The following is a 288,358-nucleotide window of genomic DNA, read 5'->3' on the forward strand; positions in this document are numbered from 1 at the left end:
GTAAAATGTTCCATAGCACTGTGCCAAAATGGCTGCTCAATGGTCACTGTTACATCACTTTCACTGCTGTTCACTAGATCCATATTTAGAGTGAGGCAGTTAATGTGTCACTCAGCTCTGTAAATGGGAGGGGAGACTCTTGCCATGGCCAGATAAATAAGTTTACCTGTTCCCTCATACCCACTCTCAGGCTGACAGGCAGACGACATGGGGGAGAAAGGTTTCTACATCAGTAAACCCGTTGGGGTGGTGGCCATAATCCTGGGCGTGGGAGCTTTGGCCACCATCATCGCTTTGTCTGTCGTTTATGACCAGGAGAAGTCTAAAAATAACGAAGTCTCACCAACAAATGGGGGAACAACATCCAACCCCATAACGACCCCGACCCCGTCCAATGAACCCTGGGACAAATACCGGCTGCCGACGAGCCTGGTACCGGATCAATATCATGTCACCCTGTGGCCGCGACTCACTCGAAATGAGACAACTGGACTATACATCTTTACAGGTAAGACCTTAGGATGTGGATGGGACAGGGGTCTAGATGAAGGGCAACAGGATGCCGCTATAGACCCTTAAGATGCCCCAGTCTGAGTCCAGATTGGTTCATAATAGGATTTTGGGAAGGTTGAAATTAAAGAACTTTAAGGAACTCTTTGTGAAGATGATCAGATTTCTCTTTTTTCTTTCCCTTATTTCCTCTTAAGTGGCTTGAAACTTAGAAAAAAGTGAAATGTTAAAATCCAGCGTGCAACTTTTTATGGAGCATTACAACAAATATAAAATATCTAAATGTCTTGTGCATCGTTTCATACATTTAATACACATCATTTCGCTGTAATTCAGCAGGACATATTTAGTATCTTTGGAAATCTTGAAATCACTACTAAAATTTACAGTTTCCAAGTTCTATGGGTTTGAACAAAGCTCAGCAGCACAGTAATGATTAACCCATCAATTGAACTGGCAGTGCCAAGGAGGTCCAAGTTAGAAACCACAGAAAAAAAGATTTTTGTCTGTGTCATCGGGGATAAGAATATGTGGATGGATAAATTCACAAGGAGCCTCTTAATGTGAACTGTGTGGATGTAGTACTCTTTATGAGCAGGAAGAGAAAAAGGGGATGGATATAAGCCAATACAAGCTTTAAAAAGCAGTATTGCATTGATCCGGAAAAGCATTTTCCATATTTGGCTGATTATGAAATTTTGTATTTTTGTAAAGTGTGTCATTAGTACAACTATCCATTTAGCAACAGAAAAAAACTAACATGATCTTGTTTTTTTCTTTTTAAAAACTCTTCATTATTTTAAAACAGGCCTGTATGAAAAGCCAAACCTGTTTTATGAGTGGGGATATAACAGATAGCAGGATCAAAAAAGCAGAAGTATTTTGTTTAAATTCAAATCTCTATTTTTCCTACCTTTTATGGCAGGTGACAGATGCTGTTTCATCATGCTAACATGTCACAAACGCATAGGGGGTCCCAGTTCCAAAAAAGCTGATATTTTTCATCATTTTTTTGCACTGACATTGTGCTTTTGCAACCCTGTCAAACTTTTTCTTCAGCAAAATGAGTTGATTTATGAACTCCATCCGGGAGTTCCAGCTCATGTATCCTCTTGTCAAAAGTGGGAACAATCTTGCAGTCCAGTCAACAATTGGCAGACAACTTCCTCTTCCTCCTCTTTAATTTCTTGATCATGCCTTTCTGATAACTGAGTGTTCTTCCACGTTGTTTTAGGTAAGTCCACTGTGGAGTTTGTGTGTGCTGAGGAGACTGACCTGATCCTGATCCACTCCAACAAGCTCAACTACACCACCCTTGAGAACGGACACTCTGCAAGACTCACCTCGGCTGGCGGCGGAGTCGCGGCTCCCTCCATCAAGCACTCCTGGCTGAAGATCGAGACTCAATACCTGGTCATACAACTGGACGGAAAACTGGTGAAGGACCAAAGATACCACCTCTACACTGAATTTACTGGAGAACTGGCCGATGACCTGGGAGGCTTCTACAGGAGTGAATACACAGAGAATGGAGTTGACAAGTATGTTCATTTGATGTCAGATAAGATCATGAGACCTGATTGCACTGCAAGGAGTAGCTAAGTGTTCATAAATGGCTTTTAACAAAAGGCAAGTGTCAAAAAGAAGTCGCTGAACTGTCAAATCAAGAAATATCAACTTCAATCCTGCAGGGCAACATGGCTTGGATGTGAGAAAACAAAGTAAAGACTTTCACTTCCGCCTTTCTAAAAAATATTGCTTACCGTTAATAATAATTATTACTGATAAAGCAAATTCAGGACCCAAGCCTTTTCCCTTCTTTGCATTCTTTCATGTTCATAATTTTCCTAAAATGTTCTATACCAAACTATCAGTCTAGGATTGTCCACAGGGTCTAAATCAGAAAACAGAGAGCTGACACATTGTTTTTAGTAACAGGAGAAAGTAAAATTACAATCTTAACTGTCTCTGGCCTTAGAGATGCCATTTCAAAACTGAAATTCATTCCTTTTTGAATGGCACGGGAAGTGAACACTGAGCCTGTGCTTCCTCTCAGGGTTGTTGCCACCACCCAGATGCAGCCGACTGATGCCAGAAAGGCTTTCCCCTGTTTTGACGAACCAGCCATGAAAGCCGTTTTCTACATCACCCTCATCCACCAACATGGAACCATAGCCTTGTCCAACGGCATGGAGAACAGTAAGTCATTTCCAAGTCCTCAAACGGCTGCCGTTTTATCAGGAGACACTAATGACCACAAACGTTTAGCAGATGTTCACCCACAAAGATTGTGAACAGAACTGTAGTGAATGGGAGGACTGAAGAAATACTGAAATACTCTACTAATACTAACATCTGATATTTTTTTTTCTGTTCCTCAGAAACAGAAAATGCAGTCATGGAAGGCCAGAATGTGCTGGTCACGGCTTTTGCGCCAACCAAGAAAATGTCCACGTACCTGTTGGCGTTCATCGTCAGTGATTTTGGCTTTGTCAGCGAAATCACTGAAGGACTTTTGGTAAAAGTCTACCCTTTAAGGGACTTTGTCCACACTTCATAGGTGCAGTTTTCAGGCCTCCAGGAAATGTATCTACACATTTGTCATCAGTGACGTAAATACCAGTTCCTATACAACTTTGAGGTGTGGCAGCCATGTTGGAAGTCTTCAGTTCTTGGGCAGCAGTGACTGTGAACTGCCTGCATTTCTCATTTTTGCCTGGAAAATTGTCATTTCATCTCTGACACGTCAGATCAATTTTGTGTTTGATTGGTTTGCCCACTAGCTACTGTACCTGTTTGATGCTAACATAAACACTACTGGCTTGTACACTGATTGTTAGCTGGTAGCTAAGATTCTTTGAGCAATTTTACCCACTGAATTTAGACTATGACCAGAATCATTCTGGCTTGCTGTTGAGCCACAACAATACCAAGTTAGCCAGCTACACCGTCCATTTATTTATCTAATCTGTTTTCTTAATTCAAGGATGAAAACAAAAGTATTAAGAGGAGGAGATTCACTTTAACTCCAAGTGTATGCGATCCTCATGCATGACTACCAACTTGGCTTGGCAGTTTTTTTTTTGTTTGTTTGTTATTTTTGTCTGTTTTTAATTTCATGATTGCATTCAGCTTACACAAAAAAGCACAATAAATTTTCTTTGCTTTATATATTGAAACATTAGCTACTTTAGAATGACAAATTATTTTGAAGGAATGAGGAAAACTTTTTTTCACTTCTGTGAAAATTGATCTGTGTTATTTGATCTGGAAATCAGAGACAAATCAGAGACAAATGACATTATCTGAGGCCTATTAATCTCCACAATGAAGCCAGACGTTATAAGAAATTAAGAAAAAGCATTATATAATGCCATAATTCACAATGTTTACAGATGATCTTCATTTATACTTTAGTCCTTGTTAATTAAATGTAGCACTTCAGAGCAATTAAAGTGTTTCAAGTCTTACAAACTGCAAACATCATTCATCCAGTTGGCTTTTCACCTCATCTGAGACTCTTACGTTCTGTGTGTTTTGTGGTGTGCATGTGTGTTGTGGCTCCAGATCCGTATCTATGCTCGGAAGAACGCCATTGCTGCCAACCAGGGAGAATACGCCCTCAACGTCACCGGGCCCATCCTCAAGTTCTTTGAGGATTATTACAATGCCAGTTACCCTCTACCCAAATCAGGTAAGCTCATCACAACCTGCATGATGTAGTGTGTGAGTGTGGTTCAAAGGCAGATCCAGGAGAAGAAGCTTTCCTCTGAGTTCAGGGGGCAGAAATAACCTCATATAATATGACATGAGGAACACAGACAACAGAATAGCCACCATTATTTATCTCGATTCATAATTATATTCTACAGTCTTTAATGTCTGCAGAATATAATTGTGTATATTACACACTTGTAACCATGTAAAAGTAACAGTGGTTTGTAAAAAGCACCTACTAATATAGCTCTGCTGCCCATTTTGCATCACATATAAAATGCAATGTAGTCTATATTTAATCCATGTGCAAAAAACGGAACCATTTTCTATGTCTTGAGGCTGGCTTTATTAGTGTTTTTTATGTCATTTGCAGTTTAGTCTTGTTTGTTCAGGTGTCCACTATTACATCCACATTAAAGTATATCATCACACAATTTAAGGGGAAATTGGCTTGTATTTAGTTAATTATTATTCTCATTAATTAAAAGAATTAACTGGCTTTGAAATTCATCAAAATTTGTCTTTTCAAATTTATTGATAATTTTATCTTTATATCAGATGTAGTACATGCCATTTAAGTATGTCTGTTAGCTCTATTATGAAGTTGTTTTGTTTAGCATGACTCCTCTGTGAGGTTCCTTTGTCCGGCAGAGATTTGTGGGACGATATGAAAATTTCATCTCAGCTTATCTCAGCTAAAATAATTCTGATTACTGATATTATCCTGATAATCAGCAAAATCTTAATCCTCCTCTTAACTGCCTCTCAATCAAATCACCGAACAGATATCGTATTATTGTCACACATAATAAACATGAGTTGACTGGTTCAGGCTATTATTAAAAATGAATCTACTTCCCTACGCAGATCAGATTGCTCTTCCAGACTTTAATGCTGGAGCCATGGAGAACTGGGGTCTGATCACGTACAGAGAAACAGCCCTGCTTTACGACACCGAGTTCTCCTCCAACTCCAACAAGGAGAGGATCGCTTCCATCATTTCTCATGAACTGGCTCACATGGTGGGTTTAGAAAATGGCCTCAGCATCCCTTGCCTGAACTCGATGGCAGTGTGTGTATTAAATGATGCAAAACTGAAAGAGATGGTTCCTTTTGATTTTTAAATGACTTTGGATCTCTGCGAGGGAGGAGCCCATAAGGAGCAGTTTAAGGTTATACCTCGCTGCTCTTTGGGAAGTCGTTTTTGCTTTTGTATGTGATGTCTGCTGTCCTTTTCAGTGGTTTGGTAACCTGGTGACTCTCAGGTGGTGGAACGACTTGTGGCTGAATGAGGGCTTTGCCTCCTATGTTGAGTACCTGGGAGCAGACTATGCCGAACCCTCATGGAACGTGGTAAGAAGTTTGTTTTTGAGATTTTGAGGGATGATCATTGTCATTGTCATCATTGTTATTGATTTGTTAGGACTGATCTGTACAAAGTATGGCCTTGGGTGCCCATTTGATCCTTCACACAATCCAACCTCTTCTCAGAAAAAGGTTTTGATTAACATTCTATCACAACTTATACATGTAATTTCCTTTGCTTACACCAGAAAGACCTCATTGTGCTCAGTGACGTCCACCGGGTGTTTGCAGTCGATGCCCTGGCCTCATCTCACCCTCTGTCCTCAAACGTCGATGACATCCAGAAACCAGCACAGATTAGCGAACTGTTTGATGCCATCTCATACAGCAAGGTAGCTTTCTATAAAAACATATTCAGGTCTAAGCGGTGGTTACCTTTACCCATCTCTGATCACTACCTCTCTGCCCAGGTTGCACAGTAAATTTCTCTCCCATGGGTATGAGTTTAATAAACATGATTTTTTGTAATTTCCCTTTCATTGATGTTTCATAAGTTTGTAGATTCACAAAAAAAAAAAACACCTTTTTTTTCTGAACACCTCATTTTCTGTCCCACACTTCAGGGAGCGTCGGTCCTTAGGATGCTGTCTGACTTCCTCACTGAAGACGTCTTCAAAAAGGGACTCAGTGTGAGTAAAGTCATAGTACAGAAAAAAAAAAAAGCCGTTTTCTATATCATTATCACTTTTGGATTTTGTCAGTGTATTCTTTTCATTAATTTCACAGTTGTCATATTGAATAATGATGCCACACGACACACACTCACGATCATGGTGTGTAGGGCTGTCTCCCGAGCCATTTGACAGTTTTGCCTGACATGTTATTTAACAAATTTATGTTCCTCCAATTAATATAATTGCTGCAGAGTAAAAAGCTCCAAACCCCTTAATGACTATGTTTTAATGCTCCTGGTGATCTGCACAAGGCCTAGCTGAGCTCCACAACATGCAACCTCATGTGAACACGACAAGAGTAACCTAACCAGCCTCACTGACATGGGTTTAAATTTCCATGCCTTTGAAGGACACTGGTTAACCTGAAAATCTGTTTCAACAAGCAAATTTTAGTCAACTACATTTGGCCTCTGAAAATCATGAAAATATGACAATTTAGTCACACTGTCCCTTGTTAGATTGTCCCTTGTTAAATTCATTGTTAGAATCTGATTAAACTGGTTAAAAATGGCATCGTGTTTGTGACTTTTACCGCCCTCTGCTGGTGACCAGAATCAGTCCATCCCAAAGGTATATTTCCTTGAACTGGGAATGAGAAGATCATACTGGCAATATTGCAAGAGGAGGATGGGCAGTTTCTGTATAGAGTTCGTTTTTACAGAGATGAATGTTTGAGCATGTGCTATGTAAAACTAAAGGTTGATTACAGAAAGGACTGTTTCGCCTTGGCTGACAAAGAAAAAAAACAAACAAACAAAAAACAAAAACATCTTCCTTATCATCATCACCCAATTCTAAAGGCTCCTCATTTCAAAGCAATTTTACATAATGCATCTTTAATGTGATACCTCGTTCAGACATACAAAAAGCAGAAACACATTTAGCCTATAATAACTTCAAATTCATGTCTTTCTGGCCTTCAGACGTACCTGAATAAATTTGCCTATGGGAACACTGTTTACACAGACCTTTGGGATCATCTCCAAGAGGTAACTTTTCTTCTTTATTGGCCGTTGCACGTTAACATAAATCATTTATCTGAAGGATTCCCAGTGCATGCCATGGCTGCAGCCTCCACCGTGAGTTGTTCGACTGTTTTCTCCCTGTCTGTCTTCCACAGGCTGCCGTCGCCAACAGCGTCGCGCTTCCAGGAACAGTCCACACCATCATGAACCGCTGGGTGCTGCAGATGGGCTTTCCTGTGGTTACCATAGATACCACCACGGGGGCCATACATCAGAAGCACTTTCTGCTGGACCCAGAGTCCAATGTTACTGTGCCGTCTGAATTCAAGTACATATTTCTTCTACCTTTAGCTGTTTTTGTTTTGCTTTTCATATTATCGCTGTTACTACTGCTAGCGCTCATAACGACAGCAGTGAAACATACTGAGACAAAGACACTAAAATAACTAGAAAAAAAGCACTCTGCCAACACTAAGCCGTTGTCAAGATATGCCAGTTGTTGGATGTGTTGGATATTCACCAAATCTTCACCCCACTACCGCACCCCCTTTTTGGCCAATCGGTGTGAAAAGCTAACCTGCGCTTTCTTGCCATATAGCCAACCTGTCCATAAAGTTTCATGATATTCCATGAATCTGTTTGAAAGTTACATGAGGAAACTACATTGGCATAGGTAAAAAATTAAGTACTAAGTAAAGGGTCTGAATACTTATGTTAATGTAATATTTCATTTTGAGCCTATGCTATACCTAATGTTCAAGATGTAAGGTATCTTCTTCTTTTCTCTACTATACTTCCGTTTTCCCACAGCTATGAGTGGATCGTCCCAATCAGGTGGATGAAGACTGGAAACCCACAAGCACAAAAATGGCTGGTGAAAAAGACAGGTAGGGTATAGAAACAGCCGTTTGTACCTCAGTTTATGGCAAGGTAACAGGCAAAGATAAAGCTGGGCTTAGATTTAGTGTAGGGCCTTTTTGTTAATGCAAAAGCAGGATCACTGGAGACTTTGATCCTCAGTTGTAACATCATATCCAAAGAGGTTTCTCGCTCCTGTGGGCTCGACTGATGACTGACTCAGATCTCCTTTTTGTTTGTCGTCGGATGTTCAGATACATTTGTGGATATGAAGACATCGGGGGCTGACTGGGTGCTCGCCAATCTTAACGTTTCGGGTTACTACAGAGTCAACTACGATCAGGGCAACTGGGATAAACTCCTCGATGTCCTGAACAACAGTCACCAGGTGAGACACAAGCTGTGTGACATGATTATTATAAGAAGCTTTTGGGGTAAATTTTCAGTCAACATGGTCAGCTGTGTTCTTGCAATTATTTTGCATGAGTTCTTGATAGTTGTTGCTTGGTATTAATAGGGATTTTAATTATTTATTTATTTATCTAGCTCATTCCAGTGATCAACAGAGCTCAGCTGGTGGATGACGCCTTCAACCTGGCCAGGTAAAATGTGCTGGCGCTAAATGATGATGATGTCGATAATGATGCATTTCTGTCTCTGTCTCTGGTGGCAGGACTGAAAGGCCAATGAAATAAAATCCCTTCAGACATGTTTATTACCTTCAGTAAAGACAAAGATGCAAGGGGAGCGGGATGGAGGACAAGAAACAACAGATTTGATGGGAAATGTGGTCTTAATGTTCAGATACACTGGTACAATAGCAATAACAAGTTATAACAATTATTTTTACACTGATATATAAATGTTTAGAAATTATACATGTAGCTGCATTAAAGGATGTGCTTTTGAGTGCTGAATGGCCCATTTATTGCCATTCACCCCACATTTTACATGGCAGCAAAAACCATTTTGCAAATCATGCGGTTGCACCAAAGATTTCACAACATATAATCAAAATCCCTCCATTTGCAAATATTAATTTTGAAACACCCACCTTATAATGTTCTGCTCCTGCAGGTAAACCTCAAAACTGATAACTGGCTGTGTAAAGCAAAAGCTTCCCCTGGGACTATTTTCCTTGGTGGAGGGAGCGTTTCACTCTGCCCCAATTTCAAGTCACCAAAACACAACAGTGCTGCTGCTTTTAGGAAAACTAATGTGGGCGACTTTATTCTGGTGATGAAATACTGGTGTGAAAAAGTCTGAAGTCTCTGAAAGTTCATTTTTACATTGAAGTGGAGAAAAGGGAGTCAAAATGATATCATAGTTCTAAAATATGACTGCTTGCTTTGGGAAAAGATTAGCAGAAATCTGAAGTACTACATTGTGGATATTACACTATACGTACAAAATCACTGGTGTAGTCCTTTATAGAAACAGTAGAGAAGAGGAAGCATACTTACACGGTAAGCAAAAATCGAATCATTTTCATAATCTTGTGTTTCTAACAGAGCCAAAATCATCAAGACGGTGCTCGCTCTAGACACAACCAAGTACCTGAGCAAGGACATGGAGTACATGCCCTGGGAGTCCGCCCTGGACAACCTGGACTATTTCTCCCTCATGTTTGACCGCAGTGAGGTTTACGGTCCCATGCAGGTCGGCCTGTTCTGAGCACATAATGGGGAAAAATTAAACAAAAAAAAAAACAAAAAAAAAAAATTAAGCAATTATTCTAACTCTATATGCCATATTTACTCATCCCTCTGTTTCTCTTCTTCAGGCATATCTCAAGAAACAAGTAACCCCAGTTTTTAACTATTACAAGGAAATCACTGGAAACTGGACTAAAGTCCCTGATGGGCACATGGAACAGTAAGCACAGAAAACATAACTACTTTCTCTCCGTTATCCCTCCTTTTGTCTGCCTTCCTCTTGTCCTATTAATAGTCTTATTCCTTCTCCTCCTTTCCTAATCATACTCTTCCATGTCATCTTCCCTTCCTCCCAACCCTCCCTCCTCCTCCACCCAGGTATAACCAGGTGAATGCTATCAGCCTGGCTTGCCGTACGGGCATGGAGGAATGCCAAACTCTGATCAAGACATGGTTCAGTGCATGGATGTCCAACCCTGAAACCAATCCGTGAGTGAATCCACCTGGCTGCCTTAGTTAGTCACCAGACAGAATTAACTGAGATTCAGGTCCTTTTCACACATGCATTTTTTGGCCCTAAAAGCCCTGGATTCACTGAGGATTTAAGTTAGCCTCAATTTACACTTGCACTTATTAACCCAGGGCTAACAGTTAGTCCTGGATTAAGGATTCACACTTGAAAATCAAAGCCCAGGGTTAATTTCTTGCAGAACAGTTTTAATTTGATAACAACTGAACCAGAGGAGAAACAGGATTGAGGTTGTTCCTCCTCTGACAAACAGCAGCAATCTAAAGTTAGACCTGCTTCTGTGGAGGTTTAATTTCATCTTATCATCATTCTTTGATCTGGAGGTCAGATCATTTAAATCGAGACCAAGATAAAACCAGTACTGTTTCAATAAAAGACCCAGAAAGTGAATTAAAGTTATAGTTTAAAGGGTATTTTAGTCTACAGCTGGGCTTAATCCCTGTCTGAGAAACCCCCCTACTGTCTCCTAAGCAACTCCAGACTGCTAAAGTTGTGTCTTTAGTGTACTGAATCTAAAAGACACCGTCTTCCTGCAGGATCCACCCCAACCTGCGTTCCACTGTGTACTGCAATGCCATCGCAGCAGGGGGCGACAAAGAGTGGGACTTTGCTTGGAAGCAGTTTAAGAACGCTGCCATCGCCATTGAAGCCGACAAACTTCGCTCTGCCCTTGCCTGCACGAAGCAACCCTGGCTCCTCAACAGGTCTGCCCACATCCACCTTCATCACCAACGGCTCACAAAACAAATCGCATTAAAGGTGTTAGCTGCTATTATTATGTGACTGTGAAATCTGTTATGATAAGACATTACAAAATGAACTAGAAGAGTGCACTGAGTAGAGTGTAGATGTGTTATCTCACCTCGGTGTGCAAATCTGGACAGTCCAGAGCTATTCCAAAAGACCAGAGCTGAAAAGTGTCATTATCTCGCCTTGTGTGCGTGTATCTGTCCACAGCTTGCATACTATCGGGCCTATCAGCCTAATATTTATTGTGCACAGTTTCAACTGTGTGATCATGGACCTCTCATGGTTGAGGTGATTCAAACACCTGTTTGGAGACCACACCTGAGTACTAACTCCTCAGCTGGTTTCCTAAGCCCGGGCATCGGACAAGGGGAGATACAGGGGAGATGCAGAGGCACTAAATGTCTTCCCAAAACTGTCCCCTCTCTGTTGATTAAGGAGGTCGCTCTAGTCCTCATTGTGCAGCAAGTACAGGAACACACACGTAACATGTCCATTGTCCTGTCTGTGCCCTATCCAGGTACCTGGAGTACACTCTAGATCCAAATATGATCCGTAAGCAGGATGCCACCTCCACCATTGTGTACATTGCCCAAAACGTGGTTGGTCAGTCTCTGGCTTGGGACTTTGTGAGAGCACGCTGGTCATACATCTTCACTCAGTGAGTACAGCACAACGCTTGTCATCTACTAATGTCACTGCTGGCCAATCAACACAATGAATGACGTGATTTTCACAGGCTGGACTTCATTATAGTCACCTAATAAAAGATGTGCTGAGATTGTTATTGCGTTATTGTCTGATAAGGCTATTATGTGTAACATTATCACGCAATAGCAGATAGGCTGTTTTACAGTGTAGTTCATCAGCGGTGTCAGCCTGCGTGGACTGAGCATGCTCAGAGCAATTCAAAGACCACCTTCGCCAACCTTTGCTCCCAACTCCTAATAAAACATCCTCTCTGCATTATTGGCGGTGTGCAGCTTCACTACATGACGCTGCGGTACTTATTTAAAGGTGCACTGCACAAAACTGAAAAATCTCAAGTGACAAAAACATGTAAAACAAACAAACAAACAAAAAATCCCATATAAATACTTCAGTAGAGGTGTTATATGGTTTTTTTTTTTTTATCTCTGAAAAGAAGGTAAATTGTGTTGTTTGGTTGGTTTAAGTCCCGAGAGAAAATATAGTACCGATGAACTTTACAGTGAAAAGAAAGGTTGTTTTTAAACCACGGGACTGTGAAAAACATCAGTATCAGTTTCATCTGTGCAGAAAAGTGACATTGTTGAGTGATGTCTTGGCCTCGTTGTTTGTCAAAGGTACGGCGGTGGATCCTTCTCCTTCTCTAACCTTGTCAACGGAGTCACCGAGAGGTTTTCGACTGAATTTGAGCTACAACAGGTGAGCGGATTTAGAGACTTTTGCTCTCACCCAGCATCAAACAAATCGCTGTTGTCATGTGAAAATCTTGTGACTGCAAATAACCAAGCTTTTTCACAACCCATCAGATAAATCGAAAAAAAAAGTCAGGTCGTCACGCTATAATGATCCTCATGGTATGCAGGTCAAAAAAACAAAAAAACAAGTAGATTCAACCATTGAATTACAAGTGGCCAAAAATGGGGAAAAAACAGTCCTCACGTCAATCTACCCTCAGCAATTTTACATTTTAGCTGTATGTCAGAGAAGCTGGGTGGTGGTGGGAGCTCATTCCAATTGAATACTTATTCGTTCTTTTGAGGTGTAGTTGTTCTCACAACGCCAAAGAAATCAATTGAAAAAAGGAGAATTCACACAAATTGCTCCGTATGTGGCTGGTAAATTCTGCTTTTACTTGCCCTGACAGCTAAAGCAGTTCAAGGCAGACAACGCTGAGGTGGGTTTCGGCTCGGGGACGCTGGCCGTGGAGCAGTCCATCGAGAGAACCATCGCCAACATCAAATGGATCTCAGAGAACGAGAAGGAAATTCTGGATTGGTTCACAGCGGAGGCCAAACCCTAAGGAGGCGGTCCCATCAGCTCCGTGTTGAAGTCACACTCCATTTGTTTCATTTGTTTTATTCTGGGCAAATTAAATCCAGTTCCAACGTACATGTTCTGCTTGACAGAGATGTACACAGAAGCGCTGACAGGAGACTCTGTGTTAAGCTGTGTCTGTGGCAGCAGTGGCAATAACAGCTGAAAAAGAAACAGTAATCAAAATGTATTTTTTTTTTCACTGTATTTTTATATTTCATGGGTAAATAACTGAAATAATTTAATATCACAATACAAAATAGTTTATAAGACATTCTAGCCTTTATTTATTGTTCAGATTCTCCAAAAACTTTGTTTTCTGGGTATGATGGCTGTCTGCTGTGAAAGAACAGCTCTCTCTCTCTCTCTCTCTCTCTCACTCTTTTTTTTCCCCAAGTCAGCCTGAACCAGCAGCAGCCTTGACCTGCCTTGACCTCATGTTTTTAATGACCAAAATTCTTAAATGAATAAGAGTCACTGGATGGAACTTACAGGGCCAGTTAAGGTGCTACTCAACATAAGAAAATATCCCTATTATGAATGTTTGCCTGCACTGAAAACCAAGAGTAAATGGTGTAGTATGTATAGCATGCCTTGGTATTCCAGATAAAGCTTTACACATCTCATATCTTTCCATAATCAAGATAAAAGCTTATGTATGGTATTGTAAACAAGATATGCTGTTAACAAGCATTACCCTAAGAAATGCTCAAATTTTCCATGTTAACTGCATATTAGTGATAAATCACATGTGTGCAGGCTTGAATGGAAAAATCTCAGGCGCAGGGTGAAGGGCGCTTTGGGCAGGAACTCTGGATGTCTCAACTTTACTCTTTTGTTTTTTTAGCAACCGCACCCTTTTTTTATACAATTGTTATGCCAATACTGTGAAGATAGATCTGTAGATATTTAAATGCTGTAAATTTACACAGAGGTGATTTATGATACATTTGAATTTAATCTTGTAAAAGCAATAAACACGTTTGTGGTGGATCCTTTTGTTGTGCTTCATGTCTGCACCCTGTCCCGTGACAGTACGGTGAATTCCCGTCAGACCTGCTGTGGATGTTATTTCTCATGATTTTTTCACCTAAGAACATCATCTTTGGCCGTCTGAATAGTGCCATAAAACATTATTGTGGATAATTCATCACTCTTATCTTCTGAGCTAATGGTTACCCACCTTTTCCAGCGCGCTCATGAGAGCTGTTCTGGCCAATACATCATCCATTATGTTCCAGTACATGGAGGGCTCTATAATGTTGAAATGGACGGGCTGGAACAGCAGTTAAATGCTGGCACTCGGTGGCGTTTGCCAGTCTGCCAACAACTCAGCGAATTACAGCCACTTAGTTATAGCAACCAGGCTTATGTTCACTGGTGTTTTAGCGGCTATTCAGCTTGCAGTTCTGCTGACATTTTAGCCCCAGTAAGCCACTGGAGTGACGCTTCATTAGTTATTATTTTAGACATTGTTTTTAGGCTTTTTTATTTTTATTTTGCAGCTTTATCCTCTTTGTGCTGTCTGCAAGAGCATGGAGAAAGGCTGCCGAGTCAGCAGGCTGTGTGTCCTGTTTGTGCTCTTAGCTCTAGTCTCTGTAGCAACCATTGTCACATTGTGGACTCTTGCCCTGACAGGTGGTCATGATGATGTCACAGCTCCTTGGGACAGGTAGGCAACTGGTCTCCACTTTAGAAGACCAAACCGGTACCCGTGTTCTGGGACTGGGATCCTGGTAGCTAATAACTTCTGCCCTCTGCCTTCTTGTTTTATATCTTAAAACTGATTTCTAACTCAACAATATGAATTGTATCCTGTATGCTGTCATGGTGGGAGAAATGTTATGCGACAGTACAGTTCTCTGCTGAGCTGTGTGTGGTGTGGGTTCCTACAACACACCTGAGGGAATGAAATGAGTCAATATCACCATAAGATGCCTTTGAGACTTCCCCATTTCCAAAAGAAAAAGCTGAGATTTTCCACTGAACTTCATTTTCATTGTATTAAGTAGATGTTATGCATTTTGGTCAAGCTCCAACACTTTCTATAAATTAACTGCAAGCAGACAATGTACATGCAAACAGCAAAATATGTCCACCCTGTCACAGACAAATTCAAAGTAGAGTAAATACATTGTAATTACATAGTGATTATAAAATGTACATTTTCAGAAAGCTATTTAGTCCCTTTCTCAACAATATATTTTAGTTAATGGGAAAAGTATTTGGATAATAATGAAATTATGGCAAAGTATTTGTTTCTCTATACAATCTGTGAGAGTTGCACTTTCTTTTCTAAATAAAATCTAACAACAAAGATACACTACTCACAAAAAAGTTAGGGATATTTGGATTTTGGGTGAAATTTATGGAAAATATAAAAAGTTCACGCTACAGTGATATTATATCATGAAAGTAGGGCATTTAAGTAGAAGCATACACTGGTGATTTCCTCATCTCAAACAATTTCTTGAAACAAAAGCCAACAACAGTGGTGGATATACCACAACAAAAAATGTCAGTGTCAATAACTTGTCATGTGCCCTTGAGCATCAATTACAGCTTGACAACGACGTCTCATGCTGTTCACAAGTCGACTTATTGTCTGCTGAGGCATGGCATCCCACTCTTCTTGAAGGGCGGCCCTCAGGACATTGAGGTTCTGGGGTACAGAGCTCCGAGCCTCTACACGGCGACTCAGCTGATACCATAGGTTTTCTATGGGATTCAGGTCCGAGAAAGTGCAGGCCACTCCATTTGAGGTACCCCAGTCTCCAGCAGCCGTTCCCTAATGATACGACCTCGATGAGCTGGAGCATCAAACACCTGATGTGAATTTTGCCATTAAGCTTGTTAGAGAACAGCAACTTGTGCAAAAAGTACTGAAACATTGAACAGTTGGACATGTGCATTCAAAAGTTTACAGAAGGTCACATTAAGTTCACCTGTAAAGGTTATAATGCATTTTAGGTTCATCCTGAAATTTCACCCGAAAGCCGAATATCCCTAACTTTTTGTGAGTAATGTATATGGTCAAACTTTCAAACTACACTATTTGGCCCTCATTTGTTTATAAAGGAATCACACAAAAGGTTTTGCTAACTTGTGAAAATAATTTGTTTATTTTCATAAAACATGAAAATGACAGGGTGGACAATGACAAGACAGGGTGGACATGTGAAATGTCACTGAATGGCCTCATAAATGCAAAAAATCTAAAGGAAATGATGTAAATAAATGAATGAATGAATGAATGAATGAATGTCAGAGGTCCTTTTGCCATGTAGGGGGAAATTACCAGTTGAACAGACTGGTTTTGATCCACTCTACCTGCATGCGGCCACTGAATAAAGATGCCCAAAATGAGCCATTAATGTGGCCTTCTAGTATTAAACATCATTCTGCACAGTGAAAGTCAAACATTCACCTGTAGAACAAGAAGAAAAATGTTTTTAAGTGGAAAACGGTTGATTTAAAAAAAAAAAAAAAACAGCATGTTACAGAGAGATCACTTAGATGCGTCTCCAAACAGTCACTCCCTTTCTGCAGAGACATGGCTCAATTCTGCAGCAGCTGTGCCAAGCAGACGGTTCTGCTATTAGGCAAAGTATCTGCCAGTCATGGTACCAACAGATGTCCTCCCGGAGACTTGGCCAATGGAACTTGTTTATGCCATTGCAGTGCATACACTTAACTTTCACACTTTGCCCTTCTGCATCCATGATGACCCCTGGGTACGCTTCATTGTCCTAATTAACGACGCACCACTCTCCAATGTGCTTTGCTTCGGTCATTTCTGGTCTCCTTGGGTTATCTGGTGTCTTTCCACATGCTGGGGACTCATCAGATGAAACAGGAACATCAGCTAGAGCGACCTCTTGAAGGTTGAAGCAGGGGCCGTCCAAAACACCTTCCTCCCTTTTACACAGACATGAAATGTCTGGTTAGCAGTGAGTAAACTCACCCAAAAACATGCACCACACAACCTGGATGAATTCACCTGCGATCAGAGCGAGCATGGCCATAGTAGGACAAACAGCTAGACAGTGAATGAGGAGTGGAAGAGGCAAAAATAAACGTCTTGCAGAGTTTTGCGTTTATTCCAAGTAGTGGTGAAGTCGCTGCCCAGATGTCAGATTTTGAAAATGAACTGTAAATTTCCAAAACTGCCATTCAATTTCTGCTTATGCCGATTGTTTTTTTTGTTGTTGTTGTTGTTGTTGTTGTTGTTTTCCTAGCTACCGTCTCCCTGCCTCCTTGGTCCCTGAGCGTTATCATGTGACCCTGTGGCCTCGCCTCACCCCCGAACTCTCCAGCGGCCTCTACATTTTTACAGGTGAGGAGTCATGTGACGTTTCTTCAGCACATGAGTCCATGTCATACATATGAATCAGGACTGTGGTCAACACCACCTACAGTCAGGTCCTGGCGACATGGACAAATTTAAAAATCACATTATTTTTTACCAAATACATCAATATCAATATTGTAAAGACAAATAATAGAACAGCCAGAGCGATCAGGTAAGTTCACAAAATCTCGTCCCTTCACTGGAAAGCCTTTAAAACCAGGACATGACAATGCTTCAGTCAGATCACAATTCACACATCACTATTACAATATCCAAAATCCCAGACAGTATTTGTTTCATATTCATAATATCGATATAATATCAACATATTGCCCAGCCCTACCTATAGCTTTGACCGCTGTAAATCCTTTTTTTGTAATTCAGTTTCAGCAAGTGAAACAAGTGTTGGTGCACTGAGCAGCAGGCCTGTACCTGCAGTATGGAGACTCCAAAACGAGGCTGACTATTTTTATATTATTTATTTAGAGTTAACGTTCTGTTTCCAGCATAAAACACTTGACAGTGATTGACAGCAGGATTTCATTAATTCCTTGAACTTACTGACCTCAGCTAAACTGTTTGTGTCCGTCCAGGATTTTGTGTTGTAAAAATAAAATTATGGCTGTTTCTAACACTTCCAGTCACTTTATACACTTCACTCAGTTGTGATATACATAGCAAATTATGGTCCATTAGTCTTACATTTCTGTCAACTTTGGCCACTTAATTAATGCAATGGCAAAATTAGGTGTTTTACATCACAGGCCTGTTCTCACTGCTCAACTTATTTCTCTATGAGCATTAATAGTCCTATTATATCCATCCATCAGGGAATTCCACGGTGGAGTTTGAGTGTGTGGAGGAGACAGATTTAATTCTCATCCACTCCAACAAGCTCAACTACACCACGCTGAACAACACACACATGTGTGCGCTCACTGCTCCAGGTAAAGTACACACCCAGGTAGACTTACAATGCTGTGGGTTAGTTAATATTAGCATTACTCATTGGAAACAAGCTGGAAATAGCAAGATTAAGCACATTCTTGTAATTAGCTAAATATAGGGCTAAATATAAATGAAGTAACTTTTATTCCATTTTGTGTCAGTAATTTGTTCTTGAAAAATGACAAACAGAAATGCTAAATGATAACATTACAGTTCAGGTTCTTTATTATTATTGAACTACCTATTCAATAATAATAACAGGCCCTAGCCAAAGAAAACTTTTAACAGTTGAAATTTATGGGCGGTTTCTTTTTTTTTTTTTTTTTTTTTTAATATCTCATGCATCAAAGTCAATGAAACCAGACCACAGCTTTTGTTTGTTTGTCTCTCCTCATGTCTCTCTCTCCCCAGATGGTGTGTCTGCTCCAAGCATTCAGTCCTCCTGGCTGCAGCCTAACACTCAGTATCTGGTTGTACAACTGGACTGGGAATTAACTAAAGGGCAGAAGTACCAGCTGTACGCTGAATTCAGCGGAGAACTCGCTGACGACTTGGCGGGCTTTTACAGGAGTGAATATGAAGAGGATGGAGTCCAAAAGTAAGTCCAGTCTGAGAGGGAAATGCTGAATTGAATTTTATAAATGACAAAATAATTAGAAACTGAAGAAGGCCATGTGGTGACAGAGACTCAGAGTGAATGCCGTGACATAGCTTAAACTTTTTTTTTTTTTTTTTTAATTTACTTTTAATGCTTTGATGGACAGTTTTCAAATGTTTCTTGTGTTGGTGGCTGTTCTTCACCATCAGGGTTGTTGCCACCTCTCAGATGCACCCAACTCATGCCAGAAAGACCTTCCCCTGCTTTGATGAGCCAGCCATGAAAGCTGTTTTCCACATCACTCTCCTCCACGCCCCTGGAAGTGTTGCCCTGTCCAATGGCATGGAGAGAGGTGTGTGCAGCCTGCTCCCATAAAAATAAAGCCTCTTCTGCATTAATCCAGAGGACGAATCCTGGTTTCAGCCATTTTTATAAATGGGTGAACTATACCTTTAAAAACAGTGTACAAATAGTGCATGCAGCATTTAAACAAGTTCAGTAGTAACTAAGCTCCTAAACTTTGCAGCCAAATTTAGAATCTATTATGGATTATGAATAATTAAACCAGTTGAACCAAAGATAATGCAGCATAATGAGAACATCAACAAGGTGCCCATTAAATATCATCCAAGGTCATTAAAAGGAGCTTTTCATCTTTAAAAAGGATGCAGAGTTTGCTGCTGTAAACACGGTTCAGCTCAGGCGCTCTGCAAGTAGCCTCATCTGCAGATCCAAGAGTCCAAAGCACCGCAATAAAAGCTCAAGCCAAGTCATTTATTTTCTTTGAAAGTGCCAACGAAATCATAATTCAGCCTTAACGTCTCTATTTCAAAGGGAAGCCGATGAAAAGGCAGATAAAATGGGAGAGGCATTAGCTGTCCTTTCCAGTTAAACCTGTGATAGTGCTCTTTGTTGTCAGTCCAGACACCACAAGAGGAAAATTGAAGGAAAGGAAAATTATGTAAGGAGTCGTGTCAGCAGGATTCATGGTGTGTGTTTAACAGTTAATTTGTGGAGCGCGGCTGAAAATTGTTTGCCCTCGTGACCGCCTGTTCACCCGTCCTAAACCAACAGGCACACTGCACGTCCAGACATCACATCAGCATAATTCCCACAAAAATAGCCACACATATGAAACAGCAAATCAGTCAGACGACTTGCAGACGGCCTCAACAGTCGGTTTGCTCCCTCTGCAGAGGTTGTTAACCGCAGTGTTGACGGAGTGGCTGTCACACAGACCAGGTTCGAGCCCACCAAGAGAATGTCCTCCTACCTACTGGCCCTCGTCGTCTCTGACTACACACACCTCAGCGCTAAACAAGGAGACACACTGGTAACTATCCTGTCATAGACTGTGGGTCCACGTCACATGGTTTTTCAGTGAGAACAAAATGTGGACTGCTGATGCACTGTTACTGATATAATATGCCATAAATTATAATATTTGTTTCGATGCACATTATGAAAAAAGGTAAAGGAAAAAGTTGCCTTATGTGTACTAACTGGTTGTGTCAAAGAGAGACTCAACCTTTTGTCTCTGAGGCTGGTGCCTTTTAAAAGTGACTGCATTTCTAGCTACATTGTTGTGTCCTATTAAGTGATTCTGAATAATAACAGATGCAAATAAGGGATGTGTATTTTGTCTGCAGATCCGTATCTGGGCCCGCAGGAAGGCCATTGAAGAGGGACACGGAAACTATGCCCTCAACCTGACTGGACCCATTCTGGACTTTTTCCAGCAATACTACAACACCTCCTACCCTCTGTCCAAGTCAGGTGAGGCTGCTCTCTGAAGCTGAATGTGCACTTGCTTCCATCTACCACACAACTGAAGGGCTAAGAACACTTGAAGACAGCAAATCATGTTTCAAGACATCAGAGAGTAACAAGGTAACCTGTACAGAGTAATTAAACCACAAAAACATATATATAGTCCAGTCATTTTATGAAAAAACCTAGGACAAATTGCAAGAGAAGCAAACTCAACTGATTTTGGATCCTCAGTTTGTCCTGAGTGAGGGGAAAAAAGTCCCAAGGAATCCCATTGGTGGAAAGTTTTGAAAATCACCTCTATATGACCATATATTACCAAAAAACAGCCTTTTAACACACATGGGAAAGGGGTTCAACATTTTACTTTCAGATATGACTATAAAAATTCACAAGTTGATTACACACACAAAGACAAGAAAAAAAGTCAATTACAAGTTCTTTGAATTATTCTGTTTACACATGCATATCACACATTATCTGATTTGATATGCGATATTTAAACGGTGAATTAATTAAAAAGGTTACTATATATATAGTAACCTTTTAATTAAATGGGAGTTTGGAATATAGTAACCTTTTAATTAACTGTTTAAATATCTGTTCTGGCTTTTATTCCTTATATTCCTTATTAGTGCATATCAAATCAGATAATGTGTGATATGCATGCATAAACAGAATAATTCAAAGAACTTGTAATTGACTTTTATTCTTGTCTTTTTTGTATGTAATCAACTTGTGAATTTTTATAGTGATATCTGAAAGTAAAATTTTGAACCCCTTTCCCCTGTGTGTTAAAAACAGTGGGTTTTTTTTTTTGTTTTTTTTTGGTAATATGTGGTCATAAATAGGTGATTTTCAAAACTTTCCACCAATGGGATTCCTTGGGACTTTTTTTTCCCTCACTCAGGACAAACTGAGGATACAAAATCAGTTGAGTTTGCTTCTCTTGCAATTTGTCCTAGGGTTGACCCCAATTTTGGCCTAAAATTACTGGACTAATACCTGAGGCCTAAAGCCTGTGAGGAAGGGCACCAGGGCTTGGGTGCCCAGGGATGTCATTTGAGTTTCGGGTCCCTGGGCCTACAGAAAGATTGCAGTCAACTCCGGTTTTGGGGACAAACAGAATTACAAAGTTTTATAATCAATAGCAAAGCTATCACATACAAAAAAGACAATATAATAGCTGCAGCTTCCTCTGTCTGACTGGTGGAATGCTCATAGAAAAGTCTGCACAATATGCTTTTTTCTGATTTCAGCTCATGAAAGATTCTTTGCAAAGGTGAAAAAAAAACAATGTCCCTTTAATAATGAAATACTACTTAAGACCCTCCTGCGCGGCGACCATGTACTCACCCAGTCGGAAGCACAGACATCAGGGACGTGCTACACCCCTGCCCCAACGTCCATGCAGTAGCCAGAAAAACAGAACTGCTGTGGAGAAGACAGACGAAACCTTTGAGCTGGAAATGCACCACCAATCCTTGACAGGAACTTTTCTGCATTTGGGTTCCCTTCAGCTACAAAAGTTCACAGTGAAATGTAAACTGTAGCTAGGCTGAGGAAACACATTCATAATCACAGTCACCTTTATTTCCAGTCAGATTACACTGATTCCTTGACCACTGATGTTATTCCCATCATTTAAAAAGTAGCTAACCCTCAAATTAAGGTCCTTGGACTTTTGGGCAGGCAATGTCAACACCTGTTGTACTGTCAGTGTGATGACATCATCTGTGACCTAAGATCAGGCGCCCTCCTTTTCACCACCAGAGGTCAGGCTTCACTCAGATTCAGGTTTTAAGGTTTAGTTACTTTTTAACTCACGCCTCTTTCTTTGCCTTGTAGATCAAATCGCTCTGCCAGACTTCTATTTCGGGGCGATGGAGAATTGGGGTTTGGTCACATACAGAGAGGCCAACCTGCTCTATGACCCTGGAACCTCCTCCAACAGAAACAGAGAGACCACTGCCACCATCATTGCTCATGAGCTGGCCCACATGGTGAGCTTTTATTAATTCACCTGTCTCTCATGGTGTATTTGCTGTAAAAAGTGCTGCATTTAGTGCTGTTTTGAGGGCAGCTGTGAATCTAAACAACTAAAGATAATGCAGCAATGAGAACATCAACTTGTTAATGAATCAGTTGATTATTGGACTGATTTAATTTGTCCTGGCCAGTGGTTTGGTAACCTGGTGACCCTGAGGTGGTGGAATGAGGTGTGGCTGAATGAGGGCTTTGCCTCCTATGTGTCCTACCTGGGAGCAGACTACGCTGAGCCGACATGGAACGTGGTGAGGATCCAGTTTCATTCTTTATTTGAGTCTCGGTCTTTTAGTCTCTTTAATTTCTCTTTCTGGAAACAGATCCCCAGCTAACTGAGCCAACTAACTCTGTCCCTTTCCAGGAATAGTCCAGTGTTTCAGTCACAAGAATCTCTCTCAAGACTTGTAACCGAAACGTTGACTAACTCTCTGAAATAAATCAGTGCAGAGGTGAAAAAGTGTGTGTGGGAATTGACGACTTTCTTCGGAAAAAGATCTTCAGGGACTCTGATATCCCTGCAGCACACAAGAGACAAAGCAAGGAGTCTGCCTGCTGCCCTCAACTCACACACATAGTGGACATGGGCTCCAGCACACTGGCTCTGAGTTAAAATGATCATATGAAACGTACAAATGCAACGTATCCATGGTTTGCAAAAATGTTAAATGCCGCCATTTTTTCCTGGCGACCCGTTTCTGATTGGTCCTACATGTGGACCGGGCTCAGCACATGGCTTTATTTATTTTTCTACAGATATACAGTAACTCCACTGGACAGATTGTATGATACTGATTAAATGCATGGAGTTATGTATTTTTTTCCTCTCTCTATTTTTTTTTTTTTTATCTATCTCAGAAAGACTTGATAGTGCTTGATGACATCCACAGGGTGTTTGCAGTCGATGCCCTGGCTTCCTCTCATCCTCTGTCCTCTGATGAGGCCAGCATCACGCTGCCAGAGCAGATCACTGAGCAGTTTGACGCCATCTCATACAGCAAGGTACGCAGGCTGCACAGCGAAGCACCACCGCTACAGCTATACACCAGAAGGTTTTGATGAATCTATGACTTTATCGACCTCTAACAGTGATCAGTATGAAGCACATCACCACTGACAGAACCGAACTTGTGTCTCCTCAGGGTGCCGCAGTGTTGAGGATGTTGTCGGATTTCCTCTCAGAGCCAGTCTTTGTCCAAGGACTCAGTGTATGTTTTTATAGATTTTTGTGCACATATTTATATATGCTGAAACATTTTGGTGGCTTATCGAAGTAAAGAACATGTTGTATATGGAGAGAACATTTGATTATATGTATAACATGGTCATTTGCACCAAAAATGCCACCTGGTAATAAAGTCCTGTATTATTATTTACCCTTAGGATGAAGTTAGTTATGAGAGTATGATGAAGTTAACTTTAACTGTGTTGCCATCAACCCCCTTTTTATGCACACTTTGCCTTATCAAATAAAAAAAATGCTTGATGAAATGGCAAATGTTGAATAAAATTACATATTCACTTGAGGTGGATGCATTTTTTTTATTTGATTAAAAGAAATGCAGTAACAGACCTTTTTCAAAGCAGCCGTTTTTACATGAAACCACAGGCTTAACACAGGTGTTACTGAGATTAATTAAGGTTCTGTTCATTTTAGGTCTAACAGAGGCTTTCAAGAGGCTTTTTCAAATGCAACACAACCTTAATTAATCATTAGTATCATTAGTACCATCTGTGTTTACCTGCCATTTTATGCCAAAGCGGCTGCTGTGATAATGGTCTATTTGAGATGGAAACACATTTGCCGAATAAAAACGGCACTTGTGCTTCGGGATTTAATCACATGACCCGTTGCCGTTTGACCTTTGACCTCAGACAGAGCTGCTGTCCGTGCGCCGTGACAGCAGGTGCATGTGGATTCCTTTGTCTCATACCTGCAGAGACTAGAACGGTGACATCAGATGGGAAACAACAGAGCAACACAAAGATTTATAAAGATTTCCAAGTTCAAATGCCAGAATTAATCTGAGCACAGCAGCCATGTAGCCAGCAAATTAACTGGTTGCCTATAGCGACGGTCATATGATGTTGACATACAGGGGTTTTATTCGCTTGAACAGGTGTTATGCACCTTAATCACTTAGATTTTTTTATGGTATTTCCAGTAATTTGACTATTTCCTGGACATGCATCTCGTGACCGTATGATAACCTGTGCTGTGTGTATTTTCTGCAGTGGTACCTCAATGACTTTGCTTATGCCAACACGGTAGGGACCGACTTGTGGGACCATCTACAAATGGTAAGATTGACAAGGAATTATTCACTTTTTCATGCAGGTTGCAGGTCGAGCTGTTATGAATGCGTATGTTGCATGGAAACGGAACACAGATATCTGTTGTCCCAAATGCAGACAAATTGAAAATGTGCAGATACACATTTTTTTTTTTTTTTTAAAGTATCTTTCTGTTTCTGTTTGCTGATAGGCCGTGGAAGACAAAGGCGTGTCTCTTCCACGCACGGTCGATGACATCATGAAGCGCTGGGTGCTCCAGATGGGCTTCCCTGTCGTTACCATAGATACCACCACAGGAGCCGTATCCCAGGAGCACTTTCTTCTGGATGCAGACTCCAGTGATGTGGTCACATCGCCCTTTAAGTACTGCTTAAACAAAAAACATTGCAGTGTTTTTTGTTTTTTTGGATGTTGAAAGCAGTAGCAACATCTTGAAAAAACAAGACTTGTCTCATATTTGTCACTCCCCCCTTCCTTCACTGTTTTCCTCAGCTATGAGTGGCTGATTCCTGTCAGGTGGATGCGGTCAGGTGAGATGCAGGCAGACCTCTGGTGGCTGATGGAGAGGACAGGTATGGAATCATATAAATGGCTCCACCAGCTGCCAGCCGTCAGTCTGAAGGGGCTGGATCCAAAAGTCTTTGCTCAAAACATCCAGTTATTTGGTGCTTGGGTGTGACACCATAAAGTTTTGACATTTCTGCATTACTGGTGACTCCTTTCCTGAGTTTTTGTGTTTGTTGCTGTAAAGAACATGAAGGAATGCATGAAACTGTTAAATGAAATAAACTTCAAAACTAGACTTTAGGGGGAAAAAAATGAAACCTAAATTAAATGAGTTTTGTGTAGGCTACTTACAAAACTAACTAAAGTAAAATAAAATACACAGAAAATGCCCTTCGTTTTAGTCTTTGTCAGTTTAGGTCAAATGTGATTCAGCTGCCTTCACAAACTGTTGTGTTTGTGTTGGAAAACCTTTTCTAAAGCAACAAATATTTAAAAATGGCATACAAATAAAAACGAATGAAAAACTTTATTAACACTGATCCACTGTGAGGTAATCCAGTGGGTTTTGAAAGGTTTTCAAGGACCTGTTGTGGAATTACTGATTTATTAAATAAAGGCTGAGACCAATTTTAGGTCAAGGTATTTCTAAGGAGTCCTCACTTCTGTCTAAATGTTTCATGATGAACGTCTGCAGCCTTGAAGCAGTTTTGTCACACCAACAGGACGACTAGAGAAAAGTTTTCTCAGTTGGTTGAGTGTGTGTGTGTGTGGAAACGTTGTCACACAGTGATGTTTGTATTTTCCATCACAGTACCCAGTGAGGAACATGCCATCCCTCATTTGGTCTCCTTTCTTTCATTTCCCTCGCTCTGTTTTGGTGTCAGCGGTGAACGTGGACATGAAGAGCGGCTGTGATTGGGTCCTGGCCAACATCAATGTGACCGGATATTACCGGGTAAACTACGACCTGGCAAACTGGGAGAGACTCCTCGCACAGCTGGACACGCAGCACCAGGTACACAGGAACTTTTATTTATTCATTTATTTATTTTATGTCATTCATTGAAAAACAAAACAAAAAAAACAATACACTATAACCACAACATTCCCAAATCTCGAATGAAAGGGAGCAGAAAGAAGAATAATCTTAATTAATCTGCTGCTTTATCCCAAAAAATCAATTTGCAATGCACTTAAATTAAAACAACAACAACAAAATAAACAAAATTAAAATAAAATTGCTGCCGGCCACAACACACACAGTCACATTCTTTTACCTGAGTTTCCAATTCAATTTATACCATTCAAACGTTCAAACGTCCATTTTTTTTTAATATACATATAGGCTACTATACCTTTCATGACAACGATTATGACAATCAAACAAATAACATATTTCATTATATTTCCTTAACATACTGGCTTTGATTGTTCTTTTAAATGTAACTTTGAACTTGGATTCTCTGGTTTCTTTGTTCAGATTGTTCCATAAACTGATTCCTTTCACAGAAATGCAACGTTCCATCAGTTTAGTTCTGAATCTTGTTTTTTTTTTTTTGTTTTGTTTTTTAAAGATCTCTGTTCCTTTTAAGTTATACTTGCTTTCTCTTTTCTCAAATCTTTTCTGAATATTGATTGGTAAAGTTTTTTTACGAGCTTTAAACATAATTTGCAGAATGCTGTAATCTACTAACTCATGAAATTTCAACAATTTTAACTGAACTGATTTGTTGGATCTCTATATGGTTTTCTACTTATTATTCTTATAGCTCTTTTTTCTAAAATGAAAATTGACTGAGTATATGTTTTACAAGCATTTCCCCAAACTTCAACACGGTATGTCAGATACGGAACAATCATGGTGTTTAAAGTGTGGCCGGCTCCTTTCTGTCGCTGCAGCTCATATTGAATCGTCTGCACCTGCTGCTCTTCAAATGTCTTTCATATCCTGTTTTCTGCAGGTTATACCACTGATCAACAGAGCACAACTTGTGGATGATGCTTTCAATCTGGCCAGGTAGGTCACCTTTGGGCATCTGAGATTAATAGTAGCATTCAATTTTACTCACAACATTTTACCTGTGCCAGCAAATCAGTTCATGAGTCACTAACAGCAGAGCACAAAATTGCCTGCAGCTTTTTTTTTTTTTTTTTTGGGGGGGGGGTCAGAATATTAACAATAATTTGGATGATTCCTCCTGTGTGCAGGGCCAAGCTGCTCCCCACCACTCTGGCACTGGGGAGCACCAGCTACCTGTCTGCAGAGAGGGAGTACATGCCCTGGCAGTCCGCGCTGGATAACATGCACTATTACTACCTCATGTTGGACCGCACTGACGTCTACCAGCCCATGCAGGTACATGATGTGTGTTTGTGTGTGTGTGTGTGTGTGTGTGGGAGAGAGAGAGAAAGTGTTCAAGTCCATTAAATCAGTTCAAATCAGCTCATTTTAATTCAGTTCAGTTCAGTTCCGTTCAATTCTTCCAGGACTACATGAAGAGGCTGGTGATGCCTCTCTTCCTCTATTTCAAAAACATGACGTCAAACTGGACTCACGCTCCAGACAGACACACCGACCAGTGAGTGTACCTCGACACACACACACACACACACACACACACACTAACACACACTCCACGCAAGAGCCTGGAAAAGAGACTGCATACCTGCAACCCCGATGATGTTTCTCTCACCTACAGGTACAACCAGGTGAACGCTCTCCGCATGGCCTGCAGCACCGGGGGAGCCGAATGCCAAAACCTGACGACCACATGGTTCAAACAGTGGATGGATAATCCTCAGCATAATTTGTCAGTGATCTTTCTATCTATTGTCTATCTGCATAGAGTCTTGTGGACTGCACTAGAAAAGGCAAATGACTGCTTGATCATGCTTGCCCATTTGAATGCACTCTTTTTAACATTCAGTTCAGTCACTTGATCCTTATTGTGTGGTCAGGATCCATCCCAACCTGCGTTCCACAGTGTACTGCAGCGCCATGGCGGCAGGTGGCGCTGCAGAGTGGGAGTTTGCCTGGTTCCAGTTCAAGAAAACCTCTGTTGCCACTGAGGCCAGCAAACTCATGTCAGCTCTGGCCTGCACCAACAGCCAGGAGCTGCTGAAAAGGTTTGTGTGTTGGTGTGTTTTCTCCGACTTTTGTGCCTGTGAAGACCAAACTTTCAGGACAGAAAGCAAATTCATGTCTTATTTGTTGAGCCATTAAAACCTGGTTGATCATGACGAAGCATGGCAATTTAACGGAATGGTAAATCCAATTAAAACACAGATTTTCTAATTTGCTCGTATTCTTGAGCTCTATTTTCATCATCCTTCAAGATCTGAGAGTTCCTATAGACACTGTAAGTGGAGTTTACAGAGGCTCCATTTTCTACAGTAATTCATTCCATTAGGACTGGAAAGCCTTTAGCTCTCACCACCACCTGTCCAGCAAAGTGAAAACATCCCACTTGTTGGAATTGAACTTCCTCTTTCATGGCGTAGCCACACAAGGCAAGATATGGTGGGTGACTGACTTGGCCTCAGTTCATTTTCTATTGCTGTGCAAAGAATGCTGGGATAGCTTGACAAGCAAACTGGCAGCCCCAAAGTAAAAATTCAGTTAACGTTATGCAAATGCATGAGATATTGGCTGTGTGAAACTGTTTGCCAAACTGAAGACATGTTCACACTCCAACGTCACATTTTTGCTGTGCCGCTACGTCTGATAAAGAGCCAAGATGTCTTTTGATGGAAAAAAGAGAACAAAAACAAAAGAATAAAAAAGTCTGTACTTGTTGGGAGCAGACAGGTGCAGTTTGCTGGTGTTCTTTGACAGGAAATAGTTCCTAACAAAGCCTGTCACATATAAGGGCTGTGATTAGGCCATACATGTAGGTCATGGTTTTTGTACTGGACTGAAGGGAGACAGGGAGGAGCACACAGAAACTACCTGGATGGAAAGATTGCACTAGGACTAAGAAGAGATTTTTTATTTATTTATTGTTTATTTGTATTTATTTTTTTGCATTTTGGATGAACTGTTCCTTTACCTTGCTGAAAACACTTTTTGAATCAAAAGTTTCCATGAGATTTTTAATTCCAAGTTTATAATTTCATCAGGTCACCTAAAAATGTCATTAATTCAACAGCGTAAAGATATCTGATTTGATCTCTTGCTTCAAAATATTTTGTCATTTCATGATTTCTGTGAAAAGAAGCTTTGGAAAACGGGAACAATTAGCCGTCAGTGAAACTCAAGTTTTTAACTATTATCACTGACACTGAAGCTGAAGGATTTTAAAGACCCACATGTACCTGGGCATGTGTGGCATGACCTGTCCTCTCTGATCCTGCAGGTATCTGTCCTACACCTTGCAGCCAGAAATGATCCGCAAGCAGGACGCCACCTCAGTCATCGTCTCTGTTGCCGGGAACAGAGAGGGACAGGAGCTGGCCTGGGCCTTTGTCAGGGAGCACTGGAAATACATGTTCACACAGTGGGTATCAGCTGAGTAGGTGTGTGTGTGTCTGTGTGTGTGTGTGTGAACAGATGGATTAGTTGATCTTCAGTTGATATTTTTTTCAGATATGGCGTTGGCTCCTTCTCCTTTGCTTCTCTCATCAATGGAGTCACCATGCGCTTCTCTACCTCTGCTGAGCTTCAACAGGCACGTGCAGCTCCAGGTCATTCCTCTGTGTCATATGAAGGTCAAGCTGTTGTCTTAACCTGCTGTCCTTTGTTTTGCACGGCTAGCTGAGGGAGTTTGAGCGGGAGAACGGCGCAGCGGGCTTCGGCTCAGCCACACTGGCGGTGCAGCAGGCCCTGGAGAGGACCACGGCCAACATCAAGTGGCTCCAGCAGAACAAGCAGGAGGTCCTGGACTGGTTCAGCAGGCAGACCGCCATCACAGAGTGAGGCGGAGTGACCACATCATGACTGCACCAGCAAAAAGAACAAGAACACCACCTCCGACTGCAACAGAAAAATGGTTAACACTTTGCAATAATAGTACATGCATTAAGCATAATGTTACAATAATACTTTAACAAACGTATGAATCATGAGGAGTTAAGGCATATACTAACTATTATTGATTTATTTTCAAAAATCTATTTAACCATTAATATGAACCATTAATAAAACTCAACTATGAATAAATGTTTGTTATAATGTACTAATTTCTTATGAACTAATAGTGTTAAAGTGATAACTGCCACCTGGTGTTAAAATGTGTCTTTGGTAACAGCTTTCAGTCCGTCCATACACACCTGGCATTAACATGCGTCTCACCTTCCCACTTGTGATTGGATCTCACTTTCCCGCTCTATATGCAAATAAACACGTATCAGAGAGAGAGAGAGAGAGAGAGAGAGAGAGAGAGAGAGAGAGAGAGACTGTAAAATGAAAATCTTACTTTGCTTGTCCTCCATTCACACAAAAAATAAAAATGAAACGGCGTTTATCAGGCAGGCAGTTTATCACGGCCTGAGGAATCCATCGCTGCCAACAAAGTCAAGTCCCAGCAGCTCGTCAGCGAGGAGGCTGAATATCGCTCCACAGTTACGCTAAATTCTGTTGAGGGGAAAACTGTTATTTCCAGCGGGTCCCTTGACCTCTGACCTCCAGATGTATGAATGAAAATGGGTTCTCTGGGTAGCCACATCTCTCCCCTTTGCAGACATGCCCACCTTCTATAATCCCATGCAGTTTGGGCCACAGACCCTGCAGTCCACATGTGTTCTTGTGGCCTGTTGTAAAATGGTGTGTTTGTGCAGACTGGGGCCTAAACAGTCTCCTCAAATAATTCCTAGAGAGAGGCAAAGTGTGTGTGTGTGTGTGTGTGTGTGTGCGTGCGTGCGTGCGCGCGCGCCAACAGTATGTGCACGAATGAACGAGTGCTGATCATTAATTACATTACTTGTATTTAATCAATAACTCATCTAAACAGGCAAGACTGCCCTCACTCAGAACAGATCTGTGTTGAATGTCGGCCGAGTCATAAATGGCTCTTTGCAGTTGACAGAGATGTGCTCAGGTATCTTCAGTGTTAACCCACCTGACAGCAGACAGACGCACAGAAAGCTATTCATGTACATTTGTTGTTCATGTAAAAAGCTGTTGATGCTGAATGTGCAAATTGCACTTACAGAATTATTCAATATTGAGGAAAAATGTGGCAAATGCATTTGATTACAAACAGAGTCGTGGACATAACAGAAATGAAAAGCCGAGCCATAAAAGACCATCATTGCACTTTCCTTTTGATACGTTTTGTAAAAATAAAACAAATGAATATATAAATATAAATATGCTCTAATGTGGAGATGTTGCATATGTCATTAGGCAGCAGAGAGGGCAGGGAGACTGAGGGAAGTTTGAATTTTGTCTAGCAACATAATGAAAGGTTCTCAGCTCTCTCTCTCAAATTAAAATGATTTGATCAAAGTGACTGTACAGTGAAATCCAAGATTTTATTGGAAACATGTTAAATAAGTTAGACTATGGTTGCCGAAAACATGTGAAAAGACTAATAACTATATATTGTTGAACTGTGGAGTTTGAGGGTAAAACTGAGGTCATTGTACAGGGTTCCCACATGTCCTGCAAAACCTGGAAAGGTTTTGCAGGACATGTGGGAGTGGGAACCCTGTTGTATGAGTCAGTGTCGTCTGAACAGTGATCAGTGTCGTCTGAACAGTGTGAGCGTCTGCCACGTCCACCAGGATTAACTGGGTCAAGGTGACATAAAAGAGATTCACTTAGTCATGTTTATTATCTTATGTCTTTGTTTGTTAATACAACTTGAAACCTGGTAATTGTATGAGTCATTTTTTGGTTTGGGGTAATTGTGTCACAATCACAGTGGCGGCTCTGCCTACGTTGGCGCCCTAGGCGAAATTACTCCCTTGCACCCTTCCATGTTACTACATCTCTATGTACCGTGCTTTTGTGAGAATGGTGCTCATCCCTCCTGTTTGAAAAGTGCATTGAAGCTGTTCTGCTGGTTTGTGGTGCCAAGACACTGAATGATGTTTTTTTTCCCTTTAATTTGTCCCTGTGTTCTTGAGAAATACTGCAGCATCTGAGCACAACAAACTAAAACATATGGCTAGGCTGTATAATAAAGACTTACCCGCCTGTACCATCAACCCCATATAGTACCTTCGATGGAAAACAATGCTCAAGGTTGACTGGTGTCAGAGCTGGAAAGGCACACAAAAAAAATTACATTTCACTTACATAGCTAATAGAAACCAGCTGATTTTACTACACTCTCAGAGCTGCCAACTCTCACGCATTGGCCGTGAGACTCACGCATTTGATTGGCTTCACACGCTCTCACGCCACACCTCCGATTTCTCACGCTGAAGTGCTCATCAAGAGCCTTTTTTTCTTGACTAAAAACGATTCTGTTTATCTGTGATCTATCTGGGCCATTTTTACAAGAGGCCCAGCCAATCAGAAGAATCTTTTCGATCAATCAGGGACTTCCACTCACCCCACCGGCATATTATCCAATGAAATGAATGAGTTAGAGGCTACTCACATTACAAAGTTTGTACCGCGCCCAAGCGTTCGTGCACGAGCACATGCACGGTCACGCACGCAGCGCGAACGTGGATACGGTGTAAATCATGCAACTTTCCTCCTTCCTCCGCAAAATCGCTTAATGCGCGCAGTGCGATTACCGGCAAATCGTCGCGTTGCGCAATCAATAATGAACCATGTTGTCTGTGTCTGAAGGAGGAAGTTACCTCCAAAACTTAAGGTAAATAAACATCCCTATGTGTGATTACAAGGTAGCCTACAAAAACGTCTTTTAGTTAAAAGGAAGACATGATGAATGTATTTGAACTAGGCTTAGGCTATAGGCTATTGATTTATGATGACGTCGGGCCATGCGTGTGTCGTATTTCAACGTGATGATGTACATACCGGGGGCAATCGCGCTTGAGAGTGTTGTAATGTGTAATGTGCCCCCCCCCCACACACACACACACACACACACACACATCAAATCTCACTCCAAGAAGTTTTGAAAAGTTGGCAGCTCTGCACTCTGCATACACTAGAGCAGTGGTTCCTAACCCAGTCCTCAAGGCCCCCCTGTCCTGCAGGTTTTTGTTACAGCTCTACTCTTTCACACCTGATCCATTTAAGGGCTGCATGTTGATTGGCTGAAACAGATCTACCTGAAGAGGGCGTGCATGAAGGTGCAATTAATTAATTGGGTCAGGTGTGCAAGAGTTGCTAGTTAGCTGGAAGACTAGTCCCTTACATAGCAAGCATATGCTAAGAGCTAAATGGCTAACGTTAGTTAGCAAGACAAGCAGACCATGCTGGAATAAACATTAGAACTAGCTAACGTTAGCTGGCTAATTAGTTCGCTATCTTGCTAATGGAAATTCCAGCATCATATGGCCCGCTTGTCTTGCTAACTAACGTTAGCCATTTAGCTTGAAGCAAAACGTTATGCACGGTCTAATTTAACGTAAGGCGGTTCCTTCAAGCTAACGTTAAAACTTTCCATCGGACTCGGAAGCCAGGCGTCTCTTCCAAACTATGCGATTCACGTGACTGACCCGATTGACAAAAAAAACGCAATTGTAGCCGAAAGGCGACAAGTTTACATGCCTGAGAAGTGCGACTCTAACTCTGTGCTGTCTGAGAATAACTCAAGAAAATACATATTAAATACTTTTAGTTAAATTTATTGAACAACTGACAATCAAACCAAGTTTAAAAGTATAAAATATGACAAGCAAGTCCTCCTCGACTGAATCTACTTCGACTACCCCAGCTGCAGCCGCAGCCGCTTCTACATTTGAACCATCCTCCGTTTCCCTTCTTGTTGCAGACTGGAGGGGGTGAAGTCATGTGACCACACACACTATACACGTAGTACAGCGTCTTGAAGGGACATGAACATGCCTACCTACACAGCCAAAAAAGACAAAAACGACTTATTTTGTTTTTTTTTTTAAAAATACCGAACATACCGACATGAGCAAAGTGACGTCGGTTATCGTCATAAATTTCGGTATCGGTAAATTTTCGGTATATCGCCCAGCCCTACTCTGCATGTTATGATGCTTGATTTCTTCTCTCTGAGTGCTACTGTACTTTAGGTATTGGAGAGAGGAGCAAATGTATTCATCTGAGGCACGCTACAATTCAGCACTTGATGAATACCGAGCCCTGCATGTGTAGAGAGAATAACTGCACTGCACAATAAAGATGAGATAAGATAAGATAAGATAAGATAAGATAAGATAAGATGTACTTTATTGTCCCCTGGGGGAAATTCGTTGTGGGCAAAATAGTGCAAAGGGACTGCATCGCCATCCAAAAAAAAAACAAAACAAACAAACAAAAAAAAAAAAAAAACAAGACAAAACAAGACAACATCACAGTACAGGCACATGACAAACAACATATCAATACTATGACATGGCATCCTCAGGCATGAGACAATATGCAGCACCAATAAATAATAAAGAAAACCTATTGCACAACCCTCACCTATTTAAGAGCATCACAAAAATTAACAACCAACAACGGGATTAAAAAATAATATAGATAAAGAATGAGACACCGCCATCAATAATCAATAACATAACAAAAATGTGGGGGAAAGTGTGTATGTTAGTGCGTGTGAGTGTGTGTGTGTGTGTGTGTGTGTGTGTGTGTTTTTTCCTCATCAGTGGATCCGGAGGCCAGCCATCCTGGTCTTTCTTACATCATCTTCCTCCTCCTCTGTCATCTTCATCACCTGCGTGCTCGATTCCCGCTGCAGCAGACAATTAGGACAGGTATGTGACGTCACACAGAAACCTGTCTGTCGGCTACACTTGCAGGTCCGTGAGTGGCAGTGATGTCACCCGCTGCTCCTGGTTAGATGTCATACCGCAGCAAAAGCTCTGCTGCGTTTAAGGTTTAGAAATACCATCCCATCCGGTTTGCGTTTAGTTGGACCATCATTTATTTTTCAACAGGACAATGACCCCAAACACACCTCCAGGCTGTGTAAGGGCTATCTGACCAAGAAGGAGAGTGATGGAGTGCTGCGGCAGATGACCTGGCCTCCACAGTCACCGGACCTGAACCCAATCCAGATGGTTTGGGGTGAGCTGGACCGCAGAGTGAAGGCAAAGGGGCCAACAAGTGCTAAACACCTCTGGGAACTCCTTCAAGACTGTTGGAAAACCATTTCAGGTGACTACCTCTTGAAGCTCATGGAGAGAATGCCAAGAGTGTGCAAAGCAGTAATCAGAGCAAAGGGTGGCTATTTTGAAGAAACTAGAATATAAAACATGTTTTCAGTTATTTCACCTTTTTTTGTTAAGTACATAACTCCACATGTGTTCATTCATAGTTTTGATTCCTTCAGTGAGAATCTACAATGTAAATAGTCATGAAAATAAAGAAAACGCATTGAATGAGAAGGTGTGTCCAAACTTTTGGCCTGTACTGTATGCAAACATTTGTTGTATTTAGCTGGTATAGATTTAAAGTTCACTGATGAGTGCTTTGACATGATAAGTGAATAAATGTACACCATACATATTCTTTGTTATATATTTTTTCATTTTTTTTTTAAAAAAGTTGCTCTCAGATGAAAAATGGTTGTGGTTTTTGCTCTGATATGCACTGTAAGCTGTGAGGCCTTCTATAGAGAGGTGTGTGCCTTTCTAAATCATGTCCAATCTATTTAATTGACCACAGGTGGACTCTAATCAAGGTGTAGAAACATCTCAGCAACAAACAAGAGAAATGGGACCTGAGCTAAATTTCAAGTGTTGTTGCAAAGGGTCTGAATACTTATGGCAATGTGATATTTCAGTTTTTCCTTTTTAATACATCTGCAAAAAATTTCTACAATTCTGTTTTCACTTTGTCATAATTGGGTACTGAGTGTAGATTAATGAGAGGGAAAAAATGGATTTAAATGATTGTAGCATCAGGCTGCAACATGACAAAATTGAAAAAAGTGAAGGGGTTCTGAATCCTTCTTCACATACACAACAGATGAGTGCTGTGAGCTGCTTTTGAATGAAGTCCTCCTTAGAAGTGACTATGAGACTGAGATACATAGAACAATCATATCACAACCTTTGAGACGGAATAAAATAAATTGTATGTTTATTTATCTACATTATTTTTATTTATTTTTTGTATGGGTTAGTTTTTGAACTAATGAGAGACAAAAGTAATATTCTGCTGCTTGTAAATAATCGAAGTCTTTGCCAAAATCACAGTTATACCTCAAAAAGCACCAAGCAATGGTTGGAGACAAAGCGCTGGAGAGTTCTGAAGTCCGGATGTAAATCCCATTGAACACCAATGGAGAGATCTCACAATTGCTGTTGCAAGAAGGCACCCTTCAAATCTGAGAGACCTGGAGCAGTTTGCAAAAAAAGAGTGGTCCAAAAGTCCAGCTGAGAGGTAGAAGAAGCTTATTGATGGTTATAGGAAGCGATTGGTTTCAGTTATTTTTTTCCAAAGGGTGTGCAACCAAATATTAAGTTGAGGGTGCCAACAGTTTTGCCTGGCCCATTTTTTGAGTTTTGTGTAAAATGATGTAAAATTTGGCTTTTTTTTCTTCTGCTTTTTTGTGTTGTTCCAATGCACATAAAGGAAATAAACATGTGTATACCAAAAACATTTGTAATTGCAACAATTTCTGGGAGAAATGGTGTATTTTCTTGAAAAATTCTAGGGGTGCCAATACTTTCGTCCATGACTGTAGGCTACATTAAGATTATAAATTTCATCTATCCAGCAAACTGCTTTATAAAGAATATAGACATGATCTTTCTGAATCCTGTGCATTCATTTATTTATGTATGAATGCACTGATGTGAATTTTTTTTTTTTTTTTTTTTTTTTTTTTTTTTTTTTTTTTTGGTGGGGGTTAATCTTGAACAAGTCTTTGATATGTTATGTGGGACTAACATCTTCCCAGTTCTAGGGATGTATGAATTGTTCCCACACACGTGCCCCATAATTCCCTGCAGGAATACTCCTGGAATATTATACTGATAGAAAACATAAAGTTCATTTAAAGCAGTGGTTCCTAACCCTAATTAACCTTAACCACTGATACACATCATGCTGCAGAGCTGTATTTGATAAGATGTAGTCTCAGGGGTCCTCATCTGATAAGACATAGTTATTCCATAGTGCCCTGCTCTGTAGACTGGCAGATTAACAGTGAAGAGTGTGAAAACTATGAGACAATTTTAATTTTAAAATGTGTAAAATAGTGGCCTCAGTGAAACTAGCATTGAAATCTGCAGGGAGGAAAAAAAAAACTCTTGTTGACAGAATACAGAAATGAAATTATTTTATGTGCCTTGCAATGCAACTAATGCAATGACAACCTGTGCAACCTGTGGGGCAGTGAGTCACTGTCACTCCTGCCCAAAGCGCGAGATTTGTTAACTACAATTCTAGGAAACAAACTGTGGTTTACCATTTGGGTGGTTGCTCACCATTTTTAGGTTCATGGGCTGAAAAGTTCCTTAATTTACATTTTAAAGTCCAAAAATTGACATTGTAGTTTAATTATCTACAGTCATAAACACCCCCTTTAAACAACAACAACAACAACAAGAAAAAGCTCAGAAGCATGACTGGCGGATGGTGAATGGCGACATCTGGTGGTCAAATTGTGAACGCTTTAAAACGTTGAATTCTTCGATAGAAACTTTTTTCTTTCCTTTCCTTTCCTTTTTTTTTTTTTTTTTTTTTTGATTAGAGTTAATTTAAATGTTACCCTTTGTCATTATATCTGTCATATAAAAATTGTTTATGCTCCTTGAGTTCTAAAATAGAGGAGCAACAACCAAAAATGTCTCTGGTTGCATGGCCATCATTACCGACAGCATCTGATTGGCGGCAGAGGGGCGGCAGGTCATATTTGTTATTTAAGGTGGACATTTTGATTGTTTTGTCCTGCAAACGATTGCTCATCTATTTTTCAGCGTCTTCATACGGGTCATTTTTAGTTTTATACATAGCTGGGTGTCATTGCATTAGATTCGCCTAATACTCCACAGTTTAGAGTCAGCATCACTTATTTTCGCTGATATAAAACATCCTGTTCAATCGGCATTACTGTGACACTGCTGTTATTTTACTTTAGTAAATCTAACCAAATAACAGTGAAGTAGCTCATTTGAAAATATAGAGGCAACTCAATCTAGAAAAACACATGCATATGTTCATATGTAGCCTAATGTTTTCGCATTTTGACAGTAGCCTATCCGCTGATTCCAGGTTCCACGTTAGTACTTACATATATATTCACTCTCTATATATTTTGTTTTGTTCCATTTCAAGAATTTTCATCTTTTCTCAATCCGTCTCGTCAGTATAATATTTACGTTTATCATGTCTCTTATCTGTATTTTACAAGGAACCCGTGAACGCAGCACAGGCGGTACCTGTGGCCCTTTGAAGTGAAGCCGCCACTCTGATCCGGCGACTGTTTTTGAGGTAAGTAAAAGATTTCTCGCCGAAATTTCACGTTTTCCATATATATATATAGTTTAATAAATGTCAATATCATGAATTAGGACAGTTAGGGCAGAGTAAATGTCAAGTGGAGAGGCTTCAGCGTGTGAAGTTATCAGTCAGGCGCTTTAGCAAAATCCAGCATCTCATGCGACAAAGTTTCAAAAAATACATAAAAATAGAAAGAAGCGTGAATACCAAAAATTCACATTTTCTTAAGCTACTTGCAGGCTTCTAACAGTGTTGCGATGTAACATGACAAGTTTGCAGGGTTTTTTTTTTATTTATTGTAGGCTATTTTGATGAAAAGAAAGTATCATGTGGTTTGGTGAACAGGTTCAGCTCTGTCTGCTCTGGCCCTTTCAAAGCTTCAGGTCTAAAGTAGATAAAAGGTCAATGGTAGACGCTTCATAGAAGTGATGAACATCATCTGAAAGCTGGGAAGCTGCAGTTTGATTTGAGATGCAGCATAGCTCTGTGTGTATCCTAGTCATAAATCTGTAATAAACATTGTGCTTTGGTCAGGCGCCTGTATTTATTTGGCGTCGTATAAGGGGCAGAACATTATGACTGAAGCATATGATGGCCATTCCCATGCTCCATTTGGTCTTATAACTTGTTGCAGCAATTTTTGGTTTGGTGCCATTTGTTACACAGATTTGATGCAAAATGTAACCATTTTTGACCACTTGAGAATTAATAAAAATTATCAAACATCCCTCAAAAATACCACCATAGAAAAATTCATGCTGTGATTTGTTGTCAGAAACCTTTTATATTTGTTTTTATTTTACCTTTTATATTTATTTATGTAAGAATTGCATTTTTTGGCAAATGGATGGCGAGCTCAGAAACTCCCCTTAGAAAAGTATATGTCCTCTGGATGATCCAGGTCTCTAGTTTGTGGCTGTAAAGTTTAATGACACTGTCATTATTCAAGGGGTCACAACAGGTCACAGCTGCTATGGGGGCGAACACCATCACACATGAATCAAATGTGGCTCATTGAATCCACAAGAGTCTCAGCTTTCCAGTCAAACCCAACTGATGCAGCTCCAAGTCTGCACAAACACCATTTTACAACAGGCCAAGAACACGTGTGGACTGCAGGGTTTGTGGCCCAAACTGCATGGGATTAGCAGAAGGTGGGCATGTCTGCAAAGGGGAGAGCCGTGGCTGCCCAGAGAACCCATTTTCATTCACACATCTGGAGGTCAGAGGTCAAGACCATGCTAATTTTCCCTGCCCCAAAATTTAGCCTAATTTTGGAGCAGCGTTTAGCCCCCTTGCTGATCAGCGTCTTCACTATAACCTTAAAACTGAGGCCTCCACAGCCCCTTAAAGACAGTAAGTCGGCCAGGCTGACACATCAGGACAAAGCTGTAATAATAAGCCGTCACTGAGACACTCCACTGACCATAGGAAGATATCTAAACCCCAGAATAATTAATAAAGCTACATTTTCCTTGATTTATGTCACCCTAACAATGCTGCTGTCTTGTTCCACCTTTTGGCATCAGCTACTGTGTGCTGTTTTAATCACTTATGTCAAGTATAACTCATTAAATGGCAGAGAACTCAAAACACCCTAAGCCTAAGCATTCAGATGTTACACTCTAAACGTGATGACTAGTGCTGTCAGGGATATTATGCATATGGAGTGTGCCCTCTTCATTCTCTAGTGAATAAAATATAGCCTGCTCATCCATCCACCTACTTGTAATTTATGAAATATGGCCTTTATGTAGTGTATTTTACAGTGGCAGTATACATTCATCAACAGGAATGTGACCAGGCGGCTATTTTCTGTTTATTTATTTATTTATTTATTTTACTGCTGTGCCTGGGCATGATATTAAATACCATAAAAATACCAGTGAAAAAATACAAGGTGCTGTTTAAAGGCTTGTGGAGAAGGTTGACACCAACACAGAACAGCCCCACAGACAAAAACACAGCAGACACAAATGGTGTCTGCTGTGTTTTTGGTAGAATTTCATGCCTCAGTATTCATGCCAAATATCTTCATAGTGATACGACATATGATATGACTATGGATTCCCACTTATTTGAAATTTTATGCATAGCAACAGTGAAAATTCTTCAAAAACAGCATAATAATACCAAATGGATGTCGAGAATACAGTTATTTGTATTATATTGATCAGAGCAGACCAATCACTGTCTTAGGCTGCATTAAAATGAATAAATAAAAATTCAAATCAGACATTTTGCTGCAGCCCCCGGCTTTGACACGGTTGCACCGTTGTTTTATGGCTGCAGTATTACATCACGTAGAAAATATCTTGAAATCTTGTGCATCATTTAATCACATTTTTTCTTGCTTCTTTCTGAGATTTTTACTTACTTAGGTATTAAGTAGCTGGCTTCGGGTTAATTTAATCCATATACTCTGGGTTCATAATTATGCATCCACCATTAACAACCTATCTCTTTCTAATGCAGGATCATGGCTGACTGTGCAGAGGCAGATGCTGACTTCTCTTTGAAATCCTGCTGGACTTCACCTGTGACGAGAAAAAGAAAAAAGGACTGCAAGAGGGACAAAAAAGGGTTAAAAGACAAGAGCAATGTCACCCTGAAAAAAGACTGCAGCATTCAAAAGAGGAAGAAAAAGAAAAAGTCCAAATATAAAGAGGTGATGAAGGCAAAGAAGGACGAGAAGAAAGGGAAGAAGAAAAAGAAGGTGCCGTTAGAAATAGATGACAGACTTCTACTCATACAGGGCAGCCGTGTTTCCGACCCCGTGCCGCAGAGGATCAGGCCTGAGCAAATTATTGCCGTCAGACCTGCAGCATCTAGTCTATGCAGCTCTACACCTGAGAGCCTGAGCCGTGACTTCCTCCCCAAGCAGAAAACAAAAAACAAAAAGAAAGTGTCATTTGATCTATCGCCAGGCTACATTCGTGTCAAACGTCCTAAAGTAGCCTCGCCGCCGCCTAAATCACCCAAAGACAAAATCCCCTCCGAGAGCAAAGAGGTTGGAGATGAGAGCTTGTTACGCGGCGCGGTGACAACGAGGCAGAGCCAGAGTCAGCCGCAGGATAATGACTCTCAGGGCACTGGAGACGACGCCAGCAGCCAGGACCTCTTCATCACCCAGAAGACATTCAGGGCATCAGCCTGGGAGCCGTCCAGCGGAGAAACCCACCAAGAGGGAAGCACCTCAGCGCCTGTCTCACTCTCACAGCAAGACAGGGAGTCACACACACCTGCATCACAACAGCATCCTGAAGAACTGGAGGACCCGCAGATACAAGCACCGGACAAATTCCCGTATTTTTATGAACACCCCAGAAAGGCAAATGGGCGCCTGACGGACCCGCTCAGAGTGCCTCCACTCCTCATGGACAAGACAAAGATGTCACACACATCAAACCAGGAGCACAAAAAGGGACAAGGAGACCTTACAGTGGAGGCAAAAGCATCACAGCGTCTACATGGGAGGCCTAAGGTTGTCCTCCCTCACTTGGAGCAGCCAGTGGCAGGAAGCCTCTTAGTGGATGTGACCCAGACTCAGAGAGCCGAGGAGATCCAGAGGTCTCCTCCACCGCTTCTGCCCACAGACGAGGCATTCTTGCTTCCACCGATGTCAAGAGCAAACACTTCCACTCAGACGGAGAACTTCTTTACCACTGAGCTCTCCTCTTACCTCACGTTCTGCCATCAAAGAACAGTGACGGAGAGCTGTGAGGACCTGAGACCGTTAGACCTGAGTCTGCCACAAAGAGCCAGGTCTTTACTGTACGCAGTGAAGATTCAGGACAAGCGTGGTGGCCAGGAGCGAGACGAGCCGACCGCCAGCCCTCAGTCAGAGTACGAGCCCAAGTCCTCAGACACCTTGACCTCCAGCGAGGACAATGAGCCCAACTGGCGCAGCAGCAAGATGGACCTGACTCAGGTGATATGATAATCCACAATACTGTATTTCTATCTCTCCCTTCACTTACATGGTGCCCAGAACAGCATCCAAAGTAACCCTTTAAATATATCAGCAAACTAAAAAATGGATTATGCTAATATAGTGCAGGAAATGTACTTACACCGAATAAGAAAACAAAACAAAACTTTAAAAAAGGTGTTTTTTATTATAAAAAATAGCCAAATTTCCATAGATATCACACCTAGAACAAAAAACAAAAACACAACAAACAAAACAAACAGACAAAACAAAACAAAACAGCTGGATGTCCCAGTTGAAATTTTATTTTCAATTTTCCTAGATGAAATTTTCCCATACATGACAAAACATTGCCATACTCCAACTTGTAGTGAATAGCAAAGTCCAACACAAGATGAGCAAAATCATAAAATCTTCCAACTTTGAAATTATAAACTTAGATGTTACCAAAATGTATACAGGAGCTTTAGGTCCTATGTATCAAGTATTGTAATGTATTAGTTTATTAAGGGACTTTCGCAGTAAAAATGACACCAGATTTTGCTGCTTCTCTCATTTGCATAGTGCCAGTTTTTTCTTCGACTCTATAAAGTCCAGAAATATGTGCTGTTACACCTGAGCAGGAACTGCAGTGAGGTTTTCTCCTTCATGTGACGTGTGCATAGTGTAACTGTAGTCACTGTTCAGTAGTTTTCCTTTGTGTTCAGGTCAGAGCGGTCCAGATGAGACTGAACGAGTCCTTCTTCTTCAAGACAAAGGGGGAGGGTCGATCCCCCCGGCCGGAGTCCCCGCTGATGAAACTCAACCAGAGCAGCAAGCAGAAGAGCAGAAAGAGCCACTGAGGTTTTCTCACTGCACAGAGAGAAATGAGACGGTTCCTGCACACTCACCTGTCAGGTTATTTCAGTAGACACTTCCCAAGTTCAGTTTCAGCCACGTCTGCTGCTCACTCACTGTGTTATGCTTGGAAGTTCAAAGTATTTTTGGAGAAAACAGTCATTTTGAGACTAATCAATCATAAATGGGTGCATTCAACCATAATGCATCCATTTATTTAAAAAACAGCTTCAAAATGAGGAAAACAGTAATCTGCTGTTAGAGTTGAACGGATATTTCCTCATTCTGTGGGTGATAATGAGTCACTTCACTTGTTCATGAGTTGTGTTGGATGTCAAAGTGAATTTTGTTTGTAAGACGACTCTGTTTTGTTCATGAGCGAGTGCTTTTCATTGTTAGCAGAAAACTTTAGCACATAAAATTAATTTTGTAACTCAGTCTGTTATGTTATGGTCAACTATGAATATGGTATTATCAATTTAAGATTATTAAAAAAAAGAAAAGTTCACTGAATGCAGAGTTGATCTATGCAGCTCCTTTGAAACACACACACACACTCCGCTTTGCCAACTAACCTGACTTTCAAGTTAAGTAACACACGCTCAACACTCAAATGATCTTTATTCATTTAATCTCTGTAGCACTACAGATTTGTAATGTACCATTTCATTTACACAAAACAGCTGACTGTGCACTTTTGCTCTTCAACCAAGTGCAGAAAAAGAGCAAAGTCTGAACAGACACAGAGACTTACTGAACCAAGTTGAACCAGCCAAGTAGTAACTTATTAAATTACTCTATTTAACTTAATATGGACTGCGTAACATTACTTGATTGCATTATACCAGCAAATTGTCTTTTATAAAACCCAACAGTGCATCACCATCCAGTAATCCATTACTTCTCAGTCTCACCAAACCAAAACAACAAATATTACACTGAATACAGTAAAGGAAAACACTACCTTCATTTTTTTTTTTTTTTAACAAAGTTATACATCTTCAATCTGTGCATTTCAGGATTTATTTTGATATGACAAGTTTACTTTTTTTGTGCACCCACATCCCCTCACCGGCAGCTGTATTTCAGGGCAGATGTTTGTTCCTGTGACCGAGCAGCAGCAGCAGCAGAGTTTGCTAGTTGTGTCTGAACAGTTTGATGCCCATCCAGCTCCACAGGTGGAAGAAGACGTAGACGGGGATGGTGACAGGCAGCAGCAGGCTGTAGAAGCACAGGCTGCTGCTGCTGGTGCAGCCCTGGGGGAAGTTCTCGTCCACGGCGGCGGAGAAGAACAAACCGCACAGAGACACGATGGGCACCAGCACCACCAGGTTGGACAGGGAGAACATGCTGCTGCTCTGACACCGTAAAACAATCCAGTATCCTAGCAGCAGAGCAGTGTGTGTGTGTGATCAGTGGTTTGGACTGAAGGTGTGTGAGGCTGGCTCTATCCCTGCGTTGGTTCAGCTGGAGCGTCTTTGCGGATAAGTCTGGCCTCCTGAGGGATCATGTTCGGGATGCCGTCGGTGATGGGGTAGGCGATGCCGAGCTCCTCGTTGATCAGCTCGTTGGTCTCAGGCTCATACCTGAAGAAGAACATCAGCGTTAACCTGCCTATTATTTTGGCTGGGGGAGGTTATAGTTTATGTAAAGGGATTATGTTAGGTCGTCAATGAGACACACAAAGCACCTGACACACACTTTGGTAACAATTATTCTACTCATTTACTGGAGGTTTAAATTACTGGGGTCAAATGTAAACAAAAGAAGTTAGTACATCTGAAGTTAACAGATGCACTCTAACCATTTTTATTTTTTCAAGATGCACTTTAAAGTATCTTCTAGTGGTATTTTCCCTCTGAAATCTCAGGTGACTGGTGTTTAATATCGTAAAGCTATCTTCCATATAAAACGAATGCTACCTCATGCTAAAGAGTGACGCTAGCTTACTTGACGGGAGATTGTTAAGGTTATGGGACAAGCTGACATTTTTGGCATTTCCCAAAGACTTCATAATGAGTTTGACAGCACATGTTGTCAGTGGTTGTGTCTTGTTGATCACCTGAGCGGCTGCTTGGACAGCGGACACACCAGGAGCTGGAGCAGGGCGGCGTCCACAGGCGGCGGCGGCGCTTCGTCCTTCCCGTCGCTGAAGCCTCTGAGCGGCACGGAGGCGGAGGCTACAGCCCGCAGGACAGGAGCATGTCTCACAGAGAGCTGAATACGACCGGTTTCTGTCGCTAACTTACACAAAACATGACGAAACATGACCAAAAAACTATCAGCAAGATGCTAAAAGTCCCAAACAGGAAGTTCCCGTAAGCATATAACACTGGTGTAACCGAAATATAAGCCCCGTCCTGCCGCTCAGTCAAAAGTTCCACTTCCTACTCTTTTGGTGAACCGACTTCCTCCAGTGTCAAGCGGGTTATTTCAGTCCTTATTCATATAATAACTTATTTTAAAACTTCTCATTTTGTTATTTTTATTATTAACTTTTTTTTTCAGCGATGCTCATTTTATTGAGATATTTGTGTAACTTGCACTTTTGTCCGCGTGGTGTCAGTATTGCACTGTTGAGCTCCAGCTTTTTCTTAATGACCTAACCTACCCAAATGTAGTAAAATAAATGATGAAGTGAGTTAATAAAAAATGCATTTCAAATCAACAATTAATTATTGGTTTAATTTGAGTACAAGAAACAGCCTAAAACAAACAAAGCGTTACTTTCATTAACTGCTTTATGATTGCTCCTAAAATCAGATCCCTTATAGACTACACAAAGTGGAGGAAAGTAGAAGTACATATTTTGTGAATGCAACAGTCATTGTTTCAGCTGAAGTTACATTTAAGCCCCGCAGACGTGGTGAACATGATTTCCCAGCAGGTTAAATCTCGCCTATACGATATTAAATACTGTCAGAGAGGCCTGTGCCAGCCAGAGCAGAATACATTCCCCACCCATATGGCCAAAGATATTGCTCTGAGACTTTCTTGGCAGGGCCCCAACGTGTTTTAAAACAGCTCCTGGCTTTAATATATCCCACTGCCCTGTACATGACAGACCTGCTAATATGTTTTTGCTCGCCACCAGGCTTTGAATACAGCAGTGTGGCTCAGAGGCTGTGCACCTTTCGGAGCCGGGTGTGTTTACTCATGAGAGGAATCCATCATCTCTGACAGAGAGTGTCTCATTTTCCTGGGAGCGCTGGGGCTGAATTAATACAAAAATTGAAAAAAATTCTCATGTAAAGCTTAGATGTGCAGAACTACTGTGACTGAATGATGGATTGATTGATAACTATTATTGATCTCCAGTGGAAAATCATATTGGTTTTATCATATTACAAAATGCACACATTTAAGAATATAGTGGCTGCAGAGCTCCTGAACCATCCTGAGGAACATAGAGAATAAGCCTGGTGTTACACCTTCCTCTTCCCTCTAGGGATTTTGGGTAAGGCAAACAATGGGATCCCACACTGACTTAAAGGCATACTTCACCCATAATAAATCATTTTTTGTATCAAGTACTCACTGGGTACTGCCCACAGTCTTTGACAAAGACAATTTTACCCACAAGTCTTCATGGTAAACTCATATTCCAAAAAAAAAACCAAAACAACAACAACAACAACAGCCATTTCTGATCCAATGGAAAGAATTGGCGCTGTTATTTTACAAATTGACAACACAAAAACACATTTTAAAGAAAAGTGGTCTCTGCAGCTAGATATGAGTGAAAATCTGTGTGTTTGGGAAATACTGACCAACGACTGGATACCAGAGATTTAGATTATACAGCATGACAAATATGAGCTTTTTCAACAGAACTTTTGATCGTATTTTGCTTTTGTAAAATTTTTATTTTTTCCCATTGGATCAGAGGTGGCTGCTTGTGAGTAAAAAATTCTCTTCATCTAGGGTTGAAGGCAGGACCTGGTTGGTACTTGGTAAAAAAAATAAATAAATAAAATAAAAAAAAATAGGCATTATGGATGAAGTTTCTCTTTAAATCCAGGCTGACCTTCCTTTGTCAGCCCTTCAATCATGATGTTGCGCATGTTGATGCGAACAGAGTCAAGGACGACTGTGTGAATCATCCCATAGTGACACACTGAGCTCAGTAACCCCAGGAAACAGCGAGAGCCAATCTGCCATGCAGGGTAAGTCCTTGATGGACCTTATAGGTTGCACTGCCCTGACTAATATCTTGAAACACCCTGGAGGCTCCAGCAGGACTTGGGAATTACATGCAAAAGCTCACACTTCCCCAGTGATCACACAGCCCCCACACCACCAGATGTGTTGTTACTTGGCAGGAAAGCTAGTAAGGCCCCTGCCAGGGCTATTACAATACTAATAAGTTCTAAGCTTTGTGGGGATAGAAAGAGAGCCCTCATAATAGCTCTCCCATTGCATCAGCACAGACACACTACAGATACTATGCAACACTGCTGCATTAAATTGGTTGATGGCATCAGACCTGGCAGCATGCATGGGAGTCATTCCTGTGTTCCCAGGGTCCTATGTTCCCCATATTTATATGGCACATAATGGGAACAGGCACTTAACAGGTCCTGTGTACCCACTGTGCTATGTTCCCCAGTTCTACCTGTGTGTTTTCCCAGGGTCCAATGTGGGTCTTATGTTCCCAGGGTCCCATGTTCCCAAGGTCCCATATTCCCAGGGTCCAATGTTTGCAGGGTCTTATGTTCCCAAGGTCCTTAGTTCCCAAGATGTTCCCAAGGTCTCAGATTCCTTAAGTTATATTCTCCCAATGTCCTATGTTTCCAATGTCCTATCTTCCCCAGTTCTATATAGCACATAATGAGAACCTGAAAAAGATGTTCCACAGTGCTGTATTTGGTGGGTCAGGGCTTTGGCTAATGTGTGCTAACAGAATATTAAACTGGGAAACATGGTTGGCGTAAGGGAACATACGACCCTGGGAACATAGGACCTTGGGAACATGGATAAGCTCACCAGGTATGTGCAAAAAGCCATATGTCCCAGTTGGCAGATAGTTTATGTTTTATTCTCTGTGGCGTTTTCTGCATGGAAAAGGATCCTTAGAGACAGTGAGTGACACAGCATTCACACCCAACTTGTTTTCATGCTTCTCCTCAGTTTGTGGGACTGTGAGAGAGAGTTCAGTGTGATCATCCGGCAGCAGAGCAGTGAGAGGGCTTTCAGAGCCTGGTATCTTTTGACAGACTCTTTATCAAGCCCACTCCTCCTGGTGATATTTGGCAGATCTTTTATCAATTCCACACCTCTGCTGACCTTTCACAGCCACTCACCTGCACACAGAAAGCCTTCCCACTGACAGCTGAGCAACAAGAGTTCGAGGTGATGAGATGTCTGACTGCTTCAGGTCAGGTTTTTCAGCTTTGTTTTGCTAGCTTGTATTGGGGAGACATGTTCAATACGAAGAGTGATATGCTCCGTACAGCAGCAGCAGCGGCACACAGCTTTCACAGCCCTGTGGTGATGTTTGACACTTCTTTTATCTCCTCCCTCCTTTTATGTGTTTTTTAAACCAGGCAGCTGTCATGGTGATGTTGATTGAGTAATGTCAGTGAAGTTGAAATCCGTAGAACCCCTTAGTTTCCACTTAAGTAGTGTCAAAGTTAGGAACAAAATGTTTTCAATAATTGTATGACAACATACTTACTGTGTATCTGCTGGTTGCAGTGCTCCATTGAAGCATCACACTTACATTGAGTGAAATATTCAAACCCAAGATGCTATTGTTACATCAAATGGAAAATATCTAAATGTCTTGTGCATCATTTTCTACAAATTTTCCTGGATTTAAGCAGCACATATTTGGTAGAGACATATTTGGTCAAGACTAGTATACCCACCTCTTTCACTAGGTATGATAAAGTATTCCCACTTTGTTAGCCTAATTACCATCGACCCATATACTGCACTTATGCTAATGTCAAATTATGCATACCTCCTCTGCTCTTCTCCCTCGATTACCACCATGATAATGAGGTAAAACGCTTAATTTCAGCATCTTACAGCTTTAATCTTGTGTGTAGGAATGAGCCGTAGGCCTACTAGTCCATTTTTTACATCCACCCAAGGACCTTACCAGTGATTTTTGAATGTTTGGCCCATTTACTGCAATTTAGCCACATTTTCCAACACATGATCAAAACCCTTTCATTTTCAAATTTGAATTTTAGGTTGAGACACCAACCTTATAATGTTCTGTTTTGGCAGCTAACCAAAGTCGTCATCATTCATAAACCACAGAGCTGAGAATTGGCTGTGTGAAACAAACATTTCCTTTGGGACCGTTTCACTTCGCCTAATTTCAAGTCATCAAACCACAATGGTGCTGCTGCTTTTAGGAAAACGAATGTGGACGACTTTATTACGGTGATGCAATACTGGTGTGGAGAAGGTCTGAAGTCTCTGAAAGTTCATTTTCATATCATAGTGGAAGGAATGGCTGGATAAAAGGGAGGAAAAGTGATAGTGGAGCTCTAAAACACCACTGCTTGATTAGCAGAAACTTGGAGTTTCCAAAACACACCGCACTCCTTAATAAGGTTATGATTTTCCATTTAAGCTGCACAATCAGGTTTTTAGTGGCATTTCAGAGATAATATTACAAAATGTATCAAATTAAGAACCCAAGGAGTAATTAATAATTTTATAAAAGTATAGAGGAATACAGTAAAGGGCAGATTAAACTGACATGCAGTAAATGGAACTTTTATGTGGATTTTACAGCATTCTATTTAAAAATATCTTAATCCATGCTCAAAGCCCCTTTATTTTTTTTCTGGTTCCAGTTAAGAATATTTTAAGGTGTAGAAATGAAGGGATCCTGTTCCGGAGTGAATTAAAAAAAAACAAAAAAAAAACCATTAATATTAATCATACCATGTATCCCTGTTTTTACATATTGCTCGCAGGGATGTATCCCACCGAATGCGAGTCTTTGGAGAGGCTGATCGGTGCATGGGAATTCAGTGTCATTCCATCCTGAGCTGAATTCTGATGGTCCTCCTGCTGAGCTCAGGTCTTATCCAATTAGAAACAGGAGATTAGGCTTTTCCTGCCAGGAGTGGTTTCATTTCCATGGTAGAATTTTGCTGATGCGGCATTTGCTCCATCTGATAATCAGATCCCCAAGGAGCCGCTTCTCCTTCCCCTCCTCTTCTCTCCCATGCACCCTCAGTCCTCCTCTCTTATGCCCTCTGCTCTCCTCCCCTGCACTCCTTATCTGCCTCCTCGCTTCCTCCCTTCACCATCCTCCTCCAACCCCCCCAGAGCTTCCTCCTCGAGCTTCCTCTCTTTCTTTCCCTTCGTCTTCGTTCCTCACACTGCTGCTCCCAGTTAACACCGGGTCGTCCCAGGGTGCCCACAGGTACCACAGAGTTAGATTTAATGCTTTCTATGACCTTTTTAAGTCAAAGTCTAATTAATTTGAAGACTGATTGTTGCATTATTATTCAAATGAGCATTGCAGGTTAAGTATAAAGGTCCAGTGCAGTTAGGAATATGGTAGATTTTTACCTAGATGATTCTATGAACTGTTTTCGTTTTAAATCTAACCATGACTTTTTCCCCACTGAACTTTGGCAGGTAAGTACAAGGATTTTCTTATATTTCTGTCTATAATAAGTACGATAAGTAAGTATTAAACGTGTTGGGTTAATCCACAGTGGGAATTTCCCCAGAAGGTTGACGGGTCAGCTTAGAGGTGTATAACATCAGAAATGATGACTCTAATGTAGAACTGCAAAATGTTTGTCAAAATCTAGTTTGACTAAAGTAGATGGATAAATGAAATTAGATCAATTTTAACCAAGACCTCACAAATTCACAGTTAAGGGCTTTTGATGACTTTAATTTCGATCAAATTGAAGACATTTAACAACTTTTAAGGACGGCCGAGACAAAAGACCAGCTCTTGTTAATTCACCTGACTGATGGCCTTCAGTTATGGTCACCTGGCAACCGTGTTAACGCTGTGTTCATATTTAATTAAGACGCTGAGGCATGAGCAGAGGTCGACGTGGCGTCATTACCGCCCCCCCCCCCTCCAGACCCCATTGACACCTTGCCAGCCTTAATCACTCAGCTGCCATTTAGCTGGTGTGTTTTTCACATTGTGCATGCTCATGGCTCATTGGTCGCTCCCGCTGATGTCACGAGCGCCTCGGCGACCTGTTTATGAGGAGCCCATGATAACCCTCGCTCCGCCAAAACAATATCAGTGCTTGCTTTTATGGCAAGTCATCCACGGAAATGCTTTATCACTCACACAGACAGAGTGCATAAAGCTGTTGTGTTGATGCTGTTGATGCCGTAATGCTTTTAGGAGGCACTGTGTGAAAGGATGGATGCCCATTTAGTGAAGAGGTGCCCTCTCTCTCCATAAAGACACCTATTAAAAGTGGTGTGAAGGTGGGGGGACACAGAGTGAATTAAAGAGAGGGGAGAAAGACAAGAGGAGAGAGGACTCCACGAGGAGGAATAAGAGCAGAGAGGATAATGACACAGTGAAAGAGGGAGAGAGAGCAAGAGAGAGTCCAGCTGGCTCTTGAGTGGGCTGACGAGAGAGTTTGCTGTAGCCTGGAGGGAGATAATTAGAGTGTCCTCTGAGGCCGCGAGGCTGCAGAGGGCCAGCATGTACGCGCTGAAGTCAGCCACACTACAGCACAAACTGCACTTTGCCCTGATAGGGCTTTGTGAAGGTGGTATTTTTAGACACCAAGGCACCGCTAGCTGGTATTTGACTTCATTCCTGGTCATTTACATGCCGCAAAATTATGAGCGCTCAGAGTTTTCAGCACAGATTTCTTCTCGGCGAGGGAGGAACGCTGAAACTCGTGAAAATGTTTCAGGCAGGCTGACGATGGTGCAGTGCTAACGAAATTCAGGGATGCAACAGGCCTTTATAAATGAAGAGTGAATCTACAGGAAAACACTATTCATCAATTAAATTAATAGATAAAATATGCAAAAAAAAAAAAATACGTTTATTGCAGGTTTTATAGACTGTTTGAATGTAGCTGCAGGCAGGAGGGAAGCTCCATTTTATCGGCACTGCATAATTGGCCAGTATCTGATTTTAATCCATACTCAATATGTATGTATTAGCAAATCAATGTATCGGTCCAACCCTGCATAAAAACACAATTCCATATGAGAAAATTCCTTCACCTGCAATACTCATTTCAAACGAATTATGAACTCAGTCCTACTGTTTGTTTGTTGCTTTTTAATGATATTGCCATTATAATCTATAAAATATGAAGTTAAAAAATGAAGTTAATTTAAGTTCCTCCAGTTTGCACCAACTCCCAGAATTGACCGTCATTAAAAGCTGTGCAAGTACGTCATGAAGTGGATTACATTCATCATTTCTTTTAATGAGATTACCATAAATCCATTATATGGAATGTACTGCTCGCAAACCCCATTAGCATCTCACAAATTATGAAACATACTTAGCATCCACTTCTGTTTTATTCCCTTACTTTATAAATGGTGAAATAAACTGTCAAATCAGTGTGTGTGTGTGTGTGTGTGTGTGTGTGTGTGCATGCAAATGGCAGCTTTTATGAGAGAGCGGGAGAGTAAACAGCAGCATTACTGGGACTGATGTTGGCTGTGCTTGGAGAGAGCCACCTCATACATGTTTCATGATGCCAAGCTCCAAGTTCAGCAGAGAGACGCGCAGGAAAACGCTTCTGTTCCTGTTTAGCGACCTGCATCTTAGACGCTGCTATAAAATTTACCAGATGAAGGTATATGAGTCTGTAAGGACGCAGGCCGGGCGAAACTTGAGTCATCCTGGATTTAATATTGATTAAAAGAACTTTGTGGTGTTTTCTGTCTCCACCAGGCTGCTTAATGGAAGATTTGACTGTCTCTTGCAGTGGGGTCAGGGCAGGGGCACATCGAGAGGTTTTGGGCCCCATGAAGGTATATCACTTTGGGCCCCACCACCCCCAGCCCTGTACTAAGTTGTAATTGGACGTCCAGAACTCAGTGAACCCGTTCAAAGCTTTAAATGCCTCTACTTTTGCAGGTTTTCAGCTCTCGTACTAACTGTCCAAAATGTACTGAAAATGAACTTTGTAAAAATGTCTAATCATATGCAGGCATGCATCTCTATCTGTCTATCTGGCTAATGAGACATAATAAACAAGTTTCCTTCACCTTGCCATAGCTAAGGTGGTAAAAGTGGGCTGCTGTCCTGACACTGTGCTCTGTTCGCCCTCTTCAGGGAGTTTGCCTGGTTCTCTGTGTTCGGTGCGGCACGGCTGCAAAGGATGCTGCGTTTGCTGGCATCTCGACAGCTGATTTAATTTGAATCACTTGTTCACAGTTTGCCTGGTTGGAGCCTAATAATTACACTTAGGTCTGAATGTTGTGTGTGAAGGGACCACAGGGGGGTCAGGGACTCCCTAAACGCTTGGTATTTCACTCTGGGCCAAGCCTTACACCGTGCACCTGATGCGTGTTCTTCTTGTCAAAACAGAAATTACTCTTTTTTTTTTTTTAATAAAAAAAAATCATCAATTTATGAAGAAACGTTTTGAATTTTTGCTCCTTGTACTGCTGGCACGGCTGCACCCGTGACTATACTTCCCTGCAGATTTTCAAATGACTTTTATCAGACTGTTGGGTTAATTCTCAAACTGACCATCAAAGTGTTACACTGGAAAATATGTACAACTAAATAACATAATGTTATGTAATGTTATGTATGTCCAACAACAAAACTCTACTCAGATGGGGGGGTCTGGTATTGATGCAGAATCTGCCATCAATAGATGCCCATCCCAAACTGGCTTACAAGGCAAGTTCAAGGCAAGAGGCAAGTTCAAGGCAGAGTCAATTTCCATGTACATACAGTAGATGTGAGACAAAATATACAAATTATAGGAAAACATGAATAATATATTCTGTATGCCTTCACACTTGACATGCATCATATCGTATGTGTGTATTATTAAGTCTAGTTTGCTTAATTTTCAAAGCTTTAGAAATAAACTTGCCATTACTTTGCCACATAGCCCATCAATTATTTTCATCAAACCACAATTCAGGATTTTTGTTCTGAGGTGCACGCAGGTTATCGTAAAAGCACAGATGATGACGGAGCTCGCTGGCGTGTGCACTGCTACAGCAGCACTGGGGTCAGGGTTAAAAATGACTTTGATGTCATGTCTTAAAGCAAAACTGGACTCTGACCTCCTCATTAGCTGCTCTGTGCTCCTCTGGACTGCTAATCCATGTATTGGATTAGCAGTATTTGTGTCTCTCCATTCAATTCTACAGCAAAACAGCTCCCAAAGTAAGATTTTCAATACATAAATGAACGCGAACAAAGTGAATAAAAATAAATCCCCGTGCCCATTTTTTGTGTAGTTTCAGTTGTTTACCATAAGTTGTACCATACTATAGTCCTAGTCATTTCCTCCTGGTGCGAGGTTACTGTGCACGAGTTACCTGCAGATGCTGATTGCCGCATCAAACAGGAAAAAGAGAAAAGAGGCGTTTAATTTCCACAGTGTTTAACATTGGCAGGATCATCTTTGTTTGCATTAATTTATGTGCTAAAAGTGTTACTTTGGAGGCTGTTTTGCTATGGAGGTGAGTGGAGAGAGAGAGAGAGAGAGAGAGAGAGAGAGAGAGAGAGAGAGAGAGAGAGAGAGAGAGAGAGAGAGAAATCCAGTGTTGTGTTCTGACAACCCAACACTCAACCAAAGCTCAGTTTTGCTTTACATAACATTGATTCTTGGGAATTTGGATAAAACAGGTTTTAATTTTGAAAAAAAAAAGTGAGTTAAATTACAAAATCTGAAGGTATATCATTATAGGTCAAGGTCTTGGCTGTTCAGCAATGTACCGGTGCAACCTCCTCATTTTGCATTTTTTTCATAAAATAGGCGTTTTTCCAATTATTAGGCTACTTTGTTTTTGTCAACACCGTCACCGTAATGTTTTTTTTAAATTTGGAAAACATATTTTTGTGTTAAAAGAGACTAATACTTTAATAATTCAGCAGCACCAAAGAAACATATTGTAAACATATTCATTTAAAACCAATATAGCTGCCTCTGACGGTGGTGACACTAATCTGACGGTGGTGACAGTGGCCTCATTAAAACATACATTTCCAAAATTTATACCACTCAAGTCAATGGCTTCTTGCTTAACAACTTTATTTAACTATTTGGTACTAAAAATAAGAATCCTGAGCACTGTTATAAGCATTTTTCAGACTTCAGTCATCACCATCACACAGAAAACCTGATGGTGGTGACGTCTGACGGTGGAGACAAAAACCTGCTCTTTCACATGATAAGCATGAGTTGTTCACATTTGCCAGCTTGTTTTCGCCCTGTTGCTACCTGCATCAGACCTCTTCTTAAAAAGTATACATTTATTCCATAATCAAATCTAATATTTTTTATACAAAAGTGACGGTGTTGACATGTTATGGTTGTGACAGTAGCAGTGTCCAAAAATATGAAGAGATTTAAGAGAAAATAGAAAACTTCCAGGAGCCTGAGTGGTCTTGAAGCATGCAGTAGAGCTGAAGGTTTGAAAAGGGCTCCTCAGAAATGTAATTGACCTTGTAGTTTTTTTTTTATTATTATTTTTTAAATACATATCTGATGGTGGTGATGAATATGTGGGACACATTTTGAGCAACCACAAAATAATAGTAAATATTGTTCAAAACCCACCGTTTGTAGTTTTTAATACATATTATGATGTACTCTTTCATGTGGTAAAGATATTATTCAATGAAATTATTACTTTTGGTTGTTTTAACCAAGTTGAAATGATTATCTCCTATCTGAGGACAACTGGTTTTGTAGGCCATGGGCCAGCATATAATCCTTAAATTAATACAAATTAAAAATAAACCTATAAAAGAACCTTACAAATGTGCAAAGAACCCCCTGATTGCCCTTGATTCTTTTTATTCATTAAAATGTTGTAAATTTTCAGCAGAAATAGCATTTTTATTAGTGGGACATGATTTATCCAAATTCCCAAGAATCAGTGATAATCAAATCAGCAGTATCTAGCGATGCACCATGAAACCCTCCACAGGACGCAGCACTGCCTCTGTGCCAGACTCAAATCCATGGTGATGTGAGAATGTAGCGTGTGATGTGTGTTAGCAGGTGCTTTCTGTAAAATGCATATTTAATGTCACCAGATGTGAAAAGACAGATGGTCACACAAGATATGTTTTGCCATCAGGAGTTTTTACTGTATGTATTTATAAATATCCATGTTAAATAAACTAATAAAATAGCTTAGACATTTCCATATTGTTATATTAACAGTTCCCTATAAATTGAGATACCATTAAGATTTCAGGGTCTACAAACCTGAGCCACAAAAAGAACAGAAATGAAAGGGTTTGGTATAGATGCTACATGGTAGCTAAGACAAGCCTTACAGTTTCAGTCCTCCAGAAGTTTCCATTGCTTTATCACTGTATTGTTTTTTTTACGGTGCCTCAATGGGCTGCGATTGAAAAAATAGTTGAATCCATAATAATGAGATGAATAATGAATAGGTTCATCCTGTTGTTGTGTTGAATTATTGATAGAGATTGTTGAAAGCTGGGGGTTTGAATAATTGGGGGATTGATTGCAGTGGGGTTTTATTTAATTAAAACTTTTAACACGGTGTAACTTTTGGAGCACTGTAAATGTAGAGGAAATCATTTGCCAGTAGTGCATATGCTAGTCTCAAAAGCTAACCGGACTCAGACATCCTTTCAGACACTCTCGCAGCCAAACACACCCAGTGTTTCAACATTTATGAAATGTCTTTGGGTGCCGCACGCAGCGAGGGGACTCATGTGGCACTCGTCTCGGACAACGCAGGTTTTTGCATGCTTTTCTCTGGTTGGCTGTGAATTTTGAGGGACAGACTGTGCAGAAATGCCAGTTTGCCCGCTTCACAATCCCCTTTGTTACATTTGTGCAAATTAACACCTAGTGAATACCAATAATTCAGAGCTTTAAGGGAACGTAGCTTTTATAGAGTAAAATAGAATAATAGGATCAACATTTTACATTGAAATACTCCAACAACCACGCTCACACACACTGAAATACACTCACACACACACACACACCAGCACACACATACTCCAGTGTATTTATTGTACTGTGCCGCTCAAGGACACGATACAGCAGTGAGATTTTAAAGGGAAAATTCCACCCTCAGATACTCGTGCAATGTTATATTTCATAAATCTGAGATGTTTTTCACATTCCAGGTGTTATTTAGTGGTGAGGAGCTATAATTTACTTTTCTGATGTGCTCACCTTCCCTCAACCTGCCTCATCAGCTTGAGTTAGCGATTCCCTACCTTCTCAGAGAGGGACTTTTGACATCTGTCAGACACGGAGAACTTGTAGGAAGTGAACTCGCAGAACTTGTGACATTCAGCTGTGGGATTATGGATCGTGAAGTTAAAATTTCCCAAATGAGAAAAAGAGTTATGCCTCTTACTCAAAACCAACAAGTCCTCTGTCTCCTCTATGCTGGATTTTTTTTTTCTGTATGATTGTTGAATAACCACTGGTGAGACTAGAGAGATCGTGTCTTTGATTGCTGTTGATGTGTTAGATTGCTGAAGCCTTCTTCGTGATTAAACTCTATGATAACAGCAATTGAAATATCTCTGCCTTTTGCCAGGCTTCCTCGGCAATATGAAAAATACATCACCAAACAACACAATGGGCACAGGAACGCGAGGTAAATTGCCAATTTTTTTTTAACAAGACTTAGTGTTTTAGGGTTGACTTCTCCTTTAACCCCTCATTTACTCTGCCGCTGTCCTTTTACACCATGTCCTTGTCACAATATGGATTAGCAGGGATTAGTCATTATCTGACCATCTTCTGTGAGGAAAACCCTTTGCCGTTGCTCTTATTCTCCACCAACAAGCACAGGCCAAAGAACCTGCCTTTCACCACCTGAGCAGAACCCCTTCTCCACCAGAGGAACCGCTCTGAAGAACCGGTCCCCTCTTTCGCCCTCGTGGTTCAGTTCATGTCCCCTGAAATGGTCCCTGCAACCAAGGTAGTATTCAATAAAAGATCATTATTTTAAGATATTGATGAGTCTCCTCTCTCTCAAGGTATCTTCCATATTTTTTTAGCCATTACACCTCAGAGTGGGGGGGGGGGGGGGGGGTTCTTGCCCACTAGGATTAAGTCAGGGGGTGTCATCCTGTTTCATTTCTTGCAAACTTGTAGGCATATAAAGCCCTTCTAGACTGTAAACAGTGATATTTGGCTTTAAATGAACTTGAGATTGTTTGACGAGTACACAGTTGATTTCTGTTGATTGACATAAAAGAAGGTTCCTCGTCTCAGCTCTTGCTTTACCATCCTCATTCTCATTTCCAACCTCGGTACGTCTCCTCTCTAAAGCCAAATGCAACATCAAAGCGGGACCATAGTAAATAATCATGCTGATCTCGAGGTACGGTGGGAACACAAACACACAAACACTTAGGGAACTCGCTTTGCTTCTAAAACCATCTGCCAAGACCCGGGAACTTTGGGCCTGGAGCTTTCTGGTGGAAAAAGGGGTACAAGGCAATGCTGTTGGTTGCACCTGTAGAGGTCAGCGGACCTATGGGGTAAACTGAAATGATCTGAACATTGGATGCATTGCCTTGTAGAATTTCAGGATTGCATGCACTGCTTTTGGTTGTTTGTCATCCTCTGAAAACAAAGATCTCGCTTTGCACCGTTCTGTTCTTGCTCTTGAGATGTGAAAGGACAGCAAATCTCCCTTGAACTGAACAAGCTTTGCCTCGCTAGCAGACTGATGTGCTTGTCTTGGAATCAGACATGGACAAGAAGAGATTGCAACATTGTACTGATAACAAAGTACTCGACGTGTGCTTGATCTTTCCCAACACGAGCACGTCACCACCGAAAATTCAACCCCTGTTTGGCCCAGGTCTGCCTAAAACACATAACTCTACTGATGGCTGCGTGAGTCAGAGTTCTTTATTATCATGTGCTGGTGTCGCAGGAGCAATTCAGGGACTATAAAATCTTCTTTTCCAGATGAGTCTCTGCCCTGTCTCCAACCCACAAATCCTGTGCTTGACGGCGTGATAGACGGCCACGCTTCTGATCAAATTAATTCCACGGCACACTCCTGAAATGGCTGAGGGATAGTATTTCTATCAAGGTGCGAGTATAAATGACTTCTTGGTTACACTCCATTACGCTGTCACAGTTCTCCCTTTTGTGTGATACTGAGGAAAGCTACAGCATCCAGCCTATCTGCTCTTAGAGGCATGCGGTGTCTAATGGCAACTGCATGCCTGTTGTCTCCGCTGGAAATGACAAAGAAAGCAGCCGGGCAAACCTAAGATACCACTCAAATCGTCTGCCGCACTCCCCAGTTTGTAAAACAAATTGCCCCCACTAGGGCAACAGAGCGAATTCGGATCAGCAAATTGCTATATTTTTCTAGGATGTGAGCAATCGCACACCCTGCACTTCTCCCTCTGAAAATGCAGCGCACATACATATTTAACCCCTGCTCCCTCAATTTGTTATGGTGCTTGTGCTGGGACGGTCAAACTGACTTGGGGCACTATTATCTTAAACTGTGGCCGGGGACCTAAAATGCATCACAGGCCTGTTTCTGCTATGCACCCCTGTGATAAAAAGTAGTTATGTGATTTCATGAGCCTGTCTCCTGGAACGACTGACCTGTATTTCTCATCTCAGTCGCAGGTTGGGAAGCTTTAAGAGCCTTGACTCTAGTCAATTCCCCTTCTATGAGTCTATCTTCTCTCAGGTCATTGATATAAAACGGTTATTAGGTAACTGATCGTCCATGTCTGATTGAAGAGCGTCTTCTCCTGCGCAGCATCTCGTTAAAGACGCATCCTGTATTGATCCTTACGTTTAGGGACACTTAGTTCTCGGTGTCAGTCCATTTTTAACCAGACTGTGATTCCTTTCCTCTCCTGCTCGCACCAGAAATCTCATCTCTGGTTGTTTTTTGACGTTCGCAGGACGGTCAAGGTTTCAGCATCAGTCCATCTTTGATCTAGGGTGAAGTTTGGTTTTTCACAATTTCACAATTCCTCACTTGGCCTAGACATGTGTTGTGGGAGCCGAGGTGTGTCATTGCGGCAGGACAGTCAGTATGTTAGTGATGGTCCATTTCTGGCCGGAGCAGTCCTGAATGGCCAGTTGGAAGCTAAACTCTGATTGTCTGTTCTCCACCAGCTCCAGGCACCGCTGAGTCTCGCTGTTTTGGATGGAGCCGCCCTGGAAGGAGAGAAAAAACGAGAGAGAGAGAGAGAAAAAAAAAACATTTTAACGTAACGTATGAAGCCTAGACATGCACCAGTTGACTGGCCAATTGATCATTTATAGGTCTAAATAAGTCATCATAAAAAAAAATACATCATTTAAAAAAAAAAAGTTTAAATTCTGGGATTTATCTGCAGAGAGCCAATTTATAGCAGACAACTGAACGTCAGTAGTGTCGGCGTGTCATCCATCTGGCACTGACGGCTCATTTCTGATGCCGTGTTTTGAATCGCACAGCCTATGATCATGGATTGGAACAAGTTTAATGTGTGGGACAGAAGGGAGAGCTTACACTGCTGCGATGAAAAACTCCTCGTGTGCCACCAGCGCCAGTGGGTAAATTAGAGCGCTCAGTCATCAGGCACGTGCTAAGTTTGTAATAACTGTGTTTGGATATAAGCTGTGATTTATTTACATGTGGACCGGCAGCCGTAAGACCAATCTGTTCAAGAGGACTTCATGCTGACTGTGTTCCTTTACACACACACACACACACACACACACACACACACATACACACATAATATTATTATAATTTGAATACAGTAACGATACAATACCACCTATATGCATCAACATAGGTTTCAGCGATCAGCCAGCAGAAAACCAACCAGCTAAATATTATAACAGACATGACATGCATGAGAAAACTAAACAATTCACCACAGTGCATACATTTCCCATTCCAGGGAAACATTTTCCAGGATTTTTCAAAGACACAGTCAGTGACTTATGTGCATGTCAGCTGCTGTTCACAGAAACTCATCTTACTGTGATTCAAAATGGACAAAAAGACCAAACAGCTCAAAATTCTGTGAAAATGACGTCTAAAAGTACATTATCAACACACTGTTTGATGGTATGACATGACATTAAATCTCCATCTATGAAACATAGACATACATGTCTGAGGCCGACGTTACACTTTGGTTGTGTACAACTGTGTTACACTGTGTTACACTGTTTAGCATTCCTTGCAATTAATTCACTTGAACATGTCAAAAAAAAGGCAATTAGCAAATTGTAAAAAAAAAAAAAAAAGGAGGAACTTTAAAAAAAAAATGAAGAGGAGAAAAAGGATAAGAAAATGATCAGAATCTCATAAAACAATTAACACGTTAACAACATTCTGACCGCGTGCAAAAGTGTTGACAACGCCGTGTTTATCAAAGCACTGGGTTTGCATGTTTTTGACCTTTTTGGGCTTCCATACACATGTGACTGCAGAATAGCAGGGTATGAGTGGACGCTGAAACGAGGCAGCGGTGACTTAAGATGTGAGCCGAGACAAACATTTGAATACGTATTCTGTGATTTCCAGGTTTTACTTCTATTTTTTGGGACATTTTAAACAATTTTGTCAAATTTTCAGTGACTATAAATACGGTGTTTGTGTGTGTGTTTTAGAGTGTGGATACCCGACCCAGGCCTGTCGGGACCAAACAGGTCAGGCCCGGCTCGGAAAAAAATTTTGAAATTAGGTTCTGGTTTGGGTTGGGTTCAGTCACATCTGCATTATTTTAGTGAAAAATGATGGACGAGCTGTTCTGTTCTGGACAACATTCTGTGTGATGAGCAAAATTTCGGGCTCGGGTCGGGTTCGGACAAAGATATGCAGCCCGATCCACACTCTGGTGTGTGTGTGTGTGCATCTCAGTTTCTCGCACAACGGGCTGGGAGCTAAAATAGGTCCTGACTTATATGGCAAGAGCAGTAATATGTTTTAATGAGCCCGCGCCCCAAGAGAAGAGACCAAACTCATTTGTGTCAAACTCAGTGTGGGCTTTGGGAAGGCTGCTTTAAAAATCAATACGTTTTACATCACCCGCAGCAACAAACACCGAGGAGCCAACATCAAAGGGGGCCGGGGTGTACCGGGCTGTTTCGGCAGCGGAGCGCTAACTGCATTCTTCTAGGAGAATGCTCCACTACACTGCAAGTACAACGCAAAAAAAAAAGACAGAAAGAAAGAAAAGCTGAGACCTGAGCAGAGCGGTAAAAAAAGACTAAAGTTCTCCTTGAGGCCTTTCTGCTGTTTAAAAAGATATTGATTTTCTCAGCCTCTGCTTGTCTGTGTACACAGCTGCCGCACCGCGCAGCCGTCTGCCCGCACATCCCGGCTGACACGCCGAGTCCATGCGATGCACAATCATGTCACCGCGTCCCTCACTCAACATGTAGAAATGATCTCACACACACACACACACACACACACACGTCAGGACAGAGCGAGAGGCGAAACCAAGCCTCACGTATTGGATTTACAGCGTCTGTTTACACTGAGCACAGGCTAATCAATCAAGTGACCGGTCCACAATAAATCTGATTTTGATTTGATATCTCCCATCTCCCAGCCAGCATCAACTGTTTATATAAAGGCGAGTCATAAATAACACAGTTACTCAGTGGAATATGTTGCCTCTTGCACGAAATTGTTATAAAAAAAAAAAAAAAAAAAGAAAGAAAGAAAAATGATGAAACACCTTTTTTTTTTTTTTTCAAGCTTCAAAAAGGTGGATGTGTTTGTCTCTGCAGTGCTGCTGTCAGGAGGTTTATTCATTGAAGCGGTCTTAATTATTGATTGCTGTCTTTTTCCATAACTATATTTGTTGACTGCTACTTTTATATCTACACAATCTGGTTTGAGTTTTTTTTTTTTTTTTTTTTTTTTTGCGCTCGTCTGTGTGGACCGCAGGGAGGCTGGCTGCTGCTACTAAACACCAGCTAATGGGATTCCTCATAAACAATAAACAAGCGGGAGATGATATTTATTTATTTTTTTTTTTTGCTTGTGTGGACGCCGCTGACAGCGTCAGACTGGAAAAAGTAACTCAAATGAATGAAATAATTATTAGAGCTTCTCAAGTAAATGATTTTATTATTCAGATATATAGCCGGTGAGTGACAGAATTGGCACATCAGCGGTGGCGGAGTCGGGATGCTCTGGAAATGGAAATTGCAGACCCTTGAAAAGCATCAGAGATGAGACTATTATATAATATTGCATACTGGAATCATAAGGATCTCTTGAAGAATTCCTTTGATCAAAATCAACTTATCTCAGAGTGTTACTTGGTGTTTGTGCTGTGTTAATAGAAAGCACCCAACACTTTCACCAGCTTGTATCTGACCAGCAGCAGTGCAGCCAGACTACAACCTGAGCTTTTTTTTTCCAAACGTACAAATGTAGCCGTTGTAGAAGGCCTTTTTTTTTTTTTTTTACTGCACTGGACAAATATACAACGCTCCTGCACACTTCTCTTGACAGCTGTCAGAAATGTCATCCGGCCCTTTTTGAAAAACACACATTTTGGGTTGCAGAACACCTCATGTGCTTTGGGCTGTGGTTTGCACGTGGGTGGGTGGCTCACAGAGGCTGGCTGCAGGAGGGACTTGTCACTGATGGCTGCCACTGTATATGGTGAGAGCATAAAATCCATTAAGATAATCACAACAATCTCTCCTAACACCTCCGCCTGAAGACGAGTCGATTGGCTCGCTCGGAGTGTGCGACCTCGCCAGTGACTTCCAGCAAGTGTACTTTAAAGTCTGTGCTTTACCTTTGCCCCCCTGCCCGGAGGGGAACAGCTCCAACTGAGCGTGTAGCCGCTGAGCCAGAGCATACACAAACACACACACACACTCTCTCTCTCTTTTCCCCTCTTTCTCTGTCACGTACACACACACACATGTGCACACACACACACACTCACCCGTGTTTGGCATGTGTCCAACACCTTATCCTCGATTCAGCGCTGTGCTCGCCTGTCATGCTGCAGAGTGCAGAGTTGGACCGCACTATTGATTCCCTGCTATTAAGGCGGGAACACCAGTTAATCAGCCAGTCAGCCAGTCAGCCAGTCGGCCAGAAAGCCATTAGACAGCCGAGCAGTCAGCTGGCCGGCGGGTCAGACAACCTGTCAGCCGGCCACTCAATCATGGAGTCATTCAGCCCAAAGGGAGTGGTAACAGAGTACGCTGGGTAAAGACTGAGGGCTTAACAATATCAAGGCGTGGAGCGTGAAGTGTTTGTGAAAATGTAATTTATCTTAAAGCTGCACAAGTTAAGATTTTTTATGTCAAATCACCTTCATGTCGTCAGCCTGGATCATGAAGCGCATCTGCAACAGTCTTCAAAAATATTTACACCTCTGAAGTTCCTCTTGTTGTACAGATATGACTAAACCAGCTGATGATGTGCTGTGTCTCAGACAGAAATGTAATACATGTGCATGTAGGAGATGTACATATACGGCATATTTCTCACCTGGGGACAGGTATGTCTCAGGCTGATGTTACATGTGAAACTTTTTCATGCAGCTTTGGTTTCCTCAGAGTTATGCTGTATATCGCCTCATGCAATTAACCCTTTGTAGCCTGAGAAAATTCACTTGATTCCTTTCAAAAACACATGACAAAAGGCCATGGTAAAAAAAAATAATAATAAAAAAATAAAGGAACATTATATATAAAATATATAATATATATATGGAATGACATTAGATTTCTTGTGTTTAAATGCTTGTGAAAGGCGCCTGGCATTTAACAGTCTGGCTCCAAAACTAGTAAACTAATAAATTAATAAAATGAGAAAGACTATAAAAGATGAGAAGAAATTACCTGAAAATTACCCAAACAATTACTAAACAAAATTTACAAAAAAACTCAGAAAATTTTCAAAAAAACAAACAGAATTTTTTTTTTTTACCTGGAAATTTGTAGAACATTACTGTAAAGCTGAAAAAAAAATACAAGAAAACCTGTGATAATCACTATATGAAATTTGAAAATTAAAATACAAGAAAATTACCATAAAAGGCACATACACAAATAAAAGAAAAAAAAAATATTTAAACGATTGTAGCATCAGTGAATAAAGTGAAGGGGGTCTGAATACTTTCTGAAAGCACTGTATTTGTATAGTGCCACATCCAGTGGTAAATAAATGACTATAGATATCATGTATATTTCTCTAAAAGGCAGCTGTGCGGAATGCTTGTTATGAAAGGTACGAGGAGTGAGGACCGTTGTCTTGGTGATGTGTTTTGAACTTGTTGTGTTGTGCTGAGGTGAGGTGAGCCAAACAGCGGCCATGTGGCCCTGCATGTGACACAGGAAACCTTTTTCTGGGTCCATAAAGGGACAAATAAAAACAGGCCGACAAAGTAAGAGGCTGATATAAGAAAATGATGCCACGCCAGCTGCTCTCAGTAGATACAGTAGATCTCAGTAGAAGTCCACCCCCCCACCCCTTCTTCCTTCAGCCGTGCTCTCTAACCCCCCCTCCCTCCTTCCCCCCACCTCCATTGACAGCAGCTCCCTCAGGGTCAAGCTCAGTTCAATATTGTAAAAGATCTACGTATCAATAATTCACATATACAGACTAGCTGAACCGCTCCCACCCTCTCTCTGCCTCTTGTTCTCCTTTTTTCTCTCCCCATAGCTCCTTCTCTCCCGCTCCATCCCTCCACTGCTCCTCGGCCCTGCCTCCCTCTCTCTCTCCACCTGTGTCCCTCTCCTCTCCTCACCACCGGACCCTCCTTCCAGCGAGGACCTGTGACTTCAAACACCGTAAGCTGCGTGTTAGATCCTGAAGACACACGCTTTATCGTCCCCATGGAGTAATATCCTCGGCTCTGAAGATCAAACACACTCACACACACTCACACACACTCACACACACACATTCATGCGTGTGTGCAGGTGTGCATGCACGCAAATATGATGACATACATTTGATCACAGATGTATGTGCGCACACACATCACTCCTGGGTTGATGACTCTGTAGGACATCCATGTGTCATTTTAGTCTTTGTTCTTTATTTGGATTCCCATTAGCTTCCAGAAAGTGGTCTCCAATCTTCCCTGGGCTCCACTCAAAAACAGCAACAATAAACACGGGCAATAATTAAAATCACACTGTATCAACACAAAAGACTTGAACATTTCAATAGAATTGGACAGACTGCCATTGGCTAGGAGCTGATTTTTTTTTTTTTTTACAAAAATATAGATCTGATAGATTTTGCGTGTTTCTCTTCCGAGACTGGCCAACTGTGGTTGCTGTATTACTGGCTGGTTAGTGAGCTAACAAAGCCAAAAAAACAACAAAAACAAATGTTGTTCACGTTAACTGACTTTTCTCAGGCTACAACAGAGTTTTGGAGACTAAAGCTACAGACATGGCAGTTTAATGTGTCAGACTACACTACATCTGGAAATAAATGTAGGTAACACTTTGACCCAAATTGACCCAATAAGGGTCTTCATTTTACTCATCACATTCCTAAAATGGTCTCTTTTCCTTGCCCAGTGATTGTAGGTTTAGCTCGTTCACCGGCAGACGTGCTTGATGGCGGCAGCCTTGGTCGATGGAAGGTTGGAGATTTATGTCAACGCAGCTACAGATTGTAAAACAGAGTAAATGTCAGAAATCAGTGAAAGGGTAAAAAACATTTCTGAGGAAATGCTGAGCTTTATGTCACGGCGCTGTATTTTGTGGAAGGACTTTCATTCATATGAAGCTGTACACTCAGTGTCAGTCAGTGTGTGATGCTTTCACTGGCGAGCAAAAAGGATAGACAGAAGGGAGATTTCACGGTTTGGCATGAGGCGCCTTTCACTACATAATGTGCACATTTAGTCAACACACTCCTCAGGATTTTTCACCAATCCACTTCCACTAACAAATACGATTGAAAACATTTCTGACTTAAGAAGTCTGATCAAGTGAACTTAGTGTTTTCATTTCTCTACTTCTTTTTATGAATGTTTCATACAGCTAACATTTCATCTGCTCTGATAAAAAGACAGCAGTTCATTCTCAGCGACTTATTTGACTTCTTGGCTAACTTTTTCGAGGAAAATGGAGTTCTTCTTATTTCAGGCCCCACAGGGCTACATCTAATGGGTTTCATGTCTTTGACTTCTGACATAAGTTGGGAATATACGATTTCTTACTCTGGGTGAAGCTAATTAGAGGGAGATTCACTGCCAGTTTGCCCAATAGCTAGGGCTGTTGCACAAACTGGGGAGTTGAAGGATAGAGAGCAATTGTTCTCTGAGGAGGTGGGAGGGCGGAGGAGAGAGAGAGAGAGTGGGAGAGAGAGATGATGTCTCATCTTTTAATGATATTTAAGCAAACCTCCTATAGAGTTATATTGTCTGAGACAAAAACAGTACACGCACATTAGAGGTGCTGAAGGCATAAATACAGTACAGTAGTATGCCTTATTTACACTAATTATCCTCCTTCCTCTACTGATCTGTCACTTTTTAAGGCAAGATTGCACATCTGAAGATTAAAAATAAGACAGCAGGTTGTTAAAAGTCAGAAAGTGTAGATGTGTGAAAGCTCATTATCCATCTGAAGCAGATGCGCCTTTAAAAAGCCCATTACATAAAATAGTGGAAGGATGATCCATGCTCTTACAACATGAGAAGAGGCGCCACTTAGAATCAGGAACAAAGTGGGGAGGAAGAGGCATGAAACTCACTCAATTATTTAAAAGGATGCAGAATAAAACCACGAATCTTTGGTTCTTCATCAGACAAGAAATAGCAGGCAAGTTACAGCTACAAACAGAATACCAATTAGGAAACCAATGAGCCAAGGAGGCAGATCAAAGACTACATCTTAACAGAGAACCTGAATTGAGGGTAATGTGTTCACAGTGTGAGTTTGCAATATTTGTCCTGTAAGAGACGATACAAGGACACTCTACTGTATTATACTGTATGGTCCACGAGTTGTACCACAAACCCATTAGCTTGCATCTCAGATCAGTCAGTACCCGGTTGAGTTTCCAGTATTTCTTAGCTTGGCAGTTTTCTGTTGATTTGATATGTTGATATTTTGGTATATGAGTGTATGATGGCAGTCCTTTGCCTGAGTAAGCTTTCAGCGTGTGTGTGTGTGTGTGTGTGTGTGTGTGTTTTACCTGAGTGAAGGTCCAGGTGAGCTTCATGTGTTTGGTAGCTGCGTAGCTGCACTCCAGCAGCCTGGGTCTGCTGTTAACATCCACCAGGCACTTGTTGTCATCGTCATCGATTGTGGGGCTCAGCACGCCCAGGTGAAGCTGCTGGGAGCTGGTGTAATACACGTTCTGCTGGGACAGACAGGTAGTGTTGTTTTAACCACAGCAGCTCAGCCCTCAAAAACCAGCCCTGTTAAGGGACTCAAAGTAAGACACTTCAGCTTCCTTATTGAGCTGCATACAATTCACAAAAATCAAGTGAAAGTTGTATTATCAAACATGTAATTTAAGATTTAACCTTAATCATTAGCTTTCATTTGAATCTCCCTTAATCATTTTCATACACAAATGAGTTTTCAATGTCCCACAAAAAGAGATTTCATTTTGTTTCAAACTGGAAATTATTAGTCAAATATTAGTTAATTAGCCAAACTTGTATTCTTATTCACTGTAATCTACAACACAAGTATCTTTAAATAACAGAGTATCTTTGGGAGCAGCTTGTCCATCAACACCATTTTATATATTCACTGAACTTGCACTGTCAAATTATGAATTTTTGTTAATATAGAAAAGGTAGAGACAGTATTGGACACAATAAAGAATTGAGGAAATAGGGAGCTGCTTTCAATCTGAAAAATATTACACTGAAGGATTAAAGGGCCCAGGGAACAGAGAACTCTGGCAACATAGGATCTTGGGAAAATAGCATCTTGAGAATATAGAACCTCAGGAACATAAGACCTTGGGAACACAGAATATTGGGAACTCCAGACCTTGGGAACATATGGGACCTTAGGAACATAGGATCTTGGGAACTCAGGACCTTGGGAACATATAGGATCTTGGGAACTCAGGACCTTGGGAGCATATAGGATCTTAGGCACATAGGATCTTGGGAACTAAGGACCTTGGGAACATAGGATCTTAGGAACATAGGATTTTGGTAAGTAAGGACCTTGGGAACATAGGATCTTGGGAACTCAGGACCTTGGGAACATAGGATATTGGGAACTAAGGACCTTGGGAACATAGGATTTTAGGAACATAGGATCTTGGGAGCTAAGGACTTTGGTAACATATAGTACTTTAGGAAAATAGGACCTTGAGAACGTGGGACCTTGGGAACATAGGATCTTAGGAATAGAAGATCTTGGAAAGACAGAACCACAGGAACATGGAACTGTTGGAACACTGTATTTTGGGAACTACGGACCTTGGGAACTACAGACCTTCGGAACTTAGGACTTTGAGAACATGGAACCAATGGAACACTGTATCTTGGGAACTACAGACCTTGGGAACATGGGTCCTTGGGAACATGGGACCTTGGGAACTTAGGGGTTTCGGGAACATGCGACCTTGGCAATGTAGGATTATGGGAATATGGGACCTTGGGAGTATAGGAGTTTGGGAACATAGGGCCCTGGGGACAGATATTCTCCCAACAAGAGCACTTACTGCATGGGTTCTTTACATATTAGTGTGCAATTGGAGTGTGTATATATCTAAATCTATATACAGCTACAACATTTTCATAATAAAGAAAACAGATCCTTTACCACTATCAATCATCATTATAAGCACGTGAGCTGTAAAGCTATTTTTTTTTTCGAATGGTTCCATTGCTAATGCTAAAAAGACAGCCAGTTTGTGTAACATCATTCTTAAAAGAAAAGATGAAACCAGCTGATCAACAAGGGAATACAGTATGTATATGTAATCCCCATGAGTGCACCCTGGGCCTGTTTGTCATCATTTTTCTTTATTTGGGTATCCGTTTCACTGCTTTTTATCGTGCTGGATGATATGCTGTACTTGAATTTGAATTTGCATCTGTTGGATGTTGAAAGCATATTCTTTTCTTGCCTCACCTGCATAATTTGCCACGTCTCTAAAATGTTTTAAAATGCATTCTTAGTTTTTTTATCCTGTGTGAAATAACTGGGCCACCTGTAACTGATCTAATTAAGAGGGAAAACAGGAAGGAAGAAGAAAAGGCAGAGGACACCGTCTGGGGCTGGAGGATGCAGGAGATGAGGGAGGGAGTGGAGGTTGAGGTAAGAAAAGTAGACCTTGGCCAAATATTACATGAAGAAATTTTGCATACCTGAGGAAGAAAAATAACAAGGGCATGGTAATTTATGTAAATGCCCTCTCTACATTTGAAGCTAAGTCTAGTAAAGTGAATTGAGTGCACCTTAAGTAGTTCAGACATTTCAAACCAAACAAATATTTGCCCGACTATGGCGATATTGCTAAAGAAATTACAAATTACAAAAAAACAAACCAAAACAAATGAAAAACTTAAACCCAAACAAGCAGAACAACAACTTGCACCACCCCCAACCACCGCTGCCACAAAAGATTAGTGGGGAAGCACTGCGGCGTGCTGGCTGTTTGTGAGAGTGTGCTTTTCAAAAGGAGTGTGTGTAAGCTCCAAAGAGGTAATTGATGAGAGTGATGACCGTCTTGCTGCAACAGGACATTTCTAGATAGGAGCCATTATCACACAGTGAACCAGGCAGAGAGCTTTTAAGCTGCTGTTTAAAAACACCCTGAGCAGCAGCAGAGATAGATGGACGCGTGTGTGTTTACAGCGCGTGTGTGTGCATGCCTTTGTTTGTCCGTGTATGAGCACGTATGTTAATAATAGTGATTAAACTCGCATCTGCCAATAGACTTGACGCCCGGCTCCCAACAGAGGGCTTAACGTTATCTCCTATCCTGTCACGGCTCCTTAAAACCTCTAATAGAAGGATTTGCACCGATGTCGCGTCGGGCAGATAGCAATCTCTCCTGACAGATGTTCACATTAGCTTACGAAGATAGAAGAAAGCCCTAAGCCAGGCTGATTTTCTGCTGTTAAACGTGCACCTTTAACAGATGACATCTCGCTCTGTACTCGATCTTTGCGAAACAAACAAGCCTTTTTGTTTGCCGATCAAACTCTTGTCATTCGAAGTGTTATCTGGCTGAGACAGCTTTGACACCAAGCCAAAGGCTCACTGTTGGCGTATCTTCCTCTGCCAGGCATCTACTGTGCATCAAGAGCACCGGCACGCTCACTGGTTTGATATTAACATGCTGGACTGCATCAGTGAGCTGGGAGTTTCTTAACCACAGATTGTCTTGAAAAAAAAAAGAAAAAGCTGAGGTGGTGGAGGTGGGTCTTCAATTCAAGATCTTCTGATTCTCTGTTTTGTGCTGTTTGTTGTAGTTGCTAACAGAAATGGCTGCAGTTGTTGGTACACTTCGTGAGGAGACATGCGGTCAAAACTTTTTCCATTGGACATTCAATACAACTTTGGATGAGTCGTTAATAATACAACAAATGTAATTTATGGTTGAAGTATTCCTTGACATTTTTTTCCCCCACACTCCAAACAGTAGCTTTTATGATCAAATCAAAGGTCAGCTGTGGATAATTGAAAGAGATAGTTGACAATAAATTGGTGCTGCAATCCTCTTCTCTCCCCGGAACAATTCTGTGGAAAGCTGGCCGCCAGGGAGCCTCAACATTTGTGATAAAACATGCCCGTGGAGCTGAGAAAGAAAAGCTTTCAGCGTCTGATGCAGGATAGACGGCGTACAGACGCATGATGAGGGACTTTTATAATACCGTCCGACACCGCGCATATCCTTCACTCCCTTTGGTCCAGATTAACTTAACAGCTTTGTCACGTTATAGATTGTAACAGAAAAAAAAAAAAAAAAACAGCTTGATGTTCATGAATCATCTCCCCCAGAGGTTCTGGGTAATTGCAGTCATTCAACTTGTATGTGCCAAAGTTGCTTAGCCATAAAATGACTAGCATCAATACCACGGACAAGTTATCTGAAAAATGTCTGGAGTTAACTGCAGCCTTTTCTGGAATAGATACAAATGCTGTAAAACCTCTAAATATAAAGTAGTGGCAAGTCGTGAAACACATTTGTCATGGAAAACTCCACCGTAGCCTCCGAAGCTTTGACTTAGTGGCCTCATAGCCTGATGAACTCAGCAGAAGTTTTATCTTACATTTCAAGAACTGTCGAGCTTCAGTATTTGCTCGCAGTTAAAAAGCAAACATGAACTGTCCGATACCTGCCTGACATGCAAACAGGAACGGCATCTGAATGACCTGTTTCTTATAAATGCACTGGACAGTCAGCTATTCAGTTTGATCAGACATTGAACTGACCCTTTGCAAAGGCTCATAATAAAACTCGTAAAGACAATCTCAGTCTTAAAAACTTCATTTTCAGATTTTTTCCGCCACCAAGTCTGAACCAGAGGTTGTGAAACATTTTGGGCAAGCATTCACGCTGCTTGAGTGTCTTTGAGCAAAACACCACGGGCCAGAATCAGAAACATGGGAGCCACAGTGCGCCTCACACTGTGCCTTTCAGACAATTTGTGGTCAAAATCTGTGCGGAATTGCCGTCTGATTTTCTGAGGCAGCAGATGAAAAGAAAGGAAAGACAAACAGTGAAAATGAAGTTGAATTATTGATGAATGAAGTAGCAGCGCACATATATTTTAAAAGGGACACAGGAGAACCCCTACTACCAAAAGTAGAAGCAGAGAAGACAAATTAAAGTAAAAAGTATCTCCTGATGGAGCTAAAAAAAAAAAAAAAAAAGAGGTATGACATGACATAAAAAGAAAGAACAAAAGAAAAGGTTGCTTTCATTATAACACAAAGTGGGTGGCGGGCGGCGACAGGCAGCTGAGCGGGGCGCAGCCGCTCCTCCAGCAGACGCTCCTATCACAACAGGTGGAGGGTATTGATTGCATTCATACAGCTCAAGTCTCCCTGCAACGCTAAAGCAACCGAGGCCTAATGTGGATTTTTAATATCCCTTCTTTGTTTGCCGTTAGCCCATAAAACGCCCAGATATTGTGTTCAGTGTGTTCCAATTCACTGATGCACCCTTAAAAAATAAATGACTCACTCCTTTTCCAAGAAGCTATTTTGTGATCTAATTTATGAGACCACAAAATGCCCTCTAAAGCTCCCGGTGCGCCTTTTGTGCTGCATCTACCTTTATCTGCTGCTGTCACTGAGATTTCTGTGGGGCACATGTTCATATACATCACCTGCTGTTACACACAACATTGAAACTTACACACAAAACCCACAGTCACATATTGTGTGAAATATAGACAATCCAGTGGAATGGTTATTCACCCACACGTATGCCTTTCTATTATTTGCACAATCCCTTAAATGCATGAGCATACAGAAGAGAAATGCCATTTGAGGTGACACGTTTTATGCACTTCAGACGGGGGCATACCCTCGTTCTGCCAGACAGTCAGAGCGTACTCTTTTTCCTTTTAAGGATTACTTTTGGGTATTTCTGCTTTATTAGAGAATCAAAGTGGAGAGAGACATGGCAGAGAGAGGGGCTGACGTGCTCCAAAAGGTCTGGGCCGGATTCAAACCAGCTTAGCCTTAATTGTACATGTTACACACTCCGCATGGCGAGCCGCCGCGGTGCCCCAAGCCTGTAATGCTAAATTATTATCGTGTTTATTTTCACTCCAGAGGACTGTTGTTTCTTAGACTAATATAACTAACGATCCAAAAATAGTAGGAAAAGCAGAAAATACATCTTTTTAAAAAGCCGTTCTGGAATTGCCCCGTGGTCTTCCACAGAGGTGAAGCGGCCAGGCTCGACGGGTGGCGCGCGCTGCGACACCGAGCGCAACTTGTTGGCGGTGCTGCGTTTGCTACCTGAGCGCCTTGTTTTCAGAATGACAGTGAATAGGCTCTAGCCGCGGCTCCAGGCGAGCTTATTACTGACAGCTAGGGATGTCGTTAGACAGGCTAATCACTGGTGTTTGCCTCAGCCATCTGGCAGCAAGAAGACAACACACACACACACACACACACACACACACAGAACACTCTTCCTCCTATGCAGCTGTTGTTGTACAGCTGCATAGGAGGAAAAGCAGCATCTTGTCTCAATACATAATGAAGAGGTTTATCCCAGCAAGTGGAAATTGTCGGCGAGATGTAGAGGAGGAGAGTTAAAGACAGAGAGCAGACAATGAGGTTAACTTACAACTGAGGCATCGGAGAAGCTGGTGTTTATAGATTTAGTTAACGAAGTGATGCTAAATAGCTGTTTCTCCCTCTGTGCAGCTAACACACACACACACACACACACAAAGAGACAGAAGGCTCACCGACCAAACACCGATCAGATTAGAACCAGTTTTTAATAGGCTTACAGACAGTCCTCTTGAAGCCGGATTACCTCAACGAAACGACAGCCGTTACAACGTCTCCATTTAATAACCGCTGCCTTTTAATGACCCAGAACGCCGAGCAGCACGATCCTCTGTGCTCTGTTGCAGTGTGACACGTCATGTGCTCTTTCAGCGAAAGTGACAGCTTGTTGGGACGACGCTCTCCGAGCACTGAGGTGTGAGACGCGGCGGGAAATGAGACAGCATTCGATGGCACAATCACTGCCTTTACGTGCGTCTCAGTAATCGGGTTATTGGCTTCATGTGGGCAGTTATCTGATTTCTCGAGTGCCATGTAAACAAGAGAGACGGTTACCATCATCAGAGTAAGGGATTAACAGAAATCAGCTGACACACAGCTTCGGTCACGGGGAAAAGTAGGGGGTCAGGGAAGAGCAGGTTATTGGGGAGGTACATGTATGTCTGCATGCATGTGTATAGGGATTTGGAGTGATCAGCGTGAGGTAACACAGGTAACACAGGTAACCAGGTAACACAGGTACAGGTGTCATCTGTGTTACCTGGTTACTTACAAGAATCTTGTGTAAACGCAGCGAATGAGGTGGTGGATATTTCTCTCTCTCACAGATCAGTTTTGTCAAAGGTTACTAATTGGTTTACTCTGATACACACACACACACACACACGTACACACAAATACCTTCCAATCAATCTTTTAAATGTTTTTAAAGTCTGGTAATTGAGTTCTCCCTGTATCAAACTCCCTGGTGAAATAATTCAACCGTAAATCATTAACCCTTTGGCGCATAGCAGTCACTACAGTGGGCAGCTGTTTAAAGGCATTTTCTCCTAAATGCAATGGTTTCGGACACCCCATGCATTTGTGAAATATTGCATTAAGAATCACTCTTAGGTCTTCAAGTGCATTTTCTTTTAGTACAGTCACAGCCAAAATACTAAACAAATCCTAAAAAAGCCATTAAAAACTTAAAATTGATTGGTTCCATAAAAATTCATAGGAAATTTTGAGTATTGGGTCATTTTGGTACCAGTGATGAAGGTCGTTCTTTTTATAAACAGACGCAATTTTTGTTGCCAAGCTTCGTGTCTATATAAAGCCAGCACATTTGAAAGTTCTTCAGACACAAAAAATGGCTAAAATAAGGAACTTAACCCAGGAAACACGCCTGAAGATAAAGATTCTCAGCCAGGAAGGGTACAGAGACCCAGGCACACAAGAACTGGACAGCCAGGAATTGGAAGAAGATTCTGTGGTCAGAAGAAAAAAAAACCTTGACTCCGGTTTTCATAATTCATGAATGAAAGAGTTAATACATGACCAAGCTTCCACAAATGATAAATCAATTTCTGTTGGAGAAAGAGTTTTTTTTTTTGCTGACCTGAATGGCCAGGCTGAGTGTCCAAGTTTAATTTTTGATTAAACTTGCCCCGCTGCTCGCTTTCTCAAGTCTAGCTGTGCTAACTTACAGATTCAACATCATGGTAATCCCCTGCTTGTACACACCCAGACGCCCACTAACACCAATGCAGACACATGCACCCATCCACACATGCACACATCCACACACACACACACACACACACACACACACGAGTGCGGGCACACGCACGCACACACACACACACACACACACACACACACACACACAATCACATGAATGCTTCCCTGGTAAATAGCCTCAAAGGTCTAATTTTCAGACTTTATTGATCCAGCCACAAACCAATTTCTTTTTTCGAGACTCTGCCAATTCTGAGGTGGAGATCAGATTTCTATTACCTGCTAAATTTCAACAGTAATTTCTCACCCTTATTAAGCTGTTTCAATAAATACTGTCATCCAGACCTCTTGTGTTGGTGTGAAATTAGCTCCTGAATCAGCAGATGCACAAAACCTTTGAGGAATACTCCAACGTTTTGGGCAAAATAGCCTTTTCCTGACTTCCCCAGACTGACACCAGATGTTGGACACCATTCTCACCTCTGGACATCCAGTGGTCCACTTCCTAGGGGTAGGATTTCATGTTAGTTTATAAAGACTTGAAGTCTATGGGAGTCATTAGCCTAGCTCCATCAAGCGAAAAATAATCCTTACAGCAAATGCGAACCTGTTTTACTCACTCTCTCAGCGAATTGGTAATTAGTTCTCTAAAATCTATAGCCTAAAAAACAGCAACCAGCTAACCAGCAAGTCAGGGTGACATGTCATTGGTCCAATTATTCCTTAACCCCAGCAGTCTGAAAAACGTCCCGTTACACTGAAAGCTCATTATTTATTATCCTGAAAATAAACGGCTGCTGCTCCAGAAACACACACAGCGCTGTCCGTGGTGCTGAACCAGCAGGGGGTTCGTTGGTTTGTTGTTTAATTGACTGTCCCTTGTGTTAGCCATAACTAACCTATTCCTAATCCCAACCTTAATCTAGTTCTAATTCTAATTTAGGGAACATCTGTCCCTTTACTAAACCAATAACCAATTCAGACACATAAATGGAGCTGGTTATATTGGACTCTATTATTGGGGTTGGTACACAAGGCTTTTATTTTATTTCATTATCCTTTAGTAAGCTTGATAACTTCTCTTAACAGTTGATGTGGTTACTCACTAATTTGATTTGTCTAAGTCTAATTTGATTTGCTCCTCACCTTTGTGCTGAATTGACACCTCTGATATTTGTGGATATGGATAGCTTCTGGGTAGTTTCCTGCTCCACGTGACACCATTTCAGGGACTTATGCCACGTTCACATCATACCTGAGGAAGCCCGAGACCAAGATGTAATTTTTGTTTGCTGCAGGTGTTGATGTATTTAAGTGCACATTCATTTTTATTCATGGATTTAAACCACCGTGGCAGAAATCACTCGCTTTTTCTAAGCAGAGCTGATTGCATTTGTTGCTGTGGTGTTTGCTGCCGGGGCTGAAACACTTCCCCGTTGGTGATGTCACGTCATTATCACTGCTGGGCTGAGCGCTCTCTCTCACAGTTGGCAGGCTGTATTTACCGTAACAGACATCGCATGAAGGCGGCAGAAGGTCAATAGCTGGGGCTATTTACTGATTTAAATGTAAAGAAGCGCTCCACTGTACTCTCGCTGATGCATTCTCCACTGTGATTTCTCCCTCGCTCTCTCTGTGTGTCGATAAGTGTCTCTTTTACTCCCTTTTTCTGTCTCGCTCCCTCTCTCCCCGGCCTCTCTCGCCCTCCCTCTTATCCTCCTCTGTGGATCCTTCCAGGCTTCCCTCCCTCGCTGGAGTCGAGTGGCTGAAAAGGTAGCTGACGTACATTATGCATCGCTGACATTCAACAATTCATCAGGTATTCACAGCCATATCCATCCATCCCAGTGGACGCACCAACACACACACACACACACACACACACACACACACACACATACACACAGGAATGAAGCAATTCTGTCCAGAGAAAAGAGGACTCAGAGGTAATTTGAAGTGATGGACGCATCAGAAAAAAAAAAGATCTGAATGGGGAATAGGAATAGGAACTGAGGAGATAGCATTACAAAACATCTTCCACATGAATAAGGAAGAAAAGAATGAAAAGTAATAACGACATGATAGAAGACAAGAGCAAAAAGAGAAATGAGTGACTCTTTGATGGCAGCTATGAAGCGGCTCCCTCTGCTCTTTGCTCTGTGAGTCTCTGGGCTCGGGGTCATTAGGTAGTAAAACTTGGATCCAATACTTCAAACCTGAACTTTATACGTATTTTCTTATGAGCTCATTGTATGATAACATGCTTATTGTGCTATCTGTGTAAATCATTTTCTCTTATAAATATATTCAGGCCGCTCACTATGATCTCTTTAATTTATTTTTGTAAAACAATTAAAAATATTTTTTAAAAAAAGGAACAAAAATCAAACATGTTGTCTTTTAATGTTTAATTATTATTCTGCAATCAATGCGATTTCATACCGATAGTGAAAACAGATAGACATTGTTTTACCATGTGGTAATTTGAGCAGGGTGACCACACTGAGGCCTGGGCTTTCATTAGGCTAATGCATCACTGTGTGTGTGTGTGTGCCTCTGTGTGTGTGTGTGTGTGTGTGTGTGTGCGCGCATGGGGATATCCATTAACAGCAGTGATTGCAGTTACCGCAGCTGTGATGGGATGGATAATAATTTTCTCTCTCCCTCTTTATCTTTCTCTGTATCCTAGTAATTTTTTTGTCCTGTTTTATTTTATGTGCACTATATATCTCCGATTATAGACATTAAAAGGACACATATCTTCCAGTCTGTATATCGATTAGTTACCCTTTCTGAGACTGTATAGTGATTATATACTGTTATCTTTACTGATTCTAGTGAAGCCCAAACTTATCCATGTTATCTGGAGATACATTACCAAGCGGTGAATACATTCAATAATTTTCCTTTGTGGTTACTCTTCCACACAGTTTTTTTGTCACTGATCTTCATTTAACACACCAAATTAATACATTTCCAGCTAAATATGAATTCACCTCCACAAACAGTGCCAGTCTGGATGGGTAGGCAAGCTTATACAGCTGCCAATGTGTGCTACAATGCAAGTTTTGTGAAAACAATCCCACAAATTATGATGAAATTGCATCAAAATGGGCCAAATGAATATCACTGCATCACTCTGTATCTCTAGAGAGGGGAATAAAACTGTCCCACAGGCTTCACTTTTGGCAGTTTTGGCTTGGAGCACGGGCAGTCTGCGTTTACCTGGGATCTCTGCCCTCCCTCTCCGATTCGATCTTCATCGGAGCAAATTTTACTTCACACCATAATTCATTAAAGGCCGTGAAAACTTTTCGAAGCATCTTTAAATCATCGCACCCAATTTAACTGAAACCAGCTCATAAAAGCCTCAGAATTAAGCTTTTTCACAGCGGCCCTGCCAATCTCAGTTTGCTGTGTTTTCAGCCCAAAGAATGAACAAATAAATAAATAAATAAATAAGAAACAGTGAGGCAGATAAAAATGTATTATTACAACTCAATTTCTTTATCGGCAGCTGCTGATTATGCTGTCTCCAGGAAAGGGGAAAATGTGAAAAAAAAAAAAGAGTGGCGAGGCATTGAGAAACGCTAACACAGCTGTTTCAGGAGCCAGTTCTGTATTGCTGAGTCTGACCCAGATAGAGAGCTGGAGGTTTCGAGCGGCTGGGCGCCGGTCGAAGCTATTAACTTTACTGACAATAGAGGCGAGGCTTGGAGTGTCCTCACAGCGCTCTCCTGGATGCTGGGCTGGGATGAAACCTCATCTTGCTCTCATTATGCAAACCTCTTTACGGCAGAGGGGATATGAGCAGTGCAGACAGTCAAATATGAATTTTTTATTTGTCAAGCTACACAACGCTCCAAAGCAAACACTACAAGTACACAGACGCGCTCCCTCGGTGGTTGGAAGTTATTTTTCAGTGCAATGAGTAAGATTCATGCCGCCCCATTGCACTAACTAGCCATGATATATCTGCTTGATTAATACCGAGGACTCTTTTCAGACGTTTCAGCCTGGTGCACCGGCCACAAAAACAAATGACAAATCAATAGTGTTATGAATGCAGTATTTTGCATGGTGACAAATTACCTCTGTGCTCTAATTAGAAATCTTACTTGACTGAGAGTGTTGTTGTAGTGGTCGTAGATTACTTAGTGCACCGTTAAAGCAGAAAGGTATGTCTAACATATATCCTTGTTAACAAAAACTTGGCCATTTTAGTTAACATTCGGTGTGAGAGCTGTCATTTTTCGCTGAAAGTGCTGGGCTAGATTCATGACAAGTAACTTTTTGGTGGGTGGATGTTTAAAACCAGGAGCAGGAGAGCACAGAGACACAACTCGTGCATTTATACAATTTAACTTTCTGCAGTGGCTGCGTGCTCCCATGCTTTCATTTGAAATAACAATGGGGGAATCTAAATTACCACCAGAAACAACCTTTTCAAAAACCCCCTGAGTTTTCAGCAGAATAGAATAGAATAGAATAGAATAGAACAGAACGGCCCACTAACCTGAGGCGTCATGCCATGACAGAGATACATGATGGGAGCGTTGTCCGTGTCCGGTCCCTGGTCCAAGCACAGGTCATCTCTCAGGCTGTTCTTCAGCTGGAGGAGGAAAGACGGAAACAGAGAGGGGGGAGACTAAAGTGAAACTAAAATGTCATGTTGTTTCTTGTGATAGCAAAACTCCAGGTGAATTCCAGGGTTTGAAAAGAGCTGCTGATGAAGGAAATTCCTCCTGACTTCAGGCCCGTTCTGACTGCAGCGTGAACAAATCTGCTCGAGTCATTCTTATGAATTTCTGTGACAACCTGTCTCAGTTGGTTTCCGTGTGGCATTTTGTTAAGTGTTCTACTGAGACAATTAAGGCATTCTGCTGGATTATCATTTCTTTCTCCAGGCCTGTAGCAGCTAATTTTATGGTCTGTTTGGATTTCTCCGAGCCAATTACAAATTTATCAGGCTTCATTTTCTTTATGGGTTTTGGTTGCGTACACCTTTGAAAATTTGTTTCTGCGTGTCACATCTTAAAGCAGCCACCCCTCTCTCTCCGTCTGCATCCTATTCATTAGTGCACGATGATGGAGTGGTGCACTACGCTGGCCTAGCTGTGTGGCTAAATCTGAGACAAATGGAACCACTGTAGGCTAATTACTGCTTGCTGGGAAGAAGTCAGACAAACACTTAAGACTAAACTCCTCCGCCATGCACATTAAGTCTTTCCTGGCAGCCGCGCGGCAATATCTCACCACGGAACAGCATCTGTAGATTTTGGAACACTTGTCATTCCTTGATTCCCTGATTTGGCTGTGATCCCACTGAAAAATTACAGGCTATAGCAAATGCAAATTAACACAAGAAGAGCAAGATTCTCTAAATTTCTGGCATGTTTTTCACCAGGTTTTTCAAGAAATTGCATGTACAAAAAAACATTGTGAATGCATATTTTGTGGACAGGTGATGTTGGAAGTCAGGTGTTAGCATGTTTGCAGTGAGGATACTGGAAAATGAACAGTGTTCCAGTGGTTTCTCTTCAAAAACCCGCACCATGACGCCAAATGCAAACAAAAGGAGTTGCTTCTACCATGGAGAGAGAGAAAGCATCGGCTCACAGAAACCTTTTCACTCCAAAATAAATTCTGTTATTGAAGAACACCGACAGAGGAAGGAAACTGGGGCTCTGGTTTGAGAACGCTGTGGCACACAACAGTCTGGTATCTGTCTCGCCCAAGGCTGAGCCTTTTCCATCAATGTCTGTGTCTGCGCGTTGACTCAGGCGGTTTGAAGAGAAGGTCAGATGTCAGGAGCGCCGCTTGTGTTGAATAGAAAATTTGGGATAGAAAAAGAAAGCAAATGTTGCACCGAGGATAGTGTGCTAGTTCCTCATCATAGAGTTAGACTGAAATGGTGTGTGTGTGTGTGGTGTATTGTGGTAATCTCCTTCATGAAACAAAAGGGCTCGGGGCAAAATACACTTACAGGGTGACTGACTGGACAGTAGCTATCATTTTTCCATCACAACTAATTTTCAAGATCATGGCGAGGCTGAGCTGGGTAGGGACAGTCCGCCCTGATCTTTCAGTTTGTGACAGATAGAGGGCGCTCTCACCTGCCCCGCTGCATCTGTTTAAATCAGACCACATTTCTGCTGTTACCTCTGTTCATTTGGACCAAACACTTGAACCACAGTCTGCCTGACGAGCCCAAAATGAGGCAGGAAAAATGTGTAATATCAACGAAGTGAAGGATCCTCTAGAAACATGCACTGACGACATCATTTCACGATTGCTTGTGGAAACACATGAAAATAGAGGGACCTGTGTTGGGCCGTTGTTGCTCCATTGTTATGCTCTGTTATCGAGGTGGCGCATAGGGTTTGAAGTAAAATTCCCATTAATATTTGCCATAGCCAATGGAATAACTGCTCATAAAATATCAACAATTTAAGGTGCACTCGACATCAGCTGTGAGATTGTTATATGATGGTATATGCTCCTCCACTGGTCAGCATTTACTCTGATTTCAACTTTATTTTTAAGAGGTCGACTTTATCACCGACACCTGTGCAGAGGCACTACATTATTCTTGAAAAAAGTTCTCCCAGTCGGACTGCTTTTACAGGGTGACGGAAGTGATGTTGACTGTCTTTCGTTTGCTGTCACTAGCAGGATTGCCAGTCAGGTATTTTGTGTTTCTTTAGGGATGAAGAGGAGTGTCAGTAGGGGCAAGCGTTAGGGATGGGTCGGTTTTTCTGTCATTATCCATCTCATTGGCGCCATTTAAACCATAACATTCTTGCAATACTGATTTTTCCAAAAGTCTGTGGGAGAAATGAATCAGAAATTTACTTCCGGAACCCGGCCGCCAGTTTGCTTCATAACATATCTGTCCAACAGATCAACAAGCTGTTCAACCACGTGTCTTCTGTCTTCAAATGTGAGATTCCTTGCCGCAGAAGCTGTTTGAACACTGACCAGACCAAAATAGCAAAGCAACAAAGCAGCATCACACCTGAACTGGACCAAAACAAGCAAACTGCAGATGTGAGAACATCCTAAATGTGACATCTGATCCAGTTCAGGAAGTTCCCATTAGTCCAACATATTTGATGTCCCAACTCCAGTCTGAACAGATGTTGCTGTCCTCCTGTAGTGTGAGCTGGTGAAGCACTCACATCTATACAGGCCTGTGGGTTACAGTAAATAGTAAATAACATCACTGCTATAATTTGGTCACAGTGGATGATCTTTAATACAACATTTATGATTTTCTAGCGACATTATTGTTTCTAGCTCAAATAAAACATTGAAATAAAGCCGTGATTATCATCTGTAATGCTCCGCCAAAAAGTATAGTTCCCCAAACAAAAACTGGTGGAGCAACATAAATCAGTGTGAGGGGTCGACTGCTTACAGCCCAGACAGTGTTACTGCTAAAACCTGTTCAAACTGTCTTGCAGTCTCCAGTTTGTTCAACTCATTTTTTGTGACTCTACGCCGGAATAAGTGCCTGAAGAATGTTGAGCCTTTGCCAAGCTCAGAGTTCAGCTTTTGCGTCTCATGAAGTGCACCTTGACTTATTTCCATGGCATAATAAACATTCATTCAGGGGCAGCCGTTTTTAAGTGTGCCATTCAACTGACATTTCAACAGATTTGAATAGAAATGCCTGTTTTTCCATTCAGACTCCGCGCTCCCAGTGTGAATGCAGAAGCCGCAAACTAAATAAAAGTTTGTAAGATACAAACATTTTTTTTTTTTTGGAAAATGAGTGGAAAAGGTTATTGCCAACATCCCTTCTGACTCTAAACTTAAACAAAAACCCTCGAGGCGCAACGTTTGGAGCTCATGATGAATCTTCAGGAGGAGAGCCTCATATCCTCTGACTGTACTCTGACATCCTCTCTGAGGTGTTTCTCTCCCCCAGCAGGAAGGCTGGTCTCATCCAGTCATCCCACTCCCACTTTAGCTTGATCACCAGCTCCTTTCCAACTACTCCCTAAGTCCACACACAGCCCACACTCCTTCCCTTCGCTCCTCTGTAGTCGTATCAAATATAGTCTTGTGGAGGCGTTTCGGCATAATCTGGTTGCACAGCTGACGACTGAGCTTTTCATTTTACAGTAACTTACCTACATGCTCTGCTCACACTTCTTATACATGCACAGTAATCCCAAATATTCTGATACTTTGTTAACACCTACAGGGGTATTAATGTGTGTGTGTGTGTGTGTGTGTGTGTGTGTGTGTGTGTGTGTGTTTGTGTTTTTGTCTTTATTAGACAATTACAGTAGAAAGAGGCATGAAAGACAGTGCAGAGAGAACGGATGACGTGCAGCCGATGGCCCAGGCTGGAATCAAACCCAAACCATAACAAGGACTGGGCCTTAATGGTCTGTGCTGCACTGGGATGCCCCCTCCCTGTGCTGCCACTTTAACATGAACATCACTGTTTACCACCATGAACGACATCAGGAATGTTGTGAGCACAAACGTGCTGTGTCACAATCTAAAAGACAGGACATGTGATCCGATGTCACGACTGTGAAGCTGCAGTCATAACGAAGGTGTGGAACAACTGCACCAGTGAAAAACATCTGAATAAATCATATCTGTGCTAGTTCTCTACCAGACAAAGCATGTTCTGCATGGAAGTTTCATACCAACAACAAATTCTGGAGGTTTGAAATTTTATACTGTATTCCCAAAAATGCAGGACATTTGGAAATAAAAAAATAATGACAACAAAGACTTGATAAATAGTGTTATTCTGTCTTTGCAGCAACTGTACAAGGCACGTTGACTCTACCACAAATTACTCAAAATAGTCGGCGTTATGATCTATCTATCTATGAGCCCAAACACAAATTCAGGGTTGGTTTTAGAGTGACAAAAACGTATTTCCACCACTAAAATTTACTGCGGCTGCTTAAAATACAGTGAAGAACCAAAATCTGTGTGAAGCCTGAGCTCTAAAGTGAATCACCTGCCACCAAAGACCAGGCGCCCTACTTTCAGGTCAGGCTTCACAGAGATTTGGGGTTTTGATTTAGTTCCTCTTTAAATAATACCTGATGAAACGTAACATCTAATGCGACATGAGTGTTTAATTGAAACAGCTTAAAAAAGCAAATTTGCCTCTCTTCTTGTTCCAATATTTACCCTGCATGCGCAGTGCATTCCTTCAGCTTTTGTTTCATGTTAAATCACAGATCAGGGAATAAACAACATCCACAGATGGCATCACACCACAACACTTGTTGTGCTCGCTCCAAACCGCTATCTCCTCCGACTTCGAGTTTGTTTTTGTCAAATATGTAAACTTCATATCTGCATCTCTCAGATGGCGCGGTGGCGATGCTTTCATCTCGCTCGGAGCTGCGCCCCCACACATGCTCAGTAATGTCAACAAATGACTTCATCCAGCTCGCTCTGTGATTGAAGTGTTTATCGAACAACAAACACAAGAGGTGGCGTACAGGGGCTTTTCAGAGCGAGAGACTCACCTGCTGTTGCTAATATCTGGGTACAGCCGAACCGGCCTATTTTCACTCAATTCGCTATCTTTTACCTTGCACTTTGATGACAGAGCTGAATTCATGCAGAGAGTCAACACAGTCGATATAATGCAGAATAAAGCATCTTCAACCTGTAGCAAATATGGTCTGAGTGATGATTATTTCCACACTCTCAACACACTGTAGTGCAGCCAGGCCTCCACAAGACAGATGACTTTCTTACCTGCACTCAGACTAAGCTCAATAGGTTAAACTGAGGAAAAAATCCAAAAATGAAATCAATAAATTATTAGTACAGGGATTTGGAGAAACCTCTGACGAGAAGCCCGGCTCAGAAAAAAAAAAAAAAAGAAAAAGATACTCATTTTTCTCCCCCTCTATCACTAAGAGCAGTCGAAGCGGTGGGCTAATTCTGCTCTGCCTTCAACAGATTACTGTCATTTTTCAATTATGCAAAATCCTCCTACAGTCATTAGTCGAAGAGAGGAATAGCCATGCTGAAATTAAGTGGCGTAAAGAGGTTCACCCTTTCAATACACTGCTGAAGTGATTTGAAGTGAGCCCTTTCATTAGAGCGGCTTATATCACACGCTGTGCATACAATTAGCTGCAGTGTTAATGGAAAAGTTAAGGTGTTACCGCTCGGAAAAGTTAGGAAAGTTACGGTTTCCAGGAGCAGTTTACTCAAGAGAGGGTGTTCATTAGAGACGCGTCATTCAGTCGAATAATCGATTATTGACGACTATTAAATTAATCGCCAACTATTCTGATAATGATACATTGTTTTGAGCCATTCACAGCTTCTCAAATGTCATTATTTTCTGGTGTCTTTAGTCGTCTTTGGCAGTAAACTGAGTATCTTTGGGTTGTGGACTCTTGGTTCAGACAAAACGCGACGTGAGGATGGCAGAAAGAGAAATTGTGAGAAATTTGATTGACATTTTTCACCATTTTATGGACCAAACGACTGACTGATTGATCAATGAAACAGTTGAGTTCTATACACTTTCATCAGAGGACCAAGAATGACTGAGAGTAAACTGCAGTCACTCTAAACTCACAGAAAGAATAACACTTCAACAAGAAACAGCCCATAATGACTTAATCTCCCAAGTGAATTGGCAAGCGGCCGGCGTAAAGAAACCAACTCTAACAGGCTTTAGATTAGAACGTGCCAGCATGAGGAGCTGTGAAATTATGACACTTTGAATTATGATGGCAGGAGAAACCAAAACGCTTTTGTTCCTTTATCAAAATGAAAATACCTTAATTGTGGTTCCGCAGCGTCGAGGCTTTTTCAAGATCCGATACGCTCAGCCCTCTGGCTGAAATGTGACAAGGCAACAGAGACCAAAAAAATATGTTTTAAAAACTCCTTGTTGGCAAGCCACCACAATAAAGACATTTTAATTTTGGATGAAGCAGAAGGAGTGCCTTGTTCATATTTCATAATGAATTCAAATACTCCTGAATACTTCATGTTCTGCTTTGAGTAGTTTCTGGATTGGAAACACTGAACAGGGATTGAACGGAGGAGAGGAGAGCTTCCAAAACTTGGTTGGGACCCAGATTTGCCGGCTTGTTGCTGCGGGCCACCAGAGGGTAGGAGTCGCAGTATGTTTCAATAAGCCTGGCTTCCAGGGCAACAACGGATGAATGGATGAATGTTCTTATTTCATGGTTCCATCTTAGAAAAGTCTGGAAAACCCTAAGAATCAGGGAACAAATGAAACTCACCACTCCGTAAGCGATTGTGTCACTGTAGGACCGCAGCTCCGGGTAGATGTTGGTCAGGAACCAGCTGAACGGCCGGCAGTGGAGTCTGGATCTCAGGGCCTTCCTCTCCGAAATGTCCCCAATGTCCACACCTGAATTCTGGAGGAGGTCACACAAAGCCATTTTGCACATTGTAGTAATATTTCAGGCATTTAACTGATGCACTTACCCATCGCAGCTCACAATTAGTGCTGCAGTAAAATAAGATTTAGCTCCCTAATCACCGAATTGCAAGAAAGCCAAGAAAGGGGTGAGGACTTGGTGCCCTTTCAATATTTCTGCACCCACAGAGTGACCATCTAATGCTGTTTTTCCACTGGCTCTTTTGGCTGTACCGAGTTGAACTGTGCTGCACTCATTTGCATTTCCACGACCGTGCTGAGCCGTGCTGGAGCTGGACCACCTGAAGAGCGAGGCCAAAGCGCACCAGCGTCGCCCTCAAGTGGCCTGCAGCAACACTTGTGAAAGTTGTATTATGGGTGATAATCTATCCAAGTAAAAAATGATATTTTTTTTTCAGTGAATTGCTCAGTTATACAACATTGTTCATTTGAAGCAGCCATTCGGAGTTTGTCTTGTTGATTTTATTTATTTATTTATTTATTTATTTATTTAAATAAAGCACTTGTGTGGGATGCTGGTAATATAATGGAAACACAAAATCCCAGCCACACCGGGTGGATGTGCTAAGTCAAACTGAGTCAAGCCAGGCCAGCACACGTGCATGGAAAAACGGCACCGGAGTGAAGAATAAGAGCTCAGGAGGAGGTAGAAGGGATTTTCAGAGAGCAATTAGTGGGAGAAAAGAGAGGACGTTCAGCAGGGGAAAAAAAAAAAACTCGTACAGAGGAAGATAGAGAAAATCAGAAAAATTGAGATTACAGAGAGATGGGCAAAGTACATACCTCAACATACAGAACGCTTTCAGATGACACAAAACACACTGTGTGGAGGTACTAATCTGTTGGGCCACACCGGCTGTCAGTAGGTGGTTGTGTTTCGGTTATCTCAGCAGAACTTAACAAACATGGTTGATTTTCATTTCTGTTATCAAATATGAGCAGATCATTTTGCCATTGACAAAGGACGTTGAACAATTTTGTATTTAGATAATGTCAGTTTCCTAGTTACCATGGTAACTAGGAAACGGGCATAGTGCAACATAACCCATTGTATTATATTGTTGTTATATTGTATTATATGTTGTCATTGTATTATATATGTATTTATTTATTTAGTGTATTATTATATTGCACTTTATTTTTATAGAAGTATTTATGTGTCTTTCTTGTATCTTTTGACTCTTTGAATGACCGCACAAGAGTTCCTATGTGTGTATGCACAAATGGCAAATCAAGTTTTTTGAATCTTGAATCTGGTCTGCTAATCACTGCTGTGTTGTTGGTTTGCCAGCTCAAAGCAAGAAGGTTTATTGTGTCACAGTAACTTAGATTTGGAAAGAAATCAACCGACTATTTGCTTTTACTCTGCACATTATTGAAATGACCCACATCACTTTAATAGTTTGGATATCTCTTTATGTTATCTCTTGTCACACATTCAGCCTGACTTTGTCATGGCTGACGAACCTCCAGCGTGTGAGGTTTGTCAATGCCAGTCGCATGGCTTTCAACTTATGATATGTTTCAAGAGCTAATATTTGCGGAACAGCCCCGTGACATTAAAGGGAGCGGCATACTTGGCAAGAAATATGACTTTTGGGGCAGACAGGCGTCGTGCAAGACACAGCGACTTCATGAGAAGAGTCTGAGCTCTTTCAAAGACCCGGTGCCCTACTTTCAGGTCAGGCTTCACAGAGATTTGGTTACTCTTTAAATAATCATTAATGAAAGAGCACAACATCTGATGCTGCATGAATATGCTGAAAAAGCTCAACAAAGCAAAACTGCTCCTCTTTTTTGTCCAGATTCTGTTGTATTTCCTCGTCAAGAGTTTTATTGTCATGTCTTGTGCTGCACATATGACCGTCTGTCAAGAATGCAGGCATTAAATAACTGAATACTTTGATTTAGCTTCACCAGCTGTCCCATACAAAATGACAGTCTATGGAACTGCCCTGTAAATGTAAAGTAGGCTAAAATCATGGTCAATATTGAACCGACAACATATTTTTTTTTTCCATGTCTTTGAGAATCAGTTCAGTGAATGTGAATTAGAACTGATTGTGACAGAAGTAAACACTGTGCTTGTCCTCATTCTCTATTCCACTGCCCCCAAACCTTCTGTTAATCGTTTCATCGTGTCTTTCCAAGAATACTGCGACCTAAATTCCTCCACGCTCATCATGGTGTTAGTTGCTTCACCTTTATTCCACAACCGCCTGCAGATGTCGTACTGTATCATGAAAGACGGCATGTATGGCCTCTCTGACGTGGCAAAGACTCGTATCAATTCACGTCACAAATCCACCTGCAAGCCCTCTATCCACAGATGAGCATGCACACACACTCCAACACACACATGCATGCTGTGTGTACCTGCTGGGGGACGTTCCAGGCCATGTAGACGTGGCTCTTGTACTGGTCCATCCAGACCTCGGCCACCCGCAGAGCGTTGCGGCGCACATGGGCGGTCAGGTTCTCGGTGTAGGGCTTGTGGGCTCGCTCGATGTGGGCGATCCTGGAGCAGGGCAGGACCTCCACGCTCCCCCCACACTGCCACACCTTGCATACACGCACACACACACACACACACATAACCACAAGGACATAAAGTACACAGTGAAAATGCAGATTTTTATAGATGCTGCCAGGTGTATGCCAATCAAACCTGCATCCTCTAAATGGGGGATTAAATCCTTACTAGGACCGAGTCTGCTTTAACGAATTTGCATGGAAACACACTGAGAAAGCCAGCTGGAGTGGCGGTTATTTTTACCACTTTGCGGTTTGTTGACAGCACAAACCGTGGAGCATGTCACAGTCAACACGGGCCCAGCGAGCACCATGACAGGCCAACAAAAACACAAAATAAATGTCAAGATTTGGTTCACCGGTGATCCAGAAATATGTGGTTTGGATGGCAAAATGAGACAAGTGTGCATTCGTCTGGCGTGCTTTCCGCTCGTGTGCACAATATAGTCATTTCCATCCGCTCACCTAAGACAGCTGGTATTGAACTACACAAATGAGCACGGACAGAGCATCAAGCCGCCGTTAGAAGGCTCCAAACAACTGGCACTGTGATGTTCAGGCGAGCGATGCCTCTTCCCACCGTAACGCCTCAACTTTCTGACTTTCACACACTTCCACGATGCTGCTGCGGCACAAAATACTCAAGAGTTGGCTGTGGTGACCAAACAGCCGCTGGAGCCTGCTGATCCGAGGGAAAAAAAAACGTCTGTCCTCTCCATTCCACTCCTGTGCTTTTTTTTCCCTGCGTGCGCGCTATAATCTCTCCTGTCGGCCGGCCTGCCTCCCTCTCCCATCCCAAAGACGGGCAAGAAAAGCTACAGCAGAACAACAGTAAACTGCAGCGCTTGGCCCCGTGCCCGGGCGAAAGCAGAAACTCAAGCCAAATTCGGAGATGATTCACGCTTCCCTCAGAAATATCTCCGCGTTTTCTGAAAAGGATTTACAACACAGGGTTAGAGTATAAGGAGCTATTCTTCGAGTATAACAATCTTTGTCTGAGCGCGTGGGTGTGCGGGGAAAGATAGAGGCTGAGATGGAGGGAGGTGGGGAAAAAATGCACAGAAGGAGAAACGTAAAGAGAGAGAGGGGAGATTACAACAGGATGGGGTGGACAAAAAGAGAAGGCAGATAAACAGGGGAGTGTGGAGAGGAGATAGAGAAAGAAACGGTGAAACAGAGAGGGGGACAGGGAGAATAACAGCTTCTCTCCATCTTTTCAAGCCCTTCTGTAGCTCAGCACTTCCTCCCTTTGTTCTTTTCTGTAATCTTCTCTTTAAATAAAACCCTCTCGCTTGGGATCAAAAAGGGTCTGCTTCAACTCTTGACCTGCAAACATGACAGAGCAGGTATTTTCAAGGCTAACAATATGAAGTAGCTGCAGTGTGTGTGCATGTGTGTGCTATGCCTGGGGCAATGTGTGTGTGTGTGTGTGCAAGTGTCTGTCCACTTCGGTGTATGTGTGTGTGAATGATTTAAGTGCATTAACACAGAGACAAAGAGGGCAGGATTTCGCCGGCACATTTAAATCCCTGATCGTCTCCTCGGCTGCCGTTGCCTTTAGTGGGCGGCAGATGTAAATAGAACAAAGTTGCTTGTTTTCCAACTTAAGCCTTGGGTTGAACTCGACGTGTGATGAATTAGTTAGAGTAAGTGCTACGCCCTCGAGACAGATGTGCAGGACTGATTCCGTCAAAATAACACGGCTGATTTACATCACTCTCCAGCTGCAGTAAGGTCTTTTGTGCCTCGGTTTGCGATTGCGGCAAAAATGGAAATATTGGCTTTTTACCTCTCCATCATCCTTGATGCTTTAACATTCACACACAGGCTGTTTGAAATGATTCATGAATAGGCACCGTGTGTGTGTGTGTGTGTGTGTGTGTGTGTGTGTGTGTGTGTTCATGATGTTTGATTTTAGGAGTCTGGCTTGAAATACTCCTTTGGCAATGGGAGTGCATGGAAAAGAAATGTCAATATGCTGGCATGGCATTCTGGGTAACCTTTCACTGCTCTTCAACTGTTCAGAACCAACAGACCCTCCTCTCAAATAGCCTCATCCTGCCCTGCCGGGGGAGCCACCGAACAACAAGGCAAACACACACTTGACATTAGCTTTAATGCAGTGCACGACTCGTGATTCCATCAAACCGGGTTCGCTTAAGGTCGGCGTTTGGCGCCGTAACGGCAGAGGGCGACACATCGGCAGCCGTGTTGGCCTCTTGGCCCTCTTTCAGCTCCTGAGCCGGGACGCGGCGCGGCTGGACGCAGCATCTGATGTGGCTTACAACAACATGGACCACTGGGGCCACGATGGCGGTGAGATCCACTCGTGCAGAGGGGCCGGCTGCTCACGGCCTGTCGGGTCGATGTGTGTCTTGGGTGGGAGCTTTCAGGACCACGGTAACAGAGGTCCATTAAGGATAACGTGCACGGACGCAACACGGGCGCTCACGCTCGCTGCTGAGACAATTAGCCGGAGAGAAAGCCATTATCAGCCTCACAGCACCTCACTGCAGAGACTGTTTGGGATAAAAGAAAAAAATAAAAATGGTCATAATAATAATCCTCAACTAAAGAAGCCTGAGGAGGTCAGACTTGAGGGGAATTTTTCCCCCCAATTTTTTGTAGCATTCTGTTTCCCTGTATTGTCCATGCTTCATGTATTAGTATTATTATGCTAGCATGGCTGTCAATACAGTTGTATGAAACAATATCCCCCTCACTAAAACACACACATTCACACTCACACATACACCCACAATCACACACATGCAGGCATTCGTCACAGTCATACATTTCACTCACGTTTTCTGCTTTTATTTTGATATTATTACTGTTGTTGTTATTATATTTTTGTTATTCTTAGTTTGTCATCACTGTTATGCAGTCACATTATTTCTTGTGTTCTAATTCTATGTAATATTATGAAATTTTTAATTTTAGTTTGGTGGAGGCTTCCATTCAGCCCACTCACTTTTCTGCCTGTCCTTGGTCTGTGTATTATTTGCTCTCCTTGTTATTTTAAGTATTTTTAAATTGTGCAAAAATCAAACTGAGACTAAAAGTAAAACCTCCCCAATCAAGGCCGTAGCCAGGATTTTTCAAATACCGAGGTCAACCCCAACTCAACCCCCTGAACCACCACCCTGACCCACCCCAAGGTCAAAAATAAAGAAATAAATAAAAAACAGATCAGTGCGAGAGTTAGTTTAATTGTCCATGTTGTTTGTTGATAATGGTGGAACAGCTGGCCTGTAATCCAGATGTGGAGATCCTTTTCTTTTATCCCCTGGGCTTCAAGTGTGAGAGACTCCACTAACTGCAATGACATAAAAAATAAATAAATATTGCACAGACAATAGACATAAACATATTACCATTATCAATTTACTTCGCACTTTGTCAATTATGTCCTTAGTGCAGTGAATTTATGTCATAATAAGTACAGTAATACCTTTAGGTTACAAGTGGTCTTACCTTTTATCAAAACAAGTGACTATTCTTCTGTGGCCAGAAGCATCCCACCTCTGGAGGACTTTCATGGGATCTACTGCCATGGTTCTATGGACATGTATGAGAGCCAGACCAGACAGCCTCTCGTTCCCCATGCTAGATCGAAGCCAGGTTTTGAGTCGACGTAGAGCTGAAAAAGACCTTTCACAAGAGCAAGTGGTGACTGGCAGTGTGAGATAAATGCAAAGGATGCACTGGATGTTGGGGTAAAAGCCCATGTCAATATTCTGCAATGTTTCCTTTGCTGTTTCTGGAAGAGGTCCAGTGTACTTCTTGAAATGATGCTTCCATCTGTGTATTTCCTGCTCTGCAGCATCAGGTTGAGGCAGGTCCTCTTTGTACCATGACAGGAGAAGATTCTGTTTTTCCTCAGTCAGCTGTGGCAGAGCTTTGGGCACAAGAAGGGCTGCAACCAGTGCTGGTTCACTGGATTCAGCAAACCGGGTCCTCAGTTCTTCAGTCACATGGTCAATGAAAGGAAGAAATAAATTCAGCCTATAATGCTCTGCAACTGAATCTGCTGGTGCATTGCCTCTGTGTTGTTGTTTTACTGTTACTCTTTTCTTCACAGGGGCAACATCAATAGTGCTGGCCATCTGCACTGCTTGTTGATAGATTGTGCTGAAGCTCTCCTCACTGCGCAGGCTCTCTATGACTTGAGCCACTTCTCTTCCCTCTTTATAGGCACTTAATATATCCACATCTGGAGACTGCAGCCTTGTTGTCAGTGGCAGTATGTATCCAAGAACTTTGTGGATTGTTACTGCGGTGACAATTGTGTCAAAGGATTCAATGCTGTTCCGCAACCTGCTGGCCTTCTCAGAGTGAAGGCGTGTTCCGTCACTTTCAGTTTCTTGCAGTGCAGTGTAAATGGGACGAAGCTTTGAGACAAAGGCACCCACTGTCTTTATTCTGGACCCCCATCGGGTGTCTGACATCAGTGGGATTCCTCCTCTGGTCCTTTCACCTTGGTCTTGTAAAACATGGTCTTGCAGCATGTTTTTCTTGGTAGCTGATGCTGAGAAGAAAACAGCTATTTTCTCGATCATTGTCATTGTGTTCCTCACTATTGGGACATCTGTGCATCCATGGACCACTACAAGGTTCAATGCATGGCTACGGCAGTGAGTGAAAAGGGCTCTTGGTTGAAGCTCCCGTATCTTCTGCTGCACTCCACCCAATCTACCGCTCATGGTGCTGGCACCATCGTACCCTTGGCCCCGCAGAAAAGCCACAGGAAGCCCCCACTTCTCTAACTGTGATAGGATAGCATGAGTGATGGATGCAGCATCTTGCTTGTCAAGTGGACAAAAACCCAGAAAATCCTCTTGTATCTCAAAAACCTCTGATACATAGCGAATGCAAATGGATAACTGCTCTGTTCCACCTACATCTGCTGTTTCATCAGCCAAAACAGAGAAGTATTTTGATTTCTTGATTTTCTGAACTATTTTGTCTTGGATCTCTGCCCCACAGCATGCAATTAACTCATTTTGAATTGATGGTGACATATATGTGGCATTCCGAGCGGTGGTCTCAAGGTGCAATTTCAGTGTGTCATCAAACTTGGATTTCCACTTAACAAAGTGTTTGAAGTTTCCATCCTCCTCGTGGGCCTCTTCATCCCAGTTGCCACGCAATGCAACATTTCTCTTTCCCAGATTCAGTATTATGTCAAGGATTGATGACAAAATGTTACGGTTGGTCTGAACTTTGTCTGAATATGTTTTACTGATTACAGAATGTATGTCTTTCTGTTGTCCTTTACATACACAAAGGAAATTTTCTGCCAGCTCAGAAGCTGCCTTATGTCCTGGAGTGTTTCCATGGTTTGATATGATCCCCCTTTTCTCACCCACAGCATTCTTCCAGTCCCTAAATCCCTCCCTCTGGAATGTGGCATTTGACCCTTTCTGTTTGTTAAACAGAATGCACACACAGCAATATGCTGCATCCTCAGATGGAGAGTATCTTAACCAGGGGTATTGTCTTTCCCACTCTACATTGTATCTAAGGAGCCTTTTCCCAAATTGGCTTTGGGGATACTTATATCGTGCTCTGTTCCATTTGTTTTGGAGTATGCTCTGTTTATCCTCATCAGAATAGTGGCTCTGGCCTTTGTAGTCTGCTGGGTCATGGGCTGATGATAAGGATGCCCCAGGTCCTTCACCTGACTGAACATCCTCCTGCTGACTCTGACTGGCCACTTCTCCCGTTCTCTCTCTCTCTTCTCCTCCTGTCTCTGTCCCTTGAACCCCCTCATCTCTTCCTCCTATCTCCTCTGCTGAATAAATAAAACATGTGTAAGCGTTGGAGCCATACTAAAATGATAATAATATGTTAGGCCAAGAAATTAAGTCCAGCACAATATGAATTATCCATCCTAATATCATACAGCTCAACTGTCAGATTGTCAGACTGTCTGGCACTTTTTTATTTTGCTGTTATTTACAACTTATATTAAGCCAATGTGTTGTTATTGTGATTTCTTCTGCAATTGGTAAGCCAAAATTGTCCACCTTCGGTGAACAATAAAGATTTGTTTTATTCTATTATATTGTATTAACTGCATACTGACGTGACTGCTTTAAAACAGCAGCTATGTAGGCTACAATTGTATTTACATAATGAATAGTCAAAGAAAGTTATTAATTGACTTTTAAACTTCCAGTGAAAACTCTCAGTAGGTCTAAACTGGGTTTGAGGGATATGGTTGACTTTTGTCCACAAATAACAATATAGCAGGCCAGCAGCCTAATACTGAAACAACTAGCTTAACGTTAACAGCCTAATACTTATATTTTATATGGACCTACTTTTGAGTTTGAAGTAAAGATTGGTTGACTGACTGAAACAACTGACGTTAACAGCCTAATACTGAAACAACTGACATATTTCGTGAGTTTGTGTGATGTGATCCAGTTGAAGCTGTGTTTATGTTACACCACAAGATGGCGCTGTAGACTTTCTAGACGCAGACTGAAGAAAAGGCTTCAGGGTAACGTTAGCGTTGCTAATGTTATGCTAGTTCAGAAGTGTGGCAGACAGTGTCTTCTAAATAAGCCGTAAAGTTAAAGAGGATGAGTGCGTTAACTTTATGAGAGTTTCCCAGTTTCACAGAGCAGTGATCCGCCACTGGCTGAATGCCTGCATCTTCTTTCACTGATTCCGTTACGATTTCAGTGGCGGTTAGCAAGTGCAGCCTACAGTAACGTTAGACTGTTTAGCCTAATTAATGTTGTTGCACCTGTGTTGACTGTTTTTCCTCATTCTCATATTGTCCTACCTAAACCCTCACCTTCTCTCCTCTCTTCCTTAACTTTTGCTGATTTATCTGCTGCCCCAATTCCAAAAGATAAGACCGATTGTTTCAGCCTTGGAGCAGAGATGTATTTGACTCTACGTATCTTCCCCATGATCTTTCCTGACAGCGATGCGCCCGCCCGCCCGCACGCCCTGACATGACGTACTGACACTCAGCTGTCAGAGTGGGACAGGCTAGTTCACGTCATTGACACCGCGTTACTTACTGCAGCGGCGAATGATAATGCAGTCAACATTATTATTTTCCCTATAGGGAAAAAATTACGTTTCAAAATAAAAGTTAGCTTGAAAAAATGGAAAATGATACCCGAAAAAAATACCGAGGACATGACCTCGGTGTCCTCAATGGTAGCTACGGCCATGTCCCCAATACAAAGGCTTTCTTTTAGCTCAACGAGAGCAAAGTGTTGCCTTTTCTTCAGAAGCAAAATGTTGGGGAATTTGGGTAATTTATATTCATTAACTGTTAACAGAATCATCATAATAAAAGTCCAGCCAATCCCAGCAGACACCGTGACAAACCCTGCAAACACAGCATCCAAATGAGAGCTGAGGTAGTCGTCCACAGATTTACAGGCAATTTATTATTTATTACTGAAACAAAGTCACTAGTTAGTTAGTTACTCTTTAAAAGTAACTTGTTAGAGCACTTTTAGGTTACTCCCATTACAGTGTGAAAATTGGCAGCTGATTTTGATTTTGTCTTAGTCACATTTTAGTCATCTGAATTACTGTCAGTTTTAGTCTCATTTTAGTTGATTAAAACTATAGAAGTTTTTGTCTCATTTTGGTCAAATGCATTTTTGTGATTGTTAAAATGAAATCAACACAGTGACTTTTCATCGAGCACACATGGATGATTTTAGAGGCCCTTCAGTGTGAACTCCAGGCACTCCGTGATCCAGTGTGACGAGCAGGGGAACAGGAGCTGCACCGAGCGTGACCAAACATCTCTGCGAGCCAGTGAGCTTTGGGTCCAGTGTTGTTTCAGTCACAGTGAACTCTTAGTCAACCAATTCAACCAATGACACGGCGGCACACTGAACTTCAACCAATGACAGACACACTGCAAGGTTATATTTTGACAGACGCACAAGAGGAGGGATTTTTTTGAACGTCTGACGGTCTGCTAATAACATTCATTTATTATCAGCGAAAACCAAACATGCATGTTGTCACAGCTGTTATTATCTGTGATCTATTTTTAGTTTGTGTCGTCTCCTCATGGAAAATAAGGTCGTGAATGAACATAAATGTGTGGTCTAGACTAGAGGGCTCAGGACAACAGTCAACACTGATCTCAGCTCACACCTTTTGCACCATGGAATCTTAAAAAAAAAGAAAAAAAGAAAATCCCAATAAAACCAGTCCACTGAGTCCTATCTGACTTGGTCAAGCCTGAAGGAATCATTATTTTCTAGCCTGACGTGTCCTTACCCCAGCGTTTCACATCAGCTCCAGCCAGGTGTGGGCAGATAATCAGAGCTGGACTTCACCGACACGAGACACACACCAGGCCTGAGTCGACAGTTTCCCTGCGACGTCCTCTCAGCCTGGAAGCTGAGGGAGCGATTGCTTTTGGAAATCTGTTCTGCAGCCCCAAGAGGACGGTGCTGGTGCACAGCCCTCTGCAGAGCCTCTGGGGCTCTGTTTTGGGTGTGACCAACAGTTTTCTGGCACTTGCCTGATTGAAAGCAATGATGCGCTGGTGGTTATACAAGGTGGTGGATTAGGACATTATCATCTGGTTTGGTAGGAGCTGGCGTCAGTCAATCAAATGAGCTCCTCTTGTCAACTTTAAAAGCACCTCTGCTACTTGTGATTTTGTGATGAAGATGGGAATCCTGACCAGGAAATGTGAATAAAGGCCCATTTCCACCAAAAGGTTCCTGATAGTATTTGGGGGGCAGGAGCTGCTACAGGAACGTCCTCTCACTCAGCCCTCTCAACTGCCGTGTCTCCACTGAGAGGGCCAAGTAACGTTATGCCGCATTCCTTTGGGTAAAAAAAAACGAAGTCGGAACTTAAAAAAAAATGTGTTGAGCCCAACTTCCAATATAAATGTGTTCCATTGTATTTGGTCAGAAGTAGCAGAAACAAACATGGACACCCCCACGAAGCTAATGTTTCTTCGGCTAGTTTATATTCAGTTAACATTGTTCAGTAACCTCAATGTTAGCAAACATGAGCCAGCTAAACCAAGTTTACAGCACCAACGTTAACGTTGGCTAGCACCATCGTTAGCAAGCTAGCTAGGCGAGAACGTTCGCAATTTATTGAAAAGGCATCATAATACAGTTCGGCTAACATTACATGGGACTAATGAGAAATTGCAACATATTGAACGGTTCACTCCGCTCAAAATACAAGATAAAATCAATATTCGAGGGGAAAATAAATTCCACTGCGGGCGCTGCCATGTTGAATCTGCTCCGTAAATAACGAGCTCGATCTACATCGAAAAGCTCCAAGTTCCCGTCTTGAAATTCCGACTCCTTCGGGTGTTCCATTGCTATATTCCATGTAGGAGGTCGGTTTTTTCCAAGTTCCGACTTGGTTCAATGTACAAAGGAATGCGGCATTAGCGTCCCTAAAATGCCGGCTAAAAAGCCTGTTGTTAGCGTTAGCTAACGTCAGCTAAAACTAATGTTAGCGTCCCTAAAAACTCCAGCTAAAAAGTGTGTTGTTAACGTTAGCTAGCACGTTAGCGTTAGCTTGGTAGTGTTGGCATTGTTGCTAGGGATGCCTAACATTAGCTAAAGCTAACGCTAGCGTCCGGCTATTTTGTTGCTTTCTGTTGGCACCACATCGTGCTGTGAGTAAATCCAATCAGCACCAAGTAACCCCAAGCCGCTGCCCCACCCAGGAGTTTTTCGGGGCCGCTCAGACTCCCTACCCCAAGGCAGGGGCTTGTTTAGCCCCTGTAAAAGTTCAGGAACTCTCTCCTTTGGGGTGGTTTCGGCGGTGGAGACATGCGACAGCGGCCCCGGCCCCGTAAAATTACCCTGAAGTTCCAGCGGTGGAAATGGGCCTTACGCGACACTTCCACATGAAGACAGCACCTCAGATGTGTCAAAAAAAGCCCAATAATGTCCCTTCATAAGGTGAATTTAAAGCTCGGAGGATATCGGGTCCCATGTTTTTGCCGTGCATAGCGACGCAGAACAAGAAGCTGACTTTGAATGACTGCTGAGCACTTTGAAAAGGCGCTCCACTTGCTTCACGTTAGCGGCTACAAGTGGAGCGCATGTGCTTGTCAAGCTTCCTTGTGATGGCTGAAGGGGAGGGCTGTCATTCTCTCTAAAGCAGCTGTGCTTCTGATAGGAATCAGCTGTTAATCCAAGTCGGTGCAGACGATGCCCTTCTTGCATTATTAAAACTGAATTTTTGACGTGCAGGTAAACATTGTTGAAGAATTAAATTAGCATGCATATCAGGGTTTATGTGACTGACTCTGGGCGGCCTGTGTGAGCGCCTCCACCAACTAAAACCGTGAAAACAAAGAACACCTGCCTCTGTACTAACAGGTGGTCACCAAAACTGTACTGCACCACCTGATCTGTATTGATCCTAATTACCCTCAAATGACCCCCAAATTACCAAACAGGCACAGTTGGGGGGAAAAAAAACCACTTTGAATATAGCCCTTTGAGTTTGAATATGTGTTGAAATCCCTGTGGGAACTGACAAACTGTGGAATAATGCAATTAGTTGTCAAAATAAAACATAATGTCCCACTAAATCATCTAAATGAGGGTTTTATTGAGAAAATATGAGGTGAGAATCAATAGCAATGACTTGTATAAATCACGCAGATGGATATTACAAAAATTTTTAAAAAGTTTCACCCCTTGTAAGGTCCTTGTAGACAGACATTTTATCATGTTTGGACAAGTTATTACATCATGCGGCAGTTATTATATTATCAGATACCTTTTCAACTTTGCCTCCTGTCTTGTTGAGTTCAGTGTCTGAATGTGAATGTCTGATAGTCTTCACTCTCTCATCCTCTTCGTCTGCATGCTGTTCATGCGGCGGATATTACTGAGAAATACTGTCTGAATCACAATTTAGATGGAGCGTCTGGACGAAGCTGCAGAAGTGTGTGTGTGTGTGTGTATGGCCGCCGTGGGTTCCCAGACACACTCACCCTGATGCCCAGCTCCACGTTCTCTCCCCCATAGATCTCCATGCCTTCATCCAGCAGGCCGATCTCCTCAAAGTACTTCCTGTCGACCACGAAGCAGCCAATCAGAGCCGGGCTCCTGGGACAGGGAGGGCAAAGCGAGGGAGGAGAGAGAGAGAGAGAGAGAGAGAGAGAGAGAGAGAGAGAGAGAGAGAGAGAGAGAGAGAGACAGAAACAAACAAACAAAAAAATCTGAATTATCAGGAGGTTTCACACGAGTGTCTGGACATCAGGGGCTGCCCCATACTAATTCTACTTACAATTATGAGTATACATCTATTTCACATATAAATATTATATTGTATAGATATTTTGCACATATATTCCATTATACATAGAGTCTATGCAAAGGTCCAAAGGTGAAAGATCTATAGATTTTCTATAGGCATATTTTAGTATATTTTATTTTATTTTATTTATTTATTTTTCTTATAGGGTATTGTTTTTTCTTATGTTCATTATTGTATTGATCCACTTTATTGATACTATTGTGTCAATGCTGTTGCTGATTGACTTGTTTCTCTGCAATTTTGGATCAATTAAATACATCTCTCTCCCTCTCTCTCTCTCTGTCTCTCTCTCTAACACACACACACACACACACACACACACACACACACACACACACACACACACACACATTACCCCAGCAGTTAGCCTCATACTCAGTATTAGTGCCCTGGAAATGTATTCTCCATATTCGATGTTATAAACATAGGCCTCAGCCTTTCATGATAACCCTATGAGGTATATTTTACTTACAAATTTCTCAGCTGTCAAAATGATGCCTTCACCTCACACAACAAATTCACAACATTTTGAGGAAATCTGAGGGAAAAAAAAGCAAGCCCTCCTTTCATTTGAACATCAAACTGAAGCAACAGGAGTGAAAAATAACTCCTATTAGTATTCATGCTGTCAGTCCCACACATCTCCTCTTATCAATGTGAAATACAGCAGCACCGCAAAAAAAAAAAAAAAAAAAACTGTTTCTCTCCCCTGTGGATACACAGTCTGGCGAGCAGCCAGAAACTCCCTGAACGCCGTGCGCGGTGACGGCGGTGAGGTCTGCCGCTCCTGCCTGGTTCACACATTACCTCCTGAACCGTCTCCTAATAACAACACAACAAACAGCCACAGCTTCATCAGCACTGCAGCGGCACAGAGCAGAGATGCTTCACAAAAACCTGTCTAACCACATCTGGGCTCATCATGGAAACGGCCCTGCGACAACCAGGCTGGAGAAGAGCCACGGAAAAATAAAATGTTGTGATGTGAGATTTGGTCAACTCAGACTTGGTGCCAAACTGTCCAAGGGAACACAGCACACTGACATTACATTCATATATGTAATACTTCATAGTAATATGAAAACATTAACATTAGTTGCTCATATGAGAAGGAAAGTAAAAGTTCCTATCAGTGCCACTTGAAAGCGTAAAATAGGTTGAAGGCAGAATGAACAGGATTTTCTTTAAAAAACATTTTATAGACTCATAAAAATAATCCTCTCCATCATCTCTCAATCTAACTCTGCCTGGATTTTCTCAGGTTTTTTCTGGGCGTCGGCTTTAGGCAGCGGGTGTGCAGCTCCCAGCCAATCACAGCACAGCACGGTGCCAGACTGATAACATAACATGCAATAGGAAGCTATTAAAAGTGTACAAAGCTCGATCCACAACGAGAGTGAATGAGGGGTCGGCTTTCACCCGCTGGTGAGCAGTGAGGGAGAGGAGGAGGATGAAGAGGGATGCAGTGTTGGCCTGTTTTCTGTTGGACAGGTAGACAGGCCAACGGGCCAATTTGTTTTGGCGATGATGCTCATTCCGTCGCCATCCTAGGAAAAAAACAAAAGATGAAAACTCACTGCCGGCGGTTAGCTCAGCCAGGGAGCATCAAGGGCTCGACTTTGAAGGTTGTTTTTAGAAACCGCAGCCGACAAATCCTCCTCATCCTGCCTTTAACAGGGAACTGAGTTTACATTAAAAATCCAAGTCTGTGTCAAAGGGTAACACCATCAAACCGTTAATTTAGGAATTATCCTCAGTTTTATGCCGAGCAAAGTCGGTTTGTTGGTTAGAACAAACACCTGTGGTAAAAGCATCATTCAGGTGAGAAACTGGATGGTACTTGCTGTAAGTACCGTGTGGTGTGAATGTGGCGTTAACTAGTTAGCTGACTAACAAAGCCAGACACTGCCCTTTAATCTGAAGTAGCATTTATGCTACAAATGTGAACAATATTTCTTTTGATTTGCAGAACACAGAGTTGTTAGAGAGGATTTCCTAAACCGATATAGTTTCAATAAATAGGAATTTCAGTCATTTTAGATTTATTTGTGGTTAAATTTCAACGATTAAATAAATAATAAATTACTTCCGGTTTAAGCCACGCCCACTTCCCCCCCTGAATTTCAAATCCAAATTATTTTACCCCAAAACAAAAACAAAAACAAATACAAATATCTTTACTATATAGGCTATATATTATATATATTATATAGGCTATCTCTCTCTCTCTCTTTACGCCATGCTGAGCTGGATATGTTTCAAACGAAGGACTTTTTTTTTTTTTTTTTTTTTTTTTTTTTTAATTTACCTGATCGGGGCCGTGTGGTTATGCTGAGTCCACCAGGACTTGGGTGGGTTGAGGTATCGGCACCACAGCTCCCAGTCGAAGCCCTGAGCAGACAGAGGGTACTCCTCGATCTCAAACGTGTCGTACTTGATGTTGTCAAAGGAGGGCGACACCACGCGCGTCCTGTCCTCCTTTATCCTCTGCAGGATGGGCTCTGCCCTGTGGGGAGGCACAGAGAGCGGCATTAAACCCAGGGACACACCCAGCTCTGCTTCACGTGATGACTGATGATGAACACAGAGGAAAAATGGTTCATGTGTGCAGATCACAGGCTGCAGTGTTCCCTGCTAACAGTTTAGCACACACTATATTAAGAGATCACAAGTGATCAATGTTATCACAAACATGAGAAAATGAGAACGCTAAAGCTCTAAAGCCAAATAATGACACTTTTTAAATTATATGAGACTGCCTATGCCAGGTTCTGGAAACTGTATGAAAAATGCCAGAAAAACTACAAGAAAGTTTGTTGAAAGATGTGAAATGTTGTGTGTTTTGTTTTATGGGCAGTAATAAAGGTGGTGGGTGATGAAAGAGTGTGGGCGGCTACAAATCACTGCACAGCGGACGGATATTTTTTCACCAAAAATATCTCCAAAAACACATTGGGGCTACATCAGCTGTATGGAGTTCATGATATTTCTTTTTTTAATGTACCTTATGTACTCTGCTCCTTTGTCCTCAGAAACTGAAGGCACTCGGTCATTTTTCACCTTCTGCATTCACACGACACTTCAGTAACCTTGTGAAGCCTGGCAGCCTGTGGCCTTTACGTTTGAATAGTTTAGTTCAACCTCTGGACAAAATTCACTTTATTGCTTTTTCTTTTTTTATTTTCTTTTATTAAAAAAAAAATCTGTATAGTATTGTGGTGCTTTTAAGGCAATTTCATGGTAATTCATATTTAAATGTATTATTATAATAATTATAAACATCTTTTTTGCAATGGTAATTTCCTTAGTTTCCTCTGGTAATTTCCTTTTTATTTTTTCCTATTTTTTTTGTTTTTTATGTGTTTTCTATATGTTTTTTGGGAGTAATTTTCTTGTGAGGTTTTTTTTTTTTTTTTTTTTTTTTTGGTAAATTTATGGTAATTTTATTGTAATTTAACTTTGAACATAACACCTTTCTGAAAGAAACTGAGTGAATTTGCTCTGATTTCAACAGGTTAAATTTGAAAGCATGCAAAAAGTGAGGATGAAAATGCTACAAATGGAAATAAAAGCCATGAAGGTGTGAAGTGTGAGGTGAGTTTTTGATCCAAGCTGAACCATCTGGTCCAGACAGGACAGTCCCAGAGGGCTGAACTGAACACAGGAGAGTCTCTGACAGGAGGATTCAGAGATGCTGAGGACGAGGCTGCCTGCGGCGTGAGGAGCTGTGTGTTTGGGTCAGGGGAGGAGAGAGGTCGAGAGCACCTCTGGAGCTCCGCTGGGCCGAGTCACAGCTGAGCAGCCGGGACGGGAGTCGGCTCCAGACAGGCCTGGCATGATGGTTTTGGCGGTCGGGGCGGCAGCAGGCACCGCAGTGCTGTCGATAGAGAGGAGTTGCTAAAGGCAGGAAGCGCCGAGGGAGAAGATCGGTGCAGTGAAAGTCGAGCTTGACGAGGCGGGCAGACGTCCAGCAGGAGATAATAGCGAGGCAAGCAAAGATGCAGTTTTTATTACTGTGAACTTTGCTCCTGGGGGTGGATGTTCAAAGTGCACGCTTCACAGGAACGTCCTCCGCCACAGCAGCGCCTAAACCCTGTCGATCTGTCGATTTGTTGCTAAAAAACAGCTAAAACTCTTGGAAGGATACTTCATAAATGGAAGCAAATCCTGATAAACACAAAATCACATCAAGTTGATGTCAGAAACTCTCAAATCCAAGTTATTTCGGCTCTTCAGCTGAAATGTCTGCATCAATCAATACGCCCGGTTACTCCTGACAGTGTGGGATGTGTTTGTTTTATCAGGGTTTTGCATGTGACAGTTTGAATTGACAGAACCTCACAATCAGTCTTGGAACTGAAATGAAAATTGCTGTTTATCACAGGAGTGACAGGAGTGGAGGCCAGAAAAAAGACAAGAAAAGAAAAAAAATCTTCTTTTGTTACCTTCTCTAATGGAAAAAATATCTAATGTCTGATTAATGAAAATGATAGGACGATTCACATCACTTTACTTTGTAAAGAATACAACTGTTGCTCTGCTTCAGAGTGATACTATTGTTCCAGGAGAGACACTGTAGTCAGCTGGCGAGAGGAAAACAGTGCCGTTAGATTCTCATTCTTGTGGAAAAACAGCCAAAGGCTGCCATTTAGATGACACATGTAAACACACACACACACACACACACACACACACACACACGCACACACGAAAAAAAAATGTGTGGATGGTCCCCAGCCAGCAGGCTCTGAATCCAGCTATCAGAGGACATTTACAGCTGGGCGGCCATCTAATTAGTGTGAGCTCCAGATGAAAGAAACCTTCAGCAGTCAAGGTAAAGGTTACGAGGTCCACACAGCCCGACTCCATGCCAACCTACAAGAAATTATTTCTCACAGCAGAATACTGTGAAAAAACCAAAGGCTGAAAACATGTTAGGAATTCAAATAGAGCCTGAGCGCTGAAAAAGACCCTGAAACCAAGTTCATAGAGCCTTCTCCAGAAAGAAATCACGTAAAATAAAATGAAATAGTACCAGCAAGTACCAGGATTGAACTGTAGACTGAAAACAGGTTTATCAAAAGCAGAGTAGTTATTTTATGTTCTTAATGTCCTTCCTATTCTTTTGTAAGAGAGAAACTCAGGAACAAACCGGATTCTTGAAAGCAAAGTTCTCTCTTGTTGTTATAACTCAGTGAGTTACAGAAAGTGCAGCCTTTTCCAACTCACCTGTGGTGAATGGAAACTTTATTTTCTTTTTCCCCCACATTTTCAAAAATGTGGGGGAAAAAAAGACCATAAAATAGCATGAACAAGTACATTGAGGCCAAACAACTGCACTGTGAGTCCAAAAGTCCAATATTCATCTCATTATCTTCTCGATCTCCTGGACTTTTTCTGCTCCACACCGACTGTCACTGCAGCAGCATGCAGATGCTGCCTTCAGATGCTGCTGGGAATATTGTAATTATGGATAGAGTGTGCTTGCACCTCATTGCAAAACGGATGCCAATATTGTACTCCTGCACTAACTCTATCACTGAGTTTCTATTTTCAGCTCAAGGTCATTTTCAGCTGCAATGGCAGAATGAATCCATTCATAATCAGTTTTGTAATTGAGGATATTGATGGAGATTAAACTCTAAGAGATGTAGAGTCAATAACCATCAGACATTTGGGCCAACAGTGTAATCTTTTGGCTTCAGAAGATGCCAAAAACTCGTCTGACAGCCCTTTCACATCGAGGGCTCGACCAGGGTTGAACCAGCGTTGATTTGGTGTTTGAAAGGCGTCATGGACCCCCAGCCCGCTCTCAGCTGACCGCCGGCCCGTCTGCGGGTCCTCCTCCTCCCCATCGTTGTGTCCGGCAGCAGGACTGAGCTCATGACCAGTGGTCGTGTGTACCTGATGTGTCTTATGTTGCTGCAGTTGAATGATTTATGGTTTCACGTTTGAATGTGGCTGGATAATTAACCAGTGTATGCTGTACATATGAATACTTATTCCTAAATGCCGTTTGGTCACCGTTTGTTTGCCTTAATAACACAGACTGATTGCTGTGTGTAAGTAGTCAGTGCACAATTGACTAGTTGTACTTGATTGAGGCGATGCAATTATGTGAATTGTTGAATTTGTTTATGCTGTACTGGTGATGTGGTACTCTTCAGTTAATTAGTGGTTATCCTAATCCCTCCCCTCCCCTAATGTGTTTCTCAGATAAAATCGTAACCATCATCAAACCTCAACATTTATCTCTGCATGTGTGCGCTGAGGAAATAAGAGTCCTAAATGGGAACAGCAGTGGTTTCCTCCCGTTCTCACCAATAGAGCCGTGGTGATGTCAAAATCCCTCTGACCTCTGTCAAAATCACTGACTCAGCTTTGTGACCCACCTCCAGTCCGGTCGAACACGGGTCACTTTCAATGCGAATGGCACATGACAAATTACATCACTAGTGACAAAGGGGGGGTGCACGGTCGTGACGCAATTTTAAAATCTTGCACAAAATTTGCCCTGTTAAATGTTTTATTACTCAATTTACGGATATCGATGATTCGTGTTCCTTTTGTGAAAAGAGTGCAGAAACTGTCTCATTTATTCTTTGATTGTGAGATAAAAACATTTTGAAATGATCTTAAAGTCCATTTTTTGAAGCTGCCAATGTGAGATGTTCGTTTAAGACATCGCCTGTTATTATGTTGACACTAAATGCAATGCACTTGAATATGTATTGAATTTTGTTATCCTACATGCAAAGTTCTTTATTCACAAGCAAAAATTTGCCAAAGCTCCCCCTAAAATTGCGCCTTTCCTCTTCAAATTGAAATACACAGTTAAAACTATCCGTCAAATTGATAACAATAAAAGCAATAAGCTCATAAAACACTATGAAACTGTTTTCCCTGATACTTCCGACTGAAATTGTATGGTTAATTTTTCTTGGTTGTAATCTTGTTCCTTTAGTTTTGTCTTGTATTTCTTCTGCCTTATTAACCTGTATATTATTGCTATTGAATCTATATGTAATACCTGTCATTTGTACTTTGTACTATTTGTATTTTTCTTAACTGATATGTGCTGTCTAGTTGCTATAGTATACCTGCTTGTTGTTAATTTGTCTATTGAATAAAAAAAAAATCCTTCAAGTGAGAAGCAGTAGAGTTTTCAGGAGCACAAGAGGGAGTTACATATAGCTTCATTTCCCAGCTGACAGCGATAAAGAGTCAGAACTGAGAGCAACAGGATTTTGTCCGTGACCGCTTGGAAGCCCACCGGAGCTCCTTCCAAGCCACCAGCTGTCCACAAGGGAAGAGACGAGCTATTTCATACCAACGAGCGGTAACACACCGCGCAAACCACACACACTTCAGTCAGCTGAGAGTGCACTGTTTTTTTTAAAGCATGTTTGCACATTTCCTGTCAGTGTTCAGGAAGGACCCACATTAGGGTGCATCAAAAAATACAATTTTTGAATTTTGATATGGCTGGGTGCTAAAAGTGTTCCAATATATGTTTTAACAACACATGCAAAATATTTTTCCAATACATGAAGGTTTAGGGGTGCCAGCTCACATGTGTTTCTGTGGATAAAGGGGCAACAGTGCTAACCGGTCACCATAGAGCTCTGATGTAAAAAAAAAAAAAAAAGACTGCACCTCAGGAAAACTGAGGAGATATTTATATTTTTGTGTTGGGTATGTATACACTTATTACATGTAATTACCATATCTGCAGTTGTTTCTTTGTATATTGAAATACTTTGAGTGAAATGTAGTCATATTTAGACGTATTTGGTGCTCATTACACCTAAGGTTAACTTGCTAGCCGCAGTTAGCTAGCTATGTTAGCTAAGCTATTAAGCTTATCATCAACAGTATTTTAGAGTAGGCAATATCATATTCAGAGTATTGATGTCTCATCTTTATTGAGTGTAGCATTGTATCTGTTCAATTAACATTTTAAAGAAAGGTTTATTTGAGTGCAGCTAGTCACTCTGGTAGAGATGTTTTCATTCTAAGGCACTGTACAACACAACAAACCCCAGGATCAGCTAAGATGCTGTCCTCACCAACTGTAGGGTTGCCAACTTTCACGCAGAAAAGAAAAAAAAAGTCTGTCCTAGTTTGCTCAGAGGTTAATACTGAAATGAGGCCATATCACACTTCTTTGGAAAATTACAAAATAAACAGGCTTCAATCACAAAATGTTAACAGTGATAATGCACTGACTGTAACACTGCAATTATTTATTATTCGTTTAAGGGGCTTTCACACAGCACGCCGTTTGGGCCGCACACTATTAATTATTATTCCCTCCTATTGGATGCACCGAGGTGTTGTCACTGGGTGCTGCGCCCAAGTTAAAATATTTTCAATTTGGGCGCTGGCACCAGCCTCGCGCTGCGCTCAGCCTGGCGCCGACTGGTGCGCCTTTGTCTCCTGGCTCCCGGGTACCTGCTGCAGGCACCTTGTAGCTTAGCAACACTGAGTGACAGCGCTTTCACCAATGAACGGAGTGCACACTCACTGATGTGTGTGAATGAGCTCCGCTCATTGGTCAAACAGCAGGAGAGGGGGCAGACTCTCAAAAATAAGGGACAAAGTACGTCCCTTATTGGTTTTGGTTGCCAAATACGGGACGATTCCGTATTTCAAGGGACGGTTGGCAACCATAACCAACTGGTCCCAGCCAGACTAGCTGGAGACATTTCGGGTGGGATGCTCCAGCTAGGTTCAAGGTTCCATTTCCATTCCCTCTCTCTCCCTGGTGATGTTGCTCAGTGGGGCGGACTCTGGCACAGACTGAGCATTTACGTTTTGTCAGTTCTTATCATTAGGTTGTGTGAGTTTCCACTAGGGTTTGTTCTTTTAAGTGTCTCACTATTGCCCCTTGTGTGTAACAGTAAAGTCAGTTAAACTTTATGTTTGTGTCTGACATCCATCTCTGCTGCACAAACATAAAGAAAAGGTGAAGCATCATCCAACTTAGCACCCATAAAATTTTGGCTTGGATCTGACATGTCGGTCCTTGATCTCCAGTCATTGTTTGGACCAGAATTACACAACCTATAAAACAGATTTTGAACAAACTTGATACAGGTGTGAAGCACTGGCCAACCTAGAAACCCTAAAATGCTGGTGTGGATCCAACCCACAAGGCAGGTCCACAGGCCACGAGAAGATGTCCTATTGCCCTCCATTCATTTGTCTATAAGCTGTCGTAAATGAAGAATCTTGAAAGGTGAATTCTAAGAAATTCCCAAAGTTATCCAAAGGGCAAACAAACTAATTTTGCTTGAGTTACCCTATAGAACATGTTTCTGTATAAAAGTTCACCTTATTTAACATTTCTGGGTCAACCATTTGGCAAATAGACTAAAAAATGCACATTTTTTGACATTTCACAGAAGTTCACGTGTTAGCTGGTACCCCTAAATCTCAATGGATTTCCACAAAACTTTGCAAAAGTCATTTGTATATGAATAGGAACAAAATGCAATGCCAGCCAAATTGTTATTTTGGAATTAAAATTTCACCATGTTAATTTGATGCACCCTAACCCACATGGAGAATCATCCCGCAGAGGCACGAGTACGACTAAAGCGGCAACTTCACTCAGAGGTGCAGGCAGTTCACAAACCGGGCCGCTCCAGGATCCCAGCAGAGGCGCAGAAACAGCTGACAGTAATCCAGGGTAACAAACACGCTTAAGTCAAAGCAGGTAAGCAGAAGAGACAGGCAGGCGGGAGACATACAACGGCTGGAGCTCCGCTGATGATCTGGTGGATAACAAAGGCAAACCGACTGTGAGGGCTTAGGGTTGTCCCTTTGACAAATCATGAAGTGCGTGAGGGATCTCTCGCGGACTTTTTGAGCCCTTAATGCACCCTTTCCGTAAGTGGGCATCTCCGCAGACTTAGCGTTACGGAATCACCCATAGTTCATTGCATTGTGACGTATGACACGAATCCCCTGGGGAAACCAGCTGGTGGCCGCTATAAAAGAGCGAATTTGTAAACAAAAAATATGGAGGGTGCAATCAGCAGTGACGCCGCAAAAAAGAAGAAGTTCCCATGTGAGTATAATATTTTATATAAAACAAAAAATGTAAAATAAAAAGTCCCAAAGCTGCGATTGTGAGAAACATGATGCATCGCCGTTGACAACCAAACAAAGGGCTCTCCCATTCCCTTTTTACCTACTTCAGCCCCTTGCAGCCTCACACACTCAGTCACTTTCCAGGCGCAGCTGCTTAAGTCAGTGAGGGCTCAGGGCTCAGGGCTCAGGGAGGAGATCGAGATTCAGCCGTAGAAACACTGAGGAGTCAAATGAGCCGTCAAGCAACAGGTGTTGGCAAACAGGTGGGCAGACAGGTGATTGGCTAATGAGGGCCGCCCATTTCCAGCACGGGAGTTAATTGTGATTCATCACTCCTGGGTTTTGAAACCAACACAGGCTGGTTGGAGAACTTCCCAAGGAAAACTAAAGTAAAATAAACCTTAAAAGTTCCTTACAGATAAACTAATCTTAAAACTGCTTTGTGAGTCCAGGTGCATGCATAGGAGCCCACAGGATCTTCGGAGTCCTTGAGTCATTAAGCATGTTTTTGTGCAGAAAACCCAAGATACCAGAACACAACGGCAAACTGATTGTGGATTATAGATGAAAAAATCGATGTAAAATCAAAACCATATCACTCAGGCATCTATTTGAATGAAAATATAGTCACCGAGGCAGATAATTGCAATGTAGGGTAGGGGCAATGAGCCGGATCCAGCAGTCAGTGCTTTGTTGGTAATTATACAGCAATTTCTCAATTTCTATGCAAAAAAAAAAAAAATGAACAAAAACTCTGAGAGGGTGGGTGGGTTTCAGAGAGCGAGATGAGAGAACGCAAGAACAAAAAGGACGGAGGTGGAGGAGGAGGAGTTCTGGAGGAAAGCACACAGAGTCGACGAGAGCAGATGGAAGGGAGTGTGTGAGCGAGAAAGAAAAGAAGAGGAGTAGAAGGGGAAAAACTGAGACATGGGCACAATTTCTTATTTACCGTGTGTGAAATCAGACGTGGTGCACAGAGTGCTGATTTCACATCAACTTATCAAGGCAATTTAACACCAAAACACAATGTCAAAACTGTGTGTTTATGTGTTTGTGTGTGTGTGTGTGTGTGTGTGTGTGTACATTGTTAAAGAGAGGGGAGCAAGTGTTTATCTCCAGTTGAGCTCTTTCGTGGCACAGCGAAGAATGCTTTCATTAGTCATAGCCAGATACCCCTCTGTAGCAGTGTGTGGGAGGTTTGTGTGGGTGGTGTGTGTGTGCGTGTGTGTTTGTGTGTGTGTGTGTGCAGAGCCACAAGAGAGAGAGAGAGAGAGAACGAGGGTTGGAGTGGGTGGATAGGTGGAGAGGTTAAGAACCTTGTAAGTGTCTGTTGTCTAATCTGGAGCACAGCAGCACCAAATGTTATTTTGGAACCAGCCCAGACATTATAATAAAGTGTGTGTGTGTGTTTGTGTGTGTGTGTGTGTGTGTGTGTGGGAGCCAGAGTCAGAGAGAGAAAGCAGGTGAAGGAGAGCAACAGAGAGAGAAAAAGAGCGAGAACGCATGCCCGAATGTGTTAGCAGCCTGTGAAAACAAGCGCTCGCGAGTGTGTGTGTGTGTCTGTGTGTGTGTGTGAGTGTGATGATGATGAACAGCTACTCAGCACGGCGGCTCCACCAAAAACTGTTGGGGGAACGTTTTCAGGACGGGACCCCGGGCCAAGCAAACACATCCACCTCGAATATAAATAGTCAACTTTTAAGACAAGCAGCGGCGTTGATGTGAGAGAGATCAAATCGATGCTGCATGAAGGAATTTGCATTAAATACAAAATATTCCTGTGTTAACGTGTTCACAAAAGTCTAGTATTAATATAAAATCTGTATGTCACAGCATTAAAAACGACTCAGTTAAAAACGGAGATGTTCTCATTTCTGGACCCGAGATGCTGCGTTACTGACTTTATCTCATTTTCAGAATTCCCATAGTGGCGCCCCCTAGTGGTGAAAACTCCTGTAGCCGCAACACAAAGGTTATGCTGTTCATAAAAATATCATAATGCCCTTAGCTCTAAAGCCCTGTTTGCAAACACTAATGACCTATAAGCCACACAGGCCAATACACAGGATTATTTTTTTCATATTTAAACAAAATGTCTTTATTAATTAATTTTTTAAGGCTTATTTTTCATGCTTATATATGCATCTGTGTGTTCTGTGTATCTATCTCGATATATAGGATATGGAGTACATATGAAGGGTACACAAATTAAATTATAAAGTATCTCAAGATAAAAATAAACACTTTATCTTAAGCAGGCACCACAGAAAATAATTATTCAAAATACGACAGTGTGCATTTCTCTTTTTTTTTCTTTTTGTGTGTTGCAAGAGTTAATGCATCTATGTGCAAACTAAAATCATTCATTCATTCATTCATTTTGCAAGCTGCTAATCCTAAAAAACTGTTCTTAAGGATATTCTACTGTACATACGGTTATTACTGGATATATTGTTATTACACTGTTTATTTTTTTATTTATATAATGTCTGCTTTCACTGCCTGTAGAGGTGCTAAACCAATTTTCACAGTAACGTTGGTGACAATGTTAACAGTGACAATAAAGGAGTCTTATTCTTATTCTTATTCTTATTCTTAAAACGGGTGGCGGGGGTGCTGGAGCCTGTCCCGGCGCTCGTTCACACACACGTTCACCGCTAGGGGGCGACGTCGTGTCTCCTGTTCGCCTGACCAGGAAAATACTGCAGCTTGGGAAGAACTATGGATTCTGTATTCTTAACAATCATACATTAACTTATATTTATCGCTGCAATCATACAACCACTTTTATTCCATATTGATGTATATTCTTGTTCATATTTTGTCACGAGAGCCTCTGCCAGTGTCGAGCTCACGGTGTGTGTTGGTGTGCAGAAAAAAAAACTTTGTATCCTCTGACCTGATAAGGAGACAGGAAGGTCCTTGTTTTCTGCTTGGCAACGGCTCGAACCTTTCAGAATTTCACCGAGCCAAATAATGTGCTGACGTGTAAACCAGGAGGGCATAAAGAAATCTTTAGGATGCGCCCACACAATCACCTCTCTGACACCGTCGGCGTGCTGCTTTTTCCATTTTGCAGCAATAAAGCACAAAGAAAGACGACTCCAGCTGTTCTTTCCTTTGTTAAAGAGACTCCATGACTCTCTCCACGACGCCATTCAGACGTGAGCGGAGAAAAAAAAAAACCCACCTGGAGCCGCAGTGTGAACGCGGCCTTTGCAGCACTAACGGGAGCAGATGCAGCTCATTCAGGTTGCTTATGCAGCGACTGCAGGGGATTGATTAGGGCTACATGAGTCCCAGTATGCTGGCACTTTTTGCAATGTTACACTCTAACGCGCTTTAGGAGAGGAAATTGGGCTGTCCATTGTAATTTTAAAAGGTAATTACTCGTCGGAGTACAGTGAAACAGTACATTCATCAAAAAACGAACGCGGCCTCTCCCCCGTCTCTGTCGAACACGGTGTCAGCTTTGATTAAAGCAGCCGTTTTCTGACGCCGCTAATGTCGCAGCGGCAGAGTGATTAAAGAAGACACAAAATCCACGGCCCATCACTGACATTACATGCTGTCAATTGTTGGGTGGGTGGCGAGGAGGGTGTCGCACGCAGCCCTGCGGGAAATATACATGTGTGGGCGGGTGCGGAGTGCCAAATTCAAATGAACTCTGGCAAGGGCCCATAAAGCGTTGGAACATATGTGATTCATAAGCCGGGACGAGCGGTGAATTTAAATGAGGTCACACCTTTCGCCTCAGCTTAAATGAAACCTCAGAACACACCTGAGCCTCCTCTGTGCCGGACAGGAACTTCAGCCGGGACCGGGACGGGTCTCACTAACAATCATGGATCTCCATTATGCACCAGAAAGAAGCTGAATGTAACTTTAAACAAATTTGGCAGATATCAAATAAACACTGTTGCTATCAGGTGTCCAGCACAGAACTCGACATGGGAGAGTTACTGACGTATTAAATGACCGTGGTGGGAGTGGGATTTTTACAGCGCTTTGCAGCACAAATAAAACGACTTCATCCCCAGTCTGTCATGCAGCGTGTGTGTGTATGTGCGCGCGCGTGTGTGTGTTCCCCGATCCGTTTAACCGGAGGCTCTTGGCCTCAGTCGGCGCTCATTTTCTGTTTCTGGGAACGCCAGATGGGATAATACCAGTTGCAAATGATTAGACTGTGAAAATGTCCAAAATAATAAACAAATCCTTCCTGCTTTTTATGCAGCCTTGGGTTTCCATTCGTTTCACTGCAATATGAAAATGACTTTCCAGAGACTTCAGTCTTTCTTCACAGCAGTACTCCATCTCCAGAATAAAGTCCTCCACATTAGTTTTCCTAAAAGTAGCAGCACTGTCGTCTCCCTGTTGTGTCCCTCCGCCAGGGGAAAACAGTCCCCGGGAAAATGTTTGCTTTACGCGGCCGACTGTCAGTCAACATTTTAAGCATGATAAGTTGGATGTTTCAAACAAAAATTCAAATCTGAAAATCGAGGGATTCTGATTAGAAGCTGTGAAATGCTCAGCACCCCGGCATGATGTGCAAAACGGTTTGTTGCAAAGTAAAATTTGGGTAAATTGGGGTAAATTTATTTGCATGTCTCGTGATATTAAAATGCATATTAAAGGTGCAGTATGCAGAGTTTCTGAGGGCTGATTGGAGAGAAGAGGAGCCTTTACAGTGAACTGGCCATGTGGAGTAAACACATCATTTGAAGGATCTACTTCATATAGTGAAGCTGGTTTTGATTGTGATTTCATAATTGTATATTGTATATAGGATTGTATATAGGAGTGTGTGTGTGTGTGTGTGTGTGTGTGTGTGTTTATTTTTTTTTATCTATTTTTTATCTATTTTTTTTTTTTTTACTTTTTTTTTTTTTTACTTGCACAGTGCTGGAGTTGTTGCCATTGCATTTCACTGCTGTTGTACTTGTACATTATTGCATGTGACAAATAAAAATCTTGAATCTTGAATCTTGAATCTAAAACACATCTTTCAAAAATACATGAGCTGCATGATTAAAAAAATTCTTGTATATATGATTTTTTAGCATTATTACGTATAATTACATGCAACAGAGCTATACTATAAGATGGAGAGGTGCCAGTTCAAAAGAAAACAACCCGAACCGCTGACTGACTGACATGTGATGGCCACAGTGTTAATAATCTAATAATAAACAATAATAAATGTTAATAATCTGCTCTGGAGGCTCTAACTGTATTGTAATGTTATTTTATTCAAATGCTGGGTTATCATTCATTCACTGCATGATAGCTGTCATTTTCACATGCAGTTTTCTAAGCAAAATGTTGAATCTCTGGTGCAAAACAGATGTTTCCCTGGGGACTATTTTCTGGCAGAGCGACCGCTTCACTCCAGACAAATTCACATCATCAAAACACGACAGTGCTGCTGCTTGTAGCAAAAATAATGTGGACGACTTTATTGAGGTATATTCACACCAAACAGGAATTGAGTTTTTAACGTGGCGCGATTACATGCAAAGTCAATGCAAGGATGCGAAATCACGACGGGCAACGCAAATGACCCAAATTTCCACGTCACAAAAGTTGCAAACACACGAAATTTGTGTCACTCGTGAATTTGCGTCAGCTGAAATTTTTCAACTTGAGCGAAACATTTGCAGCCGTATTCACATGAATCCATGACGCTTCGTATTCGGTCTGAACACACCTTCACAGTGACGGAAGACATGATGTGAAGAAAGTCTGAAGATCCAGAAATCAGGGAAAAGGAGGAACTAAAGCCAAACTCGTCTGAGAATCACCACTTTGCTTGACTTTGGCTTTGGCTTTGTGTTTTTGCAGTTCAGTCAGTCAGGACACCCCAGTTATTATTTCTCATTTCTCTCTCAGTGCCCCAACATTTAAAATATATCAATCAAACCTGGTTAAAGCTGCACTTGACAAGGTTTTTTTTTTTAGAAAAAACACACCCACATTAGAGAAGAGCGTCCCCTCCCTGCTGCCTCCTGCTTGAGATGTCGTAGATTCGCCCTGTTACGGGACTTTTGCCTTTTTGCCATTTTTGCTCTTGGGATCATTAAACATGAAGGTCATTAAACAGTGTTGAGTGCTGTTTTCTCTCCCCCTGTTTGCCCAAATGAAATTCAAGTCTTGCCCACTCAACAATTCCATGTTAATTAAATGTTTAAAAGAGGTCTAATTGGCTACAGAGCTCCAGTGTAAAGCTGTGCCAAAAGGGATTTTTAAAAGGAAAGTTTAGTAGATGTGTGTGTCTTAGATGACATATTGTGGGATATAACAAAAAGCATAGAGCATAACGTTGTGCATAGGAGCTCCTCTGGTGCTTATGCTTGACAATAACCGTCATTTATGTATTACTTTAAATATGCACTATATGTAAATGCATGCTGCATAATAGTCAAGGCATAGATGCAATGTTTAAATGACAATTAATCCTCATTTATGTTCCTATATCATGGAAAAAAACAAGATCTCATTATAGTCTGTGTTGTAATGATTTTTTTTTTTTACACAGCTCAGTTCAAAAAGCCCACACTGAGATGCGGAAGAAATCCTTCATTAATTCATCACCTCTGTTTTACTCTTCTCTTGTGTTTTGTCTTGTGTGTTTGCTGCTGTCCTGGCTGGAGCTCCGATTTCCTGCTTAAATAATTCTTTTAAGTGCTCACTGGGTTGGTGTGGCAGGAAATCCTCTCAACACAAAAAGTAATCAATTAAAAGAGTGAAATACAGCGGTGAGCAGTGCTCCGCCCGGGGAAGGCTGCACTCACCAACATTAGATCTGTGTATTGTTTTTTTTTTTTCCTTTCTCATCTCTTGCTAGTTGCTAGGTGGAGCCTCCATATGGAGCTGCCTCGTTTCATGCTTTATGCTGCAGATGCACACGTGCAGCGCTGCCATGCTTTTCTTATGAAACGAAGCCGGCCGCTCACCATCCCGTGTTGAACTCCACGTGGGCGTCGAACAGAGCGACGACGGGGGCGGACGCAGCCCTCCACCCGCTCACTCTGGACCTGATCAGCCCCTCCTGCTTGTGGTGGCGGACCAGCTTGATGAAGCCTGGGCCGTGCTGCGCGTTGGTTTCATCCACAAAGCTCTGCAGGTGCTCCTTCAGCTCCACTGGACAGAGAGGGACACACACACACACACACGTGTTAAAGCAAACTTACTGAAGCCTTTTGCAAAATTGATATCATCGACCGAAATGCTGGCGGCTCTTCTGGACAGAGGAAGAGTCGGTGTGGGTGTGCATGTCAGGATCTCAAAGTTTTACATGTTCTGGAGCTGCAAAATGGTTTTCATTAAGCCGGGGAGCCCATTTGAGGGGATTTTGCCTGAGGGACTGTCACGGAGCCGGAGGTAGCTGAACCCAAATGCACAGAGACAGAGAGAGAGACACACACAGAGAGAGAGACAGGGAGAGAGAGACAGGGACTCCCTCACAGCTCACACTGGGAGACAGGGGGAAACACTGAGCCAGACAGGGACGACGACAGGAACCCGAGGATGAAAAGATATTGTTCAGAGGCCAGCAGGTTCAGAAATTAACACTCACCAGCCGGCGAGTAAATTCTAAAGACAACATGCCACTCTGGCCGAGAGAAATAAATGAATTTCCTCCACGCACCAGAAAAAGCCACGGGTTTGCTGTCACTTCATTCTGCTGGATCATTAATTCATTTATTTACGGTTTATTTACCCAGTGCAAGGATCACAGTGTTTGTAGGGGATGTAAATTTGCAACACCGGTTCCTGGAGGGGTTTTTTGTCAAAAATAAGATCTGCCAAGTGGTGTGCGTCATGATTTTGTTACAGTACACGAGGCGCTTGTTGTCATCCAGGCAGCTGACAAATTACAAAGCCAGATATGTGGAGATTTGTTGGAGTGGAGCCCAAGTGGAGACGAGCGGGAGGAAAATCGCCTTGAGAGAGAGCTGATGGAGACGGAGCTGGCTACTACAGAATAAAAAACATATTACTGTGAAGTATGACTGAACTTATTATTGTTACTCATGAGTACTTGCTATTGTTAATTACTTTGGTTATATTCTCAAACTCAAAAAATGAAGCTTTTTCCATTTAAGGGCGAATACAGCTGACTTTATTTATTCAAATGTATTACATTTTAGTGCTGAAACAGTTATAATTAATATTTCTGCATACAGTTACCACTATTATTACTGCACCCTGCTCTAATACTGATTGAGAATTGCATATGAGAACAAGATAAGATGCTGAATAGTAATAATAGTAAATTGGTATGGTAAAAAGCAATTTGTTCTTTTTGGCTGGTTAAAAAAAAAAAAAAAAAAAAAAAAACATCCGCCTGGCGTCCACCCACCTTGGCAGGTAGGCCAGAAAGTTAATGTTGGATCCTGGAAGCCAAACTTGAACAATGACAAATGGATTCAGCTCAGATTGTTTGCTTGTTTGATTATCAAAAGCAAAGCGCAGCCAAAAGTCATTCCATCCACTGAGCAGGAGACATTTTCAAAACGTATTTGTAACGTGATGATGTTTAATCAATGTTAAATACTTTTTAAGTTTTAACAGTTTCTCATCAGTTAAATCACAGTGAAATTAAACGATTCCTCATTTTGCTGAGGACCCTCTTGAAGTCTGTCATGAACCCCAGGGGGTCCCCAGACCTCACTTTGACAACCCCTGAGCCGGCATGCTGCATAAAGCCAGTCTGTATACTGACCAAAAACAATACAGTGATAATTATAACTTTTGATCTAACTAAGTGAACAAAAGACAACAGACTGAAAAGAAAGAAAAGAAAAGAAAGAAAAGTATGAAACACACCCCGCACAAACACACACACACACACACACAAACACACACACAGCTCTGTTGCAAATATTAATGTGTTCTTCCAATTCATGTTTCCCTGTTGCTTGATGAATGGTTTTAGGGTTTTGTGTACCTTTTGGATGCGGATAGACAGATACACACACACACACACACACATGCGCGCGCATGCACACGCACACTGACTGCCCACAGTGGAACAGTGAACATCTTCATTTCCTCAGTGTGATTTCTCTCTGTGTTGTAATCCTGCCTGCAGGCTACGGCTGCCGCTCTCGCGCTCTATTCATTATTACCATCGGCCCGGATTCTCAGTTCTCTCTGTTTCCTCCTAATGAGCTGCAGTTTTGCTGCTGACCTGGAAGAAACTCGCCTCATTTAAAAGTGGAGTTGGGAGTGTTTGAAAGGCACCTGACGGTGTTGTACGCTCATGTGTGATAACCACGTAACGGGGGAGGCCCCCTGACCAAAAATCAAATCATTAAATCAAGCACAACCAAGTTTTCCACTTAATTTGCAACCATCTGAACTGCACTATCAAAAAAAAGTTTACACCCGAGTGCCGTGAAATGAAGCTTTGCTCATCTGAGAGGAGATCATGTAAAAACTGCCTGGGCTGGGAAGGATCCACACTGGACTGGAGGAATGAACTGGGACGTAGCACAACAAGTGATGGGTTAAAAGCTGGCAAATCAGCTACACACATTCTGGATTCTTCTACATGAATAAGGATGCAACTGTGATGCAAAACAAACGAGGCTCTCGGCACCGTACTGTGCTGGCTTTGAAAGGTTTTATTTGATGGGAGAGGCGTCATTCAAACATCTGTGATGGCTTTATAAAGGCATACTAAACTAAAATATGGAATTTGTCATTAAAATGTTTTTTTTTTATTGTCATCACTGGGTGTAAAAAACATCATGAAGGTGTGGGAATCTGAGGTCCTCTCCAGTCCTCTCTGGCTGGAGAATAAAACTGACTGTCACATGTTGAGCCCTCCAACCAGAACACATTCCTCCTGTCCCTTCCAACAAGCAGGACACTGTCACTGCGCTGGACAGCTGGTCGGCCTGCAGGGTCCAGACAATACTGTTACTCTACAAGGGGAACTAACACTCCTGTGCGGAGAGTCACCAAAAGCTGCTAGAAGTCACTCGGTGATGTCATCATCTAATTTGCATACCAGGCTGATCTCCATGATTAACAAATATATCATATTAAACCAAAATCATCATTTGTGATGGGCAATAATGAGCGTTGTACTGTATATGAGTTATTAATGTGCCCCTTCTGCAGCTGTGTGTGTGTGGTGTGAACGAGCAGCTGTTGCCTTTACCGCCGCCGTCCCACTGAGACCGACCCACAGAGCTGCTGTGGGACAGAGGGAGGAGACCCGCGCTGGTCCCCTCGCAGAAGACTGGACTCTTGTTAGCGCACTAGGGGCGTGAAGTGTGGAACCAACTGTTCTGAGATGACACTTTCATCAACACAGATGTTCTCCCAAAGATCAGAGAAAGTCACTACATGTGTCACCAGTCGTTTTTGAGGGATTGAGTCGCTAAAACGTGCTCAGTCTAGTGACAAAGTCGGCAAGTTGGCAACACTACACCCAGTCCTGTAGAAAATACAACCCTAAAAATCCATTTTATTCAAGTTATTGGCTTCTAGGGATCCTCAAATCTTGCTGGATGTTGCAGATAGCATTCAAGAATTATAATAAATAGGAAAAAGAAAAAAATGAGTAAATTGGGTTTACGTCCCTTTAATGGATAGAAATATTTACGCAAACTGGAATGCCATGAGGTAACCACTAGAAAGACACAATAAAAATAAGGGGAGTTTCAAACAACACGCAAGAAAATTCACGAAAGTTTTTGAACTGGCTAAAAAGGTGAAGAAGTCTTTTCATTGTGACTGACTGAGCAGCTCCAGACTCATCAAAGCATCAGCACTTCTTCACCGAGGCTTTATGAATACTCTGTCGTCCCGACTAAATTCAGTAGTCCTGCAGCAATGCATGATGGATGTGAGCATACCCCCCCTCCAACCCCCCCTTTGTATTCATGAAGCCTCAGTTGACCCTCATCTGTTATAATTATACAATCTACGTTCGATAAGCGACGGTTTTTGTCAATTACGTTCTTTATGAATCGGCACAATGGAACTGTTAGTGAAAAGAAGGCATTTGCTTTAAATCATATTTAAAGTGTTGAGCTGAACAGTGTATCGCATTAGGAGGGAATAATTTGAGGTAAAATTTTAAATCTATTTATCCCCCTGGTTGCACTGCTAATCAGCATTCAACACTGTGCAGCTACCATAACTAAACTAATATAACGTTGATATATTATTGAAGAACAGAGGAGCAGTGAGAGACCCATAAAATCTGCGGGCGACGGTAACAGAGACATATTTCTCATAATGGTAATTATAGATTTGGCAGCAGTGAAATATGTTCCATACTACGTGATGCAATTACTAAAGCCGCTCCTCTTGCCGACAAGTCAAACCGGGGCCTTGACTGCACTGTTACAAGGTTTGAATCTGTTGTCATATGCCGGCGCTGCGGCAGATCCTGCGCGCCGTCCTGACAAAAATATAAAAGAAGCAGAATGTAAATTTAAGCTGTGTAATCTCCGTGCTCACCTATGACAGTCAATACTGAACACTTTTTGATTTCGGTTGTTCAAGTCTTGTGATGATGGGCGGAAAAGCTTTCATCAAACTGGCAGAATTAAATCAATGCAGCCAAATAAGTTGGAAGATTAAGCAGAAATCCAGACGTGTGAAAAAAGAAAAAAAAAAAAAAAAATCCAGCCTTAAACACTTTAACTCTCAGGATTAACGCTTTAAAAAAAATCAGCTGCTGATCTTGCAGTATCGGGCCAATTCTGTTGTCTGGTGCTTTACTTAAGTGCATTCTTGCTAAGTGTTGTATTGCATTGTATATTTTAAATCACATCTGTTGCCGTATACAGATTTTATGGGCTCATTATACGCATCACAAAGTGCATCATCATAAGCCTCTCAGTGAGCGGTCAGTCGGCACAGACGAGACGAGGAACGTGCCTTTACTTTGTTGTCTTTGATGCACTTTTTTGTAATTTCCCAATTTCCAATGAAAAGAATCCAATTTTAACTTTGCACTCGTGTCCTCTCAGAGCTGCATGGAAAAAACTGCATCTAACAGTATTAATGTCTCTAAAAAGTAACTCAGTAACTTGTACTTGGAGTACATTTTAAACAAAGTTAAAAAAAATAAAATAAAATTTGAACAGCAGTGCTTATTCTTCTACTTGATTTTCTAGCACTCTTTCCACCACTGCACTCACCAGTCACACGGGAAGAGGCAGAGATACCAGCTTCTCCGCTGACAGGAGCCTCAATAGACCAGGCATTCTGGGAAATGTATGCCACTCGTGTAAGAGGTAGACGCGGCAGGTTGAGGGAGAAAAAGATAAAGCTAAAATGTTTTTTTGCTCCGCCAAAAAAAAAAAAAAATAAAATAACACTATCACAAAATACCATACCTCCTGGAACACACTGAACACCACCTATAGATGACATGTAACAGAGGAATACATGCAGGGTTCGATGTCTCCTGCAAACGCACCATGCTTACAGTGATGATGACCTCCGTCTAATTAAGATAAAAAGTAAGATAATTAGTGCAAGGCCTTGGCGTGGCAGCCCCTCTAATCACAGTATTGCCTTAATTAGGTTTGGATTGCCTCATTAGTGTTTATGTGAGTGCAGCAGATGGATACAGATACAGTGGACGTGCACGCTCGCTGTTTAAGGCCAACGACGGAGTGAGTTTTGATCTGGAGGGTTCAGCGGACTCTCCCTCGTGATTCGGTCTGCCTCTCTGCGCCCAACGAGGCCGTTTCATCCCATAAGCGAGTTAAGATCCGGGGGAGTTTGTGGTTCTCACCGCTGTCGCTGTGATCGTCCACCAGTACGATCTCTTTGAGCAGGTGCGCCGGAGTCCTCTGGATGGCCGTGTGCACGGAGCGCAGCAACACCGACAGGGCCTCGTTGACGAAGATGAAGATGACGCTGAGCTGAGGGAGGTCTGAGGAGTAGGACATGTTCCTGCATCTGGAGGAGAGAGACAAGCGGAGGAGCTGAGGACGAGCATGTTTGTCTGAGGGAGGAGGGGAGGGAAGTGAAGAGGATGGAGGTCTTTCAGAAAAAGTACATCAACAACAAAACCCTGCAGCCCGACCAGAGGCACAAAACATTTACTGGTACAATTCTGAAATACTGGCACTTTGGTTGAGTATTTCCATGTTGTGAAACGTTATACCTTCACTGCCCTACATTTCAAAGAGATTGTACATTTTTCTGATTCCTCTGCGCAATAAGATCTATCATGCAAACCATCCCGTGTGATGTGTTCAGGTGTAAACCAGTCCACAGAATATGGAACGGTCACAGCCACAACATTAAAAGTCTGGGAAAGCTGATTCAAATATACTTCCGCAACACGACTGCCATGTTGCTCTCTCTCTGGTTTTTAAGAGAATACACTGCAAAAACGCAAAATCTTACCAAGATTATTTGTCTTATTTCAAGTCAAAAATGTCTTATTTCTAGTCAAAATATCTCATTACACTTAAAATAAGACATGATCACCTCAGAAGTAAATTGTTTTTAGACTATTTTCACTTGTTTCAAGTGAAAATTCACTTGAAACAAGTGAAAATTTGCTTGTTTCATTGGCAAAATTTGCCATTGGAAAAAGTGAAAATTCACTTGAAATAAGTGAAAATTAGCTAGAAACAAGAAACAAATTTTGCCAATGAAACAAGCAAATTTTCACTTGAAACAAGAGACAATTGTCTATAAACAAGTTACTTCTGAGGTGATCATGTCTTATTTTAAGTGTAATGAGATATTTTGACTAGGAATAAGACATTTTTGACTTGAAATAAGACAAATAATCTTGGTAAGATTTTGAGTTTTTGCAGTGTAATCACCATATATTAGATCAAAAAGGTAATTTATAATGAGATATGAAGCAGATTTGGACTTATACCAGCTAATATTCACCAGGTTGTACATCCAAGTCAGATGAATGAGGATTGTAGATGTAACATGAATCGGTCCAGCTGTGACTGTTCACGAGTTTTCTGCGAACGATAATAAATTTGATCTGACAAAACCTGAATGAGCCGTTTCGTTTCAGTAGTAACACCTGCATTTACCCGCTGCTTCATGTAAAAACATCTCCTGTATTACATTTTATTGGCAGATATGATGTTACTGTTTTCTGGGACTGTGACATTGATCAGTCCAAATCAGAGGCCCGACCAATCAAAACTTGATGACTGATCAGCGGGGAAAGCCAAAGCATCTCCTCAAAGATTTTTTTTTTTTTTTTTTTTTATGCATTTTGCAGTAAGAGCCATTTTCAAGTATCTGTTCAAATAACTCACGGCTAAAGAAATTACATATTCCACTTCCCCAGATCCTTCAAATACTTCTTACATGTTAATGGATCAATTATTTCACACTCTGAAAGGAACAATTCTTCACAACGACTACTTTCACTCTCCGTACTCAATTACGTTTAAGTCCTAATAACATTTTGAATGCAGAACCTTAACTTTAAATAGATTTTTTTTTTCAGTATAGTATTGCTATTTTTACTTAGAGACCCCATGAAATGGACTCTTACTCTTTCTATATGAGCATTTGGGCGGGACACAGTGGAGGGAAGGATCATTCACAACAGTAAACCAACAGGACGGACCAAACCCCTGACCCAACAGGGTATCGCTTTGGGAGGGAAACCCAATTTTTATTTGAAGGGATTAGGGTTAGGGGTTAGGGTTAGGGGTTAGGATTAGGGTTAGGGTTAGAGAGAGGACGTTTAAAGATTTGTGAAGGTTTTATTGGTTGATATTTTAATTTACACCCACTTGTGCAGGATGATGTGACAGTTTATGATGCTCACAGGAAGCAAAAGTCATGTGAGATCATTTCATGGGGACTTGAAATAAAGGATTTCAGTATTTTCTCCAAAACCCGTCCCGACTGATTCAAAATCAAGTCCACCACAAGCAAACGCTGCAAATCACAGATGCTGAATGAATCAGACTAACCCATCAGGTCGGAAGTCCGGGATGGGGCGTGTGAGCGAGATGCGGTCACTAAGGTAACCGTTGTAGCCGTAGTAACGGAACTTCTTGAGGGCGACCCTGCGGCTCTCCGGGCCGAGGTCGTGACCCCAGCGGGAGAAGAGCGACGAGGCCGCATCCGAGGCCGAGTCCGAGGAAGACGCCGCGTCCTCACCTTCCTTCTGAGGCGTCTCTGTGGACAGAGGAGGAGAGAGAGGGATATGTTTTTGATATTTTCAAGCCGGCTTTTATTCTGCTGCTCTCAGACAGCATTTTACCCGAGCCCCCATCGCTTCCCTGACTACAGCGCTGCCAAACGCCATGAGAGCTACCTGACGCTATACTGTGGAGAAATTCACTGACAAATGAATTTCCTCCAGGTCTATTCATGGAGCTTTAGCAGGAAAAAAAAAAATCACTGTGACCGTGTAGCAGGTTTATTAAATTATTATTTCACCCTGTTTGCTCAGGGGTGAAATAATAATTTCAGCAGCATGGGGAGAGCATAGGATTCAAATGGGATGCAAAATAACAGGGATTTTCATTGTTACTACAAATACCTCATTCTGGCAGTCACACCGATCGTATTTCTGCAGATGGTGGACTCAAATCCTTTTATAAGCCCAGGGTAACAATTTTTTTGTTTGTTTTCATCAAGCGCTGTAGCCGACTGTTGTGTGCCATATGTGCAACGAGCAGCTTCCCATGCAGCCTAAAAATGGCAACAGAAGCCACGTATGGAAAAATATTTGTGAACAAAAGAGAGCGTGCTCATGGCGGAGGGAAATATTTACAATCTCAGTGTATTATAAAACCACTAGGAGAAACTGCATCCGTCCCAGTTCAGCGATATTTTAAACAACAGTGCGCCGCGTCTCTGTCAGCGATGACATGGCAGATCTGGGACGACGTGGCAGCTGAATTTGAACGCAGCGGCGCGCTGTTGGTCCGAGTCACTCGAGGATCAGGATCATTTGAGACAATGAAATATTCATGAGATGCTGAAATTCCAGACCTGCGTGCACAGGTGGCAGCGCGAGCACAAGCCCAAGTCGTCTGAGCCGAGCATCAAGGAGGAAATTCATAAAATGCACAGAGAGGTCCCCTCAATATCTGAAAATTACAGCACCAACATCTTTGTCTTTTTTTTTTTTTGCTGTAGTTCTCTCATGTCTGCCCTCAAAGCAGCGACACGGGGCTGCTGAGGAACTGCGAAGTGCCCGCTCTCCTTTTGGGAAGAAAAGAGAAAAAAAAAAAATACGGTCGAATGGGCTTTTGATTAGCTTGAAGAGCGGCACTTTTCCCCTTCGGCAATAACATGCTTAATGCCCTCATGGGGGAAGCGCGGGCCTTCTCTTCAAGTCCCTTCCTCGCCTGATAATAAGCAACCTGAAAGCCCTGCGAATGCTTTTGGGTAACTCTGCGGTTCAAATGCATTGTGCATGTCACAAGTTTGGAGCCATTTTCGGTAGCATCCTGCTATTTTGTTTCCCCTCTTTTGAGTTGGATGACCGAGAGACAGACATTACGCAGCGAAAACAGCAGCCTTCGCAAAACACACCTCTCAACACAAGGAGAAATATACAGCATTAGAAAAATCAAACAACAAAATAAATTAAGTGGATCAGCACAAATGTAGGAATATAGAGAGAGAATAAAAAAATAGAATATACTAAAATATAGCTAGACCTTTCACCTTTGAACCTTTGCATATAAGATGAAAAATATCTACAGAACAGTATATGTGTATTTAAAATAGTTGTTTATTCATTAAGTTAAGCGAAGTCTCTCGCTAAATATTTATATATATTTGATTCGATTTGATTGATGCTTTTGTCCACAGTGCAGGTGTGTACATTCTCAGTCCAGGTGACCTCAGTGGGAGTGAAACCCTGGGTCATCAAAGCATTCAAAGCCAATTTCTCACGAGGGGAAAAGGCCAGGATGTTGGCTTGCCAGTGGCAGACAGCTCTGTAGTTTCCTTGATGTTAGTGCTGAGAAGAAACCGATCCAGGGGGCGCGCTGTGTGTGTGTGTGTGTGTGTTTGCTGCGTCCTGCCCCGCGCCGAGTCTGACATATTTCATCATTTATTTAGTCGGACCCGGCTCCCCTTCCCTACACAGCTCTAGGGCAGCGCGTGACTCCGCAGGGGGGAGTCAGGCAAGTCAGGGGGAATCAAGTGGAACAATGTGAGGTGAGGTGCGAATTTGTGTGCGTGTTTGTGTGTGTTTGTGTGCATACTGTATGTCGCACAGAGCAGGCACATCCTTCTCCAACAGTGACAGAGTGCCACAGCGCTAAACAGTGTGCGTTTGTGATGCACGTGGATGCATACGGGTGCACGTGTTCTGCTCTTAATTTGATACAGGGCTAAGAGACCTGTGTGTGTGTGTGTGTGTGTGTGTGTGTGTGTGTGCGTGAAGGCTGTGCTCCGGACTGTCAACGAAAAGCTTATTGAACTAATGAGCAAATGACTAAGCACAATTATGAATAGGCTATATGGACGTGCATTCCTTGGATTAAAGATAATTTGTGTGTGTGTGTGTGTGTGTGTGTGTGTGTGTGTGTGTGTGTGTGTATGAAAAGGTCTGTAGATATTGCTATACTTGTGAGGACCAACTACTGACTGAGAAGCAACCTGTTTTGTGAGTGTAATTCAGGCTGTGAGGACGTCCTGGGTGGCCGTAACAAAGAGAAAAAGGGCTAATTGAATGATTTATTGATTTAATTTAATGACTGAATTTAATTAAATAGAAATATCCTCCCAAATGAAGACACGTTGCTGGTCTTTATTTCTTAAACCTCCTCAACTGTGGAGCAATGGAATGGAAACCCACTGAATTACAGAAAAAAAATGAGTATCCGGTCTTTAAGTCGTGACGTAACACCTTTTCAAAATACTATTTCCGGGTCCAATCCTCGTCATTTCAATATGCCGCAGTGCTGTGTTCCTGGTTGTTCTAACAGATCTGAGTCTAAAAAACGATACCATTGTCATTCTACCGCTTTCCTAGCGACGAGAAAGAGAACATATATAAATATTAAGTTTTTCATCTTAATTTACGTCAAAAGTTATAGCAGTCCTGGGGTCCGTTTCACGAAGCAGGTTCAACAAACTCCGAGTCTGAGCCTGAACTCTCAGTTGATCTACTGAGAGTTCAGTTAGTTTTAACTGTCTTAACTTAACAGTCTAGTTTTCGGTTCCAGGACAGCTGATCTGAATTAGTTTGATCAACTCGGAGTAGTTTCACCTGGAGTTAAGTGTGTGCACCACAGCTATAAAAAGAAATGACAGCGTCAATGGAGCCCCGATTTGACGAATCACCATGGCAACGGGGAAGCGTCGGGCTGCGTTTTTCACCCCAGTTGAACTGGAAATCTTAATGCATTCATACAGCGAGTTTGAACATGTTCAAAAAAAAAAAAAAAAAAAAAAAAAAGTGCAACACCGCTGCAGCGGCAAAGCAGAGGGAGACGGCGTGGGAGAACACTGCTGCTCCGGTCAGTGCATAAGTTTAAATGTAGTCCGCTGCAATCACAATAATATTACAGGGGGAAACTGCTTGAATGGTAGCCTATTAATTTATTTTATTTACGTGCAATGCCGCGGGGGAGAAGCGCACTTGGCGGCAGTTTAAGATGAAATATAAAAACATTGTTCAAACAGGTAAGACCTCGGCATAATCTCCCGACGAATATTTAATTCTGTGCGCAGTAACACTGCACCTTCATCCACGGGATCGCTGTCAACAGGACATGCCATGTTCGTGAAAAAAAGTCTCCACCTAACTACTAATGGACTTCTAATAAAGGCATACTGACTGTTTTTTTTTTTTTTTTTTTTTTTTTAAAATTATTATTATTTTAAATAATAGACGGCAGAACAAATATGCCACACCAAAACTCGCCTGCTGACTGAATGAATGAGGAAGTTAAATACCGTGTGTGGCTGAAAGAGGACGGACACAGAGAGAAACTCGAGGTTTCATGAGAAAAACCTGGTCCCGACCAGGTTAGTTTCATGGAGTCTGTTACTGCGGTAACTGACCGAGAGCTTCAGTTACCTCCCTCTGGGAAACAGGCTAGAGTTACCCCTCTTTCTCTCAGTTTCCCTCATTTCAGGGTGAACAGACTCAGAGTCTTCACTAAACCTGCTTTGTGAAACAGACCCCTGTGCGTTTTTTTGGCATATCATCATAAGATGTCAACTAGCTAGCTAGCTTACTGCTAACTTCTAACTCACCTCAACCTCGTAAACTCTCCTTTTTTGTTGGAATTGAAGGAGTTTTAGCCTTTTTTGACTCTCGCAGGTACCTCACTGAAGAAAGAAGTGATTGTAAACAAGTTCACCGGTTAAGCCATTGTCGTTTGTTTTGAGTATCTGTCAGAGCGTTTGGACGCGGAAATAGTATTTTGAAAGGGTGTTACGTCACACTTAAAGACCGGATAACCTGATGCACAGGATCTTGGGTTTGAATGTTTCACTCAATATAAACATCATGTACCTAATTTCTACATATGTAATACTGAGATCAGAGATTATTTTTTAGACCCTTAATAAATGGCCACATGGGGAGTTTAACCTTGAATAGATAATGGTCACATGTTGACTTAAACACACACTCTCACTTGAGTTTGAATTTTGAATCCACACTGTGGATGTGACATCATCATACACCATGGAATTTTTTTTTTTTTTTTTTTTCTGACTTTGAAGTGACTTTAGGAGTCCCGCTCCTTACTGTTCATCTCATCAAGCAACTTTTTATATTAACGGTGTTTCAAAAATAATGTAATAAAGAGACATCGCTCGTCTGCATGATGTGAAATGACATTTGTTTTGGGTTTTGCTTCCCTGTCTTCTCTCCTTGCCCACATGAACACCTCGTCACGTTGGAGGTTCAGTTTCACGGCTGTCGTGCACAAACATATTTTCATATCCACCGCAGAAAACATCACACCGTCTCAAACCGCTTCGCTGACTTGCTCCCGTATTGTTTCCCATTCCACGCTGCCTATCTCTTGATTTGTAACTCCCTGCTTTTGCATTTTTTTTTGTTTGTTTGTTTTTTTTTTCCTGAATCTTTTCCAAGCATTTTGACATTCTTTCACTGTTACCTTCGTGCATTGCCAAGGCAGGGAGCTCTCATGCATGCCCGAGGTAAAAAAAAAAAAAAGACAAATGAAAACAAGCTAATACAGCTATGAATAAATGGTCCTTTTTATGGCTTATTAGTCAACCTGAGCATCAGTGTGTGCTCAACACCGCTCCGTCTGCCACCACCCAGCACCGCATTGTGATGGTAAACAGGGGAACAGTGTCCTGCGATGCCCTTGTTGGAGATAGAAACTTGGCTTGCTGTCAGTGTCTGCTCAGCTGTCATCAATGCAAAGGCGCGCGCGCACACACACACACACACACACACACTGCAGGGTAGAACGGTTTAGAAAGAGTGAGAAGTGAATGTCCCTTGTAAGACAATACAAGGGAGAGAGAGAGAGAGAGAGAGAGAGAGAGAGAGAGAGAGAGAGAGAGAGAGAGTATGCATAAGACATACCTGAAACACTGGACTTCATTCATTATGACAGAAAGAGAGCACTGGAAATATATACAGCAAACCTCTCTTATTCCCGCTAATAGTCACTTAAATCAATAAATGGACATTTTCCTATTTGGAGAACAACTTTTAAAAAATATGGAGAAACACAACGCCTCTCGCAGACCCCGGAGAAAGAGAGCAAGAAGACGGGAGGAAAACAATCAGGAAGGTGGCGGCTGGACGAGAGAGGAGATGAGAGACAGGACGGGAAAAGGAAAAGGAAAAGGAGCGGTGACGAGAGCCGAGGGGCTGGGAGAGCTGCGACGGAGGGGAGAGAAACAGGAGTGAGGGGAGAATGCAGAGGGAGGTAGGAGAGGAGGAGGGAGGGCGAGAGAAAAAAGAGAGAGGGAGAGAATGAGGAGGAAGGGAAAATAAAAGAGTTGTGACAGAAGGTATTCATCCCTGGGCTTTGATAAACTAGATGACCCTGAGCTCAGGCCCATCAGCTTGCAGAGTCACAGCCTTTTATTAGCTGAGACATCAAGACAGCGCCACACACACACACACACACACACACACACACACACACACACACACACACACATATAAACTATCCCTGTAGGAAGCTGAAGGCATATGCCCCAGACTTCCCACAGCCTAACGGATTAGGACTGGGTCGCTCCGTGACAAAGTGTCTCTCCTTGTCCTCAGGTCACTTTATGCAGAGCGGGTGTCCTGGTGCCTCAGCGGGACCAAGTGCCTGCTGCCGACTTGCAAATCCAACTCTGAGCCTCGGCTTCACGCCTCTGACCCACAGCAAATATTTTCACAGGCAATGCACAGGCAGTACTGTAAAAAATAATAATCATTACGGATCAATCAAGCATTAGCTCATGCAAAAAAAAAAAAAAACGAAGATTCTTGGATGAGTAAATGTTAATTGCCCATTTTTACCGTTTCTGCTTGCTGGACTTCAAAATAAAAGCCAGCGTGGGTAAATCCCAAAGTAAATAAACATGCATGTCCCTGTCTTACTGTCCTTGTAATGACATTAACTGTTATAAAGAAGAAAAAAACTACAGCTTACATCCATGTCTGTCCCGACTCATAATATTTGCAAAGTTTGAAGGAATTGAATACAGAGGTAGTGAGTGTTTTTTTTTTTTTTTTTTGTTTGTTTTTGGTGAAGCGGACGTTATCACTACATTGATATATATGATCCCAGTGAATAATTTCCAATGAGAAACACGCTCATGGCTCGACTTAAACATTATTTTTACACAGGAGGACAGACAGAGAGTGAAGTATTTGTTTTTTTGTTTGTTTGTTTATTTGTTTGTTTGTTTTTTGCAGATCATCATGATGTAACAGTGAAGTTGAAATTTGACCTTCTGAATATAAAAACTCATGACTTCATCATTTTATCTTTGTGTGTCAAACTTTGTCATAAATAGTGTGTGAATTGTTGAATTATGGCCAGAAATGGATTTTGTGGTCACAGAGACCATGACCAGTATTTATTAAACTTTTTTTTTTTTTTTTCACCCATCCGCTGTTAATCAAAATGTTAATTTTTATGACCTGAATTGCCCGATCTATGACTCATCGAGGCGATTGGTAACTGCAGCCACAATTAACAAAAAATATTTTATTGATGTTGTTGTGCTGGAGAAAACAGTGTAACATAATAATAGTGTAACATTGGGTGTCAAAGTGGTTCACCAGGGATCCAAAAAGGGGCAGAAAATGATCATAAAAATACTCCAAATTGCTTGTGCAGCATTACGCAATTCCTAAACTAGAGCCAAACAATTTGCTACACAGTTTATCAAAGCTTTGAGGAACTCCCTCCTCCCTCCTACGAAGCCGCGTTAGATAACTCGCTGGCAAACTTCGCGGGCGTCTCCGCTGCCAAGAGCACATGACAAATACATTTTCATTGCATTTTAATAGAACGCCACATATAAATCTGAACACAATCCAGATGAAAGACCTATTGTAAATGGGGTATTTGATTATATCTCGGAAATCAATCCTCCGCCAAATGCTTGCTGGGAAGTCTCTCCTGACATTTTCTACCATGTAACGTCCAATAAATCAGAGATGCAATAAAAGCGGGGATGAGGAGCGATGGAGGATGTCTTCTGAGGCGAGTTACTATTATAGACATGAGAGCATGGGCCCGCAAGTGAGGATGATTCAGCGGTGAATCTTGTTTGAAAACCCAGAATTCCTGCACGGCTGTCTGTGAGTCACTGTAATAGACGCTACCAGCATTTACTGTCTCTCTCTCTCTTTTTTTTTTTTTTTTTTTTTTTGCAACCTTTCCTCATTTTGTAATAACACTGGCCTCAGTTCAGCTAGTTTCCAAACACTCACCCTGAAATCAGCCACTCAACAATATGCCCTTTCTATTCAGGGAAATTGAAAACTGAGAAATGAGTGTTCAGGTTTTTTTTTCAAGTTTGTGCATGGTCACAGAGGGACAGATTGAATTACACCTTGGATATAATAATATTAACCGATTTTTTACTCTCGGCATAAGATCACAGTAAAATTGAAATCTTCTTTTTTATTCATATATAGACACTTTCATGTGTAGGATGTAAAGCTGCACATAAACAGCTTATCCTGCACAAGACCTTAAATGGGACATGAGCTCCTTCTGCAGCATGTGCGCATGCAAACACACAAAATTAAACTTCCATACCTCCTTCACGTACTTGCCACTTGCTCATCAACCCCAGCATTGAGCATTTGCGGCGGCTGCTCCACAGGAACCTATCCCAGCAGGCTTTGCACTAGTAACACAAACACACACCCACTCACACCCGAGGATTTGAAAGAATTTGTTTTCGTGGAGAGAATCTCATTTGCTCTGCAAGCCCCTGCAACATTATCTCCCTCCGAAAGCGTTTTTGTGTTCCAATATTTAAGAAGGCATAAAGGAAGACACAGGCAATTCATTTGCCTTTTTTTGTACCGAGTCAGAGGCTCTTCAAATCACAGAGCTGCTCCGTCTCATATCACACGGAGCTGTGACTCACCAAAAGTGCCTTTTCAGTGCATTTCAACGCGTTTGATTTAATTGCCAGGAGCGCGCCACCAAAAGAGTCATCTGCAAAATGTCGCGCTCCTCCCGACTGGGGCAAAAAAAGTGAGCCCGCCCACTTGTCCCTGAAATAAAGTGAAACTATTTCAGCAACTTTTGTGCTGTGCTGCTTGGAGCGCAGTGACACCGACACTGACAGACACAGACAGACAGAGGGCGAGAGGTATCACGGCCTGCAGCCTTGTTCAAAAGTTCACACATGATTAATTTGTTCAGGTGCTGAGCAGATGGCGGTCTGCGTCTTCCTCCTCGCCACTCAGGTATGAATAATGTGGATAATGGATCACACCTGCACTGCAAAAACTCAAAATCTTACCAAGATTATTTGTCTTACTTCAAGTCAAAAATGTCTTATTTCAAGTCAAAATATCTCATTACACTTAAAATAAGACATGATCACCTCAGAAGTAAATTGTTTATGGACAAAATTTGCTTGTTTCATTGGCAAAATTTGCCAGTGGAAAAAGTGAAAATTCACTTGAAATAAATGAAAATTAGCTAGAAACAAGAAACAAATTTTGCCAATGAAACAAGCAAATTTTCACTTGAAACAAGAGACAATTGTCTAAAAACAAGTTACTTCTGAGGTGATCATGTCTTATTTTAAGTGTAATGAGATATTTTGACTAGGAATAAGACATTTTTGACTTGAAATAAGACAAATAATCTTGGTAAGATTTTGAGTTTTTGCAGTGTGGGCAAGTCAAACCTATACTTTTAACTCAAGAGACGGAGGGAGGCGGATACAAAAACAAGCAAACGACAGCAGATCTGACGCGACCAGATAGACCGACAGAGTGCCAACAGTTTTGTGGACAACTTTCCCGTGCAAACTGATTTATCTAAATTTGCAGCGTGCAGCTTTGATAGCCCTCGCCTCTTTGTTTACTGAGCAAAATAAAGCAGTATGCCCCCCCCGCCCGTTTCTCTCCTCTCTTCAACGCAGTATTTGACAGGCTGCAGATTAAAGATCGCGGAGATAGATTCCATTATCAGGCCATTTTCCTCGTTTACTCCACTAACACCCTTTAAAACCACCGGGCATCATTTTCACCCCGTCGTGCTGTCTGCAGAGTGTGATGGCTGCTACAAATGGCTGTCATTCTTTCTGCCTCTCTCTCTCAGTGTATGTAGTGTGTGTGTGTGTGTGTGTGTGTGTGTGCATGCGAGTGTGTGCGAGCAATGGCAATGGATCACTTCCCTCTGCCAACAACATTATCCATCACGGCTCCCAGGAGACGCACACATACACACTCATGCTTGTGCGCACAGCACAGATTCGCCTACATACAAAAAGACAGTGACACATGCGCTGGTGCACAAGCCTACAGACACACACACATATACGCGCAGAGTCTCATACATGCAGACAGGCGCACACACACACAGCACGGGAGCATGCACGATGGGAGGATAATCTATTTCTTGATCGCAGCTTGATGGCAGCCTGGACTTTGCATGCTATCCACTTCCTGGAATCGATACAGATTGTTTGAGTGCGTCTTCCTGCAAGTCCATATGCCTCGCTGCTGGAACAGACGGCACCGCTGCTCAACTAATACGTAACAGCACTACTGATAAGGTTTCATTGTCTGGCAGCAGCAATGAGGAGGAAAATGTAATTGCTGTAGAAGGCATTTTTTGGAAAGAGACTGAGGTAGAGATGCACACACACACACACACACACACACACACGCACACAAACAGAAGAAAAGACGAGGGAGTCTCTTATCAGACACAAATGGCATTAGGTTCCTCAATCTCATTCCGCCTCATTTGCACTTTCTACCGCGAAACAAGAAGCGTGTGCAGGGATGAGATGGAAGACCAAGGAGCCGGATGCAGAAAAACATGCAAACAGCAAGTTCAAAGTCATTAAAAAAAAAAAAAAAAAGTCCATAGAGAAAACATGAAAACTGTTAAGTTGATGTCAAGCATGTTAACGTCAAGGTTTTCAAGTCACGGTCACAGAGAGACAGACTGAATTATACAGTGGGTTTAATAACATTAATCTAATCTCGGCATAAGATCAGAGTAAAATTGAAAATCATCTTTTTATTCATATATAGACACTTTCATGTGTAGGAGATGCACATGAACAACCCATCCTGCACAAGACCTGACCAAGAAAAATAAGTGATGTTTGAGCGCAGAAATTCAGCTTCACCTCTTCATCTCTGCCACTCCTGTCGGTGGGTTTGTCAAAGGTTTCCTTAAACACACAGAACTTCACTTGACCTTCTGGTGCAGACTGGTTTCCCAAAGACGCCACACAGGGAAATGTGGACCACAACGGGGGTCTTGGGTTTGAATATGTCACTCAGTGTAGGTGTGATGTAGCTGCAGCCAGCACATACAGAACATATCTGTGCCACTGTCATATGATATGGACAAAAAAAAAAAAAAAAAAACAACTTTGAGTGACTTCAGGTGAATTTTGTTTTGATTTGTTCCGTGTAGCTACACTTCTGTGTGACAGTAGCATTTCAGTTTGTTTGTTTCTGGTACAAAGGTACTATGCAGTACCTGCACACACTGCTTGCCGGATCTACTTTCCAATTCAAATGGGAAACTAACAAGCATAGAGCCATTTCATTACCTAAAAAAATGCGTACTAGGACTTATTGTTTTCTTTATATATTGGCAAAATCCCTTTTTATTCATGTTTGTTTATGCGCTAAGAATATTATTTTGGGAGCTGTTTCCCCACACTCTGGAGGTGAATGGAGAGATAGAAACAGTGTTGTGGATTAGCAGCCCAGGGGAGCACAGGGCAGCTAATGAGGAGGTTTCACCACCATGTGGACTCATGTGACACCGAGGGAAGTGGACAACCCAGCGCTCCAAAGTTTTATTTTGCTTTGACGGGTAAATCTGATTTCATGGGGTCTGCTTTACCCATTATGTCATGAGATGATTGGCACCCGTCGATAAAAGTAGGCAGGCAAGCAGATTTTTCCCTCAGGGACAATAAAGTCCATCGATCAATCAAAATCAGATAGCAGATAGCTCTGTCGGACATGCACACTGACTGTAGGCTAATCAAAAAGCATTATCATTAAAGGAATACTCCAACGTTTTGGGCAAAAATAACGTTTTTCCAACTTCCCCAGACTGAGACAAAATGTTCAGTGCCATGTTCACTTCTGTATGTCCAGTGGTTTGGTTCCTATGGGTAGCATTTCATATTAGTAAGTAAGTAAGTAAGTAAGTAACATTTATTTGTATAGCACTTTTCGCAGAGAAAAGCTCACAAAGTGCTTTCCAACAAGCTTTCCATAGCTTAGCACAAAGGCTTGAAGTCTATGGGAGTCATTAGCCTAGCTCTGTCAAAGCCAAATAAATGAATAAATAAATAAATAAACCTTACAGTGGATCATGTGGATTTGAAATACATATCTTGGAATTTCTTTTAAAAAGGAGTGTTGATGGTATAGATATCGGAGAATCCAGCACAAAACAAATCTGTTTTTTTGTTGTTTTTATTGTTCTGCTTGTTTTGTTTTGTTTTTTAATTCAAAGATGCATATTTCAAATACACATGATACATTTCAAACACACATTGCGATACATTACAGATATGTATTGCATTTTTGTATTAAATTGACCTTTAGATAAGTTTTTGGTAAATACATTGAGATGTGTCGGTGATCGGAAAGTGATGGTGTGCTGTGTAACTGGTCTAACACATCTGGTGTGATGACCTTTGGCCTGTTAGACTTCACAGCTGTGGATATGATATGCAGATCACCTGAGGAGCTTCAAAGTTAGAGAATATTTCCCCCCAAATTGTATGACGGTGTCACACATATACTCTGCATCTACTTGCTGGAGTGCTGCACTGACACACACCACACTAACACTGAGTGAAATATTCAGAGCCAAGATGCCATTGTCTTACAGCTGCAGCATCACATCAAACAGAAAATATCCAGATGTTCTAAGCATCATTTTATCCACACATTCCCCTGGAATTCTGCAGGACGTGTTTGCTTGGAAACCTTTGGAAACCTTGATAGCTCCACTAGAGTTTAACATAAAGCTCTGTAGCTCTGCACAAAGCTCGGCTGTGCAGCAGTAATGAATCCACTGGAAGGACAGGCAGCTCCTATCAGTGGAAGCCGAGCAGCTCTCAGTGCAGACTGTGATTCACTGAGTACGACGGCTGGACCCGACAACAAATCTGGCATATTAGTTCTCCTCTGTGACCTCTTACACCACACCATTCAAGTTGAAAGGAATAAATAAATGAAATACAGAGGAATGTCATCTTCATGCAAATGTATTTGTTTCTCCAAAACAATGCTGTCTTGCATGCCTCATTTGAAATATACATCACTGAGTGCTGTTGTGCTGCGGTTTAAATATGCAACGAAACAGATTGGAAAGGTTTTCTCGGAACACAGCATTTGCATTTGCGGCGGCCTGTTCGCTCTAACCGCACAATATGCTTGACTTCTGGGGGCATAATCAGAGGAACAGAAGGGGCACGCATGTTCTCTGAAACACGGAGACTCTGGAGACTCGGGGAGGAAAAACCTGTTACTGTTACTTGAGGAAGCCAATTAGTACACAGCAGGAAAATAGCAAGTTTGTTGTGAAGGAGGAGGAGAGAGGAGGTGAGAGGAGGTGAGGGGAGAGCAGAGGAGGCGGCCTGGTCTCACAGAGATACAGGAAGTGAGCGCGGCTTTCTTAACAATGCAGTACGTGGCGGTGGCACGAAACTGGCACCACGTAAATACCACCGATGCAAAGTCAATTAGGATCTGCCGTTGTGCTGGAAACACAAATTACCAAAAGTGTAAAGAGTGGGAAAATAAGCATAAGGACGTTGGAGGGGAGGCCGGTGGCTCGTTCAACAGAACTTTCCCTCAGACAGCCCGTTAACTTCCCGTTAGCTTTTTTGTTTGCCCGTTTTCATTTTCCACAGTAACACTTCCTAACGTCAGCTTACTAACATCAACCATGACCTTTTCCTAACCTTAACCGAGAAGTTTTGGTGCCTAAACCTAACGCTATTGGCTTGCTGACGTTCGTTGGTGGTGGCATGTAATTCACAGGTATTCAAATGAGGGTGCACATACCCCTCAGGAGTACCAAGACAAAAATGCAGAAAATGGATTAGTGGTTGAAACGTAGCAACGGTGCAACTGGAAACAAGGAGGAAGAAGAGAAAAAGAAGCAAAAACAGAGCTGTTGTTATTTCAGACACTGATGCTGATGACACTGGATCGTACCTCTTTAAAAAGGCTTTGTCCTGACTGACTCTTCATTGGCTTGGCTTTTGTGGCACTGGCATGAAATTTTAACCTATTTCGTGCCACCACCACGATTTGCATTTTCCAGAGAGTCGACGTCATTTATGTTGCGAGGAGAGGAGAGCAGAACCGAGGATTCAAACCTTTACAAAACTAAAATCCCAAAGCCAGAAAAAAAACGTGAATGAACACAAACATAAGAAAATGAGATTTCATTACAGGCAGAAATCATTTGAGCTGTTAATATACTAAAAACAAATTTAAAAATTGCCTGAAATATAAACAACATATGGTTGCATTCAAATTTGTGTATACTACCCACACAAAAATCTGATATATGGCCATATGAACATATATATTAAATAATGGGACATATAACTTTACATATATGGACATATTTGAGATTCAAATATCTGTTTAACACATATATTTCAAGTTATGTGTGCACATATGTACCATAAATATTTGGTCTCTGACATAAGGTAACATAGACTGCATTATTTATTTTCCACATATATTAAGAACTTTAAGTGTGAATATGTGGCAGATATATTTGTTTTGCACATATATAATGCAATTATGTATACATACATGCATTGATTTCATAGATGCAAAACCCTGACCGTGTATTATGCAGCAGCTCAGTGCTATCAATTGCGCAAAACAAATTAAAAACGGCCTGAAATATAAACAACGTATGGCTGCATTCAAGTTTGTGTATACTAACTGTGGCTTGGAATCGTTTGGCTGTTCATGCTCCGTGCCAGTGGGGGGCGCAACTGAGGGAGGTGGTGGTCATAAAATACACTACTTTCCTCGAGCACTTCCAGCAACCTGAGCCGCCCAACTATTTATACTGAAAGCGCTGATCACAAGACGTCGGCACAGAGATAAAACCAGAGGGAATGAACCAAAATTAAAATGAGCTGCTTTCCCTGAAGGCAACACAACCAGTCACATGATATGTTAGACCAATTGCAGGCAGCCCTGCCAAATTGCTCCTCAGACACCTGCAGCAACTCTGATTTTTCACACCCGACACGCGACAAATCTGGCGTCTTTTTACGACCACAGGGAACGACGTTAATGTGCTGACTCTCAAAGTTGGCAACAAATTTGTACGACTAATTCTGAATTATGTTACTTGACTCTACTGTCCTTGGAGGTCTTCCCGTACACACTGTAGCACCCTCCTTCCGGAAAGAGGGGCGGATATAATGATGTGCAAATGAGTGTACAGCGCCACTTCTTTATCTTGCTGCTTTCTTTGAAAAACGAGTTGACAAAACGGCCGTGAGGGCTGCCGGACGGTCTTCAGCTTTCTTCCAGAGGCCACAGCTAATGCATGGCTTCATTTTCTCTCTGCAGATTTGTGCTTTTGCCCACGAGAATCTGCCGGAACTCATTTCCGCCCCGAGTACCGCACGTCCTGCTTTATTTAACTGTGGATGAAGTGGGTTATGGGCTTATAGCTGGTGGGTTTCCACATCATAAGAGTCCCGGTATACTAAAATGAGCCGGCATCCTGCGCTCAGACCAAATTTCTCACTTGTGTTAAGGTTCCAAGAAGCCCAAGTCTCTGTGTTTAGGCTAAAAACGTGTCCGAGAGCCGCTCCGCTGATTCGTGCTGCACTGGTTTAACCAACAACCAACTGGCAGTGTTTAGTCGTTCATTCTGACTTGCCTGTTTGAAATATGTGGGGCCTCAACATCACTTCTGGGATAGCACTGGGCTGCTGCATAATACACGGTCAGGGTTGTGCATCTATGGAATCAAATTTATATTCCTTACACAGACAGGCGTGGCGGCTGACAGTAAATTGAAATATTTCTTTTTCGACTTTGTAGATCAATTGCTTAAATATTCTGCCGAGGGTGCCTGTGTGCTGACGGGGCCTGTGTATTCTGCTTTGAGCGCTAATATTCATTAGAGCGCCTTGCAGGCAGGCTAATGACACTGATAAGGTGCCAATATGGGTCACATCAGCTCTCATTTTAAATACCGCACACACACACACACACACACAAACACACAATGGATTACACAGATTGAAGCTAGTTTATGAAATATCAGTGAAGTGTTAAAAAATGCATGGAAGGAAAAATAAATAGGATTTTGCTGCCTCATAGCACAAAATGACCTTATCTGTGGGTTTGATACTGGTGTTGATGGATACCAGTGACTCAGCAATTGTTCAGCGGATGTTCAGCAAAAGTCAGAGGGTACAACATGGAATTTTTTTTTTTTGTTCAAAGCTGCAGATGACCGGTACACAGCACCAGGAGCTCACCACTGTTGTTGATTAACGCTGTTTAATCCACTGCTGAGGCTTCCAGCTGAGAAAATAACCAAATACCCCCCCCCCACACACACACACAAACACACACAAACACACACACATGCACAAAGCTAATGTTACAGTAGCAGGCGAACACACACACATTTCAAGCTGTTGCTTGCCTGGACTTCCATTTGAAGTAAAGTTATCACAGTACCATTATGACTTGTTGCGTATATGTGCAGTATGTGTAAATATACATAAATAGCCTAAAATGTGTGTTTGCCTTGTTTTCCTGTGGCTGTAGCTTGAACTGATACACCTTGCGGCTCTATTGAAACTTTATGTGCTAACAAAAGATATGTCGTGGTAGAAAAACACAGCCACTAACTATGATAAATGATGCTAAGGTTGTAATTGAGGGTGTATACAGGCGTGACCAGCAATAGCTGCTAGATAGTGAAGCTTAATACAATGACATAGTGTTGCTTTCATCACAGCCACTGGCACATGCTTTGGTCAACTGGTGTGAAAAGCTGAGCCGTTCTTTCTCGCCCCATTGCCAACCTTAGCACAACATTTCATACAAATTCCTTCTTTACTCTTAAAAATATCCTGCCAGCAAACAAAGAAACAGGGCAAAAACATAACCTGTGTGTAGTTTCTAGTGGTCACCAATAGAGGCTGATATAAGATAAGGTTTACTTAATGCCCCTTTAACATTTGCAGTTCTGATTTTTTTTTTTTTTTTTTTTTTTAAGCTCTAAGTGGAGATGCTATGATGGAGTTCAGGCTTCAGCTGTGGTAGTGGCTGGAATATCACTCTGCACGCTGCATTCTTTAGTTGCCCCAAATACAATTTTGAACTGCTGCCCAAGGTTGCTGCCTACACTTTCTCTGCTTCGGGCTGAGAAGACATGCACGCAATTCCAGCAACAGCCCTAACACGGCGACCCCCCCCTCTGCAGCTGTGTGAAAGTTCATAATTCAGCTTAAAGCAGCCAGGAACCTCACACACACAAATCCCGCTAAAGCATTCCTATAATTTGTACGCAATTTGTTCCAAGATCCAAGGTCCTCTCCATTAAAACCATTTATATTCACTTGAAAATGAAAACAAAAGTAAGGTTTGGGCCATGGGAGATCTTCATAGGAAAAACGGTAATGTAGCTTTCCTCTTTTCCTGAGAAAGACTGCTTTTTATGAACACAAGGCCTTTAGCCATTCATAACTGTAAGGTGTGCTGCTGCTGCTGAATCACACATAGCCTTATATCTAAACGCTGAGTGTATGCAGGGAAAAACAGTTTGTGAAGGGCATTCTGTTTGCTTCTGTTTCCGTGTCCCTTGGTGCTGCAAGTAGTCGCTAAAAGGGTAATGTTAGGCAGCCATATAATGCACAATGACAAGGTGACTGGTGCTGGCCTTGAGAAAATAAAACCCCTTCATTACTAAACATGCATTTCAATACTTGTATAACTGCCTTTTCCTTTTTCATTATGTGTCCCTTTCTTTCTTTCTTTCTTTCTTTCCTTAACCTCTTTCATTTCACTATTATTACCTCCTTCCTTCCCAACTTGCACTGTACATCCTGCAGACTGGGCTTTGCTTTGCTGCTTTGCACAAACATTTGTCTTCCCGTCACTGTGGAAGGAAATTGCTCCGTTTTCCACATAGCAAATCTGCATATTTTACTTGGCATCCACAGCAATTTTTGTTGTTACTTTCCAACAGCAACAAAAAAAAAAATTATAAATAATAATAATAATAAGTAGGAGAAAAAAACACTTGTCTATTCAAATAGTCTCATCACTTGCCCCTGTCCTTCCCCATTCTCTCTCGCTCTGATTCGTCTGCATGAGAGACAGCAGGGAATATCTGACAGGCACTGCGGGTCAGTAGACTGGTATTCTGTGTGCTGTGTGTGTGTGTGTGTGTGTGTGTGTGACAGAGAGAGGGAGAGTATGCTGGGGGGTAGCAACATGTCCTTGGCTGGAGCCACCAGAAACAACCCGAGACACGCCACATCTTGAAAACCAGAGAAAACTCTCATAAACCGGCTCTACAGGGTGAATGACTACCGTTTTATTTCAGGTGATGAAGCAGCAAAACAGCGATTTTTTACGCAAATATGCTGCAGGTTGTTACTTCACTTAATGTCTCGTTGCTTAAATATATGCAGTCCTTTGGCCCTAAAATAGTTCATGCTGTACCTGTGAGCATTCAGATTCCCCCAAATCTCAAGACCAAACCATTTGTCTCTCTCCCTCGTGTGATGCTGTTCCAGTGCAGCTCAGTATAATGAATAAAAACAGAGGAGGCTGAGCGAGCACCCTCAGAGAGTTCCTTGAGTTGGAGATACATTTTCCCAGTCTTCTGTTATAAGCACGTAAACATTTGCAAGGAAGAATTCATGCGCTCTGTGATTTGCATCTTAAAGAAAAAGCCCTATAGGTTCCAAAATACTGCTTTTTTATTACTTTAAGCTATAAAACTATCACATGGGACGTGCTGAAATACGTGGCCTTCTGCCTTTTCTGTAAGTACATCTATTAATGTGCAGAGTGAACTCCACTCCCCTGCTACTTCAGTGGATCGAATGGTTCAAAATCTCATTTGCTGTTTTACTAAAAAGAGCAGTTAATCTGTTATATGGTGCTGTTTTGTTTCTTGTATTTTTTATGTTTTCTAGATGAGCTCCTTCTCTATAAAATCTTTTGATTCAATTTTTTTGTGGGAGGGCAATGTAAATAATCTTGACTCAAGTTGTCTATGATACTGTAGGACCATAGGGTCCTCGGACACAAATGTCATGATGATGCTGTATTTAAGATTGATTAATAACCCAAATAAGCAGGGGCCCCTTGTGGTCTGGGGGCCTCAGAGCCTGTGCCCTAAATACCCGGTCAGTAATCCTGCCCTGCCTGACTATATATTGTAATACATTCCAGTATCAATGGAATAGAGTAAATATATCACAAGGTTGTGTTATGTTGTGATATCAGTTCTGCCCCAAATTACCTGACTATAAAAAATTGGGGAGACACAAATCCTTGGAGATCGGTTTCACAAAAGTTGCACCAAAGTCACAGAGCATTATTCTTGGTTAAGCTGCACTAGAGAAGACTTGTAGGGGGAAATACACTTGTCGTACCAGTTGAAATCACAGTGAGGCTATACAACAGAGGAGCATTCAAAGATTTAAAAAGAAAAAAAATGAAAGTACATAACAGTTTTGCAAGCTGGCATGTCAAATACTCGACGCACAACATCTCCAATCTGCACTCCGCTCGCAAAGATCCTACGAATCCAAAGCCACAACTGGCCCAAAGGAAACGGCGCCAGGTACGGACGTTTTGTCATCCGCAGAGCGAAATCCAAACTGTGTCCTAATGAGCAGCGAGCAAAGCTTGTCCAGAGAAAGCTGCCCCCATCCCAACATCAGATCTTTCTCCTCTGTCGTGTCGTTGGTTTCATATGAAAGCAGCACAGACGGGCCGAGCCGGGGAGAGCCCTGCATGCAGTTTACTGAAGTCACATTACAGGAACGGCGGCGAGTCAAGTTTTTCACACAGTCACTCTTGCTGCAATTTCACCAGAGCTGTCTTTTAGCCGAATATCAGCTTTCCTTTTTTTATATCGTGTCAAAACTATAAATATAATTGGACAGTTCTGCCAAAATTCAACTCAGGCCTCATTTTTTTCATATTTTCCGTAGTTATAGTTATCAGCTGCAGCTAAAGTGCAATCAAACACTTCATTTAGATCAGTTGGCGAGCTGTCGCAACTGATCAGTATGGCTGGAAAATATGGAAAATTGAGACCCATGTTGAATATAAATATATATATATATATATATGAAATAAACCATTTTGTGCACAGTATTGCCATAATATCATTGTTACTTTAGCAATGAAAAACACAATTAGGTATTCAGCATTCCTCGCGGAGTGCTTAGTCTCTGTGCTCCACAGCACAATGACAGGAGAGGGTCGGGGCGGCTGCACTGATATTAAATCATTTAGATAATGTGTTGACCTGGGGGGAGCACAGACATGGATGACCTCAGCAGTACAGATAGCAGGGAGAGAGGATGTGACTGGACAGTCAATACATGCCGCTGACACACACACACACACACACATGCATGGCGGCGCACAAGAACACACAAACATGCACACACACACACACACACAGCTTCAGAGAGAGAAGGAGAGAGAGAGGGAGAGACTTATGAAACCGGGCAGCCTCCTCACACATCCAAAGGGAGTCATATATTATTCATTTTCTGGCGCTGGGACACATTTACTGCTCATCTCTGGGGGAAAGGGGTCTCAGTTGGGAAGGGCTGGTTTACTTAGCAACGGGACAGGCTGAGGTTGCTTATGGGCTGGGCTCTTAGAAAGGATGCGTCGGAAGATATCAAGCATGCTTTGTCCTGTAACGACCAAAACAAGACGCGTGCGAAAGATGTTTCAAATATTAACATACTGTGTGTAGTTTTTGCCGACCTCTGTGGCACTTTTTAGAGTGCACAGAGTCTGGTGGGACTTTTTTTTTTTTTTTTTTTCTTGGTAGGAACGATCAACCAGAAATTCAGCCATAGAAAACCAAAACTCTCCACTGAAACGGACACAGATGAAATTATTTCAGATCGGGCGGCCCGTGGTAGAACAACTCACAGGACCATTTCCTAGTGTGCTAACTAGTGGCACTAAAAGTACTATGTTAAGGTTAGGAAAAGGTTAGATTATTGTTATTGTCATGATTAGTTAGAGAAAGATTTGTCATCATGGTTAAGGTTAGGAAAAGGTCAGGGTTCAGGTTAGGTGCTCGCTAATAACAGCAAATGTTGACCTTGGTCGGCTGAGAGAAAGCTGTGTTTACTGATCTATCCACCACTCCATCTGCCTACACCACAGTGTAATTATTTACAGGACCACTAGGGGTTGTTTAACTGTAAAATATAACTGTTGGTTGCAATAAACTACTGTACAAGCACTGTATGGGCTCGTTTTTTGCCGGAGAAGAATCTCAAAAATGTCTGTTATAAAATCTCAGGCTCTACTTGCAGCACAATCCAAGTCTTGACTATGCACTCATGCACTTATTGTGCCCCAAACCGATCTACTTTCGCAACAAAATTGCTAAATAAGCCCCTTCCTGAACACGCTCTGATGCACGTTCACCTGCGTTCAGCCGGCCCGTGTGTTCACTGAACTGAAGACGAGACTCCGGCTTCTTCTTGTTTGGCCAAGAGTTCTGCTCACTCATTGGCTACGCTGACGCTGTTTGACATTTCCATGTCCTTTTTTGCTGCTGTTTGCTGGGGGGTGGGGTGGGCTTGGTCACAGGGTATCGAAGGCTCAGGGAAACAGCTTAACCTCACTCAAACTGGAGAACGGATCCATGGATGTATGCATGACTGGGACGGACTGGGGCCGGAGGAGAGGCTGAGAGCGCCTGCCTCGAGCTTTGAGCGACTCATGCGTTTGGTAACTGCACAGAGGAAAACGGAGCTGTGACTAGAGCAACAGAGCAGTTTTTTCAAGTAACTGTTTGGGATCTGAATGGGAACTGCACAAAGTTGAGATAGTGTTATTATTATTCTACAGGGAGTAGAATAATCTCCAAAGTCACTGGAAAGCCCATAACACGCTGGGTAAGGTGAGCATAATGTAGCTTTATAAAGCAATAATATTATTTACATCCCCCAATGCACAGGATGGGATGTTGGAGTTCTTTGTGCCATAATCCAGGGCATTCATACAGAAGTCCAATTCGGGTGTCAAGAGAAATGATGTACCGACCCATAAACGGTGACTGCAGAGGCACACGAGGTTATGCCGCCATAAATCTACGGACCACACGACAGGCGGCAGCCGTCACCATCCACATGATCTAGATGTTACAGGGTTCAGTTGGTGAGGAGGTTTACAGAGTGCACACCTCCCCTTACAGATGTTTCATTGAATTAGGCTGACAGTGCTCGCCTTGAACAACCCGCTGATCCGGCAAGATCGTGAAAATCATTCAGTGACTTTTGACTCGCGTAGCCAACCAGGGGCATTACGGCATGAAATAATGGTGCACCAACTTCCCCCAAAATAAGAAATAATATATGTTTACCTACATGCTCTCTTGTTTTCATCATTACAGTTACTGAGGTCCGTATTCCCTCCACCACAGTGGAGTTGGGTAGGGTTTGTCTGTTTGTTTCTTTGTTAGTAGGATATCTCAAAAGAGTCTAAATGGATTTGCTTAAAACTGTGTGGAAAGGTTAGTCATAGAACAAAAAAGAGCTGATTAAGTTTTCATTCTGACTGGTCCAAACGGAGCACGGCGGTGGGCGTCACAGTCACAAAAAGGCATATAAGTTCTGGAAAGATTCACATAACCTGGCAAAATTTTGTGAAAGTCTTGGTCATTTGGCAAGAACAGCTGATTACACCAATTGGCCAAAATGGGGCATGACACAAGGTGCATAACTCCCAAATGAATTCAAATAACATTGGTCCTGAGCCACAGAAGAGCAGGTTAACTTTTCATGCCGAATGGCCAAAACTGGGCGTGGCAGTGGGTGTGGCTCGTCATAAAAAGACGCATAACTTCCAAATGGGTACACGGATCATGACAGAATTTTGTGAAAATCTTGGTCATGGGGCAAAGAAAAGCTGGTTAATCTGTCACACTGATTGGCTAAAAGGAAATGCGGAAGTGGGTGTGGCCTATCACAGACAGGTGCATAACTCCAGCAAAAGAAATATGTCCTAAATCAACCAAACACACGTTTGCATTTATGAAACCAAAAAAAATGACCTTTAATTAAATGCATGAAAAGTAAGAACTGACAAGTTTCATTTGGTCAAGTACGTGATGTGGAAATGACATGTATTGACGCCTGCATGTTGCAGAGCTGCACTGGCGGAGGTGCACTCCATCTTCCTGTCGTGTTTTTGGTTCCAAATAGTTTCAACCCGCCTCTGCCCAGACTGTGTTTTCGTGAGGCGAATAACAGGAACAAAATGACAGTATGGCGGCGCCAGGCTATCAAAATGCCATCAGAAAGCTCAACGGTGAGCTAAAAGAGAACACATTTTAAATACAATAACCTGCCAAAATCAGCCTGGCTTTGTAAAACTCTGACACAGAACCAGGATTGCGAATTACAAATGGGAGGCCCAATGCACCACTGCACCATGTTCACTTCACAGGATACCGTGACATTTTGAATTAGGATTGTTTTATTTTTCTTCACCAGACACTTGTCAGACCGTGGGGTGGGGGGGGTCGGACAGCCCCTCCAAAGTCATTTCAGTTATATCCAAAATGTGACAAGTGCCTCGGTGAGTAGAAAGAGCATGCGGCAATTCAAAATGTCAGCGTGGTGTTGAGGCAGGAGTGTGTTGCTGTGCTCTGTGAAAGTCCTGGGCCGGGACAATAAAGGCTAGAAATGAGACGCAGCCTTGAGCCTCGATAATTTATGTGGCCCGTCCTGTTTCATTTTGGCCAGTGTCTTATAGCCTCGGTTCTGGCCATCCAGCCATCTGTCACCCATGACCTACCAGTGGTGTACGCATGGCAGCAAGCCAAAGACTGCAGCGGGGGGGGGCAGGGGAGGAGGGAGTGGGGGGCGAGGCTGGAGACATGCAGGAGCTGTGAAGAGGTAAGGAGGAGAAAATAGAGAAGAGGAGGAGGAGGGGTGGAGGGGTGCCGTTGGTGTGAGGAGATGAGGTGAGAGGGGAGAAGGAGACGAGGATAGAAAGATAAAGAACAGAGGCAAGATGAAAGGATGGGAGGGGGGGGCAAAAGAGGAGAGTGAGGAGGATGGAGCAACGAGGGAAGAGGAGAGAGCAGAGTGCAGATGTAATCCTCCCTGACCCATAAAGCCTCGGGCTCTCACCAATCTGTTGACTTTGAAAGGCTTTTACATTTACATGAGTTGAACACGATGTAGACTCGCGGCTTTTCAAACGCTCTCGACGCGCAGCAAACCCTCCGTCACTCCTGCAGGCTGTCAAAAGTCAAATGAGAAATCAATAAAGAGGCTGCAGGTCTGCTATCACAAGATGCGTGCGTGTAGCACTGCACTCGCGTTTTTCTTCCCAATTACATCTACAAAAATATAATTTAACATTAGACATATGTGTAGAATTTTTAAATTACGCAGTGAAGTGCAGTTATACTGAAAAATAGTGAAACTGAATTGAAAATTGATAAATATCTAATAATACACCTGTTTTAAAAGTATCAAATTATTATTATTGTTGTTGTTGTTGTTGTCATAATGATGATTATGATAATTATTGCAATAATAACTGTAATAACCAAAGCTATATAATTTACCATGTTTACACTGCAAAAACTCAAAATCTTACCAAGATTATTTGTCTTATTTCAAGTCAAAAATGTCTTATTCCTAGTCAAAATATCTCATTACACTTAAAATAAGACATGATCACCTCAGAAGTAACTTGTTTTTAGACAACTGTCTCTTGTTTCAAGTGAAAATTTGCTTGAAACAAGTGAAAATTTGCTTGTTTCATTGGCAAAATTTGTTTCTTGTTTCAAGCTAATTTTCACTTATTTCAAGTGAATTTTCACTTGAAACAAGTGAAAATTGTCTAAAAACAAGTTACTTCTGAGGTGATCATGTCTTGTTTTAGGTGTAATGAGATATTTTGACTAGAAATAAGACATTTTTGACTTGAAATAAGACATTTTTGACTTGTAATAAGACAAATAATCTTGGTAAGATTTTGTGTTTTTGCAGTGTACTTATGTAGTCATTTTAATTAAATAATAAAATAATTTTCATTCATTTATGACTGTTGCAATTCCACATTATAACTATGAATACACTTTCCTGCAGTCAAAAGCACTTTGACACAAACTGATAGACAGAGACAGACACATGGAGCTCAGGTGCCTACGTGCACTGACAGACCGGACAAAGAGACAGACAGGCAGGCAGTCTCTCACACACACACACACACACACACACGCGCGCGCGCACACACACACATGCACTCCCTGTGTACCTGAGTAGCCCTCTAAAGCCTCTGTCTGCAGTCTCCTCTTCCCCTTCAGTGACATGACACCGCGCCTTGGATCGCTAGACAAGCTCTCATTCTATCAATCAGCCGCGGTGCCTTCAAGACAAACCTTGTCTGCTCAGTGACTCACTGGCTTCAGTCTCCCACTCGCTTCTCGCCTCTTTATTTCCTCACGCTGCCAACTCAACTCTCTGCCGGATCGGTGCCAGCGTAAAGGCTCTCTTCCTTGCTCTTTGGCGTCTTGTCTTTTTTTTTTTTGTTCTCTATCTCCCATGCCTTTCAATTTTCCTCCTGTTTCTCTCCCCTCAGAGTCTTCTTGAGAAAAAAAAAAGCCTTTGACGAGCCACAGGGGGCTTTATGTTGGAATTCACTTCAGTGTGCGGGGATGACAGTTGATAAATCAGCTCAGAGCATGTGCCTGCATTAGTAGGTGACTGCAAGCATAAGCAAGTTGTTACAGTCCTGTGAAGAAAATATTACGATATCGGAGGCTATCTGTTGCAGCAAAGCAACAGATGATGCAAAGGTTAAGTTGTTTCAAAAGTTGATTCGCAAACCTGGACCGTTAAATGCGACTCACTGTATATATACCTAAACCAAATCTCCCCACAGAAGCAGAAGTTCCTGTTTGGCACAACTTCATTTCATCTGCGCCGGAGGTAATTATTATGGCTAATTAACCTCTTTTGCCCCTTCTCCAGAGAGGGGGCCCTGAAGGAGGAGCAAGCCCAGCGGAGAACAACCTGGCCTGGACAGATGGCAACCCACAACCCCCTGAGGTGGGATGAGGGGATGAAGAAGAGAGAGGGGAGGAGGATGGAGGGATGGGGATTAGAGAAATACTGAGGGGAGCGGGAGCTGCTGGTAAAACATGGGGAGAGACGGAGCGAGGACGACGGTGATTTTTAAAGGGACACCTTACCCATAAATCACTGCCACTTAGATTTTGAGACGTTTGTATTGTTGCCATTAACGAACCATCAGCGAGACGGCTGGCGGGAAATCTGCCGTGTCCCTTGACGACACAAAAGAGGAGCCATTTTCCTTTTGCAGGTAATACAGCTCGAGTCTGGCTCCACAATCCTAACTGCACAGTTTAAAATTCACTTTAGCTGAATGGTTCCTGGCTGTTACCGAGAGCTGTTATTGGCACTGATCCGTCTGCCGGCTCCTCAGAATAAAGTGCCACCAGAGAGAGAGAGAGACAGAGAGAGAGAGAGACAGAGGGACTCATAGCAACATCATCAAAGACAGTGGATAAAAACGAAGCGATTGGACGTCTTTCTGGCACATATTTTCTGTTAGCAACATCTAAGCGCGATTCAAACCGACTTCTCCAAAAGCTGAAACTGCTGTCCACATGTCTTTAAAGGGATGGTACACTGACATCTGTAATTTTTCATTAAAGTCTTCTTGTTGCCATCACTGGGTTGTAGAAAACCTTGTGAAATTCCTTCATGCGGAGTTGATTTCTCCGGAGTCGAACCAGCAGTTTTACGGGGATTAAAAGTTTGAATGAAAGCGATCCAATCAGCACGCAACCGTGGCTTTTATTGCTCCCCGCCCATGTTTGATTGACAGGTGCTCAACAAAAGGTAGGAAAAATAACAGTCAGCTTGTTAACACGGTATGCAGACGATTATTTTCCTGCTGGTCGGTCTTCAGGGTCCAGACAACACCGCTGGAATGGATCACTGTAGAAAATGTAGACCTTAAAACTCCAGAATAATCCTTAATGAGAAAATCTCTGTTTAAACTGCGTGACCCAACCCTTTAACAGACTGGACAGATTGATGTTCGGTGGATGTTTCCAGGCTATCATTGTTTTTATCCACCATCTCTGACAGAAACGTCTTTCCCGAAGGAAGGGAGCAACAGGGCGATTCAGTTTCAACGCTGAGAAAGTGAAAAAGTGCAAAGAAGTGCAGAACAAAAGGGAGTGAGGGAGGGAGGGTGGCAGGTGCTACCGGCAACAGGACCACTTGGTGATTAAGACGGACTAAAGATGTCAACGCTGTGCCTTTGTGGTGGTTGACCCAGACCCAGCAGGGGGCCCAGACAGGTGAGCTTCCTCTCTCTCGTCGGATTTCACGGCAGCCCTCCACCAAGAGCCTCACACACACACACACACACGGCGTGACCCGCGGCCTGAGGGCGTGCAGGACGGGCGGACGGGGACGCTCACCCAAACATTTACACTGCAGTTTAATACAGTCCAGCTTTAAACAGTATCACCTACAAGTGCCTGCTTTAAGAACCAGCTGGCCTGTTACGTGACGACTGGTGTGTGTGTGTGTGTGTGTGTGTGTGTGTGTGTGTGTGTGTGTGTGTGCATGTGTGTGCATGTGTGTTTGTCAAACATAGTAGAGCACTCCACAGATAGATAGTTCTGTTGTCACCATGGCAGCGCTCGCACATTACGGCCTGACCAATCAAGGGTAACCATGGTAATAGTATGGAGACAACAAAGAAATGTACACACACACACACACACACACACACATATATATATATATTGTGTCTGTTTCTCTCCCTGTGAAGACAAAACTAATTTGGCTTGCATCACGGTAATAAGTGAAGACACTGCCCAGCACACACACACATGCACACACACACACACACACACGCGCACACACACATACACACAGAACAAATGACGTATTTGTGGTTAGATTACAAAAGACAGGTGGTATATTGAGCACGCTTACTTATGCGGGCTGCACTTTTGTGAACCAGCACGTAATTGGCGTGTGTTTGTGTGTGTGTGTGTGTGTGTGTGTGTGTGAGTGTGTGTGTGTGACAGAGTGCTTTTGTTCCTCTCTATGTGTAGGTGAGTGTCTGTGTGTACACGGCATGCCTACGGATGTTGTGTGTGTGCATACGTTTCCGAATGTGCCTGTGACTGTCTGTGTGTGTGTGTGTGTGTGTGTGTGTGTGTGTGCAACAGCATTAATCCAGTGCTGGTGTAGCTTTATAAGTCCTCGTCAGGGGCAGAGCTATAAATCATTATAAGAGTGTCATTGCTTCTCGACTTTATTTGAAGTAAGGAGAGCTCGGGCACATCATTCATATTTTCTATAAATGAAAATCGACGTTTCATCCCCGTGACACAACCTTGGAGTTTACCTCGGCAGCTCAGCGTGTGGCACCGCTGTTCTTGACTCCGTCTTATTTCCAAATTTCTCTCTAAAGGCCTGGCAGCTAATAAATAAGTGACTAAAAAAACCTGAGATTTTTTCACCTAAAACAGATTAAAAACCACGGAAGTCAAAACAGCCTTGGTAGCCGGGGATGTTCTGCAGCTCTGCCAACGGAGCCAAACAACACCTCATCCATCACGTCCGTGAGTGTGACGCGGCGTGTTCCATGCATGTTCAGCCCGAGCCATGACGCCGACTTAATTTATTTTGTTTACTTGCCGATGTTTCGGTTGTTTGGCGGCTAAATCCTGATTGATACCGTCCACATTCACTGCTGTCAGCGCGCTTCATTAACGCCGGCTCTGTGCACACGGCTTCACATTCATTCATTTTTTTAGGCTATCATCCAACACTGGCTGCAAAAAGATACTGGTGATGCCTGCTGGTGCCACTGGTGAGTTTGTTATTACAGAATATGCATGCTGACACTGTCATACATATGGGGAAAAATCACTCTGAAGCCACTTAAAGGGAAATTAAAAAAAAAAAAAAAACAGCCAATATTAATAGACAGAAAAATCTCTATTTAGTTTGACATTGGGTTAACACTTATTTTAAGAGTGATTATTATTCCATTCTGAAATTATTAAATTGAAAACTGAAGGAATACCTTCTCCCACAAGTTTACTATGAAAGCAGATTAAACATTAGCAATAAATAACAAATTGCCATTTAAAAAAAACAGATCAAAACAGATCAATTGTCATGAAAAAAAGATGATATATTAAATGGGCATGCAATAATAGAGTCAGTTTTATATGTATTTGTATTGACATGAGATGATTTATACTCTGCACTTCATAATGTACAGTCTTTTTCCAAAAAAATATTGATTTATGTTGCTCCATAATGACGCGTGCCTGCTGTCTTCTCCTCCGCACGCTGATGAAGACTCCGGGAACTGAAACATGTTGGTGAGCAGCCAGGTTTTTCAGTCACACTCAGCCATGTAATAATACAGGCTTTTTTAATTTTTTTTTTTGTCAACGGAACAGTGTGTTTTGGACGTTTGGCCGGTCGCATTCTACACAGACTGAATAGATTTTCCATTGCCATCGGTGGCACTGGCGAACAGAGTGAGCTTTCAACCTCTAAAACTGCATTTTCATTCCCAACAATGCAAACTGTGCTGCAAGCTTTTTTGGAACGTTGGCATGCATGAATCTGGCAAATCTGACTTTTGCTTCTTTCCAGATTCCTTGGCGACATTCAGCTCTGGATTGAAATATGTGAGACGGTACATTTCTCGGTTGTGTACGAGCTTTGGGTTTGGTTTGGGTTTCACTGAGGACGAAGCTGCACCGTGCAGGACGAGTTACCCCCCCCAACCCCCCCAGCCTTGCCTGCTTCACTCCACTTCACACTACATCATCTAATAAAGAAGCAGTGCAGTGATAATGACAGACAATTGAAATAAACGACAGTTAAAAGACCAAAACCGAGTGGCGGAGCGAGCAGCGTAGTTCCTCCCACATCTCTCTCTGGAGGGGTTTCAGAGGAAAATTTCAAGCCGTGAATGGCCTGGCTACCAAAAACTGATACAAGTGAATTTTTCTTCACTTAAAAATCTGAGTTGGGGTCAGATTTAAGGGCATGGAAATACTTTACCACTGCCTGCTGTGCAGTGTAATATTATATATCATTTAATTCCAAGGAAACTGCTGTGAAAGTGGCTCAGGGAAGCTAGATTCATCAGCTTGAGTGCAAGTGTGTGTGTGTGTGTGTGTGTGTTTGTGTGTCTCAATATGTCCTCTGACTTTCCGTGTGTGTGCTTGTGATTGCCGTCATTTTCCAGTGGAAACGGCACTCCGGCAACGGCAGCAGGGATGAGAAAAAGAAAATGAAAGCTACACAGAGACAGACAGAGAGAGAGAGGGAGAGAGAGATACCAGGTCACTGTTTGCCTATCTGCATTGGGATTAAGATTACAGTCAATAATCTGGACTGCACAGATGGGTGAACAGACACACACAGACACACACAGATTTATGTGCTTACTCAAAGCCCAGTGAAGCTCAAAGTCAAGGTTAAAGACAGAAAACAGCATGTGCTGCAGCCATCACATGTCGCGCAACAGCCACATTTGGTGCCAAACGCCCGGGAAAGAAATCATCAAATCATCATTTCTGACACATTACCGGTTACCCCTACCCCTGCAATCCACTGGAACACTCACATTCAGTAATCTGACTACTTTTAGTTAACGTTGGGCTATTTTTCCTCCAGAATCCATGCAAGTAAAGGGGCACTATGCAAAATTGCTAGGGACTGATTGAAGTGGGGACCATTTACACTCAACTGATCGCTTCTCACAGCACATTTTTCAAAACGATCCCTTCAAGCAGCTTCAAAAATAGAAAACAGCACACCTCACTGGGCCGAATGCATCAACAATCTCTTACATTTCTCTTATACTTTCTCTTAAACTTCTGTTAAGAGAAAAGAGAAGTCAACTCCAGATTCACCAAATGCTCTTAACTATCCAAATCCGCTCTTACCTACATGTGCTGACTGATGAATCCCACCTGCGATCAAACAATTTATGTTCCCCTTTTCTTAATTTAGGGCGCGGCTGTAGCATTGACTGTGGACTGTTCATGTTAATGGTAGGTCATAACAAACTCCGGTGCAAATAAGTTCTTAAACCCCTTCTTACTTTGTTGTCTTGTCAGAGTTGAAGCCATACTTTCACTTTCAAGGTCATGATCAGTGTTTTTCTTATTGCCACAGGTCCCTATTTTTATGTAGACATCACTTCACTTTTTTGTACACCGACCCCGATGGCCAGTTTGATGACTTATCATGCTTATCCGCGTAGATTTGATCTGGATACGTGGATATTCAGTAGAAAGTAGATTTCTACACTCAACTTACATCTTCACTGCAAAAACTCAAAATCTTACCAAGATTATTTGTCTTATTTCAAGTCAAAAATGTCTTATTCCTAGTCAAAATATCTCATTACACTTAAAATAAGACATGATCACCTCAGAAGTAACTTGTTTTTAGACAATTGTCTCTTGTTTCAAGTGAAAATTTGCTTGAAACAAGTGAAAATTTGCTTGTTTCATTGGCAAAATTTGTTTCTTGTTTCTAGGTAATTTTCACTTACTTCAAGTGAATTTTCACTTTTTCCACTTGCAAATTTTGCCAATGAAACAAGCAAACAAGCAAAAATTGTCTAAAAACAATTTACTTCTGAGGTGATCAATGTAATGAGATATTTTGACTGGAAATAAGACATTTTTGACTTGAAATAAGACAAATAATCTTGGTAAGATTTTGGGTTTTTGCAGTGTTCATCTTGCATCTTCTGTACAGTTCATGTTGACACGCCTGTTTTCTGGAGGCGGTGTTGAGAACTACTCCGTGAACGGGTGAAAATAAACGTAATTCAGTCGAGGATGTGTCGAGCTCTCAGTCCCTCACCTGATCCTGTTCGAACCTGACATGTCTCACACCCTTCCTGCGTGTGTGTGTGTGTGTCTGTGCTTTCCTCACACCTCCTCAGACTCCTGCGCAGTGCAGTGTGTTGTACCCGGCGGTGGTGGGTTCTGCCCTGGCTTTTCCATTATGACTGCTGCCCTTTAGCGCTGACCTGAGCCCCGTCTCATCGCCGCTCGCCGCCTCTCTCTCTGTTTTATGTCGTGTCGGTGTTGCTGCCCACCATCCTGTCGCTGTTTAGCCTGTTGCCTGCTGCACGCCGATAAAGCTTTTGATAAAGGGCTATGCAGACAATACGGGCAAACTTGAATATGAGGATAATTGATCAGTGTGACAGTGTGTGGCAGACATTATGAAGGTCTGTTTCCCAGATTTCACAGAGCACTGGAATGAGGTTGGCTTAAAAAAAAAAAACACTTAAAAGAGGCACAGTTACCTAGTTGTTTTTGACAAGGCGATAAGAGGGACATATTTATGATAATTTGCAGAATTAATTCTTCACCTCAAATTTTCTGTTTGTACGTACGTCTCATGTTTTGTGAAAATGAAATCACACGCCCTGTCCTTGGGCTAACACTCGCCGGGCGTGCTGTGTGTTTCAAAAATGAGATGTCAACGTGTCTTTGATGTTTTTGTGGTGCATGTAAAATCACATAAAAATGATGGCAAAAGCACAGACAGGGACACAACAGGTAATTCCCTCCTGTAACCACGATACGCCACATCAAGGCACAACAGGGGGCCAATTTGTGCCGTCATGTAGAGGCGAGGCGAGGCGAGGCGGCTTTACATATATGCCACGTTTCATACACAGAGGCAATTCAACGTGCTTTAGAGACTAATAAAAAATACGTGAAGATAAAAAAAAATTGAATTAAAATGCGCAAAATATAGATGAGATACAAAAGGAAAAAACTGGTATAAACTCAGCTCACATACTTCCTGGCTATGGCTGTGAAAGCAAAGCAGACACAGACTTACCTGCATGTATTAAGGAAAATATTAGTATTTGCACTTGTTTTTAATTGTCTGTTTTACACTCATTTTTATTTATTTATTATTATTTATTTTTTATTATTATTAACCGGTGTATTGTTTCCTTACCCACTTATTTAATCTGTGTCTTGACCCTGAGGCTACTGTATTGTATCTCAGACTGCTACAGGATTATTTATGAATATGAGTATTTATGAGTATCATTTCCAGAGCAGCAGAGGTTGCTGGGTGGAAACTGTGGCTCTGGTTGCTGCCAGTGCCAGGGTGGCAGTGGTGGGAGGTGCAGGTTAGGGCCATGCTTGGGGTGAGTGGGATAATTCTGGTTTCAGACTTTACCGTGTTTTCCGTCTGGCTTGTGAAACTTAGAGGAGAGACGGGGCAGGAAGTGGAGGCTGGAGAGTCAGGGGAGTCCAGGGCAGAGGTGAGGGGAGCGTGGGCAGGAGGGCAGGGGGAGCAGGGGGAGCAGGGTCACTGCTGTCATCCTGGGGCTGGCACTCCTGTGGAGGAGCCTTTTGTTGGGGGAGAGCAGGGCACCAAAAAGACTGTGAGCCGTCTAAGTCCACATCCATTTAGGTGTCCGCCCTTTCCCTTCAAGAGATCACCACGTTCCCAAATGTCAATCACAGAGCATCTCCCTTGTCACTCAAATGCACTCATCAAGTCTTGTTTTAGCAAATCTGATTTCCCTTTTCTGGCTATCCTAATATTTTTTCCCCCTCCTCGTCTTCATCTGCAGGGATAGAGGATGCTGAGAAACGCGGAATTCAAACTGAAATGTTTTCAAAGGATCATAACCGATGTAACTTTTCAATAAACTCTGCTGTTCGCCATCGAATTCCGCATCAACAATTACATTTTCATCCGTGACTCTCTTTGGTTTCAGGACCTGCGGCAGAAGCCATGGAAAGCCAATGGAAAGGTCATTTTGTCGTTTTTGGAATGCATGCATGACAGTGTGTGCAAGTTGGATGATGCTTGCCACTCTTTCAAGTAAGATGGGGAACGTTGGTGGCAGTGCAAACACCTCATGGTGAGCCTGGATGAGCATGTTTTCATGGTGCACGGCGGTGCGTAGTCTTCACTGGTAGGTCTATTGAACAGACAGGTTGCAGGCAGCCCGCACAGCAACTGAGACGTCCTGTTACGACCCCTGACCCCAACACCAAGAGGATATGGACTAGCGGCTATATGCTAATCTCGGAAACCCAGCTGCACTCCAAATAATATGAATACCTGCTGGTGTCTCTTTTCTGGAATTCAGCCAGCCATCTTCTCGACAGGGAAAAAAATATCCCCCATGCAGCTCTACATTTATGAAACTCATAACTCATAAACGCACATTTACATTGAGTGAAATATTCAAACCCAAAATGCCGTAGTTTTAGCGCTGCAGCAAACAAACAAACAAAAAAAAAATGTTTGTAGCGTGCATCATTTTATACAGATCGAATCAAATGGCCCTTTTGCTGCCATAACACTATAATCTTCTTACAGTGCTCTTTAAAGTAAAAGTTTGAGGGATTACATTACAAAGTGGGAAATGCACTGTAATCCATTACAGTTATAGGATTACGGAGCATCTCCCATTCTGAAAGCAGATTACCGTGGCTCTATTACATTTTAATCTGTTATTCCCCTGCTTTGGGATCCTCCCCTCCGCACAGGTCAACCTCACACTGCTCTCATGTGAACAGGCAGCAGCTTTGGCAAATTTGGACTTTTCTATTTCAGTTTAAAGTCTGCTCGCTCCTTTCTAGAAGCGCATGCAAACACACACACACACACACACACACACACTGTGCTTTCACAGAAGAACAACACTGTCAAGTCTGAGACTGACGCTGCTTTTCTTAATTCCTGAATGGTTTGGCTCTGGGATTTCCATCACACACTTGTATATTTTCACATTCTGTCTTACCTCTTGTTTTCTTAATTCATCATTTCGTATCTTTGCACTCGTTCAGCTTTTTGCTTATGCATCTCCCAACAGAATACTGTGGGTTTGATGGCAATGACAAAAATATATATGTAGATACATCCATATATATGTATGCTATGCAGATATTGATACAGAGTGTCAAAATACATCCCTGGGAGAAATGAAACAACAGAGCAGGCAATCCTGCCGGCCTCTGTTCTATTTAATTTGCTGTTCACACGGAGAATAAGCTAAAGCTATAGGGAGCTCAGCCCTTGTTATCACCTCATCTCTCTCTCTCTCTCTCTCTCTCTCTCTCTCTACTTGTCTCTAATCCTCGCTCACTCACCCCCTCCCGCCTCTGTCCTTCAGTGCAAAATGCAATATATTTTTTTGTTGTTTTCCCATATCATTAAAATTTGACCAAGTTCATACCAAAAACATTCAGTGCTCCCCTCAGATTTTTTATTTGGGACAGACTGGAGAAGCCCTGACGCTGCCTTTAGACTACGATAGGCTAACACTCTACCGAAACACAGTATAACTTCAGTAAATACTTCAATAAAACATGCTCATGCATACTACAGAGGGCGATTAAAAGCAGACACTCAGCTCATATAGAAAACACATTCCATCAGTGCACATATGACACTGAACATTAAAATGTGAAAACACTAAAAGGCATAAAAAACATCTTTAAACAGACAAAAATGTATTCTGATGGCAACATTGAAAAATAATTTGCCAAAATGTGCATTGGTAAAACTGTATCAGAAACTGTATCAGAATTATCATATCTGGGATACTAGGGATAAAAATTGAAAAAAAAAAAAAAAAAAAATTAAAAAAAAAATTGAAAAAAAAGCAAAAAAAAAAAAAAAAAAAGTAAAAAACAAAAAACAAATATTGACCCAGTATTTTTCACACTTTTTCTCAACTGTGTATGATGAAATGTTGTCTAAAAAAAATAATTTGAGGTAATTAATTTTCCAGGCCTCCTCCTGTAACGAGGATCGACACACCCATTCGTTAGTAACAAGCTACTGGCTGCTGATTGGCCGGAAGTGCAGGTGGCCCCGCTCTCATTCCCCGCATTAACAGTGGCTGCTGTTGCTAGGGGTGAGCTGATGTAAATTGAAAACTACACATGACTGGCTGGTTTTAATGAGGCTCAATTATGACATCACAACTGAGACGTGATTGGTTTGTTTTACTCGTCAAATAATTTCCCATAAAGAACCAGCGCCGTCTTTTAATGTCGTAAAACATCCAGATCACAGCATCTACGCAGAAACGAGGCAAACAAACGTGTTCCTCCTCTCAGCCGTTGTTTTCTCAGCCGTGTGCTTTTATTTGTATGAACCTCAACAATTTCATTTCCACAGCGAGAGCGCTGCCTGCTTCAGGGTGGGGCGCTTCATATCTGTGACAGTGAGTCAGCCCTCTCTCTCTCTCTTTCTTGCTCTTCACATTTCACAGATATTTCACCTCTCATCGCTATCTTCCCCTTTTTTCTTTTGTTTTCTGCCTTTTCCCCCCCCTAATCTTTCTACATCAGTCACCCTCATGTCACTTCTCTGTCTCTCTCTCTCTGTCTCTCTCTCTCTCTCTGTTTATCTCCAGAGTGATGGGGTGTGAGGGGTCATGACCTTGGCCTCCTGTCAGAAGTCGTTTCCTCTTGAGTCACATGGAGGCTGAAACCTTGACAGCTGACACGCCGGACAGGATCTGAGGGAACTCTGCCAAGTCTGCCACACACACACACACACACACACACACACACACACACACACATGCATACTTAACAATACAGTGACATCCACACATTCAGACACACACACACAGTGATGTGAAACCCGTCCTGTCAACAGTCATGATCTTCTCGGTAGCACACGCTCTTCCTCGCTGTGGAGATGCAGCCAGAACACAGTAGGCTATATTCTAACAAGGTTACAGCCGTGTCGACGCAAAACCCACGTCAGCGACGAAACGCAAACCAGAAAAGCCCTCAGCTTTCATCAGCACAGGGCTGAGGACAGGAGCTGGTGTGGGAGTTATTCTCCTGCACCACTCACTCAGTCACTCATTCACTCATTCACAGGTGCATTGTAAGTCACCAAGGATTAGAGCTAGGACTGAATATGGTAAAAAATACCCCCCCAAAAAAGGTATTGTAGTTATTTTGACAGACATGATTAATGATAACGGTCATTATTATTCACGACTTTAGTGGGAATGATCATTTACAGATGCATAGGCCGAAGAGATGATATAAAACATAAGCTGTGATACACACACCGTCTTACTTCGCTCAGTATTATTTACTAAAGCAAAACATTTTGGTCATGGACCTTTTGTAACAAAGTTCACAAAGCCCACAATCAAATAATACAACAAAATAACAACACAAGTATAGATTAATACAAAATGGGCTGAAATAAGCCGAGTGCATACACACACACACACACACACACACACACACGCTGCAGGCTGAACCTCCTCACTCGGATGGGAAAGGTCATTTTGGCATCATAATTTTTATTTTTGCAACATTTGCTCTGTAGCAAAAAAAAAAAAAAAAAGGAGAACTGAATAAATGAATAAATAAAACTAAAACTAAAACTACTACTACTACAACTACAACTACTACTACTACTAATAATAATAATAATAATAATAAACCAGTAACAACAAACGCTTTCTTAGGTGTGGAGAATACAATGTGTACATAGAATTGGCCCATCACTCTGCTGCCATAATACTTCATTTATAAAGGTATTTTGTCACAATATCAAACAACTGCACCTCCTGAAATTCGGACACTGCACTTGTCCATATTGTGATTTTGATCATATTTTGCTTAACTGCTCCTGATAAGACCATCAGCTAATGTCCACAATGTAAATGTACTGCGGAGTAGACAACATCAGCCAGCAACATCAATATTTAGAGAACCTTAGTAATCAAATCTGCTCCATTATTCTCTAAAATCCTTAGTCATTTAAAATTAATTTCATGGTAATACCTCAGTTAGCTGAACATCCATATGAGCAGGAAATATATATGAGAAAGTAATATGACGCGTATGAACTCAGTGACTCTTAAAATCAATTTACCTGGCAGAGATATTACTCTCACCACATAGCAGGGAAGAGCGGCATTAATGTAAGACAACCCTGCAATTATCATAACATCAAATAATCATGAGGTTATTTTATGAGTGTATACTTTGCAGAGTTAATGTACAGAGAGTTGGATCTGGATGTGCATCATGAGCCCCACGTTAACGCAGGGTTTCCTCTGCATTGTGGGCCAGCCCCTCGCTGCTGCTGCCACAACAACAAGAAAATCCCCCAGATCCCATTCAAATCTGCTGAAATTGAGGCTGAAGCAGACAGGCGAAATGAGGAGTGCACTAACAGGGAGGGCATCATCCTGTCAGCACGGGAGCAGCGAGAGTGGAAAAAAGCGCTCGGAGCACAGAGAAACTGCTGGAGCCTGGAGGTGATTGTCAAATTGGAGGATGCCCGGGCGCTGAGAACAAACTCTTCAACAGCACAAAAACACAGACGCAGCTTCACGCTTTAAGATGCTCTGTGTGCTCGCTCAATCACTTACGGCACACTCCTGTCCGCTCTCCCAGCTGATTCAACCGGCTCTGTGCTGTCGATAACAGATATTCCACCGACAGGTATGTGTGAGGCCACCTCAAGGGGGCGATGTCGAGCACTAAACCTGGGCTAAATGAACAGCGGTCAATGGTCATCTCCAGAAAACCAGCTTTCTGTTTTTTTGTTTTTCCCCCTCTGCATTGGTAACCAGACAGTTAAGAATATACACAGTTCTATGTGCTTTGATCAGTGGCTCTCAAACTGGGGGTCAGGCAGTGGCGGCCGGCCAATAGAGGGCGCTAGGGCGCCGCCCCACCACTCCCAACATTCTGCAGTAGACCTGAATAAAAACTACTTTGAAATATATCCTGTTGTATATTTTAAATGACCAATCCAGCAAGTTAAATATCATATAGTTAGTGAGCAGTTAGTAAAATGTATAATCTGCAACAAAATGTTGGTATGAAATGTTTCACGTTGTCTAAAGTTCCTGACAGGTTACTGACTGTCACGTGTTTGGGCGCACGGATCTTTCTGCTTGACTCTTGTATTGAGTTGGACATGCGCAATACGCTCCTCTTCAATGCAAGAGATAGGAGCTGCCTTGGGCGCATTTTTCCTGCGCCCAAGCTAATACGCACCACCAACCTCTTGGGGGCAGCAACCCGTAAACCTCATAGGTGAGACTGACATACCGGTACACCTGTGATCACAAATCAATGAAGAGTAGAGAGAAGAAGATGACGAGCGTCGTGAGTGAAAAGTAAACAGACAGTAAATCCATTATGGAAAAAGAAAATTCAGTTAAATCACTGCACAATACGCCATTTGAGAGAAGAAGAGCACAAGGAAAGCAAAGAATAAAGGAGCTTGGACCTGATCAACCTGACATCAAAATTGGACAAGAATCACCAGGAGGAGGGCACCAGGAGGCGCTGGTTTGTTTTGAGGGGTCATGAGTCAAAAACACTGAGAAGCACCGCCTCAGATGAATGACCTCTGGAAACATTTCTGGTTCTGCAACCAGTCATCACCACAGACAGAGCCTTGATGCTGGTGGAAATCTGAAGTTTTCATCATTTTACAACCACCGACTTTAGCGAGTGCTCAGCGCTGCCCCCGATGGACAGAAGCTGCACTCTTTTAGCTGTTGTCTCTTGCTAGGCTTTGATTAGAGTGCCATTTCAAAGTAAAGTGTCATTCTCAATGACTGATGGGGCTTCCCATTCATTGTTGTTGGCCGAGTCACAGTCCAACACGTCCTCCATCCATCCGTAAATATCAGGGATCTTTATTTGTCCTCTATAACACATCATGAGAGACACAGAGACACAGCCACAAGAGCAGACACTGAGACAGACTCTCCGACTCTGGACAATATTGGACGGCGACTCAGCTGAGGATTTGACAGCATGAATAATTGATGAGCTTCAATTGTTCTTTATCAGCGCAGTTAACAGCAAAGTGGCGGCGACGGACTCGGCGGAGGAGAAACACTGTTTTACATGACAGGTAGCATCACTCGAGGTGACCGAGTGTCGCCACAACCTCCTCAGCACCCCGACCTCCTCTTGCCTGCACACACAGCCACAACGTTGCTAGTAAAACGACACAACCTGCAAAACGTTATGTCTCATAATTCATAAAATCTAATAGATTCTGTCTAAAACAGGTCAGCAGTTAATACCATACATCACACAATGATACCTCCATAAAAATAATTATTTTTCATGACATTTAGACATGGAAAATTGCTAGAAAGGCAGAAATCTCTCAACCTCACCCTGGTGGAGTTCATACAGTGTTAAAGCCAATGAAACTTCTTAGATATAGCCAAATCTGAATATTAGGAGGCAGCATGGAGGCAAAGTTGGCTGCAAGCGGCTTTGTGTGACTGATCGCTCTTAGTCAGCACCTACATCTTTTTTCTTTTAAGCATCACTTTTTGGCGTCTTTGCCTGTATTAAATAGTCTGCAGTGAAGAGAGGCGGATGGGGAGAAAATAGTGTGTCTTTCTCAACTGAGGCACCAGAAAGCCCTTACATGCACCTTTTTAGAGACAGGAGCAAACATTATAATATAATCATAACATTTGCCAATATCCTACTCAGCTCCAAAGACTAAACAAAATAAAAGCTCACAGTAGCCCTAAATCGGCAATGTGATTCCTGCTCCTAACATCTATTCTGCATCAATATTCCATGTCCCACCTCTGGTTCTGGGTCATTCCATGTCATTTCAACAAATTTTAAGGACATCCCACTCACTTGGGTCTCAAAAAATTCTGAAAAATTCACCAGTTGTTCCTTGTTTATCCAATAGGCACACTGTAAAATTGTAGTTTGCTCGGGTGGATACTTTAAATGTAAATTTCTGATGCAATGGTCATTATATTTAGGTTAATAATGGACAAATAATAAACAATAAATGAATATAAGACACAAAAGCAAGCTACAATGGTCTAATATTGAGGAATTTCAATATTCACGAGTGGTGAAATAGCCCCATATTTGTGATCAAAAATAAAAATGAAGAACTTGCATAAAAAAAATTGTTTTATATCCCAAGAAAGAGTAAGCTTTGAACTTAAAACAGAGATTAAACAGAGATCAGATTTTTTTAAGACATTCCCACATGCAGTTATGGGCCAATGAAAATGTGACATGAAAACTTTCTTTTGAATTTGGAGAGGCTGCCATCCAGAAACCAATACATATTTCTGACTAACCATTAATGCTTTGAACAGTCCATGTATGTATCTCAAAGCTCTGAAAAAATCAAGAAGCTGGGGCAAATACAAAGTTGTTTTCTGAGACCCAAACAGGCCCAAACATGATCAACCACAAAACCTGTGTAATTTTTTTTTTCCATTTTTGAGGGGCTGGCATGCCTACCAGTTATGATGTATGACAGATGTTTTTGTATATTCTGAGAGAGCAGGTGGAGGTGCATTATCGTACCAAATTTCAGTTTCCTATGTGGTGTAGTTCTTGAGATATTGACACCTGAAAATGGAGGAAAAACAAGGACTAGCGAAAATCGCACCAAAATCGACACATTCCCCCCTCACTAAATTGGCCGTATTTCAAAAAGTATCCATCCGAGCAAACTAAAATTTTACAAAGTGCCTATTGGATAAATAAGGAACAACTGGTGAAAACTTAAGAATTTTTTTTAGACCAAAATGCATGAGCCATTTGTTGAAATGACATGGAATGACCCTTCTGCTAATTTGGATTCTAATTTGGAGTTTGTTCTGTCATGTTCTGTAAGTTGTTCATGTATTTAAAAAAAAAAAAAAAATGTCATGTGACTAAATCTTGCGGGTGGAAACTGGCTGGTCAGCTGCAGGATGATGAATCCCTCTAAACCGTTTCAGCCATGTAACCATATCAGCATCATGCAAGTGGATACTGAGTAGGCAGATCATTTTCTCCACTTTCTTCTTTTTGAGCGATCTTACTTTCTACACCGCATTATGCATTGTCCTAAATCCTGTGCACAACTCATTGATACTTGTTTCTTTCTGATTACAATATAATGTTGCAGCAAAAAAAAAAAAAAAAAAAAACTTTCAGGGCGCAGGCAGGCAGGATTGAGGTCAGTTTATTGTGATGGAAAACTGTGGCTGGGGAGTTTTAAAAAATAACTTCAGTTTTATTCAGAACACCCCCACAAACAGTCTGAGGCTACAGCGCTGAATAAAAATACAACATCATGAACTGGATTAAATCCAGAGGAAAGGAACAGGCTGAACGGAGCTTTTCTGAGTATGAGAGCAGAAACAAGACAGGCAAAGAGATAAATCAAGATTATATATCATAACAGAGGAAGTAGCCATCAGCAATAGTGTGTGCAGTGCAGCGCTGGTGTCTTACAGGAACCCTGCATGTATAGATTTGCTGTTCTTGTCTTATTTACTGCAAGTGAGAACTACAACCGAAAGGAATCATTGCTTGACCTTGGACAAAACATTATTAACCATAATGTATTGTAAAGGCATCAACATCAACAGCTTTCCCCGGAATATTTTTGGGGGTTTTCTGCAGAGGGTGATGACAGAAAATACACACTTGATTTTCTGTGTATCACCTCCAGATCGTCTTTCAAAAAACTGTGAAAACAATCAGAAAACTATGAAATTTACACATCTTGTTCAGTCAATCTGAATCTCACTAATTCTGAGGAGGAAAAAAAAAGTTCAACAAAACTGAGACATTACTGAGTGAAATACACCCGGGCGTGAAATCCCGAGCCAGCGCTGACAGTGCAATTTACAGTAACTACAGTAGCACGGATATTAATTTGCATGAAAACCAGATACACGGCGACAACGGATCAGACAACATTAGCATCATCTAATTCAGGCGTATCACATTATGATCTCCGCAGTGTGAAATCCGTTTTAGAAGCAGACCAAACAGCATGGAGATGAGGCCTGATCGGTGACCCGTAACGGCGCATAAGAAGCCCAGATAATCAACCATCTGATGCAAAACACATCCACATCACCAGCCATTAGTCCATTATGCGTGACCTTGAGGCCAAATGTAATTACCTTTCAAACGATCCTGTTACGCTGTTATGGTGGGAAACCCATCTGAGAGGGGGGATCACACCAATCCATGATGGAGATCCAGAGGGTTAGGTGCATGCAAATAAAGGCTAAACGTCTCACTAGACAACTGTGTGGGTGCAGGTCAGGTCAGTGATGCTAAAAATAAAAAGTGAACAGGTGAATTAGATTAAAGTGAGACAGGAAACTCGTCTTCAGTTAGCGTCAGTCAGTCAAATGCAGGGTAGAAATGAACCACACCTATGGCTTTAAGGTGGATTAGCTGGCCACCTTCGAGAAGAATGTAACTTTGGTAATCTGCTGGGTTGTCTAGTTATCTGGATGTTATCTGAGTCCACATGGCGGTGAAACCTCCTCATTAGCTGCTCTGTGCTCCCCTGGGCTGCTCATCTACAATGCTCTATTTCTATCTCTGCACTCGCTTCCATAGCAAAGCACAGCTCCCAAAATAACACCTTTAGCTCAGAAATGAACCTAAACAAAGCCGATTATGACGATGTTATGAAAGGAACGTGTCCCAATACCCATTTTTTTCATGTGACTAGAATTATTTGTGAAAGTACTATCAGGGCATCCAAGGAGAGTTGAAACAAGGGCAAGTGGGCTTGTTTGTAGATTCCTGACGATGTTTCATCATTCAAGAAGCTTCTTCACCTCTGACTGACAGCTGTCCCAGGTGTTTAATTTGGGTTAAATACCCTTAATTAATAACCTTAAATGACTATGACCTGGATGAGTGAGAATATTCACAGATACCTTGCAATCAGGTTGTTTCTTCCTGGCGTAGGGACACTGCGCTAACTTTCCTGCAGACAGTGTCTGCCGGATCTACTTTCCAATTCAAAAAGGAAAATAGCAAGAAAAGAGATGTTTAATTTCCTCCAAAAAAAAAAAAAAAAAAAAAAAAAAAGGGAACCAGGGCTTGTTGTTTTTTATATTGGCATAATCTACTTTGTTTGCATTTCTTTATGCAGTTAAAGCGCAACATCACAAGCTGTTTTGCCGAGCGATAGCACTGAATGGAGAAACACAAAAACAGCATTTTGGATCACCAAGGGGAGCAATTTTGCTTTAACAGTAACATAAAACAGCTGTCAGTTTTTAGCCTACAATTTGCCCAAAAGCTAAAGAGCTCCAATGTGGCTGCCAAAAAGTGCACGTCACCTGAAAGCAGTCCAGTGATCCATTTTCCTCTCTTATCCAAGGCACTGAAGGCAGCAAATACACTATGATATGAAGAATTTCTATTTCCAATTTTAATTTGAGAGATATGTTTTTTGACAGATTAAAAAAAAAAAGTTTGTTTATCAAAGAAATACATTCCTGCACTGTATTGTAGGACATGGCAAAAGTAAATAGCATTTGATGTGCCAATGCACCGAGATGAATTTAAAAATGATACGAGTTTGATAAAGGGATTTCTCGAATAGGAGAGTTTTTTTTTTTTTTTTAACTGCACTGAATAACACTTTTATTCAGATCAAGGTCATGTGGGTGTTATTCAAACCTTAGAGACATGCAAAAATATGAATGTATAAAGAATCATATTTCCAGTGGCATATAAGTTCATATAAATATGGACTATTAGAGAACATCAGTCATTGTGAGCCATTCAAGCCATTAAGAACACCCAAATCCACAATACTGAGAATAACAAGAGAATCATGTTTATCAGGAGAAATTGATATTGGATATTTCTCCATCCTCAGTGAATGGGAATGTCTAAAAAAATCAATATGTGAGATATAAAAAGAGCATTAAGAAAATTCATATTCCCCATGAGGATCATATTTCTCAACAAAGGGAGAGGGGGTTACTAAGCAGGATTTAGCTTTTCATCTCCTCTGGTTGGGAGAAACTGATTAGTGTCGACCGGGATCGAGTTTTCCAAATTACGGGTCCATTTATCAGAGCACATTTATCACTTGTCAGCCTTGAGTCAAACGTCAGCTTGGAGTCACTCAGGCAAAGTCATAATTACTCCCCCAAACAATATGACTCCATCAGTCCGTGTTTTGGAGGTAATTCTCACCGCAGCTATCGACCTTAAAGATATTCAGTCACCAGAGAGGGAGCTCTGTCCATACCTTCCATCAATAACTATTCAACCTGTTGGGGTTTATGCTCGCTGGGTTGGAACAGAAGAAGCCACAGGCTGCTGAGATGAAAAAAAAAAAAAAAAAAAAAAAAAATGAAATCCCTGTGTATGATTTAGCTCAGAGCTAACCTATTATCCCTGTAATGCCGCTCTAATAAGAACACTGATCCTGTCTGCGCCGCGGTCCCGTCTTCTCTGTCTCTCAATCTCACTGTAGGTCATGTGGACGGACTCACGCTCTCATAAATTAAAGACTATCAGTGCCGACATATCAGCTTGGACATGCAGGATTTCAAACGCCCATGACAAAGAAAGACAGAAAGAATGAAAGGAGCCCATCAGGAGTAAGAGACGAAAATCCGTTGGGGAAAATGATTAATTTTTTGAGTGCCCCCCCCTCTTTCTCTCGTCTCCCCCTGCTCCCCATCTAATAAGTTGTTAAGAAAACGAGCAGACCGGATGTCTGTTCACCTGGAAGAGACGCTGCGGAGGGAAGTTTGCACAGATGAATCAAGACTCGAGTTTTGCCCGCGGGCATTTTATTAAATCTCAAAGAGCCCAATGACCTAAAACGCCCCTTTAAATCACATTCCCAGCCGTAACGAGCCAATTTTGAATGCATAAGCCGCTGCCTCTCCGCACAATCTACTGTCTGTCAGGTGGAGGAAATAGAGGCCACTGCAGACTCCGGCGGGACAGACAGACAGGCAGACAGACAGGCAGCGTCGGGAGGCTTGAGACCTCGGCTGCAGGCACACTCGGCGAACAGAATGAGGCACGGTGGACAGACTTCATTCATCACCGTCGGAGGAAGATGAACACCTTTTTAAGGAGGAGAGACAGTGCCATCTGCGGAGATGATCGAGATGATGATTTCGCTCATTTTCTCGTTCAGGAGCGCGTTCCCATTCGTCAGCGCCGGGGACAAGTGGGACTTGACGACTCCGCGCCGCCGTGCGAGACATTTGGGTTTGTGAGCACGACAGGAGGACGGAGTGCTTCCACATGTAAGAGAGCGGAAAGCAGATTATGCTCTGCTGCTCATGTTCACGACAGTAAGAGTGGCTGTTTGTTGGATTAAAAAGAAGGATCTTCACTTCCAGAGCATCCCGGTTGGCCAAGGGTCCAAAGTACTCTGGTTAAAAATCTCCAACCCTTGAATTAGGATTTTTCTTCAACTTTACCCACATGCGACTTCAAACATTTTTCTCCATATTGCACAATGTCCTCTTCTGTATCTGCTGGTTGCAAGACTTTACCGAAGCTGCATCACATATTCAAACCCAAGATGCCATTGTTTTTATGGCTGCAGCATTTCATCCAGTAGATAACATCTTCATGTCGTGTGCATCATTTTATACACTTTTCCCTGGATTTCAGCAAGATTAGGTGGTATCTTTGGAAATCCCGGGATCTCCACTATAATTAAAAAAAAAAAAAAAAAAAAAAAAAAAAAAAACTCATAACCTCATAACTCCAAGCTCAAGAACGGCAGAAACACCCCCAAAGAGATAATCTTTAAAAATAGAGGTTTTTTTGGAATAGTTTTATCCCAAACTTTAAAAAAAATAAGGCTTGGATTGCAAGTTTCCGCATAATTGGTTCAAAGAATATGCAGGAAATCTTGTAGTGTTTATCTGGCCAATTAAAGCAGCAGAGAAACAAAGAAGAGCTGGCGGAGGGGCGCACGTCTTTCCTCCAGGCGCCGAGCGAAACGTTAAAAAAAAGAGCGGATCATTACCGAGCCGACGCCAGGCAACTCTCTGACTCCGACTTCAACACAGCTCTGCACTGTACAATACACACACTGCACTGTACACTGCACACACACACTGCACTGCACACTGCACACACACTGCCAAGGCTAAAAGGAGCCCTGCTGATCACATCTAGCAGGCAGCCGGGGGGAAAAAGTGAAGAAGTGAATTTGGTATGTGTATGTGTGTGTGTGTATGTATGTGTGTGTGTGTGTGTGTGTCTCCTTGGCTAAACAGGCAGGATTTTTCTCCCTCAGGACACACAACACGACTGATCAACTCCTCTCTCCTGTTGCCGTTTCAGATACACACCCACACACAGCCGAGACATTCACAGGCATGCGTGCGCACACACACACACACACACACACACACACATGCATGGAAGGCGCAGGTATGCTACACATGGATAGTCATACACATACACACACACACCACACACAAATACACTGGCTTCTTTCAGACATTCCCCGGGGATTCGGAGGCATGAATATGGACCAAAGGAGGGAAAACAACCCTGTTTACCCAGAAAGAGAGAGAGACAGAGAAAGAGAGAAAGAAAGAGAAAGAGAGCGGGGAGCTTATTGTTCAGTAATCTGCTCTCGGGATCCTCAGGGAAGTGGAATTGCAACACCTGATTATCGCAGAGCCAGAGCATCAACGCGAAAGGTAATTCTCCAGAGACAGATTGAAACTCTCTTCCTTTCAATTTCTCTATTCTCCCTCTTTTTCTTTATCTCCTTTCTCTATCACTCCCTCCCTCAAACACACACACACACACACACACACAAACACGAGCTTGTTCTCTCAGTCCCCTCCAGAAACATCCTGTCCACTTCTGTCTTTTCCCCCCTTCTTTCTGCCTCCCTGTTTCTCTCAATCTGTTTATCCTCCAACTGCTCCCTCCTATTTTTCTCTCTCTATTATCCCCCTCTTCTCTTCTCTTCTCTTCTCTTCTCTTCTCTTCTCTTCTCTTCTCTGTCCCTTGTATCTTTCACTCTGCCCCTTCCCCTCCTCTTTCATCATTTTGTTTGAAAGGCCCGGTGACGTGGCTATGATTGCAGCTGAAGTTTTTCCATCGCTGAAATAACTCTGCAATCTCCGCCGCCATTTCATTTCCTCGGCCAATTGTAGGTCACTATTGGAGGAAATGGACAGTATCTCTTTGAACATGAAAGAGGATCGTGGAATGGATTTTTTTTTTTTTTTTTATGGTTGCTTCATAGGTGGCTTAGTACTTTTCAAAGTAACCCCATCAACACAAAGCACGCAAATCTATCCAATTCTGCACTGTGCCCTATTCTGTCTATTCACTTGCAGCAGAATTAAATTTCAGTCAATTCACTTTGGCTCGGCTTCAATGGGGAGCTCACGAGCCTCCACCTTTTCTCGGAGAGTCGTGGCGATGCTAAATCCATGTGGGCAGGGAGATTGCATTGTGTCTCTTGTGGTTAGTGACGGCTAGTCGAGCTGAAATAGGTAAAGCTGCATTGAGCTATGATGCCGCTACGACAATAGCCTTCACCCGGCTTCACTTCAGTCTCAGTTCCATTACGTGCAATCATCAGCGCCGTTCAAGAGCGGCGCTTTTCCCTGAAAGTCACAGCAATCTTTACGCTCAAACAGTTTGTGAAGATCATTTATAATTCAGCTGTGGGCAGAGGGATTAATCCCCCCCCCCTCCTGCGGAGCCAAACATGGCTCTGCGGAGCCGGAGTTGACACAAGATGTTCATTGAGAGCAACGTTTGCTAATGGGAAGCTATAATCCATCAAACCAAAGTTGCCTCCCTGACAACAAGATGCAAAAAAAAAAAAAAAAAAAAATCACATTTTGTTTTGAGGGAGAATTTAGTTCTTAAGTAATGCGCCCCATTTAGTCCTGTTGACCACAGTGGTGGAAACTAAAGAGAGTAATCCATACAAAACCATGAATGTATGATGTTATTTCCATCACAATATTTGCAAAGCATGTGCTGAATCTCAAGTCATGTGTAAAAACTGACATATGCTTTGAATCTACCTGGCAAATTAGACGGCAAGAGAGCTTAAACTCGCTCTACAAATCCTCTGAAAACATGGGGCGCCTCAGCTGCTCCACCGTAGACACCGAGATGTATTAAACATCACCAGCTATGCTAATGAGGTCATTAATTAAGCTAATTAATGCATTAATTAGCAAATATTCCTCTGTCTTCACATAACACATGGGTGGTATTAATACGAGCTCGGCATTAACATGCAAATTCATGCAGAGGGGAGCTTCAGAATCAAATCAGAGTCTTCACACGGGGAGCAGGGGTCTCTGGGATGCGGTCGGGACAAAATAGAAAAAGCGGCAGGCGAGCGGGGAGATGTTGATCTCAATCGCAGCAGATTGGCGACGGTGCGTCCACAAAGCCTGAAATCCTGAGACAAAACAACAAGCGGCAAAATTCCTGTCCCTGCTCCCCGCGGCGTCCCAGCGGTCTGCCGTTTGTCCGCCTGCGAGGCAGCAGCTTTGTGGCGGCACAAGTTTCCCACATTGGTCCAGAGGAGCCTCGGGGCAGCGAGCAGCCCACTGCAGCACAGCATGGGAGTCAGATGGTATGAGTCAACACCTGTGGGAGACGGGCTGGGCACAGTTAGCAATGTAAACTCTCACTGTTACTCCAAAAAAACAACACTAATAAATTACCGATTCCTGTGCAACATGCATCACTCGCTCATTACATGGTGACGTTATTAACCGGTGGATTACACAGACACATTCTGAATTAAAAATGGATGAATTAGTCAATAATCATTACCACAAATTCATCTTGGAGTGGGAGTAAAAATACTGTCCTCTACAAATTACATGATTTTTTTTTTAGCAGCTGCAAAACACAAATTCCAAATTAAAGTACATTTCAGGCGATTAGAATATGATTAGACGATCTCATGGACTGTATTATCAACACAGACATTTTGCACAGTTTGACATAATAGTTAATCCTGTTACAGACTGTAATTTTAAAAATCCTTTTTCACATTTGCAGTCTGTAAAATCAAATAAATGGAACAGAGATGGGGGCTTTAATGCTGCACACAGCCAAAGAGCAGAAACTGAGCACAGAAACTAAATTTATTATCTCTTGCCTCCACAATCAGTTTCTGCTGGCACAAAGCCGGATGACTATATATAATTTAATAGCGTTTAAGGGAGCGGAGCTCAACTCAAGGTCGTGGCATTTTACTTTTTAACCACACAAAAGTAGTCGCCGTTGTTCGTCTTTGCGGGGCCGAGCGGGCTCCACTAAGAGGAGCCGGTTTCCCCCTCTGAATTCGTTTAAGAAATCTCCGGCTCCTCATCCCGTCCTCCACTCTCCAACATCCTCCCTGCTAAAATCCTCAACCTCATTCATCGCGGCTTTTGAGGATAAAGCCTCAACAAAGACAAGTACAGTGTAAGATTGGGATGTAGGATGTCTTTCAGGCCGAATGCGATAATCAAACGCTTCTTTGAAAGTTGACAGTGCTGCAGCAGGGGAGGGCGGAGGGTGGGGGGGGCTGGTGAATAGCCTTAAGGCAAGGACTACTGGAGGCTGCAGGACTCAGATGGCAGTGGGTGGCAGACTCACACATCTTAGATAATCTTCCCTGAGCGAGAGGCTAGTGTCTCCTGACTGGAAAGATGCTTTCTGTAATTCTGCCGTGTAGCGTTAAAGCTCCATAGCTTAGGGCTCTTCTCTTCGGGGAGATTATCCCACACAAAAGTGGCTCTCAAACGGCGCGGCATGGCGCAGCCGAGGGAGCTCAGGTGTTTCTGGAGATTGCTCTATCACGGCGAGATAATCCAAACGCAACCCCCGAGTCGATAAAATCTGGGTCGGGGGGCGCGGAGTTAATTGTGTTTGCCTACCCTCCCGTTACATCCCCGCGAAGCTTTGTGCAACATCTCCACTGTTTCCCAGCGATTAAAAAAAGTTTGTTGTTTTGACCCGACGTGCACGGGCACAAGGACAATTTAGCATCATTTGCATGTGGCATTTCGGAGCTGTAATCTCAAAGCAGAAGAGGCGCTGAACCTCATCGGTAACAATTAGATTATCAAGACGCGATCTCACAAAGCAGCTTTTTGATCGGCTGGAGACGGTGGAGAGACGCCTCGGGGCAGAGATTACTCCCGCCTTGTATCTGTGTAACCTGACGACCGCGAGCAACAGCGGCACGCCAAGTGAGTGCAAGACATCCAAATGATTCAGGTGTTTTTCCGCGTGACCCAAATGATAACCTTTTCCCGCCGGGAGAGAAATCCGCATGCGACCTGAAGGTATTTCGCTGCAGGCGAGTCGTCATATATCTCCCCGCTGTCTGGGGAGCGGGGGGGGCGGCTGCATCCCGGAGAGCAGCCGTGACAGATTCAGGGAGACCTCGGGTGACACAGAGTAAAACAGACAGATTCATCCACTGTTAAATCCGCCGCTCTGACAGGCCACCGTCGTTCCACCACGGCTGCTTTGTGACTGGCATGCGGAAAGCTCTGTATCAAAACAAATCAATCAATGCGCCGTCGCAGCAGGAGAGCGGTACAACAAAACAAAACTATCTGAAAGTTTTTTGTCCACCGACCGCAGAGGAGCCGACACGGAGCCTTGGGGGGATTGAAGAGCAGACACTCCAGAGACCACAGACTGAACCTGTTAGCTTTAAACGAATGATCTGTGACATTTTCATTTAAATAAATGTCCGCTCCATCACCGGTTCCCCCGGCACAACAGTGATTTAATCTCCATCCAGCCCATGAAAGCGTTAACATTTGCTGCTCTTAACACTCGGTGTTTGGGTGGGAAATAAGCCTCTGCTGCACAGGAAGTAATGCATTTTACATTTCCTGGCTGAAGTTAAAGGAGATGGAGAGAATTAGCGACGCTGGCGAGAACAGCATTCCCACTGTTGCTATGACAACTGAGGCAGCGATGGGGTCGAGGGTCGGGTCGAGTTGACGTCTCACCGCAATGATGTCATCGCTGGAAGTGCAAATGAAATGATTTGTTGCGATCAGCGGTAACATGTGATCATCACCGGTGGCAGCGATCGTAAACACGCCTACAGAAAAGAGCGCCACCTACAGGAACTTGACAGGTGATGCTTGGGTTCTTTAAGATTTCAGACTTGATGATGATATACACTACTCACAAAAAGGTAGGGATATTCGGCTTTCGGGTGAAATTTCAGGATGAACCTAAAATACATTATAACCTTTACAGGTGAACTTAATGTGACCTTCTGTAAACTTTTGAATGCACATGTCCAACTGTTCAATGTTTCAGTACTTTTTGCACAAGTTGCTGTTCTCTAACAAGGAGTTTAACGGCAAAATTCACATCAGGTGTTTGATGCTCCAGCTCATCGAGGTCGTATCATTAGGGAACGGCTGCTGGAGACTGGGGTACCTCAAATGGAGTGGCCTGCACTTTCTCAGACCTGAATCCCATAGAAAACCTATGGGATCAGCTGAGTCGCCGTGTAGAGGCTGGAGCTCTGTACCCCAGAACCTCAATGTCCTGAGGGCCGCCCTTCAAGAAGAGTGGGATGCCATGCCTCAGCAGACAATAAGTCGACTTGTGAATAGCATGAGACGTCGCTGTCAAGCTGTAATTGATGCTCAAGGGCACATGACAAGTTATTGACACTGACATTTTTTGTTGTGGTATATCCACCACTGTTGTTGGCTTTTGTTTCAAGAAATTGTTTGAGATGAGGAAATCACCAGTGCATGCTTCTACTTAAATGCCCTACTTTCATGATATAATATCACTGTAGCGTGAACTTTTTACATTTTCCATAAATTTCACCCAAAAGCCAAATATCCCTAACTTTTTGTGAGTAGTGTATATCTCCAGCAGAGGAAGGGAAGGGGTGGGAGGGGGGGGCATCAGCCTCAGATTCGTCTACCCCAAATGATCGGTGACCTGTGGCAGATTGGTGCCGGGGCAAATTCCACGTCTGACAGACCGCTGTTGCTTCACCGGTGCTCTGCGAAATGTCATATCAAAATAAAACCTTTTCTCAAGCCAAACCTTGTGCGCAGTGCCACAGAAAAGTCCTGGGCCTAATGGGCACGTGGGAGCCTCCGTGACCCGAGACACATCCCATTTTCTCACAATATCACAAGCTCAAATCCGGCTTTTGTTTGTCACGACGCTGTTTCGATCTCACCGGCTGTCCTGTCACTCTCCACCCGGGACGGCACAGGAATCAATAGTTAGGTACCAAGTCAAATTTGTGAAGAGGACAACAACACCGGTCTCTCTGGTGTTCTTAGTATCAATGCAACTTGAGACCTCAGTCAGTGCTGTTATTCTAATACAGCCCCACACTTTAAGTTGAACGTAACTGGAAAATGAAAATGACAGCACATAATCACACCACTGTATTTGTTGTAACAGCGAGACACTTCATGCAGGTCCTTTAATTTGAAATGAGGTCAACAATGTTGCCCTAATAACTCAATGGTCTTATTCTAATGTAACCTCTTTATATTTAAATACGTGAAACAGATGCATTCGTTCACTTGTTAATGTTTTTACAAAGATTTTGTTTAAAAAAGAAAGGAACCTGTCGAATCAATTATTAGGTATCATGGAATTTCCCGGGAACTGGTATAAATTAGTAGGATTGTATTGGGACATTCCTACTCTCCACTGTAGATCACCATAAAAATTCAAATATAGCACTTAAAGTGACACTGGGCAACTTTGCACTTTGCTGGCTTCCAGGCAACGAGACATTTTTCAAAGTCTGAAGACCCTCATTTCCCAGAAATCATGCAGCGTGGCCTCGGCTATCAGGTTCAGACTATTTGGGAAAAAGGTCAGCAGCAAACTTGGCATTTATGAAAATGCGTCGCAGGTGATTGGATCTTGCCCAATCACACAAACAAACTATATTCTTCATATGAGAGCACCAAAGCTAAACCATCAGCAGCAACTGTGGTGATAAAAAATGAGGATGCACGTCAGTAAGCATGTGCTAGCATGTCAGCATGGTGGGTCCGGCTGTTTTGAGACGTCCCATCTAAAGCTTCGGCTGGACTGAACCCAGATGGTTTTGGAAGCCAAAAGACAATTTCCCCTAAATCTCTACTTTGTTCAATTTTCTCCACTTCTATTTAGTATCTGGTAGGGCTGGTTAACATCATGCCGTCTTTTAGGTCTTGTGATTTTTGCAGAGTGCATGCAGCTTTACGAGACACCTGGTGTTAAATTCTGATTCGCCATTTCCAATGTCCAAAGTGTCCCTTTTCTACGCCACAGTTTCCACTTCTTGCTGCAGCAGTAAAATGCTATAATCAGAACTTTAAAACTTATCCTCTGACAACGCTCAAATGCCATAAAACGGTGTAAAATATGAAATGCTGCATCCAGGCAGGCCCTCAGAAGGCTTGGTGAACAGCTTCAGGGAAAACGTCTGTAAGTTTCCGTCAGTGGGACTTGGATAACAACAGCAGACTCACCGCAGTCGGAGCTCCAAAAGTTTCGGGCATTTCCCCTGACTCTGGATGACAACTTGATCTCGGTGAGGAGGGAAAGCTCACTGTGTGTGTGAGCGCTGGAAGCTGCTGTTTAGCCACAGGGCAGCAGCAGTGAAGGCACATGTGCAGTCTGGGGACCGGCAAGTGAGTCTCAGATGATGTCAGTCGGACAGAGAGGCAGAATCAAGTTTAACATTTAACAAAGTTGCATTTATAATCCTTGGATACTGCAGAACTGCAGAAGTACCAAGATCACAGCAGATTTTTTTTAAAAGTGTGTAATTCATAACAAAAAAGTCTAAGAGGGTCTATTATATCCCGCATGTGAAAATTACTCAGTAATAAATTTGTATTGCACTATTAGTACCAATACTTTACTCCATATTGTTTAGCTGGTAACAGAGTACAACAATTAACGTTAGTTAACGTTACTTAATGCCGTAATGGTTAATTAACTGTTAGTTAATGATTATTATGGCATTTACTGTTAATAATATCTACAATAACCCTTAAATAACATATAAATACCTTAGCATGAACAGCATTAGTACATGATTGTTAGACACATTAGTTAATGGTTAGTTAACTGTTACTTAATGTTTATTATCTGTTATTTAAGGGCATTAACTAACGTTAATTGTTGTACTCTTATTGTAAAGTGTTACTGTTTAGCTGCTGCATTTATGTGCACGAAACAAATTTGATGGAGCAGAATCAAAATGACAAAATGTATTTTGCGAGCAGGACAGTCAGGAGCTGAGACCCCACACCCCAGTTTATAAGTATAAAGGAAATAATTTCCATTGCCTTTTTTAACTTCCTCAATTCAGACACTATCACGTCACTGCTGTGCGACTGAGATTTGATCTCAACGTTTCCAGAAATGCCAAACATGTCCTGCTGAATTACAGGGAACTGCGTATAAAACGATACATAAGACATGCAGATCTTTTCTGTCTGATGTGATGCTGCTTGGCTTTGAATGTTTCACTCAATATAAGTGTGATATAGCTTCAGCGAATCACTGCAACCAGCTGATACACAATGTTGATGTGATATTATCCTACAATATCGTGAAAAAAATCGAACTTTGAAGCCACATAAGGAGAAACTGAAGGGTAAATCGGACGGATCGAACACACATGGTGCCTCCACATGGCTGGAAACCTGTTTCCAGGACAAGGCTACTGTCACTGGAGCCTGATATACCCCTGAATTTGAAATTGTGCATTTCCAGGAATTCACATACAGCAGGCACCTGGTTCCCTCGCCTCCTGGCTGTTTAACCTGGCCTTTCTGTCAGACCTGTGCAGGTTTCGTTATGAACACCACACATGAAGCTCAAGCCGGTTAAACTCCGGGCTCAGACTGTTGCTGCGCTTTGTTCAGTGCAGCCAAACGCATTCATGCACAGCTCAAATGATTGAAAATAGTTGCATTTAGAACACAAAGCTGGAGTTGTTGTGTTCTGTGTTAACGCATCTACTGATCATCTGTTTAAGGGGTTGAGGAAGTTTTTTATTATTATTATTATTTTTAATAATCAACACTGGTTGTAGAAAGCATCATGAAACTGTCAGAATCCGATTTCCTTCCTATGTAAACAGAGGCCTGTCAGCTGATTTGTCCAACCAGTGGTTTTGCTGGGAATTACGTAACAGTGGAGTGATCTGGTCAAGAACAGTTTAATCTAATATGAAGCTTCGTCAGTTCTGGACTCTTTCACATCAATTCTGCTACTACAACTACAGCTGCTCCATACAGAGCCTGGAGATCTGGAGATGTGCTCGACGACATCAGACAGTAAATAAAACACTGTCTCCACAATAACTAAAGGATCCGTTTTCTTTCTGTGACCCACATTTGGGTTCTAACCCAGCGCTCGAGAAGACCCTCCAAACGCGTCAGGCATTTCCTGCGACTCCACATGACAACTTTATGAGGTTGACTGCATGCGATAGTCCTCTCAAAGCCTAGCTGGGAGGTATTTAGCCCAGGGGCGGCGCTGAGAGAAGCCTCCCTGTGGTAAACACACGTTGGGATTTAGAAGACAGTGAGTGACAGTGGCAGCTTTGCTAAGTGTTAGATTCCATGTTGGACACATCGCGGGTGAAATGTGAACAGGCTCCTTCGAGCAGCCTGCCACCGTGAGAACGTCCTCGCTCGCAGAAGATGACATGAGCACAAGTTGGCAAAGACTGTACAACGGATACACACACACACACACACACACACACACGGAGAGAGACATACAAGCACATGTTTTAACAAGTGAACACACACTACAGCAAACCTCCTTGCACACGCCTCGCTTATGGGATGAGACAACTGTATGCATGGATGGATAAATTAGCCGCTTGCACGTTACTGCATTTGATTTGGTGTGTGTGTGTGTGTGTGTATATCCTGTGTGTGCATGTGTTTTTCACATTACGCAGTTATGTGTATGTATGTCAGGTCGCACCCCACAAACTACTGCAGAGAGTCTCTGTGGTGAAGGTTGAGTCCATTATGAATCTCCTGTGTGTGTATGTGTGTGTGTGTATGTGTAAAACGACAAGGTCGATATTGACCGCATTACGCACAGTCCCCTTTTTTAATTAACAGCCCTGCTACCAGGTCTCACAGGACCATCGGGGAGCAAGAAACCCTGCTTTGAGTTTCCTCTCAGAGCAGCTACACGCACGCTGTTTTATGTAGAAAGAGTGGGACCGGAGGAACGTGTTGTCTGCTGATGGGGCTCCAGACATTTCCAGCGCTTTTTCTTCATCGCTCATTCCTTTCGAAGACACCGTCGAGTCAGATTCCGCTGCAAACAGCCTCATACTGCGGAAAAAAACTTGCCAAACATAATTCTTCACTGGTTTGTGATCTCTACTGTTCCCGTTCGCATTTAACTCCCCATCCGACAGCCCATGTATATGTGTTGATTAAATTTAAGATAATTTTCTACATTGATTAACATGGCAGAATATGGCATTGATTCACTGACACTGATAGATCACTGAAATTAATAAAACCATAATTCAGATTCAACCCATAGATTTTAGGCCCTGTGAGTGACTGAAAAAGGGTGAGTTGTGCTTTTGGCATTTATCATGACATTTTTTTTTTCTTCGTATTTCCTACAATGCTTCGTTTCTGTGATTGATGTTGTTTGTATTGGTTGCGGGGTGTGACAGCCGGCCGACGTTCCCGCCCTCCTCTCCACCCCCGCGTGGCCTCCTGTTGCTCTGTTGCCATAGCGCCCCTCCCTCTCCTCCAGCTGGGCGCTACAGGTCAGACGCCGAGATGCCACTTCAAACAAAACTGCAGTCTGATGAGGCGAACTGCGACTCGAGTCCCACCACACATAACAGATCCCGTGGCTTCTAAAATCCTCTTTTCTTTGGAGAGATGAGGCACCTAGAAGCAAATTATGGGTCTAAAGTGGAGTCCAAAAACAGGAGAGGAGAGCAACGTCATAAAAAATGCAGGGGCTGGACATTTTTTGAAAGCTAGATCAGACCTAGAAACCTCACAAAGAAACTTTCTCGACGAGCAGCTGACCTTGTGCTTACGAAAAATACATCTGTGCGGAGAATGATTTCTGAAGTTGATTTTTTTTTTTTTTTTTGGCATTTCACTGGATTTTATTAGTGGAGAGAGACAGGAGGGGCTCATAGGTGGTACGTGCTCTACCAGCTGAGCCACTGGGACGTTCCCAGTGGGGAATGAATCCAGTTGGTAACACTGTGGTTGTCCTATGGGCACAACTGCAGAACTAAATCCCTACGTAGGCCTTTTGGAAATTAAAAGTATAATTAATGATTATGTACTAATGATTATGTATATTTATTGATGACATTCTGTTTTTATTGTATTTTTTAATTTTTATTGCATTTTTTAATCTGTTGTATGACTCTTATCTTCTTTTTAAATCTATCTATTTCTTCTATTATCTGTATCTTCATTTTAATCCTCATTTTCTTAACCATTGTGTCTTTTATTGTAAATCACTGTGCAAAATTTTTATGTTTTTGAAAAGTACTATATAAATAAAGTTGATTGGATTAGACTGGACTGTTTATTTCTGCAGGGATGGGAAACAGAAACTCCTTGATTTCCTCTGCTGCTGCTGCTGCTTCTAGGAAAACTAATGTGGACGATTTTATTAAGGCGATGGAGTGAAAACTGGTGTGAGGAAAAGTTTGAAGTCTCTGAAAGTTCATTTTCTTCATTTTCTTTTCTTCATGGAATGAATGGAAACCAGTGACGGGACAAAAGGTATTTTCCACGTGTAACTTCAAAGACACTGACGGAGGAGAAGCAACCTGTGGTGTGTGTGTTGCCGACCCCCCCCCAACTTTGAACTGCTCTCCATTTCCACATATTGATCCACTCCAAACAGATAAGCTTTATTTCAAGGTGGCCTGAAAAACCAGCCTTGGTTCCATCATAACCTTGAGTCTCTTCTCTCCGGCCTTTTCCCTTTACAAGAGCCGGCATACACACAGCACTTATCAATATTTATAGCATTGTGTGTGTGTCTGTGTGTGTGTGTGTGTGTGTGTGTGTGTGTGTGCTGCCTGGGAGTGAGGACTGGCCTCTCTGATCCTTTCAGGCGCTGTGTTTGTGATGACGCTGAGGTGTTTGTGCGCTGCTCATGCCAACTTGTTAGATCTTGCGTCTTATCTGTTTGTAGAAGCTATTACTCTCTCTTCTATTTTAGTGTAATGCCCTGATTCATTGTGTGACGGATCCGTGTGGACGTTTCCTGAATATCAACTGTTGTATTGACTTAATCAGATGTGCTGAGAGCGTATGCATGCTCGCCCAGGCTCGGAAGCCCTTTTATTTTTCACTGTTTGCACTCGATGAACTCACTGTAAGAGTTCAGGCTGCAGCTGAAGCAGGAATACCAACGCGCACGGTGTGAAATTACCACAGAGCGTCGAATGCTGGTGTAAAAAAAAATAAAATTCTTTGCAAGAAAAATCAATAAGGGTCACCATCTACACTGGCTGGCAACTTTAGGAGACAATAACATTTGACTGTCTCAGTTACAGACGAGACAGTCTTTGGTCTCCGCCTGTTTTCAGACTCTGACCACGAGCTGATCGAGTGAAAGCAAAACTCAAAGTTATTCTGTAAAAAAAATCCCATTCATTTTCCCCAAAGTTGCCTGACTTCTCATACACTTGAAAGAAACTCTCCTGGTTGAATGATCAGAACAAACAAACGGCAACAGCACTGGGGGAAAAAAAAAGTCAAAGGTAGAAGACTGAGTACATAAAAACATCAGGAGAAAAATCAACAATGAGTCCCATAATGCACTGCTTCATCACAGAGCTTCAAATTGTGTTTCTCACGTCGGTGAAATTGAAATTGTTGGTGAAATTCTGCTACTTCATAATGTTATGTTCATTTATTTAAAATAAATACTGTCAATTACATACATCTACTGTAGGGGTCCTATTTATTCATTCATTCATTCATTCATTCATAAAATGTTTATTTTTTCTTTTTATTTATCTATTTATTTATTTATTTTGAGGGGGACAGTAGTGTTTGTCTACTTTTCATGAGTTTATATTGTCTTATTGTATTGTATGTATTTTGCTGGAAACAGGTTTTTAGGCCTATTTCTGTGAAAAAAAAAAGTGTATTAATAAGTTTGGCAGGTAACTTTTTTCCTTTGGTTCGGTAAGTTCACCCAGTGATCTGAAAAGTGACTTTGCAGATCTCGCCCGTGGTGAACTCCCCTGAGAAGAGGCTGGATAAAGCAGAGCGGTGGAGGAGCAACACAGTCATCACACCTCCATCTGAATAAACTGACACTTCTGGAATTGGGAGCATTACACCTCCTCCATCTTCCAGAGGAAAAAAAAAAAAAAAACGGTAGATGATACAGAGCATCCCTGCATTATGACGCCCATTTCTCTGCACCTTTTTCTTTGAATTGAAGCGAGAATGCAAATGCGATGGGAGGAGGCCGGTATCAGTCATAGCAAAACATCCGCCCCTTTTACTTCACTTTAAAACGTCTATTTCTCCAGGGATGAGCCAGCACTCCTCGACCTCTTACTTCTCCTTTTCGACTGAAGAGCAAACAAGTACAGCTGCATTCATTTTTAGTTTCTTTGTTCTCAGGTTGTACTTTTGATTTCCTGTATTGCAATTTTTTTTATTTTTTATTTTTTTGTATTATCCTCTGGCTTCTTACAGTGTGGGTAACGGCGACGAGGAAAGTCATGCGCACAGAAAATATTTTTTAAAAAAGGCATCTTTGCTTTGCACAGAACACTGCAGGACATTTACGGCGACGACAGTTAGATAAGCTCTGCATCCAGACAGCAGCACTGCATCTCATGCCACTGCCATGTACGCTGGATGACACACACCGGGCATGCAACACACACACACACACACACACGCACGCACACACACACACACACAGACACTCACACTCTCATACGTCCACCCTCCAGATGTAGATGCAGCTAGATTTGCCGTGCTCTTTCATCACGTACTGTCAACATGGATCGACTCCCAGCGACTTCATTCAGCTCAGACACACTTCTAAAAATAACACGTCTCCTATTTGAGGACATGGAGGGAGAAACAAACAGCGCACAGCAAAGGTCAAAACATGAGAAAGTCACATGTGGGGAGACAGATCTTATGAAGATGCCCGAGTCTGACAGAAAGCGGATATTGTTGCTAGGATCCGACACGTAATCTGTTGTATTTCATGCCAAACCCGCCCGAGAGCCTTGAAATGTACTGTTTTTAAATAAATACGGCGCATTATACGGCACGCAATGCTCAGCCTGCTCCTCTTGACCTGGATCTCGCCCTCCCTCCTCTCTTTTCACGCTGAGCGCTGAGCCTCCTCCTCGCCACGGCCGGCGATGTAACGTGGCACCAGCCAGAGGGGCCACTCAATATCTTCAGCAAAGCTAACACTTTGCATTTCGTCTGGCTCGCTTAAAGGGACAGTCCACCCCGAAAAACAGATCTTGTACATCAGAACAAGCTCAAAGTGCAGCTCCCACTGATTAAAATGGGCTGGTTCGCATCCACAGTTCACAGTTTTGAATTTTGAAGTAAGTTCACAGTCCTGAAAATGAACTATTCACTTCATTTCTGTGTTGTTTTTTGCAGTTTTTTGTGACCAATGTTTTTATTTTTTTATTTTCCCCCCATTTGCTTTCATTATAGAGGAGACTTGACACAAAATCAAGCAGTTGAAATATTGTGTTGACACTGCATAAAATAACTACATCGATTCACTAAGGTAATGACATATTCATTATAAATGTACATCCATTTGCATTCACATACAGTGATGGAATGAAACACCAAAATAAATAATTAGAATAATACCAAAAAAAAAAAAAAAAAAAAAAAAAAAAAAATAGGAAATGTGTGCCCAGAAGCCAAGACAAGCTCATTAGTGTTATGAGAAAACCAAACTTTCAAAAAATGAAAAACTTTTGATTGCAGTCAGTTCTAAATAATCTTCCAACCCCCATTTAAACCTCCTACGTGCAGATTATAACTTTATCCACACCCCCATCCATCTTTTGAACTACACAAATATAATTAAATCTCATACACTTATTATTTCCCCTCTTTCTGTATTCCCTCTTTTCCATTTCTTCATCCCTCTTGTTTCGTTCATTCTCTTCCCCCTCAGATATCAATACAGCAGGTACAGGACCGAACATATTGTGGCTCACCCAAACTGTGACGTATTGGTTAAATTTACAAGTTAAGCTTCTGCAGACCAAATTATTGGGTCACATGGAGAGTAATGCTTAAAATGTAAATGTAAAATGTAATCGTAAATCGTAAACCTGTGTGAACGGCCTTATCTGATAAAGCTTTGTGGTGCTTTGTAGCGGTGATGCTTAAAACAGGAACTTTTACACATGAGAACTTAATAATAACATGAATGTATAATCTTAATTTATACATTCAGCGTGCATCCTGTCCTTTAGTGGACACAAACAAGTTTCCCAGAGCTCTAAATTTGAGAACCCAAACTCTGAGCTATAAACTCTAAACTCTAACACGACGACGCAACACGGGAGGTGAAATATTGCGCGAGCCCATCGAGTCAATTTCCAATCCAGTGCCTGAACAGCAGCATCACTTCCCCTTTCCTCATGTTCAGAAATACCAGCAGACAGATTGCTAGTATGAATATATAACTCACCAAAGATCATTATCAAAGCTGTTCATCATCTTGAAAGCTCTGCTAGCAAAACAATGGCACGCAGCAGACAGTTGTATTTGTTCAGCACTGAGGAATGAACAGAGGAATTCCACATGAAGATGACATGCTGGGTGGGTTCTTCGCTGCATTTTTAATTTTCCCTCTGTGCTCTGTGATGTCGACTTATGCTCGTTCAAATCTGCGAGTCTGCTCCCCGGTCTGATCTTTTCTGTATCAGTGACAAAGCATAAACACATAAACACATCAGCCCATGGCCGATAATGTAAGCTGGCACCAGCTCCGAGGACTGAGCAGAGTCAAGACGAGGGCTGTGCCAAACACTCCAGTGGCTAAATTTACTCACCCGCTTTAACCCCGGAGCCTAAGCACACTGAGTTAGCACTGCACTGAAGCGTTATGTGGACCATCAGTCTAGAAGTGCACATGACCATGACCTGTGTTTTATTTTACCCTAATATTTCTGCAAACTGGGCCTCGCTTTGATATTTCAGGTGGGTCAAAAGCGACTGCCCCAGCGCCACAGATCCACCACGGACTGTAAACAGGAACAATGCAGTACTGAGCATCAGGGAAACCTCATACACCAAGACGCTGACACAGTGCACCAGCGTTTGCATCTTAGAGATTCAACTCAGTGTGACAGCACTGGACCACATTCAGCATTTTCCTATACTTTCACAAATGTAAGATTGACAGCAGCAGAAATAGCAGAGTGTAAAAGCCCAATGCAGAGAGGGAGTACCCCCTGTTGACTTGGCTTGCTCAAATTTTAATTTACTGGATTGAAGCTTTTTTTTTTAACACTCCCACACGGACTGAGTCACTGATACAAAGGTTGAAAAAAAAAAAAAACGCAATGTGCTTTAGAGCTAGGCTTACTTTTGTACTGTGTGTGAACTCTGGCACAGAGCGTGTTCATCGTTTCCTCTGCAGTGAGACTGGGTAAAAATTTAGAGATTATCCTTAATGTTCAAAAATCTGTGCACATACATGTAAAATTCATGTCCTCTAATCTGGGGCTTTAATAAGTTATCATGCACGGGGAATGTCGTTCAAGGCATCGCTGCTGTCTATTATGCAAATGAAGTGATCTTTGATTTGCATTTACTCAAAACACTCAGTCTAACGTTTATTTGAATGCATTACTTGTTGAGTGCAGTATCAACAGCACTGTGATGCAGGTCCCCTCAAGTCTTGCATGGGTTTCATCCTCATCATTTCCACTTGGGAGAGGCTAAACTGGCATGCTGGACGTGCACGTTGCAAGAAGACCCGCCCCTGCTCTGCCTCTGACTGGCTGACCCTAACCCTTTACCAAGCCCACCCCTAACCCTAACCAAAGGCAGTGATTACTGGCCAATCAGAGGCGGGTAGGTCAGCGTACACACATCCAGAATGCCAGTTTAGTCTCTCCCTTCTCCATTGTGTGCTAAAGTGTGTGTGGACAACAGTAAACAGCGCTTACACACACATACACAAACACAGCAACATAGGCATGTACATTAGTGCAAAGAAATGGACCATATGGCTCAGATCCCACCTGGTGTTAAAATACATCTTCGGTAATCCAAACACAAGTGGACAGTTGACAGTCTGTCCGTACACACCTAGCATTAACATGTGCCTGCCCACTTGTGATTGGCTCTCACTTTCCCGCTCTATATGCAAATAAACAGGCATTTCAGAGAGAGAGAGAGAGAAAGAGAGAGTTTGTCAGTCCTCACTCCACGCTAAAAATAAAGACAGCATTTAACAGGCAGCAGGTTTTTAACAAAAGGGGACATTGTCGCTCACGCCAGTTTCATTTTAAAGCGGCTGTCAATCACTGAAGACGCATTTCACATCTGTTCTGCCTGGTATACACTGTGCGACTGTGGGCCGTCCCGGAACAAAGATGACCGTGGTGAAAGAAACGTGGCGCTATCTTTGGTCTTGGCTCCAAAACGGCGGCCCTACGTCGCACAGAGAGAGGTTCAGAGACGGCTGATGTCACGGTGTTGAGACCAAAGATCGCCTGGGACAAAATCCGCTCCTGCGACCTACGACCACGAACCAACCAGTAGGAACGCAGCATGAAATGATGCAGGAAGGATGCAGGTGAGGAACAAGTTCGGCTAGCAAACCGAAATACACACCGCGGTTAAAGTGCAGTCTTTTTGTCAGCCCACAAAACTTAAATTTAAAACTTTTGAGAACACATTGCCGCTGTTTACACCTGGACTTGGATTTCTCAGGACGGATGTTAATACCAGGTGGGAACGAGGCCTATGTTTCCATGTCTGTTCAAACTCATGATGCAATGCTCTATCGTTCTACTTCTCATCAATGTAAAACAATCACCTCCTTTGCAAAAATCTCATTTACCGTAAGCCTGATAGTTTAATATCTGGGCCTCCAAGTGTCAGCAGTTGTGTATCTACGCATCTGAAATGATGTTTTCCCCCTGAACTGTATTAATTCGGCTCCTCTGATTAGCGGCAGCACGTTTTCAACAAGCTCATCTGAACCGCCAAATTAATCCTGGATCAGCAGCCGTCCTCATACAGTAGATGTTTGATAAATGATGGCCCTTATCTAAGGAGGGGAGTTCTTGTCTGAGAGTGCTCTGACATTAATCAACTGGGCGCTGCTCCGACGTGATTTCTTCCTAAATCCTAGGGACAGTCGAGTTAGAAGTGAATTATTTACTGTCCCATATGAGAGAGGGGCTCGTCCCACTCCCTAATCTGCATGGAGTCAGTGATGTTCAGTGGAGAATAATTACAACATGGAGCGGTGAGAGGACCCAGGGGGAACAGAGATGTGGATGTTTCATCAATGAACAGTCCCACTGATCCTAACCAGACCCGGTTGGGTGACGTCACACATCTGAGACGCGTCTGCCTGCTTTCTGTCGCTGGAAGAAAAGCTGCTCGTTTTTCGCTAATACTTCCTGAACTGTCATCAGCATAAATTGTGAATTATTACAAGGAGGATGCAATTATCCTTGATTCTGTGTACCAGTGTGTTGAGAGGGGGAGGCTGCCTAATGAAAAACTTTGGCAGGTCCAGCGCTGACCTCAATAGTGCTGTTAGACAAATGACCTAATCTGATTTCTGAATTTAGGTTGGACTACAACAGTTGACCTGGGAGAGCTATAAGTGGGTCGATGATGCAAATACAAATAGTTCATTTAAATGGGGTGTTAATTATCAATGGACATGATTCTCTCCTGAATTAAGACATTACTCATATATAGATTTGACGGTGTATTATTGTGAACGGTCATTTTGTTTACTATAAAAGTCCTTCATGAAGACCTCAAATACACTCTGACCTGATTAAAAATGAGTATAATATTCCCATGAGGACTTGGTGTGTGTCTGTGGTGCTCAATAATGACTTTATAATGACCATATCGTACTTTATGGTAGTCTTTAGTCTCCCGAGTACCACAGCAATACTCCTTTTCTGTTCATATAATATGTTTAATATTCCCTTGGGGAATACCTGTGGTGCTCAATCGTGAAATTATAGTGACCATATCATACTTTATGACAGTTTTTGCCTCCTTGCAACACTAAAATATTCCTCTATTATTCATATAATATGTTTTTTTTTTTTTTCTCTGAAAAATGACTATAATATTCCCACAGTATTCCTCTAGGCACTGAGTGTCTGCAGCATTCAATCATGAATTTATGCTGGCCTTCGTTTTTGGTAGCACTAGAACATTACCCTATTAACTTTATCAGCACTTGTAATGCTTTGCTGTGATATTTGTACAGCATCCAGCTGGCATCTATAACTGAATCTAAATAGTCATTTTTCAAACAGGTGGAGCTTATAAGCTTTACACGCAACTGCAGAAAGAATGAGTTCTCATAATTCCTCTATAGGGACCGTGATACTCAAAGTTAATTTATAGTGCTCTTATGGCACTTTAGTTTTTTCTTCATATACACTGGAATCACTGTAATGTGACTATAATAAACCGACAGAGACTATGATTTCTGATGAGCATTCCTCTAAAATGTATCGTAGAATCACAGTAGGTGGGTGGCATCACACCAGCATAACAAAATGCGCCTTTTGGCCTGAGATAAATAGGTGAGGCTGTATCCGGAGGCTGAGAGGAGCTGCCGGGGCCGCCAGCAGGTGCCGGGCCCGCTGCTCACCTTTGATGTGCTCATTGACGACGCTCTCCAGCCGGTCCAGCCTCTCGATAATCCTCAGGGTTTCCCCCTTGCTGTCCTCCTCCAACTTTCTCTCCGCCTCGCCGCTCTCCGCAACTTTGGGACCCCCGTTGGCCACGTAGTTGGTGATCCAGCCGACGTACAGGAGACACACGATGTTGGTCATGCCGCTCAGGATCACGCATGTCGACACCAAAGTTTTAGTTCTCCTTGTGCACAGCATCGCGACATCCCTCCATGGGCTTGTGTTGTGGATCGGACTCCCGCACACGCACAGGCAGGTTGGCGGAGCGGCTGAGGCGCACGGCAGGACGTCTCCAAACGGAGCCACGGCAGCGCAACGCTGGGGCTTCACTCCGGCTCTGCGCTCCCAGGTCCGAGCCGCCGCTGAGGCATCGCCGATGATATTTCTGATGATACTGACGGTGACAGGAGAGTCTCTGCTGGGCAACCGGCGAAATGAAGCTCCGCTCGGCCAGCCGCTGCTAAGCTGTCAGACGCAGCCCCCCTCCCCACCCCGAGCCACGGAGCAGCCTGTAGTCCTCACGCAACCCAATAGGAGAGAAGGAGGCGGGCTTACCTCCCTACTGCCGGCCCCTTACAGCTGGAGTACACAGAGGAGAGAGAGAGAGAGAGAGAGAGAGAGAGAGAGAGAGAGAGAGAGAGAGAGAGAGAGAGAGAGAGAGAGAGAGAGACTTTGCCAGTCCTTCTTCCACTCAAAAAATAAAAATAAAACGGCATTTACCAGGCAGGTACAGGGTGACCCCAAATAAACGGGAATTTTTGAAGTGCGTATTGGCAGACATGAGCAAGTGGCAGCACAATTTTTAAAAAATGAAAATTCCATCATTGTTTCTTAAATGGCATGTTTTCAGGTTTCAATTACTATGAATAAAATATTTTTCATCCATCACTCTTGGTTTTATTGGATTGTTAAAAAGTTCCCGTTTTTTTGGGTCACCCTGTATTTAACAAACAGGGACATCCTCGCTCACTCCAGTCTCATTTTAATGCGGCTGTCAGTCAAAGAGGAAATACACACGTCGCCTCCTGCCACAAGCTTAGGGATGGAAGCATCCTGTGTCAATATGATCATATAATTAACTTATTGATAAGTCATAAGTCGGGACCCTAATGCCACTGTGTTCCTGGTGGCTCTGTGAGATTGAAAATGTTTCTGCTGTTGTTGTTATTTTTGTTGTTGTTGTTTATTTTTGTTGTGCCAGTAACTGTCACTATTTTCTTTATTTGTTATTTGCTTCTTGTCATGCCAGTGAAGTGAAACTGAGAGAGAGAGAGAGAGTGAGAGAGAGGGAGGGAGAGAAAGAGATATGCTCAGAGATAGAGAAAGGAGGGAGAGAGAAAGGGAGAGAGAGGGAAAAAGAGACAGAGAGAGACACACACACACAGAAACAGAGAGAGGAGGGAGAGAAAGAGGGAAAGAGAGAAAGAGACAGAGAGAGAGGGCGAGAGAGGGAGAGAGGAGAGCAAGACATACACACAGAAACACAGAGAAAGAGGAGAGAAAAAGAGACGGGTAGAGAGAAAGAGAGAGGAGAGAGAGAGAACAGACACGCACACACACACACACACACACACACACACATGCGTAGAGAAAGAGAGGGAGAGAGAGCAGAGAAACAGCGAGCCGAGGAGGTGCCATGACATTGTGACATTGCTGCTAGCAGTTCATTTGACGAGTCCAAAAGCATCTCATCTGCAACACCTTTGCTCTTCCCTAACTTCTCATGAGTATATGCAAACACACACACACACACACACACACACACACACACACACACACACACACACACACACACACACACACACACACACACACACACTGAGCGCTGGCCACCTAGGACGCCTACCTGAGTGCTAAAGTAACTTCAGAGCTTCACTCCACCAACAGATGGATCTCGCAGATAGGGCCTCCGGGCGGCTGCTTTCATCTTTGTCTTTCATCCACTGCTCTACCAATCACACACACACACATGCACAATCGCTCACACACACACACACACACACACACACACGCTCTCACACACACACGCATATAAGGAGTCGAATCAAAAACTCTCCATTCACCCAAGAGCACTCTAGCGGATACAGCCAGCTCGCCAAGGGTATACATAATGCATTAGATCTGAAATATTAAGGCTCTCTGCTCTGTGCTGCTTTCAATCCTGTCTGACTGACTGACTGTCTGTCCATCTGTCAGTCTGTCTGTTTGTCTAACTTCCCATCTCTCTCCCCTCTCAGTTCCACCCAACAGGAGTCAAAACCGTCACTGCCTTTTTTTTTTTTCCCCAGGAGAGAATAAAGGCTGGAAATGATAGAGTCCTTTCATTCTAATTCATATCTGTTCAATTTGGCTTTAACAGGCTGGTCAAGCGCTTTAACGTTTCTGCCCCCGTTGGAAGCAACGCTGTGGGTTGATTAGGCAACTAACAGCAGTCATGAAAGTCAAAATCATCTTGTTTAAAAAGCCATGCATGTCCTGCTGTCTTTGGGGGGCGTTCATGTTGCATGTTCATGACTGCTCATTCACATTTCCAATCCAATAAGGTTTAATTTTACCAGTGTAATTTGTAAGAGAGGAAGTAAGTCAGCGCCATTCCATTTTTTTTTTAAATTGATGTCTGTGGCCAACATTTTTTCATAAACATTTTGCACATCCTTTTTAGGTAACACTTTATTATAACCATCACTAATCAAAGGTTAATTGATAGTTGACTTTAATTAATAGTTCTTTACAGTTAACATATAATGAAATGATAATATGATAAGACTATTAAGTTCATTGTTGCACACATTATAACATATTTGTTATAATGTGTGCACTATTTGTTAATGAATGAATGAATACATAATGATTTGTAAATCTTCAGGAAATCATTTGTAAAAGATCTACAAACATCACAAGGTGGACCAGATATTTTATAACGCGTTGTTAATGGGTCATAATTGGTTTGTAAACTGTCCATAATAATTATTTGGATGGCTATTATAAAGCTGCAACTACTTCTTATAATTGTTAGTTAATGAATAAACCTGCAAGTGGTGATTCTGGGGTTCAAATCAGCACAGACTGTTAGAGGTTGAAAGCATATTCCGCTTAATTAAAAATATTCAACTTAATAAAGGCCATTATTTTACCATTAATTACTGATGGTTATTATAAAGCGTTATCCATTTTCGTATTATTAAAACCCCCACAATCCCCCCACCCCACCCTATATTTCCATAGCTAAATGATACAAACAATACTGATATTAAGCAGCAGTACAGAAATGATTGATCATCATCCATGCAAATAAATAAATAAATACACAAATAAATAACGTACACATATTAACAATGGGCTTCATCAGTTGGCATTTGGATATGATTCGTCTGTATCCTGTAAACATAACTGGTCGGCACCACAGTTTACTGGGACCTTTCACTGTCAGATTTAAGGGATAAAACCCCACATACATAAAGCTGGGCTCTCGATCAGGGAGTCACTGAACAGCTCATTTATAAAGGATGTAATATTATCCCACAGATCCTAACCCATGTCACAGTCATACTGCATGTGTGCTAATGTCCAGCCATTCTGCTCGGGCTCCAGCAGCAACAACTGAGGATTTTACAGCTGGTGAATTGCATCTGGACATCTTGGCCAGTTCAATATATTTTCTTTCCATTGCTGATGTTCAGTATTTTCTGCAGTATCTCTCTCCCAAGCCAATCTGAGGCCATAAAATTTAGGTGCATTGGCATCTCTTATGAGGTTATAGAGGCTGAAAGGAGACATTGCCTGCGCTGTCCAGGCCCTGTCTCCAAAAGATTGTGATATTGTTTCAGATATTCAAAGGTAACCATGATAACATTTTTTCATATAAGTCACTAAAATGCAGGATTCCAGCTTTAGGCCTTTGGTAAGAGCAGAGTGGCTTTTTGGCTATTCTAATCTTAAACCATATTGATGCTTCAGACATCAAGGAGGGATTGCTTATGACATATCTAGTCAGCGCCATTCCAAACAAAACTGAAGCTAAGCTCATGGGGATTGGAGCGCAGGCTACATCTGCATGTCTGCTGCACTCACCATGACACACTGTGTAAGACGACTTAGAGGGCTGCCAGTTGGGCGCCGTAAAAATATCCTTGTCATTCAGGAGCATGTATTATTTCAGCATAACATCTCATCCGGCAGCTTTGACCAGCTCGATAAAGGCGGACGGCAGCTTTCTGCGTCGTTTGGACAATATCGAAATGATTATGTGGGGCCATGCCTGGCTGCAACAAAGGTTTAATTAAATCAGTTTGCAAGTGGATCAATTGAAAAGCCCTCTGTGTTGACAAGTGTTTGCTCTGACGGAAGAGATGAGCGCCGTGGCCCTCTGCGCTGCAAGCTAATAGCACAATCAGTTTAAATGAATGGCAAAGACCAGGGAGACCATGCAGCACAGGCACTCCCAGGTCAAAAGTGCTTTCTTATGCAAAGTGCTCGATTTTTGCTTCATTATTTTTTGCTTATCTGTGGAGACATTGTGTGCAAAGCATGCTTAAAAATGAAGATAATAATGGAAATAAACACAGCCATGTTCTAGACAGCCCTGTTTCATCTTTGACTTTTCAATTAAAAGGCTGTCTTATCACAAGATTTTAGTATTCCCAGGCATCTTGACCTGGAGCACTTTTACCTTTAGAAGAAGGTCTTTCATCCTAACCTGCAGCACTGCTGCATTTACAAGACACTTTTCCATTTAACCTGCTGCACTTCTCCGTTTAGAAAAAAAAGTCTTTCTATTTAAATGGCAGAGCTGATTTGTTGGGAAGAAGACGGGCTTCCTCTCAGACGAGGCAAGAATGAGAGGCGGAGGTCTGTGGTTGTCAGTGGCCTCGGGGCAAGACTCAGTGTACCGTAGTATTCATGATACTGTCCTTGATTTGGGACGGATATTTATTTAGCCTGTCAGTGCAACAGCCGTGAAGATAGAACAGCATTCTCACATTATTTCCAATGAAACATCCAGGTGAGCAGAATCCGTGATGCCAGAATTGAACTTCAGCTGGTGTACAGGTAAGTCTCGAAGTTCCTGCCTGGACCAAAACACGAGGGCAACATTCAGGACATTAAGTTGGAAAGGTCAAGAGGAACAGATGAATGACCCACGATGACTTAATACATGCATGAATTAGTATGCAAACCATGAGTATTTATTGAGCCTGACTTGATTTAGGCACAAAGCAACATCTTTTTTCCTTTTTTTTAGCCGGCCACAGAACGGCCAGACACGTGCCACAAAGCATTAAACACCTCATTAGTCTTTGCTTTGTATTTGTGCAGCTACTGTATGAAGCAATGGTGATAATCAAGGCCTGGTCTCACTGTTAATCCATAGGGAGGAGATAACAGAGACAGAGGACAAGGTCAGTCGATCAGTCCTCCTACTCTAAATAGTAAAATAGTTACAGGCCCAAATCTCTTCTCTCAAATACCAAAGAAGGGAAACTCATAGATATCGGCCTTATGCTGTGCTAGAGGCTGCAGTGATGTTTACACAGTGATCGGAGCTTCCATGCAGTCAAGTGTCGGTATGAATTAGACTGAAAGAAAAGGATTCTCAATTACAGCATAGCCATGGACACTGAGGGGTTCACAAATCGAGCAAACAAGGAGATCCACTGGAGAACTGGCTGAGTGAAAATAATGGCTAGAAACATAACCAGAGAGAGAAACTAGAAAAAGAGAAACCTTAAGATGGATGGGTTTCACACCTACAGAGTTCGGTTGGGACGTTCTTGAACATTTTTCAAACTTCTGGCTGGACTGAATACTCCAAGTGGATCCTGGTGCCCACCAAAAAGGGCTTTAAATAGGTTTGCAAAAAAAAGAAAAAATCAGGTGTCTCAGGCTGCTTCTCAGCAAAATGTGGAACACAGCAGCTGTTGAGTGAACTGGGTTATCGGGTTATGATGATGTAGGAATGAGGTGGTTTGCTCAAGGACACTTCAGCAGGAAGTGGCTATTGATCCTATTGACCCATCAGTCCGGCCATTCAGTCTCAGAGCACAGGGGTAAGAGGTCCACTGGTGGGAACATTTGAGTTGATTGTTAATAATTTGTCTCTTTATCTTTTATTTTATTTGTCTTGATCTTGGTCCCATCAATCTCATAAATGGTCCAGTGCTTGTAATTTAATTTCTGACTCTTATTTGAGTGATTAACTACTCCAAAATTCAATTGAGTTCTGAGACATTTTTTTTATTTGGACTTTGAATTGAAAAAAAAAAAAAAATAGCATGAATGCACAAGATTTTGCGAGGTAATTTTATCAAAAGAGGACAAATGATGACAGCTGTACTTTTGTTAATGTACAAGTCTTGACTAAAATGGGACCCTCGGGGATACTGGGTCTTTGCTAACTGGAGTGATTTGTGAAGTTGAAGGTACTGCAGTCAGTTGGGGGGCCTGATGAAATAGAAAGGCCTTGATTTGTATTGGAGCTGACGGATGCTGCTCTGCTGCTGTAAGTGACTTCCTGGCATAGATAGATCACAGAGAAAGCCCAGCACCCCCTGCTGATGGAAGTGGTGGAAAATCGTTTCTTCAGCCTGCCTTCTTTATTTTTCTGTGAAATGAAAGATTGATTTCTTTTTATCATTTCTGTCAGCTTGATTATTCATTAGCAGCAAAGGATCAGAACCATCTGTGTTCTCCTCACACTCCCTCCAAATCATCATTTACATCTTCTTCACCTCTCTCTCCCCAGACTCCTCGATTTCCTGTCCATTTGCCTTCGCTCATGTATCTCCTCTCTTTCTTCTCTCCTCTCTGATCTCTGCTGATCCTCATTCTGTGCCTTTTCTCCTTTTGGTTTACCTCTCTTACCCTCTGCTGATACATTCCTCCCACTCTTTCCTTCTCCTTTCATCCCGTACCGAGCGTCTGCTTCTTTTCCTCACTGGCAGTGTCACAGCCTGCTGCCCAAGAAGGGCTTATTCCACTAGAACCCATTAGAGGACGACGCCTGGCTTTCACGCCTGGCGCACCGTGCATGTGTATGTGCGTTTGCATTTGTGTGCGAGTGTGACCGCAGATGTCTGCCCTTATGCTTTCTGTATGTACGTGACTGTGCATTATATGTGTGTGTGTGTGTGTGTGTATCATCCTTCATGCTCCTTCCGACCAAAGTTGGAATTTGCTCACAGGAACCTGTTTCCATCGCCTGCCCATTCATCTCTGCCTCTAAACCTGTTGCAGTGCACCGCCTGCAGTGACTACTTGCACATCAACCCACAATCCAACAGTGGTACCCATCATAGTGTGCATGAATGGACGCTCTGCGAGTCAACGGTCATGTTGCTCCATTAACTTGTTGCCAGATCCTTTTCACACCTTCTGACAGCTGGAAAGGGAGCAGAAATTGAATTTTTCAAACAATATCTTTTGGGGCACTGCACCACAGGGATGCACCGTCTCCTTTCTCGTCCATTTCCATTTCCTCAGCACCAGTCACGGCGCCCCCAGCAGACAACACCGCAGTAATGGGCCTCGTCTTCAAGGCCGAAGCCGACCACATCTCCTGTAGCACCCAGACCAGCAGACATGAGGACTGACATCTGAGGGAAGCTGCCCTCTCATCACCACCTGAAGATTAATACCTCAGGCGATCCACATGAGGCCAGGTGCATCTGAAAAAGGCTATTTGTGTCCTTTGCCTTCCATTTTTCAGTTTCATGTCCACAAATACGCTCAACAAGACACAAAAAGCAGAAACATCAACGACCCGATCTGTCAGGCACGGCAGCTTTCAGTAAAGGGCCCCCAAAACCAGTACGAGTTTTTCAGGTTTACATGTTGAAACTTGAACAAATTCACTTGATTTCTCTCAAAAAGTTAAAAAAGCAGATAAAAACCCAATAAACTAACAAACTAAAACAACATAAAATTAGCAAAAATGGTACCAGAAGATCAGCCAAAAAAAAACAAAAAACACTTTCAATACTTAATAATTATTAAACTGATATATTTAAACACCAGATCAGTGACGCTGGATCAGAGCTCAAGATCAGAGATAATGATTTTTTGAGTTTAAATGCTTGTGAAAGGCATCTGCGTTCACACACCTTTCATAAGCATTTAACCCTTTGAAACCTGATCGAATTCCCTTGATTTCTTTCAAAAATATCTTCTTTCACTAACTATAAGAGAACAATCAGAAAATATGGGAAAATCTGTAAGAAATTACAAGATAATTATTATTTTTTTAAAAAGCCAGAAAATTACAAAATAGTTATCAAAAAAATTACCAGTGTTGGTAAAAGATTTGCCATAAACAATATTTCATTTTTTATATTGTCTATATAAAATTATACTACAGTGAAAATTACCCTAAAATTATCCAATAAATAAATAAATAAAGAACAAAAATTTGTAAACAAATTTTTAAAAATTGACAATAAATTCCCCCCCAAAATAAAAAGAGCTAAAGTGGGGGCCCAGGTGGCTCATCATGTGGTGCTGGGCCCAGGCTGCAGCCGCCTCACTTCAAATCTAACCTGGACCCTTTGCTGCATGTCCTCGCCCCTCCCTGCCGTGTTGCTCCTGTCCCTCCCCTGTGTCCGGTGAAGTGGAAAAGCCCAAGAGATGGTCTTAAAATAAACAAACAAAAACAGAACTGTTTTTCCCATCCACACTGCACGGCTAGACCAGTGTATTAAAATGTATCCATTTTGGAAATACTATTTGAAAATAGTCCTTTTCAGTGGGTGGATGCACTGTTAGTGTGGACAGAAGGCCACAGAGAAAAAAACATGTCCATTTTGGGATTTACCCAGCTTAGTGTGGCCTTAGTCACAAACCCAGAGCTCATCTCCTTGGCTGAACCGTTACCAACAGCAGTAAATGATATGAGAACAGATTCGGGCGTGGCTCCAGAGATAGAGGAGTCATCTGGTCATCTGCTCCTGATGGGCGGATCGGCATCTTGCATGGCAGCCTCAGTGTGTGAATGTGAGGCAGACACTGTAAAGCTCTTTGAGCGGCCGGTAGCCTGGAGCCGCCCTATAGAAATGCAGTCCATTTAACATCCCCTGTCTAATTAAAGAAGCACAGCAAAGGATCTTCATGTGGAAAGTGTAGAAGCTCAGTGACTCCCAACCAGTCTCTCTCCAGTTGTACCAGTCAGTCACTGAGAATGTCCTTACACCGTCCGTCATTCTGGTTCTCCTCTGCCTCCTCACATACGAAGGCTCCAGCTCCAATCTATTGTCTGCGCTGCTGAGCAGATGATTGGCTGTCAGCCGGCCTCCATAAAGGAGCTGCATGACGCCAATGACTGCCAGGGCTGCTGTCAACCCTGCACACCCAGGCAGCCTCTTCCAGAAACCTTCCTCTGGGAGACGGTCCTGAGCCATTATCAGCCTCTTCCCAAGAGCTGTCACCCTGTTCAGTGGCCCTGCCTGGTCTGCACCGCCGTCTTACACCCCTAACTGTGGGAGCTCGCTGGAGACTCAGCTGTTGCTCTATCCAATTTATTTGGCAAAGTGCTGTTTGCACCGTATTGCTACATTTATGTCTCTACGTGACATGGCACAAATAAGAAACCACGCTCTTGGTCCATGTATTTCCTTCCTAATGTCTCATGGTATGATAGCACTACTCACAAACTTCACCGTCTGCATGTCCCGTTGCACTAACAGTGTTTTCCTGTTGTCTGTGTATCGTGTGTCAGTGCTATGTGTCCATGTGAGCTACTGATATTATCCTGTATATCACCATGATAAATTGTTATATATATATTTATACGGGGCATATGCTATGCTAGGGATTACATGCCAAAGGCAAAATAATTCAAATTTTGATTCTGTGTGAAGGAGCTGCAGTTCACCGCATCTGTGGGAAAAGCAGGTAAGGACCGAAATGTAGGAGGCAAAGTGGACTGATTTTCTGAACCTATGAGCAGAGTTTCAGGAACAGAACCACACCTGAACCACATCTCCTCTAAATATATATATATATATATATATATATATATATATATATATATGCCCTCCTAAAGCTCTCTTCCCTTTTGTTCTCATTATTCTGCACATCCTGTCCTCCTCTCCTCTCTCCCATAGGGTCCTGCAGGGATTCACTGTGCCGGGGAGCAAATTCAGACTTGAAACTTCTCCACAAGGTAGCCAGCAAACCCGAAGACCGACAAGCAACTAGACCCAAACACCATTCATTCCACGCATCATCTCACTCTCAAAATCAATAAACCTTTCAACGCCTCTTGTTGACGCTGGTCCTTGCTGGTGAACTCAAAATCAAAGGAGAGATACAGTGCAAATGGTCAAGCAGGGCAGCAAATAACAGGAGAGACTGCACCGCATATCTTATGGCCACAGTGCAGTCATAAGATATGATGAAAACAACACAAAATCAGACTGGACCAGATGAGACAGCAGTAGAGTCGGGCAGAGGAATGGTTGAAGTCGTCTGGGATAATGAGCTAATGAGACGCAGCTGCTGAGCTGGGAAACTGGCAGGAAACACTAAATGCATCCTGGCCTGTCCACTGTGGCTACCCAGTTTGGAGAGCCTGCCAATTTGGACCACACATGGGCAGGACTAAGGGAGATGTTTAGGTTGGACTAAGGTCACACTCACATAAGGTCCATTTGGTCCGTATTGTGCTAAAGCCAAAATTCCTCCATCCCCAGTCCCCAGCTGACCTGCACTCACATTACCTAAAGCGATTGCCCCTGGTATGACATCATCACGTTGAAGTATGATAGAAGCATGGCCCGACGACATTATAAATCCATGTAGATACATTCATCATGTCTTCCTTTTAACTAAAATACATTTTTGTTCCTTTTAATCAGACATGGGATGTTTATTTACCTTGACAGTGTCGGAGGTAACTTCCTCCTTCTTCAGAAAGGTCCAACTGACAGCCGGAGCTGCACCTGTCAGACCAGACCTGACCGGGTGCTGCTGGATCACCAGGTCTGCTGGATCTCCGCACACAGACTGCTTTACTTTCATTATAAACCGACTTTCGTTTATACGCGGTTGCAGCAGGACAACAGACAATGACACAGACAACATGGTTGATTATTGATTGCGCAACACGGCCATTCGCCAGTAATCGTGTTGCGTGCATTAAACAGTTTTGCAGAGGCAGGAGGAAAGTTGCATTATTTACATCCGTGCGCTGCATGTGTGACCGTGCATGTGCTTGTGTGTGCGCCCGTACCGCGCTGAAGCACACCCCCTCCGACCGTGCCAGAGCGGGGGAAGTGTGCTGTATTCAAGCACGGAACGGAGCGATCACACTGGTCAAATAATCCGGATTTCAGGGGCAAACGTGCGTGGGTGCGGAACAAACTTGCCAATGTGAGTGGGCCCTAAAGGTTGGTGCAGGCCCAGCAGGGGCGTTTGGTCCAGGATGGGCGGGTCAGAGCAGCGAGGCAAACAGCAGGCAGAGTGGACCGGCAGGCAGGTAGGAAATACCGAACCTCAGACCGTAGTATACATAAGATTCAAGTCTAAGACAGGATTTTTGTTTTTCCAATTGCATATAACAGAAACAAATCCTAATTAACTTCATGACGTCTGTCCTATCTTACTTCATCTTATCTCGTCTGTGCGGCCGCCTCTCCAGGCTGTTTTTTTTTTATTTTATTTTTGTATGTTTTAGTTGTTGGTTTTATTAGTTCTTACAGCTGCTGCTTCACAGTCAGCTTGGTTCTCTGACTAAAATCTGCACAATCACAGCATATGTTTCTCTGAACCACGTGTGTAAAACCAGTTGAAATCGTTCAGCAGGGATGCCAGCAGTTTCAAATACAAAGTCATAAATCAATGACAGTTTGTCTTAACGTCACCAAAGACGTTGGATATTTTTACTTAAGCTGTTCAAGCTTTTGACCTCTAATGGCCTTATATTTTGCTTTTTATTTATTAAAATGTAATGTAAATCCTCTTCCAGCTTGAAATTACAACAAAAAGACTGACTCTCTCAAAATCACCTATCTGAGAAAATCAGGTGAAATCCAGCTGAGGTGCATGTATACCTTCTGAAACCCAGAAGGAATATACTTTAATACTTTATTTATTTCAGAATTACTTCTCTGGACTATGGAAATGTATCTTTCTTTCATTCATTCATTCTTTATTTTTTCTTGCTTGATATGTATTTTAAAGCTTTTATTTATGCATGTTTTAATATTTTTTTTATATTTTTATTTGTTACACAGTTCTGCTTTTTTTAAAAATAATAATAATATTTTTTTCTTACTTTTGTACAGTGAAGTTTTTTTTTATTATTATTTTGTCATTTTTTATAACATATTTCATTTTTATTTTATTTTTTTCTTTTTGGGTTGGCCCAAATCCTCCTCTAGTCTGAAAAAAAAATTGATGACATCATCAAAATAGAAGTGTGTGTCACAAAATAAGTCCCACTGATGACATGGAACACATGACATCCTTTTTAAGAGTGCACATTCATCTTGGAAAAAAAAAAAATCAAAACAATTGATGAGACCCTTTGTCGTTTTAGTTTTAAAGCTGTGTGTGTGTGTGTGTGTGTGTGTGTGTGTGTGTGTGTGTGTGTGTGTGTGTGTGTGTGTGCATTAAAGAAGGGGTTGTGTTTGTGAATATACAGGTGAAACTCGAAATATCTTGCTTTGCATGTTATGAGTTTATATATTAATTTCACCTTTTAAGTTGAATTACTTAAATAAATGAACTTTTGCACGATATTCTAATTTTCCAAGTTTCACCTGTATATTGGTTAAAGGGAAGCAGGGATGGTTGTGGTGGTGGTGGTGGTGGTGGTGTGTGTGTATGTGTGTGTGTGTGTGTGTGTGTGTGTGTGAATGACAATTTCTTTTCCTGAGAAAGGGATGACAAAGGTGAAGTAGGTTTGCAAATAGTGGTTTCTCATTGAAAGATGTGAAACCACCAAACACAAACCAACTTCAGCCTCGGGATGCTTTTCTGATGCCTTTCTACCTTCCTCTCCTTCTTCTCTTTTCTGCAGATCTTCTCCTGCTGTTTTTCCCTCCACTCTTCTTCTTTCTTCTGTCTCTCCTCCTCCTTTTTGCAGCATCTTCTTTCTCCTCCTCTGCTGCTGCTGAGCGACTCAGGCAGCCGTCCACAGCAGGAGGCGATCCTCTTCAGGTTGCGTTCTCTCTGGTGACTGAAGTGCCAGGCCTGGAGCTTCGCCCTGCAGCCAAGTTTCAGCTCGGCTTCTTCCACTGCTGCTGTGGAGGGCGCCTCCTCTTCCTCCTCCTCCTCCTCTTCCTCGTTACTCTCCTCTTGCTCTCTCCCTTCCATTTCCATCCCCTCCCTCTCTCTCGCCTATCTCTCTCTCTTGCCTCCTCTTCCTTCCTTTCTCTCTCTTTCCAGCACCGTTCCTCCCTCGCCTTCTCCTCCTGGGCCTTTTTGAGGTGAGCAGGACCCTCGATCATCCACTGCCTCCTTTTTGCAAGGTTGGCTTTAGTCCTCTCTCTTTGGCGATTGAGTCTCTCCTTGAAGAGCTGGGGGTCCAACATGGACATTTTACTATGATGTATCACTCTGCCTTATGAGTGTGTAGAAGTAACTGTTAATCACATGAACAGCCGGGATCTCGGTTGTAACGTTAACAAACTTCACATATCAGCACAGGGATGGCCATGCTTACAAGACACAGCTAAGACTTAAAAAAAAATAATGGTCATGTCAATAAAACCGTGAAAAACCTGAGCTTGTTATCTACAGTGAGCTCTGTTGATTAAAGCTAGTCTTATTTTTGTTAGCTCATTAAGCTAATTAGTGTATCAAATAAATTGCAACAACCTTTCTGCGTTTGATTTGCTAAGCACATGTGAGAGCGGTGCTGTGTGTAGCTAAGAGGCTAGCAGGTTTTGGGTTTGGGGTTCTCTTTCATAGCATTCGTTTCGTGTCTCACATTGGGAACGCCCTCGGCTTAACCTCATCAGAAGCTCCTATAGCACTCTGCCAGCCAGGATTGGCTGGGACTGAAGCGTCAGTGACAAGAGGGACAGAGACCCTCCTCCTATAAGAGCGCTTGTCACTGCGCTGTTGGTCATTCAAAAACCTCTTCTCGCTACGAGCAGAAGTTCATTCACTCTCTCGAGTACTTGCGTCCCGAAACAAAGCTCAACTGTCCACTGACGCGAGCGAAACCTCGGTCACCGGGCGCTTTGCTGTCGGTCCGCACAGCTGCTCGAGAGCTACGGCTAACTGTCCGAGTAGCAATACTCCGAACAGTTGGCTAGCTAAGTGGCAACACTTCCCGGTAGAAATACCAATCCAAGCTAGCGCTAACTGTCAGTAGCAATACACAACCAGCTAGCCTAATAAAGTGGCAACACTTCACGGTAGAAATACCACATCTAGTAGAAATACTTAACACCCTAGCGTGGGCTTGCTAGTTAATGTTAGCTCTTCTTCGAGTAGCAATACTCCCTATACATACCACCTGGAAGTCGCAAAACTCCCAGTCAGTATAGCTAACTTCCCTGCTTGATTGTCCCACTGGCCATCATGACCGATGCTAAGGCTTCAGCAGAGGAAAAGACATCGGCGCGAGGGTGTCCCTGCGGGAATACTATCTCAATCGGAGACACTCACCTGTCGTGCGCCATGTGTCTGGGGCTGAAACACGCTCAAGCCGCCTTTGAGTCGGATGATTGCTCTCACTGTAGCAAGCTAGCCCTCAAGGCGCTTCGCCGTCGGCTGTCTCGTTTGTCTAATTTGTCGGGCAACGATCCAGTCCTGGCATCCTCGGCTACGACCCAGGAGCCTATGCAGCTCTCTGAGGCGATAGCCTCCGCCGCCCAAGCCGTAACGAGCTGGGGGGATCAGCCCGATCTCCTCGACCCACTGCACCCGGTGTTTTCCGGCACAGCGGGTCCACTCGATTACCTGACTGAGCAGGAGGACTGCGCCTCGGTGGGTGGGTTGGAACTCCTCATGTCCGACGACGAGGAAGACGACGACACTTCCTTGTCATGGTCGCACCGGGTTGAAAAACCCAAACTCCCAACGGAGGCTGCGGCTAGCGGGGACCAGTCTTCCTCAGGTCAGGACCTGGACTTGCTCGAGGTGTGCAAACGCGCAGCCGAAAAGCTGCAAATTCAGTGGCCTGAGGTCCAAGTTGAGGGGACGCGGTCTCTCTTTGATGGGAAGAGGCTTCCCAAAATGAGGAGGACGGGAAAACAACTCCTGCCGGTTCTCCCGGAGTTACTGGAGGAGCTGTCTTTCTCTTGGCGCAGCAAGCCATATAGGGAGAAACACCCTGTGGCGGGCAGCTCCATCCTGGATTGTGAGGGCATGGAAAACAACGGCCTCCGCAACATCCCACCGGTGGAACAGGTGGTGGCTGCGCATCTCCACCCGAAGACATCCCTGGCTTCGCCGGGCGCGGGCGCGCTTCCTTCCAAAGCGGACCGTTTCCAGTCCAGTCTGACTGAAAAGGCTTACAGGGCGGCTGCTTTGTCAGTCCGGGCTCTCAATGCCAGCACCCTCCTTATGGCATATCAAGCCGAGCTGGAGGAGGGAATGTCGGCTCCACCGAATAGGGTGTTATGGGACGAAGTGTGTGCCATCACCGACCACTGTCTCCATTTACACAAGGTGGCAATCCAGGCTCAGGGCAGAGCCATGGGGCTTATGGTCCTGCAAAAGCGGGCTCGGTGGTTGAACCTCACTACCTTATCGACCAAGGACAAGGAAGACCTCCTCGACACCCCCATAACGCCTCAGGGCCTCTTCGGTACGGCGGTTACGTCTATGCAGGAGAGGTGTGAGGAGAAAAAGAAGGGAGACGAGGCGCTGAAGTTGTGCCTTCCACGTAAGGCTCCAGCAGCCCCCCCTCCGGCCCAACGCCAATCTTTTGCCCGGGCGGCGACACGAGCCCCGCCCTCGTTCAGGATTCCCACGTTGGCCATAACTCAAGCAGCATCCCAGCCTCCTCCGAGGGCTTCTGCTTCGAGGGGCCCATGGCTTAAGAAGTCTTCTCCTCAGGAGGCGACTCGGACTGACCAACCACCCCCCACCTCCACCCACAGGGTGAGGACGAAAAAGCGGTCGGCCTAACAACCTTCCTGGACGAGGTGAGCGTGATGGCACTGCCCCCCACTCTGGCTCCGCTCACCCCATCGTTCTCGTTAACGAGCAGGTTCACACAGCTGGGTCGTGTTCGGCGCATGGACAGCGGGATATTCGACCCGTCCCAGCGCCCCCTGGAGAGAAGCAGAGACAATGTTCAGCAAACGGTTTGCCCCAGCGGCACCGGGGAATGTCTCATAAGCACTTCTCTTTATTACACAAAAACAATAAAGTTCTCACCGCCGTTGCATCCAGGCAAATTGCCAAGGACACAGCTAAGTGCAATGAAAAACAAAAACAAAATGTTGCAAAACAATTTGGTTTCCTACTTCCCAGAGGGATTAACACCTCTCTCGGGAATGAACCAGGTGTGTCGTGTAAACGTCGTGTCCCCCGTGGCTGTGACGTCACGCGCACGCGTAGTAGCCAACAGGCAGTGCTGCACTCCTCTACCAAAAGAGGGCGCCCTCACTCCATGTATCGATTGGCCTGTCAGTCCTCTGTCACTGAGACTGGAGAGCTGGTCAAAATGCACAGCATCAGAGTGGGTGTTAAAAACACTAAGCAGGGGGTACAGACTGCAGTTCGCTGCAAATCCCCCGCCGTTCAGGGGTGTAATTCAGTCACAAGTTGTGGGGGAAGCCGCTCATTTTCTACGGGAGGAGATTTCCTCTCTGTTAGAGAAGGGAGCGATAAAAATTGTCCCTCCCTCAGACAGCAAGAACGGATATTATTCCAGATATTTTCTGGTCAAAAAGAAGGGGGGAAACGGCATTCGGGCGATTTTAGATCTCAGAGATCTAAACAAGCACCTCAGGAAATACAAATTTCGAATGCTAACACATGCGTCTCTACTGCGTTTCCTGCGCGCAGGGGATTGGTTCACATCAATCGACCTCAAGGACGCTTATTTCCACATCCCAATATATCCGCCACACAGAAAGTATCTCAGATTTGCCTTTCAGGGGACCAGTTACGAATACTTAGTGCTCCCCTTCGGCCTCTCATTAAGCCCAAGAGTGTTTGTAAAATGCACGGAAGCGGCAGTTACACCGCTCAGGAGGCAGGGCGTCAGAATAGCGACATATATAGACGACTGGCTCATTGCGGCATCCTCCCACCAGGAGGCAGCAGACCACACGAGGTTGCTCACAGAACACTTGGGGAACCTAGGTTTCAGAATAAATCTAGAAAAGAGTGTTCTTCTCCCTTGTCAGACCATCTCCTTCATAGGTCTTTTTATAGACTCAGCTCAGGCCAGAGTGAAGCTGACTGGAGAGAGGTTGCAGGCCCTCAGGGACTGTTTAGACCTGTTTCAAAGGGGAAAGTTTGTGTCCTTCAGACTCTGCCACAGGCTGCTGGGGTTGATGGCCTCAGCCTTGGTGGTGGTTCCGATGGGACGGTTATACATGAAGGGAATACAGCGTTGGGTGGCTTCTCACCGATTAGACCCACGCCGTCAGGGATCTCACAGAGTGAGGGTTTCGGTGGATTGCACAGCAGCCCTAATCCCATGGAGGAAGAGGGGTTTCCTAACACAGGGAGTGCCTATGGGAGTTGTTCTGTGCAGGAAACTAATCACAACAGACGCCTCCTTAGTCGGCTGGGGGGGCGTGTGCGAAGGGAGAGCTGTGAATGGGACCTGGGAGCCCCACATGCATGTGTTAGTTCGAACAGACAACACCACAGTAGTGGCTTATATCAACAGACAGGGGGGCCTGAGGTCCCTTCAATTACACACACTGGCACACAGACTGATTGTCTGGAGCAGCAATCATTTTCTGTCCCTGAAAGCCACTCATGTGCCTGGGGTTCTGAACCATGGAGCAGATCTTCTGTCCAGGGGAAACCCTCTTTATGCAGAATGGAGACTGCATCCGAGTGTGGTGAATCTGGTCTGGGAGCGGTACGGGCAGCCATCAGTAGACCTCTTTGCAACAGGGGAGAACTCTCAGTGTCCCCTGTTCTTCTCCCTTCACGATCAGAATGCACCCTTGGGGGTGGATGCATTTGCTCATCAGTGGCCTCACGTCCTGCTGTATGCATTTCCCCCCATAGCATTGATATCTCCGACTCTAGCCAGGGTACAGAAAGAAGGCCTGTCGATGATTCTTATAGCTCCTTACTGGCCGTCGAAGCACTGGCTGGCAGAGATAACTCGGCTCCTTTACAGAGAGCCGTGGCCTCTGCCGATACGCAGAGACCTGTTGACACAGGCGCACGGACAGATATTTCATCCTCACCCAGAGAGGCTGGCTCTGTGGGCCTGGCCCGTGAGTGGTTTAACTTAAGGTCTGTGGGTCTCCCTCAGAATGTGATTGAGACCATCCAGAGCGCTAGGGCTCCCTCTACGAGGTCAGTCTATGGGAATAAGTGGGCAGTTTTTGAAAAATGGTGCTCAAACTTACAAGAGGTTCCCTTTCAGTGTTCTGTAGTCGTGATTTTGGCTTTTCTGCAGGACATGGTAGAGAAGAGAAAGGCTTTTTCTACCATTAAGGTGTATTTGGCGGCCATCTCGGCATGCCATATTGGTTTTGAGGGCAAAACTGTGGGACAGCATCCCTTGATTTGCCGCTTCATGAAGGGAGCACGTCGCAGGCTTCCGGTATCTAAATCCTTGGCTCCATCGTGGGACCTTCCCACTGTGTTGGATGCCCTTTCAGTTTCACCTTTTGAACCAATGGATCGGATAGACTTAAAAATGGTGACTCTTAAGACGGTTTTGCTGCTGGCTCTCGCCTCGGCCAAACGGGTGGGGGAGATCCATGCTCTTTCAGTACACCAGGCGTGTACGAAGTTCTCTTCAGGGGGGGAAAAGGTGACTTTGCGTCCTAACCCCGCCTTTACACCTAAGGTGTTAGGGGCATGTTCTCCTATTGACTTGGTGTCCTTCTATCCACCACCTTTCTTCTCAGAGGAACATCAGCGGTTGCATATGTTGTGCCCAGTCCGAGCCTTACGTATCTACTTGGATAGGACTGGGGGCTGCAGGAAGAGTGACCAGCTTTTTGTATCATGGGCCAAGAACAGTCTGGGAAAGCCAGTCTCAAAGCAGCGGCTCTCATGCTGGATTGTAGGGGCTATCGCCTTGGCCTATAACTCCAGGGGTCTACAGCCACCGGAGGGACTACGTGCACATTCCACTAGAGGTCTTACCACCTCGTGGGCTCTTTTCAGGGGGATCTCTATTGAGGAGATCTGTGCGGCGGCGAGTTGGGCTTCCCCGCACACCTTCACCAGGTTCTATAGGCTCGACGTTACAGCCCCCCAATTAGCCCATTCGGTGCTTAGTGTGGTTGCATCCACATAGGTTTAATTGGTTGTGTGGACATTTGGTCCCTTTGTAACATCTGCACAGCAATCCGGGAGTCAGTATTTTCCCAATGTGAGACACGAAACGAATGCTATGAAAGAGAACTTTAGGTTACTTGCGTAACCCCGGTTCTCTAAGTAGCATGAGTGAGTGTCTCACCAGACCACCCTCCTTGCTCTCTCGTAGCGAGGAAGAGGTGCTCGTTTTTTGAATGACCAACAGCGCAGTGACAAGCGCTCTTATAGGAGGAGGGTCTCTGTCCCTCTTGTCACTGACGCTTCAGTCCCAGCCAATCCTGGCTGGCAGAGTGCTATAGGAGCTTCTGATGAGGTCACGCCGAGGGCGTTCCCAATGTGAGACACTCACTCATGCTACTTAGAGAACCGGGGTTACGCAAGTAACCTAAAGTTTTATCAGATCGTATTTCTGTTGCACATGCTCAGTGGTGACGGGCAGCAGGAACAGATCGGGGAGCTGCGGTGTTCAGCTCAGCTGCTTGTGTCGGCCGGCCCGGAAAATTGATCAAATGAGTGAATCTGTTGTCTTTCTGTTATCTGATGAAACGTGTTTGTAGACGTGTAAGCACCGTCACATCAGCAGGACTGGGATTCAGCCATATATATATATATATATATATATATATATATATATCAGTGGCGAGCGGTGACGTTTTTATGTAGTCATGCTGTGGTCCCAATTAGATGCGAGCGCCCGCGAGGGCTCGAGCTCGGGCATTTATTTATTAATAAAAACACACAATATGGTTTTTAACTGTACTATATCAACTCGACAACTCGATTTTGATAGACAAGCGTGCGCATTTTGCCCCAATGTTACCAACAACAATGTGTTGGAATTTACAGTGTAAATGAAAGCGGAAATTCTTAGAACGGACGGATGATGCAGTAATAACCAGTTACAGAGTCAAGCAAATGACACATGAACATGCTCACAGTGTTACCAACAAAATGTTGGAATTTACCATGAGATCAGAACTATTGGGACGTGCCACGGGGTGATGCAAACACACACCAACGGTAGCTAGCTGTCAAGTGAATGCCTTGCAGTTGCCGCTGAACATTTCAAGCGAGCTTGCTACGTAGCTACTCGTGTTGCGCATGCGTCTTCTGAAAAGCTGAGTGGCAGACAGCTTATTTTCCATTCAAAACGCCCACGTACAGAAACACCGGCTACAAAACTACTGTAAATACTCGAAATCACAGAGCGCATGCGCGCGTCAAGCTGTCAACTTTCCAGCATTTCACTAGCAAATTGAGATAGATACGTGTATATAGGCAGCGGTTTGCAACCAAAATGATAGAAATAAGGTATATTATAAAAGGACACACTAGGAGACCAACATTTTAAAGATTTTAATTGAAGGGCTTGGGCATGTGCTGCATTTATAGCTTAATATGACTGCTCGCCCCTGATATATATATATACATAAAGTACAGGCCAAAAGTTGTCCAATAGGGCTGTCGGCTGTGTAGTAACCTGACTTCTGCACAACACAACTGATGGTCCCAACCCCATTGATAAAGCAAGAAATTCCACTAATTAACCCTGATAAGGCACACCTGTGAAGTGAAAACCATTTCAGGTGACTACCTCTTGAAGCTCATCGAGAGAATGCCAAGAGTGTGCAAAGCAGTAATCAGAGTAAAGGGTGGCTATTTTGAAGAAACTAGAATATAAAACATGTTTTCAGTTATTTCACCTTTTTTTGTTAAGTACAAAACTCCACATGTGTTCATTCATACTTTTGATTCCTTCAGTTAGAGTCTACAATGTAAATAGTCATGAAAATAAAGAAAACGCATTGAATGAGAAGGTGTGTCCAAACTTTTGGCCTGTACTGTATATATATCTATATCTATATATATATATATCTATATATATATATATATTTTTTTTTTCTACATATTTTTTAACTTTATAGTAATTTCAATTTTGGTTATTTATGTATATATGTATTTATTTCCCTTTTATAGGGAAAATGAATATTTCAAAATTGCTACTTTTGCCAATGCAGATGCATCTTTCTTTCTTTCTTTCTTTCCTGATTTATTATATTTATTATTGTTATTGTTGTTGTTAGAATTATTACTATTATTAAGAACTGTTGATCTGTAATGACTGTTTTCAGCTCCTAACTCTACCAGACACTGAAGATAGGATTTATGGGTTTTACGAGAAATTGATGTTTTATGGCCCCTGGACAGAAACAAGCGGAACCCACACACAGACCAACACAGAACACACACACACACACACACACACACACACACACACACTCACACACATACACACACACACACACACACACACACTCACACAGAGTTAGCCAGAGAGAACTGGAGGTGGAACAGCAGTGTGTAGGATAGCCTGGTGTTACAGATTCATCTGCATAGCCCATATTTCAAGATGTACTCTAATCGTGTTCGTCACCGAGCTGTCAGAGGATGGAGGGAACAATCTGGCAGAAACACAAGCATTGTGTTACCGTGTTGCTTTATTCCCACAGAGGAGAAAAATGATTCAACAGCTCTTTCTGCAGTATGTCATCTTAATTAGATCCAGCTCTGTGTGCTCCCACCCTGCACATCGATCACTGAAAAGGCAGCCCACACCATCCCAGCCCACAGCTGACTGTCTGCTCCCAGCTTCTCCAGTAAGCCCAGTAAGAAACACAAATCAGCCCAGCAAGCATGTCCTCGTCATATTAGCCTCATGTAAGAGAGGCATTCAGCAAATTTGCAAAGCAGCACAAAGTATGAAAAACAGTGAAAAACAGTGTTTAAGCTGCTGAGATTTCAGATGATGAAGTGTATTTGTTTATTCAAATTGAATTATAATTTAACATGCAAACTCCCGGGTAATCAGTTAAAAGGGATGGCATACTGAAATACATGAAACACCCAAACACCACAGAGGCAGGCAGTATTTCTAATGGTGTTATGTATTTTAAATGCAAAACACTAATGTATTTAATTGTATTACCAAAAACCTAACATGCTTAAAAACTTGTGGAAAATTAGAGGTTTATTTCTGGGAATATTTACAAAACAACAAAACAAGAAACTCAGTTAGGCGTTTAAATATTTTCAGGTGTTCAGTGTCCTTATGTAAAACGTGTCACTGCAGGAAAAACTGTACTTTTTCACTTTTTCTTATCAGTACTTAGCAGTACCTGTAAGACTTTGGGTAATGCAATGTTTAAAAAAAAAAAAAATCATGTACCCAACCTCGATAACACATCCACCTTGTTAGTCTGGGAGTTGGAGTGAAAAGTGCGAGAAGAAAGCGCTCAGAGCCCCGTGTTAACACACACTTCAACAAATGGCGCCCGGAGCGGACCCATCGGGAATGTCAAGTCACGTCCCTCGGGTGCAGAGTCTCCAGCGTGGGGTGCCGGGAGCCCCAGCTGACCTCTCCCTCATTTGCATGATGGTATTTGGTTTAATGAATTTCTGTGTGAATGTGTCACAACTGGCTGAGCTCAGCGTTGGTCCCACTGGCTTTGCCTTTCCTCTGAGGAGCTTCACCTCCTCCCCACGGTCCTTCAAGTCCCTCCTTTGTGAGAACTGCTACACAAGAGACACCTTTCCCTCTCTCTCCCTCTCTCGCGCTCACACACACATACACACACACACAAATCTCCTTTCTTTCTCCATCTTTATTTCAGTCAGGCACCTGAGAGCCCTTTGTCTGGTTCCCCAGGCTGAGGCTGGCAGCAGTTATGAGTCAGAGGAGACGCATTTTAAACCCACAGAGAAAGGTTGACTGAGTTAACTGTAAAATTCTCTCTCACTCTGTCTCTTTCCAGCCTTCTTGTCTCTCTTAAAACTCTCCTTCCATCCATTTGCATTGTGCTCTCTCACGCCGTCACCTTGCAACACACACACACACACACACACACACACACACACACACAAAGTGGAGGTGATGAATCATATCAAAAGCTCCTCTTGAACGTGGTGCAGGTCCCAGTGCTGCTCCACAGAGGTGAGTGTTCGCATTAGGACAATGACAATGGGGGATTACAATAATTAATCTGAGGAGTGCACGCTGAATACTAATTTATAGAAACATTACATTCAGAGTTTCACTGTGATGATGCTTATTGGCTGTGCATACAGCATGACCTGGTGGGCCTGAGGAATATCAAGAGGACTGTGCTGTTCTAAGTGTTTCCACATGCTGTGCGTTTTTTTTGCTGTCTTACATCATCATCATTAAGTGTATGTCATACTGTGTGACCGGAAAAAAAGGTTCAGTTTTGATTATGATCAGATCAGGCACAGCACCTACAGCCCCGCCTTGCTCAATATAGGCCCCTCACAGCCAATATTTATGTTTTTTGTAAGCTCCAGTAACCCTCTGAAACCTTTCGGAAACATGGGGGGGAAAGATGATGGGCTAATTAACAAGAAATGACCAGTAAATCAGCAAAACATTTAAAAGAAATTAAAAGGAAATTATTACAAAATTAGCCAAAAATGACCTGAAAATTACTAGATGATTAGCAAAAAATACCTGACAATTCTCAACTAATTATCAATTATTAACTAAACGTGAAATTAGATTTATAATTATTATAATCATGTCTAAAATTATACTACAAGCTATTACAGTAAAAAAAAAAACAACTATAAAATGTACCATATCACCCCCCCCCCCCCTCCCCCCTCCCAAAAAAAAGGAATTTACTGAAATTAAAAGAATGTAAAATTAAAAGTGAATTTTGCTCAGAGGCTGAAATAAAACCTTTCAAAATAAAAGCCACACAGTTCCTGAGGTTTCAAAGGCTTCAACAAAATGGTGTGATCTTTAGTACGTATTGAAGAGAGGACACATTAAAACATGTCACAATGCTACACATCCTTATGGTCTTGTGTCAGACAGCTTGTTCATCTTTTGGACCCACATTGATCAGTTCATGGTAAAACACAAGAACCACATGATTTTTTGGCCCCGGGGCCCCCGATTGTTTAGGGAGAGCACCTCATTGACAAGTGGACGGTTCCCAACAAAATCCAACATCACCTTTAACAAGTAACAAAGGAGAATGACTCAGCTTTTCTACAGGATACGGGCACCAGCGTAACAGAACATCTCCACTTGAGTAGTCTGTTTAGGTTACCGTGCGAAGAAGTCTCATAACCAGAGGCAGCTCGGGACCAAAACAGCCCAAATCCCAGCCACCTCACGTCTCGTGTCATGACGGTTCAACACCGCCGGCCCCTCAGCTGTGATGACTCATCTCGTCAGGTCACAAGTGGCTGGTTTTATACCGTTATGTTGTTGTCTAGTGTCTCTCTCTCAGTTTCTCAGACACAGTGAACTTTGGTGAAATTTGATAGGTGATACTCAGACGTCCCGTTCCTGTAGTAAAGAACACTGTGGTAAGAAAGTCGGTGCTGTGGAAACGATACAGCGTCTTGCCTTTTCTCACTGGTTTCATCTTGTTCAGTCAGATTATGGTTGATTCTTATGTCCTTTTGTTGCTGAGGTAAATATTGGACCCATTTTTCACAAACTGCAGCATTTTTGAACATTGTGACACTAAATTGGTATTTTTTTGACAAACAAACCAGGACCAAAGTGAGACTTATTCTGTTTCATTTAATTTCTGTCTGTAGATATTTTGCCACTTAACAGACAGGAAGTGCGTTTTCCATTTTCTTACCTGCGTCGCCAGTGAGAATGAATCATCATCCTTTATGGGAGTATCTTTGGTGTAACGTTGGTGTAACAGCACACCTGCCAAGCAGCGTGTTTTGGTCTTCTGCTGTGATGTGATGAACATGACATGTCATACAGACATTCAGGCTCACGCCACAGCTCTGCTAATCCGCCCTCTTTCACGAAATCCCACTTTGTGTTCTGAACTTGCTGCAGCTCGCCTGGCTTCACGCTCTCGTGCTCACAGCTGTGATCTTTTCCCGTGTGTTTCCTGCTGTTTCCCCGCTCTGCCTGTTTGCTGTGTGGGTGTGTCTCCAGGTCCCTCCCTGATCACCACTCATCCCATTCACCTGTTCAGCCTGCACGCCTGTTCTCCAATCAGCTCATCAGCTCTCCAGTATATGAACCCCGGGTTTCCAGATCACTGTTCAGCCACAGGGGGAATCACTTGCTCTTAGCCGCTCTGCATGCAGACGTATTTTCCTTGTGTCTGCAGCAGCTTCATGCTTACCTTTCTTCTTGTGTCTCCTGGCTCATTTACCTCCAGTTAGACTGCCTGCCTGCCTGCCAGCCTGCCTGTCCACCACACCAACAACTAACTCAGCTCAGATTCACCATCAGCTACTCACCGGGTCCTCATTACCACTCCACTCTGCCCAGTTCTGCCACTGTCATCATCCCACTGCTTTCTCTGCCTGCCAGCCACAGTCCACAGTAAACAGCTCTACCTTTTCCAACTCCCCTTTTGTCTGAGTCCTCGTTCAGTGATCGCTGAATGGGGACTCAAACACCTCTTTAGGACATGTTTGCATCCATAAATGGTGCACTAGTGTGTCATTTCCAACCATGCTCCTGTCGATCATACTCGCGGATGTTGGTGTTCTCGCGCCGGCCATCCAGCAAAATTAGGGGCTCTCATCTTTCAGCGGAGATGGTCGAAATAGCTGTGCAACTGTACAATAACTTCAATAAAACATTCAAATTGTGGCAGTTTGGGAGCTCACCTGGTAGAGCGCGTACCGCATGTTGAAGTCCTTGCTGCAGCAGCTTGGGTTCAAATCCAGTCCAAGCCCTCTGGTGCATGTCATCTGCTCTGTCTTTTTTCCCTGCTTTTCCTGTTTCTCTTTCTCTCTCTCTTGGCACTCTCAAATACAGCAGTAATGCCAAAAAATCCTTTGAAAACAAACAAAACATTATAATTAATTGCAAGAAAGTAATTAAATTCTACAAATAAAAAAAAAATCGAATGCATTTCCACAACATCTGTTTAAGCGAGTAAAATGCAGCCTCCTGTGGTTGCTGAATGTTGATGCAACTTGCCACCTCATCATCTCCTGATTTCTGATTGCTAGAGGCCAGGGGCAGGTTCACACTGGTAACGTGGGGACAAAAATGTGTGGGGGAGAAGAAAAAATGGGGGGTACAAAATTCAACCTGCCAGCTGCGGCCCACTTGATGATGGAATGACGAGGTCAAGCGGGAAATAATCAAATCAAGAGAGAGCGGAAGCTAAAAGTTGTAAACTCGAATCGAAAATGAAGATCATCTGAAACGGACAAACATCCAGAAAAATGAAAAGGTGGAAAAGCAGAATAAGTCTCGGGGCTGATGCTGCAAACACATTTACTGTAAACTCGTCAAAAGTATCGAGTTGATTAAGAAGCGCATCTTGAGGCGTTCATGCTTCTGGTTACAGAGAAAGATTAGCTGAATGGCAGAGAGGAGCACACTGATGATGATGATGATGATGATGATGAGATGTCCTCTCAGGTAGGACATGCTGCTCTGCTCTGTTCGCTGCTTATGGACGCTGTGCTGTGCTGCTTTATAAATGTCATTCTGGTTCTGGCTCTCTCCAGTAGGGGGCAGCCTGGAGCTTGTGACAGCCTGACGACAGCACTGAATCGATCTGTTTGAACAGTGACTGTTGAGCCTGATGCGGGAGTTACATCAGATCAGCTGCGAACACAACGTCGGATCATTGACTAAACGGAGCGCTTTTAATTAATGTTCAACTTCAGACACATTTCCGTATCATCATTAGGCCAGACCTGTATTAAGGAAAGCTTTTGTCCAGTGTGAAAACTGAGTTTGGCTGTTTTGTTGTATGATAACAGCGATGCATTTTGTCCTGGACTGTATTCATGATATGTGATTTTGTAATCTGTGTTTTATTATGTTGCAGCATTAATGCACAGAGAGTTGGTTTGCCCATTGCTGAGTGAATAAGCCTCTTGGGGTGCTAACTTTTCCCCTTGGTCTGTTTCTTGGCAGTTTATTTATTATTTTGCTTTATGAAACCCTGTTAGTTAGTTAGGGTGCCAGCTTGATATCTGTCACTTAGCCTGATATTGCTTTATGCACTAGTTTTGCTAAGATGGACAGAATCTATCAACATATCATACCCATACAGGCACTACACTGTTGTTTGCTGTGACATTCTTATATAAGACCGAGGAATGTGATGATTTCTTCATCTGTCCACCTGTACCTTGACATTACCATCATCCACCATGACAGCAAATCTTATGCACGGTCCCATTTTTATTTGGCACGATGGTGTTTCCATCATAGTTTATGGCATTTCATATGTCAAATTAAAAGATTATTCACCTCCAAGCAAGTGTATAAATGTTAAGTCGCATGCTTGGGCTTTTATTCAACAGTTGCTGTTTCTTATTCAACATCAAGCTTCTTCTATTCGATCTGACAAAATGATGATGCTGGAAATGTGACTGGGCAGACTTTGGGGAACATCCAGACAGTCTGAATGTTTTTTAAGAATCATGAAAGTGTGTTTTGAAAGGCAAATACTGAAGTTGCCAAATGCACTCCAAGCCTTATGTTTCTGTTTGTCTGCATGAGAGATTCGCAATCTCGTAATGACACACAACAAAACTATTGGTCATGGCAAGTGGGCGCCCAAATCAGCCGCCTGAAATTCCCAAGAACGATCGGTAACAGCAAGTACTTTTAAAGTGAAAATGAAATGGAAGATAACTTTTCCATCTTGTTCTTCTCTTTCACGGTGATTAACTGAGCTCTCTCTTTTTTCTTTTTTTTTTTTTTTTTAATAGTAGAGATTTGTTTGAAGAGATTGAGAGCAATCAACCCTTCCTGCTACCTATTGGATATTCCGACCAAGCATCACAGTCACACACAGTAAGGAGGAAAATGTGCAATTACTTTCACATCATCTCATCGGAGAGGAAAATTGGTACTGCCAAAGTGTAAAAGGAAGACCCGGTCCTCATCTTGTCGGAAACTCCGAGCGAGAGCAGGTGTCGCCGCGATGAAACAGACAATCAGTCAAAGAATGGAAATATGAAAGCAGGACAAGGGGAAAAATGGGATATCTGATTTTGAAAGGGACGCTAGATATGAAAGGAGAGCCTAAATGGCCGGAGGCTGGTGTGTAAATGTATTCCGCAGCAGTATTCGGATCACCTGATAAATATTCTTTGAAGTGCTTTATCTCAGCTTGATTACTTTATTTATCTATTTATTTTTTCACCCAAGGCCTGATGCAGAAATAGCAGCAAATACACCCTGTTATGGACATTTTCAGGTTAGAATTCAGAATAATGGATCCGAGAGTCAGAGTGGTGCTTCGTTGTTTGATATGACATATTGACTAACCCATTCTGCCACACACACACACACACACACACAATAAACCTCAAAGGTCACTGATGTTATCAACTCAGTCCTCCAAATGTGTGTCACAACCCACAGCACTGATAAAACTCTGTGTGTGTGTGTGTGTGTGTGTGTGTGTGTGTGTGTGTGTGTGTGTGTGTGTGGTTCACATGGGATCATGAGCTGGCTTCTGTAATTAGAGAACTACTTATTAATTACAGAGCAAGCGAGAGAGAGTCTCACTCATAAATCAGGAGACGGGAGAGCTTGTGGGTAAAAAACAATGTGTGCACACAAATGCACATGCGCTCACTTGATGTGCATACACACCCAAACACTCACACACACACGCACACACACACACACGCACACATGCACATGTTTTATTATTCAGCCCTGCTCACTTCTTCATCGCCAATTAAATGGTAGAGCAGATCCTTCTCATTGTCTCGGCGTGTGTGGAGGAGCTTCACCCCGAGGGCCGCGAGCGCTGCACGAGCTCTGGCACAAACATTGATTGCACATTTCTGCTAAATGATCTAGATCAGGATTCTGTGGGACGACGTTAGATAAAAACCAAGCTCCATCCCAGCCTCTTACATTTGTGTCGAATATAATTGGAGCCGAATCCTCGCTGCATGTCGTGTTATTTTAAATTGAGGCGCGCGCACTCACACAAACACACGCGAGACACACCAGCGATGCTCATTATGTCTCCATTATGTTATATGCTTGTTATGTCAAAATCAGCCCTGATTGTGTACACACTCCTGTGATCTCCTCGGTATTAAACGGGCACGTCTCATTCTGTAAGCGGTGATTTGTCCGAAATTAACAAGCAGTGCCGCTGCGAATGGAAATGGCTCCTTGCTCCTGAATCCCATTTCCAGCAAAAAAAAAAAAAAAAAAAAAAAAAAAAGCAATGCGCTGACTTGATTGTGTTGAGGATCCGCTCTAAAACAACGTGTGGTGATGGTCTTTGCCTGTTTTGATTGGTGGCACACTTATTCCTGCAGATAGCCAGCCAAATGATGATTTTGTATTTATGGACGTTTGTTGAACTTAATGGACTCTTTCTCTTTATTTCTATTTCTGACTGTTTTTAACCATTTCTGTTCCTCTTGTCTTGTCATAGTTCTGTGTATTTATAACCTGCGTGTTTCCCACTGTTCTTTGTCATTTTGTCCACAGTGCTGCCTGGTGTGTTGACCTGCTCAGATTTTGTTGATTTCTTTCTTTCTTTCTTTCTTTTTTTATTATTATGATTATCATTGCCGGGCTAGATGGAGAAGAGTCATCGATGGCCTATGCTCCATTGTGAGTTATGGGCCTAAGTAAGTAAGTATTATTATCATTATTTTTATTTTTACTGCTTCTATTATTATTATTATAGTCATTATTATTATTATTATTATTATTATTATCATTATTATTATTGTAGTCACAATAGTCACAATTGTTAGTACATGAGTACATGAAGGAAGAGATGGATTTGTTGTTGTTTTATTTTTTATTATTTACTTTTTTTAAATTTTCTGTATGGGTGAAAGGTGTAAATGCACAAATGCACACACACACAAAAAAGGTGTTGATGTTTGTCCATTAAGAACAGGACACATGAAATATGCACAAAATGATAAGATCACAATAGATATACTGTTTGATATGAAATATGCACAATATGATAAGATCACAATAGATATACTGTTTGATATGAAATATACACAAAATGATAAGATCGGAATAGATGTACTGTTTGATATGACATATGCACAATATGATAAGGTTGGTTTGGATGTAATGTCTGAATTTCCTGACACAATAAAGTATTAAAAAAAAAAAAAAAAAAAAAAAAAAAAAAGAATTTCTCCACTCCCAACATGAACTTCATTGTGAAAACCGACTGGATGCTCCAAGCTGCTCCTCTGTCTGACTTCCTGTCCGACTCGACACAACCTCTGTCAAAAACAGACTACATGCATATGTTTTTTTTTTTTTAGCGGAGCGGAGAGCTGCTTCTGAAACGTGGAATCACAGACAAACATCGTCTGGAGTGGCTGTAATCAATCAGCTCCGGTGGCCCGGTGCAATCAAGCCGTTTCTGATCTCTGTGCATGTACACGATGTGAGCAGACCGCTTGCGTAGGTCAAGCATTTGTCTTTGCACGTCTGCACCTTGCATAGAGCATGTAATGTGCCTAAAATCACATTGTGTTGCACTCTCGACTGGCAACTGAATGAAATTTACACCCCCCCTTTTTTGGATATTCCACAAAAGTGAATTACAACACTTCATCACAAAATATCTCCTGGGGCACAATGACATATCACAAACTGCTGATGTGTAGCTGTGGGAATCTGAGGGTACATTTTTCCTTTAACCTGCGTCCGCTCTCCACATTCACCACACACACACACACACACACACACACACACACAACCTCCAGCCTTTTGTCTACCCATCAGCTGTTCTTTGTTGCCATACAGCCGCACACAGGGGCTGAAGGACAAACAACCTAGACAAGGATGGACAGGTAGCGAGGCGTCCTGACTACCCGTCCTCCACATCCTGACGTCTGACCGATGACCTGAGAACGATGACCTGGATAAATGAGAATATCCATAGACATATGGTCAGACTAGTGCGGACTAGAAAGACCGATGCGCATGAACTGATGAAGCCCCTTGGATAAGAGGCGAAACATCCTCCTAAGACAAATACAAGTCCAGTTGCCTACGATACAATTTTGCCCAAAGAGAACAATGATCTGGATAAATGAGAATATCCATAGACGCTCTCCATTGTTGAATACAGGAACCACTGGGGGCTCAGCGGTATGCCATCACCAGAGGAGTCTCTCCTCCCCCAGTTCCTCCAGTCTACATCAGCCAATCACTGTAGTCCTCCACCCATCCTTCCCTAATCCCTTTAACTTTCTCCTTCCATTCATTCGTCCCCTAATCCTCAACACTTAATAGCTCACCTCTCGACCCTCATCCATTACCCCCCTCCCATCCCTGATTCTTCCCTGCACACCCTCAATACATTACTTTAGTTCTTCATCAAACAATAAACTATTTCAAATTGTTTGTGAGAGTGCATTATCTGTACCGGATAGTATTTGTCTCGACCCTTCTGATGCTTTTATTAGTGATAAGTTTCTCTACTGTCCAAGAATTTTCCCAGACGCTGAATCTTTGTGTCCCAGGTGCTGGTTTTATTGTCCCCGGGTTAACGGGACAGTCTTCAGTTTGGGCAACGAATTAGAAATTCATCAGACTAAAGCCAGATTATTCTTCTCCCGGGTCGACTGACCGTTTCCAGCACCACAGGCATTCAATTTGCAATTATGCCAGGTTCTGGTGCTCAGGGGCAGCTCCTCAAAATGTGTGTGTGTGTGTGTGTGTGTGTGCATGTGTGCGTGTGTGACTTTCATTTTGTGTGTGTCAGGTGTGTGAGTGTCGAGGTGAGTGTTTCTTGACAGCGCTGATGGGTAATCCTGAGCCGTGAGAGATAATAATGTTGGCTTGACTGCAGAGGGAAGCGATCTGTATTCCTCTGACAGATTTCATGACACGCAGACAAACAGTACAATACATGCTCACACACACACACACACACCGCCTTTAGCATTCAGAATTTCGTTTCCATTGGTGCAAGAACTGAAAAGGCCTTGAAAAGCTACAGTTTATAATTTTTCATATTGAATATACCCAAATAGAATAAATGCTTTTTAGCCGATTGTGAAGTGTGTTTGACCTTGTTTTCCCGGTGACAAAACACCATTTTTTTCCCCCCAAAGAGCACGCAACCCTGTTATCTCTGTCAAGCTAAGACGCTTTCCAGCCTCCTATCTGGTTTTCATGTTTCAAGTGACCTTTGGATTTCAGCAGCTCCACATATGGCTTATCTTGGCAGTCAGTTTATCTGCTAGAATTGCTTCTTTTTCCCTCATAGCTAATGCAGATAAACTCCCTCATATCCACACAAAAGAGAGCAGTTATTTTTTCAGAAGCGGTGGTGTGTCTGCTTTGTTTGGGCCTCCACATCGCGGGGCTGCCGGTGATGTTCGGAGCCTGGATCCGAGGGCGAGGCGAGATTTACTCAAGTTGAGTCCCAAGCTGAAATCTGTTTAAGGCTCCCCAGTATCCACACAGAGCGGTGCAAGCGTGCTGATATTACTCTGCACGGCAAAGATGAAACATTTTTCACCAGATTGGCGCAGCTTTGCAATATCAAATAATGATTCATTTCTTACATGCCTCAAAGGTTTGCTGGAGCAATATGAAATTTTGCTCTCTTGACAGGCTTTTCATGAGAAAACGAGTAGGCACTTGGAGCAAATCTCCACCAACGCTCAACAATTTTCCAACTTGCTGTTACACCCAAAGACATCACAACCCGTCACTTCAGATTGAACTTGATTTCTTCAGCCAGTACGTAGGCCTATGTGTAGGATTTGGAATCACGTCTCTGCTCCTGTTTGCTTCATAAGCTGTATTTCCATAAAACACTCAGATTAATTGCAGTAAACAACAGCGAAAAACTGAACAAACTTCCATTTAAGCGACTAAACCCACAATGTCATCATCTCACTGGCGCTGTGGGCAATCAGCTTGTTTACTAATTATCCTCTTTCCCTTTATTGAATTAAAAATTTATCCACCTCAAGTGAGTGTATAAACTTTTAGTTGCATTTTGGGGTTTTCTATAATAAATTTTATATTTGATAAAGCAAAATGTGCATAAAAAAGGGTAGCTGGAAAGCGGTTACTATCAGGACTGGGGATGATAATCTTCCAGTGTAGGTAATCTCCGATTAACTGTAACTCATGGAAATCTTTTTGTGATGCCTTGCTGATACACAAACACACACCTGTGACCCGCCCACTTCTGTAAACGCTCTGTCCAGTCATTAACATCATTATCATCCATGGACATGAATCTATAGATAAAATTTTTGTGACTTTATTACAAACTGTTGTGAGGCTGGACTGTTATTGAGCAAATACAGGTGGAGAGAGAGAGAGAGAGAGAGAGAGAGAGAGAGAGAGAGAGAGACTTCTAACTGGCGCTAAGAAATGTGCTTTATGACGGTGAACAGCCAATTTCCTGCACATCTATGATTTTATGCTTTACGTGAACAATATTAGTGCAACTGAGAGATTCACTGATTACAAAAAGAAAAAGAAAAAAGGCCAACACTCCCTATTTTTAATCCTTTCTCCTGTTAATCTCCTGATTTCATAATGATGACAGACTTTTTTTTTTTTTAAGAGTTGGAGAGAGAATGAAGACAACAGATGAAGCACAGTGACACAAGCTGCTGCAGGCTAATAAGCGAAGCATAAGGTCCTACTCCTGTTTCATAATTCATGTTCCAGTGTTGCAGAGGACAGCTGCTGGACGGAGACACGGCTGTGCTTTACTACACTGTTAACGCTGGTATCTTAATTATATAAGTTACATAAACTGTATTTTTCATTTGTTTACATAATGAGCATCAAACAGTCCATTGTACTCGACTGTGGCAGGTAGACCACGTTTCACCGTCCAGTGCAATTTGACGTTGAAGAAATGTCTTCACACTAATCAATATTGCCTCTCTTTCATTCTGCATCTGAACAAATCATGCAACAGATGTAACAAATTTGAGTTTTGTGACACATTGATATTGTATCCGTGTTTTATCTGGTTAAAAAGAAGGTGGAAAGAGCTCTTAGACATTCAGACTAAATGTCACCCAGTTTTGAACTAGAAATCAACATTGAAATTCCAGCTCTTGCTCAGTGAGAATGACATAGTGAATGTGAACAAATTGCCAGTGGGCTCTAATACTAGAATTATTATAGAGTACTGTGATACATTTAGCCTCTAAGTAATTATTCATACATTCATCAGCTTACTTGTTTGATTAAGATGACTTAATCTGTTACATTAGGTGAATGTTAAAGGCCGTTGTTGGAACCTGTGATGAGTCTGACTGGTAGAAAGAGTTGATTGACCTTGAACTTTGACTCCACCCAGTTGAATCAGGACTGTTTGGTTTACTTTAGCCTATAAAAGTGCATAAGAACTTCAATAGACTAATATAAGTTGCGAGGCCTTTTGCGTGAGCACATGCTGTTGTGGGCAAATACTGAGGTCACAGAGCCAGCAGATCTAATTTTGCTGTCATAAAATTATTGCACAAATTTTATTTAGATTTTCATATTGTTATTATTGTTAATTAGGCCCACCATTGTAACACAGACCCATGTAGTGAGCAGACTACACATGAGCACCATGGAAGAGAGTTTCTCATCGGAAACACAAGTCAAATAAAGGCCATGTCAATGATCTAAGCGCAGAGTTTGAAGAGCATGGTGCAAGTCCACTTTTGCTATTTTAACTGTTTTGGACGTAACATGTAATAAAGCCATCAGAGCGCCGTCTCCCATCCCATTTCAAAGCCAGGTGTGTCACACCTTGGTGGGTTGCTGTTATAATGGAGGATTTTCCAGGTAAGAAGGAAGGAAACGGATTTGCTCGTGCACCAAGTGAAAGCTCACGATCAGATCATCTATGGCGACAGCAGGACTCCATCTGAGCTCCCTGAGGTGAGGCAGCGTCCCTGTGTGTGGAACAAGCAGAGCGGACGCTCGCCGGCGCCCCCTATGTAGGCCACCATTACTATCTTGATAATGCATGCTTAAAATAACAATAAAAACTGCAGAACCGACTTCAGGCCTCTTTTTTTTTTTTTTTTTTTTTTTTTGGTCAGTTGCACAATCGCTTTCAACTGCCACAAGATAAATCCAGCGTTACTCCACTGTTAGAGTTTAACTTGAGTTTTGGTTTACGTTGACGTCGAGGTCTTGGTTCAGTTTTCATTGAACAAGCTGGGCAATGGGACAAGCTGAATGCTTTGTTGCATTGCACCTTTTCGTTCAGTGTGACAGTAACAAAGGCACATAGTTTAGGCAGCTCTGACTATCGAAGAACAGGCTCACATATGTCAACATACATTTGCATTATTAGAAATAGGACAGTGAAATCCGGAAATATGCCCTACACTGGCATTGTTCATCATACAACATGAACAACTGCAGATGAATTATTCTTTATCCATAGACCACACAGGCCAGTCTGCAAACCTCCAATGATAATCCATCAGGAAGGAAAAGCTCCAGTTCTTTCATTAGAAACAGACAGCAGCACTGTCTGACACAGCGGCACAAAGCCGGGGGGGGCGAGCCTGAGCGATAAATAAAATGCCAGTCATACAACAACAGTCCAACACTTCAGGTTCAGAGCCAAAATAACCAGAGACACCAATCTCTCAATCAGTATGAGACTGCATTAAAGGAAACATTCCCACTTATGTCATGTATAAATTAATATGACAAACGACACCAGATCCTGCCGGTCGTGTCGCTGTCAGTGTCGACAAGATGACATTTGAGTGGACATCAGCAGGAAGACTGAACAACCAGCACGTGAAAGCTTGTTCTCACTTCCTGTGCCATCAGCTGCCACAGCCAATCCAGGCTCCGGTTACCTGGCAGCACATGTGACACTCACTGTTATCGGTGAGATCATCACAAATCACCTCGGGAGAGGATGCGTTTCAGGAAGAGTCCGGTTTAAGTTTAAATAAGTTGCAATGGCTCCTCATTAATATGCAAATTTCTGCAGCAAAGTGATCAGAATCTAATCAGATAATGGGACTCTACAGGAAGAACCTGTGATTTAAAGTTTCTGTTATGTTTTATGATGCGGCAGATGCCACCACAGGCACGTAATGTCCTGCGTACCGCGTGCCATGCTGCATGGGGGGCGGGGGGGGGGGGGGGGGGGGGGGGGGGGCACATGTGACACAAACATTGAGACTATTTCTGACGGCACGTTATAAAGGAGTGAGGGATCCGCAGTGAGGAGCTGCACGTCCCGCCACAGTGGAGAGGCGTCTTAGCTAACCGTCAAAGTTAAAGTGGCCTTTCCTGCTGATTCAGCAGGCTGGGTCGCGGCCATTTATTCTGTCATTGCGAGCATTCCTTGTCATTGAAATCGCTAGAAACTATAAATAACGGCTCAAAATGAAATGCTCAAGAAGCCAATGCCGCCCGGCGAAGAGAGCGGCCTTTCTTTTTCACGATGGATCGACTTTTAAGGACATCGTTTCTTCAGCTTTTTTTTTTTTCTCTCCTCCTCACTCGCTCTTGTTTCCTATTTCGCTAAGAGGACATCATTCTTCAGTTCTAATGGCTTTGGGGTGATGCCTAGTAAATACGTATGAGCCGGCGAGTCTCAGGAATGATGACAATATGTCGGAAGAATTATCCCGCAGAACAAAACACCATAAAGCAGCGTGAAGGATTTTCAGCCGCTGCAGCAGCCAACCTCTGGCATTGAGCAGAGTGTTTATTCTTCGTACGTCACATTTTACGACAATCTATTCATCCTCAGAGAGTATTTATGTGACAGTTCTTATTTTGGCGTGATGCTTCAAGACACACACACACACACACACACACACACACACACACAAACACAAACTCCCCCTCTCTCTTTTTCTCTCTCACACATTCCCAGTCCAAGTGTTAATTACAGCGCTGCCCTTGACTCTGGCAGGGATTTATAGCGAGGCCGTGATCCTGAGTCAGAATAGTTGAACGGAGGGAGAGAGAGGAAGGAGAAACAGCACTCCGTCTGAATCCATCTACGTTTGGAGCGCGTCCAGATGGTATACGTCTGAAATCTATTCTAGCTTAAAAAGGAGTGGAAGCGCACACACCCAAAGTGACTGGGGCAGGTGCAGTGTTGAAGGATGACTGGAGCGAGATCAGTGGATTTAAAGCTCCCCTGTTTCACACCCGCAGCATCTCAACCGCAGGTTTTTCAGGCGCCTCGATCAATTCTTTTTGTGGTCAGAAAGGTTGCGGAGTCCGGTCCCCTTGTGCCGCTATTGTTTCCCATTTATCCCTGAACTGTATTTCAGCCTGAAGTCGATAACGTTGGTGTGCTTATTGATTTGAGGAATCCCGCTCAAAACAGCCGCAGCACTGTCAACAATGAGGCTGAGAAGAAAAGATGGGCTGTCAAATAACAATGGCAGCCATCAGGGAAATCTTCCATTCTGGAGAAAAAAACCCAAAACGTATCACTGTCACACCTGTCTCATGTTTCTGAAATGATCAGACGCCAGGCCTGTGTCTCGTCTGATGACTGACACGAGAAAAACAAACGTGATTTCTACTTCAGCTCACAAGCAGAGTGCAGAGAGAGTGCACCAACAGGAACCAAAGCTCTTGAAGACTGATAAATATTTAAAAAAAATAAAAATAAAAAATGGAACAGCATGGCATGGCATTTTTTGGTAGAAAGCCTTCATTAGGGCCACAGGACCTCAGCTCCTGTTTGGTGTTTGGCAGCTGGCATCTGATTTGAAAGTGCACGACTGCCAGCCGCTGTGTTGGAGTGTGGATCACAGTCTAAAAAAATTAAAGGAAAACTACACTCAAACCTCCCTGATGGTGGGTTTACCAGTGATTTCACTGATAAACTTCAATTCATAATTATTCAAATGCAATATCATTGTCTTGCATGCAAACTAAAGCAAAGTTCTACCTTTTGCATGCCAAAAAGCAGACAGAGAGATAGACGGATAAATACTTTATTGACTTTATCCTGAGGGAAATTCAGGCATCCAGTAGCTTATGCAGTACAGTACAGTGAGACCACCACCAAAAACCAAACTTTCTTAAGCTGAATGACTCCAAATCAGAAGTAATCATAATTATTCCCTCCAGCCCCGGTACCAGCAACATAAACAATCTCTCCTCCAGTTTTGGTGTCCTATCAAACACCCGTTTGAACAGAGGCCCGTAACTTAGGAGGCATCTTTGATTTTGAATTGACTTTTGATGCTCAGGTGACTAAGTAGTGCAGTCCTGCTTTGCACACCTCCAGCGACTCTCTAAAATCAGGTCATTCCTCTCTCCAGCAGATTTAGAAAAGGTCATCCATTGCATTCATCACTTCCAGACTCAACTATTGCAATGCACTTTATTCTGGTATAAGCAAGTGGCCACATTACAGCAGTCCTAGCTGCCCTCCACTGGTTGCCTGTGAGTTTTAGAACTGATTTTAAGATTTTACTGCTTGTTTTTAAAGTCTTGAACGGTCAGGCTCCTGCCTATATGAACTGCTGATTCCTTACAAGCCTGATCGCTGCCTGAGATTTTCCAGCAGGGCTCTACTGGCCGTTCCCAGGGCCCAGCTCATCACCAAAGGGGACCGAGCCTTTTCCGTCCCTGCCCAGAGATCTCAGACAGGCAAACTCAGTGTCTTCTTTTAAATCTCTTCTTAAGACTCATTTCTATCGTATGGCTTTTTATTAACCAGTGGTTTTATTGTAACTTGTTTTATGCTTTTATTGTTGTATGGGATCTTTTGATAGCTTGTTTTATTATTGTTTCATGTGTATTTATGTGTTATTTGTTTTTATTGGAAAGCACTTTGTAACTTTGGTTTGGAAAGGTGCTATATAAATAAAGTTATTATTTTTAGTAGTAGTATTAAAAACACCAATGTCAAAAACAAGTAAAAAACAAAAATTACATAGCAGACAATAAAGTTGAACTGACGTTACTTGAAATGAGTTTCTGTAGTTGGCAAAGTGGACAGACAGATGTCCACTTTACACTTATTTTCCCCCACTCAGAATCTGACCTTCAGCTATAACTGACACATTACTGAACCCAGAATCTAACGAGTCCATCCATCCACAATTCATCCATCCATCCATCCATCCTTCCATTCATGCTGCTTATCCAGGACCGGGTCACGGTGGCAGCAGGCTGAGGAGGGCAGCCCTGACGCTTCTTTCTCCGGCCACATTCACCAGCTCCTCCTGGGGATCCCAAGGTGTTCCCAGGCCAGCCGGGTGTCCTGGGTCAGCCCCGGGGCCTCTCCCCAGGTGGTCGTGCCCGGAGCACCTCCACCGGGAGGCGACCAACAGGAGCCCTGACTAGATGCCCTGGCCACCTCAGTCGACTCCTTTCAGTGCACAGGAGCAGCGGCTCCTCACCTGAGTCATGGGAGTCTCCTGTATAAATGAATGATGGTGTTATGGCCATCTCTTCCAAATGTTTCACCTTTAAATGTTTCTGGGAAATCCCGTTTTTTTTGTCTTATATTGTATTCCAGCTCGGCGGTTGCAGCCAAAGGACAAAATACTACATGATATTTGCCGAAATGATCAAATAGTGAGTGTAAAATCCACTCAGAGCTGCATAATTCAGCTCCACCAGCAACGGCAACAGAATTTGAATCTGTTTTCTGAGGCAGTGCAGTTGGGACTTGGTTTACCTTTGACTTTTTTTTTTCTTTTTTTTTCAGCGAACATGAATTATTTCAATGCAGCTCTTATTTCTGATTTTTTTTTTTTTTTTTTTTTAAACCGATGATTCAACCAGGAGAGTTTTATGCCCATCCAAGTTTTGGAAGATGCTTTCTTTGTTTAAATAATATATGTTGAACTGATTTTCTGGAAATGGTCATGGAAATTCAAGAAAACACAGTTAACATCCACAGTACACAGCATATCCATACACACTCAACACATGCACACGCCTAGAAAACAGGCCAAAGTTCAGTGCTACAGAGTCAACAGTGAAACTTGAACTCCACTATTTTCCTCATCTCCTTCTTCAAAAAGAGTTCAGGAATCTGACGATAGAAAAGCGGGAGCGCAGAAATCCACAGAAACATCTCAGCGTGATATGAGCGCACCGGACTGTGAGGAAAAGTAGGAAAAGCTTTGATTGCTTGTTTTTTTTTTTTTTTTTTTTTTTTTTTTTCATAGCACAAGACATGGACGCTTGCCCATGTGCGCTCCAATCCTAAGGCGCTCGCAATTTATTGAGAGGAAAAGGGAAGCCATGGGACTCTGACATAACAACAGGAGGAGGGAGAGAGACGCATTTGTAAGGTCAGGAATTGACGGTGTAGCTGTCAGAGCTGATAATTTGCTCCTGCGGATCTTGAACTTGGCAGGAGTCTCTTCTCCACGACGCTTTGTAATTAATAAATGGCCCCTCAGTCACACTAGGCTGTATTTGCACAGTCACACACACACACACACACACACACGGTGAACAGGAGATCCTCTTCTTCACACACGTCTGGAGGACAGATGTTGCAATTACTGGATCGTGGCAGGAACCTGTTGGAAAGAGCTAATGGGCGTCATTCTTTTTCAGGCAATGCCGGAAACTTCTGACAGGTTTGTGCTCCTTGTGTCGTTTAGCTGATATGTTGCTGCTGAACCGCGACGGGATGTTAGGATGCCTTAAAGTGACATTTTTGTTTTTAAGAGGTTCACATCCCCCTTCTTCTCTCAGTTGAGAAGTGTCTCCAAAATGAAACGGCTTTCATCCTCTGCTGATCTGGGGAAGGTCATCTGGGCTTTATCTCCTCATCATCGCTTCGTGCCTCAGTCTCAGGGCCTCTCTAAGTGGAGCAGTGACGATTTTAAATAGAGCTAAAAGCAGAGAACACATCGTCCTGTGTTAGCAAGTCAACACTGATGAAGCTTGTATTGATCACATTCAAGTCTTCCGTGGCCCCTGCAGAGATTCTCGAGATCCCCTCATGCTTCTCTGCAGTCTCATCTCCTCTCAAGAAAGCTGCTGTTTTTGCTCTTGTTACCATCACATTACTCACTTCAGTCAAGCTCAATTCCCTCGAAAAGTTGCAAGGACAGGCAATTTTATCAAACTTCCACACATATTGACTGTTTCACGGCTTTTTTGATGCCTGAAATGCCAAAATGTCAGCTCAAACATTTGAACTCTTGAATGCAGATTCAATACCCAGGGTAACTTCATTTTCACCACTGAACCTTAACAGCCTAAACCAAACTGTGGCTCCCTGAAAATGTAATAGTACAACAACTGTGCAAGTACACACAGTATTTTTGTGGCGCCCTCCTGGGCCGACTCCTGATATCAAGACAATCAGTTGTGAGTTGCTACTGTCAGGATGTTGGCTAAATAGCACTGGGGCCTGGAGAGTGTGTTTGAAGAGATTTCTATCTAAAATGTGTGGGAACACTCTTCCTCAGCTTGTGTTACCATTTAATTTGGCGCTAATGCCACTGAAAGTGAAGGTAATATTGTAAAGAGTTGCACTGTTGGTTTAATTCAAACCAAAGTTACAGGTGTGACACCTCCCCGGGACCAAACAGCTGCACCCTGGCCTGGCAGAGAGAGCTGGTTTCAGTCTAGATCAAACTGAACCATACGCCCCCCCCAAATCTACAAAAGATGTTTTATCAACGCAACAAAAGTGCTTTTTATAAGTATCCTGCTACACTCATATAATGGTTCTAATGTCATAAAATGAGCTAAAGCCAGAGTGTTTCAGATTCAAAGAGAAGATACTTAAATTTTAAGCATCACGATTCATTTTCCTGCATTTCTATGCATTTTAATGGGTATTTTGAACCACTTCATATGCACACCTTAACAATAGCAATGCACACAGTCCTATGCCTGAATTAATAGCCTACATATCTTACTAACGCTGTATAACTGCTGGTCGTTGCATTAATATCCTACAACAGAACAGACATAGGATTATTATAAAGAGAAAATTTGTTGCACATGGGTTATACCATTAATATCTTATTGTAGGATATTTACATAAAATGCCCCGATGGATCAGGTTAATTTCATTTCCACAAAAGATTTCCTGAGCATTTATATGGGCTACACAAACTTCAATCCACATGATAAAAATGAATCCACGGACCACCAAAGTAACGTTTGACTATTTAATTAAATCAACTTAAAATTACTCTGGCACGGTTGGAGGGGGTGTGCTCCGGTATGGTACGGGCGCTCATGCACGAGCACATGCACGATCACGCACGCAGCGCGCGAACGTGGACATGCAAAAACTGTTTAATGCGCACAGCGCGATTAACTGCGAATCGCGGCATTGCACAATCAATAATCAACTGATAATGATAATCAACCAGATCCGGCAGACCTGACGGGCCGGCCGCACACACCGTGCGGTGCTGGCCGGCTCCGAGCAGGCACTGCTCCCCCAAAATTTCACAATGTTTCCAGCCAGGGGAGCTCATGTCACCACCAGGGGTGCTGTGCTCCCCTTTGCTCCCCCTTATTTCGCACACTGCACTTCCTCCCACTGTGCAAAAGTGAAGCCAAAATACGGAGGCTGCCATCTTGCGGTGGTGACGTCACCTGGAGCCAGAGTCCATCAGCAGTGACCTGGGGTGAAGCTCCGCAGTCTGGACGTCCCGCCCTCTGAACTGTTTACGTGGCCTGGCTGCTCCCATTTTATGGTGTTTGTGGCTGATTTTTCCACTCCTACAGAAGGCCTGTTAAATGAAGGTAAATACAACGACGAACCATGTTGTCATTCCTCTTAACATACTGTACTATTAAAAATATACAAGATGCAATATTCATTATGATTGGAATGATGCAGCTGTCATCACAGCTGTTAATCATGACATGACAGCCCATTTTTATAGCATCAAATAATCAAATAAAACCAACCATGCTGGAAAAATGAATATACATGAGTGTGATAAGAACTAGTTAAAATGACCGAGATCATCTTTTGAAAAAAATTATTTGCACACTTTGATTTTTTTTGTTTGACCCATGTCCCATCCGATAACATAAAGGGGGCGGGGCTTATGAGCTATACTGCAGCCAGTCACCAGGGGGCGATCGAGATGTTGTGACTTGTGCACATTCAGCCGGTGCAGCAGGCTAGTGAATATGTTGTTCATTTAACATCTCCCTCGGCTCCTTTGACCTCCTGCTTGATGTTTAGTTACTCGCATCAATTAGCTGGCTGGGAACTGGTAACACGATGCACTGAGACACAAAAAGTCACTGCCACTGTAATCGTCCCCACACGTCTCTCTCTCCCCATCGACTCCACCTTATCACCGGCGATGCTCACCAGCCGTCTCAGCTCTTGTTTCCGACCGCAGCCGCGAAACTCCCTCTGAGCAAAGACTTGAGCACTGCTGGGATTTAAACCAGGGGGATGTGATAAAACTATGATAATACCGGTGGCTTGATTTTCATTCCAGTTAAGTTTTCTCTCTGCACTTATCTGCAGTGGAAAGCTTAAGGAAAGCCAGCAGTACACAGAGCCATACAGTGGTGCAGAGATTAACAGAGATGGCCCGTAGATTGCTCCCAAGCAAAGAAAGGATTAACTAGTCCAGGTAACACGGCAGAAGACAGCCTCCTCCACACAGCCGAGCGAGGCCGAATTTTAAAACGAGCCTCCGGTTCTGTGGCTCTGCCTTTCACATATTTTGAACAGTAAACTTGTTGTATCTCGCCTCCGGGGAAGCTTTTTTTTCCAGACTGACAAAACAGGCTTGTCGTCATTTTGCCGAGCAGATGGCAAAGGTTTAGAGCCAGCAGCAAAAGGAATCCATCAAGGCAAGGCTACTGCAAGTACACGGAGGATCAAACCTGGGTAAACACCAGCAAATAAGTAATTCAGTCGTGAAATGTCAGCATAATTAACACGTTCATTCATGCTGTGCGTTAATGGCAGGTGAAAATGAGAGATTTATGACAGCGTAGTTATCAAACGCATCGCCACTTTAACTGGAAGTGAACAATTCGCTCTCTTACCTCCTTACACTGCATCAGAAAACTGCGTTCAAAAGGCCACAGCAGTTATTCTCAACCTTTTTTTTGCTTGTGAAAATGAACCAGTGTCACCGGCTGCATGTGCAGAGTGGTGCACGGCCCACCTGAAGGATGACGTTCAGAAAGAGTCAAATCAAGCCTTTTCCATCAAGGCTATCAGAGAATGGAAAAGGCTCCCTAGTTACATGAAAATTAACACAGATTATAATAACTTCTGCCTCACCACCAAAAAATGGCTCCTGAGCAATCAGAGTTACCAACACTAGGTGCTGTCTGACTTCCTGCCAGTTTTTTTTTTTTGTTTTTTTTGTTTTTTTTTTAAACTGTTATCTGTGTTGCTTTACAAGAATGGTCTCATACTTGTTAATTACCATTGTTGGTATTAAATCTTCATCTTCATTGTAACTCTGTAGCTCTGAACTACCATGGTTGGTATTTAAAATATCTGCAATCATATCTGATGATATCAATAACTTTCATGACATTAATATTTTGCATCAGCACTTTACACTATAATGCTTATAGGTTTACAAGCACTCTACATTGGCACTTTAAGTATGCGATAATAATTTCTACTACCTAACCGGCACTTTTATATCACACTTTACATTAGGAATGTTTAGGTTGTTTATTTATGTATGTATGGCATCGTGTGGTTTGTGACATGGGCCATATGGCATGTAGAACACACACGTGCCTACTTGTAGTGTTTATATTGTATGTATTGGTATCTGATATGTGCAGGTCTGTTTGTTTTAATGCTTGTTTTATTGTGTTGATTGTTTTACTGTTTTTGTAAGGACTGCAGATGGAAGTTAGCTTCCCTGCTAAATCTGGTGTACTCATCTTTTTATTCTTGTGAATAACTTATGAAAGTGCACACTGTCCATTTATAAATTGAATAAATAAATAGATGAATAAGCCCCCATATGCAGACTGAATGCTTGCCGGTTTATTATAGACAGCAAATATAGATTCAACTCCGAACTGATTTTCCCAAGCAAATCTAAGTCTATGATTTCCCTTCACCCCCCGGGTCTAAGCTGATTGTGTGCTCTTAAGGGGTCAGAGACGTTTCTATAATACAGAAATGATGAGCCTATATGGGAAAATGTAAGCTCTTCCTCCCTCTCTCTCTCTCTCTCTCTCTCCCTCTCCCGCTGTTGTTTCTCCATTGCCACTCTCTCGTTCTCCTACTCCTCCATATTGACTCCGACAAACCAATTTACCTGAAAACAACTCATTCATTAGAGAAACAAGGCCACTTAGACACTCTGCATAATTACTGCTTCTAAAACCATCGCACGGGGAGACAATGCCCTCACTGATGGCGCGACAATCTGCGGCTCAAGTCGGATCTACACAAAGAACAAAACACCTCCACTTTTAATGGAGACGAGCCACAGACAGTGAGAGGAACTAGACAATCGGCATCGCTGGGAAATGTACGGAGAGTCAGTCTTAACGGGACAATGAGGGTTTTTAATTAGCCGACAAAGAGCTAGGCTGGGGAGGAAAGAAAGTGCATCCGTTGCTGCTCAGAGACAAAGTGTGTCCTAAAACTCTGATCTGATTTGCTTTGTTTTGACATAAATGCCCATTTAATGCTTTAATTGGAGATATTTTAATAATTTCTCAAATTTAGCCTGCTTACTGGTGCTTAGTGATGCTCACAAAGCCAAATGATAATCAGAGCTGGGATCAGGGTTCCTATTTTCTATTTCTAAATTCCACTTGTACAGACATCTCAGTGGGTTTTTCTCAGACTGTGTTTGACATATCAGACTCCTGACAGCTTCATGTTTATTATGCATGTAAAAACTCCTGCTGTTACATGTGCCGGCGGTCTCATCGCTTGTTGGCCTCGAGTCAAAAACGATGAGAGCTGACGGTGCTTTCACGAGATCACCGTCTCTCTCCCATATGACCAATGATGCTGCCTCACCCCGATGTCACAAATGTCAAATGATTTCATACACAGTCCTTCGCCAGCTCCTTTTTTCCCCAATATTTTGGACGGGCAAGCCATTTCTCAGAAGACGTTTCCTCTTTGCATCTTGCGGCCTCGGATAGGACGGGGCAGCATGTGCCACTATTGATTTCTTGAAGCGCTCTGCCCTGCCGACTTAATAGAAAACACATTTTCTGCTTCAAATGTGAACAAAAGCAAAACAGGCTGCTTGTATGGTAAATTATTGCAGTTTTTGAATTCCACTTTTTTTGGAAAACTGTAAATACAAGCCTGGAAGCACAAAACCTTTCCCACACTCTCTTCTTTTTTGAGATTTATCTAGAACTAGAAATGATCTACATCATATTCCCGTTCTTTTTCATGCATTTCCAGACAGCACAGGAAGCCTGCGGGATTGAAAAATAAACTCCCACCTGGTGCACCTGTTCCACATCAAGAGATATTAATTATCTATTATCTAACTGATATCAAAAAGCTTCAAAATGCCGGGTTACTCGGGTGGAAAATCCATTTATCTCCATCTTTCAGGGTATTTCTGTGTTCACAGTCAGTTCTCGCTTTACTCTCCGCAAACACAAACACTTTCCTGCAGTTATAATAACGTGGACCTGAACTCAGAAAGACCTGCCTCATCTTCTCATTTCAAGCTCAACGTGATATGGAAAAGTCATCTAGACCGGGTCACGAGGTGGTCGCCCTGATGGCGGTCGCACACGCCGCCTCTCCTCCGTCAGGACTCGAGGAGTTCCCAGACGGTTCATGTGGAGCGCTGAGGCAGAGCTGTGTGGGAACGTTTTCCTTCTCCTATCATTACATCCAGGCGACTGATACACCCTCCACACGGCCACTTTGTATAAATTCAAGCTGACAGGTCAATACAGACACCTGTAACCATGGTGACGATGATGGCAAACAGCAAGGAGGGAATATTTCCCTGGACCTGAGGTTGATACCCACACTTTCTTTTTATAGCTTACACAGAAGTGCATCTAGACATATGTATATAGATATACACTATATTACCAAAAGTATTCGCTCACCCATTCAAATGATCAGAATCAGGTGTCCTAATCACTTGGCCTGGCCACAGGTGTATAAAATCAAGCACTCAGGCATGCAGACTGTGAAACAAGACATTTGTGAAAGAATGGGCCGCTCTCAGGAGCTCAGTGAATTCCAGCGTGGAACTGTCATAGGATGCCACCTGTGCAACAAATCCAGTCGTGAAATTTCCTCGCTCCTAAATATTCCACAGTCAACTGTCAGCTCTATTATAACAAAATGGAAGCGTTTGGGAACAACAGCAACTCAGCCACGAAGTGGTAGGCCACGTAAAGTGACGGAGAGGGGTCAGCGGATGCTGAAGCGCATAGTGCAAAGAGGTCGCCGACTTTCTGCACAGTCAATTGCTACAGAGCTACAAACTTCATGTGACCTTCAGATTAGCCCAAGTACAGTACGCAGAGAGCTTCATGGAATGGGTTTCCATGGCCGAGCAGCTGCAGCCAAGCCACACATCACCAAGTGCAATGCAAAGCGTCGGATGCAATGGTGTAAAGCACGCCGCCACTGGCCTCTAGAGCAGTGGAGACGCGTTCTCTGGAGTGATGAATCACGCTTTTCCATCTGGCAATCTGATGGACGAGTCTGGGTTTGGAGGTTGCCAGGAGAACGGTACATTTCAGACTGCATTGTGCCGACTGTGAAATTTGGTGGAGGAGGAATTATGGTGTGGGGTTGTTTTTCAGGAGCTGGGCTTGGCCCCTTAGTTCCAGTGAAAGGAACTTTGAATGCTTCAGGATACCAAAACATTTTGGACAATTCCATGCTCCCAACCTTGTGGGAACAGTTTGGAGCGGGCCCCTTCCTCTTCCAACATGACTGTGCACCAGTGCACAAAGCAAGGTCCATAAAGACATGGATGACAGAGTCTGGTGTGGATGAACTTGACTGGCCTGCACAGAGTCCTGACCTGAACCCGATAGAACACCTTTGGGATGAATTAGAGCGGAGACTGAGAGCCAGGCCTTCTCGACCAACATCAGTGTGTGACCTCACCAATGCGCTTTTGGAAGAATGGTCAAAAATTCCTATAAACACTCTCCTCAACCTTGTGGACAGTCTTCCCAGAAGAGTTGAAGCTGTAATAGCTGCAAAGGTGGACCGACATCATATTGAACTCTATGGGTTAGGAATGGGATGGCACTTCAGTTCATAGTATGAGTAAAGGCAGGTGAGCAAATACTTTTGGTAATATAGTGTATATATAACTGAGCTCCATGCTATCACACATCAGCATTTGCTTTGTATTGTGAAGAGTTTAGTATGAAATTGCCCTCCATTTGTGAAGAAATCCCAGTCCAAATATAACTAAATATAATCGAAAGAACATTTATTCCATTTTGGGCATTTTGATAGTTTGGAGCTATACGCCTCTGACTGGCTTTTATCTAAACCGACCAAAATCACCCACACATACACATGATTTTTGAATCTGTACATTATTTTTATTTATCCATTCATTTTAAATAAAAGATCCATCTCAAAAGGATTAAAGCATGTAGTTTTGCCTCTTTTAAGTCCTTATCAACATTAATTAAGCAGACAATTTCTTTATCCATAGGCCAATTCTTTGCTTAACCCGAGTGAAACTTCTATTCTGTGAGAAATCCCTGTGCAGAGGATGAATTGAAGTATTTCCCTCTTCCTCTTATTATAATGCATTTGGGGGCTGAGGGGTTCTGCTTAGCGTGCAAAAACGGCTATCTTTGCAAAGTATCGCCACTGTGACAGTCCTTTCATAATAATTAGAGATAATAATAGTCAGGGGCGGAGGTGGTGGCAAAGTTATCGTGTCTGTTCTGGTGCAGTGGTAATAATGTTTTATTCACAGAGGTAAAAGCACAGTGATTCCTCTGCAGCACACTGAGCTACCCCCCCCCCCCCGAGCCGGCCTGGGGCGTCCCTCACCAGGGATCCTCAATTGGGTTTAGTCAATATATTTAATCCTCGCGCTTTTTATTTGTTCTCTCTGTAAATACAGCCACTGTTTCTACAGCAACCGTCCGTCCTACTCAGTCACAGAAAGTGAAGGAGGTCACAGCCTCTCCAGCTGAGGCCAAATGTCAACAAGAGCAGAGACTGGCAGAGAGTGGCAATCAGATTTTCTGGATATAGGGATCTGTGTAAAAAGTTTTTGTTTGTACAGGTGATTAAATACACCTCCCTTGTGACTAAATGAACTTTTGGGGGAAAAAATCTGGAAATCTGAATTTGAATCTGGGTATATTTCAAAGCCATAGGAAGTGTCATATTAACGGAAGGCTGAGCTGATAGTGAAGGAGAGTGGCTGTCGATACCAAAACCAGATGATATACTGAAACGTAACAGTATATGATTCGCCAGTTTTCAAAGAGTTCTGTTCCAGCGTTTCCGTGGCTAACCTTTTATCAGCCGAGCCAACCGCCTTTAAGTTACTTAACAGAGTAAAAACTGTTTTGGAATCATAAAAAAAATATTCCTCACATGGTCTCAGTTCTCGAAATGTTGTTTAAAAAAGCAGTTTATCATGGAAAGTGGCATTAGCATGTTCAGAGCTGACATCATGGCCCATTCATACATCCGGCAGTTTCCTCCATCTTTGGCACTTCATACTTCAGCTTCTCCTACCTGCTGCTGGCTTTATGCATGCACATTTGTATGTGTGTGTGTGTGTGTGCTTGTGTGTGTTTCACGTGAGGGTGCAGTGATATGGTTTCTCTTTAGTAAATCGACACGTGTGTGGAAGAAACAGCCAGGAGAGGACCGGCCCGTACAGGGATGCAGAACGCCAAGTAACTTAGTTCAACCTACCTGGTAACTGTGGCTGTGCTCTGCTGTATTGCGCCGTTACTTGCCGTTACTTACTACTAATACTTATTATTATTATTTTACTATCCTGTTCGAAAAATGTGCGTCTTGTGGAGAAGAAGCGGTGTGTCAATTTTCAAACCGGTCGGATTTTGCAGTTTTTCGTAACTTATCAACATGCATGGAGAATGACTGAGCACAAATTACAAGAAGCATATGTGTTCTCCGACGGCAGAGCGACTAGTTTCGCCGCCTGTCATACAGAAGACCGGGGGTTCAATTCCCCATCCTGACTAACTGACATCACTACTTTAAATTATAATGAATCACTTTTTCAAAGTAACGTGGCCAACAGACAATGATAGATGAAATTTGACAGCAATGTCCACACTGCAACAGCAACGCAAAAATATGTGCATTAATAAGAGGATTTAAGAAAAGAAAAAGTAATCATAAAAATTACTTTCCCCAGTAATTGAATTACTCTTCTGCAGCAGTAATTGAGTACCTAGCAATCAAAATTACTTTTTTACAGAAATAATTAGTAATTGTAACTTATTAGTTTTGTGAGTAATTGGTCCCAACACTGATTAGGAGTCGTGTTCGGAACTGCCTGAGTGTGGACGTTTTAAGGGACAAAAGTGTTTTCTTGTCCATTTTAAGGATAATGACCATAAGATGGCCTCTGTCTGTCGCTCCCTGCGAGGGATGAGAGCGCTGTCACCGCGGCGACTGTAAGGATTGGTTTTAAAGGATCAAACTGAAGAGTAGGATCTACACTGGAGAGCAAGAGTGGAGTGTCTTCCCCAGCCCCTAAGTACTGTACAGGCATTACAGCAAAGTCAAAACCCTGAGAATGGCCAAAAATCTTTGATGCTGTCAAAGTCATCTCAGCACAGGGATGCACAGTTGCAGAAATAAAACGAAAAGGTTTCCAGTATTAAAATATATACCAAAAAAAAAAAAAAAAAAAATTAAAGTAAAAACCCCTTCACAAACCAAGCCTCCATGGTGACGACGGCAGCAGGACAGGGCAGGTTTTCTGAAGCCCCAACACTTTTGTATAAACACTCGAAAAGTCATTTATGCATGTAACTATTGTAATGCCTGTGTATATGTGTGTTTCCATGTGTTGGACAACCGATTTATGGACTGTGACGATGAGAAAGCTTTTTCTCATCTCGGTAAGAGTGCTCTGGGCCACCCGTAAAATTTTCTCTTTCCTAAGAGAAACGCAAAAGCGAGAAAACATTGGTGAACGACCGGAAAAAAAATAAAATAAAACAAATCAAGAACAAATCGTGAATATGAACAAAAAGAAGAGGAAATTTATTCGCACATCACTTTCTGCATCCAGTCCAGTGTCTCTGCTGTTTTTAAAGGGGTGAATCATGCACTGTTTAGTTTGTCTACAAGCCCTTTTCTTCACTGCTTTTTTCTTTCATTGGTGTTGAATACTTTATGTTGGTGGATCGCAGCTTTGAGCGAGGCTGCCTGTACGACCAGCTACACAGGAAATCACGTCAAAGGCAAGAATCAAAGCCGAGGCAGTTGGTTCACCTGGAATGAGACCGGATCTCCACGGCACTGCAATCCTCCTGGCTTGGGAGAGACAAAGCCACAGAGGAGAGTAAAGCCGGGCACAGAGGGGACTGACAAGTGAAAGGAAGAGCAGACAGAGGAGGATAAATGAATCAGAGAGAGACCTGCAGAAAAAAGACAGAGGCTTCTGTTGGTGTTGGTGAAGAGTTGGAAGGTGAGAGATGATGAGAAAAGAGTAGAGTTGAAGTAAAAAGGAGAAAACAAACCAAAAAAAAAAAAAAAAAAAAAAAAAAAACCTTACCTTTTAGAAATGCTTCTCTTTGTCTCCAGGATGGCAGCTTTGGGTTTATTTTTATCTTCAGAGCCAAAGACTTGAATCGCTCGACTTTTGAGCGGAGTTTTGTCTTTCTGAACTTCATCTCCTTCGTCTCCTTTTCTGCCTGGTTTTTGCTGCACTTCACTTCATTTTTGTGCTGTGTGCATGAGGGTCTCTGCTACCCGCACTCTGCAATTCCCTAAACCTCACTGTGAGGATGTAATTTATTACAGAGGCGTACTTTTTTGATTAAATGAGAAACCACTTAAGGCATGAATGAGTCGCACCTCTGGTGTTAGTGAAGCGTGACTGTTGCTGGGAAGAAGGAATCTTTGGCTTTGCAGACCTTTTCTCCAGCAGCCATTTTGACATGAGACAGCAGGTAAACTCAGGTGTTACTGATTTCTTTAATGAAGGTTTTGTTCCATTTAAAGTGTAGCAGAGGGCGTTTCTCAAGTCGCATTTTTGTCTGTGCTTGTGTTCTTGTGAAATGTCATCAGTCGCGACCCAAGTCTTGTTCCAGTTCAAAGTTCACATCTGACCAAGTTCGGTCCAAATTCCCGGATGCATTCTTGCTCCGCCCCTTTTAGCGAGGATGCATCGGTTGGTGACTTGTGTGGACTCAGAACAGCCAGGTATCCCAGCATGCATTTCGCACCAACCAGCGGCGATGGCGGCAACACCGGAGGAGAGAACTCATAACTGTAAAACGGATAAATTAGCCCATGAAAATGAGAACGAGGCAGAGTTGTAGTAATTATTATAATATATAATCAATCAAATCAAATCGGGGAAATCAAATATATATCAATAGTAGCTCTCTGAGCTGTAGGCTGTAATTTATTTAAATTAAATTAGCTAAATAAGAATGGAATTTATTTACAAAAACAAAGGAGGCAGGGTTGTGTTTATATCATTTTTCTTTTTTTATTATAAACACTACAGGATATCTGGTTATATTAAATATTGCCAAGACAGTTGAGATGGAGAAGTCATCAAGTTTGCTGCCGTTCCAACTGCAGAACGACTGTCCGTCTTCCAAGTCTGTCCTCCCGAGTCGACCTCACCAAGTCCCAACTTCAATGTTCGCAAGTCCGAACTTGGCGAACTTGATATTCAGAAACGCCCAGAGACTTTCCAGTGAGCATCAGCAACAGCAGCGCTGGGTTTCATCAGTGGTTTAACTCACCGTGGTTACACCTGCAACACCCACAGTCACTGCAGAGGTATGTATCAACCACAATGCCTTGCAGTTATCCATTAGTAAAAAAAAAAAAAAAAAACAAACAAACAAAAAAACAATATCCATATAATTACAGTAAAATTCATTCATCCCATCTGTCACATTACTTACTTACGTATACCTCTGCCTTAGAGCATTCGTATCAGAGACGCATCACAACCATCTGTAGAAAATATGACAACATGGCTCACTTGAATCAGCAGGTGTTTTTACCTGTAAAAAGCAATAAAAGATCACTAACTGCCTACAAGGGTGAGAGGCTTCATTCACTCCCCCGCTGCTCTCCCCTCCCCTCCGACCACCACGTGGACTCGCTGCGATGTCGGGTGTGGATGGGAAGCTAATGAGGGGAAACCAAACGACCAGCCATGTCAGCGCTCACATGAACTTAAAATAAGTCTGTGAAAAACCAACACGCACCAGTGCTGCAGCATGTGCTGTGCATTAACAGAGACGTTTCAAACGAGGCAAAATGCACCACAGGATTTTACCATTCGCGTAGCCCAGGGTTATCTTTTGCAACCTCACAGGACTTAGAACTGCCAGCGAAACAGAAATATACTGTACAGGAATATGTAATCTCCCAGTGTAGGGCTGAGGGAAATTAAATTGAGCTTATCAAAGGGTTGGAACAATAAGGACTTAAAGAGCACGGCGTGCAAAAATGACTGAGTAATGAATAAAGGCATAAGTTAATTAAAGCTTTTGATTTGATCCTGCACCAGAACCATACCGGTGAAATCACAGCCAAAACTGATACCGGCAACAAGACGTCAAATCAAAGGCTGTGCTTTTATTTCCTCTCATGTAAATGTAGTCAAACCTACTTACTGCATGTTTCTTCCTTACAGGCGTCCCAACACTGCGTCAGTCACTAACTAAACAATCTGAATGTCACAGTGGTTTGCTCGGCCTCGCTTGTTTCTACAGATTTAACTTACGTTGACATACTTTCTGCGAAGCCAGCTAAACTTTTCCAAAAGAAAAGCTAGGGGGAAACCCAAACAAGAATAATTAAATCTCTAAATCAGTGGCCTCTAGAGCCTTGTTCCAAACACAGTACGTACTGGCAACTTCATTTGAAGAATTAGTGTAGTCCAACTAAACCTTTTAAACATTTGTGGAGTCAGGCGATGAACAGGAGACTGACTTTATGGACCTGCGGAAATTCACCTAAAATATAAAAATCTTATACATCCGACTCTGTGGTGTGGCAAAGTCTCCAGTCTGCAATATAACCTATCTCCCTTCTCCCTGTCATAGCAAAGATAGCTGGCATGATAATCCCAAGCCAAAGAAATAAGAAATGCATGGATTTGCGAAACTGAGTGCCTACCTCATTGTGTTTAATTAACCACATAGAGGCAAATTGTAAATCCAATAGGTTTAAGTTCTCTTTTGGATGTTTATCAATTATGATCCTGAACCTTTTCACCCTAATATTGATCTGTGTTTTTTTATTTGTTTGTTTGTTTGTTTGTTTTTGGATACTGCTGGCTGGGATAAACAATGAGGTTTTTATGTGTGACAGTCATGTTCAATAATTTTATATTTATATTTTGCACAGGTGGATTAATCAACTGGGCATTCACTCAATAAAGATTTCTCTATATAGACAATAAAGCTCACCTTATCTTATTCTGCCTTAAGACATGGCCCTCAGTTTCTGAAAATAACAATATTCTTTCTTTCACTGCCATTTATCTTTAACAGAAAGAAAAACCCTTGCCCTGTAGTGAAACACAGTGCCATTTCAAAAACAACAGATGACCTAATTACCATAGTCTGCCACACTAATTACCAAACCATATCTACTGTTACGTAGTTCAGATCTACTTGCCACCAGAAAATTGCTCCATTCTCTGGAGACGAGGCGTGTGGGTGGTGGGATGGAAGTGGAGAGTAACAGTGAGAGTGTTCCTGCCGCTGCCAATGTCAGTGTCAAAGAATATGTTTTCCACAAAGTAGCGGTCAATTAAATTGGTAAGTGGACGGCATTTCTGTAGCGCTTCTGTCGTCTACTGATCGCTCAAAGCGCTTCACAAAGTCTGGTGGCAGAGGCTACCCTGCACCGTCAGGAGCAGCTAGGGGCTCAGTGTGTTGCTCAAGGGCACGCTTTCTGCAGGAGCTGGGAATCGAATCAGGAACCCTCTGATTACCAGGCAGCTGCTCCACCTCCTGACCAGTTACCTCTAGGTTAGACTACTGTAACTCCTTATTATCAGGCTGTACCAGCAAGTCGGTAAATTAATCAGTGCATGTTATTGTCCCAGAGTCCTCTGCCCCTTTTGCTCTCGTTGTGCTTTCTGTGTCTTACTGTCCTGCTCATCCAGAGGCCTGGACCATAAAGCTGGATTAACATAGCCGGGCTTTCTCTTATTTATCTGGCTTCACTTAACCAGACATCCGCACTCTGGATTTTTGGTACCATAAAGCCGGCTATCAACTCGCTAATTCAAGCCAGGCTTTTCCAATCTAGATCTGTGCGCGCTCACATAAAAAGGGCAGTGTTTGCTGCATACGACCAATCGGAGACATGGAAAAATCTACCCGAGCCGCATACTTTACAACAAATATGAAGAATATAAATCAATAATCCAGGCAAAAAGCAACACAGTTGCAGCTGCCAAAAGCTGCAAGGAATGCTGGCAAAAAATCGCCGACTGTGTCAATGTGTAAATTAGTACGATTATAATACTACAGTACTTTCCCACCATGACGACACGAGTAGATCTGACTACACTAACATTTGCGTGTTCAGTAAATGAATGTGTCTCCCACTCTGCCATACACTCCTGCAGAGGAACTGTCCCTTTCTAACAGTGAGGGGCGACCCTTGATGGAGGTCTGCCCTCAGTTTGAGTTTCGTCAGAATCGTCACTTTGATTCAACTTATTTTGATATTTCATTTTATAAAGCATCTGACGCCTCGTGTTTATTCTGCTGGTTAAAATATTATTTCACTGTCACTTAAAGACTGTAAAACATTTGGCACCAACTCTCATGTGGACTTTTCAGGGCAGACACCCAGACTAAATATGAGCAAACTAATGGAAACCTAAAGGAGCCCAGAGGCTGGCGTGTATTTTATCAGACTTTTATTTAACCCTCTGAATTAAATTCCCCTCATTTATTTTCAAAAATATTTTTAAAAATCATTACATCAGTCTACAAGATCAATTTTTGGTTGGACAGCGCAGAGTCATGAGTTAAAATAAATACAAGAAGAATTGTAAAATGTATTAATTTTAATTTTACAAAAGAAGAAGAAAGGGAAAATGGGCTGGTCATTTTCCAAGAGAGCTGATTGGTCAGTATGTGGGGCTTTTCTACCTGCTGAGCACTTATCCTGAACTTAACCTGCTCCGAAGCAGGTTAGGTGTTCAGCATATGTTACCACGGCAACGTAGCCCGATAAAAAGTAAGTCACCTTTATGGTACAGAAAAGCCAGGGTTAAGCCTGAAGTTAGCTCGCTAAGCCGAAATCCAGAGGGCTGTACTACGAAGGAGGCTCAACATACCCAGGCTTTGTGTTCACTATCAGGCTCAACAAAACCTAAAGCTCCAATCAAAGTTAAGTGGCATCATGACGGCGGTTCTCATCAAGGTTTGTTAAGTTCGGCTGTCAGCTTTGTGCTCTGTGCGCGTTTTGGCCTCATATGATTCTACTTCCGCGAAAAATGGACCGTTCATGGGCTGCATATTTCACGCAAGAGGAGCAGCTTGTCCTCATGGAAAGCTATGAAATTTTTAAAAATAAAATTTATTTTAAAATTAATTAAAATAAATTAAAATTAAGAGCAACACTGTGGCCGCAAATAAGGCGAGAGAGGAGCGCTGGCAGAAAATTGCTGACCGAGTGAATGTGTAGGTCAACACTGACTCTCATTATGTTCTATATATTCATTCAGTATTATGAATATTAGTTTAGAAATATGTAACTTCAGTAGCTTTATGGGAGTGTTGCCTAGGAATTGGAGGTAAAGCCTGAGGTTAAGTCAGGTGACTGAAGGTGTGTGTGCGTGAGTCTAGCAGTGTTGGACGGAGAAGGCGGTGGTTACCATGGTTACATGACAATTTTGACCACTATTTACGCTGCTGAGAGCTACTTGTCAGTAGTTTCAGATAATTGTTCGTTACATTTGATGTTTAACTAGAATTATGGAGCCATTTCTGTTCATGTTTGTTTGTTTCCTTTTTGTTAAATCTTTTTTTCTAAATCGGAATAAGTGGCGTTTGGAGTGCGTTTGAATCTGCTGCTCCCGTCCAATCATCATCTTCGGATGCCGTGACTGTCACCGTTATAATATAAGGGGTTTTCTTTAAAAAAGTAGGCTACTATAACAAAGTCTGTGATACAACGGAATATTTATAACAAACGTGAAGTCTGTGCACCACTAATAGTATACCTGCACACCGTTTGCCCTACTGTGAGCGCACAACTTCTATCCGTGGCATTCCTGACACTTGGCTCAAGAAGTGAGCAAATGTGGCGTATTCTCTCAGATGAAAATCTATACCGCTCATGGAGAATGTCGTCAGGAAATGCCAGCGGATCCGCGCGATCCCTAAATCCTCTTTGTCTCCATAATGAGCCACAGACAGTCCTGGCTCCCAGCTCCACCGGATCATCAATGAATGGTGACTCCATCTCCAAAAGAGTTAAATGGTGAGATAGCGCCGCTTTGATAGCCGGGGTTAAACATACAACATAAATTACCATGGTGATCGAGCCGGGTTAAAAGTGAGCCACCTTCGTGATACAGGAAAGCCTGGCTTTAGACTCAACATACCTTGCTAACCCACTAAACCTGCTTCATATACACCCCTCTGGTCCACCTCCATGTTCCACCTGCAGGAGCTTCTCTGACCTTCCATTCTAAATCCAGAGGCTTTAAAGGCCCCATGCTGTCCACTTTCCCAGGGTTTTATTTGAACTGTTGATCTCCCTGCAAGATGTATTTGTGGTTTTGAGTACCTGTGGTCTGCTAAATATAGTTTCACAGCTCCTCTCTCTTGCCTTTCTCCAGAGCTCTGGCAGCACGGTTCCTTTAGCCAGTCAGAAGAGAGAATCAGCCCCTCTCCACTGACTGGCTGACTGTTTTCTGAGTGACATATGGTCGGGCCAATCACAGGCAAGTTAACGGCTATAACGTTATCAACAGTACTAATGAAAAACTTTACAACTTCTGGAAATGTTTTCGTCTTGATGAGACAGAGACAAAAAATCACTTACTGGTTGCGGAGTTGACGTTGGTCCAGACAATGTGGGGACAGCAGCATCCTTTACAAAATGTCTTTGTGAAACCGGCATTGTATTGTGTCAGGTTGATAAAACAGTCGGCGCTGAAATGAGCCAAACAGATGAGCAAATTTGGACTAAAACCCTGTGGGACCCGGGAAAAAATGACCGTCAGCCACTGGTCTGTCCCGTGTGTTTCTTTTGGAAGAGTGTGCAGAGAAACATGAGTCTCCTTGCATCCGTCTGTGGGGCAGCAACGTTTCTTCAGCATGTGGCTAACTTGTTAGCTTGTTACCTGGGGAGCGGAGGCGGGCCGGCTAGTTTAAGTGGGCGGAGTCGCCTTATGTGACACAGGGAAACAAAAACACAGGAAAAGCAGCCACACACACACTGTCTGCATTTGCACGTGAAACAGTTTATTTATTAAACAGGCATTCGTTACAGTAAACACTTGGCTGGAACTCTAATTCTCTCTGTGTTAACACAAGATATACAAAATGTGTTGGAATGTGCTGCATCTCTAACATCAGCATTGACTCTGAAGCATCTCCTGCTGCTGATTTCACCGACACACTTGTGTTTGCTTACATCTGTATGATGCTCGATGAAACTTCTCCCAAACACACACACATGCAGCACTGTGTCTCTACAGGTTCTCCCCAACGTGGGTTATCATGTGTCTTTTGAGGCTTTCTTTCTGTGTAAACGCTTTACCACAGAGGGAGCAGACAAACGGTTTCTCTCCAGTGTGGATTCTCATGTGTATCTTGAGGTTTCCTTTCATGCTAAACGCTTTACCACAGAGGGAGCAGACTAATGGTTTCTCTCCAGTGTGGATTCTCATGTGTATCTTGAGGTTTCCTTTCACGCTAAACGCTTTACCACAGAGGGAGCAGACGAATGGTTTCTCTCCAGTGTGGATTCTCATGTGTATCTTGAGGTTTTCTTTCCTGGCAAACACTGTGCCACAGAGGGAGCAGGGGAACGGTTTCTCTCCAGTGTGGATTCTCATGTGTGTCTTGAGGCTGCTTTTCTGTGTAAACCCTGTACCACAGAGTGAGCAGACGAATGTACTCTTTCCTGTGTTCTTGGTCTTGGAGCAGGAAGCTGGTTTCTCTCCCACATCAGGACTGTCATGACTGAGAGGGACGTCACTCAGTGGGTTTGAACCTGACTGAGCTTCTCTGGTCTCATCCCAGTCATCACTGTCCTCAGTCTCAGCCTCAGAGGAGGGTTCTGGGTTCCTGGCTCGTTCCTCTCCACCATCTTCTGCTTCCATCTGTCCAGTGGAGCGGCGGGCGTCTCTGCTCCACTGAGCTTCCTCTTCATCATCCTCACTCTGAGCAGGGACAGCAGTGAACGGCAGCTTGGTGATATCCTGAGGCTGCTCTCCTGGCTGATTGGTGCAGAGTTCCTCCTGTTCCTCCTTAATGTTTTGGGGCTCTGGCTCCAGACTGGGGGTCCGCTGAAGCTGCTCAGGGGGAACCTTCTCTTTACACACCACTGGAACACACACACACACACACACACACACACACACAGAGAGAGAGAGAGAGAGAGAGACACACACACACAATTATGCTTGGAAGCTGACCAGAGCCTGTCAGCATCACTTCATGTCAGCATAATCCCTACTAAAGCTTTTGTAAAAAACAGATATGTTGACAATCAACACTTGACTTGACTTGACTACTATGAATACTATGACTGCTAAAACTACTACTACTACTACTATTGTTACTGCTACTACTATTACCACTACTACTACAACTATTACTACTACTACATCTAGTAATATACTACTACCACTATTACTTTACTGTTAGTAGTACCTGTTAGTAGTTGAGTTGTAGAGTTTTTTGTTTTAGAATGTGGCCCCGCTCCCCTGCAGTGACCCTGGTACTGCATCGTACAGAGGCCTGTGTGATCCACAGCAGCCACTTTAACTTCATTTTTAAAAATTTTTGGTTTTTCGATTCCACTCCAGGAGGCGACAGCACCGATAAACGGGTGACGGCACAGACAGACGAGGCGCAGGGTCGTGTGGTAAAATATGGAAATTGCTCTAGTAACGGCTGTCTATCAGTAAATATGATGATAAATAATTTGTATTCAGAATAAACGATTTGTTTTTAAAATGATCTGAAAGTTGTGGCTGAACAGACCCGCTAATATGATATTAGCCTGTGAAGTTGGTCATTTAGAGTTGTTATTATCATGCATTTATATGATATCATTATCTCACAGATGCTGTAGATTGTCTCAATGTTTTCTTTTGAATCTTAACTGGCCGTTAGCCTCGCCTGTCAGGGTCCAGGTGAGTTGCTGATGTGAAAATGGCGTTTAAAGCTTACGAACCTCTGTGCAGTCGCACCTCCGGCAGCAAGATGGCGTCCAGGAGCCTCTGCTGCCTCTCCACCTTCAGTTTCAGGCGAGAGTTTTGCAGCTCGTACTCGGCCAGCGTCTCCTCCAGCAGAGCCAGCGTCTCCTCGGCGGCTGCAGTTTGTCGCCGCATCACCTGCGATCTCAGCTCGCAGAGTTCAGACATCTTCACAAAGTTGAGATCTGATTTTTCGCTGCTTTGACTCCAGGAGAAAGTACTCAGATATTCGCCTCAGAAATGAGTTTTTGTTTATTTTCTTCCTCGGCTGATGATTCCGATTCTGAGAATGTTGTTCTTTAAATCTGTGACATTGGCTACTAATGGTTACTATGGTAACTAATATAAACTGGTCCTGTCTTTTGATGATAGCCCTATATTTGTGAAGCTTCTGTGAATCTAGGTTGCAACCACAGTTATTATATATATATGTATACAGTACAGGCCAAAAGTTTGGACACACCTTCTCATTCAATGCGTTTTCTTTATTTTCATGGCTATTTACATTGTAGATTCTCACTGAAGGAATCAAAACTATGAATGAACACGTGGAGTTATGTACTTAACAAAAAAAGGTGAAATAACTGAAAACATGTTATATATTCTAGTTTCTTCAAAACAGCCACCCTTTGCTCTGATTACTGCTTTGCACACTCTTGGCATTCTCTCCATGAGCTTCAAGAGGTAGTCACCTGAAATGGTTTTCACTTCACAGGTGTGCCTTATCAGGGTTAATTAGTGGAATTTCTTGCTTTATCAATGGGGTTGCGACCATCAGTTGTGTGTGTGTGTATATATATACATATATATATATATATATATATATATATACACATATGTATATACAAGGAGTACTAGGAGTAATGGCTGTTATGCACTCAGAGGGCAACTGGTATAAAATAAAATTAAAAAAAAAAACTACAAAATAAAAAAATAAATCATCCATTTCAAAAAGCACTCCCATTTTATTTTTGTGCTGCGTTCCTGCGGGTAATTGTACCTGTGAATCACGACTTCAAACCGTTCCAGGCATAACCGACAAACATTCATGTTACAACCGGCAATGGCGGAACGTGCTGTGGGCGTGCTTATGTTATTTAATTTCATACACTTAACAGGTAATGATATATTTAGTATTTACAACGTAAGCGTAAAAAAGTACTTTTTATCTCTACCCAATACAATATTTCTCACCGTTGGCTACTTGAAGAAGAACTGTCTCCTGTTTGTGTACAAAACATAAACTGCATGACGTCGAACAAGGAAGTTGGAGTCCGTTGAGCACAATCCGAGTTCACAGGCGTGAATTCAAAGGTTTGGCTATAGCCCTGCCCACTTTTAACCAGTAAATTACCAGTTACGGGTGGCCTGGAACGCAGCATTATTTTCTTAACTGCCCCTTACATTAAAAACACACACACACACACACACACACAAAAACTGACTCTTATCTATGGGTAGTGGCTGTTATGCACTCAGAAAGCACCCGAGTGTAAATAAATAAATAGATAAATAAAAACTTAAATAAGAATATATAAATACGACAAATAACAAAAAATTAGGATAAAGAAAGAAAGAAAGATAAAAATATAAAGTCAAATAAGAATAAGAATAAATAAATACAACAAATAAATAAATACAAATTAAGATAAAGTACACAATAAGATAGAATACAATCCAACAAGCGCTCCCATTTTTTTTCTCATGTTTTATGTTGGTCACAATGAGACAAAAAGATCAGATACACTTATAGAATTCGCTCTGTGCACAAGACGAGTGACGCACATCCGGTTTCGCCAGATAGCGGCACTTCAGTTTCCGGTCTGTGTAATGGCTAAGCCTAACGCTTACATATTCTCCCGATGCCTCACGGATTTGCCCAGACTAACGATAAACTATGTCCACCGAAACGTTGCTGCCACTTCCCCTGCCCCCAAAAGCAAACGAGAAAGGGTTTTAAGTTATACATCTCCAGCTATTTGCACAACATCGAAGGTAAGTAATTTAGAAAACGTTAGCTAACGGTCGTTAGCTAGCTTTAGCTAACTAACGTAGATGGTTAGCACCAGGCGAATCACACCGTAACGTTTGTTGTGTAGAATGAATCTCGGTTTTGTATCCAGTAGCAGACGCTGCCGCTCTCACTTTGTTTTTGCGCTCGTCACGCTGATGTCTCAAAATTGACACTTTAACCCCGCAGGCTGCAGAGGAACTGGCCCTCTCTAACAAGAGGCCCGTTTCCACCAAAAGGTTCCTGGTAGTATTTGGGGGGCAGGAGCTGCTACAGGAACGTCCTCTCGCTCGGCCCTCTCACCTGCCGTGTCTCCACTGAGAGGGCTGAGGAGGAAGGTTCCTATAAAGTTACCGGGCGGTTGCGCGACCATGACCAGGGCATCAAAATGCGTGTTGTTAAAAAAGCCTGTTGTTAGTGTTAGCTAACGTTCCCTAAAGCGAACGTTAGTGTCCCTAAAAATGCTGGCTAAAAAGTGTGTTGTTAGCGTTAGCTAGCACATTAGCGTTAGCTTGATAGTGTTGGCCGGGTTGCTAGGGACGCCTAACGTTAGCTAAAGCTAACGCTAGTGTCTGGCTATTTTGTTGCTTTCTGTTAACACCACATCGCGCCGTGAGTAAATCCAATCAGCACCAAGTAGGCTAAACCCCAAGCCGCTGCCCCACCCAGCGGGGCCGCTCAGAGTCCCTACCCCGAGGCAGGGCCTTTTTTTAGCCCCTGTAAAAGTTCAGGAACTCTCTCCTTCGGGGTGGTTCCGGCGGTGGAGACACGCGACAACGGCCACGGCCCCGTAAAACTACCCCGAAGTTCCGGCAGTGGAAACGGGCCTAATGAGGGTCGACCCTTGATGGAGGTCTGCTCTCAGTTTTAGTTTCATCAGAATCGTCACTTTGATTCAACTGATTTTGATATTTCATTTTATAAAGCATCTGACGCCTCGTGTTTATTCTGCTGGTTGAAATATTTCACTGTCACGTAAAGACAGTAAAACATTTAGCACCAACTCTCATGTGGACTTTTCAGGGCAGACACCCTAAATACTAAATATGAGCAAACTAATGGAAACCTAAAGGAGCCCAGAGGCTGGCGTGTATTTTATCAGACTTTTATTTAACCCTCTGACTTAAATTCCCCTCATTTATTTTCAAAAATATTTTTAAAAATCACTACATCAGTCTACAAGATCATTTTTTGGTTGGACAGTGCAGAGTCATGAGTTAAAATAAATACAAGAAGAATTGTAAAATGTATTAATTTTAATTTTATAAAAGAAGAAGAAAGGGAAAATGGGCAGGCCATTTTCCAAGAGAGCTGACTGGTCAGTAGGTGGGGCTTTTCTACCTGCTGAGCTCTTATCCTGAACTTAACCTGCTGCGGAGCAGGTTAGGTGTTCAGCATATGTTACCACGGCAACGTAGCCCGATAAAAAGTAAGCCACCTTTATGGTACAGAAAAGCCAGAGTTAAGCCTGAAGTTAGCTCGCTAAGCCGAAATCCAGCTTTATGGTACAGGCCTCTGGAAGGTCATCCAGCTGCAGACGTGAAGGCTGGATGCTGTGTGTCACTACCATCTAAATTACCTGTCAGGATATTCTGTTGTTCTGTTGTTGTCATTTGTCCCAGTTTGTCCTTATCTCCCTGTCTCTGTCTCTTTGTCTCTCTCTCCCCTCTCCACCCAACCGGTAGAGGTGGATGACAGCCCGCCCTGAGTCTGGGTCTACCTGAGGCTTCTTCCCGTTAAAGGGGAGTTTTACCTTGCCACTGTCGCCAAGAGCATGCTCAGGAGGGAATCTGTTGGGTTTCTTTGTTGTTGTTTTTTTCTACTGTAATTTGTAGAGCGTGGTCTTTACCTGCTCTACCTGTAAAGCGTCACAAGATAACCTTTGTTGTGATTTGACGCTATATAAATAAAGATTGATTGATTGATAGAGCACCACCCCACGCACTGACCGACACGAGGTATCTGCACCTGCACCTGTGTTCACACTGCAGCCCAGTCAGACCTGCTTCTCAAATCAGATGTTTAAGGCAGGCCGTCCACACTGTCATAGCGACGCACACTGGTGACACAGTTTTCCAGCGCTGGAGCATGAGAAATAGAGATCCATCATCTTTTTTTTTTTTTTTTTTTTTTTTTTTTGCTCTTTTTGCAGGTTTTATTGTGTTCAAACACTCAAAATCTGGTTCATTTGACCAAGTTATAAGTGCAATCCTGCAGCAGTGAGTGTCTATGATGAGTTGTGGACACTGCCTCCCTCTGAAAACCATATACAGTCAAACATATACCTCCCAGTGGCTCTCACAGGAAACAGCAGGAAAGTAAGACAGCGGGCTTGTTGCTTTAGCTTGATGTCAGATGTCAGCTCTCTGACACCTGCCTGCTTCAGTACCGTGTGGTGAGGCAGCTGCTGAATCCACGCTGTCGCCCGAATTTGACAAATAAAGCCTCGGAAATCCTGCCTGCGTTTATATGCAGGGACAAACTGACGCTCGAGCCAAATGAGGCAACCTCATTTTAAAGAGCGCAGACACACGGGAGTAACCTGCTCAGCTGAAATGAATGAATTTTTGATTGAGCTCAAAAGCTCGTAATGGGCTTAACACTGCACTCGCGCCACCAGGATTATGGGTTCAGCTCCCACCGGACCCACTCACCTTTAAAAATGAATGAGCCAGGAATGAGAGCATGTGGCAGGACGTTCCTTTTTGGAAGTACCAGAGAATTTGAACCGCTTGATAATAATGTGCCTTAACAAATGATTCATAAGATATTCTTACGTATTTCATAGATTAATCCCTCCAAACATTTACATATAGATGTATTTAGGGTTAGGTAAAGGGTTAGGGTTATGCACAAATATTGAATGACATTTTCCTTCAATTTTACAAGCACTTATCATTTACAAATGGAGAAATAATCATTTGCACAGGTTTAGGTATTTGTAAATAACAAATCTGTGATTAGTTTGCAAACATTTATAAGTGTAGGAATGGTGATCTTTGAAATATTTGTTAATCCCCTGTAAGTCATTTGTTTAGGATCATCATTTTTAAGTGTTAACAGAGAATTTTAGGCTGACAGCTCGCTGGAAACTGTTTATTACAGCTGAGAGGCAGGGGCTTCATTCACACGCCAGATGGAAATTCAGTTAAATGATTCCTCAGCTCTCACACACAAAAACGGAAAAGAGTCACAGGAGGTTGGAAAATGGACCTGTTCAAATCAGTCAGAGAGGATGAGAGAAATCGTATGAACTGAGCTGTACAGGAGACTTTACATTCATGTATTTAGTTGACCTGGTGGAGCCGGAGATGTGATCTGATGGAGCTGAGTCATGTGTCATGAACTGCTCTGCACCGAGCCGCCGTTTGGACCGAGGCCTCAGAGGCTCTGCGGGTACATGCTGTTCAACCCTGAGCCCCGATGACCAGACTGATGCACTTTTCCTCACATGTGCAGACACACACACACACACACACACACACACACAAGCATTCATTCATTCTTTCTTTCAGTTAAAGGGAGACTCAGACATTTTTTATATCACCAAAAACAAAAAACCAGGAAAAAAAAAAAAACAGCTACTCTTCCTGGGGTCCAAGTTAAAAATATACTGTATACACATGTTTTTACACACATGCAAACGTATATGCATTTACATTACTCCCCCCACTCATCCCCAAACCTAATTAAAACATTATAAACATCACAAAACCAGCACCATTTCAATAAACACATAAAATTCGAAGCAATCCTCACTGTATACACATTTACATTTACATTATGCACAATCTCCATGGCAATATACACACACTGTTTGCACACACATCAGTATATCGACACTAACAATTGCATCTATAAGCATACTTGTTAAAGGCTTATGTTTCATAAAATCAAATAAAAGAAATTATGTATATTTTGCTGGCTGCTACCCAACAGTAGCTTTTAGATAACTTGACCCTTTGTAACCTGCCTTGTTTCATGATTATGTCTGTCCTGAGGAAATCTTATTCTCGAGCAGAGACAGTTAAGTTGTTTTGAAACATAAATATTCCTGAATAAAATTAGAAGTCTGCGTATTTGCAGAATCACAGCAAGTATTGAATCAGCACCCAAGTGTCATGAATCACATCATGAATCATAGTCCCTGACGATTCCATCGCTTGTAGATCAGTCACAAATTTTGGGTGTTCGGTGCGGTCTAGGCTTGTGATCACATGTTGGAATTTTTTTTTTTTTTTTTTTTTTTTTTGGTGTACACAGGATCCCTCAGACTGCCTTGACTGCTTCTACTTGTCTACCTCAGTTAATGCATTTCAAAGAACGACCCTCTGGAGATGTGCTGTTGTGTGTGTTTAGGTGGAGAGAGTGGTATTTTTTTTTTTTTTTTTTTGCATTCCAGAAGAAGTGGGAGTCATGAGGGAGTGGTGCTGTGCTGTGTGTGCTCTGCTGCTCAAATTTACACAGAACCAGTGAAGAGCATGTTGTATTTCATAAGATCCCAATAACAGAGTGGCAAAGACTCAAGCTGTGGCTACATCACATTTTGGTTTATTGAGGCTTCTGCTGGTGGAGAAACTGGCCTCTCTGTCTCCTCTGCAGCCGATTTCTCCCTGCGTGATCGCCCAGAGTCTTTTCAAAGCGGTTTGTCGAGCCACTGACACCGGAGCCTGCCGCCGCTGAAGATTCATACTGCTGTAGATTGCTATTAAACGTGATTATATGGTGGAAATGAGGTCACATGGTCTATGTCTAATGACAAAAGGGCCCAGGAGTGCACCTTCCATCACCGACTGCAGAGATATCTTCAAGTCTATTTGGCTTGATCACCATGAATTTAAATTTCATGTTGTCTAGATGATAGAGCCTGGCAGTTTTGGTGAGGCTTTTGGTGACCTTCCTCGTGGTGCCACCGCACAGGGGACTGTTAATAGTGCACACTGAGAGGCAAACAAAGAGGCAATTTTCTTTCACATGTTTTGGTCCTGCAGTCTGCTCACAACATTCTGGAAATCTGTAATAGACATCATATCAACATGTTTTAATATTCAAATTATTTCATCACCTCGCTTGTGTCTCCTTGGCACAGGTTATATGGACCTAAAAAAAATACATTGACCTTGCACTGATTGCTGCAAAGAAGTGCATTACAATTAATTGGAAATCCAACTCCCCCCCACCCCCCACCCACCACAGTAACTCACTGGCTAAATGAAACCTCTAGTTATATTCCATTAGACAAAATACACTATAATTTAAGATGCCAGAGTCAGGACTTTTTAGAAGTTTGGCAACCTCACTTAGATTACATGTCAAAAAGGACCACTTAATAATATATTAATATTAAAACTTGATGGTAGGATTGTTGTGGGCAGGGGAAGAAAAAATGGGTATATTGCATCACAAATGTGAGGTATTTTGTTTTGTGAGTATATGATATTGTGGCAAATGCTCAATAAAAAAAACATTATTCACAATAGTGCACACTGGTATCTCAGACATTTTTGCATTACCATGAATTTTGGTGCCAGCATTCATGTTGTCTTGCCCCGGAGCAGTAAACTTTTTTAACCAAGGCACACCTGGAAAAATACTTCGTAAAATGCATATTTGAAACAACAACAGTTTCAATCAAAGTTCAAATCCACTGAGCAAACAGTCATACATAATTGACCTTAGAAATAAGAAAAATAATCCTGTAAAAACTTCAACACAATAACTGATGAATAAAATATTTTGAATAATAAGTAGGTTCTTTGTTTTGGCTGAAAATAATACCTTTGTGAAAATTTAATTCTCATTTCGAGGCCCCTCATTCTGAGTGATTATTATTTTACATTTGGATCAAACAGGTAACAGACGACTTCAGGAAATGTGAAGTTAAGAACAATAATCATAACAGAACAGATTAAAAGCCACTAGGGAACTGGGAACTGAGAGAAAGACAAGACAAAACAAAAACTATGTCGGGCGCATTAGTGTCACACATGTACCTGCTTTTAGGGACAGAATCTTTTTATGCAGGGAGGAGAAAGACAGCGCCACCTGCAGGTCCTATTCCACTGACAGCCTCATTCTCATTGAAATATATGCAAGACAAGTACAGTGTGTCCATAAAGTCTCTTTACAATTTAACAAATTTATAACAAAAGCAAATGAATAGACAAATCTGTGGAAATTATTACAAAATGAGGAGTAGATACTGAAGTTTTTTTTGCCTCATTTAATACACCTCTATATGGGCACCATTAGTTGCATGAAGCACATCAAGACGGTACTCGATTTCTTGCCATGTTCGCTGCAGGAGAGCCTCATCAATGGTCGCAATGGCATCAGTGACCTTTTGCTTCAGGTCGTTAATGTCCAATTTGATAACCACTGAGTACATAGAACAAATCTGATCAACATATCTCATCAGTTGCTTTTGTAATAGATTTTTTATATTGTAAAGAGACTTTGTGGACACCCTGTACATGCAAGAGGCTGAAGTAGGAGGCTGGGAAGAGTAAACACACCTTGATGGCCCTCTCTGATAGGGATGGATACTCGTGTCCCACAAGGAGCCAAAACCTCACTAGCCCAGTACACCATGTTTCAGTCTCAGCGTGTGCAGAAACTTTCTGCAAGTTGAAAAACCTTTGCAGCACATTCAGTAGGGCTAACATTACATTCGATCCGGTATTTTTTTTTTTTTTTAAATCTGAGCAGGAGCTCTGTTTTATTCACTTCTGAACTCCAGTTTACATGTCCTAAAATAAAGCTTATGTGAGGTAAAGTTCATTAAGTGAGATGAAGAATTATAAATAATAAGCAGATTGTGCACCAGCACCCTTGGACAGTTGTCACGACACACTCTGGGAACCAGAGGACAGAACCTGGTCCTGACCCTCTAACCTTCCTCCTGGTGAAAATGTTAATAGTGCACCCTTATATCTCAGAGAGGTTTTGTGTGTTGTTATCTTGCCCTGGAGGATCCACCAGCCCAGAGGACAGAACCTGGCAGTTTTGGTCACCTCATGACCTCATGACCTTCCCTTTAGCACCATCCATGAGTTCCCCTTTAGCAGGCAAAACTTTGTCTTTTGCACATTAAAGTTTCATGAGCTCTATCATCAGGACGAGGCAGCTAATGCTAATGCCCTGGGCGTAACCCAGAGAGAAATCACTGGAATCAGTCAATCATTAATAATTATTTATATGGTGAAAGTGACCAGTTACATTCGGTCACAAAACTGATGTTGTGTAGATGATGATACTGGTCAGCTTTGGTGAACCCATGATGTTTCCTCCAGAGGTTGTAGTGTTGGTGGTAAGAGTTTAAATTTTGTGACATTCATGTTGGCTGGAGGATGAAACCCGGCAATTTGGCCGAGTCCATGAGCTTCACTCTAGCGCCACCATCAGGCCCAGCAGGCCATCTGTGTTAGAAATAACACACTTGTTTTGAAGTATTTTAGGGTGGATTTTCCTTTTATCTAGGCTTTTATCTAGGCCGCTCTCTGCAGTATTATGTCCTGGATGTCTTCATCAGAAGGGGATCAGGGGGCTGCACGGGGTGTTTTAGCAGGCCTGAAAGATGAAGAGCACCCAGGAAATAAAAAGGAATATTTCATTACTTCACATATACTTCATTCACAAGAGAGCACTTCTATATCTTGTCTGGATCAAATGAAGTTCTGCTCCTCCCTCTGCTATCACCACAGCATTTTACAAACACACGGCTCCCTGAGCAAAATTCAATCTAAAAATTCTAAAGGCTTTCTCGGATGGGTGTCCTTTGCCATATTTCCCTCCCCCTGTGGGGTTTCCTGCTTTATGCAAAGCTATGAGAAGGCACTTGGCATTAAAAAGTTTGAGAGGCCCTGAATTCTCCAGCCTTCCTATTCACACACCGCCGACCTGATTACCCATTCACTGTGAAATGACATTCTAGCAGAGCCTGGGCTCTGACAGGTGGCTTTTTGTCATCATTATTCCAGTGTAACACCCGCTCTGTCCCACACACTGTGCTGTGCTGCTGATGACACACACACACACACAGATACACACACACTAAGGCCCACACATGCACATATACAACCACACAAGCACTGCTGCACGCTCAGGCATGCATACATACAGTAGGTGCATGCACAAAAAGGCACATACACAAATACACACACATCAGAGCTGAAACAGCACCGTGAGCCTGAGAGGGGCCTCGCTGCAACATTTGGTTTGGGAGTCACCGAGTGCACTCTCACAAACAAGTAAACAAACAGAGTCAGAAACCAAGCAGATGCACACACGCACACACACACACACACACACACATGCTCACAAACACATTCACGACTACAGCGGGAGCCGCCTGAAAATGAAACAAAATGAGGTATTGACTGGTTGTCAGAGAGGCAAACAACATCATTCATCCGCAGCAGGACGACACAAAGCACAGAGGAATCAATCAGGAGGGGGAGGGGGCTGGGGCGAGAGAGGGAGGGAGAGAGGGGGAGAGGGAGAGAAAGAGAGGGAGAGACCAAAGGCCATACAAATGATGGAGGTGTAGTAGAGCACAGTAAACGGAGATATTGGTGATGGTGAGCCGTGGCGTGAGCAAACACAAGGACAAACAGTGCAGACTCAGGTGCAGAGATGCTCTCAGGACGCTCGCCGTCTCTAAACAGTAAAGTAGCTCCATCACATCCTTTTTTTGTCTCTTCTACTATTAACCCCTTCCACCCTGTCAGCGCCACCGTCAGGTTCGTCATCACAGATGCACGCTGCATGGCCGATCTTTGTTCATATTTTTTAAAATTCTTGCAGGGATTTAAAGCTTTCCAAAGATACCAAACGTGTCCTCCTGAATCACAGGGAAATGTGTATAAAATGATGCACAAGACATCTAGATGTTTTCTGTTTGAGGTAATGGCGCAGACATAAAAAGACACGACACCTTGGGTTTTAATATTTCACGCAATATAAGTCTGATGTAGCTTCAATGAAGCGCTACAGCCACAGAATATGTTTGCAAATTTGCTGCAAGATATGGAAAATATGCTTTTTTCCAACACTGAAGCTACCTAAGGGGACATTTTGGGCTGATACGAGTTAAACTGAGCAACTGGATGTGAACCTTGGTGTCAGATCTCATTTCTATATTCATGACTGACTTTTCTGCTTTCACTCTCGTAGTGTTTTTATAAAACACGCTTGAATAATCTGGTGTGGGTGATTGAGATGAGGCTACAGTGGCAGGGAACTAGTTAAGTCAATCAAAATGCATTTCCGTGCTTATCCTTCATCCTTATTATCCAGGAGGGAAAGTACATGAGGTTTCACCCGCAGGTTGCCTGATGATGATGGTCTCCTTAATAAAGCAATAAGTTGTTTTTTTTTCCCTGCCGACAGCCAGGGAGTAAACAAACAAACAAATAAATAAATAAAAGTAACCAAGGGAGCACCTTGAAGAGATCCATCATCATTTGGCCAGAAGTGTTAGCGCACAGCTCACTGCGGTGGAACACAAGACCAAGGCCGGGGTTCAATCATTAACGCTCGTCTGATTTGTCTCGTTGTGACCGGAGTACAAAGCGCAGCCCGCTCGCTTAGCATGCATGCAGATACTGGTGTGAAGATCTGCAGGCATGGACTACAGCCACATCGCTTTTTAATGCTATGACTGATTACTCACTGGAACAAGTCGGCTGTGTTGAGCATGCACAAGAAGAAGAAGAGGAAAGGAGGGGGCTAAATACCACGCATCTAGAAAGGTGTTCTCCATATTTGAATTTCTGTTTAAAAGGATGCTTTTGACTTAAGAAAAAAAAAAATTCTTCACTGGTTTTGGGTAGTGAAAAAAAAGGAGAACCACTATTTTCTCATTCAGTGATCTCTCTCAAAACGTCTAACCTGTTTGAGCTAATCATTCTTCACTCACAAATTGGCAAGTACCAGCTTTGTTTGTATGCACTCAACAAAATAAATAAATAAATAAATAAGAGAGAGTTGTAATGTTTTCCAAATGACATTGATCTTGGCGAGCAATCAGTGTGTAAATGACCTGATCGTTATGAGCCACTAAACACAGCAAGTCAAGCGGAGACAAGCTGAATGTCCTGATCGGCGTCACAGCAGGTTAAACTGATTAAGCGTGGAGTTAGCATGACTTCCCTTCACAGAAAATACCAGCGGTGAGTTTTTTTTTTGCTTCACACGTCTCAGCCCTTCAAAGCGCTGCAACGAGCATTTTGTCTCCGCAAGTTTAAAAGTACCTGCGCCCCACAAGCACTACACATGCTCATTGTAAATGTGTTCATGCTGTGAAGGTATTAAAATGCAGTTTCCTCAAGATGGTCAGCATACACACACAGCTGGCTCAGCAATTATTACACACTGCACCCACAATGCAGTGTGTTGTGGTGAGGGTAAGAGTAAATAAGAATATAAATAAATAATAAATAATAATAATCCTGAAATATCACTTGAAATACATGTTTTTTGACGTTTGTGGAAGTTGAAAGCCAGACGTCCTGACGTAAGACACATGACACCAAAAACAGCTGAGGTTTCTTACTATTTTTTTTTAATTCCCCTTACAGATTTTTTTCTTTTCTTTTTTTAAGGGAGTTGTTCCTTATCCAGTGCGAGGGTTTAAGGACAGAAGATGTTGCTCTAAAGTCCTTTGAGGCAAATTTGTACTTTGTGATACTGAGCTATACAAATAAAACTGACTTGACTTGACAGTATGTTGACTTTCTATCATAGAAACTGTCAAACCTGTACTGTAGATACTGTTTACTCTTAGTTAGTGGCTCCTCTGCTCCTCTTTATCTATGGCAGCTCCTTTCTGATTGGATTATTGATCTAATAGGAGAAATCAGCTGAGGATAATTGCCTATATCTGGATTCACTTCATGAAAAGACTGAAGTGTAGTTCAGTTATTTCCAGGGTAGTTTTATACCTGTGTTCTCTGTAAACAGAAACAGAATTATCATTGTTTTTAAATTAACTGTGTCATTTCTATTTGTTAAAAAGACACTAATTTATATTGATCTCATCCTCTTTCTCCTCTGCCTGGACAATCTCATCAAGTGATCATATCTGTGTGAAGTTAAAATGAATTAAAAAGAGTTCAAATGTAAGATTGGTGGCACTGAACCGCTTCCTGGAGCTGGAGAGCCAATCTGAGAACGAGCTAGAAGCAGCAGCAGGCCCTGCCCACCTGAGCCTCCTCCCCAGGCTCATCTGTTTGGCTGCAGCAACAGGTGTGTTTACTTGTGAAATTTAGAAAGCTGATTGTGTCGCTGCAGGAGTGCTTTGCTCAGGCCTGACCGGGCTCCTCCACACACACACACACACACACACACAGCACGGCTCAGCTCCAGCAGCCGGACGGTCTGTTCGCGGAAACTGACGGCTGGTGTGGCTGCCACAACCATGGCTGCTGGACTGCAACTCCCCAGGTAATGAAAGAAAACTTAGTTTGTCTAACTGAACCTGTGAGGGTCACCCACAGAGCCTGCATGGAGTAACATGGTGTTTGCCACTTAAATTAACCTAACATACGTGCCATTTTCATGTCTGCCGTCAGTGCCGTCCCCAGACATTTGTGGACTCTTGCATTTTTGCTATGAGTGGATCATTGTGGATCCAAAAGATGAACAACCTGAAAGATTTTATTTCACCGTCTGAGCAAAAAAAAAAAAAAAAATCACTTAAGTTCTTTGAATTTTTGATTTTTTGTGGAATTTTCTTGGAATCTTTTTTTTGTTGTTGTTGTTTTTCATTGTGGCTAGTTTTATGGCAATTTGTCTTGTAATTTTAAAAATAATTATTAGGATTGTCAATATTTGTATGATAATTTTCATTACTAGTTTGGATCATTTTCTGGTATTTTTTGCAAATTTTCTGCAAATTGTTTTTGTAATTTCTGAATGCTTCTTTGCAAAATTTCTGTTTGATTCCTGGTATTTTTTTTTTTTTTTTTAATTAATTTTCAGGTCATTTTTTTTGCTAATTTACTCTTGGCCATTTTTACTCATCACCCCTATTTTTATTTATTTATTTAAAAAAAAAATGAATTTGCTCAGGTTTCTAAGGGTTAATACTTGTTTAAACCAAAGCAGCTATGCTACTGTCAATCCAGTGTCACTGCCATTTTTAAATACATATTTTTAATACATTTTAGTAACTATAAATATCTTTTTTTTCACCTTTTTCTTCAACCTTATATCTTCGAATTTTCCTATACTGCAGAAGGTGGGGCCCTTGGTGCTTCATGTGCCAAGAGTTGGGGTCAGTTAGTATTATTAAAGGAGTTATAAAAATAAAAAGTAGGCTCTGTTTAATGAGTTGTCAGTTTGTTTTGCTCGTGTGCAGATATCGACTGAAGGAGCTATGAGGACAAACATGTCGGCTGATGCTCATGTTAGTTAAAATCATTGCTAATGTCAGATTTCAGTCAAATTCGACAGTGCTTGTAAAACAGCAGCAAACACACCAGATGTCTGCACAGCTCTCGAGCAGGGGTGACACTTTTTACGGCCCTTCTGATTCGTCATCATAGTAATTTTATTCTGTACCAAATAACCAGGGCAAACAGCTCAATGACCATTCGGGCTCTGTGGCACTTCCTCTGTGTGCGACCAGTGGGCCTGAATTGGCTGTAATAAATGTTAGATATTGATTGCTGACATTTTAATCCTCTCCCAGTATGTTCCTGGTTTGCTTGTTGAGCCTTCAGGCCAGCGACTCCTCTGCTTTTCCACGAGGTAAGTCTGAGTCATGTTTTACTAAGTGGATCATTTATAAGGGTTCGTTTAAATTGGCTGACAAACAGACAATTTTGAGATATATAAATTACTACTGTGGTCAATCTTGATTTGAGTTCTAATCAATTTGCTTTACGGGAAGTGAGTAATGGAGTCATTAGTGTAATTGTTGTGGGTGTATAATTTATCTCTACTTGCTTAATATTTTAAACAACGTGTTGCTTATCTTTACTTGCCTCATAGTCAGCAGCTCTGGGTATACTGAGACGAGGCAGGGCCTAAGCAAGAAGCCACAAGAGGGATATGGCTTTGGGAATCGTCGGCCTCTCCACTACATCCAGACTCTCCGGCAGTCCCACGAAGACACACAGGCCCAGGTCCCTGATCAGCATCAGGCTCGGTCTGATGGTACCACCGACTGGTCCCAGAGTTACACTCAACCCAGTCAGCACAGACAAGAGCTGGCTCCTCATCATTTCCCCCAACGTAGTCCCACTCTCTCAAGCCATCCCTGGCCCAAACCCAGAGGTTTTGCGTTCAATATCAAGGTTCCTCTTGCCAAAACCCCAAACAAAAAACATGTAACAGGTGGAGGCACCAAAGACACAGACTTGGCCAGCGGTTTCCAGTCCACGTACAGGCCGACTAGTGTTCAGATTCACAGCAGTTTTAACAAGCTGCCTAGTTCTGCTGGTTCTTCTCCTAAAGGTTCTGCAAGTGACCTAAATGGAGCACAAAGTACCCATGACACCTCCAAACCACACTTTCAACTGAGCTTCTCTGTTCCTATTCCGCCATCTTCCACATCTAAAAAACCCTCCAGTGGCAAAGGTTTGGTTTTGCCGAAAATCAACATGGACCAAACAGTGCTAGCAGGGTTCAGAGCAGCTACCTGGAGCAAGAACAAAGAGGAAGTGGTCCTGCCCAGAGCGGATTTCCCCCTAGCTCTGGTTTTCATGTGCATGAAGGAGAACAGAGGCCCAAAATTCCCACAGATCACACACCACCAGTTAAATTTATCAGTGAGCAAATCAGTCATGGACTTTCCAAACCAGGTATGACACAGCATCCAGCTCTCTCCCTGATGCCACCACAGTCATATCCTCTGCCACAGTATGAATATACTCCCAGTGGATATTACGGCAGTCAGTTTAAACCTACTGGTAATGATTATGGGAAAGGTCAAAGTGGACAAACAACTTTTTCTGACCCCACAAATGCAATTAACTCTATGTCTCCTACTTTTGCTTCGCTGCAATATGAAAAACTTCCCAGTGGTCATTACAGTGCTGGTCAGCTCAAACCAAGTGGCAGCAGTGATGGCAAAGGTCAAAATGAACAGACTGCCTTCCCTTTTAGTAATCACCCTTATGTTGTTCCTGAGCAGTATAACTATGCCCATGTGCATCACCCCATCAGTCCACTACCTCCCTTGTTTCCTACTCACACATTCCCCTCTTTCTTTCCCTATCAGCACATCGAAGGCCAAAAAGGACAAAGTGTATCGCCTGACCCTCTAATTGTTGGTGACAGCCCGCCACATTATCCGGATGTCCCAAGTGCGTACCATCAAACTCAGATGCAACTCCCCACCCATTACACCGGGAAAGAGCCATTTGACGGAAAACACCCATTTACCAAACTTGTGATTGAAGCTGAACCAGAAATGAATAACTTTCATCACAGCCCTCAACCAGATGGACAGCATACTGAATTTGGCAGATTAGTTCCGTCCACCTACCTAAGCCACCAACTTGAATCTCACTTGTTCGGCTACAGCTCTAATAGTGGAGACCATGAGGACGGCCAATACGAAAATTACCCTCAAAAGCAAGCGGACACTGAGCAAACATGGTATTCTTATCCTATGCCTGAACAGACCAACCTTGCCTCTTACACAGGAACATATGCCAGCTCTGTGCCCACATATTTTGATCAAACCCAACAAGGGAAGACGTCAGAACCAACCTTTAAACCTATGCCCGATTATTTTGGTACTTCTCAATATGGGCAATATCCTAACAGCTATTTGCAAGAAGAGCAGCATGCATCTAATTATGGCCAGACCATTGAAAATCTATATGGATATAATCCTCTTTTTCAGCAAGGACCAAGCAGCTTCAACCCAGCAGAGGGTCTGACTGTCGGGCATAGAGCTCCAGCGAATGCTCCCCAAATCACCAAATATCCTTCATCTGTAGCCCAGTCCTCCACCCAGGAACCTGCATTCGAACTAAATATAGCCGTGCCTATTGACATCAGCTCAAGTAAAAACACTGATACACCCCCTCCTCAGTCCCATTCTCATTTTCTTGCATCCAGCACAGAACTTCACCAGCACAATACATCCAGAAATGGGGATTTCATCCCGATTAGCCACCCGGGCAATGCAACACTGCAAGCGTCACAATATACATTGCCAACAAAACCCTTATCCCCGCAACCTCAACAACAGTCTCAGAGTGTCAGTGAAGTACACCCACCTCACTCTGCCCACAGCTCCTCCAGTAACAGTTATCCTTTCCAGTTTGGCAGCCCCATCAGTCTGAAGCCCTTTGTCTCAGATTACTCAGTGGTTCCACCATCTGGCCAACATTTCCAGCAGGCTGCCGGCACGACAAAGCCACTTCAGTCTCTCCAGCCCAGCTACCAAGACAGCACCTCACACAGTGGTGGTTTTGCACAAGTTACCAGCCCACTCAATCCAGGGACCCAAACCTCCCACTCTCCTGCGTCGATTGGGGGTGGTTATAGTTATGGTGGCGGGTTTGCATTTGGTTCTCTGCAGAGCGGACACATGCCCAGCTCCCATTCCATACCTGTCGGTGGTGAGCACAGTCTAACACACCAGTACACACACCATGGACATGGCACTGTGGACAGTGGAGGCTACAAGCCTAGCTCTGGTCCAAAACAATCCATGGCTCAAGATGTTTTTAACCATGGGTACAAACCGAGTACCTGGTGAACCCTTGGCTGAGAGGTATATATAACCAATTTACCAAGTTACCCCTGCCCTTACACCATTTCTTTTTATATTCAGATGTGATTTTTTTTTGTTTGTTTGTTTCTGAAGTGTTTCCCTTTTTTATAGATGGACCCCTCCTGAGACACATGCTGCAGTCATAAACTGGGATTGAGGAATCAACAAATGGTTCCATGGAATAGAGTAAGTACAGTACAGACCAACTTCTAGGACACTGAATACAGGTGGGGTGCTATGCTGATGAAGCACATTTGGGAAAAAAAAAAAAATTAAACTCTCACTATTGGTGATCTTTGGGACACAACCATTTAATGCCAACATAGGTATCAATTATTTTAAGTTGGATTTCAAATTTAAAACTGTTTTGTTTCTCACAGGTTGTGCAGTGTACGGAGGAGTAATGCAGAAATCTTGTTATCTAATAAAGAGTCCAAGGTCCAACCTGTTTTTGCTTTTACTCTTTGAGCTGCTGCTCTAGTTCTGTCAAGACACTGCCAAGAGTCTCTCCACACTTTGCCTTCCTTTTCAGTGGCTTGTATTTATGTAGATTTGCTTTATACAGCCTAGCAAACAGAGAAATCTCATCAATCATAGTTGAAACGCATCAACTGTGTTCTATTACAATCTTTTTAAAAATTCAACCATATCCAGATGGTAAAATCCTTTTCCCCATAATTTGGTCATTCTCACCATTCCTGCGTCAAGAGTCACTCAGGATGAAACACTGTCACACATGCCATAAACCGCTTGTGAAACCACATGGGATTTACAGTCATGCCACTGTGTGCAGCACAAGCTGGCAGCGTCTCTCAAATAGTGAAGGCGCTCGTTCAAAAGAATCTCTGATCAAAGAAACTCTTGCTGTTGGAGGCCTGTCTCATGAGAGAAATGTGATCACTTCAAAGGCTTCAACTGCACACCAGTTGGATCTGTGCCATTACTTGTTTGTTGAGGTTACCTTGGGCGATGTCAGTTCTATGTACTACCTGTACATAAACCAACAACAGTCTGGTTGTAATGGTTTTTGATGGAGACTGACATGAAACATGCAATCAATCTGGTGTGAGGTGATTCCACACCTGCTTTGGCCCACCTTAGCCTTGTCAGTGCCAAACTGGTGAGCGAGCAGAGTTCACTGACTGGTGAAAGGGTAATCATGTAAGACAAACAGGAATGGATGATTCACTCGATGCCAAAGTCACAGTATTTCCAACTTATTTGGTGCCATAATGAACATTAGTTAAAAGGTGTATTCTCCTTCCTGCTTCATGTTAAAATGGGCTCCTTGCTGGTCCCTAAACTTGCTTGTGATGAGGCTCAGCCCAGTGCTGGTGATGAGAATGAAACTGACGTGGAAATAAGTTCACACCTGAAAGCTAACATTAATATCCATAAGGAGGTCCAGGCCCCGATCAGTCCATAAAGATGAGAGCAGACGAGCTTCAGCAGAATCTTTCAGCAAATTAGTGACACAGACACCTGCGTCAGCATTATGTGGGGAGTTACACTCCAAAATGAAATAACTAGAATAGACTTGAACTTTGGAGTCCCAGAAAATATCTGCAGACCTGTGTTTCAAATACAAACTCACAGAATACATTAATAAACATGATTAATTTTTATTCAGATCTACTCATACTTGCAAATTTGTGGAACATTTGTTGCGCTGGAATTTTTGCAGTGGAACACAAATATGCAAACTCAGATTTCAGATGCTGTCCCTTTGTCTGTCAGAGGAGGAAGATTTTTATTATCACACGCTCAATACATTTTACAGTCAAACCAATACACTGAGTTGTGAAGGCAGATGTGTCACCCCTTCTTGTTTTTAATGTGCATTCTGGAACAGCGAACAGAAACCTGCCCGAGGACCTCAGGACCTCTGAAAAGTAGAACCGGAAATGTAAGTATCTTTTCCCTGTAAAATATACAGGATGGTACTGACTGCTCATAAAATATGCGAGCAAAATGACAACATCAAAACCAGAGTACTGTAAATGACTAAATGATTGAGTGCATTTGTAATGTATGTTTATTTTAACCATTCTGTACAGCCTGCAAGTGTGAATCGGCCCTCATTGCACTTACTGTACAGTATTGTATTTATGGATGTGGCATCACAACCAGCTGATGCAACCTGCAGTAACACAGAATGCAGAAAGGGGAACATAATATCAGAATGGAAATTCATGAAGCTGGTCTCTCCAATCATCCATCTTATCAATACACAAACAGCTTCCTAAGACAAGCCCCAGGTTAGCGGTGCAGCATGAGTTACCATGGCAATGTACCCCACTTAAAAGTGGGCCACTGTTATGAGAGGAAAAGCCAGAGTTAAGCCTAAAATTAGCTCAGTAATCCACTAATCTGGCTTCATGAGACAGGCCCCAGATTCCAACAATCAAGATAAATATGTGCTCATGATGGTAAAACATGTTGCTCCCTGGGAGGAATTTTTTTCTTTGCAAACTCATATATGAACTCATTACTGGAGAGTTTTCCACAGTGGCGTGTACCTAACATGTACATAACTGGAATATACTTTGATCTCTGACCTCATCAAGATTAATGTGTTATCTAATTTAAAATGCACTGGCATAAAATGAAATTAAATATAAAACAACTTCAATAGGATCCCACCAAAGTAGTTTTTTTGTTTGTTTGTTTCTTTGTTTGTTTGTTTTTTTGTTTATGCAGCTGCAAAAAGATAGTAAAGTGCAATCAGTATTAATATTTCCTGCTCATGCCACAGTTTATTCACCAGCCTGCACTGTTATTCAGCAAATTAACATTGCATTTCTGATTTCTGATCATTTACACCTTGAAGAAGCCTTTGGTAGAATTGTCAGATTTTTTTGTTTGTTTGTTTATGCTGCATCCATAACTGAGCATGATTAACCAGAGCTGTAATCTTTGAAATAAAGGGATCATGCCTCTGTTTTGTGTTCATCATACACAAATGAAACAAATACTGGTGACAGCATCAGTGCAGATTATGAAAAATAATACTGTATTATTCAAATATCAGCAGATCTGCGCTCAGCTCGGCTAAGAGTGCCAGCCATATCTCATTTAATATGACCAGAGACAGATGATGAAAGCTAAACTAGAGACAAAAAAAACCCTTGAACTCAGATTTTCCTTCAAATTTCCTCTTACTAAGCATCATACTCGGTAAATGATGATTTTTTTCCCCCGTATTGTACAATAATGACACATAGATATTCTACATCTGTTGGTTTCAACACTCCATTGAAGCAACATGGCTCTGATGCTGAGTGCAGTATTCAAAATCAAGATGATGTTGTTTTATCGCTGCAGCGTTACATCCTGCAGAAAATATCTACATGTCTTGTGCACCATTTTATAGACATTTCCTTGAAATTCAGCAGCTCAGATTTGGTATTTTGGGAAACTTTGCGATCTCCTCCTGAATTTAAAATAAAGTTCTGTGGGTTTGAACGAAGCTCGGCCTTGCAGACAAATCAATGCACTGACCCACTGACCATCAGCAGCTGCTTTCTTAGAAAACAGATTCACTTTATAACAACACTGGAGGTAATTAAGCCTTTTTTTTCTACGTGACATTGTTTTCACACTCAGTCATTATTTCAGAATGAAATTGCTTCGACTGTGATTAAAATATGCACTCTCATGGGGTTTAAGGTTATTTTATGTGATAGGCCCATACTATACTATACAACAACAGCTGCGCTCAATTATGTCCGGTGTTCCTCTTCCTCCTGTGTGTCGGGTTTTGGGGTTTTTGATCAGATGTGGGTTCTTTCTCTCTCTCTCCACAGCAGCTCCACTCTAGCTGCATTAACCACGGTTGGTCGGTACTTTTTTTTTTTTTTTTTTTTTTTAAGTCAAAACTGACCTGTTGCCGCTCTCATTAGGTTGAGCCTTCCTGAAAAAGTCCAGGCTGCACTACAGCTGGTGGAAAGCCATATTTTAGAAGCTAAAGTATTTTCTGCTCCACTAGTCATATGAAACAACATCAGTGGTAGTTAGTGGATTATTTAAATTTAAGTTTAAAGAGCCATACCAGTGACTCTGCATGTTTTCAAGCAAGCTGTCATATTTTATTATCCAAATGTTATTTCTCCTTCCTTTTGTTCAGACATTGGTTTCCATTCACTCCACTATGATATGAAAAAGAACTTCACATTTTAAGGGAGTCGCATTCGTTTTCCTAATAGCATCATTATTTGAAATTTGGCAGAGTGAAGGGGTCTCTCTGCTGGAAAATAGTTCCCGGGGCAACATTTGCTCCACACACCCAGTTATCACCTCTGTGGCTTATGAGCGTCGATGACTTTGTTAGCCACAGAAGCAGAACATCATAAGGCAAACAATCAAATCTGAAAATAGGGGGATTTTTATTACATGTTGTGAAATCTTAAGTGGCTCCGCATGATTTGGAAAATGGTTTGTTGCAGTGTAAAGTGTGTGTCAGGCTCTGCTTGAGGGAGCTCTGGGAGTCTTTGCAGAATGAGGAATCTGCTGAAGCAATAATCCCCCTGCACACTGAGTCATGACAATCACAGTGTAGAAATACTGTCGGCACATCGTAGCTAGCCAGCATGATTAAGCATGATTACAGTAGCAGGAGGATGTTGGGTTGGCAGAGGGTGCGAGCCAAACGGACAGCTTATAACAAGTGAATGTGATCGGACAGCCAGTCAGCTGGGCCGATCAGCTGATTACCAATGAGCCGCTGATGCTGTCAGTTGGCAACACCGAACATGACGCTTCACTAAATGGGCCAAACATCCAAAATCACAAGTTTGGTCCTTTAAAAGCAAAATGCTGCTTATTCTTGGTCATTCTGGGTGTTTGGTTGTGCCTTACCTAAAGTAGGGGGCTTAGTCAAATCTGCTGTGCAAAGACACTGCCATGTTTACACTCTTATTCTTCAAGTGTTTTTGTCACTCGTTCACAAGACAGTGTCTCACCTGTCAAACCTGTTGACATCCCTGTCAGTCCCTCGGTGTTGCAACATCACATCACATTACTTTTGCTTTCTTTGTGAAACTAGGAGGGATTTCAGTCACTTTTGGATATCCTCGGTCATAAAGCACATATCGGTCTTCAGACACATTTCCTGCTGTTGTTGTCGTACATGTTCCTACCCAACATGTGCACCACCGTCTTGCTGCTTTGGTCTCTCCAGTTCAGGTGTAATGTCTAACAAAAGATCAGTGAGCCTTTCAAAATTTAAAATTGCCCATTACTGTATACTTTATTTATTCATTCATTTATTGGATTATCCATGTTAGCTAGTATCTTTGATTTTTCAGATTCAGATTCAGAAAATTTTATTTATCCCATATGTGCAATCCACTTGACAGCTCCCAGTCCAATAAATAAAAGCACAACAAATACAACAATTATTCATTAGACATACAACTCTTTACACTAAACTCTCAATTGTCAGTAAATCAGTTGAACTAATGGTTTCCCAGCAGCGATACCTTGTACATGTGCAAATATGCGAAAATAAGTATTCGCATATTTGCTTTATCACTGGGTCACAAACACAGGCAAATCAAGAACGTGTGCACCACTTCCTTTTCAGGAAGTGGTTTTCTTTTTCAGTCTCAAATCTTAAGGTCTTGATGGCCAAACTTGTGTCTCTGTCCAGCTGAAGGGACCAAACAGAGGAGATGAAGCCTCAGGTAGCTGTTTGAGCTGCAGGCTGTGCCAGAGACTGCAGGCAGGCCTCTGAGCCTCCCAAAGCAGCTCTGGCCTGCCTCGGGTGCGGAGACCTCGCTTCTCTGCAGTCCTGGAGAGGAGGAAAGACGGACGTGTGGAAAATGGAAAGAACATGAGAGGGACAAAATGAAGCTCCATTAAGACCCTGAGGAGATGAAACTGAAGAAATGTGGATTCAATCTGTTACTTACAGTCCCTCTGTTCTTCGCATGCTGCCCACATCACTGATGTATGTTCCTCTGCACGTGGATGCCCTGGGAAGGCAAAGCAGAGAGGAGACGTGGCCAAACGGAGGGAACACAGAGAAACAAGTCGGATGCCTTCAGCCCTTTGGAGTAAATAAGCTCCAATCTATTTAAAGCTGAAATCTGGGACTTACCCAATTTCCCCACTTTGTCTCCCCATCTGGCAGCGAGGAGCGCTTGACATGACGTGAGGAATAATCAGAGAGGGCGTCGCACTCAGAGTCACTCGAGTGCTGTCACCTCACCAGAAAACCAAACCGCTAAAACTCCTCTTCCTCTCCATGTCGCTGACCACTGACAGTAATGGAGGATGAAGCTGTGTTTTCAGCTTAGCAGCAATATTCACTCAATTACATTCATTACATTACATTCAATCTTATGTTGTATGTTGTCTTGTACATGTATATAGATGGACAGATAGATAGATAGATAGATAGATAGATAGATAGATAAAGACTATTATTTTATGATAAATAGTATTCAGGACTTTAAGTTGTCAGCTCTGGCTCTCTTTGTGGAGACACATCTTTCTGAATAAAATAAAATATTCTTAAAAAAATGTGATGTCAGTGGATTTTGAGCACCTTGCTGCATAAATTTGCATACTCATGTAGAAAAACAGAACAGCTATAACCCATAAATACTGTAATATACAGAGTTATCAACCCCCCCCACTGTGTTATGTTAAGACACATAGAAACACATAGAAACACAAATAGAAATGTTCACTAATGAATGCATTACTTATCATAATTAATGCCCTCATTAGCATCACTGGTTAATGTCATATGATGATTATGGTAGGCCTATAGGCAGCTCAAGTGTGTTTTGTGATTTTCGCTCTGGCTCAACACACACACACACACACACACACACACACACACACACACACACACACACACACAGCATGAAAAGGAGAGACAGGAGGGCAGCATTCTTCATGCAAATATATAGCAATGCATGACTTCTCTGGCAGGAGTCGCTCCGGGGCTGAGATCGGCTGGTGGATCCCCTCCCCCGCCTTCAGGACAGATGTGGAAAGCAACATCAGCACACACAGCGGCCAGCACCGCCACACACAGCTGGAGGAGACGGAGCGTGCCTGAGGCCGAGCGCCGAGATGAGAGAGGCCGCCGCCCGGGACGAGCACTGAGGCAACGGCTCTGTCAGGGTTGCAGCGAGGAGGCGGCTGTGATGTGTGTGAGAGCCGCGCCGTGCCTCACATCCATGGGTTTGAAGTGCTCCGTTCAAAGTGATCTAGAGCAACATGAAGCCGGGGAATATGTAGAGCATTTCACACATCACAGCACATACATGTCTTTTTTTTCTGACCTCAGAACCACTCAGATCTACACTTGTTGAGGCCGGTAGAATAGAAATGAGCAGCTCCAACCCTCAGAAACATCACTGGAACTCAGCTGGAAATGATTGCACATTGTGAGAGATGAATTGTTGGAGTTACAAGGGGTTGGATAGAGCCAGTTTTAGAAAATCAAACATATATACAGTACAGGCCAAAAGTTTGGACACACCTTCTCATTCAATGCATTTTCTTTATTTTCATGACTATTTACATTGTAGATTCTCACTGAAGGAATCAAAACTATGAATGAACACATGTGGAGTTATGTACTTAACAAAAAAAGGTGAAATAACTGAAAACATGTTTTATATTCTAGTTTCTTCAAAATAGCCACCCTTTGCTCTGATTACTGCTTTGCACACTCTTGGCATTCTCTCCATGAGCTTCAAGAGGTAGTCACCTGAAATGGTTTTCACTTCACAGGTGTGCCTTATCAGGGTTAATTAGTGGAATTTCTTGCTTTATCAGTGGGGTTGGGACCATCAGTTGTGTTGTGCAGAAGTCAGGTTACTACACAGCCGACAGCCCTATTGGACAACTGTTAAAATTCATATTATGGCAAGAACCAATCAGCTAACTAAAGAAAAACGAGTGGCCATCATTACTTTAAGAAATGAAGGTCAGTCAGTCCAGAAAATTGGAAAAACTTTAAATGTGTCCCCAAGTGGAGTCGCAAAAACCATCAAGCGCTACAACGAAACTGGCACACATGAGGACCGACCCAGGAAAGGAAGACCAAGAGTCACCTCTGCTTCTGAGGACAAGTTCATCCGAGTCACCAGCCTCAGAAATCGCAAGTTAACAGCAGCTCAGATCAGAGACCAGATAAATACCACACAGAGTTGTAGCAGCAGACCCATCTCTAGAACAACTGTTAAGAGGAGACTGTGCCAATCAGGCCTTCATGGTCAAATAGCTGCTAGGAAACCACTGCTAAGGAGAGGCAACAAGCAGAAGAGATTTGTTTGGGCCAAGAAACACAAGGAATGGACATTAGACCAGTGGAAATCTGTGCTTTGGTCTGATGAGTCCAAATTTGAGATCTTTGGTTCCAACCGCCATGTCTTTGTGAGACGCAGAAAAGGTGAACGGATGGCTTCCACATGTCTGGTTCCCACTTTGAAGCATGGAGGAGGAGGTGTGATGGTGTGGGGGAGTTTTGCTGGTGACACTGTTGGGGATTTATTCAAAATTGAAGGCACACTGAACCAGCATGGCTACCACAGCATCCTCCAGCGACATGCCATCCCATCCGGTTTGCGTTTAGTTGGACGATCATTTATTTTTCAACAGGACAATGACCCCAAACACACCTCCAGGCTGTGTAAGGGCTATTTGACCAAGAAGGAGAGTGATGGAGTGCTGCGGCAGATGACCTGGCCTCCACAGTCACCGGACCTGAACCCAATCGAGATGGTTTGGGGTGAGCTGGACCGCAGAATGAAGGCAAAGGGGCCAACAAGTGCTAAACACCTCTGGGAACTCCTTCAAGACTGTTGGAAAACCATTTCAGGTGACTACCTCTTGAAGCTCATCAAGAGAATGCCAAGAGTGTGCAAAGCAGTAATCAGAGCAAAGGGTGGCTATTTTGAAGAAACTAGAATATAAAACATGTTTTCAGTTATTTCACCTTTTTTTGTTAAGTACATAACTCCACATGTGTTCATTCATAGTTTTGATTCCTTCAGTGAGAATCTACAATGTAAATAGTCATGAAAATAAAGAAAACGCATTGAATGAGAATACACACTTCTGGATCGCAGTCATGGCCACTGTGGACATGCTATCACCACTCCACGGCGAATCATGATGTTCTTCTGTTGCTGTCTCAGGAGATCGGTATAGTCGGTCCAAGTGACAGCGTGACCCTTTTCCAGGTGGTGCACCCGCAGCACTGCCTCTGCAAGTGGCCGTCACTTTGCCTGCTGACATCACATCCTGCTCTCCTGTAGCCTGGGTGTGTTCCCTGCTTCGATTGTTCTTTTGTCTCTGGTTGGACACGATCCGGATCCGGGTCTCATCCACAGTCACAAACTGCCAGAGAAAACTCTTGGGAATCCACCTCCAAAATGGCAATATTATCCCTTGGCATTTTAAAATCTGTTTCCGATTCAAGAGGCTTCCTGACCCAATGAGCTGACATCTTGGACATTTGGGGTCCATCGCAGATGACTGTTCCTAGGAGATACCTGGCTCAGTGGCGGTGTCACCGTTGGTTACTTGTTGATCTGCCAATCTTATTCTTGCCAGTGGTCCCGTAACCCTAACCCTCCTGGATGGGGTCGCTCCCCCTGCCATGTTGAAAGTCTTCAGCCCACCTCTGCACCACGCTGTATGGAGCGTCCTTCAACAGGTGCACAGACACATGGAGGCCACACCGGGGGCCGCGGCAGCAGATGACTGCACATTGGCTGATGTTTTCCATTCTCTCAGGAACCGCTGACTTTCAAGGTTTAATTATTCAGAACAGAAAAACAACTTAAGTTAATAACTTTTTGCATAATCATTCAACAAGTTGAACTGCACATGAATCTGGAGAACACTGCATAGCCCATCTCCTTCTAATTTAGGCCACAAACTTATCAGTCACCCCCTATTTTACTTTGCTGAGCAATTACAAAACTGAAACCTTTTGAAGTAGATATTAATATATAAAGTTATTTAATAACCACACTTTAGTAACTTCCCTGGTGTTTCTCAAAATCCTGAATTGAGAATTAAATGCAATTTATAGCCACTGCTGTCTGGAATGTTATCTAATTTACTCTGAAATTAGGTTGAAAAATGTCTAATATATGGACTAATAAAAACAGATTTTCTTGTAGGTGTGTGAGGGAGAGAGAGAGAGAGAGAGAGAGAGAGAGAGAGAGAGAGAGTGCTCACTCACTCACTCATAAGTGGGTGTAAGTGAGATGTTGAGTTTGATGGATGCCTAAATGTCTCATGTGAACACCACCTACAAAGAGCCCCATTTTTACTGTGGCTGAGCAGCAGCTCATCATTAAAAGCTACGAGGAGCAGAAACATAACAACGAGGTAATGCAACTCCAAATCTTCTAAAATGAGAGATCATGGCAGAAATTTGCAGATAAATGTGTGAAGAAACTGCTACAACCGCATCTCTTGTCCATATTGTATTACTATATTTAACAATTCATAACAGCAGGATCTGATTTTCCATCCCTGTAATGAGCGACCAGCCTGTAGGATCTGATGATTTTTTTTTTTTTTCCCCTCAGAGCCAGTGGCACAGTTCCAACAGGGATGAGGGAAGAAGTCAAAATTAAATATAATAATGCATCTTACATCTACACACCTTGGCCCTGTGTGTCTATATTGGGCAGTGGTGTTCCTGGCGACCTGGAGGTATGAAAGTGCGCCAAGTGATGCAATTTTCCACCCAATCAATCGTCGTTATGGCAAAAAGGAAGAAAATAAGGCCTGGATTGAAAATAACTGGAATTATCCTTTTACAGATGGTAAGGGCCGTTAGCAGGGCAGCAGAGTTAAGAGGCGGGCGGAACCACTTTGCTTTCCTGGATGAGATATTATGTCAGAGATACAATAAAGGCTCGTGCGGTTTCCAGGCTACTTGCTCTGGCTATGAAAGTGACTTTCTATCAAATAGCAACTAGCTCACATTAGTTTACCGTACTGATTAATAATGAATTGCATTTACTCTTGCATATTGAGTGCAGTGAACATCCATAATAGGATTCCCAAGAGAGATTGATGCAATAGATTGCACCCACGCTCTCATACATGAGGTGGGTTTCTTGTGCAGCCTGGTGCAGCTGTACAGTACTGGTTCAACCACAGCTACTGTGTCTGTGCTGTGCCTATTTACTTATGCAGCCCTACCGTCTGCAGCCTTTGCAGTGCTCTCTGGCCATGACCCCGGTGCTGACCCACCTCTCACTGTTATGATGGTTTTGCATCGCTCCTGTATTCATTTTAACATTTGCTGTCCTTGAGAGAAGGGAATGAATGTTAGCAATCCATTTCTCTCCCACACTCCTTCCTTTTGCAGTCTAACAAACACACTGAGATTACCAGCAATACATGTTTTCATGACCCTGCAATTATTAATAATGCACTGCTTTTATTGTTTGTATATTGTAGTTGTGTGCTTATATCCTGAATCATATTACTTCTGCTGCCGCCACTGCCTCATTTCCCCCTCAGGTGTTTAAGATGAGATATTTCTTTTTTTTTTCTTTCATCTGTTGCTCTGTATCTGTGCATGTTGCACGTCATGGTCAATGTTACAAACCGTACTCCTTTCATGTGAGTGCTGATAACCGGATTAGAGCACACAAGCTGACATCCACATACAGGGTTAGGGTTAGTTGGCCAGTTGGCCAGGACTGTTGTAAAAAACATTTTTGTAAAAAATACCGACTGCACTGAACTGGTTTTGTTACAATAATAACATGCAATAACACCAAAAGTTGTAATGTGTTACCCTCTATTGACTCTAAACCTTCCTTCCACTGCATGCTCCACCATGAGACATGGCAAAATGATTTTTAAAAATATTTTTCACTCTTGCAACAAAAACTTTGTTTTAAATTATATTGGGCGGGGGAAATGGGCGTAATGGATGGATGCACAATTTGAGTTACCTTTGCAGTACGCTAATAACTAATTAGCCTCTTCAACTCTCTTGGTCCCATCACTCAGTTCATCATTTTATTCAGACTCATAGAACTTTATGCTAAATTCCAGTGGAGATCCCAGTTCTGCCAGTTCCAGTTTGCTCAGAGAAAGAAGAGTACTTGATTTCAAGGACCACACACGTCCTTGTGTGCAATTTTATGGAACAGGCTTTGGGCCAACAAACAAATAAATAATTAAATAATAAATAAATAAATAAAATTTAGAAAAAACGAATAATATCATTTGTGCAGGCATCTTCAACTCATGATATTTATTTATTTATTTATTCTTTATTTCATTCATTTATAAAAGAAAAGAACAATTTAATATAAATACAAACGTTCCCAGATCTTGAATGAAAGGGAGCAGAAAGAAGAATAATCTTATTTAATCTGCCCCTTTATCCCAAGAAATAAATGTGTTGCATTTTCTGTATCGTTTGCTTTATTGCTTCAGTTATCAGTGCCCATCAAGGGACTGGTACACGTGTACAGTACATCAGACAACTGTGTTCTCCCCTTACAAATAAACTAATAAACTATAAACTCTAAAACTAACCTTATACACATTGGACATGTTTATACACACAGATCTATTTCTGTGATTTACTTTCTTGATGTATAGGTATTTATGGAAATTTCTTTCTTTGATGTTAACTACGTTCTCTTGTTTTGGTTCATTTTGTTTTATATTGTTTTGGTGGTTGGGAGCTGGGTTGGGTCCGATGGCCCATCATGTACTTGGCCCAGTCTCTTCCTCTACTGTTGTTCTTGTCGTCTAGAATCTCCAGCTCTGTTTTCCCTTATGTTTGAAACTTTGTGGGTTTTTTCTGGTAAATAAATCATTCTTTCCAGGCATGATCTGAGTGGTGGTCCTTTCTTAGTCTCAGGCAGAGCCAATTTCATTTATAAGTCTGTGACACTCACATTAATTCAATCAGGAGAGACTTATTAGAGGAATGAAAGAGAATGAGGGATTTGAGTCGCCCTGACGCCGGTGCTAATGAGGAGTGGAGAGCTGATGTCTTCATGAGAGGAAACTCCTGATCAGAGGATTTGATTGGAGAGCGATCCAGCATCCACAGAGGAGACTGAGGGGTCACCAGATGATTTTGGAGTGCTTTGAAATATAAAGCTGTGACCCTCCCTAAATGATGGGGGGGGGATGATTGACCCTCCCCTATCAAATGTTACACTATTTTCATGAAAGAATATTAAGTGTGTAATCAATAAAAACATTTTGTTCAATTTGGTCTCTTAATCTCTTAATCTCAATAAACTCAACTTTTGTGTATTGATGCCTTATTATATCTCAATCATGCAGACGCTATTTGATGTGCAGATTGCAGATATATCCCCGGGCACGGCTGATGTTCTGCAGATCAGTGGGTTCGGGTCATAAGAATTAACAGTCTGATTAATAGCAGATGGGTTGTGTGTGGCTGTAAAAAAAAAAAAAAAAAAGATCCTCCCACAGCAGAAATGATAAGAGAGAAGCTGTGCGTAACCTCATTGATTATTTAAATCTCCAGACACACCAGAAACGGTCAGGATCTAATGTTAATTATCATCTGTGTTCCTCTACACATCCACAAGGTCACTCGCACAGTCCAGCTCCATGCTGATAAACTGTTTGAAGTAAAGCAGTTGGCATACTGATAAATCCTGAGCTCCACCACAGCTGTCTAAAAAAAATATTTCAAAGGTTAAACGTTGGTAAACCCTGGTAAGTTTCCTCTGTCCTGTCAAGATTATAAATCAAGTGTTTAGTTTTACTACTTGAATGTCCCACGCAGCACAGCACACATCCCAGGCAGCAAAATGTGACTGAAACAATGCTGAAATGTGGTCAGGCAGAAATACTGAATCCATGTTGAAGCCCGACATTGAAATTATACAGAAAGTGGCCCCTCGGTTTGACGTTGAATCAATGTTGGATTTTCAACCACGACTGACACTGAATCAGTGTTGTTTCAACCATCATCTGAATGGGAATCTACATTAAAATTTTAGTTGATTATACATTGAAACAAAGTTACTGAATCAAAATGGATTCAACCATCATCTGACAGGTAATCTATGTGTACATTTTAGCTGATCAAAATGTAAATGGACTGCATTTCTATAGTGCTTTTCTAGTCTACTGACCACTCAGAGCACTTTACAACGTTTGCCTCATATTCACACACTGATGTCAGAGGCTGCCATGCAAGGAGCCTAGCTGTCCATCAGGAGTGGTGACAGGTTCAGTGTCTTGCTCAAGGACACTTTGACACACTCTGGAGGAGCCGGGATTGAACCGGGAACCTTCCAGTTACCAGATGACTGCTCTGCCTCCTGAGCCACGCCTCACCCTGAGCCTCCCACCTCACCCAGAGCCCCCCGCTGGCCGACGCCCCCCCAAGACTATTTACAATATAGACTCAACATTGATTCAATGTTGGCCATTCAATCATTAAATTCAACCATAACACAATATTGATTCAACAATATCTTTTCAACCTGTCAGTGCTTTTCAGTGGTTGATCCACCATTGATCTTTAACCCTAACCAAAAGTCAACCAAAAATCAACATTTTTGACCATTTTGTTGATTTAACAACTTTTGCTATCTGGGATGGCAACATTCACCTGGGAAGCTTACACTGCTCAACATCGTTTTAAAAAAACAACATAACAGGGACAGGTAGAGGAAAAATTTTTTTTTTCTTAAATATTTCCAGATTTGATTAATCTAGGCCTAAAAGTAATGGAGGACAAGCAGGTGTGATGACAGGTAGGTTTCTGACTCGGTCTGAATGTGACGATTATGAGGAAGATACCAAAATCAGCAGAATCACCTCGTCAGGTTAACTGGCAGCATCTCCAGTTTACTCCTCCCCCCAAAGAACAACAACAATAATAATAATTTAAAAAAAAAACCTCACCATTGTCACTATAGTTTCTAGATGTTTATAATCTCATATTTTAGTTTCAGCTTCTATTTATATGATGAAATGAAAGTTTGAGATGATCTTTCTATCGTCTACTCTGTCTTGTGTGTGCCCTTCCCTCACACAGACTTCACCCTGGCAACAGATTCAGTCTGATCAAGGAAGCAAAACATGCAAACCGTTTGCCGACCCTGGGAGGCCAGTTGTGTTTTACAGCAAACAGAGGGTCAAACAAGCTGACTGGATGCTGTGTTGTGTTGTTTAGCCAAAGTAAATTATATATTCCATTTATTTTGCTTTTCAGTCACTGGTCAGTGACCATGACTGCAGGCCAGGCCGAGCAGCAAGGCCACTGGGAGCTCTTCCTGCACCAAGGTTGTTTTTCTCACAAACAACTCATACATTTTTATCTGTGCTCCTTGCCAATACTGTTAGTTTCTGTGCACCAAACAAACTTAAAGGGCCAGTCATGGCTTAATTTATCAAAATATCTGTTTATGAAAAATTATTATTACTGCCAGCATTGTGGAAATTTGTCTAATACCATTTGACAAAATCTCCCTCGAGGTGTGAAAGGAATCCAACAGATTTAGACTGACAGTATATCACATATCCAAGGTTTTAATGAATGCCATGATTGGTTGACATCCCACATGGTTAATGAGGTGTCCCATAGTCTCTCAGACAATAATCTGCCAGATAAACCTCCAAACCTCCATC

At 42.5% G+C, this 288,358-nt stretch overlaps 7 protein-coding genes across 10 annotated transcripts; 4 read left to right on the forward strand and 3 right to left on the reverse strand.

The window, feature by feature from the left end:
* Nucleotides 1–207: 207 nt before the first annotated feature.
* Nucleotides 208–13,028, forward strand: LOC115360446 (aminopeptidase N-like). The gene is made up of 21 exons (XM_030053366.1): nucleotides 208–508; nucleotides 1,745–2,051; nucleotides 2,567–2,709; nucleotides 2,892–3,028; nucleotides 4,078–4,204; nucleotides 5,095–5,249; nucleotides 5,467–5,580; nucleotides 5,781–5,924; nucleotides 6,156–6,221; nucleotides 7,190–7,255; nucleotides 7,387–7,559; nucleotides 8,042–8,118; nucleotides 8,344–8,477; nucleotides 8,636–8,691; nucleotides 9,601–9,748; nucleotides 9,873–9,964; nucleotides 10,123–10,233; nucleotides 10,810–10,977; nucleotides 11,541–11,681; nucleotides 12,346–12,427; nucleotides 12,873–13,028. Exons 1-21 carry the CDS (start codon nucleotides 208–210, stop codon nucleotides 13,026–13,028), a joined length of 2,898 nt encoding a protein of 965 aa, XP_029909226.1.
* A 1,549-nt stretch (nucleotides 13,029–14,577) lies between these two features.
* On the forward strand, nucleotides 14,578–30,494 carry LOC115360445 (aminopeptidase N-like). Its single transcript, XM_030053365.1, has 23 exons — nucleotides 14,578–14,714; nucleotides 17,281–17,378; nucleotides 18,224–18,340; nucleotides 18,753–18,939; nucleotides 19,149–19,291; nucleotides 20,136–20,272; nucleotides 20,589–20,715; nucleotides 22,558–22,712; nucleotides 22,890–23,003; nucleotides 23,611–23,754; nucleotides 23,895–23,960; nucleotides 24,988–25,053; nucleotides 25,238–25,410; nucleotides 25,540–25,619; nucleotides 26,439–26,569; nucleotides 27,516–27,571; nucleotides 27,763–27,910; nucleotides 28,042–28,133; nucleotides 28,254–28,364; nucleotides 28,513–28,680; nucleotides 29,910–30,050; nucleotides 30,140–30,221; nucleotides 30,308–30,494. Exons 1-23 carry the CDS (start codon nucleotides 14,578–14,580, stop codon nucleotides 30,467–30,469), a joined length of 2,835 nt encoding a protein of 944 aa, XP_029909225.1. The 3' UTR covers nucleotides 30,470–30,494.
* A 4,723-nt stretch (nucleotides 30,495–35,217) lies between these two features.
* pyurf (PIGY upstream open reading frame) lies at nucleotides 35,218–46,169 on the reverse strand. Its single transcript, XM_030053369.1, has 3 exons — nucleotides 45,895–46,169; nucleotides 45,231–45,418; nucleotides 35,218–35,245 (listed from the first exon to the last, which is right to left on the reverse strand). Exons 1-2 carry the CDS (start codon nucleotides 46,098–46,100, stop codon nucleotides 45,280–45,282), a joined length of 345 nt encoding a protein of 114 aa, XP_029909229.1. The 5' UTR covers nucleotides 46,101–46,169; the 3' UTR covers nucleotides 35,218–35,245; nucleotides 45,231–45,279.
* Nucleotides 44,725–69,137, reverse strand: LOC115360449 (PIGY upstream open reading frame). Of its 2 annotated transcripts, none has more exons than XM_030053371.1 (2): nucleotides 69,120–69,137; nucleotides 44,725–45,243 (listed from the first exon to the last, which is right to left on the reverse strand). In XM_030053371.1, the coding sequence occupies exon 2, from the start codon at nucleotides 45,179–45,181 to the stop codon at nucleotides 44,969–44,971; it is 213 nt and encodes a 70-aa protein (XP_029909231.1). In that variant the 5' UTR covers nucleotides 45,182–45,243; nucleotides 69,120–69,137; the 3' UTR covers nucleotides 44,725–44,968. The 2 variants fall into 2 exon arrangements, with proteins under 2 accessions (XP_029909231.1, XP_029909230.1); XM_030053370.1 differs by lacking the exon at nucleotides 69,120–69,137 and adding an exon at nucleotides 53,383–53,404.
* On the reverse strand, nucleotides 59,068–194,349 carry LOC115360447 (polypeptide N-acetylgalactosaminyltransferase 18-like). 2 transcript variants are annotated; one of them, XM_030053368.1, is made up of 11 exons: nucleotides 193,958–194,349; nucleotides 127,220–127,427; nucleotides 125,044–125,210; nucleotides 119,228–119,414; nucleotides 104,485–104,682; nucleotides 101,851–101,965; nucleotides 90,708–90,893; nucleotides 88,171–88,308; nucleotides 81,426–81,521; nucleotides 69,150–69,314; nucleotides 59,068–61,162 (listed from the first exon to the last, which is right to left on the reverse strand). In XM_030053368.1, exons 1-11 carry the CDS (start codon nucleotides 194,196–194,198, stop codon nucleotides 61,016–61,018), a joined length of 1,848 nt encoding a protein of 615 aa, XP_029909228.1. In that variant the 5' UTR covers nucleotides 194,199–194,349; the 3' UTR covers nucleotides 59,068–61,015. The 2 variants fall into 2 exon arrangements, with proteins under 2 accessions (XP_029909228.1, XP_029909227.1); XM_030053367.1 differs by lacking the exon at nucleotides 90,708–90,893 and having other exon boundaries at nucleotides 193,958–194,282.
* A 16,099-nt stretch (nucleotides 194,350–210,448) lies between these two features.
* On the forward strand, nucleotides 210,449–212,380 carry LOC115360460 (uncharacterized). Its single transcript, XM_030053383.1, has one exon. The coding sequence runs from the start codon at nucleotides 210,449–210,451 to the stop codon at nucleotides 212,378–212,380; it is 1,932 nt and encodes a 643-aa protein (XP_029909243.1).
* A 55,882-nt stretch (nucleotides 212,381–268,262) lies between these two features.
* LOC115361320 (uncharacterized) lies at nucleotides 268,263–273,163 on the forward strand. Of its 2 annotated transcripts, XM_030054735.1 has the most exons (7): nucleotides 268,263–268,428; nucleotides 269,678–269,736; nucleotides 269,980–270,058; nucleotides 270,125–270,791; nucleotides 271,211–272,719; nucleotides 272,831–272,905; nucleotides 273,100–273,163. In XM_030054735.1, the coding sequence occupies exons 1-5, from the start codon at nucleotides 268,403–268,405 to the stop codon at nucleotides 272,702–272,704; spliced, it is 2,325 nt and encodes a 774-aa protein (XP_029910595.1). In that variant the 5' UTR covers nucleotides 268,263–268,402; the 3' UTR covers nucleotides 272,705–272,719; nucleotides 272,831–272,905; nucleotides 273,100–273,163. The 2 variants fall into 2 exon arrangements, with proteins under 2 accessions (XP_029910595.1, XP_029910594.1); XM_030054734.1 differs by having other exon boundaries at nucleotides 269,980–270,791.
* The last annotated feature ends 15,195 nt before the right edge of the window (nucleotides 273,164–288,358 follow it).

Source organism: Myripristis murdjan, chromosome 6 (genome assembly GCF_902150065.1).
Source record: "Myripristis murdjan chromosome 6, fMyrMur1.1, whole genome shotgun sequence".
NCBI classification, from domain to species: domain Eukaryota; kingdom Metazoa; phylum Chordata; class Actinopteri; order Holocentriformes; family Holocentridae; genus Myripristis; species Myripristis murdjan.

Bases quoted from the DNA above. Each gene is read 5' to 3' on its own strand.
- pyurf (XM_030053369.1), bottom strand. From the start codon at position 46,100: ATGTTTCGTCATGTTTTGTGTAAGTTAGCGACAGAAACCGGTCGTATT. The intron at 45,419-45,894 runs GTGATCAACAAG...GTTCTTCTTCAG, and splicing joins CTGTCCAAGCAGCCGCTCAG to GTATGAGCCTGAGACCAACG.
- LOC115360446 (XM_030053366.1), top strand. From the start codon at position 208: ATGGGGGAGAAAGGTTTCTACATCAGTAAACCCGTTGGGGTGGTGGCC. The intron at 7,256-7,386 runs GTAACTTTTCTT...TGTCTTCCACAG, and splicing joins TTTGGGATCATCTCCAAGAG to GCTGCCGTCGCCAACAGCGT. The intron at 9,749-9,872 runs GTCGGCCTGTTC...TCTCTTCTTCAG, and splicing joins AGGTTTACGGTCCCATGCAG to GCATATCTCAAGAAACAAGT.
- LOC115360460 (XM_030053383.1), top strand. From the start codon at position 210,449: ATGAACCAGGTGTGTCGTGTAAACGTCGTGTCCCCCGTGGCTGTGACG.
- LOC115360447 (XM_030053368.1), bottom strand. From the start codon at position 194,198: ATGCTGTGCACAAGGAGAACTAAAACTTTGGTGTCGACATGCGTGATC. The intron at 119,415-125,043 runs GTGAGAACCACA...CTCTCTGTCCAG, and splicing joins GGACGATCACAGCGACAGCG to TGGAGCTGAAGGAGCACCTG. The intron at 81,522-88,170 runs GTGAGTTTCATT...TTCCTCCTCCAG, and splicing joins ACACAATCGCTTACGGAGTG to CTGAAGAACAGCCTGAGAGA.
- LOC115360445 (XM_030053365.1), top strand. From the start codon at position 14,578: ATGGAGAAAGGCTGCCGAGTCAGCAGGCTGTGTGTCCTGTTTGTGCTC. The intron at 25,054-25,237 runs GTAAGATTGACA...GTTTGCTGATAG, and splicing joins TGTGGGACCATCTACAAATG to GCCGTGGAAGACAAAGGCGT. The intron at 28,134-28,253 runs GTGAGTGTACCT...TCTCACCTACAG, and splicing joins CCAGACAGACACACCGACCA to GTACAACCAGGTGAACGCTC.
- LOC115360449 (XM_030053371.1), bottom strand. From the start codon at position 45,181: ATGTTCTCCCTGTCCAACCTGGTGGTGCTGGTGCCCATCGTGTCTCTG.
- LOC115361320 (XM_030054734.1), top strand. From the start codon at position 268,403: ATGGCTGCTGGACTGCAACTCCCCAG. The intron at 268,429-269,677 runs GTAATGAAAGAA...ATCCTCTCCCAG, and splicing joins GCTGGACTGCAACTCCCCAG to TATGTTCCTGGTTTGCTTGT. The intron at 269,737-269,979 runs GTAAGTCTGAGT...CTTGCCTCATAG, and splicing joins CTCCTCTGCTTTTCCACGAG to TCAGCAGCTCTGGGTATACT.